This window comes from Anopheles arabiensis, chromosome 2, assembly GCF_016920715.1.
Source record: "Anopheles arabiensis isolate DONGOLA chromosome 2, AaraD3, whole genome shotgun sequence".
In the NCBI taxonomy this organism is placed as follows: Eukaryota; Metazoa; Arthropoda; class Insecta; order Diptera; family Culicidae; genus Anopheles; species Anopheles arabiensis.
Window position 1 is genome coordinate 56,921,028 of NC_053517.1, and position 288,358 is coordinate 57,209,385.

A 288,358-nucleotide genomic window follows, 5' to 3' on the forward strand; every position below is an offset into this window, starting at 1 on the left:
CATTCTTAACCTGCCGAAAATAGGTATACTGCCGAAAACTGGTACATTTACCCTTGGGTAACTGTACCAGTTTTCGGCAGTGTACCTATTTTCGGTATACTGCCGAAAACTGGTACATTTACCCTTGAGTAACTGTAACAGTTTTCGGCAGTGTACCTATTTTCGGCAGGGTAGCTAAAAACGTGAAATTCTGCACAAATGTGGTAAAAAATTTCATAAAACAATTTTGTAGTGAAAGTGTAATTATTTGATATTCACATACGAAGGCTCACACCATTTCATTACGTATTTTTCAAAATATCAAATAAATTGTGCTTTTTTCGGCAGTTTTGCTGTCAGCCAATGGTTCGGCAGGTTTTGTGATTAAGAGAATCAGAACAGTAAAACAATGAAAAAGTTATGTATATTAAAGATTTTATGCTTATTTAATTTATTCTAACTTGTTTGGAATTTTAAAATCACGATAAACAGGTTATTTTTCACTTTAAATGCTGCCGAAAATAGGTACACAGTAAATGTTCATTTTTTGAAAGCTCAATGTTGTGGGCTCCTGCCGAAACTCGGAACAATAACACACTTTGAATTTGGCTGAATATTTCTTTAACAAGTGATCAGAACACTACAATTCGTATATCGACACATAATATGACCTTTCTTGTACCAAATATCAAAAATTTTACGACAAACAATGCACTAACTTAAGAGAAAAATAAATATTTGTAAGCCAATTCGCACCGTACGCTATAACCATCAAACTGTCAATGGCTGCTCTGTTTAAACGTCGCATCAAAGTGGCTGTCAAAACGGGCCAAAATAAGCAACATAAAATTAATAATTAAAGTGCTTTTTAACACCAATCTTAGGAAAGTAAGAGTGTTAAATTGCTTTAAACATTTTTTTTTGTACATATTCACATTAATACAAACATTTTCTGACCCGTATTCGCGCTGCCGAAAATAGGAACACAGCCTGCCGAAAATAGGAACAAACTGCCGAAAATAGGAGCAAAATCAATGTTTGCATTTTCACTGATAATTATGATAAAGGGCTTTGAACCGGCAAATAAAAAATATTGTAACATACTATGATAGTTTATCAACCAGAATAACAACACTTTCAAGAAAAATAATGAAAAATATTGATGTGTGAGCAATTTTTGTGAAACTGCTGCACTAGCCTGCCGAAAACTGGTACAGTTACCCTATAAGGATTGAAAACTGGTGCAGTTTAAGGGAAGTTTAACCGTAGAGTTGGCAACCAGATTTACACACGTAAGTTGGCAACCGGCATACTCGGGTATTCCACACGTTTTGATGCAAAAAATTAACGATTTTCATAGGTAAACAATGCTTTCTATATTTTAATGCTGTAACCAAGTAATGCCGACCATATATTGTCTTCTATTTCATTTATTCATAAAGTTTTTTTCATTTTAATATAAAAATAACGGTCAAATTGAAATTTGGAATCGCTTGAATTTGACTCGAAAATAAGCACAATACGAAAAGACGAAGAAGAGAAACGTAATTCTCCATACAAAATGTATGGAATACCCGGGTATGCTGGTTGCCAAATTACGTGGTAAAGTTAAAAAAAAAAAACAAAATAAAATACTTACAAGCTGTTTAAAATTACAACTTATGCACCAAAAAATCATAAATTAAAAGTTGGGAGGCTACGGAAAATTTCAGGTAAATAAAAGCAATGAATCAAAAGTGATTTCAGTTTAAAGTTGAAAAAAACACACGGGTATCTGGTTGCCAACTTAACCGTCATGTGTACAACCGCCTACTCGGGTAAGTTTCGCATCTTTATTCCAAAATAACTTTGGATTAAAAAATAGTATCGACTTTAAATTTTAAAAATGCCTCCGAAAAGATGTTTTCTACCCATGCGCAAAAAAATAAAAAATATCAAAAATGTTTAAATGTTTTTTTTTCAATTATTTAAGTTTATAAACCCTTCACATGTACAACCGCCTACACGGGTAGGCCAAACATTTTCTATGGAAGAATAATGTTTTTCGTGGTTAAAAGCGTATATCTTTTGAATTACATGTTAGATTTGAATTAAAATTGTCTTATAGGATCACAATAATGTTTTATAACATATCGTAGTAAAGTTATAATTTAAAAAATCCTATCAATATTTTTTTTAATAAAAAATGTGTTGTAACTCCAACACCCCAACCGGCCTTGCCGCATGTTTTGCATAAGCATCCTCTTATGTCGTTTTTCTTTTCTTTCAAATGTTGTATTACAGTGTTACAATATATTTAAATTAACACGGAAATTACCTCTTACCACCATTACTGGAACCACTACAAGCAAACGAAATAGAATTGGCTGAAAGTTAACACACACATTCATGCTTTTGTCATAGTGTTACTGCCGAATAGGGATGGGTGTTTTGCCTAAAAACGAATCTATCTTCTTACGAGTGTAGCAGCTAACACCCGATGTGATTGTGTGATTGTTGAACAATTTTTTTTTATAGCTTCCTTTCAACATTATTTACTCAGCTAATTATGAATCTTCCCGATTAAAACTTTATAGATTTTTTTTGGTGCATTCTGTAAAAACCGGCTCCGGAGCCGTGAGTGCGGAGTCGTTGGTGCGGAGCCGATTTCGGAGCTGCTGGAGCGGAGTCAGCTTCGGAGCCGTGGGTGCGGAGCCGGCTCCGTTGGATTGGAGTGAAGGAGGTTCTGAAGTTGTCTGGAGCTGGTCGGAGCCGGTTTTAATAAAACATGATGAGCATATTTTATAGATCGTCAACATTTATTTTGATACAACAAGCAAAACAATTGAAAAATGTATATAAATTTTGAGATAAATGTAAGTAAAACTTAGAAAAAGACTAATCATCCACTTCAAACATGCGGCCTGGCCAGTTATGCTGGTGGAGTTAGAAAATGTTTTGATTGAAAAAAATATTGATAGGATTTGTTAAATTCTAATTTTGCTACGATATGTTATAAAACATTATTATGAACCTATAAGAAAGTTTTCATTCTAATTTAACAAGTAATTCAAAAGATATGCGCTTTTAACCACGAACAACATCATTCTTCCATACAAAATCTGTGGCCTACCCGGGTAGGCGGTTGTACGATTACATAAAATATTTGTTGCAACATCAACTGATCTTTGCCATAATCCTGATTGCCATAACAGAGCTGCCAACATCATCTGTTTGACAGATAAACAATGCGGTGTGACGCGCCTAAAGTGCGCATCATTTTTCTTCTTCCTTTTTTCTCTCACTTTGCTTTGAACTATCATCAGCGTTAAGACGTGAATAAACTCGATCCTATTATTTTGTATTGTGAACGCTCTGTAATCATTCATTTATTGTGCAAATACCTCTGCCCAACAGGTTATGGGCCCAGGGCTTTGGTGACGCAATTGTCTAGAGGTTCCTTGATAAAGAAAGGCGAGTGTCCGAGATTGCGAAATCGATTTGCCCGCGTTTGAGCGTGCTTTGGAGAAAGAAAAAGCACAATGGCGGAATCTCATGTGTCTTTGGAAAAGCTGAATGATAAGAACTACTCCATATGGAAGTTCAAAATGGAACTTCTGTTGTCACGGGAGAAAGTAAAGTCTGTGGTGACTGAAGCAAAGCCCGAAGCACCTACTGCGGCATGGCTCGCCGAAGACGAAAAAGCAAGAGCACTGATTGGCCTATCTTTGAACGATAGCCAACTCATTCATGTGATGCAGACGACTACAGCAAAAGAAATGTGGGACGCACTGAAGAGCTACCACGAGCGATCCTCCCTTTCAAGCAAGATCCATGTCATGCGCCAAATGTTTGCTACCAAGATGCCGGAAGGTGGAAACATAGATGAGCACTTGAAAGAGTTATCAACGTTGCGGCTCCGACTGATCGCATTGGGTGAGGAAATGAAGGATCCTTCATTTGTTGCTTTGATGCTATCCAGCCTGCCAAGATCGTACGACGGTTTGATCGTTGCGTTGGAGAGTAGGCCGGATGCTGACCTTACAGTGGATTTCGTAAAGGGAAAACTGCTCGACGAAGGACGACGTCGAGCGGATGGTTCGGATGAGGAGAAGGCGCTACTGTCTGGCAGTGACAGGAACAAACGTGAAAAGAACAAACGAAAGCAGTGTCACTATTGTAAAAAGGATGGACACATCCGTAAAGAATGTCGTAAATTGATGGCCGATAAAAGAAACAACACATCCACAACTAACCAAAACGCAAATTGTGCAGTCAATAGCGAAGACTTGTGTCTGTTTATCGGAAAAACACCTGATAAACGATTGTGGTGTTTTGATTCAGGAGCAACTGCCCACATGACAAGCGATGCGTCCATTCTGGTAAATATTGATGAAACGAAAAGATCAACAATTAGTTTAGCTAATGGACAGTCGATCAACTCGGCTGGTGTGGGAAACACAAAAATAGTTTCTGTAAACGGAAAAGGTACTCGTGTAAACGTGACACTGGGAAATGTGTATCATGTACCTATGCTCACTACAAATTTGCTTTCAGTAAGCAAAATAACCGACTTAGGTTTCGAAGTCGTTTTTGATAGCAAAGGCTGTCGTGTTGTGAAAGGAGAAAATGTAATGCTGGTTGGAGAACGCTCAGGTAACCTTTATAATCTAAAACATTTTTCTGAGCAAGTCCTGCTTACAGGAATAAAACACAGTGTTTCGTGTGTGCATTTATGGCACCGTCGACTTGGTCATCGGGACCTGAATGCTGTGATGAAAATCGTGAGCGACGAACTTGGCCATGGACTCAAGTTAGACCACTGTGACATGGACTCTGTGTGTGTGTCTTGCTGCCAAGGAAAAATGAGCCGGAGCTCATTTCCAAAGACGTCTACAAATCGAAGCACTGCTGTTGGGGAACTTGTTCACACCGATCTTGGCGGTCCCATGGAGGTTGCGACACCTCGTGGCAATCGTTTTTACGTCATGATGGTTGACGACTACAGCCGTTTTACGACGGTGTACCTGTTACAGCATAAGTCGGACGCAGCGGAAAAGACACGTGAATATTGTAACCTCATGAAGAATCAATTTGGATACCATCCAAAGAAGATTAGATCGGATGGCGGCGGTGAGTATTCGAATCTTTCACTGAAAAAGTTTTTTGTAGATAACGGCATCGTTCATGAGCAATCGGCCCCATACTCACCGCAACAGAATGGCGTTGCTGAACGGAGGAACCGTTATGCAGTAGAATCCGTTCGTTGCATGCTGTCGGAATCTGAAATGGAAAAGAAATACTGGGGCGAAGCGATCAGCACGGCGGTTTATCTGCAGAATCTTTTGCCTTCATCAACAGTGAACTGTACCCCTTTTGAACTATGGCATAAAAAGAAACCGTCATATGCACATCTCCGCATCTTCGGATCGACGGCATACGTTCACATTCCACAGGAGAAAAGGCGAAAACTTGACATGAAATCTGAGAAACTAATTTTTGTAGGTTACGCCGATGGACGTAAAGCTTATCGTTTTTTGAATCCTATGACAGGTCGCATCACGATAAGCAGGGATGCTAAGTTTTTGGAGTTTTGTAATTTCAAGGAAGCTGTCAAACAGGTACACACAGAATCTGGTGATAATTTTTATGTGCCGCTCGTTTTACCACCAAATACCCAAGAGAACAATGATTTGTTTTCAAGTTCACCACTGATATCAAATGAAAACTCAGAATCGGAGCCGTACGACAGTGCATCTGAAGGAGAAGATTATTCCGGTGATTCTCATGATGATGAAAATGTACGACGTTCTCAGCGCCCAACCAAAGGAATTCCTCCGGTTCGTTTGATAGAGGAAGCGAACATAATCGGAAATGCCCTTGAGGAAGAGCGTGAACCAAGGAGTTTTCACGAAGCCATTACATGCCCAAGCCGTTCGCAGTGGAAAGCTGCTATGTTAGATGAATTAAAATCTCACTCGGACAATGGAACGTGGGGTTTAGTCGAGATGCCATCAGACCGGAAGGCAGTGGGTTGCAGATGGGTATATAAAATAAAACGTGATTCGTCAGGGCAACTGTTAAAATACAAGGCGCGACTTGTTGCTCAAGGATATTCACAGAAGTATGGTCAAGATTATGACGAGGTTTTTGCACCGGTTATGAGTTATACTACACTCCGTTTGTTGCTGGCTCTGGCTTCTCGAGACAATATGAAGCTCAAACATTTCGATGTAAAAACGGCTTACCTATATGGCGATCTTGATCAAGAGTTGTTCATGAAGCAGCCTCCTGGCTACGAAGAAAAAGACAAAGAACACTACGTGTGCAGACTAAACAAGAGCATATATGGGCTAAAACAGTCAGCACGTTGCTGGAATCACAAACTGGGTGGTATTCTCCAAGAAATAGGTTTTGAGCAAAGCAGCGCTGATCTTTGCCTATATATGAAAGGCGAAAGTACTAATAAAATATACTTGCTAGTATATGTTGACGACATCGTGGTTGGCGCAAAAGATGAGAAAATCATCGATGAAGTGTACGACACACTGAAAAAGAAATTCGACATGATCAACCTGGGCGACCTAAATTATTTTTTGGGTATGGAAATCAAGTGCGAAGCAGGTAGATACAGCCTGTGTCTTAGCAGTTACATTGACCATGTGGTGGACAAGTTTGGCCTTCGTGATGCTAAAGGAGCCTATGGATAGCGGGTACATGAAAGTTCAAGACAACAACGAAGCTCTATCCGATGGATCTAAGTACAGAAGTATTGTAGGTGTACTCCTTTATATCGCTGTCTGTGCGCGCCCAGATATCGCCGTTAGTGCAGCGATATTAGGTCGGAAGGTTGAAGCTCCAACGCAAGCGGACTACGTGGCAGCTAAACGTGTCATACGATATCTAAAATCGACACGCGATTGGTGTTTGTTATATGACAAAGCTGATAGCGGTTTAACCGGCTACACGGATGCTGACTGGGCTGGCGACACTAGTACCAGAAAATCCACATCTGGATTTGTATTCCTTTATGGAGGAGGAGCAATTTCATGGGCCAGCCGAAAGCAGACATGTGTGACTTTGTCATCAATGGAGGCAGAATACGTGGCTCTAAGCGAGGCAAGCCAAGAACTTGTCTGGCTACGTGGTTTGCTAGAAGAGATGGACAATCCCCAAGATAAACCTACACGTATGTTAGAAGATAATCAGAGCTGCATAACGTTTGTAGGCTCTGAAAGATCCAGTCGTCGATCAAAACATATCGAAACAAGGGGACATTTTGTGAAGGATTTGTGTGACCGTGGAGTTTTGATACTCGAATTTTGTCCAACAGAAGACATGGTAGCTGACATCCTCACAAAGCCTTTAGGAGCTACAAAGCAACGGAAGTTTTCAGGAATGTTAGGGCTATCGGAAAAACATGGCACTATCGATTGAGGAGGAGTGTTGAAACATCAACTGATCTTTGCCATAATCCTGATTGCCATAACAGAGCTGCCAACATCATCTGTTTGACAGATAAACAATGCGGTGTGACGCGCCTAAAGTGCGCATCATTTTTCTTCTTCCTTTTTTCTCTCACTTTGCTTTGAACTATCATCAGCGTTAAGACGTGAATAAACTCGATCCTATTATTTTGTATTGTGAACGCTCTGTAATCATTCATTTATTGTGCAAATACCTCTGCCCAACAATATTTTGGTCGTACACAAGACGGTTAAAGGTTAAAATATCTTAAGATTTCGAGCAGATGATACTCGCAACCCTCCCCAAGTGACATTTGCTCGAAATTGTTTTTCCATATCTGCTCGATTAGTACTCGATACGCCTGAAATTGTGGATTTGTGTGTGATCAAGTGTGTTGAAAGCGCTAAGATTTGGTGTGTTCGTAAATTAGACTCTCTTCTATCGATGGATGATGCTGTCGAGCTCATTTTACATTCATAGCTTTGGTATTTGATGAACAACAAAAGCAATTTTTTTGTGAGGTTATTTAAAAAAAAAAAAAGATATTATTTCAGTATAAAATTGCTTCATGACCAACTATAACGATAGAAAACATCATTTCCGATCGAATCTAGAAGAAAGTAACGAAAAAACCGCATCACAGTTGATTTTACTGGACTTTTTCCAAATTCCCTTAAACTGGTGCAGTTTAAGGGAAGTTTAAGGCTCCAGTTTAAGGGAATTTGCTCGAATTCCCGATTATTCGTGCTCGAAAATGTCAGTTGGGTTGTAATGTTTAACGGGCACTTGCAACCCTCGCAATGTTTGACTGGCCACCACCAATACATTGATGGAATGGCACCCGTCAAACATTCTCGCCATGCAATTGATAGCGATTTGCGAGGGCGCGCGAGGGCTCGCACGCCATACAAGTTCACCGCCCAGAGCCCTCGCATTAAAGAGCTTGCGAGCCTTGGTAGTTTTTTCACACTTAGTTTTAGCAGTTATAATTATAGCATCTCGAGAGCAGGTATAAAAGTGCGATTTGTAGCATACTAAACACCTGAATTTTGACATTTTAGTTTTCAAAAATCCACAAAAATTTAAAAAGTGATCTTTTCGCCAAATACTACCGCACAAAAAATAATCCATACGATTTTTTAAAATATCATAAGATTTCGAGCACATGAAATCTTTCGCAACCTTCGCAATGTTTGACGGGTTGTCTTCCGGCTGATGATCCACTTCGGGTAGATGCTGGTGATCGCTGCTCCATCGGGCATGGCAAATTTTATGCTAGTTCAGCATAAAATGTGTTCTGCGATGTTTCGCTGTGCCGAACCATGGGAGGGTGCTATGATGATCTTGTGGTGTGGTTCTCGCGAGAGAAAGTAGATGTCTGCTTTGTTTCCGTTTGGCTAGAACTACACCCTATGTGTGTAACATAACTACAGTAGAACGTCGATTATCCGGAGGCGGATCAACCGGCGGGCGGTTTAACCGTGCGCATAAATGTGACAGCTGTTCAAGCGTACAGCGAACCGCGAACAGGCAAGTGGGCAACCAGTTTTTTGTACAGCTCTGTAGTGTCTAGAGGTGTTTTCGAAATTCATTTTTGTTAATGAACAGTTGTCAAACCTATAGTTATTGATTGAAATAATATTCTACTAACGATTAATCGATTGAATCAAAGTAAATTAATCATAAAACTAGTCATTTCTATAATTTTTATATGAATTTGACATTCTTTGAACCATTATCCGTGCAAATCGATTAACCGGCAACCGTCCGGTCCTGAGCTACCCGGATAATCGACGTTCTACTGTATATGGGATTTTACATGTTCGATGTCGTATTCTGTTGCTTCTAGAGCGCCGGGTTACATTATATGTCAAATTGTATATAAAATTTTATCAGCGCGTTCGACTTCATGAAGTGCAGACACGTGTAGCATATCTGCTATACAGAACATATTGCAATACACACTATCAGCCATAGACACATTGTAACACACTTTGGAAAGCCAAGCCACATCATTGTAACACATTCATTATAACACATTCAGTAAATCAGATCATACCATACTCACCCGGAAGAGCTCAGGCCACACCGTTCATATAAAAACAATTGTGACACACTTATCAGAACCAACCAAAACGTACAACATAAGCTGGAACAGTTTATGCATTTTAACCCAAAGCAGGAACAGTTTATGCATTAAACCCAAAACAGGAACTTAGTGACAAGAACCATCGTTCTTGTCAACAAAAGACAAACGTAACTAGCTGAGTGAAAACAATAACTTTCCAACATAAAACCCGGAACCAAATGTGCGAAACCCATAACTTCATTTGAGTATAAATAAAACCAATTCCAACCGTGGCAAGTCAGATTCGTTCGGACTGCCAAGATAGGACATTACGCTGCCTAAAACCTTCGCCTTCCAACTTATTTCAAGAGTTTAGTTGTGTCCCCCTTCCCAAGGTAAGGCTTTTAAACTCCAACGTTTCCAGTAAGGGAAACCCCTTTTGGGTTTCTATGATCGCCTGGACGATCAAGTGTTCAAAAGTCCGCTTCGAACAAAGTATGATTCTACATCGATACATGTCAGCGAAACACTGACCTACCGCGATGGTACTCGAGGTACAGCTATCTCCTAACGCATAACATGGCGACCGTGACTATCGTCTGAACCCATTACACACGAGCCTTAGTTGTCTTTGTTGAACTTCTGGTTCAGGTTGTTAGTGATTTCCTTATAGAGTTTAATACATTAAGTGATTTGGGAAATGGTCATATGACTTTTTGGTCAGTATTACGAAAAAATCTGAGATTTTCGGTAGGATAATTGAAAAATCGGTAATTTTAAGGGGCTCATCTGTGAGTCGGTAGCAAGGTGTTTTAAAATGACAAGGTGAAATTGTTCGGAGCAAAATGACATTTCTCGACTTGGCATAACTGTTTCGAAGGCTCCAGTATAAAAATCGGGGGGACTGGTGCGGGGTAATGAAATTTGTATGCAGAGAGTGACACACGTCTCCCACAATGTCGTCCAGCAAAAGTGATAAAATCAACTTTCTAAATACATTAGCCTTGGTCGATAGCCATATCAAAAATCGGTAGGAATACAGATAAAACGGTATTTCTGGTCACTCTGTTGGTCTGTTGAGCGCTAAATAACCCGTCAAGCAATCCGGTGGCATTTGCGAGGTTGAATGAGGGCTCGCACTTCATACAACTTCATAGTCGCAGCGACCTCGCATGGAAGAGCTTGCGAGCTTTTTTGACATTGGATTTTTGACTAGCCGCACACATGACCAAGAAAAAACATATTTTAAAATTTAAATGACCAAAAATTGATCACACATTTATTCTTGATGTGCCTTTCCCTTTTTCCCTTCTTTGGCCTTCTTTCGCACCACTTCCTTTGACTTGCGCGCTCCGTTCCGTCGCTCCTGTTTTGTACGTGGTAGGCTCTTTATTGGTGGTTGTATATATAGGCGAAAGGCCATGAGAGTGACAAAATGCTGTCAATTTTTTCAAAACGTGAGCTTTTGTCACTTGTTTTAGCTTTTGTCAAAATTTTGTAACCTGGACCAGCCAGGAAATAAAGTTGACAAAAGTTGACAAAAAGTGACAAAATTTGACGTTCGTGAAAAAGCGTAAACAAACAGCTATTTGGCGCAGTTGTGGCCCATTGCTATGATAATAATGCTAAAATGCATGATTCTAATTTATTTATGTACCTATTTCGTGCTTCTTAAACAAAATATCGATGATATTCAGATGTTGGAGCTTTTTGTCGCGCTTGTGTATGTTTTTGGTGCGGCCACGAGAAAAGCTCTTTTTTGCAGTTGACAAGCAATTTTGACAAAGTTGAAATTTTTTTCAACATGTTGTCACCTCCGTGGCCATGCGCTATATGCTCTGTGTATATTGATTTACCTGTGACCTTGCCCATGCGCGAACCGATCAATTCTGGAGTTGAAGTTATACTGGGCCATGTTCGTGCATTCCGTTGCGTGCCGTTTCTGATAAGACTATTTGATTGCCATGCCGATTAAGTGTTAAGAAGCTAATATGAAACAAGCGTAGGTGATGGTTTTATGTCGAACTCTGAAATTTATCTTTTCATTATTTATGATCCTTTGATGTTGATTTTAAATCTATGTAGGATAGTTTTAACCATGTGAGAAAATGTATCAATGAGTGAAAAAAATATCTCGATTTTGGGAAATGGACTCACAATTTAGTGGGATTTGGCAATTATAATTTATTTTGGAGATAATGTACGGATAGGGATAAAATGCATATTGATAACTTTTATCTTATGTATGCACAAAAATAAATCACAATATGGGACATAACGACACATGCTGTTGAACAACGTATTGGTTTATTCATTTAATTAAATGATTACAAATACAGACGCACCCGCATTTTGTGTATTAAGTTAAGATCCCCACTGAGGAGATCACTTGAGAAAACAAGCAGTCGAGCTGTCACATTAAGAATTAATTATCCTAAATATTGTTTTAAGAAGCGCACTTTATTGGTCTGCTGCTCACGGCGTGGCAATGGGAACTGAGGGTGACGTGTTCCTGTCTTCTTCTACCTTAAACATGTGCTTTTTGTGACAATACGTATTTGTGACATTTTGACAGTTGTGCGATGTTTTGCAGCCATAATGCTTTAATTAATGCCAATAGGTAGACAAAAATGTTTAAAACAGGTTTACACTCTCACTTTCCTAAGAATGGCGTGAAAAAGTACTTAAATTACTAATTTTATGTTGCCCATTTTGGGCATTTTGTTGGCAATTTTTACAGTCACTTTGATGTGAGTTGCAAACTAAGTAGGCGTTGACAGTCTGGCGGCTGCATAGTACGGCACCGACTGGCTCACTTATTATTATGTTTCTCTCAAGTTATTGGATAATTTATAGTGAAATTTGTGATATTTGATACAAAAATGAGGTTTTATGTGTCAACATACGCCTTACATTTTTCTGATCAAGTTTTAAATGAATATTCAACGAAATCAAAAGTGTGTTTTGGTTTCAAGTTTCGGCAGTAGCCCAAAGCATTGGTCTGTCAAAAATAAACATTTACCGTGTACCAATTTTCGGCAGCATATAAAGTGAATTATTACTTGTTTTTAGTGATTTTAAAATTCTAAGCGTGATAGTATAAATTCTGCAACTCTATGGTTCATAAAAACCATACTTTTTTTGTTTAGGTGCTCTGATTCTGTTAATAATGAAACCTGCCGAACTATTGGCTAACAGCAAATCTGCCGAAACATGTTGAACTCTGCACATTTTGCTTGATATTTTGTAAAATATGCATGGAAATGATGTGAAATTTCGTATATGAATAACAAATGAGCATATAATTAATAGTAAAAAATATGTGTTGATACAATTTTCAACGCGTTTTTGAGTAATTACACGTTTCTAGTTACCCTGCCGAAAACAGGTACCTTGCCGAATATTGGTACCTCTCCATTCTCACGATCATCTTTCTCTCACTTTTTCTCCTATTTCATGGTTCAGGTTCTTTAGCCGCCTCTACGAATACGGCCGCCTTTATCAGCTGCAATCGACGGCCTCTATCATAGCGGCGAGGGTCACTACATCTGATTCAAAGCTGATTATATCCGCTGTCGCTGCACTACTTGCCTGTTTGTTAAAGGAGCACCATTAGAAAAATGCTGTGCATGACGGACAAACTGTAAACGATAATCACATACTCGCACACATATTGCGAAACATTTAAAAAAGGAATTGCAATCTGTTCCTTAAACCGCACTTTATACATGAAACTCGTTGAAAACTTTAGGGGGCTTACGATGAGTGCTTGACACCATTCCGGGGTTCTTCAGTAACAGGCCACTGCAACCACTGCAGTACGTCGAGAAAATCGATATATCTGAGGGAATAATCAACATTTGCTATAGACACCAGGTTAAGATGTAGCGATTGTATACCGAAAAGGAACTCACTTGTATGCGTTTGCTTGTGCCATGAAAATTTAACCGGGTGCCGCATCGTGCCGGGCGGTTGAAATCCGTTTTGCCTCAGTCCGGCCAGGCCCAAGGCTGTCGCTTAATGTATTTGTTGCTTCTGCTGCCATTAGCAGTACTCTATGAATCGGGTTGGCCGGGGCCACCAAGGATTTATACGTGTTGTGCTGGTAAAGCCAATGGCCAGACTCATCGTCAAACAGCTGTCCTCATTGTGCTTCCCAATTCCGGAGGATTCAGACATCAGCGCCCTGCCTGACCCTGAGAAAAGCTGGCTGCAAAAAAGGAAAAAAAAACAACACGATTAGCACCAAAGGAACTAGCTTTACCAATCCATCTTCATCTTCTTTGGTGGTTCGCTCATAACATACCAAATGATGCACAACAATCGCACACACCTGTGGTAGGCACGTATTCATTTCATTCAGTTCCACTGGCTGTAAGTTAAAAGAGGCCAATGTTTATCAAAAGAATGCTACATGGTGGGGGCGATCCCGTGGTACAGTCGTCAACTCGAACGACTCAGAATGGACCGTCCCCCCGAAGCAAGGATTGACTATTCGGCTACTTGATAATAAATTAAGTCTCCAATGCCTGTTAGGCCGGCATGTCCGCGTAGGACGTTACGCCAAACAGTAGAAGTAGAAGCTACATGATTACGATTATTGTGCCTGATCGCCTACGAAAGTCGATAAAATTTATCCGATCGGTTAATATGCTCGAATCCACCGGTGGAATTTATTTTCCACAGGTGGAAAATTTCTCCACTGGTGGATAACTCTTTCTGATTCGAGTTGCCATTGGTTTTGCCTATCTGTCAATCACACTTTTGTTTACATTCAGAGGTGTTGTTTTGCGGAATGAATAAAATAGTAAATTTGGCTTATTTACGGACCATCTAGTGAAGAATCCACACCAGAAGTGGCCTTAGACAGTACCGACTGTAAGCCTGTTCAAACAATCTGGGTAAAGTGTAAAACGGGTTGTTGACTGAACAAGTCTAGATGAAACAAAATCGTATGAACTCGAGGACGAGGTTTGAATCCTTTCTGAACTAGCCGCCTTTGCAGACCCTTGTCCTGTGTCATGTATCATGTGCGCCCATCAACTCCAGCCACCGCGAACATTGGATCCGTTAACGTCCGTATTTTACGCTCTCGTGCAAAAATATTTTGGAACAACGCGGTATAATTATTTCGTGCAATAAGGACGTGCAGTCCATTATCATGGGCTTAATGACTGACGCCTCCAAGTCATCTGGCCACTTAAATTTAAACCTACTACGCCCTCTCCGCAATGGCGGATTTAACGGTAAGCGAACTGAGTGGCCGCGGGAGGCCCCGTGGATAATAAGTGCAGCATATATGGTGTGTACAGTAGTTTCATCGCGGGACTCCGTGAATGATAGAGGCTCCATGGACGAAGGGACTCAAAGACTAAAGGGGGGCTAAATCCCATATATGAGGGATTCCGACCAATAGCCCCCACTCCAAAAAAAAAAAAATTAAAGCCTATTTGATTCAAAGCCAAGTGACGAAGTCCACCCCCCCCACCCCACAAAACCTGGGTCGTTCGTTTCCATGCGTTTAACACGGCCTGTCCACTGAAGCCTGGCGTGCTTGATACGACAATGAGTGTGCTTCTACACATACGATGATGATTTCGCAGGAATCTTTCGCAGGACAAATTCGTTTAAATGGATGAACAAAAAAGTCATTGGGTGACGCGTTTGTCACAAGGCGTGGAACTTAGCGATGTGTGAGTCAATCCGAATATTCCCGGGCTGTATCCATCCATAAGCGATCCCCAGTTTTTGGGGATAATCCGGAAGGTACAAGTAGGCACAACAACTTCGATATGTGCAACGCAACGCAAACAATTACGACCGGAACTCGCCGCTCCAGCGGATAGGAGTTGCTTTTAATTTTTTGTACCTAGTGATCCTAATGATCTTCTCAATCTCGTTGCATTTACGTGTTGGAACTGATTCTAGCATGCTATAAGGCCATAGCATAACGTTGGATAAAAGAGAAGGATTAGCAGAAAAGGATTTCTACATGTTATAAATTTATGTGTTGATTTGATGTTGATTGTTTATAAAAAACAAGTAAATTTATATTATATAAAAAACCATATTTTAACTAAATTGAGTGATAAAACATCTCAAATAACTCAAACAGCCATAAAATATCCTTTTTGTGAACTTTTAAACATGGTTTTTAATATTATTTAGTTTTCCACTGTTATATCAACTGGGGTGGAGCAGTAGATATGGCTAACCGACTGAAATGGTTTTTTTATATGAAGTTTTCAACTGCATATCCCACTGCTCGACTTTTTAACCACGTTGCTATGGTGGCAAACACCATTCCACTCCACTGCCAAACCGATCGGTTAGCAAAGATTCTGATTGAGAAAACGCAATTGGATAATGTGGTGATTTCCGAAAATTTTTTTATTAATAACAGCTTTTTATTTCGTCCAATCGAATAGTTGCGTCCATCCTTGCTAAGATCAATCACAAGACTGACGATTTTCCTCCTCTCCTCGAAAAGCCTAATATTTTGACTCTTCCGTACGAACGGATGTATCGCCTCTCGCTATCTCACTCTCTCTGCGATTAGCCTGATATTTATTTTGAATGCGCCGATAGTTTTCGTTAATCGCTATTCTATGGTAAATATTTTCATGTTTCTACTTAATAAACTTATATTTGTATGTTCCTATCTGATTATCTGATTATCTGATCATCATTAAATGATTGTTAATTGCATAATTCGAATCTATGATGTATATTTATTTTCCTTCCTGCTCTCGATCCCTACAGATAACAATGGAATTTTGCTAATCGATCGACTAAATTATCCACTTTCATCCTTTATTTTTCACTTCACCACATTAGATTTATACCAAAAATTATTGAAAAACTTTCCACTTTATCTACAGTCAAATTTGTTTACATTTTACATAGGCAGTAAGCCAGGCAGGAGCCGACATATACAGCGTTTGAATGATTTTTATTTGTTTACTCAAAATGTTTGGATGTTTTATTAATCAATCCCACGATTTATTGAGCGAATCCCATTATTACTGGATGATTTGCATGGAATTGTCATCAATTGTAAAAAATGATTCGAAAATCTATGGATTACAGTGAATAAATCATGCGACAAAACCAAACAAATACGGAACTAACCATCAAGTTGTAGGAAAACCTGTAAAGCCAGCCTTGCGCACCAACACACTGAAAGGTATTATGCAAGAAGTCATACGAACATAGCCGAGGGTTCAGTGAAGGGAGGGTTGAAAGCTTGGCTGGCGAGTACTGTTCTATGCGGAAGCGAGACAACTAAAGAGTGAGAGACTATTAGAGCAAGAGATCCCCAAAAAACCCTCGCATTGCTTCGCGGGAAGATCCGTTTGGACCATGCCGCTCATACGTAGGACAGACTGATAGCTATGACCATTTGGGGTAAATGCAGGCCTGGGCCGCCAGCGATTGTCTTATTTGAACATTATTGATAGTCCTTCTTTTTTCAGTACATGTTTGTCCCTTTAGTTTGGAAATCTTTACAGCTTTTATTTGTGTATAGTGTTGTCATACCAATCGTGTTCGAAGTTTCCTATAACAACAGTCAAGGCTGTTTACTAAATGTTTTGTCTTTTTCTAGTTTTTATGAATTTTTTATTTACTTTCAACCTCTGTAATTTAAAAATACCTCTTAGTTGACATTCTCATCGCCTCTAAAATAAGAGAAAGAAGACTGTAGTTGAAAACGATTCAGACGTTGAGTTGACTGCGATCCATTCTCATGGATTGCGATCCATAGCAAACGGCTAAAGATTCAAGGGAAAGTGAGAACAGAATTTATACAGTACTACCCAGCCTGATAGTCAGTTCTACGGGGCGATAGTCCATTCTGGGCTTGAACCTATGACAGACATGTTGTATCGTACGAGTAGGCATCTGTACTCTTTTAGACCACAATAAAAAGGATAGAAGTTTCAGACAGGTTTTTTTGGAGCCAGATCCAACATAGGAATTAGAGATGTAAGATCAGATTCGGATTGGTTCAAATGATCCTGATCAGTAAATTGAGCGAGTGAAAAATGCATCAGTTTTTCATGGTTTCTCTGAATCATGGTTTCTATGAATGAAACAGAGGCGAATGAGCGAATGTACCAAATGAGCAAGTGAGCAGGTATCATTATCGGATCAGCATTCTTCTCTCTTCAGATAGCATAACAGACATATCTTATACGTATTATTTATACCTTTATCTTTATACCAAAATGAGAAAACATGACTGGTCACACTGCTCAGATCTGACTCACGCTTTGAATTCGATCACACAAGTATTTTAAGCAGTGTATACACGAAAAGCATATTTGTTCACAATGTATGGAAATATCTGCGTGCGAGGCGTCAATTCCATATATAACTTGACACCTGGGTTTTTTTGCGCTAATGTGGATGCAGCTTTAGCAATATGTTAGCGTATTGTCTACTCGCTAATGACGATAAAAATATAACTGGCTCTCTCATTCGTTCGCTCGTTAACACGTAATGCATGTTTTCGCCTCGTGCTTTGTTTCAGCCAGACTCAAGGACGAACAACATTGGATATAGGATTTTTACAATTTATTCCTGAAATATTTAAGTCTAAATGTTAACAAATGATCTCACGATTGATTCACCGTCTCCAATATATTTTTGTATAGTTTCCTAATAATTTTGGTACCGTCCTATTGGACATCAATACAATTCACAAAAAAAGGGCAACGCCCAATAAAAAGTGGGAACGCACCAAAAACTATGGAAAGCATAAAAAAATTGGAAACAATAAAAAAAACTTGGTAGAGGCATGTAAAAGATGTTCTCTTTCTTTTTGGCATCAACTGACAGGTTTAGCAGAGAACGAACGATTAAATGATTGGTCCGATCAGATGATCCGGATCTCCTTTATGAATAAACCGGAACTGAGCCGATCATCAAAAAGAACCGTTTTTAACAACGCTAACGTTTAACGTTCCGAATGTTGTCACGATCTGTTCCTGGATTGGTACAGGTTCGGATTCACTTACCAAACGATATGTAGACGGAAAAAATCCAGAACCATTATAGATACGGGATCTGTTCCAGGACTAGTATAAGTTCAGTTACTGGTATGGATTCCAGGATTGGTATGGGATCAGTTTCAGTATCTGTATGGTGTCAGCATCAGTTTCCATCTCGACACAGAACAAGGATTAGTTTCAGTACCGGTATGGTGTCGGGATCCGTCCCAGGGCCTGTGTCGTGTTATGTAAAAGTTCCTGGAACGACACGGATTTGAAATCAGTTCCAGGATCGTGATGGGTTCCTAGCCCTATTACAGTTTTGCCCAAGTAGTGGCTAGTTAAACAGGCCTTTACAGTTTTGCCGAGTGCTTCAGTTATTCCTAAAAGATTATTGATTTTTTTTTATTAGACTAAATTTTTCGGATTAATTGTAGTTGGGGTGCGGTCCGCTGGTATATTCGTCAACTCGTACAACTTAATGATAAGCCAGTCTTGAGTTTAAGCCTCATTTGGACTATTCGTCCGTAGCAAGAACTGACTATTCGACTGTATGTTACCTAATAGTTCTCAAAAGCCTGTGAAGATCGGCAAATAGACTGGATTAATTTCACAGGAAAACAAATATTGGTGTAATGCGTGAAAATTTAAAGGCCTTTTTTTTCAAAATTCACAAAACTGTGAAGGGTTTATCTGTTTGTCTTTATGTGTCTCTTGAATCTAAAATAATTTCTCTAAGATTTGCATTGTCTTAGAAAATAAAATCTAAGCTTGTATATGAAAGTTGTTAAATATCCCCACAATTATGTATATTGCATAACTCTATTTGATGAACTAATCAAAAATAGCCCTATTTTTTCATATTAAATAGTTACCTCATCTAAAAAAAGAGTAAAACAAGATAAAATCAGCTAGTTAACAATTAACAAAGTAAAATTAATAGATAACATAATAACTTCAATAGGCTTCATGTTTATGTGCTTTATTCTGCATTTTTGCCAGGTATTCAGTGTTTATTTATGTGTCATTCGATTATGACAATGTCTTAACATTATTTTTCCACTGATATTGCAATTGTGACATAACACGCCGTAGTTCATGTATCACGAAAAGAAGAGAATCCTTGTTATTTATACTTTCCCTGTCTTTTGCTCCTGAAACATAGCTATTGATTATTAATTGTTGTTTAATAATCGCCTGTTTTTTGAAGAGGATACTGAAGCTAGTTCAGTGGTATTTTATGTAGTTACAGCATAATTTTTACTTCTTGTGTACCTAGATGTATCAGTACACGATAATCTTTCAGTGTATTGCTGTTTTCCATGATGTGCTCGAATATATTGTTAGAAGTCTCTTCATTGAATCTATGACTTTCGCAAGACGAATCTTGCCTTAAATGTAAAGTGTACTAAAACAAAATAAATAAAATACCCTAATAAAAACATATTATTGGAATATACGAGGTATTCCAGTTAGGTTTTACATCCCGCTGACAAAGACAATGTTTTGACAATTGAATAGTGAAACAAATAGCAGACCCTAATAATATTGAAATGAATCAGCAAAGCTCATTAGAGGTACAGGCAGGTTTTACCCGACAACGGTTATTGTTCCAAAGAAAATTAAGAAAGAAGATTGTGAACATGCAGAGGTCATAATTAAATTTAAAGAACTGTATTCTAACAGTATTACTTTTTGGAATTTGTAGTCATTTCCATCATAATATCATCGTCCGTATGTCAAGCTGGTAATTGCTAAGCAGATGTTTTCAATTATTCAGAAAAAATAAAACTATATACAGTCTGTGAGAGCTAGTACATATATGAACGTAAACATAAAATGGGTATGTTTTGTATATATTATCAAAATTATCAGGCTTATCTATTCTGATCTCCGTTCGATACTAGTCGAGACAATGAACTCCAATGTAAATATATTCATTCAAACATACTCACTAAATTCTTAAACTCGAACTCGACATGACTCCACTGCCAGAATAGAATACCGCTTTGTATATTTTTTAACACCAACTATGATTCAAATTATTTGTCTCACTATTCAAATGTCAGAACAATGCTTTACAGTCTTGTAAGACGTTTTGTGTAATTTTCCCGGAATGCTGCAAAAATTGATCAATAACTTCTTGATTTTTTGTTCCCTCCATGATATAACATTTTTTGATTTACCTTATTTTAAGTGTGCATGAAGGAGGTTGTATCATTTGTTTTGTTTGGGATCAAATGTTTTAACATTATTAGATTTTTCATGACCCTTTTTTCTAAAGTCTGCAAGGTCTATAATTCTGTTGCTTGGTATAGACATTATTTTTCATATATCATTACAAATGTGTTACATTGTACCTATCTCACTTTTGTTTGATGGAGTTTCTCTTGTAATTATATTGATTGCTATTAATTTCCGCAATCTTTTAACGAGCAACAAAAAGAAAAGAACCTGCACTCTACTTCCTATAGATTCCTGCAATATGTAATTTTGTTTGAGATGCTATGTACAAAAACGAGTCATTCACTAATGTTTCGAATTTAATTTAATTGTTTTAATCCAACTTTTTCGTCTCATAGCTACGGTGTAACTTAAACAATCAAAGTAAAAATGAATGATTATAATCCACTTATGTGCAGGATATGGTTATTAGCCAAATAGGCTAATAAAATAAAACAGCCCTGTACGAGTCCGAATTTGCTGTCATTACTATACGTTTGTCAATAATGAGCATTTAATGATGTACGTTGACAATGATTAACTGGCTGCTTCCCTGCTTTGATCACAATCAAATATTAAATTTCCACAAAAGCCTCCATAGTTCTTACGTTGCAGTGTTTTATAAAATGTACATAACTTTAAATGAATTAGTTTTAACTAACGAAGTAAGAAAAGTGATTCGAATATGTTTGACGGAATTTGTAGATGTATTAAATACGATTTTTGTGATTAAATTATGTTCCATTCAACCTGTCAAATACACACAAATCATTCGTTGTAAATATTATAGTGAATTTGTTAACCGTTGTAATTTTCCGTCACTTTCAAAAAAAAAAAAAATACATTTTTCAAACATACGTGATTCTTCATATATGTGATAACATCTACCTCACGAAATCATGTTTTTGTTAGATAGAACGTAGGATATAATGAACACAAAATAAATAATAATGTTTTACTGCTCGAAGCTTATCTTTTCGTTTAAAAAATTCGATATGGTCCTAAGTGTGATCTATTCGTATTGCATTACATATTCGAGTCTTGAAATTGTACTCAAATCAGGAATATCAAACCTTAGACATGAAATTCCGACTATAGTCAAGATAGTTAAACAAAAACATAAAGAAAGTATTTAGAAAACAAAACAGAAGAGCCAGTTAGCTGCTGAAATAAATTTTCACAAGTAATTATCATTTCTTTTAACCTATATAGAAGATTGATGTTGAGCTTGGTAGGACTGGAACATGTTGAGAGTATATTTTATTCTTCTCAACTTAAGTACCCATCAGATTTGCAACACTAGCTTATTCTACATAAATGTTTCGGGAACATTTTTGAAACATTTCTTACAATCTAATATAGGGGAGCCACGTGTATTGCGAGGCTAGCTTTTCGAATACTGATTAGAGAAGAGCTTGTAATCGATAGGAGAATCCGCTATAATTCTCTTCCACTGTACGTTATGGTTGTGGGAAGGGTGGATTGTTTAGCGAAAATTATTTACATTGTATGGTAATTTAGTTACTACGATGAAAGAGCAAAGAAAGTGGTTGTATGCTGCATGTAGTACAAAGGATATGTAGGAGTTTTAAAGTACAGTGGAAGAAAATCAGTTTGCAAATCTCGTATCCATTATTGAGCGTACAATCTTGACACACTTCGATGGGTGTGCTGTATGTAGCATGCATTCTAATGAACAAAGAATGTCACATTCATGTTGTGTTAGCATCCCAACGACAGCTCACAATACAGTTACAGTTGCTATAAAGCATTCCATCAGAGATATCACGGACTTATGAACATCTTACAGGAGAAAAGATGTTCTAAACTAAAATTGGATGTCCCTTCTTGATCAGAACTAGTCACATATTGTAGACCATAGACAAATCAAAACTCCTGATTATACTTCGTAGTATCAGAAGGCGTACTGCTTCCACCACCACCACTTACACCGCCGCCTCCAAATAGTACGCTATCTTGATTGCCCTGATATCCCTGATACTGCTCCTGGTAGAGCTGGTTGAGTCTCTAACCAGTACCCGAAAAGTGCCACGCGTCCTATGCGCTCAAATGCGCAAACTGTGACGGATGAATATCAAATTGATAAGGATGACCATATGGAGACATGTGATACGGCACAATATTCATCGATGCCATCTTGTGTTCTTTTTTCCACTTCATTCGTCGATTCTGGAACCAGATTTTGATCTGTCGCTCGGTTAAACACAGTGCGTGTGCTATCTCGATCCGTCGTCTGCGAGTTAAATATCGGTTGAAGTGAAACTCTTTCTCTAGCTCGAGCGTTTGATAACGCGTGTATGAAGTGCGTTGTCGTTTCGTTTCTCCATTAGCATTCACCGTGCCTTATTATACGGTCATTGACAAGTACGTTGGTCCATTGATCAAATTGATGACCACGATGCAAAGTCCAACACATACCAGCGTTGATATGGAGACATGTAAGAAAGAGAAAAAAATAATAAAAAGAGTTAGTAAATAAACAGGATCCATTAGATATAGATTAACTGTTATAGATAGACTAATATAGATTAACTTTTTATCTACAATCAGCTAATCAGTATGAAAGTGGCTAGACTTGAGTAATTGAGATATTGAGTACAACAATTTAATGAGTGAATCACGTCCTTTTGTAACTTTTGATTTTACGGAATTAGATGAAGAACAAAACTAAGAAAAATAAATGCAAAAAGTTTATACTTTCATTCTTACAGCATTAAGGCGTTAACACAACGGACCCTATCCTCTTTTAAATGCTAGAAAACAACACCCCGCTAGAGGAATTCAAATAAATGCCAGCTTCCAGGAAAACCATAATTAATCTTCTTCATGAAATTTCCTCGAGATGTTTACTCACTGGAGCAGTGTTATGCGGTTGTCAGTAGCTCAATCGTTTCAGAATTTCAGCATACGCTGTCAACGTAGTCAAGCCTTCAATTTACAATGTAGGTTTATCAAAATGATAATGAAGACCCCTTTTCAATCGTGTTTTTATTATCCTCACAAACGTAGGCACGTAGGTTTTAGAAACGTTCAAATTTTTGCTATCGATTGCTCATTTTCATATGATACATATACATTCTAAATAATACGAAATCCCAAAAGTTCGATACATCCAACGATTCTTTATGTAGAATTGTAGGTACACACAAAGAAATGTAAGTTGAAATGGATTTGCTCCAAAAACATTAAACCAACTGTCATCTCGAATAAAGAGCTCTTTCATTTTTTTTTGTAAGTGATTTATATACTTTACTGTATAAATATAAGTTTTCATTTATTTTTTAGGCTACATGCTTGAATGCAACACTTTATATTTAACAAAACAATCCGGAGCTGCATCAAATCGTACCACTAAACAAACAACATAGAAGATAACAAACATTGGAAACCTTCAACACAAATAAGGAATGTGATGGTCTGAGAATTCCCAATTCCGATTTCCAATACAACTCCTTTTATGAGTTGTAGTGATGTCGAGGTTGTTATATTCATAGCAAATTTCGCAAATGTAATTTATCATTCTTGCTGGTCTGGTCATTTCTAAGCTGTTAAGACATTTCAAAGGGATTGATTGCTATACAGAATATACACACATTATGTGTGAGTTTTTTCTTCAATGCCGTATGGTTTATGCCATAAAACATAGATGGTTTATCAAATTGAATAAATATTATAATATAGATGAACTTCAAACTGAATTGAGCAAGATGTGATTGTCAGTTGAAGCATAGAGCATAGCCATTGAAAATCTTGGTTTACCATGTATAGAGAATTGGCAATATAACGTTCATTCATGCATAACCTGTTTCTTCTTCTTCTTCTTTGGCTCAACAACCGTTGTCGGCCAAGGCCTGCCTGTACCACTTTGTGGTTTAGCTTTCAGTGACTTATTGATTTCCCCCATAGCAGGATAGTCAGTCCAACGTATGGCGGCACGGTCCATTTGGGGCTTGAACCCATGACGTTCGTATTATTAAGTCGTACGAGTTGATGACTGTACCACGAGACCGGCCAACCTATCCCCTGTTTACAATGATTTTTTTTATCAGAGTAAATATGTAACAAGACAAGTTTAAATTTAGGTCACAATATCAATCTGAATTGGAGTCTTTGGTGAATTAATTTTGCATGATTAATTTGTTGTCCCGAATTGCTTCATTAGTAATTTGAACCAAGAACCGAGCACTAATTCCGTTATGGTACTGTAGACGGTGTAATATAATCATTTCATTTGAAGTGAATTATTTTTGGACTTAAAAAAAACATACAAGAAATCAAATTGTTCACCATTGTTGAATAATGCTAATAATGTTGTGATTTTTTATACACCTTTTTTTCCAGCATTTGCAGACAAGTCAATGCTGTAATATTTTGAAACATGTTTCTGTTTTTCAAAATCGTAAAGCTGACTATTTAGCTTTTTTAATAAAATAGCATTTAATGTTACTCTACAATAAAATTATACATTTTTATATTTAAAAAAAGATCGTTTTCACAAGCCGAATATGTAATGTGTTTTAATGCAAGTTAGCATTAATTAAACAATTCTAAAACATGCAAATCAAAGAAATAATAATATAAAGTAAAAAGTTTGTTCGTTCATTTAACGTTTTTCGTGTAAATAGATATATACTTACTAAATGCCGCGTCATTTTTAGGATATTTTTTGTATGATATTCCAAATTCTGAATTGGCTGAATACCAAAATAATTCATATTAACTCATTTCATAAACAACAAGATCAAGAAAAAAACTTAATGATACAACAAAACAAACTGTGTAACAAATTCTTTATCCAGATCTGAATGGTTTTAAGTAGGACAACATCACATTCATCATTGCTACATCACAGCATAGCGTCGTTTAAAATGAGAGCTAATCCAAGTCTTGACAATATGTAATATCTTCAGCAGTGGCCTTCGGACCGATGAGAAAGGCCAAAAGAATTCTACAGTTGATTGAAAATGTCTGCGGATCACACGTTGTAGAGCTGTCGGCTACTTTTTCCGTTGACGCATGATTTCTGGCTTTCAGTAAACTAAATTCCTTGCTTGCTGCTCAATCGCATTAAGGCCGCGTTGTACGTTAGCAAAGAAGATCATGTTTTGTGTTTAAAAGAATGTTTTCGTAACCGAATGATCACTTCAAAACGCCACGTTTTACCTTCCTCTGTGCTTCTCACTTGTTTTTGAGTCAGTTATTTCTTCTTTTTACCAATGACATGAATCGTCTAAAAGACAAGTGACAAAATGTTGACACGCAACAATCACACATGCATAAACGACAACAACTTAGGTAGACATAAATGTTCGCAATAGGGGATGCATTAAATGAGGTTAAGATTATTAAACATGTTATAGTGCTTTTCAAATGTTTTATTTTGTTCAAAATATTTCTACTTGCGATACGGAATTGTGTTATATCATGTTATTCCATATCAATATCAATTAGCACTATTAATTGCAACCTATCCAATTGATATATAATTGTATACTTTAAATCTATTTGCACTCAAGCAAAAAATAGTTCGGAAATTCAAGAAATTTCAATTTATGGATAGCATTGCAAGATACTCATATAAATCGCAGTAGAATGAGTTGTAGTATTTTGAATTGTTGATATTTATATATTTAAGCATTAAGAGTGTATTAGACAACAGAAACATTCACACTTGTAAGAAACTTCTTACGATGAATATACTTACTTACTTATACAATCCGGCTTATTGATTCTAAACTACATATTCAATTCAAGCGGATGGACGAATTCTTCAGATTCACTGTGCATGTTCGATGAGTGTGAAAAGTGTGTTGGCTTCTTGGTTAATTAGATAATTAGAGCATTGATCAAGAACTACGCCGCTCTAGCTTTAGTGTTTGATTTTTTGCTTCCACGATAGATGTCATTCTCTTATTTAAAATCTGTTTGTTGACCTCGCATTGTCAAAGGGATAAAATAAAATAACACATGACTATTTTCAAAACTTTTATTAGTTTTGCGATGTGTATACTTTAAAAAGTTTTAAATTAAAACAAGTATAACTAATCGATTTATTTAGTTAATGTAATATAATATAACAATAATAGCTTTTATATATAGCTTATATATCTATATATATATATATATATATATATATATATATATCTACAGCCGGTCTCGTAGTACAGTCGTCAACTATGTCCTGCTATGGGGGGGAATCAATTAGTCACTGAAAGCCAAGGCCACTAGTGGGTACAGACAGGCCTTGACCGACATCAGTTGTTGAGCCAAAGAAGAAGAATATATATATATATATATACATATATATATATATATATATATATATATATATATATATATATATATATATATATATATCAAGACTGCTTGCGCAACGAACGGTACACAACTTAAAATCGCGACGTTGTGAAAAAAATACTTCGTATGTGCTACCATCAAACAAGACTGCGTTAAAATATCTTCTTCGTAATTAAACTCAAACTTAAATCGACATTATATCCTAATGTACAATCAACATTAACCATTTTAATCAAAGGATCATTACAAAAAATTGATGATCTGCAGTTCGTGCTCAAAAGAGCCCCAGGTATCAAAACCCTACCAGGTGCCTGAAAGTTTACCTTGTCGAGAACTGACGGGGCGTCAATAGAACCGCAAACAAGCTTGTGAAAAATAGGCACTGTGCTGCCATTGTCCTGCATTCGAGTGGTTTAAATCTACACAAAAGACACCTAACACGGTAGGATGGACATACAAAAACACAAGACCACGGAATACGATGGAACATAAAACGAGTAACCTTATGCTGGATTGATTCAATTCTGTCAATCATGTATCGTTGAGATGGATGCCAGTTTATACAAGCAAACTCTAATATTGGTCGGAAAATTATTTGTCTTTAAAATTATTTGCAACACGTAACATAAAACCTAGCATGTGATTTGCTTTTGATATCATATGCTCAAAATGTTCCCTAAATGTAAGCTTGCAGTCAATGTAAACTCCTAAATAACAAACCACACTTGAACGAGACACAGAAGTATAATTTAATTTACAATTAAAGATGATTGGGAATCTTTTTCTAGGCAACGTGCATTACAATTACAATGCATTTCTTGGTATTCACACGCATTAGGTACTGCACACGCATAACTGCACCACGCATTGAATCTGTTCAAACAATCTTGTAGTTTTGGGCAATCGGCATAAGAAGTGACTGGCAAAAAGATCTTTAAGTCATCGGCTTATAGTAATTTGTCGCAATCAGGAAAAACGTTAACAATGTCGTTAACGAATATTGTAAAAATATGGGCCCTAAGATTGCTGCCTTGTGATACTCCAGAGCCATTCGTGAACGGTGTTGATAAGGATGATGCGATATTCACAGTGATGAGCCTGTTGCTTAAATAACTGGTTAATAATCATTGCACTAACGCACCATTTACTCCACATTTTAATAGATTTCTCGTTCTTCTTTTACTTCTTTTTGGGTCAACAACCCTTGTCGACTAATGCATGTACCACTACTTCTGGGCTTGGCTTTCAGTGACTTATTGATTTCCCCCATAACAGGATAGTCTGTCCTACGTATGGCGGCACGGTTCATTCTAGGCTTCAACCCATGACGAGCATGTTATTAAGTCGTACGAGTTGACGATTGTGCCACGAGACCGGGTTAGTTTCCACGTTAGATTACAAACGATTTACAAAATCGAAGAAGAGGAGAAATCGGTATATCACGTCAACCTGCTTTCCACTATCCAAATAATATGTTTATGTAATATGTTCCAAGTAATATGTATTTTTTACGGAAGGGCAGTGTGATCCTTCAGCGGTGCAAATAATATCACATGTAAAAAACATGAATATTAAACATTAGGATTGAAGAATATTAAACTACATAAAATGCAATCTAATTTGTGTTGAAGCAAAGGACGTAAAAAGGACGTAAGCATGTAAACGGCAACACATAACACATAGCATAACCCAAACATTCCATTTGTCTATTTCGCCACGGTCCGAATGGCTATCTTATAGAATATAAAGAAGAAAAAACATGGCTCAAATAACACTAAACCATATCAAATATTCATCAATCAAGCGAGACAATCGCTACTATGACAGCTACTTGTGAGTAGCTCGTAATCATATGTGACCACTTATGTGCTGTTCTCTTCAATATCATATTGGCTCGCAATAATGCTTAGGTATGGTTCGTCCAACTTTTGTCTAGCTCACTTACCTATAACAGATGTCGACATCTGATGTCGTTTCCCAAGTTTTAATATGGTTATTGTTATTGGATCGTTTCACAAGTCTATATATTTTTTAATTATTCTGTTTTTAATTGGAAGTCCATAAAGTAGATATATTTCCAACAATTATTCGAATTCAATTGTTTTTGTTTTACACGGCACTTTTAAACACAGGCTTGAAATGTTGAAAAAAAATTATGTCAATATTGTGTGATGTCGTACAGAAATATAACTTTCAAGCAATTGGCACGTTGAACAATACTCAGTTGATCATTAATCATGGCTTCACATTTTCGCATACCATTTTCAAAGTAAATTTCACCAATACCTCTGAAATAAACTGGAGGGGACAAATTTTCCTAAACCCCATGTTCGTTTACTGTACACTTTAATTCTTTTGAAAATCGAAGAACTCCCACTCTTTTCACAATTGACAGGAACACGATTTCTAAGGTCTTTCATAGATACTTTAAGGTACTATTGGAAGGATGTTATACGGTTAAAAGACTGAATCACATATACGAAGCAACTTGTACGAAACATAAATTAAGGAAACCATTAGAGTATACATTTTTCAAGCGTAGCAATCGAAAGAATGGAACGTGTTATTGATAAAGCGGATAGCTAATTTAAATAAAAACCTTGTACGTATAAATGGAAAAGTGATACGATACTCAAGTAAATTCATTCGATAGTGCACAAACAATATTACTATCTGGTTCCTCAACCGAGAGATCCAAGTTCAAATATTGAGAAGTACAGTTTGTTGTGGGGATATGCGAGATTTATGCGTTCCCGAGGAATCCGCGTAACTCGAATATTTGCGTTAGTAGAATTTTGCGTTTGTCGATCATAATACAATTGATTACTTGGTATTTATAATTACATTTAGAACTTTTATACACTTTATCTTTAATTTGGTATGATTCATCCAGAACAATCTAAAATTATTTGCTTTTAAGCCGTTGAAACTTACAAGAAAAAATGCAATTTATATTTTATTGGACAATTGTCGAAGCGAATTGTACTGATTTGGCATTTGTTCTGTCAAATTTAGAAAACCGCGTATCGTTAATCCGCGTAAGTCGAGAACCGCGTAACTCGGAAACAGGCTGTATATCGCATGAGTATGAATTGCATGCGACACGGTTTTGACGGTGTGATCAATAATGCATTTTTCATACCCGAATAGTCATTTTCCTTGACGATTCGCTTTTTGTTCATTAGTTATTAATGTGTTTGGTAACCAAGGTCAGGGTAGTATCCACATGAAAGTACGAACTATCGATTGCGTTTAGAGGTTACGTATTCTCTTTTGAAACAAGGTAGATAAAGGAAGTCAAGACAGGCTGTGCTGTTAAATGGATATAAAAACACTAAAATATGTTTAAATTAACGACTGATTTGGCTTGCCTAAGTATCCTTATTAAAATGGCATATTTTTAAGTGGTAAATGTTAAAGTTAAAAATTTTAATAATAATAACTATGAATTTGTCACATTTTTTCTTTTGAATCTGTTTTAAAATTTTTTAATAGTTTGTCAATTTTTACCATTTGTTATTGTAGTCTCAACACTCTTGAATCAATCAACAACAATTTATTTTACAACCATATTAATTATAATTGATATTATAACCAATAGCATGAGATTTAGTCTTACGAATGAAAATCACAGGCATAAACTTGGCAGGTATGTTGTTAAATCATGCGATTCGACGACTTTACCGTGGGACCCATTGATTCAACTATGCATAAACATCTGAATTCATGAGTTAAGTACTGTAACATACACTAAGCTATGGAGCGAAAACTTAAGAAAAAGGATAAAGTAGCCGAGCATAAGGATAAAACTAAAAAAAAAACTTTCCAAACACAACAGTAAATAGCTCATGCCAGTGCACCTTGCAGTGCAGTACGTTACATACATATAGAACATGTATATTGCGTTCGCAAACCGATTGAAATGATCGCAAAGCACGAAAGAATTACGGCAAATGAGTTATTTTCTTTCGCTGTTTTCTTTTCCTATCTTTTTTTTTAACTAACTACGTCAATTCGAGTATTGATAGCGTGTTCATTTTAAATGGCATGCGCATAGAGTCAACAAGACATTTAAAAATTTGGAAAAAATTGACCTGGCGGGCGTCAGATCAGGTTGATTGCGAGAAAGGTATAGCCATTGTTTAAAATTAATTAAAGAATGTAAAGTACAATGTTAGAAATAAACACAAATATACATAAAAAATTAGATGTAGTACCAAAATCTGCTTCTAAAAACGTTGTTCCATGATTAAAGTGAAAGTCCATCAAACAAATTATCAATAGAATCGCTTTAAACAAAATGTGCATCAGCGTTATGAAAAAAATCTATACGGGTAAAGGCATGCGATTTAAAATTGATTTAAAATTTTCCATTTTCCTTTTGACTGCAGATTCATATCTTCGTGAATTCTTAAAAGGCTGGTGTGCTTGCAAAGCTGAAACTAGCTTGTTTTTAATTTAAACCGATCCATATATGCTTGAGTTTTTTATACACAGCCAAAACAAAAAAATAAAAAAAAGGTCGTAAGACTTTGTGTTTTGTATGTATTATATGTTATTAACGTCATTAGAAACTTATAATGAATCTTCTTCTTCTTTGGCACTACAACCATTGTCGATCAATGTCGATTTAAGCCTGTAACTTAAATGAACTTGGATTTCAATGACTTATTGATTACCCATAGCAGAATAGTCTGTGAGACACGATCCACAAGGGGCTTGAACCCATGACGGTCAAATTGTTAATCGTGAAATGTCAAGATGACAAATTTTTAAGCCGTGGAGGGGTACGGTGTTAAAGTGATGTCACGAAGCTACAGTTTTATTTTTGTTTTAATGTAGAGTCTTATTCGTTTCAAGTTATAATTACATGTTTTGTTATATTAACACTAGGCCCATTGAAATGTTCGCTGCATGCATGTTTTGATAATAAAAGAAAACAATATGTTTTTACATAACATATGTATTATATACACTTACACATTTATATGAATCTATCTTTCAACTATACACATATATGAGATGTACTGGAGATGTGTCGTTATGTACCAGATACTTTATGAGAATGAGTAACTGAGTATATGTGTGTATATATATATATATATATATATATATATATATATATATATATATATATATATATATATATATATATATATATTAACATGTAACCTATATTAACATGTAACATATAATATAATTATTAACATTAACATGTAATATATATATATATATATATATATATATATATATATATATATATATATATATCCAAACCAAGCTTCGTTCGAGCTTAAAATATACAACCATTATATTACTTTCAATGCATTCTAAACATGATAAACGATTGAAGTAGAACGCTAACTATTTTAAAAAAAATATACATGTTTAATTATTAAAGGTTAAGTAATATTTACAAAAAAAGTCATTAGAAGGATACAAATAACAGCTTGGGAACGGGTTCACAAAGTGTGAAGTATTAAAATTTCGACTAATTTTACCACATAACATATGCCACATACGATTTGTTTCCATTTATACTGTTTGTGTGTAGCGCTATTTCTTTTCGATTCATTCCTTGAATGAGCAATAAATCAGCGATTGAATTATGACCTGTACCTTTTTGGCTTCCGCAAAAAATAAAAAAAAAACGTGTAGCTAACCCTCTGGATAAAAAAATGCTCATTTAACCCAAATAGAAACAACTCTTTGATGCGTACCGGGTATCTTTATACGAGGCTTTTCAGTTTTTATATCTTTACCTTTTACCACTAAAATTTTTTTTTGGTTTTGTTTAATCGCTACTAAAAGATATTTTACACGAACACATTGGATTATCACCGGTTGCTGCACGCATAAAGCTACTACAGGTACATTTGGTGTAGCGGTGTCTTTGGATTCAATGATAATAATCTTAACACCGTGGAAAATGGTATGAAAGATACTCAACGCACGGCATACTGCTGGGAGAGAAGGAATGTCAAAAAAAAGCAATAAATTTTACTTAAGTCAAAACATCGACTCAAGGGTGTTTATCAAATCTTTTGTACGACAATAAAATCCTTAACCTTGTGAGTTGTGTAGATGGGCAGTTCGTCTGGACAGGGATTAACCTTTGCACTTTATCTATTAAGTCTACAGAATCAAGTGTTAACGTCTTACTGGCGTATGGAACATTTGAAATATAGAAAAATGGTTGACCCTATTGTAGGTGAAACTATAACTTAGAAAACCGTATTATTACAGGAATGCAAGATTTTTATTCCGAATAATCGTGATGTACTCTTTTCAATACTAAATTAACAATTAGATTATTGAGAAAGCTATTGCAATTCGTCTGCACGGAAATAAAAGTACTTTTTCACCTTCATTAATATGATATTGTTCGGTCATGCAGTGGCAACTCGAAACTCACCGCACACGTCATCGAACTTGCAGAGTCCCGGATATAGAGCAACTGGCATCAGGATATTTATTATCATAAATCATTTGTCCCACGTCGTGGTGGATACTAGAATGGCTATGAGCCTTAATTCAACGAGTTTTATAATCGATGAGATTGACTGAGATCCAGATGGCACATTCCAAGCAAAAGCAACAAAAAAACTATAACATTCATTACAAATAAGCAGGCAATGAAGAATGATACACAGGCCACAAACAACGTAAGACCAAATGTTACTGAACAAAACACATTGAAATAGGCACGATAAAGATACTCGATAATTTTAAATGAATGCAAAAATGTGCGAGTCTAATTAGGAATTAATAATACACATTTTTTATAAGCCATGTCTGAGTTCTATTCGTTCGCCGTCAAAAACAATTGTTATCACTTTGCTTATTAAAGTCACCTTTAAACCTAAATAAATAAAGTATTAGATATGATTGGGCCATGTTTATATGCAATTATTTTGCTAATATACACCTGTTTTTTTTATTTCTAGCCAACAAACTAAAAATTCAGCCAGTCTTGGTAACAAAATCGATCATCCAAGTTGTATCCATTTGACAATAACTGGAACGTGGAACGTGACACGATTTCTTCATTTTTGTACAAACAAAGATACCTTTTAAAATTGTTTTTATTTTTTATGTTTAAAATGAGTTAAAGCACTTTTAATAAATTAAAATATATTGATTCAAACAATCAACTTCACCTTTCTTCTTGACACAACAGGTATGTTTCAACTAAAAACAATCCTGCTCGAGCTCGCCACGAATTTGAGTTTTTTTAGGGGAAGGTAGGTAAAGACGGACACCTTAAGGGAAATGGTAAAAATCTAGGGATATAAGTGCAACGACCATGAAAATGTGCATACATTATCTTACACTCATGTTTTATCAGAAAATGTGTTGAAACTTTTAAGTTTCTATCGATTTTTGCGTTTTTTTTTCATGAATGAAAAACATGTTTTTTTTCGTGCAGTTTTGAAATGTTCGGGTAAGACGGACACCTGATATGGGAAAGATGGACACCATGAAGGGTAAGATGAACACCTGTAGAAAAGGTTAGAAAGTGAAGAATTTTACAATATTTTAACAAATTCTATCGCTTTCCACGCCCTGGTACGTTTATAAACCAATTCTTGGTCTATTGCAACGGCGATTCATTCAGCCATGAATATAGGAATTGTAAACAGCGCTTGTAATATATCGTAGAATGCAGCATCTAAAGCATTATTGACATATCGCGCACTTACCTCTGACGTTGCTCTAGCTTAAAGAAAAACAATCTAAAACTTCCTTTTAGGAAATTACTCCGCAAAAAGTCCACGACTCCAGTATTCATGAGGGAATTGTTAACAGTTTAATCCATTTTCCACCATGTCAAAATTCAACATTTGATGTTTGTAATCCCATAGAATTTCTCATCTATTCCTGAACAATGTCGTATAAATGCCTCATCTTTTTATTGCTTAAAGTTGTCCAAGTCGTGACAAGATGTTGGATTTCGTGAAGCGCCTCATCAGCGTCGAGCGAGGAATAGCATAACGAATGGTTACTGTTTTGACCGGTGTTTCATTTCTCGATTATTTAAATACTTTCTCTAGTTACTGATTGATTTATAGCACCGGAATAGCCTTATTTAAGGTATTTGAAGAAATATATTCATCACCAATTGATATAAGAAGTAAAATAAATCAATAAATTTGGTGTCCATCTTTCCCTACAACAAGGTGTCCGTCTTTCTCGCTTTGGTGTCAGAATGTTTAAACCACCAGAAAACAATATTTTGTATTGCTTTTATCCTCGTTTTTTCGCCAGTGTTTTCATTAATGATCACGACAACCCATTCATGAAATAAAACTTCCGGAAATGTAAACAATAAAAGTTGTAGAGCTTAAGATCCGTAGTAGTCAAATTAGATCCACAAGGGTGCACATGATTGAAAATTTATTTTGTTCGTGGATTTAAACAATTTTGCATATATTATGCGAAAAATGTTCTCCATTGTGTTGTTCAACTTTAAGTTAGGATGCTGCATTGTTGATTTTTTCGAAAATTACCATTTTGATGCATTTATGAGAAGTGTCCATCTTACCCGTAGTGTCCGTCTTTACCTACCTTCCCCTACATATTTTTAAAGCTGAAACTCGGAAGCTAGTTTTGCCTGTGGTTTTGTATGGAGTTTTGATATGATTTCAGCAGCCAACTGTTAAACTCCATAAATACGAAACTGGTTAGTATCGTTAACCCCCCACTACAATGAAGCGTATTCCACATTGTGTAAAATGATTTTCATTAAAATAATTATTGTTGATAAATTATTTATTTACATTTACATTTTATAAGCATAATGGAATCCTCAGCATATTGTAGCGAATGACGAAAATCCGTTCGTCGCTCACGGACTTACGTTCCGTTACTTACAAATAATCCTATTGAATAGATTATTCTTAAAAATATTAATGCTGCTTTTTCTGACCAACAGTTTAGTTGTTCACTGTTCAAAATTCATAACATGGCTCAACTTTATAAACCGTAAGGTTTACAGGTTACTCGTTTTCACCTTAAAACTACTCCATTAGAAATCTGTAGCTCAAAACCTGGCAGATTTCCCACCATAGAAATTGGAAGGAACGTTGTCGTGTAGCATAGTTCATTTTCTCCTTCAGCTCCCTGTTATGAAAATCTTCCTAAAAATCAAGTAGTATGAATTCTCGCCTACTATGATTCCTACTATGATTTTCGTCGTTCGTTCGTTCCAAGTGAAAGACCAATATGTCTAGTCGGTTAATAATTAATTTATAACTACAGTCAGAAGTCAATAATGAACGCTTTTTAGTTGGCATGCTTTTAAGTTAAACGCTCAATAGTTGGCTGACAGTTCAATTAAAAGCATGCGTTTGTATGGAAAATCCGGTTTTTGTAAAATTCACAAAAAATCTCATGGCCGCGAAAAATTTCAGAATTTTTTTGTATGGAAAAACGGGCCAACTAAAAAGCACATATTCAAAAGTTGGCAGGGAATCGAAGTTCAACCAGTCAGTTCAGACTGTACAAAGATGTGAAATAGTATTCTGCATAACTCATACATTCACTGTTTTTACCTATCTCATGGATTTTCCCCAAATCGCGAAAAACGACTGTCCATATAATTGTGGTAGGCGCTGTATAATAATTCTCAATACGATCATTTAACAAATGACATAAACAAATTCCTAATTGTTTGCAATATTCCAAGAAAGTTTTGCGATATTCTGTTTTCTTTTTTTATGTTACTTTAGATTAATTTTTCTAAACTAATTCCATTTAATTTTTTTTCGAGCTAATAAATCTATTTTAGCACGCAAAATATTTGTAAATTTAATAATATGTATTTGTGTATGCATTTGTATCGATGACTATGATTTCATGAATGTACCGGGTTCACGACAAAGCATCGAGTTATTCAATTTTTCATTCTTTACCTAAATGTGCTTGCTGGGTCAAACTCTCGATTTAGATGAGAAAGTTAGCATGCAATATGTATGAATGTAACGAGCATATGAAAATTCATGCTTTTATCAGAAGAGCATAGCAGCACACTTTTCTGGCGAAGGCATCTGCATGCAAACGGCATAATATGCAAACAAAATGTGCATGTTCTGCTATGTATTACCAAAAATTTGATCATCCCAAAACGTACTTGCTGTAGCTTCGGTTAGTTTGATTGATTTATACATCACAATTTATGCATCCATAACCTAACATTCTTTCAAGCTAATATCGTACAGGTGCTTCAGTGAAGTGAAGAATGATCTGAATTTGCGTTAACAATGTATTCAGATTGATGCTATTTTTGTTTTCATTCTGACAGAACAGTCACATTGTAATGCAAGTACATAATAGCATTAATTTCGGAATAACAATCAGCTGAAATTCAAAGCATGGTATCAATTTGAATAAAGAAAAAAAAATAAAAAAATAGTTAATTTTTTATGTACATAGTCATGCATCGCAAAATAGTCATTCTGATAAGCGATCAGAGACTTATATCAGCGAGTTTTAAAACGTTAACAGTTTAAGCTGAAATATTTTTTTGTAAGTATCTGAAAGACTGTATCATATACATAAATAAATCAGTTACTTAACATAGTTTATTTCGTTTTTTGGTATGAAAACAAACGTCTTAACTTGAGCAGATCTTTATCGCTTTTTATCGAGTTAGCAAAACTTTTGCTAAATTTTTATTAATGATGAACAAATATAATTACAATTTATTGAACACCTATATGAATCCGTCGTAATGGAATTGTTGTAAGCAAAAGACTTTAAAAAGCGATTTATAATATTTTTAATAGTTTTATTTTAAACAGACCTCAGAAGGTCTTTGATTCGTCACTATATTTGATCAATTTAAAAACGAAAACTTTTAATGATTCTGTATATAAAAAAGCAAGATAAACAAACAAGTATGAAGAATGCTTATAACTAATTATTCACAGTAACTACTGAATACAGGAACCCTACCATTAACCATGGAGACAAGGTACTGAACATTGTGTAGGTCGTATTTAAGAAAATTGCAACATCGATGTCCCTTAAAATGCAAATTATCATGCTTACGTTAGCAGATTTTTCTGCTTAATATCAACCAACACGGTATAAGCACAGCAGAAATTTCGTACGGTAGGAACGAAAGAATATAAATAAAAAGGAACCACAGAAAACAGACAAAAAGAGCTGTAAGGCATAAACGAAACCAGTTATTGGGTGAAAATATTTTTTAATTTGATTCCCATCATGCTTTTTGTGCAATCATGTTCCACTCTGATCTAGTTTATTGTGAAATTATAAGGGCAGTGCAAAATAAAGAAAGAAAAAACTGGTAGTTAGGGTGTTGGCACAAAGATGAAAATGGTCGACCGTTCAGAAGAACATCAAATGTATCGAGTAAATTGCTATTAATGGAAAAATTACTTTCATCAGATTTTCGCATATTTTGTGTGTCAATAACACTACCTACAACGGGAAAGAAAATGTTCAGAGGTCACATAGTAAGCTGGTACTTGAGGTATAGTTCCAAGTTAAAATGTGAGTATATTGCATTTAGGTATGTGTTTCAAACAACCAGGATCCAGCAGCTGGCCCAGGAGTCTATTCGATAAACACGCCGGTTTTTATATGGCTGAGCTTCAATTCCTATGCAAACCATCCTGCGATAGGAAGAACTGACTTTTAAAATACGTGGTAGATTATAATGTGAACCAACCGAGTCGCTCGTCACTGTGAGCAAGAACGTGATTTCATTCGAAATCCAACTGTTGAAGATGCAACAAATAGACGTGGATATTTTTGTTGTAGTTACATATATACATATATAAGTACATATACAGCCTATTAACTTTGTTTCCGTGGAGCGCTTGCAACTTGAAACCCACCAAAATCAAAATCACCATTTCTCATAGCAACGAAAACCCGAACAGAGTACGGCGAATCTTTTTCGTGCAATATTTACCATCCGCTGGTGGCTGGATGGCACAAATATTTGCTTGCATTATTTATTATATTTGATATTTTACATTATAATATTTGACAGGTGTAAATAACACTGTGTTCTTGGGTATTAAAACTTAGTGTTTGGATCCCTGTGCACGATGAAACATTCTTCTTAAAGTTTCTAGTGATTTGCTTACGGTAATAACAATTAAAAATACACATTAACGTAAACGTTTATGAAATAGCCATTTTCAAATCCACAAATGAATCGTGTCATCGAAACGCATCGCCACGAATGTCAGTCAAACATTATCCGGGTTGCATCCATTTGACAGTTACGTTCCGTCACAATGGATTTCGCCATTTGTGTGCAAGCAAAGGTGCATTTTAAAATCGTGTTCTTTTCTTTTCTTCTGTTTGAAATGGGTTATAGTGCATTTATTAAATTGAAAATTAAATCGACCCAAACAATGTTTAACCTTATCTTGCGAAATATTCACGCTTCAGCAAAAAAGGCAACCCTTATGAAGTAAACTGATCGGGCCTGCCACGCATCGACGTTTGTTTACAAATTTTACAGGCTGAAAATCTGATGCTAGTTTTGCGTTAGGTTTTGTATGTAGCGTTGACATGATTTCAGCCGCCAAGTGTTGAACTCCATACAATAAATCAGGCTAGTATCGTAAAATTCACAAGTATTCGATTTAAACACCGTTTTAGACTGTATATGCAAGCTACAAGGTCATTTGTTAAGAAATGAAAAATGTTAGTAATAGTAGTAGTCTAAAGAAGTCTCATGAACTTTCCAGGGAGCCTCAAAAACCGAAACTTAGTGAAAATATTAGGTGTCTGATTTTAGAAATCCCCCACTGTAGATAGTGATGGGTGCTGCGAATCGACTAATACTAATTAGGTTAAATTTCGGAATAATAAATCACATGATCAAAACAAGCTTAAACAAAAAAATATCTGTCAACCACACTTTGCCACTGAGTTAGTGTGGAGGTACCCGTATTGCGCAAATGTTTAAGTTTTACGTTTTGTTAACATATGATCGTTTACCCCGCGTGTCAAAATAGCATATGAAACCCTAATTGTTATTTCATTTTGTTTTTCATACGTTTGCATTATTTTGAGGTTTTTGTAGTTATTTTAATTCATAGATAAATAATAATCTCAGAATATTGTGGTTCAAGTATTCAAATTCAAATAAATTTTCGTTAAACTGCTTAACTTGTCCATTTTGCCCCAGTTTTCTCTAAACATTTCAGGATCCACCGTCAACTCGACTTAACAACATGTTTGTCATAGGCACAAGCCCCGAATGGACCGTGCCTCCATAGGACTGACTATCCTGCTACGGGTAATCAGTAAGTCACTGAAAGCCAATCCCACTTGGGGGGCATAGGCAGGCTTTGACCGACCTCAAATGTTGTGCCATAGAAGAACAAGTTTATCCTTGTTGTAAAATAATGCTTGAATTAAAGGTACCCATTTTTACCGCTTTCCCGTACCGTGTGAACGCTTTCCTGTTCTGTGTGATTTTTTTAGTTGTTTACGATATTTGCGATTTTTGCCTGTTCATGTTTGTTTTGAATGCATCGTACAGTTCGGAATCATTAGACACCTTTTATCAAAATCGGCCTCAGGACTAATTTTTGATCAAAAAAAATTGACAGGCCGTCATTACACTAAGCTAATCTGACAAAATAACTATTTTTTTTTTCCTAGATCTATTAAGAAGAACAGGTCGATACAAAGCCCGTCGCTAGGTTGCCAATTTCAGCACGGTTTTGACAGTTTTGTGAAAAAGTGTTTATAAACAAACGGCTAATAGTTAACGTGGAAAAGTGGACAAATTTACTATTAGGAAAATTATATTTAATAAATTTCTTGCGGTCACCCACTTCTGAAGAATAAAAGAGAAGTAATTGCAGTTTACTCTGTATTCAGAAACACTGAAATCCTTTTTAATTGTTTGGCATTCCGTGACCACGAATCACTACCGTTTGCAACAATCCTGCTGGAAGAACGAAACGTTTAACATGCATAAAACAGAACAGTACATGTTCCAACTGGGTAAAAGAAGTCCTATTTACTTTCAATTAAACACTGAGAGTAAAATGAAACATCCAATCGGCACACACTCGTATAATATGCATACCGTCCTTTGCTTATAATCCGGGGACGATTGATAAATAAGATCTGTGGATTGTATCAGTCATGTGAAATTCTTATTAGATTCTAATTCTTGTATTATTCTGAAATGAACTGAGTGCTAAATGCTGAATAAAAGTCTCATTCACTCCATAGCAATGTCCATCGCTAAACATAAACAATGTTCACTTTAACTGTCAAAATTTTCCCATGGCTTTTTCTCAATTTATTCTAAACGCTTCAACCTGTTCTCTTTCAAAGACCTTGATTGTTTTCATACCCTCACAAAAGTCGATCAAGTTCAGTATCTAGTGTAGCCATTCTATTTTCTAAAACAATTAATAAATGATTTGTTATCTACCAAAACATTGAAAAAGAACCATATTTTTATCAAATTGCTGAAACATAACGGTGAAAAAAAACTAAAAGCATTTTTCTGATATTCGATAATTTTGCACAGCTCAATTTGTTCCCATGCAAAGCGGAACGATCAAATGTTTGTAGCATAGTACACTTTTCTCGTGAGCGTTATGGTATACCTGTTTCAAAAACAATACAAATAAGAAACGATAAAACGAACTCTTTGGCAGCCCAAATGACAGCCGGATCAAACTTTTTTATATAATAAGGTCATTACGCTAGAGAAGGATTACAATTATTTCGTGTAGTACCCATTAACTTATTTTTTAAATCAGGAGAAACCTGCAAATATGCTATTGTTTTCAAAATTATGAAAATATGAGTGTCTTAGTCCAGCAAAGGATATATACTAATTGACTAATATTAGAGCCTTTAATCTCAGCCAGTTTTATAAATAAAGTTAACCAAACGAAATCATTCCTACAACCCATAGAGAGTTATTAAAGTGTTCAGCCTGTATAAATTCAGAATGAAAAGAAGTAAACAAACAAATAATATTCCAAGAGAGGTAAAAAACACTTAAGAGTGAAACGATGTTTTAAAATGTATTAAAATGAATGATTTAGATTGTATTAAAAATAAAAAAGAAAACAAATCGATGTATTTGTATATAATAATTAAAAATATCAGTAAAGTACAATATTGAATATATGTAGTGGCTAAAGCCGTAAGAATTTGAACATAAAATAAACAATTTAAAATTAAAAAAAAATCTTTCAACATTTTGTTCATTACAACTTTCTTATTTCTACTTTACAATGGTTATGTTTAGATAAAAATAACATGCACAAAATAAAATCATTTTGTTGCCAATCGCATAGGATACGGAATCAACTAGCAAGCCGCTTTGTTGAGAGCAATGTTGGACTTTAGCTAATGGATGGAAGTTTAAATGAATACATTTCATAACTTAAGCATTCTATGATTGAAGCTCGGTTTCGTTTTAAAAAACAAATATTCCAATTTGAAAGGTAATGTTAAAAGTAATGACATTTGAACCTTTAAACCCACATTATACGTTACTTCCTACGTTATAAAGTTTATATGTCATGGGTGTCGCATTGAAAGGAATTTTTGTAATTTGTGGAAATCATAAATTATTTGCCTGTTGATAGGGGAATTTGTTACTATTTCCACTTCTCATGTTCAATTTTGTTCGTACGCCATACAACGCCATATGTTAGGAGCATCCTCCATAAAATGGCTGAAATTTTTGAAAATTGTTATATAAATATCACACTACGGCTAATTAACCAGGTCGGATGCCTTGGATCAAACAAAAACCTATGAAAAACCTTATATGAATATATCCTATCCACCTTTCGTAAGGATACTTCGTGAATCAATTTTTTTTCTGAACATACCTTCATCGTAATCACTTACGATTTTCCCTATATAGTGGAAAACGTAAAACCGATCTGTTGCGAACGCACTCAAGCATCATGCCACAGACATTGACTCACGACGGATCGAACCAATATCATGAGTTGAATTGCAAACCATGTGTTCGGTTTTAGTGGGTTTTAGTTTTCGTAATCATGAAAAGATAAAAAATAAACTTTTTCAAGTAATGTTTTTTTTTATTAAGTAGTAACGGTCCAAAAAGGACGTATTGCTTATTTCAAGTAATGTTTGACTTTTCTAAAAAAGGAAAATTTTATTTTCAGCTTAAAAGCTTTTTAATGAATCGACATTTGGTAACTTTTTAAAAGATAACATAAATGCAGAAAATCGGGAAATTAGTAATTTTTTTATTATGGTTGAATAATCTGCAGATATATTCCTAGAATCAGACAGGTTGCCATTTTGAAATTCAGTTTGAAAACTGCCGTTTATGTGTGTTTACAAGCATCTATATAATGATGATATGATAGTAGTAAAATCGTTCAATGCAATGCTTAACAACATGTTTTGGAATCAAATCTCATACATATTGGATCTTTAACGCCAGATATATGTGTGTTATTCATTGCTAATCAACAGAAAAAACAGATTCATTGATAAATTTATTTATTCTGTGATGATAAATGTGTCAAATGCAAAAAGTTATTAATGAAATGGGTACGAAAATACGCATACAATTTCAATTACATGTGTGTTTTATTTAATGGAGGTAATAAGTAATTCCGGTCTGGTGGTACAGTCGTCAACTCATACGACTTAACAACATGCCCGTCATGGGTTCAAGCCTAAAATAGACCGGGCCCCCATACGTAGGACTGACTATCCTGCTATGGTAACAATAAGCCACTGAAAGCCAAGCTCACTTCACTAGTGGGTACAGGCAGGCCTTGACCGTCAACGGTTGTTGTGCCAAAGAAGAAGAAGAATTAGTAATTAAAACTAACGCAAATAGGATAACTAAAATAACACTGCTCATGTTTGTGTGCCAGTATGACTCGAATATATCGTCAGCTCTTAAATTTCTCTATGTTTTATTTCTGATCCCATGAACATGCTTCAGTTTTCAATTGGCGTGGAAATCAACATATGACGTGCGTGATTGAAATATGCATCATAAGTGGTCGTAGCTTCTATTTTGTCATTCACACTTGTTGCGCTCATCAACGATTTTAAACCCAAGAGCCGGAAATGGCTTATAAGGCTACCTACAGTTAGCTGGGCTAACACTACTTGCATCGTATGCTCCATCCATATTAGCTTAGTAACGCCGAAGAAATAGAACGGGGTGGTTCTCTCGTTCTCTCAACGCGGCACAGTAAATATACAAACCATCCATCGTCACCATCGAAAGAGCGATCGGCGTGCGATCGATGGTTGAGTATACCAAACAAATACATCCTAATATGCGGCTACCGTACAATGTTTGCTGACAGGCGGGTGGAACACGATGAGTAAATGCAAACAATTTCCTCTTAGTAACGTCTTCCACACACGAAACACTGTTTCATTTTACATGAGTGATGAAAATGATTAGTGAGAGAACAAAAGGATTACATGCCGCGCATCGCTCTGTACATTTTGCATTTCTTTCCCCTTTCTTTGCTAGTCTCATGGTCTGACCTATGAATTAAAGGTATAATCAGCATGTTTACTTTGAGAAATATTTTTGTTTGCTTTTTCATCAATTTTCACTTGTCCGTTTTACGCATTTTTTGAAACGGCTGCGGTCTTATTAGATCGTTCATTGTCATACGTGAAGCAAAACTCATATTGTCTGTGTATATACTAACTTTTCACCGTTTATAGTTTGTATTGATGGTAGAAAGATGCTTACCATCATCAATACGGTTGTTATGGAAAAGTGTGAAGTGATTGATTGATAATTTCTATCTTTAACATGTGTGTGGAGGCTGTGTTAATGAAACATATGTAGGTCAAAGGGTTGGAAAGGTAAAAATAAATTGAACAATGTACAGTTTGATTGATTGGAAAAATAAATGACAAGGTAAAAATAATCACTAACTACACAACAAAAAAAAAAATCACTCCAAACAATCTGAACTTTGTCTAATCTCTAAAAAAACAAAACAAAATACTACTCACTTTGTCCAATATGCACTCGTTTCATCCATGGATAAATATGGGGTGGAGGTCCTCCTTTCTTACTGCTACTTCCTCCACCACCTTGAGAGCTGCCTCCTTCCGTGCCACTATCATCATCGCTGGCTTCAGACTCCTCTTCCGGACTTGCGAGTGGCAGGTTCACCTGGTTTCGATTGCTTATGTTGCTGGTGTTATTGTTCGTGCTACTAGAACTCACGGCAGTTGATGGATTACCCGATTTCAGAGATCGGCTTACACTTTCAACTACTGATCCTGGGGACAGTTTTGGCGAAATCTCAGGCCTACCACTATTTCCATCATTGGCTCCATTGCTTCCTCCACTGGCTGTACTTAAATCCTGAGGACTGGTGGTGCTATTGTTATTGTTGTTATTAATTACATTTGTACCTGTGCTAGGGCCTTCACTTGCGTATTTACAACTTTGTGAAGTAAGGGCGGATTGCGGTTGTTGTTGCTGTGAAAGTAGGAATTTTTGTGGTTGTAATTGAGTGTAATCCACCATATCGGTAGACTGATGTCCGCCACCTACAGCGCCAGTACTAGCACTGTTTACACTGGTCGCTCCAGCCCCTGCAAGCGGATTGTACGATTGAGGGCTGTAATGGGCCTGATGTGGAGTGCCGGGATAAATATTTGGAGCGTATGTCGATGGTGGGAAATAGCCATCGTTTTGGCCACCTTGACTGCCAGCCGTATTTGGTGAACTATTTGTGTTCTGTGAGTTATTCGGATAGCAGGAGGCAATCGAGTTTACGAACTGATAGGAAGACATCACAAAGTTGTTGGCATCCATGGTTGTGCAGTTACGGAGTCACTAAAACGTTTTTACAGTTGACTGAAAAGAGAAAAAAGCCTATATCATTAATTGATACTGCAAAATTTTACCTCAAAAATATGTTTTTACACTTTAAATTAATTATAATCGTCGTATTGAAAATCAAGCTTTTCATAATAAACAAGAAAAAATAATACAACACTTTTCAAACACGTCTTCACTTCATTCTCCGAGATTAGCAAGTCGAACAAAATGCTACTGAAAAACAAATCACGAACCCAACATAAATTATAAACGCAGCCGTTTGCAGGTCGTGTTACGTTTGAAACTTTTACCTTGTCTTTAATGATGGCGACAACGTTAACAGAGGTAACATGCTGCGATGAAATAAAGAAGACAACACCGCATCATAAACAAGACAAATGTAGGCTGGTAAGTGGTTGGAAACCATGAAGATAACAGAAAGCGTCAACGAGCAACATTAAGGAATAAAGAAAGGAAAATAATTTCCAATGGTACCCTGCAATTTTGAGTCAATGAACAATTTAACCCGATGGCAGTATCACCTATCGCAGGTCTCGTACAATAAGTTTGGACTGTACGCGTTCAGCCCAGCCTTTGAATTTTACCTCAATACGAAATTGGTTTTTTGTAAAGATATGCCAAAAAGCATCTGCAAAAGCCAAAATTAAAGAGAAAACCCTCTCGAGACGTGCAAAGAAAAATACTTTGATGATGAAAACGGAGATACAGAAAAGATGAAAACGAAACATCATGAGAACAAAAAATTTAGTCTACCTGAATTCAACGCACCTATCAGAAAACGGTTGAAAACTGCATGCAGAAATAAAAGAACAACACTAAAATGGCTTTAAACTTTGAAGACGGGTTTTCAGTCCCACTTTGGCTGCATTTTATCCAACAGTCTGATCTTTCGTAAACATTTGCGTATTCCTTGATTTTTGTTAATAGAATTTTAAAAGAATGAGAGAAATAATAAAGAAAAAAAGCAACATGATATTATGCACTGCTAAAGATTTAACAAAACTTTTGTCGTTCATAGCAAACCCATTTTACTTCAAAATTGTTTTGACATTGTCGAATATAAACAATCAAATTTCAGTTTTTTTTATTTAATAACATAAAATATTGATTAATCTGGTTGTGAATAAATAAACCAATCAAAAGTATATTAGTTATATTTTGACAAACATAAAGCATGACCTATTAAATATAATTCTGTTTCTGCTTGCGTTATCCATAAACATCGTTCATGTATATCTGTTATGTGATGGCCACATCCGATATATCCATCCAATACAAAACTCCTACAAAAATTTCAAACATTGGTTAGGTTTAGCTATAAATCAGCCATTTATTCGCAAGCAATGTATAAACAAAACATGAAAAGTACTTTTGCTTAAGGATGTTATAAGGATGATTCTTTAAATTACTAAAGAAGATAAACTTTTTCTCTGTGTCTTAAATGCCTAATGTTGTTCCGGGCAACAAGACAAAAAACAACCCAGTGTTGTGTTGTTTAATTTTGTTGTTTAAGTTTAATTGTGTTGTTTATTTTTCTAACCATGCTTTTAGATTAGAGTTTTAAATAAAACGCAACATTGCATATTTTGAAAATAATAACACTAATAATGCACGCACGGAAACGCTATTGAAAGTCATTGCAAGCCGCAAGCACAACTTTGTTGAAGCCTTATGGTTTGAAGTTGAACCCTGTTGGAAGCAAAATCTGTATTTTCTCAAATGTATTTTAGCGCAAAGATTAAAATGGTTTTTGATAATGAAAAACAATGACGATTCCTCTTTGGTTGGTATAGCTCCCCAAATCAACTCAGGTGATGCATTTTGATATCGTTTGACTGCTTGTATATCATGAAGTCGTTAAATGTAGGTATATCAAGACATGCTCCAAAAATACGATCATTTTGGTTGTTGAAAGCTACCACAATAGCAATAAATTTTTTTGTACAAAAAAATAATGTTAAATATAATAATAAGGATGCGCTTTAAGCAGCAACTAAGATCTGACTACCGTACTATTATTACAATTTGTTTTAATAATAGGAATTTAATAATATATAACCTTGCTTGGATGATATTTTTAAATAAAAACAACAATATCAACAATCGTATTGCTTGATATCATTATCCGACTATTTGGTTTGAAATCTTTCATAATGTAATAATTTAAGTGCTACTTGAACTGGCCTGTGGCTCTTGATCATGTACACAATTTGGCCCTTTACCTCAAAAAGTTTACTGAGCGCTGATCTCGACTTAAAATCTTATGCTAGTTTTGTGTGTGGTTTTGTATGGAGTGTTGACATGATTTGAGCCTACAACTGTCAAACTTCATATAAAAAAGCTGACTAGAATCGTGAAGGGCCCCAATATCATAATTTTCTGCTTTCTGTATTAAAGTACTAAATATAATATCGATTAATCATCTGCATTGTTGTAGCAAAAGTGAAATTCGACTTACGCAGATATTCGAGTTACGCGAATTCCTCGGGAACGCATAAACCGCGTATTTCGTGAAGAGACTATAGTTTTGTTGGCGTGTTGACATGATTTCAGCTGCCAACTATTTGGGATAAAATATAATAGGTTTAACTTTTTCTGTTTGTTAAGTCACTGCTTATCATAGTTATTTCTGCTGAATTATTACGACGTTTATTCGGTCAATCATTCTATTCCACTATCATGTTGATTTAATTGAGCAATTGATGCAACTTGCCCAACATACACTGGAGCGCCGTTTATCCGGGCTCATCGGGACTTGACCATGCCCGGATATGCGAATAACACGGATAATGAGTAAAATAATATATTTTATCACAAACTCCTGATTAGTTTTTAAAATTTTCTTTTTTTTTATAAAAATTACCCAGGTTTCATTAACATCATGTTTTTCCATTGAGAATAAAATTTGAAATTTGTCATGAATAATGTTTTTTTTTCTGACAGTGTGCACTGATAACCGTTTTTTTTTTTTATAAATATCCTCCTCATAACGCAATATCCCTTTAAATTGAACTGTCATTTTTAAACAGCACGGATAAACAGACAGCCGGATAAAAGGTACCCGGATAAACGGCGCTTCACTGTATATGTGGGTACAGTACTACCTGTCAGCTCGATGTGAGCCCGGTCGACAAGGAGTATCACTTTCTTCTAGAGAAAACCAAGGTGGATTAAAATTATTAGGTGGTGGAATCTAGGAGCATTTTGACAATTCGTCACTCGACGTAAGGTCCCCATCCCCTTTCGTTAATACATCTCTCTTTTCGATAAAATCAATAGACATACAAAAATGCACGTATTAAGAAAGAACAACACCAATTTCGTAACAACAATTTCGGAACGAAACACGCATTTTTTCGTCTACTTTCCTTCGTTTTAAATCCTAGTTGTTGACACCGTGATTGGTACGATCTTGTGTCTTATATCATACCAGCTATTCCAATGGATACTGTTTATGGTAAATTTCCTTTGTACCGTCTCAATCCTACTGTTTTATAACTCTGTTTATGGACATCAAACTACTGACGCCTATTCTAATATCGGTCTGGCTAGACCGCAGAATAAAAACTTCAAGCACATTCTTCTTCTTCTTCTTTGGCTCAAATACCGATGTCGGTCAAGGCCTGCCTGTACCCACTTGTGGGCTTGGCTTTCAGTGACTAATTGATTCCCCCCCTATAGCAGGATAGTCAGTCCTACGTATGGCGGCGCGGTCTATTTGGGTATTGAACCCATGACGGGCATGTTGTTAAGTCGTACGAGTTGACGACTGTACAACGAGACCGGCTTCAAGCACATTGGTTCGTCAAAATCCTTTGTCATTCGAGGGTTTCGAGTGCTCTTTTTGCTTGTCTAGCCAGTCTCGTGGTACAGTCGTCAACTCGTACGACTTAGGCAGCGGTCTAATCTTGTTGTGCGCAACATTGTTGCTGGCAAAATGTATGGATTTTGACAGCTAGCGCAACTTTGTTGCCGACCAAATTCAAACCAATTTGATTTTCGTCTGGCAACATTTTCTATTTACCTTGGTCATGGTAATCGGGTGTATGAAATGACACAGCAGCAGTGTGCGTTTTGTTGACATCCGTTAAATTTGGAATTGTTGCATTTATAATACATTTTTTGGTGTTTATTTTATTTTTTCAACACTTTATTCAACAAGTGAGTGATAAAAAATAAACTCTGAGCTGTTGATTGGCTAATTTTTGATGCTAAACAATGTCAAAGTGAAATGTTGCCAGCAACGATATGTTTCACCTCACCTCAGCGATATGTTTCCGAGCAACAATGTTGCGCGCAACAACATTAGACCGCTGGATGGACCGTGCCGCCATACGTTGGACTGACTATCCTGCTATGGGTACTTATCAATAAGTCACTGAAAGCCAACCCCACAAGATGTACAGGCAGGCCTTGACCGACAACGGTTGTTGAGACAAAGAATAAGAACAAGAAGATGTGCTCTGCTGAGTGGAGTCTAAAATTTAGCTCGTATTCTAAAATTACGTCAAGGTCATGTATGTAATTTTTTCTTTTGATTGATGTCTCATCGATAAAATATCGGTCTCAGCACCATTTTCGTTCGACAGTGTAACTATATCTTTCATTACCCTACATGAAGTCGATTCACATCAAATTCAGTAAGTGTAGGCAAACAATTTTTTTTAAATAAATCTAAAATGATTTTTTATCACCAAAACATTGAAAAACAGCTAAAAATAACAACAACATGACAGATCCGGCTGTGATCGAAATTTTTCGATCGAAAAATGGTATTAAGGCCGTATGGGTGTTTAATTGGCTTCGTCATCCGTGTAAATGATAACACAAAACATTCATCTATATATAGCATCAGAGAGTTTATGCCACATCATTTACCGCGTGTAACAATATTCAGGAAACGAGTAACCTATATGATCGATATATAAACGCAAACATATACTATCGCAAAGAGTAAAGGCCTGAGATCGCTGCTTTGCAAAACTTCCGAACTAATAGGAAACAGTCTCGAAGCTCCTTCCACGTGTTTAACTCATTACTGCCCGGGTTTGCAAAAACTAGATTCAAATGACATGATCATTTTTATAACACCAAGATTTATGCCAAAACGAAAAGAAACATATTTTTATGTATTTAATTCATTGAATGTTGAAATATTTGACGTATGCAATTTCATATGCTCATATCATATGATTTTTCCGTTTTTTCTAAAACAATAAATAAAAAAATTAAATGATTTTAACAAATAATTATCATAATTGTCTTCAATGATACTAAAAAAAAGCACTGAAAAGGGCGCAAAGCCATATCACCCTTCAAAAAATTACTTGCTATGCATCGGTTGCAATATGTATATGTTCGTTTGGTTTGGTTAGATTAGTATTGATAAAATGTGTTATTCTGTCAGACATATTTTTCGATGACTTTAATTTTGAAATCATTTTCGTCAAAAAAAAAAATGTAATGCTTCTATGGATTATTCGGAAACGAGTTTATATTTTAGAGTAAAGTATACCGTAGTAGGCTGGTGAATGAAATTTCATAAAGTGTTTAAACTTTATTTAGTTTTTTAAGTTTAAACTTAATTAATTCAAATTTTAAAAGGTTTAATTTTTTTATTAAGATACTGAGCTATATATCTATTTTGACACTTGTCTTCAAACGTTTTGTCACAAATTTTAGTAATACTGAATCCTTTGCAAAAGAAAAAGGGAAAACTTTGATACTTTGATACTTTTGGGGCTAAATTTATCTCGAACTTTGCGCAACATGACGAAATAAAAAGATAAATTAAAAGACACTGAAATTCAGGCGAATAATTCGAACATCAGATTTCCCTGGGCTTCTTTTGCTGGTTCCCCAAAACAGTGGTATAAAACCTAATATTATATTGGTCTGCGGATCAGCTGTAGTCGATCACGTTAACAGACGTGGTCCGCGATAGAATGTATTTTTGAAAAACAAAAGCTTATTACAAAACAAATTGTGTATTTTTTTGCACCATCAAGATTCAAATTTCAACAACCATGTCTAGAGTATGATTGAATCTTATGTTTGATCATAAAACTTTGTACTAAGTCTACATAATGAATGTCCTTAATATATATGAGAAGCGGCAAATGTTTTTTCAAAGCCAAGTGGATTTCAAAGGTTGGAGAGCACTGTAGAATTGATAACATAGCAGAATTGATCGATTTCACCATAGCATACTACTTATGATATTGTCTAGTGTTGTAAACTATAGACGTTTTTAGGCGTTCGCATAAGGCTTTTCGTCAAAATCTTTCCAATAACAAGACTGTAAAAAATCTATTTTGAATATCATTTCATATTCATCTTGTGAATCTAGAACATCCTAGTGCTTTCACCGATTGTAAGTGACTGAAACCTAAAATATTCTCACTTGAACAGTTCGAAAGTTTTCGTTCATTTGCTGGAGTACATGAATATAAGAGAAAAAGGGTTACAAAAATAATAATGAGAGTTACTTATGTAAGAAGAAGATCTAGAACACCTGAAGAAGATCAGTGACACAAATGTCATTGAATCAAACGACATTCAGCCGTACCGGCGAACTCGTTCGTTCCTGGGAACGTTCGCCGCAACGCTCATTTTCACTCATTTCATAGCCCGCTAGATAAAAATTTAGAAAACCGTATAAATTTTGTACTGGCCAACCTAGTGATACAACCCATTGTTTAACATGACTGTAGGATAAAAGAGCAAAAATTGAATGCGTAGCTTCAAATATTGTCAAAGTAGGCTATTTCGTGTAGAAGTACGTCACCGTTAACAACGCTGATTCAGACAGATTGAATGGTTAAGGTTTAAGTACAGTTTATTGTTTTTATTTTTTCGGAAATTCTCGATTGGAAATTTGGGGAACATCGGCCCGGGTAATTGGCGGTCAGCCACTCGACATCACTTAGATGGCGTCTTCTGTTGGGATTAACGATAATTGTATACCCCCCAAGAATCATCAAAAGAGCCTAAGAAGATTTAGTTCTTTGAAATGTTTTACATAAGTTCTAAAAGTTCATCCATTGCTAAAAAAAGTCTATCAAACATTCTCGAAACACAAAACAGTGGACATCCGCTGGAGTGAACTAAATACTTTCGAACCAATTAAGTCCCGCAGCTTCGAGCTAGGAGTACTTTAAAAGCAGAGCTGTAAAAGGATAACGACGTGAAAAATTTGCCGCTACTACAAAAATAAATAAGTTTAAGCTTTGTTCAATGTTTATTGCACAGGGTTAGATGTAACAACAACTGATCGGATTAAGGTCGGGCGATTAACTAATACGCAGGGTAAGAATTTATGGCAGTTAAAAACATTAATATAATAAATAGTTCACACCTTGAAAGTACTTGACAAAAAAAGAGCTCTACTAAACAAATCAGGGAAAGGCACAGCATCATTGCATACAACACGACAGGTAGATTATCGTAATATCGTCAACGGAGATCTTAACACTGATGTAAGATGAGAGGAGATATCTTCTCTCAATATAATTGATATCGCGACAGCTGTTAATTTTGCGTAGAGGAGAGGGATTAACGCGTGGAGTGTAGAACGACTAGAATCGACCTCAGCGCTAACCGATTGATTTGGCATTGAGTAGAACTAGTAAATTCTCAACAAAATAATTAACAGGGAAAAGTCTTTTATCAATCTTCTACTTATACTCATTCATATTCACAGACACAGATGAAATTTCATTCCTCGGGGACTTGGGTGTTCACTTAATAGCTCTTTTTTATAAGATTCTTTTAAAAAGTTTATTTTGATCTCACGGATTTTAGATGAGCAAGGAGAGTCAGGCTAAGGATCAGGATGACTGCCCTCTTTTATATCGTTTTGTATCAGCATAAACATCTTTTCATCACTGATTCCGTTGGAGTTAAAGAATCGTTCCAAGAGCAATAGCCCTCTACTGATTTGAAGAGAAAATTGTGTATTGATAGTTACAATCTTCCATCATGTAGTATATACGTCTGGTTTTATATTCCACAGCTAATTATATCGGAATCCAAACAAACTCATGGGCCGGTCTCGTGATATAGTTAGGGTATATGTACCAAAAATGGTGCAATTTGTAGTGGTACCGATGTGTTTTAATGGATTTAAATTGTCAGGAAGGACAATTTCTGAATATTTTAACACAAACCAATTGGAATGTGTTTTATCTACGCAATCACAACCATTTTTATCATGAAACACATCAATTTTACGAAAAAATGCATATTTTTGTGATTGCTTTGTTGTACCTATAATGGTGGTATGCTTATGTTTATGTTTATGTTTATGTTTATTTGTCTATCGATGGACAGTAATGCCCTCTCGAACCATTTTAGCAATGTTGCAATGGTTCCTATAGTCGTCGTATTGTGTTCCTATAGTGGTGGTGCATCAAAAACGGTGTATAATATTAATGAAACTTAGTTTCGAAGCTGTTTTCGTATAAATATCAACGATTACTGCCATAATGTTGGTTTCTTGCGTAATTTGATCGTAAAAAAATGTATAAATTTGGTTGATGAAACTATTGACAAAAGTACTGCATCACACCTGTCGTCAACCTACACCCGGAAGAGTGTGCTTGATTTGGAAGTCAATTTATCATTCAGCCAGATAAGCGAATTTTGGCCTGTTTTTGGTAAATTACCCACAGAAAACTTATTTCTGTTGCTTATTTTAGTGAAAACAGTACGACATGTCAAAAATATCCTCGAAAAATTCTACAACGAACTGTTTTTATTGATTTTATAACTATAACCACTATAGGAACATGCCTGTTTGGTGTACCTATAATGGCACTATGGTAAAAAAAAACACTTAAAAATGCATAAATATGATCAAAAGGCAAATAATTTTAGTAAAACAATAACATTACATAACAGTTATGTTGAAAAACTAGTAATTGCGTGGTTATGTGGTCGTTTAGAACGTTAACAGAAAAAAAGTTTCGTTACGAAATCCTAAGGATTTTGGAAAAATGTTGACACATTTCACAAAATAATGGATTTTTCGGTCACTAAGTAACGGAATGGCCCCATTGAAATTTTAAACCCTTTTTAAAAGGCAAAAGAACATTTCACACTAACGTAAATAACTTAATTACTTTTAATTTGCCGTATGAAGCGCATTTTAGAGCAATAGCACCACTATTGGTACTACCACCACTATAGGTACATATACCCTATTAACTCGTACGACTTAACAACATGCCCGTGATTAGTTCAAGTCCCGGATGGACCGTGACTCTATTTGTAGGACTGACTGTCCTGCGCTCCCTCAAAGCCAAGTCCAATAGAGTTACAGACAGGCCTTGATTGACAACGGTTATTGTGACAAAGAAGAAGAAGAAACAAGGTCATTGATTTCATAGCTTTGTTTCCATTGTTTTTAGCTCGTTTGTTTAATTTTCATTGCTGAGAGAGGTCCTGATCAACACATGATCACCTATTTTGTTATTACATCGGAAATCTGCGGATTTGTGTTTTTTAAACAGACAACTTTTTTAGCATTATCGCATCTATTCTATTTATTTACTTATTTGTTTTTCTGTGGAATTTCACTATCTGGAAAACAGTATGTTGTTTAAAATATAAAATATCATGCGGTGAAAAAAAACAATAACATAAAATAGCCAACATTGAGAAGACATAAGTGTCCAACACTTATCTGAAGACTATGTCATTCTTATCGTCCACTGGTGGTAGGGATGCTTGAGAGCCGCTGTTCAGCTGCCAATGTGGTCCTGGTAGCAGAGTTCGTCAAGATACGGACGAATTGGCTTTTTGTCGTGCTGAACCATCGTATCGAGAACATCCGCACATAAAACTAGAAGTCATTCACCCACTACATATAAATAAAACAACCAGGTTTGCTCAACCATTCATGCCACCCTGCATATTATGATAAGATTATTATCTAATATCTATTTATCTCATATCTTGTTCTACATATTTACACTCCTTTATACAAATAGTAGTGGCAGCTACCATGTTGAGTCTGCGTGATGTTAATCCACCATAAAAAAGCGTAAGATTCCAATGTACCACGAACCAATGAACAAGGTCGGGCTAATGCACAATTAACCGAAGCTTTTTTTTTCTTTTTTTTCTTTTGGCACAACAACCGTTGTCGGTCAAGGCCTGCCTGTACCCACTAGTGAAGTGAGCTTGGCTTTCAGTGACTTATTGTTACCATAGCAGGATAGTCAGACCTTCGTATGGGGGCACGGTCTATTCGGGACTTGAACCCATGACGGGCATGTTGTTACGTCGGACGAACTGACGACTGTACCACCAGACCGGCCCAACTGAAGCTAGTTATGGCATATATTGTGTAGGGAATACGTTTCATTGTGAATCAGATTAATCTGGTTTAACCATTTAAGGCTGAAAATAGATGAACTAGTATTTCGCGCCTGCGAAAATTGGTTCGTGTATTTTTGGCCCAACGGGTGCAGTATAAGGTGAGAATCGTGACATGTCATTCAACACAAAACGAAAGAAGAATGAAATGCTTTTACTAAGTGACAATAGTTCTTATCAACAAGGATGATAACATCTCTATGTAGAATCTTTGTAGGAGACAAAACGCACAGTGCCTTTTCGCCGGTGGTCTTCTCAACGGTGCCATCGCATTTGACTTTGGGATATCTACAGAGCAGTTTAAAGATAGACTCTGACTCCTTATATGGACTCTGTAATAACTATTACCATCACTATTGTAGTAATAATGTACGATAAAGAAGAGGAATATGATATAGTTAAAGGATATAATTCGAGATTAAACTCATACAAGTGTGAATAGCTGTAAGACACACTCTCAAGAAAGACACAAAGCATATCACTAGAGAGTTGCTATTAATGAGGACTAGTAATGGGCAAACGGCTCCGTAGCCGGAGCCGGCTCCGAAACAACAGCTGCGCACCCACGGCTCCGGAGCCAGCTTTTTACTGCACCATAAAAAGGCGTAATAATTACATAAACTAACAGCTCCGGAGCCGTTGGTGTGGAACCGGTTTCGGGCAAAAGTCGGAGCTGGCTCCGGAGCCGTTAGTGCGCTCCGAAACGCCCATCACTAATGTGGACGTGTAAGGACGTGTGGACGTTTCTTTTACATCATTTGTTGTTTATGAGAGCATGGGGGGTAGAGGAAAAAAATAACATCGATTTTGCTGAGCTATACTACTAAAAAGACATTTTTAAAAACTCAGCCTACGAGAGCATAGATCTTTCAGGCAATTATGTCACACTGAGAAAATGCTGGAACAGATCGTCAAACACCAGTGAGACATCGAATGCATACGTGTACATACTCTTTTGCGTATCTACACGCACCGGGAAAAATTGTACGCGATAGACCAATGTCTTCATTCATCCTAAGGTGCATTAAAGGTGCTATTTGTAAATGAACGAAAGAACCGAGATCGGGTTCACGTTCATTGTGATGATTGACTCACGTTCACTTAAAAGAACCGAAATTGCCACCTTTAATGTAGATACAATCCTAAAAAAACCGGTTCAAGTCCCTTTACTATCTTGAAAATTTTCCCATTGATTAGATCAATGCGGTTCACTTTTATAGGAATGTCACAAGACCGTACAGTTTGGTAGTTCAGTCTGGTAAATCGTAGAACACCCAATTCAAATCGTATGATTTACAAACAGTAAACACATTTAGAAGAGACAAATATTAGAGAAAGCTGCGGATACTTTTTTGATAGAGAATTTTAATTGTATTTTAAGGCAAAAAGATATAAAAACCCAAACTCAAATCTATACTCTTATATGGTGCTACAAATTTGCGAAACACAAATTGTTTGATAACAACATATAAGCAGATGGACGAAACAAGTACAGCAAGCCAAACAACCGCATCTATCCTCATAAGAATGAAATGCAGTAGAGCTAACTCCATGGACCTTGCGAACAGCGAAACTTGTAAAGAACCTCTGCTATCTCTCGATAGGTTGACATGGATCCTGGCCGACGGCGACCAGATCAACGAAAATATTCATCCAGGGACCGTACCAAAGAACAGTATAAAGTCTTAAGGCATATAAAAGGGGTCTTCAAAAATTTCAGTTCGCGAACCGCATTGTTTCGTAAATATCGTTTTGACTAGAAAATACTTAGTGAATATTTTAAAATTCTACGTTTTTCTTATTTTTAACTTGATTTTTCTTGGTCAAATGAAAAAAATAATGAAAATTGTAAAACTAACATGACATTTACTTTATCCTTCATAAAATAAACGCGGGCCGCATATAGGCTCTTGAGTGCCGCATGCGGACCACGGGCCCAAGTTTGGAGACCTCTGAAATCGGAGAAATTACATTTCAACACACCAAGCGTTTTACGGGTCTTAGTGACCAGGTAGTCAGCATGGCTGGCGTAATGTCAGACCTACATTCAGCCAAACACTTCTTTCCTTACCCAAGTGAGATTTCTTCGAAATGTTTAACCTTGATCTGCTCGAATGGTGATCGAGATACCAACCATTGTGGATTTGTGTGTGATAAACCGTGTAGAAGGCGTCGAGATTTCGGTTGTGCGTGCGAATGACCATGTTCCATTGGATGATGATGGCGTTGAATTCGTTTTAGATTCATTTGCTTTAATATATGGCGAAAAAGAAAGGTATATTTCGTAGGCATTATTTGGTGAAAATTCGGTGGTTTTTTGTATAAAATGACTAAACGACCGGTAATAAGAATTGGAAACGTTATTTCCCAAAGGTTAGAGAAGAATGCAACTAAAAAGCCACATCACAGTCGATTTTATAGGGCTTGTTCTAAAAGTCCCTTAACCTGGTTCAGTTTAAGGGAAGTTAAAAGTGCCAGTTTAATGGAGATAGGTCAAAACCGCAATTTAAGAATTCAAAAATGTTAATTGGGTAACGATACCCAATTGACATTTTCGAGCACGAATTTTAGAATTCGAGCTATTTTCCTTAATCTGGCTCCTTAAACTTCTCTTAAACAGCAACAGTTTAAGGGAATTTAGAAAAGCCTTATAAAAATCAACTGTAACTCGAATTTTTTCTCTTTCTTATAGTTTTGCCGGCAAATAACGATTCACCTAATTTTGGTGATCTAGCCATTTTATACTTAAAAACCGAATTTTCACAAAAAAACGTCCCACAAAGTATGCTTGCGTTCTTCATCGATAACCAAAGTTATGAATGTAAAATGAGCTTAACGTGTGTCGATTGAAGAAGGTCCAATTTACGATTTAACAAAAACCTGGCGCTTTCATTACAGTTGATCACACACAAATCCAGAATTTCAGGAGTATCGTGTACTAGTAGAGCAGATATGACAATACAATTTCGAACAAATGTCACTTGGGTACAGACCCGGCTAACAAAGATGGTTTACAAGAAGCATTTTATTAACTAAAAAGATTTTTACTTTTTTCTATTTTCTCTCTGTTTCCATTCTTTTAATAGATAAATCAACAGCCAACAGATTGTAGAAATACTTAAGAGAAATATTGCTAACAAATTTAACGTAAGTAATTCATATTTTGTTAAAAAGCTCTTATGTAAAAACAGTACAACTGATGGTTGCATATAGAAAATGTCGCATCATTTTCTTTTTAATATAGACGTGTTATGTTCTCCGTTTGATCCATTAACATAATTCAATGTTGTTGAATGATTAATTAACTTTCAATTAATTTCCCTTCTCTAAATAGTTAGTTAATAATAGTTAATAATAGTTAGTGTTTAATAATTTAAAATTTTCGGGAATACTTTATTAAATCTAAGAATTGTTCAAACTTCGTGTAATTTGCATCAAATGGGCTTCACAAATTTTGCAGTTCAACATTATTCTAAATGAAAACATCCTACCAGTCGAAATCATTGTTAAATATTATCATATATTCCTTATGCAATAAACATAAAAAAGACTCCAGTCTATATTGTTTCAAAGTACTAGGCAATACAATTTATGGTAAAATGGTTCTATCATACGTTTATCTTATATTTTATTACTCGACCATATTACTAGTTGGAGAGCTTGTGTTTACGAAAAATCACAGTCTCCTACGAGAATGATGGTAATCAAGGTAAGACCCGTACGGATTTAATGAGATCATAATAACTCAATCTTTCACCAGCTTACATTACAGGTTGCCTAATGTTTCTGTTTATCATCTTAAGAGAGGAGAGTGAGTACTGTCGGAATCGTTTGAAGTTTGCAAACTAGCACCAATGATTTCATTTCATTGTTTTGCCTTTTTATACGGACAATTATAACTGTTATGGGGCGAAGAGTAACAGATTTTGGTAGATGTGTATGAAAGTAAATCCATTTGGTTGCTAATCAATTGTTTTAAAATGAGAAAACTAAGCGGGTTAGTGAACATTTTACATGTTATCTTTCTTATACCATAAACTTACAATAAATAGGCAGCAATTATGCCAGTAAAATGAATAAAATAGTAAAATAGTGTTTAGAGCTACAGTATTTGTTTTCAGTTGTTGCTTTTCTTTTATCTTTTCATGTGTTAGTGTCTGACCCTTTTCAATGGTTACGCCGGTTCTGTATTGTGATAGGGGTTCATAGACATACCGCAACAATACTCACCCTCAGGTTAATGTATCAGTATGATTTAGGGTGGCTGTTTGCCGTGATAATGACGGTTTAACCACTTGTAGCTGGAGTTGAATGATTTGAATTGCCAAACGCAGTTAAAACAGGTGTTTTTAACTAAAATCACAAATTGAGAAGCATGACAGTCATTCGAACAAAGACGTTTTCCACCAAAAAGCGTATGATGATAACTATAATTACTGATTATTACACACACATACACTTGGAATACATAAACACTCATACAATGCAAATGAAATGTTATCTGCTAAGATAATGCACAGTTACAATTAAGTCTAGAAGTAATAATAACGTATGATTTTGAAAGTATGCAATTGATTTTCCGGAATATATCAGCATCTGCAACTTTTGAATTCATACACTTCGATCATTTCTATAATACACTGTTAAATGCGACATTTTAAACTTGATTATCATATCCTTTTTGCATCACTCATTATTGTTTAATTACACTTTAGAAAATTAACACTATAATTATTGTAAAAAAAGCAACAATATCATTTCTTTTACGGTTTGCGATATTTTAAGAGCGCTGCAAACCCTCTTTAGTATAACGTCGATCAGCACTAATGGTACACAATTATGTTATTTTGTTTCATTTTTATGTGTGTGCCTTACACTTATAGAAGAATCGCGTATTCATTGGAATAATGTCACCACTTTAAGCTTTGCACAGAAATATATATTGTATTGATCACCGAATAATGTTGAATACTTTTCACACGCCTTACGGCAAATGTTTGTAACTCACATACTTCGATCAACCAGGTAGCACGCTATGTTCAAACACACCCAAGAAAACAGTAAAGCACTCAAACACTGACCAAATCAAAATAATCACCACACAGCTAGATACGCGGTTGATCAATCATTGGTTTGACCCATCGTAAGCACACAATCCATGCGACGAGTCTCACATTACGACTGAAAGTGTTGGAAATCCGGAATGAAGTGAACAGTCGCTACAACACTATTCGCCCCTCGCGTATCTCCTTCGATTGCGTTCGCGTCGTACCGAAGATGCTGGTCGGTACAACCAAACAAATGTTTCAGTCTCTTACTAATATGTTTAATGTCTCTTTTACTCTCGTTTGCTGCTGGCTTTGTGCATAGCATACCAGCGAAGATGGTCCGTCGATTTCATATGTTTAACGGTCGAGCAACTTGCGTATTTCGTCGAGAAAACTGAACAAAGTGGAGTGAAAGAGATCCGAAGCCGACCGATTCAACGCGAATGTAATCGCATTACTGTTCCTGAGACACCGAACAGCTGTAAAAAGCCCACCCAGTTCCCTTGAAAAAACATACGTGTAAGAGAGACGGCGCATACACATTTGTTACCGCCCATTTTTAAGCATAGAACCAGTTCTATCTCTTCCTAACTCACGAGAATTGTTAATGCGAGACAACAAAAGCTAGCTTTATTCGGGAGCGCATGAGCAATTCATGAATCGTAAATAACCACACTATTGTGATTTGACCGAATCTAAAAAAATCGACACTAACAAGGACACAGTTATGCATGCATTGAACGAATAGAAAGAGATACATAATTCTCTCAAGGCGAATTTAATCTTCAATGGTTACCTAAACGTTTCTTTCAAATTCACTTGACGCATGGGAATGCACCTTATGATCAGCAAACGAAAGCTTTGTGGCAGTTTATACCATGAAGCATTGGATGCTGTTGAAACATAAATTATTTTTCAATACTACGGCAATACCTCGATGACATAATCGATTCAAAATGACTGTAATCTGTGGATCAAGTAAATGCGTATATCGCAATTGTCTTTAAGTATATTGGAAGCAAAATGTAGGAGCTTCTGTGAATTGAAGTTGAAAAATAAATACCGAATTGTAAATTCCGATATTTATTGTTGGCTAGATATTACCTGGATGAAAATTGCTGCTGACGTATGCCATGATTGCGATACAGTTTTACAGGATCTTGCAAGTCAAAATTTAATATCACCAAAAGAATTTCAGTACCTCAATATTCAATTTCACTGCCACGTTTTTGTTTCTTCACACTGCAGTTATTTTCAAGGGCCGAATATATTTCCAACACACTTAGCTTTTTTTAAATGAGCGAGTGCTCGTCCTTTTTTTAAACATTGATTTCAAACAAATATTCATATATTTTTTTAAATTGATTTGATTAATTTATTAATTTAAACGAGGAAATACAATTCCCTTCAGTTTCTGGAAAACAATCTTGAGCGTGTGAAAAAATATATAAACCATTCAAAAGTTTTGATTTGTACAGTGAAACAACAACGTTTTACAGCTAAAGATAATCTTTATGCACTAAAAATGATTTGTTGACATTTGAATTTGACTATTACAACCCTATATCACATGATCAATTTGTTTTCATTGGATTTTGACTATTACAACCCTGTATCACATGACAAAGAAGAAGTTAAAAAAATGCTTTCGGAGCTAATTAAATGATGATAACATGCATGCTGAATGCATTTATGATGATTTATGTAAATGTTTATATAAAATGCAGTAATAACAAAATGAAATATATATTGTTTAATACATAGTTTAGGATAGTGAAGAAACGCAAGTTCCAACTACATAAAGCAATCTACAATCATAGATTTCTCCGAGTATCTCTTCTAAAAGATTTGACCACTTACGTGCTTCTCTCGAATACGCAGGCGCCTAATTTATCATTTGTGCAGTTTAACGAAGCAGATTTACGAATTAAAGCTATGAATATGTCATTAAACAAAGCCATTTGATTCGCGTTCCGATTGCAAGTGGGCGTTGATGGATATGATATCTACCAAGTTCAATGCGATGGAAAACTATATCCCTTTTGCTTTAATTTAAGGAATGTGATCAATGAATTGGTACGAAAAGAGCTGAGTTTTGAGTGATTTGCCTGGTTGACAAGAAACTCTATCAAAAATACTTCTGTACAAGAATATTGAGGATCTATTTCGTTGCTGACCTTGAGCAAAAGGCACTACATTTAGCACTAAATAGAAACACATTCGAGCAATCGATTTGGCAAACATATGTGTAACCGAGAACGTTTATTATAACTAATATCCTGGCAGCTTTTGTATATTCTTTGTAAGGTGCCAAACTGGTGCAAATATTCTAATGTGCGATTGGGATGATTTGAGCTATAGGCTGTCTTAGCCTTTCCTCTATCAAAGGGTTTCGTTCCATGGCGCAGGTATATATGTTCAGGGCCGATGATCATGCCGTTTCATTATTGGCATTATTGGTATTCTGTTCCTAGCCATAATTAAAACTCATGGTCAACTGAAATATATAATAAATATAATAAGCAAATGCTATTTGTTGTGTTGCAAAAAAGAGCTTAAATAATGGATTGAAGAACATAAATAAGTTTAACTTTTCGAAAGGGCACAAACTGGATGCTTAGTTAGATGATTAATGATTAACGTTTAAAATGCCCAGTTTGGGCTTTTAAATAAAATTACTAATTTCATCATTTGCACTTTACTCATCTGTTTTTAAATAATTTTATTCATTAAATTAATCAAATTAATATGAATCCTTATGAATATCGTGCTGTCGTATTCCAGTAAGATTTTAACATATAAAGCATTATTTCTATTTATTAGTTAGATAAATCAACAACATTCTGAATGAAGATCGCGAACGACTGTACCACCAGACCGACTCAACGATATTACCCGTTTACAAATTCTACGATTAACAGATTCAACCCCCTTTCTTCAGAATTTGACATCTACTCAGACAGTTTTTTGATTTCAATCAAATGAAAGTTCAAATAATAGACACTTGAGCGACGACCACTTATTGAATTATCTTAAATTTAAAATTCGAACTAAGCCCTAATTCAGCGGCTCTTTTCACCGATATTGAATAGCAATAAAACGTTCGTGTTATACGTAGCAGTCGAGCGGTTAAAATCAATCAGTCGTTAAACTGCCTAACGATTAATACAATAAGATCGTTTGCTCCATATAGTGTGCGCTTTATAGCAATATGTCAAGTTTTCTTAGTAACTAAGGTGAATTCAATTCATATCAATTAAATTCTAACAAAGACACATCGCAAATTGTTGAAACATGAATTGATTGCACATTCCATTATTTAATAATTTTCAGACTAAAGCCAAATTTTAAATGCTTATTGTTATTTGCAACAATATTGCTGATGCTTTCATCTATTTCATTATTGAGATAGCTGATAATCCAATTAATTAACTATTTCACCAATAAACAATCAACATGATTCATGTTTTAAAATCTTATATGATACGAAATGCGATATTCATATCGACACAAATTTTCGTCGCCTATTTTTAATACGAATACGCGGATCGAAATACCCTAGTCAAATAGGAAGACATATTCTGTAGTGAGAAACACGCTCTAAAATATTTGCTCTAAATAAATAGCTAATTGAATTCGAGTAGTTAGTTCATACGCACTCCGATAGATGACGGTAGAATATCATTTCCCAATTTCTATTGTGAAATGATCCGTTGTATTTACCTTGCTGTATGTTGCAGAAGCTGCGTTGGTAAAATTGGCGTGTTTTCATTTGTTCTTTTATAATCTTTATTAAATCAAATGTTTTACCCATATAGTGGAAGGTCTATTCGGCAATTGTCATAATTTCTGCTGATATACTACGAACAGGTTTAATTTTTGCTGAAGCAATTTTATTGGCTTGAGAATTGTAGAATTCAGAAGGATGGCTAACATTGTTACAATCAGATGACATGTCAAATTTAATTAGATTGAAAAGGCTATAATTGTTGTTGTATGTTATGTTTCCTTCAAGAGTGATAGTTGTTCAAAATCAAATTCCAGATTGTCCAAAAAGCTTTTTAGTTTCAAGTAGGATTTCCTTCCTTTGTAATGAATCCTGATATCCACATACTTCGTGTTTGATCCTGCAATCATTTGAAATGAACAAACTTAAACAACAACCTTTCATGAACACGGGAGTGCTTCAATATCATAGATGTATGCTCTCTATAGGATGAACTCGTGCTGCTGGTTAGCCGCAAAAAACGAATGACATGTTAGCGCAAAAGAAGATGTTCTCTAGACCTGCGGCGAAAATTCATTAATCAACCTTCTACAAAAAAACACGGGCTACACCATTGGAGTTTGTTAGTACTTCTGAATATATGGTATTTGACAAGCCTCTTTGAAAACTAAATGACATTTATTTACAATATTCTGATATCCAAATGTGTGTGTGTGTGTGTGTTTTTATAAATTTACAATTGAACAATCATTTTATCAATTTCTAACAAATTATTAGAAGTGAAAGTTTAGAATAAAAAGAGTACATGTTTTATAAGTATTGTTTTAGGGTTATCAAATATATGAGCAGCACAAGTTATTCATAACTTGCCAGGACTTAAATTTTATCAAAAGTTACTAATTGTGTGAAACGATCGGAAAATAGACTGTGTTATAAATGTGTTTGAAAACAACGTATTTTCTATTTGCCATTCATTTTTTTGGAGAAAACTGAAATTGTCAACTGCTATGACAGAAATATCCAGTCAAACATTATACTTTAAATGCTCGATTGAAAGTTGTGCGAGGTATTTCGTTTTTTTGTATTGTTAATAATCGTACGTTGTATTATTTAATCGTTAATCGTACGTTAATAATGAAACAGAAATTTTAGTTTTTCTAAGTATTTAGATCAAATTTAATTGTTTTGCCAAATAAAATTATCTCAAATGGAACATTTTTGTAAGTATTGTTTTGGGAAAGAGTTTTAAGCATGAACCTCTATCTTAAGATTTTCGAGAAGATTTGACTCCGAAGAGAGTCAAAGATAACAAATTTTCAGGATAGTTGACTTGGGTTGTTGATAATTGGAAGAGTTGATAATTACATATATATATATGTTACAACATTTTATATTTTATAGATTTTATTTTATGTATATATATATATATATATATATATATATATATATATATATATATATATATATATATATATATACATACATATATATTTATGTACATATTTAAGGGGATTTTTTTTGTTGCAAGACAGATATTTAAATAAATAAATAGATTAAAAAACAACATAAACAAGAGTATTGTTGATATTAAAGGCAAAAGGTCCTCCTTTCAATTCATAAAAATCTCTACTCCGAAAGAAAAAACCAACACCAGTGGTCGGAAATGTTAATGATTTGGATTTAAAGCTAAATGCGATTGTTATCTGTTCCTTTCTGACAGAATATCAAGTTTACTTACATATACACTATGGCTCTCATTTGATCTGAAAACATCACAAAAAATCTTGGCGCATAATAACAAGGCACAGGGAAAAAAGATAAGGTGCTAATCATCGCCTTTTTAATGTACATCATAGCTTCTGAAACACAGCATACACTGAAATATTTATAATAAAGTAGCGGCGCGTAGTTCAAATAAAACATAGCACACGTTTCGCTGGCCTTAAAAATATAATTAATTTTATCCTTGCTGTCTCATTCAAATGTCTTGTGATAGTTCGGTATCCGGTTGATGCTGTTGCATGAGCATACCCCGGTCTTTGTTTCGAATTGAAGTATATTATGTTACGCTTCTGCATGGCGAACGATAACGTGCCTGTTGGGGATCAGACTTCAGTCCACTATAGTCAACAGATGATAGCTTTTTAAACATCTTCAATCTGTATATTCTGCGTTCTGCCAAGTCGTATGAATTTTTTAAGAAGCTAAAGAAAACTCATTGAGAGCATGTTTCGCATTCGGTATACGTATTAGTTTTTTATAGGTGAAGTGGAGATCGTTCGTACGAGCATTTGCTAACGAAAATGAGATCAAGTCACGGGAAGGAAACAGTAAGCAGATAAAGCTTAAGTTTTTATCATAAATAAAAAGGTGAGGTAAAATCAACCCCAAAACGTCAAAGCATAGCTTAAAAGGTCATAAATTTTCTTTCCGCTTGACACAAAATACTACCTGAGCCGACACGATCGCTTCACCGCTCTAGCTTCTATAAGCATCGTTTATCGTCTCCAACGGCTACAGTAGAGTCGACACAGAAAGTTCTCATATAAATTTGTTCGAGTTGTTACTCAGGGTGCCTGTTGTTTTTGGATCGTTTCGATGACACTGGTTTGGATCATGTGGGGGTTTGTGTTTCCGTTTCTCTCTTTGGCAAAAGTACAGGCCACAGAATATGTGTATTTCGTTCCTGCGCTGCTTGGAAAAAGGAAATGCTGAAAATGCTATAAATTAAATATTAACTAATTTTTAACCTAATAAATTATGCAGACCAAAGCATGGGGCGTAAACTGCATTTCTTTTTCTTTTAATGCCCAATAGCGTAAACGTAGCTCTATGGTAGATATTTCCTCTTGGAACGTCCTTTGGTAACCCAGTATGTACATAGTTTCAGCGAAGTTTTGTCGTGTGCAAAGCAAAATACGGACCATAGATTGTGGCTTTGGTGAAAACTTGAATTTGATTGGATTGCACATGAGTAGCTTTAATTCGTTTACTACTTGAATGGTGCTCAAAATTCAAAATTATCAACCCCTTTGGAATCATCACATACTAAATATTAGGAACCATAGTACAATCGTCCATCAGAATCAACTCGACTCGATCACGAATTGAAAATGAAGAAATAAATTATAAATTTCAACAAATTATTGTAATTTATTAACGCGCAGGTTGTCCTCACTCGGGCGATTGGAGCAGCGAGTAAAGAAAAGACGGTGCAATGGTGTGGTATGTTTCGGGTTGTTTATGGTTCAGTTATTTTCAACCGGCACACCGAAGACTGTATAGCACGGTAGTAAAACGGCGACTCACAACGTTTGAATCTGATTGGTGCTTTCTGTCCCCTTCGCCTTGGTCTATCGACTGAATGATTGTTATGTGATGGATAACAAGTAGTTTATGCGTTTGTTTTGGACTGTCTTTCAACACCATTAATTCGCCTAAACTATGGAACAAGTTGCACGCAACGCGTGTAGATTAAGTGTAATAGCTTTTGCCTTTTAATTTACTGTTTTTTTAGAAATGTAAGCATGATATTGTTTATTACAGATTTATACAAGATGTTTACCAAAATAACATATTTTTCAAAATATAATTTATTATTAAAAAACAATAGCATACAATTAGGTAATGTTTGAAAAATATTAAAATATATGTTAAAGTACTTACAACATTTATTTAATTTGTTGAACATATATATTAAACAACAAAATTATCACACGAAGCATATTTCATCAAAACAACTGAAACGATTGTGTGGTAGTTTCAATAAGCTCAACGGTTTCTTATGTACAATTTTTGCGACCTTTAGGGCTAAGAAGTGTTACACGAAAAAAAAAGAAACACTTTCATTTGCAATACAGAAATACATTTGTATGCTTCTATTTGCTTCACAACTGTAGTACGTGCACAGAAAACTTTTTTTACTGAACATCATTAAAATTTTACTGATGTTTTTGAGCTGAAGATTCAGTAATCCTTTCAGTAAAAAGAATGTTTACTGAATCGTTCAGTAATGCTCGGTGCTCACTAAAATGACAGCTCGTTAACTAAAATTACAATAAAGTTATTCTCATGTTACTGATTTTTCAGTAATTGATAGCGATTAAAAAATGACGAAATATGTCTTTAAATTGAGTACTTTATGGATGCGTAAAGATTGTCAGTCCCTCATTTCATGTTGATACATGATTTTTGTTGTTTGATACAATTTTATATTACGCTCACACACACCACGAATTTCAGTGAGCACAGTGGATTGTAGCCAAGATGCTACACAAAAACACGGCTGCCTATTGTTACATATTAATCTCGCAAGCCAAAATCTTATCTGAAATATTACCAGGGTGTCTGTAAGCGCCTACCAAACCAATTTTTGCACATCACGAGCAAGTGGGTACCGCATTGTTTTGTTTTGAAGTTCTGACTGACTGGTCAATTTGACAGAATGAATAGCTGCATGTTCAGTAATTTTTTTTACTGATATCCGGTGAAACGACTAATTTGACACTTATTTTACTAGTTTTCAGTGAAATGCGTATTACTGAAACGCATTCAGGATTTTTTCAGGATTTGTCGGAAGTCAGTAAAAACATAACATTTATGCTGAAAACCGGTAGAATGTTCTATTACTGAACTTGTTCTGTTTTTTTTTTACTGAAACTAGATGAGAAAATTTGCTGTGTACATAATTATATCCCCCGAAAGGGGTTTTTATGGTCTGGCTGTTAAAAAAAAAAAAAACAAACAAACCAACTAAACTATAGTACGAACAAGTACAGCACCTACCACAACTATATGAACGGTCGGTTTTCACGATTTTCGGAAATTCCGTAAGAGATAGACAAAAACAGTGAATGTGTGAGTTGTGCAGAATACTATTTAACTTTTTTTTAATTAAGGACATTTTTACATGAATTATGACGAAAAAACTAATTTATGGTCGTACCATAACTATAAAGAGACTTAGAAAAACAGATTTTTTGTGCTAACTTGCACATTTAAAAATATCTTCTAAGGTCTAAGAGAACATCGATGGTGATAGCAGGATAGTCAGTCCTACGTATGAGGGAACGGTCTATTCGGGGCTTGGAACCTTGGACCATGAAGGGCATGTTGCCATGTCGTACGAGTTGATGACTGTACTACCAGGCCGGCCAATATATAGTTGTACTACTACTGATCTATATATTGCCAAAGTGACTTTGTGAAGTGCCGTGCTAAAATGTAATTTCGTGTATCCTGTTTGGTCCTTTTCATTAAAGCCTTTGTAATCGAGCAAACTCAGAAACTACAATATTTTAAAAACCTGCTTGGCCAGGGTTGAAGTTAGCTTTTAAAACATAAAAAACTATTTCTAACACGTTACTACTTAACGTGAAGGAGCGATGCACGTTTTTTGGCTCCCTCGATCCCATTCTTGCTATGTGTCGCGAATTCAATGCTGTCTGTGATCGTTACGAACCTGACATGTCGCGAACTGCGTTTCTAAATTGTATTCGTTCTGTGCGTCCTTCTTCGACATGACAAGATTGTACTGATTTAAAACACTTGAAATTAAGACTGCTTCAAGGAGGCCACATATGTCTGTTGAATTTTAACAATAAATGAAATGAAATGAAAATGGCTTACAAAATTACAAAAGTAGCAGGACTACTCATAATAATTTCTGATAATCAAACACTCCACTTGAGGACACTTAAAACCTTTAAAGTAAATGGCCTGAGTAATGAAATTCATGAGCTGTGGCAAGTTTTTCGACAGAAGATGGTAACTTTCTCAATGGTTGTGACCTGTGGTGTTTTTATAAGGTAATGTAGCTTCCATCAAAACCACAAAATAGTTTCATTAGTTTGACGCAGTAGTATGAGCGGATGAATTTGTTCCGCGATTTTGTCATTGTAAAGTTTTCAGTTATTTACGCCTGTCTCACTTTCCTTTGAATCGTTATCCGGCTGATATGGATCGTAATCAACTACATCTAAATCGTTTTCAACTATGCTTGAATCGTTTTCAGCAACGCCTGGATCGTTTTCTGCTACGGGGGGCTTTCACGATTCTAGTTAGTTTTTTGTATGGAGTTTGACAGTTTGGCAGTGCAATTTTTAGTCTAGATTATTCTAGCCACAAAGCTAGAATTAGATTCGTGTACCTGCTTGAAAACACGGTGTTGTTTACATTTGCCCCAAGGTGCATTAAAGAGATCACGTGGTGGAATCTAGAATCAAAGTGTATGTAGTCCAGATGGCCTCATACCATTTTTATTATAACCCATTTTGAACATCACTTTTTGACAGAACAAGATCCAACGAGCTTTCTGGAGGCTTGACAAATACTCAAAACACTCTTAAAATCTTCATTCAGAAGCAGAAGCGATAAAAATCAGCCTTCAAAATTCATACACCTTGAGATAAGTCCACCTGTATATTATACTCACTTAGATAGCTGCTCGAAAACTGCTATACAATGCAAACAGCTGACAGGCTGAAACTTCAGCCTACGAACTTCAAACGGAAAGGGCCCCACGTTTGGATTTTGCAATAACCGCGCTAATTTCGTTGTAGCCCACCGCTTATTCAGTGACTACGGGATGCATTCACATCGCATGAAATAATCAAGTAATTAATGCATTCAATTGTAAAGTCTAATTGGCTTTTTTTTTATTTGAGGCTTACTTCAAACGTAGCTGAAAGGGATCCAAACGTAGCTGAAAACGATTCAGACGTAGTTGACTTCGATCCATTCCCATAGATTGCGATCCATAGCAACCGGATAAAAATTCAAAGGAAAGTGAGAACAGGTGTATCATAGAATAGCTAAAAGTATGCTTTTGCGTGAACACCGCCAACACATCATTGTTAACTCGGAAATTGTCAATTCAATCAGTTGTCGTAAAAAAACCATTGCTTACATTCTCAAAAGTCAATTAAAGCCTTATTGTAATATTCAAGATTTAAGTCAATTGTATGAGATTTTAAGTTTTATTATTATTTAATTCTAGGCATTCGTATTGGTTACCAAATCAACCAATACGTTATATGAATGTAGACTCAGATATGTAAAAAACCCTCAATGATGATGAAACTTGTTAGATGAATTTAGTTAAATGATGATTTTGGCCAATTGTCATTAATTATCTAAGATCTAAGATGCTGAACGGGACAGCTAAAAATGTATCCAATTAAACTAGTAGTTGCCACATTTATCAATATTGTTTAGTTCTGTCAAAACAGATAAAAAAGCTATTAATTGATAGTCAAAACATCATTATGATACTTGATCAATGAAGTCGCTGTGTTGCTTTTTTTTTTGCTTAACCGTTTCCTTTTATCTATTAGCCATTTGCGATAAATATCTGTACTTTTGAGCTTTAAAACTTATCCACTGTAATGTGCATATGCAATGAACCATTGTTGTTTATCCTCTTAGCAGCTTTTACCCCATGCAGGGGGCTTGTAGGTTTTCTCTCACAAGTTCATGAGCGGCATGAGAGCGTGGCAACCCATAGTATTTAGCGAACTTATGACCAAATATTGAAAACCGTTGCAATAAACAGTGGTATATTCAAGCGCAGTCCCGTGATACTCTCATTAACTCGCACGGCTTAACAACATGCCCGTCAAGTCTCATATGATTCGTATTTTGTTGCAAGGAAAGAATATGTGACTACGAGGTCAAATAAGTCACCTAAACTGGTGCAGGCCGGCATAGCCGTTTAGCTGATTACGCCATATAACAAAAGATTAAATTAACATTCTACTGTTTTCGGATCCCAATTTGTCTCTATAAAATAACCTCTTATACCAAACAAATTTAGATTGCTATTCGCATTCGGTCCCGAACCTTTCCGACCTCTGCTGTACTTGATAACTTATTGATAAATGCGTTTTAAGTTATTAATAGCCTTGTTTGATATGTGATTAGATCTAAACCATGTTTCTTACCACTGAGAACATAGCTATCGCTAACATGTTTTTTTACCAAACTCAATCCAGAAGGACTGTCGTTTCATACTAATATGGTAACACATTTACATCCATTACTATTTATGCTATTTATTTTATTCCTAAATTTAAAAACAAAGTTTCTCGCTCAATACCAACCATATCCATATCTCGACAAGCGTACCCAGAAAACCTGAATAATCATGCTGAGAAGGCAATGAGAAAATAAGTATAAGCTGTGTACAAAATGAAATATTTTTTTTAAGTGTTACTGCCTTTAAATACAAACCATATGTATACTTCAAATTACCTTTAAATACAAACCACATAATTTACAGTACCTTTAAATACAAACCACATATTTCACAGCTTTACCTTGTTCAAGGTAACAAAACCCATAATTTTTGTTTGAATACAGGCTTCGCTGATCACCTCAATAGCTAACAATTGCACCTGTACATGATATCACACATTCAAAGGATTATTAACAACAAAGCTGAACAAAAACATTTATACCAATAGAGTATCATTCATTCGATTTAAAAATATTTATTTATTATATGAGTTAATATATTTATATTTATTTATATATTATTGATATATTTATATAAGTTAGAGTTATATTATTATAAATTTGTTAGAAATGGAAATTTTCAATTCAACTCATATTTCTACCGCTTTTCAGACGTTGCGGTACTTTGGACAGTTCCTTCCACTTATGAGAAATCTTTTTCATGCATCAATCTTCACAACCATGCATCGATGAGGACACTTTTCAGTTATGTTTCTGACATTGCTCATAGATTCAATAACTTTAAAATTATGAATTATTCAATAAGTGTCTTGTTGTTCGCTCTCTCTCTTCGTTGATTATTTTCTGTGTCCGTTGAAGTGACGAACAACATAACACTCACTTTGAAGTTACCATGCTATTGTAACTTTTTCTGAGACCGTTGGTATAGATTATGTAACACGCGTCCCAAATAGTCCAATGATCTATAATAATTGATTCTAATATCAAATGAGTTAACAATCATATTGGCTATTTGGGCAAGCTACGTGGTTTTTTTTTTTCAAAAAAATGGAAATATCATGCGTCCAGCTTTCGGTTGCCACCACTGTATAGTCTTAAAATAAGTGACCAATCACATTTGTTAGAAAAATAGTAATGTATTAAATCGAATGAATGATACTGTATTGGAATAAAGGTTTGTGTTCAGCTTTGTTGTTAATAATCCTTTGAATGTATGATATGCAGCAAAATTCTTTTGTTTTAGCTTTTTACATTTATGCTGCATCAGGTCTCATTTATTAATAATAATTGATGAGTACCTGTCGGAGTAATCGTTTCTCTTGAATGGAAATCCATTAGAAAACATGGTAAAGCACTGGCTTGAGTTTCATGGACAAGGTTATAACATCATCACTGGTTTTAAAATACTGTAGCCTGTGAAGGGAAGAGATGCGAGCAAACAAATAGAATGCAATCTTGCGGCGCCTGTTGCTTGACAACGTACAGCTCGACATCGATGATTAATGAATTGAATATTGTTGGAGCTTAATGTAGGACACTGTAAAGCTGTAAGTAGGTTTATTGGTGACGGAAGTGTTCATGCTAAAGTAGAATATGTGTGGTCATCTAAAGCCGGTGGACTTTGATTGTGGCTTACATATGTCGCTTTCTAAAATAAAACTTTTCTATATGAGAGCAGTTTCAGGTTGAGAGATAAATGATGTGTTGCAACTGTCAATGGCGAGATTTTTATGCATTTCTCGCAAATTTTCTTCCTTTATATTATTACCCCGTGATTCAATTCGGACCAAATTGGGAACAATTGATCCAGGTCTGGTACAATATCTTAATTTACGACTTTTATTTAACACACTCCCCACATATTTTACTGAGTTTCCCCTTGTTTCCCTATTTTTCTCTCCGCAGATGGCGTAGCTTCGTATTCCAGTAGATCCATACAATCATATAATAATGGTATTAGGGTGTGTATAACAGGAAGAGATTCTAAAATCTACACAAATTTGAACATCCTTTCAACAGTGCAATCAAAATGGACGAGATTGAAACATGTCAATCTTCTTTTTAGCGGGTGGTTATGAAGGAATTGTAGAATAAAGTAAGGTCGGATCATATTTTCCCAAGCATATGTATCAATTTTACATTTTACGGTTAGTTGATAAGTTACGAATCAGTTTATGTAGTTTGGTAATCTCGAATATTTTTGTTTAAAACATTTTTATACGACCAAATAGTCACAACGTACAAATCCAATTGTGTAAAAATCTTTCATGTCAAACTTATGCTTACTATAACGATTCAATGTGCAACGTCGATAGCAGTCCAAGCGTGAAAAACGATAATTTAAAAACTCGCTGAAATATCTTGTTTAAATGAGAGTTCATGTGCACATGTTAACGTAACAGGTGTTTTTTTATGAGAAAAAATAAAAACATTAGAAACCATGGTAATGCCTCCGTCTCGTTTACATCTTTGTATTAAGATTTTATTTGTTTATTTTTTTAATTTTTAGTTATGGACCTACTTCAAGCGTAATGCATCACTCCTCTAAAAAGAAGAACATATCACAGCATCGGACGAAAGCATTTTATTGCAAGGTAACATAAAATGCTTTCACATTGAACACTATCAAAGTTTACAGGGTTTCTTCTTCTTCTTCTATTTGGCGTAACGTTACTGGTTTCAAGAATTTTAAAATTCTTTCAGAAAAATTAAAATACATAATTCGTGGGTGCAAATGGTTATGTATCTGAGCCTCAATATTATATACATTCTAGACATCCCTTATGCCGAATATTGTTATATACTATAGACTCATACATGTGCATTTATGGGTACTGCATCCGCATTAGGATTAGGGTAATCATCGGTGCTACCCAGGGCGAAGGGGAAAATATCATTCTATTCTGTGCTTGCCTACGTTTTCCTACGATTATTCTTGTTGCAGAATGTACCCTTCGGAGAGTCCAAGTGAACGTGAGAGCAAAGGATGCACACACATTTATTGTATTTATTTTCTGCCAGTCGTGTGTTGTGTTAGGTCGTGTGCCACTGGATTTTATTGCCCTAGACGCGAAAAGCTGGACAAAACGTAAAGGTAGAGAATTCGATGACAAAAATCAACTGCCACGCCGATGTAACATTCATTCGTCACTGAATATCGTATGTGATAAGACCAAATAGTTGAATCAACAGAAAAGTTTTGAAAATTCTTGTGAAAGTGAGTGAGAATATAACGTTATAATCGGAAAGCATGGCAGCAGCACATTCGGTGTACAATGAGTATCAATCCAGCTATTATAACTCGTGTTACAACTATTCTCAACGTGGGCCAGAGCAGTTTATTCCAAATTATTATCAAACAGCACTTCAATATAGTGACAGTAATATGAGTATACCACAATCGCAACTCTTGCAAAACTCACAATACGCGCAGCAGTCACAACAGGAAATTCAAAACATATCATCCATATCGTCTTCAGCTTATGGATATTCGGCTACGGCGCAATATAACCATGATGAGCAATTTAGCTCGAATTCGTTACATACTAGACATCACCAATTAGAAAATTATGGAAATCAGTTTGATAGTTATTACGGCTATCCGTATCAAACCACTGCCCATTATAGTTTGTGTGGCGCACAAGAACATCTCGAAGAATACGTTTACAAACCAACTGAAGTCGAACGCTCTAATGTGGAAAAAAAGTCTTGCGAGAAGAGTTGTGAGACCATCAAACCACCTGCCATGAAAAGAAAGATCAGTGAGAAAGAAACAAACGATAATGAAAAAGATTCTCCAGCACTAAGAGCACTGCTAACTAATCCAGCCAAAAAACTAAAGTACAACCCTCATTATGCTCATTCCATGACGAACGAATCTAGTCGTCGCATCGAAGCTACGTTCGGATATAATAATGGCTTTCTTTCGCCTGCTGCAAGTGACCGCATTGTTCCTGACATTGTACCATTATCACCCAACAAAACCGATGATAGCATTGATAGCTTGTTGGATAATTCGTCCAAGCAAGATATAGTAACGATGCAATGTGTGGACTATACGTTAAATAGTCTGCGCCAAATTACGGCCACACCAAAGTATGATGGCGTTAGCACTCCACCCCTTTCTCCAAAGAATATGGAAAGTGCAATCTCATCTCAAGGAGTAGAGAGTAATTCTTGGACCCAAAATAGCGATCATGAAGGTATGTTTAGATGAATAAAAATGATGATCTCCAACTAACTTTTCCCTTTCCTTCCACAGATCATCCTAAAGAATCATCTAAACGAACTCGACAGTCTTATTCCCGTAACCAAACGGTAGAATTGGAAAAGGAGTTCCATTTCAATCGGTATCTTAATCGGAGACGTCGTATCGAAATTGCTAGCATGTTGAAGCTCACCGAAAGGCAAATCAAGATTTGGTTCCAAAATCGCCGCATGAAGGAAAAAAAGGACAATTCAGCATCGGCCAATACACCAGATCTGACATATGAAGGTGAAATACCACAGCAATCTTTAGAATCTATCGTAGCAGTTCAGTCACAACATCATACTGCGTCTGATTCGCAACCATTGTCGATGAATACGTCGGCTAGTACTGTTACTCAACAGGTAGGCCGTCATTGTGATCAGCAAATGATGGACGGCTGGTCGTATCCTCATTCACACTACTCACATAACCAGTATTATTACATGCAAAATTATTCTAATTATCCGCAACATAATTTTCAAACTGCGGGTCCTATTTCTAGTGGCCTATACAACGGGCATCATCCACATCAAACAATTGCAACTTACATTTCATCTCCGAGTCTTACATGAGAAATCAACAAAAACCATGTAATATAATGTTGCTCAAGAAACTTATGTTGTGGCGAATTAGTTGTAGTCCTAGAGCTTAATTAAATGTGATAATAATTGTAGCACAAAATCTGTAATTATTAAATAAAAATAGGAAGAAATAATCACTCTCTTTTTTAAAAGTACGATTCTACACGCGTTGAATTTAACATGATTAGAAATCTTTGAGCAATTCACCCTAAAAGGCACACTTTCTAGCCACATTCTACTAGAAACACAGCTGTCATAGGGCGAAGTTTTTTTTTTTTTCATTTTTGGTAAAGTGTATTTTACTCATATTCACGCTTTACTCGACGCGAGTATCAATAACTGTGAGCTGCGTGGCATAGAGGAAGCTTGCAAAGTATATGTCTTTTCAAAGAACCAACGTGTGAAGCAAAATGCTCACCATATGTGTTTTTGGATATTCACCTTTGCATTGCGTCTATAGAAGGAAAAAGATAAAAGAGAATAGGAAACTATACGAGGGGACAATCATTTCCCTCAGCGGTTGTGGGATGTTATGAAGTGTATCCTATGAACGGTGTACAGAAAGAAAAGTCTCATGCAGTTTCAACGTTCGGCAGGGGTGGCGTTTGACGGAGACAGTTATGTACTGCCACAGGCGTTTGAATTGAATTAACAACAGGCGAGTAAAATATGCCACAGTGACAGCTTAGGACGCGATAATCGCCTCACAGTTAGCACAGCAAGGGCGTTTTGGAAGTTAAAACAGTGCATAAGTAGTCATGATAGGCGGACGTACGGGCTTAGAAGTTAATCCGATCGAATTACCTGTTGAATAAAATCACTTCTACGAATGGTTGCAATTTTGGCAAGTGTAATGTTCATGTAAAAATAAACAGGGCAATTGCATGAAATACAAACACGACATGTCAATTCCATATCAGGTGGATTAAATGTAAATAAGATATATAGTGTTCTTAGAATTCATTTGGTTGCTTAACTAATATTATTCTGATAATTTCGATTTTTAAGAAGACCATTATCATCATCGTTTTTCTTGGAATATGCGAACGTTAGAGTGCTAAACATAATTAAATTGTAGTTCCGCCAAAGACGAACATGTATTTGGTTCGGACCATAAAACGTTTATGTAGCGTGACAGTCGCCACATAATTTTAATCATGACATATTTTTTTATTTGCTGTGGCCCGAAATACTTTTGAATGTTTTTGTTGCGATTTTTAGCTGGTTTGACCGAAGGGAAGTCATTACAACATTGTTTTTTATTAAGATATGTTTTGCATATGTCTTTCCTGCTGCATATGTATGTGCTATGATCATTAGCTGTATTAGAGTATATGGTTGGTTTATTTTTTAGCCGGGTTGTTTTTGATCCTGTAAACTGATTAATGATTTTTTTGTGTTGCTTTGTGGCATCACATTATGAAATGGAATTTTATAACAAATAATAATAAAATACGTAGAAGGTGATAGATTATTCATAAATTGCTCAGTTAATATCAACATATTATCTAAACGTAGTGACTAAGTCAAACGCCATACGTCTTAAAAATGCGCTGATTACGATTTTTTCAGTTTTGACGCCGATCATCCAGAATGAATGAAACTGAGGGAAATGCGAAAAAGTACTGACGTAAATTAATGCTATGAATTGGAGATAGTGTATTATTGAAAGCTCCTGGCGATAATTTAACGTAGCATTGAATAGATAAAGTTTTTGTAAAATAATAATATGTTGCTTAGAGACAAAATGTTCTTTTGATGTTTGTTGTAAAAAATAGTAATAAACAAAAACTAAAATTACATACTCATATTAAAAACATAACATAAACTTTAAACAAAACATCATCATTGAAACCATTTTTGCTTTTCAAAAGATAGTTGGTTACAGTGTGGTAATCATCGTGTGTTTTTGTTTTATTTTGGAGAAAAAACAATATATACTTGGCGCATAAGCAATTCTCAAAATTTTGTTTCCTTTAAATTATAACAACTCCGATATTTTTTTAAAATATTTTAAAAATACAGAAGGCATTAACCATACATTGCTTTACCTGTTGTAAAAATAAAAATTTTCTGGTGCTTTCCGTTTATATGGGGATGGGAATAGATTGAGTATCGTTCTCACTCTGTAAAACTTTAAAATGTTGTACAGGCACACGAACGATAAAGCTCGATGGTGTTCCAGCGATAGTTTTATTAGTTTACACTCGTGATGATGCCAATAAAATCCGCTCATACCCGTTGTCTGATCCTTCGCCTTTTTCTACTTTATCAAGGGAACGATTTAGGCTTCCCTGTGGTTCGCTGAGCAAAGATTTAATACTTAAGGTACAATAGGTAGGACAAGCGCTTCTCTATTTACCGATACGTCATATTTGCTACAACGGTAAGGCATCCAGCCAGATCAGACCTATTTATAAAGGATCTAATCATAAAAATTAAAATATTTGAAAATATACACCAGTAAACAATATTTTATTTGGGACTTTTGGGCACGAGCTTTGATGGTGGCAAACATTTCCATGAGTCAAATTAACCTTAGACACTCTGAGAACCGTTTTGAAAATTTAGGAGGTTTATGATAAAATATGCCTAATAAAGTGATAAAATAATCCGTCAAGAAGACTTCTTGTTTGATTTTCTCATTCTCTTCCTTTCTAAGGGGTTTGTACAAAATAAGATGGTAGTTGATGTTAAATTTGACTGAAGATATTCTAAGAATATAGCTTTCTAAACTACAAATCAAATATAGCTTCATGATTTTGTACATACAAGGCGATACCATTCCATACCATTCGCAATAAAAAGTGCGATTTTTCTTAGCCGAACAAGATTGGAGATTTGGAGGTTTGGAGCAAGATCATTGACTCACCAGGAGTTTAAGCTCAGTAAAAATACTCTATGGATCATTGACATTTGCATCTCAAGACTTATGTTTATTCTATCGAAATTTATCATCAGCCATACTTTCTATCCATGAGTAAAATCTTACATAGATGGAAATCAATCAAAGGTAAACTATCATTTTTAAAAGGTGTATGATTTCTACCAAACATGTCGATGCTCTACGCACACGCAGTGTGTGATTCTTTATTTGTTTATTAGTTTGTTCAAAACAAATTAAAAGTTACAAAGCAAACGTTTCCAAACTGTCCTTGTTAGATCCGCCCGGACTTCCCGCTAGGTGGGATCACTATTCTAAACGTATAGGCCTGTGGGTAAAGATGCACACGACTCTATATACTCGCACATTCTATCATCGGATGGTCACACGACCGGTGGATGGTCTTGCCTGCTCTCAAAAATAATGACTGAATTTACAGTATCAGATAGAGGCCGAGCCACGAGACAAAAACAGGATCTCTCAAGGTCACTGAACTATCGACACCGTTTTCTACGCACGACGAATTTATTGCCGTGACCTTGTAGTTGTGGATATATATATACTGTATAGCAATCCGAGCACTGGAATGTAGCCGTCAAAATGGCATCAGCAGGATATTTCACCTTTTGCCTCCTTTCATCAATGTATACTTTAACAGTAGTGGGTGATGACGTACAACCGTGCCATACCCTCGGAAGGATAATAATGTTAATGATTTTTTCCTTGAGCCAAGCGTCCACAACGGAAACAAATTGCTGCCACACGAATGGCAGCATCTTCCGTAGGGCCTTGAGCTCAGTAAATATTAGTAGAAGTGTGTCTTGTTGATAGATTTTTTTTTGTATGTGTGAACCATAACATATGTTGCAAATCATTAAATGAAACAAATACGACTTTGTTGAAGCTTGAAATCGAAATAATCCTGCATTGATAAATAGAAAACTTATTTTAAAATACATTTAACAATTCGTAAAATTTCATTTTGTGAAACTATCTTTTTCATTTTTCATTTATTCAGTTTAATATACCTTATTGATCCTTTCGAATACATTTACACACTAAGTCTCAACCTAAAGACAGCGATAAAAACACACAAGAAGCTAGCATGCATGACGAAGGAGCTCAGTACGCAACAATTCTTTTTGAAATGTACGACACGCAGCAATCAATTCACGACACATTACATAAAAAGAATCGTGGTGGCCCGAACTTGACTGGCGGTCACCAATGACGATCAGATCCTGTGTTCGACGAGTTAGAGCAGTAGCGTAAAGGTAGATTCAAACGAGCAGAGTAGGGTAATCAATGCAAGAGCAGAGAAGATCCACAATGATCTTACACGTCGCATTTTAATTCACGTGGGAATAAGTGTTGTATTGAAAAGGTTAAAAATTAGCAATATGGAACGATCTCTCAACAACAAAAATAATAATTAAAATCTTCTTCTTTTTCTTCTATTTGGTATAACATCATGTCTGCGTTATCATGTCTTCCTATATAGGCTTTCGAGACTTATTTAGTATCACGCAACCAAATAGTTATTCCTTGTTACTGGAGGAATCCATATGAGGCTTGAACCCATGACAGGCATAGTATTGATTCGCATGAATTAACCACTGTACCATGACCGCCCACAAGTCTTCGTTGACTCCAAAACAGTTAAAATATTTGTACAAGTTTTTTTTTAATTTGTATGCTATTCTAACCTAACTACTTGCAAACTATACATGATCTGGAGACATGGCTTGAATATCCGACGTTGTACGAAACATAATCGTGGGGCTTATTCTATTATATTACTTTATTCGATTCGAGTCGAGATTGCTCGATTGCTATTTGAAATATGCTTTTTGTCTTAGAAGTCCGGAAGAAAATGTCAATCGAGACGAACATCGAAAATTGCAGTATGCGTCAACTCACAAAACCAATTAATAAAGTACCCCTTTTGAAGCATTTCCCGCTAGGGGTTTGATATCGAGAAGAGCTGGCTTGAATTGAAAGCCACGTGGAAGCTTTCATGGGTAAAACTCTACTACTTGACACATTTATATGGACACCTCGAAACCGCTTTTAGAAGCACGGAAGGTTAGTTATAATGTAAAACTATTTTTCCTTCGTAATATTCACCTCGACGTCGAGACATCTCGATTGCGAGAATAGAATAAGCCTGTATGTTATAAAAATAGAGCATTGGTTTACAATAAAGCTTGCATATTTTTCTTATAATGAAGGATATAAATGTGACGAAAGACACTTTTTTTCTTGAAGTCGCTTTTGTGTTCGCTGTGAAAATGTAATTCTCGGTATGTCGCAGAATTTTGTGAGCCTTATGTTTACCAGACTTTATCATATGCATTTTGCGCTCTACAATGCGCTCTCCCCTTTTTCTATTCGTTGCTATGGTGATTGTGTCTATATTTGTTCATCTTTTTCTATTGGCGTTGAATTTGGAGAAATGTATTTTTAATGGGGGTACAATATACAGGTGAGCTTAAAGTTCGTCTCGTCAAGTGATATTGATAATCAGTTTTGTCAGGTCGAGGAACGCTTTTACACTTAACAGTTTCACTAACATAACAACAAACAATCTACGAGCGGCGATTAAAATCTAGTTTTTTACATTTTTCTAACATCATAATCAGTTCAGGACAGTTCTAGAACATGACTTTCAATAGTTTAGGACGACACAATTCAATGCAATTGCACGGCGTTCAACAATATTCAACATTTCTATCGGCCTCAGCACAATTTTTCGATCGAAAAAATTCGATAGGCGCTCACGTAAAACTGACAGTATAACTATTTCTTTCATACTCCTACATGAATACGATTCCATTCGAGTTCAGTATTTAGTGTAGGCAAATCATTTTTTTATATTTTATAAATGACTTTTTTTATCACCCGTAATAATGAAAAAGAACCAACACATTTACCAACTTGCTTTTGCATAATGTTTTTCAAAAACATCAACCTTGATTAATGGCATTTTTCTGATAGTCGATAATTTGCACCGCTCAATGCATCACGGATTTTTCCCCATACAAAGCGGTAAAATGAACGATTTTTGTATGTTCGTAAGTGTCATGGTATACCAGTTTTCAAAAGACCAGTAAAATGCCCACCTTGTATACAACTCAGGGTCAAATTATATTATTATGGTCAAGTAACCATGTTTAGTAAACGTTAAATGGTGGTATGCCTCGCGATAATTGTAATAATCATACTTGAAATAATCAAAAAGGTTTATCTACGGTTAGAGAAGCGCAGACATGAAAACAGACAAGCGTGGAATAGAAAACGACGATATTGGCCATCTAAGACTAAAAAAGCAAAGAAATGTTTCAAAATCAGTAAGTAAATACTGAGTAAATAAAAAATAAAAATTGAAAGATTGAAGGAATAGGGTCACAAAGAATCCCAGATATCTCTTCCTATTAATGAAAAAAAGTTTCAAACTTTCTGATAGTCAGTAGAGTAAGTAACGACGACGGAAAAATATAAAAATGAAGTAAAAACACAAGTTTTCAATGAACCAAAAATGATACAGCAAAAATGCCTTTACATCGTAATTTGTATTTAATTGCAACTTTCCTAAAGGTTCTAAAATAGAAAAGGCCAATTATTATACAAATGACCCAAATTAATAGCAATTTAAGCATTCAAGTTGACCTTAAAATGACTTTTGATCAGCTTTGAAATTATTTAGGATATTGTTCTAGTTTGCAATTTAATTTTGTATACAGATATAGAGATGTATACGGATGTATACAGATTTTTCTATTTATTTTTTATATTTTCTATTTATTTATATATCTGCTTGTCTCTTTTACTGTTTCGATAAACCTATTTTTTTCTATTTGTTCTCCATTTGACCAGTAATTGTATGTTTTAGCAAGGAACGTTGGATTCCCTAGTTTAGAACCCTGGCAAAAGTGCCACCTTGCGGTTTAAACTAGAAGCTTGAACAGAGTTCCTTGTTTTAGACGTGTTGCGTTCCAGTGATTCGAGCAGATTTCTCACTATAGCGAGATACATATTCACATATGGACATCATGATACAGGTTCGGGTCTATGAATATGTTGCGGTAACATTTCCTCAATGGCAACACTTTCATATTATTGATTGTATGAGCTCTTATAAAAAAATACTGTGTGCATGTTTCTTTTTAAAAATGATTAAAGATAGAGACATGATAATTTTACATTTGTACAAATTTGTTTGTTTCTCTTGCAACAGGAATGTTCCCGCAACACGAATTAAACAATCCGTAGAGCTTGATTTATTTATACTTTGAACTTTCCGTGTATTGCTATTGGTGAAAGATACAATAGGATTTTTTTTATGTTAATTGGAAAATTTAGCACTGATAACCCAAGGTGTATTTATTGAGAAGGTGAAGTCTTGTCGCGTTTGCCTGATATCCATGATTGAGTATTGTTATGTTAAAATGCATAGAATTTTCCATATTCTCTCGAGCCACCATCGATTTTTATATCAGTGCCCCCATATTGTTACGTCAAGTCGTGAATTGTCAATTTGTTCTGAATGACACCTTCTATATACATACACCTTGCTTACAACCGTTAAGCCGAGTCACAGGAAGATTTATTAAAAACAATATTAAAGATAGTGTTAGATAAATAACGAATAAAAAATAGCCTGAAATTAATTGCAGGATATGAGTTGTAATGTAACGTGGCTTAAGAATTTTCGAGAATGTCAAGTGCACTGGGTGAATAAAGCAATACGGCCTAATCCATTTGCTGTGAATAACAAAAATACACATGGTATTTGGTGTGATGTAAGCAGTGCACAATCTTTATTGATATGACAGCGCTTTCATTTTCATTAAAACGTTTTCGTGATGATTGTGATATGTTTGTTGAGTTTTGAATAGGAGAGGACTGAAGAAAGTGTGTGTGACGTTGTTCTTTGGTCAAATTATGTAATTCATCCTAAAATACCGCAAAATACAACCACTACGATTGCGGCTGTCGCAAATAATTATAATAATTATTGAAATGCATTATTCCTCCGTTTCAAGAGCAACGTTTGCATGAAAACATTGTACCAAGCCCCACCCCTAAACCTCCCCCAACCCCTCTCTCCCCTCCCCCTCACCCCCACCGGGCTGATTCTAACTGATAAATGACAGCTCTACCACCTTTCACAAAATTTCATTATCAGTTGGTCCAGATTTTTAATCGCTTCAACAACAGCCCACTTTCGGAACTCTTGTAAATATGAGTCGGCGTACGTTCAACACAAAAAAACAATAACAAAATCTTACCTTTTTTGCAGTTATATCTTACTTCCATTGAAATCCATATAGGGTAATTTTCCAATTGTTGCACAATACGTATAACTTGTTGTTTTTCCAAACATTTATGAAACATTGAGCATATCTGGCGCATATTCTACACTTACAATTTTTAAAGGGCAATAAATTTTTTTATACACAAATACACGTCAGCTTTCGATCCAATCGAACTAATTTCTTAAATAATCAACTAATAATTATGCACCACAAAATAAGGCTTATTTCTCCCTGTGAAATGCTCGAACCGAATATTTTGATTGAAATCAAAGAAATATAATTAATCTTCACGATTAGGTAGCAACATTTTTGTCTTTTTATAAAGAACACTCATTTTAATCTATTGTTTAATAATTGGAAAAAATACCAGGTGCAATCGACAGTGTTTTGACAGTATTTTGTTAACCATTAACGTGCGGCAGCAGGTGCAAGTTCGCTACTGATTTTGTGGAATACCGGCTTGAACCAAGGACAAACGTGCAATATAATAGCGTTTCGTATTGTCCTAAACACTATTCGATCGAAAAAACATCCATTTCAGGGCTCTTTTTTGTCTATTTCAGTGTGTTGGAAAGTGTGCAATAATGCACACAATAATGCAGAAAGGGACTTTTGAATAGGTCAAAAAAACGGTATGCTTTGAAATTGTTTATAATTTTTCTTCCTTAAATAAAATATACATACTATTTTTTAAACAATAATCACATAAAATAGACACAAATAACAAGAAAATTGTAATATTATCCACCTCAAACATATGAAATACGATGGCTGTTCCCTTAAGTGACCAACAATTGACAAATTACCTTAATCATAGGAGTTTTAAATTTAAAATTGAATTGTTCCCAGTTTTCTATCTTTCAATAACATTAACAAACAATTCCAAATAATAAATTACACTTTTGAACAACGATACTTGTAAGAAAGTTTTAAACAATAATTGAAAAGATGTTTGAACCCTGTATCCTTTAATGACTTAAAATGAAAGAGTTGTTTGAGATGGAAATTGGATTTAATAACTGCTAAAACATTGGTCTGGAAATACGTTGACATTGAATCAATTATGATTGTTGCTGTAGCAGTAGCTATTATTTCATCAAGAAAAGGGGAGGAAACTGAAAACAGAGAGTTAACTCCATCATGCTAATTTTTGCTTCGTCGTTATCAAGATCAATCGCTCACTCTATTGAAAACAGTCTTAGCATACGCATGCGAATAACGAGGGACAACAATTGTATTGGTAACTAGCGTATTCTAGCTATTTCTTGGTTCACTCTTGCAGACAAGTAGAGAAATAGCCTAGAAAAAGGCTTTGTAGCGAGATCCATCTCACCGGGAGACAAAGCTGTCTCCAATCCCAATTCATGTGGTTTGAAATATTATTTATGAACAGTAATTAATCCGTGTCGCATACAATCACAATCCTTTAGCTTTGGCGTTAAGATTACAGGCACAAATAAGGATGCTATATTTAGGTAAGCATTTGCACGCGTCTAATGACCATCGCACCGAAGCTACTGCAATGTGAAAATGCTATTATATAATAGCCTAATGCGTGGCAGTATTTGCGAAAAGTTTCAATATGATATACAATATACATACTTTATTGATATAGAAGCGTCAACTGCATTTACAGAAAAACTGAATAGAATACAACTATATGGTGTAGTTTTGCAGCTCTTTACTGCAAATTTTAACATAAGTGATTTTTTTGTATTTTTCACCAGCGCTAGAGAGCATCATGTCCAGGATCAAGATAATTAATCGTGTAGCGATTTAAAATATGTTCAGCAAATTTGGCAGTTTGTTATTTAAACAGAGATCATATCAGTTGAATTGCAATTGCCAAGATGTCACATATTGAAAAGGATAGTAAAATTGTTTTTGATAAGAACCAAGTTGTATATGACGAATAAATAAATAAATAAATAACATAAACATTATTTTCACATCTTGACTTCCTGAAATATATTACCAGTACTTTAAAAGATTGTTTTCCAATTTTTGTAGGCGAATGTCAGCCAGAAGGTCCAAAGCCTCTGTAAAACAAATTTAAAAATAGTTTTCCAATTCGGAATGTTTTTATTCAATATCCAATAAGCATTTCAAATGTGACTAAAAATGTAGTAACAACGCTTGTATCTTACACTCTTTTGATCAGATCGTCGATCGGTTAGCAGTATTGGCCGACAATCTATGTTCATTTTTCAACTCTAAGATCGAGAGAATCCAAAAGTAAAACAAAAAAACCCTACATGAATCGTCCAAACGCGTCGTCTGCAATCAGAAACTGGGAACGTAACAATTCTGTAATTGATGATCTTAAATATAATGATAAATTTTCTTAATGATCTTTAAATTTAATAAGTTAGTTATAATGTTTTACTTCCACTCTGTCACGGCGAGACGACGCTGTAGGCGTATGTGTGTAGGGATTGGACGAATAAAAAAGATGTCTTAATTCATTACTATGCCGAGCAAACCAAGAGCTCGATCTACCAATCGCAGTGTTGGAACTTCTGGTGAAACTCGAAGAACCGTACTAAGCGACAAAAGAAAAATAACACTACAACTTACTTAATAAAGTGGACACCATAAAAAAGAATAGAAAAGAATTCTTGATCTGCGAAGATCGTTGAACCGTGACTTAAGGTAGGAAACAGAAGATACGCAGCACTCCATTAATTATGCCGAACCAACGATCGACACGCCACCAGCTGAGGACGGCGTTTTGGTTTCCAATACCGTGGTAAGGTATTTCCTTCAACAGTTTCATACCTATGTTGTCGTTGTCATAAGAAAAATGTAGCTAGTTCTCTCTCTTTCTCTCCCTCGTGTTATGTCTCTCCTGTTTGCCCTATCTTTGTGCTTCTCTCTATGGACGTTGATCGCAACAGAATACGATAATAGTCAGAGAGATTAATACTATTTAAAATCTTCGTATTCGTACACTTTCAATTTTTCTAAGCTAGCTGCGAGAGAACATAGTCGTCACATATTCCAATATACTGATCCTAGGAGAAAAGGTCGCAATGTAGATGAATAAATGTAAAGACAGAATCATTAATTACAAACGATTACCTATCAAACCTGTCGAAATTCCTTTTCCAATGTCGTTTTACAGATTTGATAGCATGCTCACTGAGTAAGTCTGTATTGTAAGACTTTTTGAAATAAGTTTCATCTGAAAGGGTTGTGATATCATCATTTGAATTTGTCATGTTTTTCATCCTTAGCTCGTAATTTTAGTATTCGTATTATTGGAATCAACATATCTCAGTGAATCATTTTTCAAACAGCAGCATCTGCATAAACTTTTTTTAAATTCAATATACTATTCATGTGACATGTTCTTCTTCTATTTGGCCTAACGACCTACGCGGACATGCCGGCCTATACAGGCTTTCGAGACTTATGAAACATATGTAGTTTATGTTAATGTGTATTATTACCAAATATTTAATTGGAAATTATATTACACTTGATCATTCAAACCAGGATGGAGCTAAGCCAGCTCTTATTTAGACTCATAAACAACCTTGCGAATACACGACCAAGTTTTACAAGCAGGCAACTACGGGCGCCTTTGAGGCGGTCCAAGAGAACAGCGTAAAAATTGGTATAGTGTAAAAAATCAGGTTATGATTACATTCTTAAAGTATGTTTAACAGCAAATATTTGGATTGCGCCAAAAATCGCTGTATTTTGTGTCACTTTTGTTTTATCGGTGGTGCGCGTCGAAGTGTTTGGCGCAAGCCGGCATGGAGCCGCCACTGGCACAGATCTTGGTGGTAGTAGCAAATATTCGATTTGAAAATCTTCTTACATACTATGGTTTGTATTTTTTTTAACAAACATTAGCTGCAAAAAATATTAACTTCATTTTAAATTGATTTCAGCCATAAAATCATTTAGAAAAAAAACAAAACCTTTTTCAAAATAATTAAAATGTATCTCTGTAATACTTTCCTAAAATATGTTATTAATGTTTTTGGAATATTTTTATATGCATTAGTTAGTAAAAAACTATTTTTGAAATTGTTTTTTAGTTATTTTAAACCACTAAATTACTTTTTATGATAATTTATACAAAAATGGTCTATAAAATTAAAAAAATATATAAACAAATATGTAAAATAGTATTTTGAACAATGTTTTTATCCAACTCTGTAAACACGCTGCATACACTAAGCAGCTAAGCAACTAAGCACTAGTAGCTAATTTGATAAGGACAGATGTAATATATGTGAAATGTTCTTAAATTCATTGAAAAATGTTTATTTAAATGCTGCATTTAAGTGCGCAAATGCGATAAAAATCCCAAAGATTTCGAAAGGTATTATAATTTTTTGAAATATTTTTCTTGTGATACTTCGTTGTATAGTGTACGAAAACATAATTAAAAAAATGTGTTATATTGTTTAAATGCATAAAAACTGATAGCGACTTTTTAGATCCCATTTCTTAGTTCGTGAATCCTCATTTGTATTGTTTATCATAATTTCTTCATTCGTGACATAAGGTCAACGAGAGCTCTGATAACCTCATCAAGCGATTGAAGTGTGAAGACTTTCGTTTAAAAGCAATAAATTATCAATGTAACCATGTCTATTGTAACGGCTAAAGTAATACCCAACCAAAGGGTGTGGTATGAAGAGCTTTTGATTGATGATATTTTAATGGTGTTGATAAAAAGAAACCCAAATTGAAAACACAGGCATAATCGACCAATGCTTGGTGATGCTATGCAGTCACACCTTCAAGTGATGTACAAAATGATTTCTGTCGAGTGTTACTCGCACGCAATCTGAAAGAGGAGTAAACATTTTCAATATTTCAGTTTATCAAATATGAATTTTATAGTGTACTCAATCTTTTTTTTATTGTTCAAAGGAAAAAAAATGAAACAAGAGAGTTTAACAAGTTGCATGGATAGACATGAATCTAATATGAGTGATTCAAAGTTTATTTAATCAATCAAACAAAGCAGCTGGAATGGATGGATGGTGTATGAATTATTAAAATAATTGTTATTAATTATTGTTTTATTGTTATTGTTGTTATCAAGCCGGTTTTATCATGTTAAGCCGGTCTCGTGGTACAGTCGTCAAGTCTTAATATTAAACATATTAACAACATGCCCGTCATAGGTTCAAGCCCCATATGGATCTTCGCCATACATACTGCTATGGGAGGTAATCCATAAGTCATTGAAAGCAAACCCCACAAGATGTACAGGCAGGCCTTGACCGACAACGGTTGTTGATTCAAAGAAGAAGAAGATTTATCAAGCTGTCGTAAACTGACAAAACATCCTAATGTTTAAACAAATAAAATAATTTGCAAAAAAGAAAACCGACGGTTAAGAAACTGTCACAATAACATCATTAACATAGTACCCAAACGTTGAATAGTAAAATAAATTATTTATTCTTAAAATCGCCAAACTAAACTGTGTAAAAATGTCCTAAAGCTACTTAAGCTAGTACTAAAATATACATTGTTTCCTCACGATTTGGAAACGTCGGCCATTTATAACAGAGGGAAACATTGGCTCTAAAATGTGTGGATTTTGACTCAATATGTAGAACTAATCAGGTTTTTAGTAATCCTGTAAGGAAGCTATAAGTTAAATTTAACAAAAATAAACGAAGAGCAAACATTTATGATAGATTATTGTATACATTGCAAGAAATGTTAAGATCTGTTTTGTTGTCAATGTCTTTTTTCTTAAGACATTTTTAAGACAAGAAAAGAAGGAATGGCGTTAGATACTATCAAATGCTACATATCAGTGTGTCAAGGGACAATACAAACATATCAACCATTTTGAGTTGATATGAACGCTGGTTCTACACAAGTCGATTGCTACAAACGTCACTGTCACGAATCGTCACAGCAGCCTTTGCGCAGAATTGAGATTCTCATAGAGGTCCCCTAAAGAACATTCATATAAAGCTTGTCTATGCGTAGTGCACCGGTGGCGTGCTGTTTGCGTTCCCTAGCAAATTAAAACGCGCTAAAACACAATGAAGATTGATAAATTGTCATTCATTCGTCAATGTCAGAATACATTAGACTGTAACTATTTTTGTTTATTCTGTTTCTGTCTCTTCTCTACCTCAAATTGTTGTCTTCTTTATGAAGTTTTTTTTCCTTGTTCAATGCATTTTGAGCCAAAATCATGTTTTGGGTATTTGTATATGTTTCTACCTCATGGGAGACAAAACTCGTCGCCAAATATTGCCAGATAAGAAAACAATTCAAAGCGAAAAAAATGTTGTTTTGAATCAAAAGAATGAAATTATTTCAGGAAAATAATTGAAAAATCTAAATAATAAAGTGTTTACACATATTATCTATCTATCTATCACATCTTAATTAGGCCATACGGCCCGTTGAAGATTAAATAAATAATAATAATAATAATAATAATTATTATTATTATTAAATTACAATTTAGCTGTTTTAGCATGATTTTATCAAGTTCAATTGAACGAATATATGTGTCTCAATAAAATAAAACAATAAATAAAACAATAAGCACCCTGCTTCAAAACTTATTTGTTGCCATTCAGTACGCAATAATGCATGTTCTAATTATAGGTAAATTAACATACCCTTTCACTTTGTAGATGAATATTTCTCCTTTCACCAGAAATAAATGTTAAAAAAGATTCGCACTCATCACGAGTCTTTGTCGGATACTTCTTAATGGCGTATCGACCTACCCCGGTCATTCTAGCCTTTACCGGCTTTCGGTACCATGCAGTTAGTCAGTTCAGTCAGCGCTTGAAGCGAGCGGACGGCCCATCAGAGACTTGAACCTACGACTGACATTTTGTTAAGTCGTGAGAATCAACGTATGTACCACGGAACCATTTGATACAAACATTGTAACTTTGTTAGATATATTGTAGCAACAATTTTATATTAACAAAATTAAAAAGCTACAAAAAAGCTATTTTAAATTTAACTAATAGATTCAGGCCATGTTTTTCGTGCTTCTAGCACATGCAAATGAAAAGCCATTAGTTTACCTTTGTATTCTTTTGTTATTTTCTGAGAAAGTTTAGTTTTGGCCTTACATTTAAGCGCTTTTCTCTTATGAATTAGTCTTTCTAATTTAATAAACCAGTGAGATCAATTGTTTTCTCAATTTTCAAACTTTTTTCTTGTTGCATTTCCTAGACAAAACTCATGGCTTTTTCCAGTATTATCTTTTTGGATATCCATGCACCTGAATATCTTTGTACTTAATCGGATGTAATGTCTCTGATGTAAACGAAAATTTTGTACCCCCTTAATCTGATTTAGTTCACTTTTGACCTAAAAGAGGGACTTAATACACACTCATTTACGGTGTATTGAAATAAAAAAAAAACACACACACACAATCATTCTCTAAATATATGGAAGTATGGGGTGTGTAAACGCCCTTAAACTGCAACCGTGTTTGCCTTTTCAACAGTAAAAGTCATATAAGCATTTAAAACGCATGCTTGCGTACTAAATGTTACATCTCTTTTTAGTTCGTATGAGCTTTTCCTTCATACTCAACTTTATTTTCGATCTTGAAATCCCCTCTAAATGCGCCCGAAAAACGATGAATTTGTTTCAGACCATGTTTGTCTTGTTTGATCAAGTTTTCCGACGGCGTGCCTCCATACAATTCGATACGTTTGTTTTGTTCAATAGTTGGTAGAGCGCCGCCTTTTTGCCCTATTTTAAGTTATTGTCGGAAAATTTCTAAGATCTCCTTATACATGTAACCAATCTTAGATAGCTCAACGTAGGATAATCGACGCATTGATTTAAAATCTATTGATTTCGACACTTGATTTGAAATAACCCGTTACTCAATAGACCCGAAGGCTCAATAAACAGTAATAGAGTCGTAAAGTTCGTTGACATATAATCAGCTGAATTTGAGTACAAGAACAAAATGGAAAAAACACAACCCAAAGACATGCGAGGGATGTCTCTACCTACGAAGATTAAGTACGATGATAATATCACAATAAATTATCTCCTCATAAAAATTAATGATGATCATTTATATTGCACAAAAAGAGAAAATAATAAAATCTTTACATTTACTCAGCACATGAGCTACACAATTATGATACGATTTACTAGTTCAATAGCTTCGAGCCAGCTACATACACATGATTTAATAGTAGTAGTAGTAGTAGTAGTAGTAGTAGTAGTAGTAGTAGTAGTAGTAGTAGTAGTAGTAGTATATAAGTATAACATAAATTGAAACATAAAAATCACAACTTGCTCTTTTCTCGATACATTTTTCGTTTTTTTGTGTATAATTGTCGAAATGCTATAAGACAAAACTCAGCTATCAAGTGGAATATGGAAAATAAAGCCCGGATTATAAATATATTTTCCCTTCCAGGAGTACTAAAAGTATGTTTAGTGATTGTGTTCATTTTAAACCTTTGTGAAAGCCTAATAAAATGCTTAGGCTTTGATAAACTTTCAAAAACGTTCAATGTTAAATTAGAAACATATAATTTGTACAAGAAAGTGTACTTCACCATTCAAGCTCCGCGATGGAATGCTGAACAACATTAAATATAAGGAAGGAAAGTCACAATGTTTCCTTCATACATAACATCGTAAGAAATTATTTTCATGACTTATCATCTCTTCATGCATCGGCGCAGTTTATGAGTTTAAGGAAAATCAGTTTTTATCACGATAAGAACCAATTAACTCAATGTAATGATGATGATGATGGTGTTGCTTAAGATGATGTGAGTGATGATAATGTTAATGATGATGACCATTAGGTGATGTAGCTCGATATAGTGATCAAACTATACAGACACACGTGAACATCAAAAAAAGGATTTTAGTAGCAAGTAAATGGAGCGAACAGAAAACTAAAACGAATCAACAAAAAAGAATAGAATTATGATGATCTCGATAATAGGATGATGTGCCAATTTTCCCTGAATTTGTTGGATGCAGAAACCTAACATTTTTATTATAGCTGTGTGAGAGTTAATGCTTAAGCATCTTTATTTTACTTCATTTCATAATCGGAAGAATAACTAAGAATGAGCGAACAATACAATATCTTAAAGAGGTGTATGTGCTGAAGTACTTTGCCAAATTCCTAACCTAATCAACAGATGTTCCTTGGATTTCATTCCATGGCAGAAATAATTGCAAGAATGTAAGTTTTGTAAGAAAAGATGTTGATTAAAAGGTATATTTTCTATTCTTGGAAATAATGAACATTCCACGGATTTTCCACAAAGCGTAGGAGAAGTCAGGGTTGGTTTGATACTATGGGTAAGATCGACAACTTGCCGTTTTAGTATTTACAGAGCTTTTTGAAGAAAACAATTAGTATACATTATTCACTTAAATTATTTCTAATATTTGAGTTCACTTCACTGATCAGAAACCATTCAATTGTCAAAAAACAACAAAATAATCACGTGATGGTTCTAAATGATAGCCGATGTAAATTTTTATTTCTGGGACTTAAGGAATTGTGGCGTTAATTCAACAAAATTACAGTTTTAGCGTTTATAGTTTTGTTTTATAAACACTATTGATTAGTACCGTATCAAAGTGCGTAGTTTTTATATTTAACTATATAGTATAAAATGTCATTAAATCTTGTGCGACCAATGTGGGTAAAATCGACACAACACTCGGTAGTAGTGTAATGCTGATTTGTAGCATGTTAACATTTTTTATATCGTAATTTGAAAGTGCTTATATTTTCTACAGATGTCTCGTAACTATGTACGCAAACGTAATGATCAAGATGAACAAACACTCAATTTAAAATACCTTGGAAGTTTTAAAACTCGCGATGTCAACAAACCAGAGAGCTTATAATTATGGAATTTAGCTATCATTCTCTCATGGAATGTTTGCCAAACTCGCACACAAAACATGTACTTAATATATGGTTTAGGCTCATTAAAATTAATATTGTTATGTCTTTGACCATATTGTAGGCTTACTTTAGGCCGGTTTAGGCTTAACTGTAGAAAAAAATAGTCGCTAGTATGGAATCACATTGACCGATGTTAGACTTTTGGCTTTCGAGTTGGCAGAGAAAAACAAAATTGAACACCCTTCGGTTTTATGAAAAAAGAAGAAGATTTTTATATTTCAAAAGAATCTTAACTATTCATTCCACAAACTAGATACTATCTCCGCAGCTTCTACTATATGGATTCTGGTCCCATGCTATTTGTAACGAAATTTTTGTTCTTGCTTGTAACTTTATTTCTTTCGCCTATATCAATTGTGTTAATTTTTCTTAAAATTGGTACGAAATATTTTGTTGAACTTAAATGAAAAACAACCGGCCATCAGAGTTAGTAATTTTAAAAGTTAAAATTAATGTGTCGTAATCACCTCACAAGGTGTCGATCTTACCCGCACTTCAGTCTTGATGCACCATGAAACACACTTTTTAATATTTATCAAACCGTTGTTTCTCGAAAGATGGTACATAATGAATCAAAAAAGATTTGTCTACGAAGGTGTCTACTAGTAAGTATACAAATCTCGATTTTGCTCTGCTATGTTTTTTTTTTGTGTACCATTATCCATTTTAATTAGGCCATAAGGCCCGTTGAAGATGAACCAAAAAACAATAATAATAATTATAATAATAATAATAATAATAATAATAATAATAAAAATAATAATAATAATAATAATAATAATAATAATAATAATAATAATAATAATAATAATAATAATAATAATAATAATAATAATAATAATAATAATAATAATAATAATAATAATAATAATAATAATAATAAAAATAATATTAATAATAATAATAATAATAATAATAATAGTAGTAGTAATCATAATAATAATAATAATAATAATAATAATAGTAATCATAATAATAGTAATCATAATAATAAAAGTAATCATAATAATAATAATAACAATAATAATAATAATAATTATAATAATAATAATAATAATAATAATAATAATAATAATAATATACTATTGATAAATATAACGAAATACAACTAAGACTAAAAGAAACCCAAAAATTAACATTAATGTGTAAATAAAATAATAATAAAAAGGATCGTCCTCTATAATCATCCCATAACGATTAAGTCCCAAATGGCATATAACAAGAAAGGAGCCAGGAAATACTGACTTAAGTTAAAATGGAAATAAGCTACCAGAACCAATGTAATGATTTTGTGAAAAAAAAACTAATTTTATGTATAAATACATACTACTACTAATCAAAGCAGACCTGTCTAACTGAAACCAGACTTTGAATCTTAAATATTAGTTAATTTTGATTGCAATAATTTGTTTTTTTTTCGTTACATCACATTTGCATTAAATCAAATTGAAAGAAAACTGGCCAAGGTCTACGCAAAATCATCGAGCTTTTTCACTCTCCTTAGCAACAATTACACCTTCCGTAACCGGAATGCATGCATTTTTTTTACCGGGAGGACGTTTCATTTACAATTCCTACGATTTGCTAAAGGCCTAGACGTCACCGATGACGAGGTATCCAATGATGTGGATGGTATAATTAGCAAATAAACGATGGACGCTCAACCATTTTTAAGTTTGCTTCAGTATTTTTGTTTAATGAAAGCTGTTCAGTAATGGAGTAAAATGTCTCGTAGGAGAATCTTCAAGGAGCTTAGCGACATATTCATGTTGAGAAAAACTAACACTGCTTCTAGACGACCAACTTTTGTACCGCGACAAATTTTCTGCGAGCTCTTTGTTCTAAAACATCTTCTAAGTTCTAAAACATCTTCTAAGAACAAAATCAGAGGCAACCGAGATTGTCGCGGGTTTGTGAAATTTTCACAGAAAGGCAATGCTCGCGTTTCGCAACATTACAATCAAAGTAAGCCATACATTCGTGCTAAAACAAGGACGGTTTAACAGATAGAAAGTGTCGCAAAAATGGTCGCGGAAGACTTTTTGGGTCGTCTAGAAGCAGTGTAATGAAAGTGTTGCTATGAAGTATCCAAGAAATCTCAGAAAAAACTGGCTTCCTTTGACAAACATTTTTTAGACTGTCGTAAAAATATTTATCTTATAGAATTTGGGCTGCCAAATCGCATATGCAGCTTATAAAATATTCACCACTACTTCTAGACGACCCAAAAAGTCTTCAGTGACAATTTTTGGCAACACTTTCTATCAGTCGGACCGTCTATATTTTAGCACAAATGTATGGCTTACTTCGACCGTAATGTTGCGAAATGCGAGCGTTGCCTTTTTGTGAAAAAAACACAAAACAACTGAGACGTGTTTTTAGAACAAGAAGCTTGCAAAAACTTTATCGCGAAACAAAAGTTGGTCGTTTATACACAGAGTGAGAGATGGAAAGTGTCGTTGTAATTGTAGAAGAACACTTTTTGGGTCCTCGAAGCAGTTTTTCTGTGAAAATTTCACTAACCCACGACAATCACGGATGCCCTTGATTTTGTTCTAAAATCGTTAAGTTTTGTTAGCACAAAGAGCTCGCAGAAAATTTATCGCGGTAAGTTGGTCGTCTAGATACAATGTGACGAATGAAAAGTGTCGTCAAAAAATGTCGCGGAAGTTTTTTTCGTTCGTCAAAAACCAGTGTTAGGGAGACACTGACAAAAGTTAAATTTTCCTATAAATAAAAAAGACAGGGCTTATACCACGAACGTACCCGAAAGGTATGCATGCTTCTAAATCAGGATCCCCATCAGGTACCCATCAGGATCTAAAAGGCAAGGACAAGGCAAAAGAGACACAGAAAAAATTCCTCACGGCTACACATGTCCTCTAGATGCGTTGTCTATGCGTCTCGCTCGGTATCACACCGGAATACGGCAAGTAAGCAGTACAAAATGCTGCTACCTGATACGCACACATATTTAACAAACACAATTATTCGTTTCGGGTCGGTAAACCTCGGATGGACGTCAGAACGCAAAGGCGCAGACTTTTTCATGATTTTGTATGACTTCGGCTGTTTTGGACCGCATGTGTGGATACCGACAGTGTTCAACTGGAACAGTTGAAATAGTTCGTACCACCTCGGCTCATGTCAGTAAAACTGACCTCCCGCAAGACGTTACTCGATGGCCGCTGTGGCCCCGTGCACAATCGATCACATTACAAAATATTTTACTAAAATCATCTAATGCAATGAACAATTTCTTCACTAAATATCAGTAAGACAAATAACTGAAAATTAAACAATTTATCTTGACAAATCAAACTGTCAGTTAGAATTTCAAAACAACGTGATGCCATTTTCTCGTGATATGCAAAAAGTATATTTAGTAGATACTTAGGGACACTCCGATACAACTTCAGGTGATAATTCGGCTTGCAGGATTAATTTGAAAGAATGGATAGTCGAGTTGGTTTTTAAAACCTTAGCTACATTTCACTGTGCTTGTGTGATGATTCTTACCGAATCATCAAACTTGTTTCGGAAAATTACAGCTTAAAAACTGTACCAAACAATATAAATTATGAATGACAATTAACGGAAAGGCTGCCTCTCTGCAAAACAAAAACACTCAATCTAAAAGATATTTTTCGTCACTTTTTAATCGCTAACAATTCCAGCAAATAAGCTGAAATTTCCATAAAAATAATCCGGTTGGTATCCATTTGACAGTTACGGTCCACCATATTGGATATCAGCTATTGTGTACAAACAAAGATGCATTTTAAAGTTTTTTTTGTTTTTGTCTGTTTGAAATGAGGTATAATACTTTTATTTAACTTTAAAAAAGTCGATCAAAAACATTTTAAACCATTATCGCTTATCACTGGTATTTTCTTTCAATTTTTCAATAATGCAGGAATCGGAATTACGCGGGCGTGATATTCCGTCTGCTGAAAATCCCATTTATGTGACAGTTCGTGTGTTCTGTTCGTGTGTTTTTGGCATTTAATATTATGGTAAAAGGAAGTAATGATCAAACCTCACGTTCGTAAGATTTGTTTTTGTTTTGTTTTAAGCAATGTTTGCATACAAAATAAAACATAGATTGTTTATATTGTTTAATATGATTTCGTTTGATATTTCTGACTAATCATAGTACACATATCACCAGACATAAGACATTTTATAACGTTACCATAACGTTACCTAACGTTACATTAAAGATTACCTTAACATGATTACTTGCATCATTTCAAAAACATTGCGTCAAATCCAAAGTGAAGAGAGAAAGAAAAATAGCAATATAGAAAGAAAACACGATTCACCCTAGCAAAGAATAGAAGCAGATGAGAACGCAATCTAGAGTGCAAGGTGTATATGAGAAAGTTGGTAAGAATAATGCTATAAAAACACAACGATGTAACGAGCATTACATTTTCATAGCAAAACAAAAGCGACTTTAATGAAAAATTGAAGTATAAAAAATCTGGACTGAGGTACAAAAATAGTGTGAACTTGATCTAAAATTTGTTACCATTTCTTCGAGGAAGCGGAGGGATCATAGCATTCAGTGGTTTTTTTGAGTTGTTTGTTTAGAGTTTAGGTTAGTTATGGTAAGTTTGGAGCTATGAATGTTAGATAATGTTATGGTTAGTTCTGAGCTATTTGGGAATATTCTACTTAAAAATTGTGATATTTCGATATTACGATTTTTTTAATCCCGCAGCTAATGACCAAATGTTCATTGTTTATAGAAATTTTTCAAATCTTAATATTAATTACTGTATCTGAAGTTCATGATTAACTTTAAATGATCTATAAGTGAGCTATTCATTTTTTTTTTGTTCATGGACTGATTCAAAAATACCAACATATAAAATGCAAAATCCACCAGCACGAATTTAGAACATGCTGTTTGAAATTGTTTCTAAAATAAAAAAAGTCAATTCAAATAGTAAATAAAAAAACACTGTCGATTAATATTGTGATAGTAATCGATACAATGATACATATTGGGATTCATTGAGGGAACCCGGTTTTCGCTACGTTTCGATATGCCTTTCGCCTTTGCATACAATTTGGGAACATTGACCCTACACAATTACATTGACAGATACAGTCATCAACTCGCACAACTTTCTAACATTCCCGTCGTTGGTTCTAGTCTCGAATGGACCCTTTTAGCAACGACTGACGATAACTATAAACAAAATGTAAAATAAAATAAAATGTAAAAATATATTTGATCACGAATTGTAGCTGTTTGTCTCAAATTACTATGGTACATCCACGATGAGTGTTCAAAGCGATTCATAGCTAGGTCTGCTTTTTTTAAATAATCATTTGAATAGTACGGTAATAGACAATAAGAAGTGAACATCAAATAATAATGACCTAATAACAAAAATACGAGAAAATCACTGTCAGCAAATGGTGATAAGAAAATGGCTCAAATCAACTGCTACTAACATGATAGGTAAAACAGGATAATTCATGCAAAAATTGATAAAACTGTCCAGTTGAAGGAATAGAGGAAAAATAAATATGTTAAAACTCTCCTATTTTCATTGCATTCGCGTTCCCGAACGTAGATCCGTGTTTGTTGTTTGATATGTCTATAGCATCACCTTCAGAAGCATCTAACACTTAAATTCAATGGAACAACATACTCTCACCATATCTTTTCCAGTAATGCTAATTTGGGTGTAAAGCATCGCACAAAATGTATCAGGACAACAGTCACAAGAACGATTTGGTACGAACATATATGGAAAGGACGACTGGTAGAGTAACAAATACAAAGAGTGAAAGGGAGAGAGAGAATGTTGAAAATTTGACAAGAGGGAGACAAAGAGGGGAGCACGTAATCGAAAGAATGCCAGAGGAAAAAAAGAGTGAAAGCATAGAACAAGACAAAGAGAGGAATATATAGAATTCTCCAGAGGACGAATAAGATTCTCTTGATATGAGTTTTCCGAAAATCGGGATGCTGAATGACGGTTGGCTGGCTGAATGACTGACAGGTCGGCTACGGCTTAGTTGTGTTTCCCTAGGAAAATCGTGCACGTCATAGATTAATGATAGCAATCCGTCAACATCAAGAGAAACTCCGCCATACCGAATCATTCAGCACCAAAGATGGGGGAATTCGGAGACGCTTTGTAATGATGACGAAGAAACACAGTTGTTTTTGAGCGGTAAGAGTAACACGTTTTGAAAACCTCTGAGGGCAGAGGAATGATAAAGATTGAATTTCAACGTATTCTTATTTCAATAGTAACAAGGGGAACTGCGTACTGGGATTCCGGGATTGTACAATTTACTTTAAGCTAGTTATTGAGCATCGCAGCTTATAATATTTATAATATTTATAATTGAATATTGTATCTATAGCTATCCAAAAAATAACGATCTACTCGGACATGCCAGGTCATGTCGAAACAAAAACTAAACTAAATGTGGACAGGTACATTGAGTAAAAAGGCTGACCTTTTCCCTAAGCTCATTCCTTGCAGGTATAAATACATTTACAGTCCAGTCAAGTGTTTTCGATGAACAAAAATATCTAACTATGCATATTTGTCTTGCAAATTTTCTCTCCTCCATGGAATAACATAACAGCTCATTAGATATTTTTCTTGTCGTGAAATGTATGTTAATTGCAATAAAGTATTTAGTTAAAGCGATTAACTTGTATGGTTTGTTCTTTCTTGATATATAAGATCATGTTTTAATTTTTATTTTAAAATTAAAAATACTAAACCGAAAAATTTTATTAAAATTTACAATTGAAGTAGTTATTTTTTTGAAAGTGTGAAAAATGTAATGGTTTTCAACGAATGATGGGCAATTCTGAGTATTGAAGGTTTCCAAAATTTAAAGCAGTTTGTGGAAAAAATAATATTGTCAAACGGAACTACGTACCAGCTGAGATACTGATCAGTTAAAATATAAAAAAAAATGTCAAAGGATGAGATGCAGACATTTACGTGCATCTTATAGGCTTTGGAGTTGCAATTTGCCAGTAGAGGCAATACATTAGTAATGAGGATGATTGTAATTATATTTAATTATTTTGAATCGTTCCAGTGCAATCCATTTCGATGAATCGATAAACCAACATTGTCGCCAGTAAAAAAAGGAAAAAATAATGTAAAAGTAATACAAGTGTAAAAACAATAATTATGTTTAATGGATGCGTTTAATATCACCAAAATATTTGACAAAGATTAAACCATTTGGAGCTGATTGTTCAGTTTGATCAGTTTGTTCAGGTTAGTTAATAACGTGAAACTAGTTTTATGTGTTGGTACTACAATCATCAATTGGTTATTGTTGGGTGAAATGCTTTCTTTAACTAAAATCTAAAATTTCTTCTATAATAATTACAACATGTGACCAGATTTGATAGTATTGCAGAAAAAAATGAATAAGATAATTTTACCAGCACACATTTTATACTATCTACTACATGAAGCCGACATAGTAGCATTGTGTACAGAAAAGATCAGGCTTGCAGGTTATGATCAAAAAACACAGTGTGCAACTTCATTTTGTAACATAATATCACTCATATCAAACAGTATTGAACGATATGTACAATTTGTTTAAATTCATGTTAGATTGATTGACTTAATAGCGATAAATAAAAGTTTATTTTATGTATACACAATAAATATTTCATATTACTTTATTATTAATGCAATAAAAACCTACTGCCCATTACTCTTGAGAAACATTCGTTATTTAAGATAAAAATGAAAAGGTTAGAAACTAGCATATATGTTACAAACAATAAAGCATCAGTTTCTACGTTAATTAGTAATGTTTCATTACCAATACAACAATGCAAAAATGTAGTCCTTCAATCGAAATATATATGATTACTGTCTATTAATTGTGCTCATTCCTATAACTAATTTTAGCCTCAAAATAAACACAAAATATCTTTTTCATGTCTTCTTATAATGACAAAGGTACAAAACACAATATGTATGTCCTAAAACTCATGCAGTCATTCATTGCAGCCTCAAGTTGAATTTACAGGCTTCCATGATGCCTTTGAGTGCCTATACCTTACTTTCATTTCCTTCCTTTGTATCAATGCCTTCCTTTCGTTCATTTGAGTTATTCAAAATTTATTTTTATATTAATACTTATTTGCAATGTCTGTACGTGCAGCAATCGTAAAAAAAGTAGAGAAAGTGTTGTCGGAATGAACGTGGCTGCTACGAATAAATTGAATCATTCCTGTCAATATGGTTTTTAAGCTTAACATATAGTCGCGTTCTGCTTATGCTTCCAATATTGTTTACGTCATAAATTTATACAGCATCAGTAGCAAGAGGGATGTACTTTTTAAATTACTACAACCTTGACACATAACTGAGAGTTGTATGTAAAACAATGATGTGGTAGACTAATGTGGTTTCGTGTTGTGTGAGCCCTCCAGGAGGGAACACATTAGATCAAGAATCGGCTAACTTGTGAAATAAAGAGCTAATTTAGCAAATGATCGAAAGTCGGAAGAAAATACAGTTTTTTTTTTAATTTTTGCGCTTAAATCATTACATTATACAATTTCAGAAACAAAACAATTGGTTGATGATGCCAATTGGTATATTTGCTGTTTTCTGTAATTATATCATCTAAGCATGGTTCAACTTATTGGCACACTAGCAGTGCAGTGCTAATACTTATTGGAAAAACTAATTGTAATGTTTAATCATTTAAGCATCGACAACAGAGGAACAAAAGTGTAATCAGTCAATCCTCTCACGCCGCCAAAAACTATTGAGGATATTATGACTATGATACAAAAGCCTTAACGGCTGATTTTATCAAGACAAACGTGCATTTAGGAACTATCAAAATGCTTCACGAACAAGTAATGTCATGTCAGACAAATTGTTAACTGATTCCTTACGAAAAAGCACTTTGAAGATCGTTATACTGGTAAATTGCAACCGTGTGGAATCGTCGCACTCGTAAAAACAACAGGGTTTTTTTTATGATTGTCTTTATCTTCAAATTAGACTGAAAATAGTCCTGAAATAGATAAAAATGAAACCAACCAACTAATAAAGCTATTACACTATATTTCTAGTTGCTAAGTTGCTAAGTCGCATTGAAAACATTAAATAAACTTACTGCAACCAGACTTTAGTATATCTTCTCTATACAACATTTCTTATGCGACTTCTATTCCAAAAGTGTTATTGTCGTGTTGTAATTTTTTTTATATAACATACGGGAATTTTATATTACATATATTGTCGGATTGAATGTTGCGGCGGGCCGGAACAGTCAATCTAAACAGTCTCATATATAACATATATATATATATATATATATATATATATATATATATATATATATATATATATATATATATATATATATATATATATATATATATATATATATATATATATATATATATATATATATATTTTTTTTTATTTTACATATATATCGTGTTTTCGTGTCTAGCGGCTTTTACCCCATGTAAAGTGCCTAGGGGTCTTAAATATCGCATGTAACAAAGCAGAGATTGAAGTTCCTATTGCAGATTTTTTTTTAATTTAACAATATTGTTAAGTCTAATATTGTTAGTCTTTTGTGTAATTTTTACATTTCAAATCGTGTTTTACTTGAAAACTTTTGTATAGATTATTATTTTGTTCTCTTAACAGACTTTGGGCATAAGACTGATAAAATGATTAAGAAACCATTCCACATTGAAAAAAATATATAGAGAAGGTCGCACTATAAGCATGCGTTTTCTTTTTTTACTTCCGGCTTTTCCAAAACATCGAAAAAACGATACATGACTAGCCAAGGAAAATAGGAAAATGAAAACGCGTGGGTGACAGATTCATCAATCACACGGCGAATGATAAATGAAGAGCTATCAAGCATTGCATACATTTTAAGTGTATCTTACGTTGCCTATGCCTTTTTCTTTTTTATGATTAGGTTGGTCATTTTAAGAGGGAGCATGGTAGAATGTATTGATTATATCCCCATTTTGTTTGCTTTGTTGGTATATAAAGCTACTAGTTTATACTATGGTAGTGATTTAGTTAGCTTCCAACCATTACAGTAGTCAACTTGATAACGCATTTTTGCGGGAAGTTACATTTAATTCTGTAGCAATATTAAATCACATGATAATACATTTGGCACATTACATAAAGACAACAAAACAAATAATGTGATACTTTCAAGCATGCAGAAGGGTGTTATGTATAGATTACGTGTTTTTTTATATGACATTTAGTAAAAATGTAAATAGAAAAGTAGTTTTAATAGTTTGATGAAGCGAACTTGTGAATATAAATTTAAGGAAGTTCCATAGTGAAGAGTTGAGGTCAAAACAGAAACAAATTACACGATAAAAAGTTTTTCATCACTTCATCAATCGTCAGTTTAATATTGTGCAAAGTTAGCATAATTTTGGCTTAAGTTAGCATGATGAAGTTACAAGATCACTTATTTTGATGAATTAAACACAACCAAAATTAAAAATTGCAATATGCAAATACTTAGTTTTCATGATCACTCTTGATGATATAAACCTCCTCTTTGGAAAATGGTGTTTTGCTTAAGCGACAGTCTGTCCCATACGGTAGTTTTAACCAAGAGAATACTGCAAAAGGTGTCAGTGGTTCGTGATGTAATATTCATTTCTTCGCTGACCAGAGAGCAAAACAAGCATAACATATAAATAAATAAATTGGCAGCACTTTAACTAAATGAGTTTCATATTAAATTTAACGATGTGGCAGTTTTTCAAAACTTGACGCAAAAAAGGCTATCGGCCAGACTTTGAGTCAATGGCGAGAAACAGCATAGCATGGTATGTAGCCTGAGGATTCAATAATAGCAGAAAATCAGATTCATCTTCTTTGCATCCATCGCAACCGTCATCTGCACAATCGCTCATGTATTGCTGCTTTTTGTCAATGAGTTAAGCACGAAAAGCGAAATTGTGGTCCACTATGTTTATACATTCTTCTATCAATTTTCATGCCGTGATAACAAAAGACTATCAAACCACTGAGGTCGTTCTGTTATACTAAATAATACTCCATTCACTTCAGGATGTTCGTAGATGATTAGAAATTCTTTAACTCTTTTAAAATCATAAGACTTCGATGTCTAAATATGTCAATACAATTATATTATGAATATAAAGTAAAAAAATATTTTGAAAAAGTTTTTTTTTATTTAGTTCAGATATAAATTTGCTATCATCGACATGTGTTTTTTGCTTTAGCATTTTATGAATACAATGAATTGAATCAATACAATGAATGAATTAATAACGAATTTTGAACGAGCGAACGAAGAATATTTCCCTTGATCGTGAAAGGATTAAAATAAGCTGACAACTTAGTTGTGATTGTCGAAATTGAAGATATAACTTGGTTCGGTAATATTTTTTTTCATTAAACCATGTAATAAAACGATGTGGAATTATTGAGATGGATTAAAACATTGATACAGTTCAGTCATTGTGTTTTAGGTACAGATATTGACAAACAAAGTCCTGGTGCAAAATTGTGTGTCCAACCTGTAAATTTGATTAAAGGCTTAACAGTGAGATTATTATGCTCCTATCTACACACAGGACAGGTATATTTCACTTGTTTCAAGGATTTTAAAATAGCCTTTACCAACCTTGACTTAAGATTTCATTATTTCTAGAGAAAATAATGGGTTCAACTACTATGGAACTCTTTGATTGAACATAAAAGACACTAGAGTGTAACAGGACAAAAATGAAACCAATAAAAGGAACCGCAAAAAGGTATAGTCCTTGCTGAATAATTTGTTGCTGGAAAAAAAGAATCATACCACATTACCAAATGTAGTACCAATAGGAAGAGCTCGAGTGAACATAGATGAAGGTCAAATCTGTGCAGTTTTAAATCAGACCATAAATTCAAACAATTTCTCAGCCTTTCCGTTACCTGTGCAATGGTGCAGTAATGATAATAGTTTTCAATGGGAATGGGTAAATGAAAGGTGCTGGAAATGGTAATGGGTAAGCGTACCAATTGTGATGATAGTAAGAATTTTGCTCATAGTGCACAGAAATAATTTCTTTACGACAAGTAAATTATCCTAGTTTTAAAATGCTTTCCTGAGTCAAACGAATTATTTCAATCTTAAATGAATCAGTTCCGTAAATTGGTTCATCAGGGTTTTTTGTACTTTCATATCATTTCATTGACGCCAGAACAGACTGCAAAGCACAAAAATAATAATTTGTCAAAAACAAAATCATTGATAAAAAATGTTATTAAAATCCAATGCGTTTTGTTGTCCGTTAACATTTGTTGTAGTTTTTAGCATAGAGCCAATAAAGGAGTAGAAAAAAACCTGTTTTCTATAGTCCTATAACCATCTTCCTTTTCTTCTTTTCTCATTTGGCGCAACAAGTTTAGTCGGTCTATGCTTCCTTAAGCTGCTTATATGATTTTCATCTGTGTATTATTGGTGACTTATAGCAGTCAGTCCAGTGCAAAGGAATTCAGTACATACGGGGTCTGAATCCATGGTGCATATGTTATTCCGTCATACTAATTGACGACTGCACCGCGGGGCCTACTATGATATAGGTATAACATGATATATAGGTATGAGATATAGGTATAAAATCAGAAACATTTAAAATTTGAGAAAATAATAGAGTTTATCAAAAATAGAATAAATTTGCTTTTATAGCAAATTGGCAACATATCACCATTTAGCGATTTCATAAATGCAAAACCATACAATACTACGTTCAATATTTGCATTATTTATAATCTACCGTTTATAAAAAAAAACTCAATAATGCAGAAGATTGTTTCTATATGAGTAATCATTGGATCATTCACACCGAACAAGCTTTTAAATAATTTGACGTTGGAAGTGTTAATAAATGATTGTTTGTTCTATTTTGACTATAAAAATCTAACATCACATCTTTTATGCTATAACAGCATTATGTATACATAAAATCTATTATAAATCTGTAAAAAAATATCTTGTTGTTCTGGAATGGTTGGAAAAGATTGTTGTTGGGAAAATAAATATCTAATATTGGTCATATGTTATTAATAAATTTTAATAGAAGCAAACTATGTCTTAAGCAATAAAAAATTGAAATCTAAAGGAAAACCTTACACCTTAGGTGTTTCTTGATTTTTTTATCGAAATTAGAAACAACATTACAAACTATGTATCAGAAATATTGAAAAGTTATGGTTCAAGTGTTTTAAGACCGATTGCATTTTCAAAATATTCAAACATGATTTTTTCTTAAGACTTTTTCATGTGTTGTACAGTATGGTACTTTAGCATTTGGTGTAGGCTTTTTTATAGTACTGTACAGTATGGTACTTTAGCATTTGGTGTAGGCTTATTTTGTGATATTCCATAGATGCTCCTTATCACATAAAAACTAGCGTGTTTTTTATAGTCGTTGATTGAGTGTTGTCGCCGAACTGTGTCGTGAACTGACAGAGTGATCAATTTTCTGTCAGAGACTCGTCACCCCGTCGTATTAGGTTATATGGATTTATGTTTCTGCTCCGTTTAAGTAGGTGCGTGTGTCCTGAACCATCAGTACTCAGCTGTCTTTTTTTTTCTTTATAGGATGAAAAACGAACGAATCGTAGAGTTGCTCAAAAGTATTTGTAAAACAAATTTTTCCCTTTGAGATTTTGTGTCAAACAGGCATTTACACATTTTGTGTTGACTCCAAACGTAATCAAAATCAGGGATATATTTTCATAAGACCAAAGGTAGCAGAACTTTCATACACATCAATTTCAGATCAGTTAGATGGACAGATAAACTTAATCTATTGCTAGAAAGTTGTTGAGAAGGATGTAGCACAAGCAAAACAGAAAATTGAATGACAATAGTAAAATTATGTTGTATTAAAGAACAAACATTGTTCGTTTTTTCTCTGTAACATTGACCAATTATACGAAAGAAAACAAAAAGACGGACAATGCCATTTGGATTAATGCTGTAGGAGCAGCAAAACATACTAGCAAAAAATATACTAATCGAGAAACTAAGCCGGTGTTGTATTATTGGTTGTATTATTTGTGCGCAAAGTTCATTTTATCATAGCTAATTTTAGAAGTAGAGTACGCATCAACGAAGAATATAAGATGAATTAGTAGATTTGGTAGATTAGTAGAACTGAGAGCCATTACATGTTTTTATCTTTCTGCTGTTATACCATGTTTGCGTTGTTGAAGTTTAAATAATATCGTACAATAGATATGACTGCAAACATTAAACGTGTACGAAAATGAATGAACAGTAATTGAGTTTTTACATACTCACAATTGTTTCACCGCTTTGAAATGGTTAGGTGATTTAGGTGATGTAAAATTATTTTTTTAGAATAAGTGTTATATTTATAGCTTGGCATGAACATGTTGCAATGAAATGGAGTAATTGTACGATTTAACAAACCAAAGATTGTATAATAAAACTTTAAATAAATAATTCATGTTCGTTGGATTCATAACATAATGATAAAAAGCAATTACATTAAAAAGTTTTTAAAGAATGTTCCAGTTTTAGAACCCTTACAAATCACTGCAATTATCAAAAAAAAATCCAGATGACAGTCTCTCAATCGTTTTTGGAGCAAACCTTTCTTCGCATGTAGCACATGTGCAAAACTGGGTATAAATACAAGAAAAATTGTTTTAATAAATGATTATTTCTGACGTTCCTAGTCAGATACTATGATTTATGAACGCCAGGCAAAATATTTAAGCTTAAGTCTTAGGTTGCCTAAATTCCCTCACAACACATGCCAATGAATAGCAGAATTTCACAATGATGATTTAATTTAAATGTTTCTAGTAGTGTTATAAGAGTTAGCTAAAACTAAAAACTTTTTAAATGTAATAAAACGGACTACATAATGACTTACCTTGAATTATTATGATTTTGAGAATAAAATCTTGTTCGAGCTCAAAATGAAATTTTCAATATAGAAATGCACTCGTTCACTTTCAACCACATTGACTCGTATAAACACAAATCGGCAGATATTTTCATAGAGCATTTATAAAAGACGCAATAAGCGACTAGAGATGAAGACGAAATGAAAAAAATCTAATATTTGTTTGTTTTGCTAGCTCTGAGTCATTCGCGAAATATTTCAACATATGAAATATTTCGTAATGGCTTCGTTATCTGAACATGATTCCGAATTTTCTTCATCTTGTTTTGTTGTAAAATAGGCGTGGTAAAGTGTGTTACACCTGCGCAGTAGGCGTGGTTCAATGATTCAACGATCTTTACGATTTCGTCGAAATGTTGCAGAATATTGTTTTCATGCTTTGAAATTTGGATTTTGTTTTTCGCATTTATTACTTTCTGGCTGCCTTCGGGACTTAGTTTTATGTACAAATTTAGTTACACATTTGTTGGTTTTTTCTTTGTTTCACTTGTTGTGCTCACGTGATAAATTTTGTGTCAATCACGGGATGGGACATGTATTTGCTGTTACTGTTTGAATTTTGTGTGTACCAGCAATAAGTAAATTACTGGACCTTCTTTGCAAGGTTGCTTTTTCTGCTCTTATGCTAAATGGTTAAATTCTGTGGACATCTAATACATCCAATTTCTTTCGGCCAACTCCTGGTAAACTGTTTCTTCCAAAATCAAGCTAAAATAATGTTGTAGATTTTGTCCCCTTTTATCATCTTGATATTTTTGCAGCAATTACATGAAGGAAAAAATGTTACGGAAACAGTTTTTACATACTTCCACTTTCATATTTCAATCAGAGATGTCACCACAATTTTCATGTCACTTGGGCGCAGCTAGTGCTACTATTTCTAAAAAAAAAAGAAACAAAACGATGGCAACAAACACTTCCTAGAGTTTGTTCCGATCATCCAAGATACATATTATCATTTCGTTTTGCTTTACAGTTACACAGTCCCTTAAAGGCTAACAGTTTTTATGTTTATTTTTGTGCTTGCTTTATTTGTTTTTGTTGCTTTTTTCAGAACGGCGATCGCAAATCAAACCACCAAATCTTGTTATATTTATAAATTACTGTTATTTTTCGGTTTGCTTTTCTACTTTCAATGTATCATTGTTTACGTATATTCGTTTTTTGGAAATTAGGCTTCTGAATGCTCCCTTATGTTTTGATTTTGATGAGTTGAACATTGTGCCAACATTAGGCAGACAAGTAGAAAAGTTTAAATTCCATAATATCACAACAAAATAAATTTACCTGCAACTTACAGATTCACACATTCATGTGAGATGATAAAAACTCTAACCCATCCAATTATGTTTCTTATTATCCTGAAAACGTAATTTAAAAAAAATGTATACAATCAGTGTCAAGTAAATTCTACTATTTAAATAGCACAGTAAATAGCGACTGTAAGATTTTTGTACAAAATCGTATACAACGTTACGGGTTCCTTTTTCATCATTTTGGTCTCAGGCGCCTAGCATGAGACGGTAAATTACCAAAATTTATTCAATGGTGCACTTATTTATAATGCACATTCATCTCGAAGGAGAATATTGACCAGATTCCATTTTCCTTAACTATTATTCCACTGGGTGTTTTATTATGTCTTTCTTAAGGAATAATTCGGATTTTTCTTGTTATTTGAGACATTTAAAATTATGTTGTCATTGTGTTTGTGTATTCACTTTAGCTTGTTACCAGTTTGTTCTACTAGTTTGTTTAATGAGCGAGTAACTAAAGCTTGTCATGATAATAAATTACGTTCATATTTCTAGATACGTCGTTCTGATACAATAACAGTAAAACATTTCATGAAGAAAAAAAACAAACAAACAATGAATTGCAGGGTATTGCAAATAGCTGAACAGAATACAAAAACTCATGAATTGCTGATGATTACTATGAAAACTATGATGCTGATAAAAGGAGCTTAAAAAACATAATTATTCTATTGACTTTGGTATGAGTTCATTTTGGGGGTTCTTGCTTTGAAATGTTGTTGTTTCTTCGTGGCTTAGAAAAACATGTAGTTCAAGAGAATTAGACAACATATTTCTAATGCTTTATGCTATGTACTCTGAGCCATTCTGCTTACAGAAATTCGAATCGTCACTGTAATAGTGAATTAAAACGATGTTTGCTTTACTCAATGTCACATTTACAATATGATCCTATTATTCCAATACACAGCAACTGGTTCGAATTTCACATGTTTGATTCATTGTTTTACGTAAGAGCATCACAGCTATTGATTTTTTTTCTTTTTTACTGTGACAATCAAAGTGAAGTTTTGAATCGAATTCATATAATTGTGATCCATGTTTTTGGTAATGCAAGTTGTTTGTTGATGTTACATGAGGACCAAGCAGACTATTTGTTTTCTCTCTTATATGTTTTCAGTTTTCGAATCAGTTTTCCAACATTATTCAGATGATGAATTTTCTGGATTCAAATTATGCGTATTTCACTTTTTTGTTCACAATATTTGTAATATAATTGTATACATTTGTCTCTTTTTGTTTAATTATAATTAGTCGCACCACAACGTTTGGATGAAAATCCATATTCCTCTAAGAGAAATGGTTGCGGTCACTGACGCAATTTTGTACATTCATATGAGTTAACCCAGTTCTTTCCTTTTTTATACTCTGATTTGACCTTTCTTTATACAATTCCATGATGATTTTTTTCTATGACCTCGTTTCGACTACACATCGTCATTGGAACTACTATGTTAGAGTAGTCCATGTTTATTAGAAATCCTTGTACACACAATTTGTTTTCTTTGATAGTGTACAACCTACTAGTAACAGTTTATGTTTAATTTCTATGTAGTAATTTAACGACCTGCTGGCCATTTTGCGTGTTTATGTATGAAAGTCAATTCTTATAATTGTTTAGTTCTGTCTTTAAAATTAAGTTTGAGGTCACATAAGTTGTTTTTATTACATCGCGCATTCCTAATATTTTTCTGCCCAAAATACATTTGATTGACCGCTACATGATCCGAATGAATTCATATTTGATGTGTTGCTTACTTTAGCTAGTACAACGAGATTATAAATGTATGTGATTAATTTCAAATACGAAACCATAACCACCATGTATGTAAATAAAATGATTGTATTGGAGCTCAAATAATTCGATAGGCAAAAGAATAGTAACACACACTTGAAACACACACCGTTTTGTATTCATGTCACTGCGAAGACTCAAATTTTTGATCCTAGATCGTTATTTTAATGATGGAGGAACTCGATTCCGATTATCTGCTAACACGCGGACGGCAGTTACTCCTATTTGTGTTTGGTGCGAGAAGTAATTTTTGTTGCTTTGAACGATTCTCGACGGTACCGTGCCGTTTTTATGCTGGAGACTGCGGTGGTGTCATGTCATTTTCATCACCCGAGCCCGGTTCACCTTTGGTTTTGTTTTCTTTTTTCCACTTCATTCGTCGATTCTGGAACCAGATTTTGATTTGGCGTTCAGTCAAGCATAGAGCATGTGCAATTTCAATTCTTCGTCGTCGTGTTAAATAGCGATTGAAGTGAAACTCTTTCTCCAGTTCCAAGGTTTGATAACGGGTGTAAGTTTGCCGCCCACGTTTTCGTTCTAGAAAAAAAATACAAAAAGATAAACAATATTAGTAAAATCTTCTTGTTTAACTATTTTTCTGTAAATCAATTGCATAATGGAAATGAATGAGATGCTTTTAGTATGGCATTATAAGGACAAACAAAGGATGTTGCACTACTTAATCTTAAAATTAAGCGATGTAATAATACAAGTAATAACAATAATAATAATAAATATAATAATAAAAAAATTATAATAAAAATTATAATTACAATAATGAAAAAATGTAATAATAATAATAATAAAGTTTTTGAGAGCATTAAACTAACTTTTTTTTTCTAACACGTAGAATTTTTACATTTATAAGGTGTTGGGAAAACATTATTTTGGTTGATACTCCAGTCTAAAATTGTACGTCTACAGTTTGCACAGTATGAGCATTATTAAAAGCATCTGAAGTATAAGAATAGTTCTTCTGCTTGTTATATTGCTGATTGCTTCTGATTGATTTACGTTCCGCAATCCCGAGTATGGTTAATGTTTTCAAGCATCGTGCCGCTGGCATATGATTGACTTACATCATATCGTAAAAGTGGCCCGCTGTCTTAGCATTAAAATACACGAACTGAAATTTCGCGTTCGCGAAATCGAAGATGAACTGCATATAAGAATTGTTGCGAAACAGCATCCGGGATTGCGGGCGCGGAAAATTAACAGTTAAAAGACTTACATTGGTTACACACCAATACCAAACCTAAGGATTTCTTCTTCTTTGATGCCACAACCCTTAACGGGTATCCAGCCTGTATCACTAATGGGCATGCTCTCAGAGACTATTGATTACTCATAACAGTATAATTAGTTCAACGTATGGACGACACGGTCAATACAGGGCTTGATACCAGCCGATGACGGTGATGTGAGTTGACGACTGTAACACTGGACCATCCCAGAAGAGAAGGTTTTTAGCCTTAATAATTTAAGCCTTCAAAGTGTAAACAAAACTTATAACATTTGTTGGATTGGTTTGATGTTCCTTCATATAAGCTGATATAAGCTGAATTTGGTTATTGAAGTACAAATATTGTCAGGAAAGATACAAAACAGTTTTAAACAATGTAATGAAATATAATGTAAGATGCATTACTCATTTTTGATTGAAACATATTTCTACTGAAACAGGTCTGAAGATTTTTAAGTTAATTCATCGAATGGGACTGGCCATTTTAAAATTTATTACACTTCTGTGAAAATGTTATTGACACATACCGTTTCAATATCTCAATCCACTGCCATAAAAAATAATTAACCAATGCCAGTTAAGCGACTCATTCAGGGCTTTTCTAAATTATGCTCAATAATGCTACTATTTTTTTTTTGTACCCAGGCAAAAAAGCAATCTTGTTTGTTGTGTATTATTATTGATTCTGTTAGTACAACAATTTCAAGTAATGCACATGAAAATTTATTAGTTACACAAAAAAACATCGATTGACAATTCAAGTTCACGCATGTATCACATGCAATTTTGTTTCATTTGCATCAGAAACATGCTTTGTTCTAAACATTCCAGAAATATTTTGACGAATAATTAAAATAGCATATAAATATCTAGAGTATGTAAAATATAAAGATTACAATTGAAATAACTTAATTTTTTCAAGGTAAAACGATGTATACGGTCTATATAGCTATTGATTTTATTTATGAACAATGACCAACATCTTTCAAACCTTAAGATGCAACATTTGCATATCTAGCGGTCTTAAGAGGAATATCACGATATATTATTTTCTGCGGATAATGTTACTTTTTTTTCAAATATGAATGATTTAGGCATGCTATAAACTTATATAAAAATATTGAGTAAAAAATATTGTTCTTTTTTATCCTAAAAATGTTTATCTTACTTTACCGTCAATCTGTGATCCTGCTTTCTTATTGTTTAATTCAAATATCTTCTCTTTTAAATTCTTGGGAATAAGAAGTAGAAGTAGAAGTATTAGAAGAAACTGATGATGCTTGATGTTCCGTTTTTTTGAGAAAAATAAAATGAAGGGAAATAAGCTCTCATTCTTCACTAAGCAAGGATAGGAGTTTCACTGGTAGCGGATGGAGAAAAGTGAAAACAATCGGTTTTTGGGCTATGGTGGTGGTCATGTTTGTACTCCAGTCGGCTGTCAAATATGTTGATATGGGTCTATCATCTAGGCTCTTTGCAAACGTTTCACCGCATCGGATCCGAGCATACACGTCCTTAGAATAACGAAAAACGATAGGGGCCATTGGAATGGGCCAAGTATTGCGCTGTTGACGATGCTTATTATTCATCTCTTGTACGCAGCTTTCTTTTCACAGGATGTGAGTAGAAGAAAAATGCAGGTTTTAAGAAACCTGAGGCATTTTTTTCGATTTCGATTCGTATGCCTTTAAACGCTCGAACCTGTCAAGCTTTGAAAAAGGAAGTGTATTCCTTCGCATTGGGAAAGTATTTTTAGACTGGTCGTGTTTAGTTACCCATCGATACTATATGCAAAATTTTGCTTCTTCAGTCCATAGGCTAAGAGCAAAAAGTCCAAATAAACCATTGTGCAGCATTCACTACACAAGCGAGCATTGATTAGGCTGAATGTTTAAATAGTATTTAAATAATAAACATATTTAAATAGTACGGAATATTGACCTGTATTTTATATATTTTGTTAACTCTTGCTATGGACAAAATTGAACTTTAGATTTGCTCTGATTTGGTCTCACATGCTTTTATTTTATTACATCTATCCATTTTATCATCTTCAAAGTATAAAAAACTAAAAATTATAATTAAATGTACATTTCGTTCATTCGTTGTGTACACAATTTTGAAAACGTCATCATCTACATGTAAAAATAATCAATCGTTTGATCCGTATTTTATTAACAATATATACAAAACCAACCAATCCAACAAACCATTCACGAAGAAATTTGGACTAGAAACTTAAACTAAAAGCCTCTAGCAATGGCTAAGAAAATTGCAACACTTTTTTAAGCAGTTAATTATTTTCTGTAAGCTTCAGGAAGTAAAAGATAACTTTTAAGTGCTACCATAGAGGAAAGGGATAATAAAGTTCACAGACCCTCAGCACACAACAAGCTCCCAGAAGCAGTCAGTACCCAGCAAGAAATGAATATTTAATAACATGATAATCGAGGACAGCGAAAGGTACCATATTATCTAGTAAGAGCATTAAATGAGTAATTTTGCTGCGTTTTGTGCTGTTACCATAAACATCTCATAGGGGTAATTAAAAGGGTATTATACACTCCGTGAATTGACGCATTCACGCATGAGGCTGAGACTGAATTCAAATGCGGAAAACACAATTTCTTGATGGTATGTTTGTTGAGAAAATACGTCATGTGTCTGAGAAAATATTTGTTTTATATACACAAACACTAAACGCTATTTAAATCCAGCTTTACAAGCCAGTTTTCATGAGTTTAATAAAGCTTAATCATGGATGAGATTCTTCTTATTTTTTGGCACAATTACCGTTGTTAGTAATTAAAAGAATGCCTGTATCACTAATGGGCTTAGCTATCGGTGAGTTATTAATTACACATAGCAGGATATTCAGTCCTACGTATGGGAGGCATGGTCCATATGTGATGTGAACCTATGATAGGCATGTTATTAAGACGTTTGAGTTTACTACTGTATTACGGGACCGACCCAAATGAATTAACTAGGACAGCGATCGGTTTGCCGATCGGTTTGCTAAGCCTTGCGAGCTGCATGCGGCTCTTTGATAGCAAGATGGCGTCTCTAAAAAATTCATATATTGCATAAAACTTTCACACATGTTCACTCTTGGTTTAACAATTTGGCCTTTCACGTGAAACTTTACGAACATTTTTGTATAATTTGGCTATTTTGGTCGCCAAGTTTGCCGGTAGCTGAACTAGGAGATTCTTCAATGCGGAGATTATTCAACTAGGAGATTCTTCAACGTTTTAATAATTCTAAAGAATAAATTGAATGTGAACCGTGAAGTATACCACTTACTGTTGTGTCATTAAAGAAATGTTGAATACTTCAGTTGAAAGTTTTCAACACATTGTACTTTTTTGTTGACAATCATGTTGATATATTAAAAAATGTATCCCTTTATTTATATTGATAGTCGATAAATCGTTTTCGGTTATAGTTTTATGTATTGCGTTAGTTCGTAAAACTCTCGTTTTACGTTTTAAGTTTTAAGTTTTTATCGACCCCCTAAAATTTCAATTGCTTATTTTCTGCAACAATAGTTCTCTATTCCAACACTAATCAGGAAAAAAGGGTGATCGTTACTTCCCACGCTTATATTACCGTCAAAACCATACCAACAGCAAAATTTATAGAGCAATCAAGTATTTATTGCATCACGAACAATACAAATTAGCTGTATCTGACGCTAATATAAACGACACCTTCTAAATAATATAAACTAATAATTTAGAGGCTAATGTAAACACCACCAGTTGCTAAACCGTAAAATGGTCAAATATATGTCTAGTTTTACTTATTTTGCACAATACTACCGTTGGATATAAATCCAATTTCACTAACAAGCACAAAAAGTTCTCTAAACAGCATTTACCAAAAATTTGGGATTTAAAAACTAAATGATCCCTAACTGAGAACAAAAACATTAAAAACACAATTTTCAAAAGATTGTCTGAAAATGATTAATCACACTGAGCAACTGAAAGAATCGATTCAAACTACACAAAATGTTAATATGAAACAAATGTTTCATTTTTTTATTCCTGAGGATAAATCATTGAGTATGACGTTATCATTACAATTTGTAGTGAATAATCACAACGTCTCGATTACGTGTAGCCGTTACGCAAATAAACTAATACATTTTAAACATAAGTTTTAATTAAATTGAGTTAAATTGCAGTTTTGATATTGCTGTCGATGCGATTGTGCAAGCTTTTGATTTTACATGATACAAATGAAAAAGAGACGTAATTTAATGTCAAAAGAGTATGCTTCATTATATTATATTATAGTATAATATATTGGGATGGTTATATGATAGTTATATGATATTATAGACTCTTGGATGCAAAGCAATGATGAGGTAAGAAGAATCTTACCTTGTACATAGTCTTGAAAATGGAACACTTTGGCATGGAATGCCGAAATGGAAGACTTTCACAGTTTCATTTTTTATTTTTTATTTTTCTTTTTACTTTCAAGGATCAAAAACGTTTTGATATATGATATTAAGTTTCTATCTTCTTTTCCGATACTTATTCTGCAGTACTCAATGTATACAGTTTGTGTCAGTGAAAATTTATTAAAAAGTGTATAAGCCTTGTTGAACAAGGCTTGTTGGATGAACAATATAATATAAACTATAACGTAAGTCAAAGGAAAGATTGGACACACTCTTTCTACCGTTTTTTTGAATGCCCGTTTTTCCGACGCATGAACGCAAACGGAAGTGATGCTTCACACACTTCAACGCATACATGTTCGCTTTCCTTGTCCATAAACGACGCCGGTGGTAGCATTTATCAACATCGGAAACACAATCAAAAGAGATTTTTCATCAAATTTCCTCCTACACATAGGAAAGAATCGGTGTCATGTGCGGATTGGGGTTGCTTATCTTTGTTGAATACTACACGCTGATGAACTAAGAAAATTCAAGACATGATTCCTAACGTCCAAATAAATTATTTGCACTTGTAAGAAAAAGGATGGTAAGCAGAATGTAGATCACATTGCAAAAGAAAATGAATTATTTTAAGGGTTCACTTTGCGGGGTTTCAGATTGTATGTGCAAGACTACAATTTCACAAGGTGCAAAAGGTTCTGGGTAATCATGATGTGCACGGATAGGAACCATCATCAGGAGTGCATCGAGTGTTACCCACCAGCTTGATTGCTTCGGTATCACCTGATGGCGTTTTAAGACTCTCGGTTTAAGATACCCTTTTTGCTTCCACAACGCATGTAGGAGTCCAACTCATTTTGAAAATGAGGATAAGTTACATTAAGATGACGTATGAAGGTGTACAAAGGTAATCTTACAATGTATGGTCGGGATTATGTCATGGTAGTCTTCGCAAAGATGACCCAAGAGGCCGCTTTTCTCAAACTCATGAAATGTTGGTATCATATTATATCAATAAATAAAACAGCATCGAATATTATAGCAAATTACCATACCGTCTTTGAAACTAGAGTCTATGGTTAACTTTACGTGTGGCTAATATCTGTTATTTTCTTTCAGCTTTACTTCTGCAATGTATGTATTATACCTGATTGAATGCAACAGTGTTTTATACGTGTAAATAGCAAGTAATTTGCGATAGCCAACTTGAAAGGCTGTAAATTACGCCATAAATTGTATTGAAAATGAGCATACAAAATTGAATGTATTCCGCATTTGAGAGCAATACCCTTGTCAACTTTGTTGGCAAGAACCAACTGAACCAAAGAAGAACCAAAATGGAACAAACAGAAACAAAAAGGGAATTATAGAAAGTCAAGCTGGTACTACGCATTTTCTTCTAGCTTAAAATGCAAAACTGGGTGAAAAATTTGCATTGATCCGGTAAAAGTAGAGCACGCATCGCATTGTCAGTCAGACGTAGGATATCGCAGCATGCAAAAAAGGTCGATGGGACATCCCACCGAGCTGGCAGTCGTAACTTGAAATAACATAACCTAAGGTCGTACATACTAGAATGACCGAACATTGTTTCAAGAAACAATTGCTCAATCATATCCTGCTGGTTTGTTGGAAAGGATTTTCCTTAACAAATTAAAAGAAAGTAACGGATCGAACATGCCACTGGTAAGCTACAATGTCGAACATGCAACAAAAAGTTTAAAATCTCCGAAGTTATACAGCAAAACATTTGAATAATGTCTTTGTAATCTTGAATTATGCTTATTGTATTTTAGCTTGACAAAATTATTATACAGTGAAATCTCTCTAAGGTGAATTTTTAAAGAACAGTCAGCTTAGAGAGATATTCATTTGAAGAAAACTATGAAGTATCGAAGAAACCGTGGGAAAAACCTGACATCCTTTGATCAATATTTTTGTGAACTGTCATGCAAAAAATCACCTTTCCAAATCGCATATGCAACTAAAATCATCTTGAATAGAATTAAAATGTATGGAATATGACGGGACCTTCAATGTTTAACTTCAATAATTCATCTTGAAGAGACTCCATCTTAGAAGGATTTCACTATATATGTTTTTGTTGTATTTTAGACAAACACTTCATGCACTGTAGAACTAAAGAAAGTTATACATGTTCTTATTTGTTTTATTGAAAATGGCGTAATTTCGATTTCGAAAGTATTTTAGCAATTGACAATGATTGCTATCATTAAAAAAATGTTTTACGTGTTGTATTGTGGTTTCTAATGACCAAAAAATCAAGACATTGTTTTAAACATTTTGGTTTAACAAAATGGCAGACCAAAGTCTTTAGAATCCTTTACATAGTTTTTCACACATTCGAATCAACTAAGTATCTTGCTTGATGATTGATGTTGAAATTATTTGTTTCATTTCAGGTGAAACGCTCCTCCTAGTGAATGCCTTGCGCCCAATAACGACTCTAGGAACGAGAATTATCATTAATGTATTTGGAGTATACCGGTACAATGAAATTAAAACCTGTCAATCAAAAACCATCAGTGCCTTCACAACAAAATACATAATAACTACTTGGTACGCAGTCACTCTACACAAGCTGCCTAATGATCATGTACATTCTTGGTAGTGGGGCAAATCGAGGCTGAAGAAGATGGACGATTGTGAAGCATAAAATTAAAAAATCATTAGGAGGCCATTTTGACACAATACATTTGACGCATACACGACATTACGTACTGGTTTAATGATTGAGCTGAAAATTGACTTCAGCTAGATAGCTCAAAATGGCTCAACCCTTGTGGAAGGATTGTAATCGAAAAATAATTCGACTGATCATGTGTTGGCGTTTACTTGTTTCCCAAAAGAATCCCCTATCTTCCAATTATGCATTTTGACGTCAGGGAAACACATACATTTCATTATAGTAAGTTTCCCTGACTAGTATTATAAAAAATCTAAAAAAAAATATAAACAGACGAGAAATTTAGCGTACATATCGTACTTCAAACATTTCATAATCGTACTTCAAACATTTAAGTATAAGAAAAGAGGGTTCACAGTGAAAAAAAATCCGATATTTCTATTACAGCCACAGATTTTCTTTTTGTTGACATAACGACCTACGCAGTCATGCCGGCCGATATCGGTTTTCGAGATTTATTTAGGTCAAACAGCCGGGTATGAGACTTGAACCCACGACGTGTATGTTGAAAATTCGTTCGAGTTGATGTACCATGGGACTGCCCCAAGAAATAGATCATGCAAACCTTTTCCCTAAACCTTATCGTTGTGGGAGCTATTTATGAGCCTTACGAGATATGCAATGTCCAGCATCAAATCGCAGAAGTACGATTCTGATTCCATATAAAAATACAGCAAATGTAGATATACATCATAATTACAGACAATGAAAAAAAATACAAAAACTATAGTACTTACATTAAAACTTTAAAAAATATCACCCATTTTGTTAGCTTACCGAACTGGCTCCTCATCCAAGGATATAAAGGCGACTGAAGACCAGAGCTAGCATTTTGGCTATTTGGCGGAGCTTGTTGTCCTTGATGGAGTGGAGGAGGTTGCTGATGCATCATATTTGGCTGCTGCTGTGTTACACCCGGTGGACCTCCGCCCGCGTTCGTATACATTGCCATGTGTTGTGGGGTTTGATGTACTTGTTCAGGATAGCATTCCTGGGAAACCAAACAACAATCATATGAAAAGTTATGCAGCAAACATAACAACTGCTCTATACAAACAATTTGCTTACTTGGTCGTACTTTGTCATTAACACATATTACAATTATAAGTGTAAACGCTTATTAAAAAATATTTGGAAGTTAAACAGTTATAAATTTATATGGTATGTAAAATATGGATGAATGGCAGATTTTGCGTTAAGTCCAGAGTGCAAAACTTCAGTAATTCGAAAAATTTCGAAATCAATGTTATCAAAAACATTAGTTTGGTTTTCCGGTTTATTTAGTTGTTTTATACTTTTGATTCAAAACTAGTATTTGATATACAAATTAGTATTGGAGTACCAGCTATTACTCAATTATTAGTTTAGGAAGATAGTACTTGATACACTGCTTTCCGGATTAGTTCCCAGTGAGAAACAGCATTATTCAACAATCGCGGGATGTTTTTAACACTCCGAATGTCACAAATAATGACAGCTGGGCAAAACATCTTGAAAGTGTTTAATAATGTTATTTCTATCGATAACATATTCGGAAAACGGTCTAAGAAGAGTGGTAGGACGAGAATAATTAGACACGATATGGCGTAAAAAATAACTAGCAAAGATGTTTCGTTAATAAATGAAAACATAACATCTTAAACAAACAAACAAGGCATTTGCAATAACAACCTGGATTACTTTTCAAAATACCGATTCATTCAATTGCCTGTTCAATTTACCTGTCCTTGCGAGTGACCCATATGGTGCTGAGGTATTGTCATTTGTGCTGTGCCCATATGATGCCCCATCTGATCCAGCGGAGGAGACCCATTCTCGGTCCCATACGTACCAAGCCCATTTGGACCGTTGCCAACGGCAGCCTGTAATTTACAGCTCGCATAAACGATAGGTTGCTGTTGCTGGGGTTGTACTTGCGTCTGCTGTAACGGATTGCCGTTGGATTGAGGAGGTATCACGCCACCCACCTGACTTGACGGACTGTCTGCCCTCGCGTATCCCGCTGGATCCATCGTTTGTTGATAGTAGCCCATTCGATCGTAGGGAGGAAACCTCGGATATGGTGGCATGTTTGCCTGGTTCGTGTGGGCTTGGTTATGATGACTGTACATCTGTTGACTCGTGTCCAGGCCGTCCACCCCCGTCCCCGGGTAGTGGCCGTGCATATCTGAGTTCATATAGGAATTTGTGAAGTATGATGTCATACTTTCACAGTTATTTGTACTCATAGTCATGGTGAATGTTTAGCTTTTGTCTTTGGATTGATCTGACTGATTGAGAAATTTGCAAGTGAATATGACAGTAACGATTATTTGACCAGACAACTTAGCTCCGTTAGCTACACCAATGTGTGTGTCGCATTGGGCAAATGAGTATCATAAATCCATGAATTTATGTGGAATTTGATGTTTAATTTCTTGCTCACAATTGGTGGCATAAAATACAAAAAGATATCACATGAAAATGCGTAGCTATACAGTCGTCGCTTTGGTTTTGGGGCCACCGAATCCTATCGAACAACACTGATACCTTCGTGAATGTTCCAAGAGAGAACTGGCTACTAATGGATTGTGTTTTCGATCACCAACTATGTCATTGAATGGTGTTTGCGATGTTCCAATCATATGATTCAAGAATCGACGCGATATCGCCAAGAGCACTTATAGATGATTTTTTATCGCTGTAGCGAAATATATCGTAACGTAAATGTATCGTAACACGTTCAAAAGGTGAGGACTTTTTCAGCTATCTTTAGCTAAACGCATATACAATGGTAATCAAAAGCAACCTGAACCTTTTGTAGCTGTACCAAAATGAATTCGTGGATACGCAAATATTAGAGTGATTATCAGAGCATAACTGGTTGTTCGTTTCGCAATTTTATGTTGTTGTAATTCGTTCGATCAGATGGATAAAGTTGTAGTCATGTTTTATTGTTGATCTGCTATGTGCTTGCCAAATGACGATGCTCTTTGGCTTTGGAGCTATGGATAGAAGGCGAGCAGCAAACAAAAATACAATCGACGAAACTTAAATTCAAGCTTCAAAGCAGTAATTTAAGTCAGGTCATCAAAACACATTTATACATAGCATACTACTATGTATAAGCTGTAGTGTGGATTATTGAGTTCTGAAAAGAAAAATAAACGGGAAAAATTAGTAAAAAATATAACACATATTTTAAAATATAAAATATTTCTTAAATAATTTGCTTATAATACCAGACATCAGCTTGGATTAGCCTTTGTAAAATTCTTTTTTTCTTTGTAGTACATTGGAAAATACGCCCGAACGTTTAATTCCGATGTGACACACTTAATTGTTTTAGATCTACTTATTATTTAAGCAAAAGTCCAACGTATTAATTAGTATAATTAAGTATTTCCCTCCACGCATTGAAGGCTCTTGAACAAGGATAGTAAAATGATGTAATGTAGAGATGACTGAACAAAGCAAAGAACATGGTTCTTCAAATAACGACTATAATAGAGAAAAACGATTGGATGTATGAATTATTGCTCTATACAAGATATATTTAATATTTTTTATGTATTCCAACTAGTTTTATATTTCATCAGAATATTCAAAGCTACATTGAACTCAACTAGGCCAACAATCCAGGGCAACTGACTGGCGGAATGTTTTGTTTTACTAAAGAGGGTATGTGGCATTTACAGCTGACTACCGTGTTTTCTGCGAAAGGAAACAGTCGAATAAGTACATATACTACGCTCATCTTTTACAACAGGTTTGTTTGATTTCTTCTCAAGTGTTACGCATGTTAAAAAACGTGACTTTGGCCAACGTAATGATTAAGAGACATGTCTACTTTAGCCCATTAACCGTGCAGTGAGCTTCTCCCTGTACTGCTAGCTCCGACCTCTACTTAAATGTACTTAAACCGTGTTGCCGATGGTTATAGTCTTAGTCATGTATGCAAGACGACTCAACGAAGTAGTTTGAGCTTCGTTGCGAGAAATTGTCTACTTTTTTCATGAATTGAAAAATGTATAAAAAAAATAAATTCTGTAAAACAAAATCATACAGGGTAATTTTTCATTTGGGGCCCTCGCCCTATTATTGCATACTGCGTATACATTGTTGTTTATCCAAATAACAATAAAACATTAATGAAAACCAGCATTTTTCGTGAAAATGAGCATTTGTGTCTACTTTTTTTTTATTAAAGAGTCCTTAAGTATTAAGTCATTTTTAGAAGTTTTTAAAATATGAAAATATGAAAATATTTCGACTCATTTCTTTCACAATGAATGGATTTGTACACTAAGAATCGTTTAATTTGGTTGAAATAGAACAAATATAGTTAATTCTCACGATTAGGTAGCAATTTTTGATTTTTTGTAGAAAAAAAAAACACTTATGCTTGCTTCGATCCTATTTATTGCACAGCCCAAAGTCTTCTGGGCCATCATACATGTTTAGCGGTATTCTGGCTTAATTCAAAGACAAACGTGTAATGTAACAGTGTTTTGTAATGTGCTAAACACTATTCGATAAGGCACGCTCAGACACGGCATATCTTTCTTCGTGAATCTTTCCCCTTCCACCAGAAACAAGTGTCAAAAAAAGATTCGTCAATATTTATGCGTTCACATGCCACGAATCTTAGCAGGATACAATTTTCGTAATTTAACAAAATAATTTGTATAACACCGGTTCTTGTATTAAGAAATTCACAATATACAACCGTTAGAACATTTATGACCAGGAAACAATCAAAAACTACTGTTTAAAGATGAAAAAACACGATGTTTCTCTCGTCCCGTCAATAGATTGCAAGCAAATATGTTTTTAATCCATCTAGCGATGGATAGCTTGAATGGCTTGAAAAAGATTTACCACAGTCTGCTTGACTCATTTGCCCCTAGCTCAGTGAAAAAGTGTGTTTGACAGATATTTTCTAGCAGAATATGCCGTGTTTGAAAAGTTTGGCGAATCATTTTCGTGAAATCCTGCTGTAGGCCGGATGGTACGAATCTTTGTTTGTTATTTTTTGATTGGTGCAAAGAAAACTGTGCATTTTGATATTTAAACTTAGTTTTGGTATTCCTGTGCATTCATTTAAAGATTTCTAGTGATTTGCATACGGTAATAATGAGTGTTAATGTGTATACGTTCACAAAATCATCATTTTCGAATCCACCGTGCCATTCGAAACGCGAAACGATAAGAATCGTGCCATGGAAACGCGAAACGGATTTCGAAAAATTCGCCATCGAACAATCGTTTCGTGCAATGTTACCTATTTACCTACTATGATATCTACTTTCTCCGATCTGAAGATTCTTGCAGTAGTCTATTACATTTAACATATTCTTACATCATACATCACATCAAACGAGATTGCATATTTCTGCTCCTTTACAAGAATATAAAATAACCTTTTACAATAAAACATCCGACATCTAAGACAAAGCACACCCGCATTTCAGAATGTATGACACACGTCATGCAGTATATCTTTACACACGTCGTTCTTGTTTTTACCTTTAAATTAAAATCTTATGGGTACGATATGGGCAGCAATTTAATAATACCAGAGCAATAATGTTCCTTGTCACATGTAATTGAATTTAATTAAATTTAAAGTAAGTGTAACTATGCTGGCCCTTATGGGTTGTAAGCATAAGTCTTATTCCAATATAAGCCAAATGAAGGTAGTTTATTAACTTGTTGTGAAGCTTCATCAAGTATAATTTTAGCCATTTATATTACAGTTTTCGAATTCACATTTGGACCAATTGAATATTGCCACTGAAATTATAAACTGTCTATATAAATACCATGTTAAAAAAAATCGCCTAATAAAATGATACAAAAAATCATACTATAAATGAATACTATCAATTACATGAAACAGTCGTCAACTCGTGTGTTCAGTCCTAGAAGAGACCGTCCCCCGGTAGCAAGGACTGTCTATTCGACGGCGTAAATGATGTACAGGTCAGCATGTCCGCGTAGGATGTTTTGCCAAATAGAAGAAGAAGAAGATATATGAAGCCCTTCAGTACAACATATCTTACAAATGAAATGCATTTTTGTTGTGAAATTTAGGACATTTTTAGAGAAATCCAAAATTTTCCTATCTTACCGTTAATATACAAATGCTTCACAATTATTAACTAATACAACACCCTTTTACCCCATGATTTGCGTAACTAACTATGTAGATAGCGCTATTGTTAAGTGTGCAGTAGTTGCTTTATCGCCTTAAGATGGCGCTGCTGTCGTATTGTGGCTTGATTAAGGTGTAAATCAAATTGCCTATATTTTGGCGCATTGCAATCCTAAACACCGACTGTGCAGTAATGTCGCCGACATTCAAGGGATAGTACCTGCTGCAAACTCAAAGTGAATATGTAAATATATGGAGAACAAAATATGTGTAGGAACGTGGTCCCGTCAAGTAGAACGATTTTACGAGATGCAAAAAGATCGTTACAGGCAGTTTGACATTTTTCGATTTAAATTTTGAATGTTGTTATCAAAGTGGGTATAGGGACTTGGTTGACTTATAACTTTGGTGGTAACGCCTTATTGAATATGCGTATGACACGAGTGTATTCGCTTGTGATACGATTTAACACACGCTACGACACTCAAATCCAAGTTGAATCCAAGGACTGTGTAGGAACGAGGTCAAATATTAGCCAAAATTAGTTTGGCCATTTTGGCTGTTATTTGATAGCAGAGAGTCATAGAAAATTCATCATACCCTCAAACATTTACTATTACTAGAGGCAAACATACTCTTCCTGTAAAATTTATGAAAGAATTAACAATTTTCTTGCAATTACCAGCGCGTGTCACTATTAAAACTAAAATTTAAAATTTGAATCGAAAAGGGCCAAAGGGATACCCCTCCTTCTGTTTGATTTCAATCTTCCCTTATCCTCTTTCCGATCCCGCCTCAGAATCCCGAGCTGCCTTAGTTTTTGTTAGGTTAGGAACAAAGGTAAAAAATATTATTTATCACGTGAACGTTCATTCGCAATACAGTCAGAATTCAATAGTTGAACGGTTTTTAGTCGGTATGATTTTTAGTTGAACGCTCAATAGTTGGCTGACAGTTAAATTAAAATAGATGCGTTTGTATAAAAAAACCTGGTTTTGGAAAAAAAATCACAAAAATATCATGACTTGTCGAGAAATTTTCAGATTTTTGTTTGTATTATAATGTGCACTGATTTTACAACAATCAACTGACAGAAGGCCGTTGTCTGTAGAACTGAAGGCGGAAGAACTGAAGACGCAAGAACTGAAGGTTGAAGACTAAAGGTGAAACGCTAAAGATGTTGCCTAAGCAACTATCCAAAGCAGAATGGTTCTTTATTGTGACACTTCATAAGATCGTTCAGTTGTCATTATTATGGTCGTAATCCGTTCATAATAATTTGATACTATGGTCATGTCAGTCACTATGGTCGGGTCAGGAATGTGTCAACTAAAAAGCACATTTTCAATAGTTGGCAGTGAATTGAATTTTAACTTGTAGAGTCTGTGAATCGTTACACAATTCTAAAATCGGTAAAACTAAAGATCGGTTGGCCTGGTTTCCTGAAAAGTAAGCATTGCGCAGATTAAAATCCAATTTTCTTGGTTTTGCACAAACAGGTATTCCTTGAAATACGCCATACTCGACAGAAGCGATTTCGTTTTACGCGATATTCTAAATTTGGCTGTTCTTTGAGCAAATTGAACTGATTTGACACATCATTTATCAACTACAATTAAATTCCATTTTATTTAGATTTATAAAACTATTTCAAAAGGTGCAACATTTTCATCTTCATTTGACATCAGATCAAATAATTAATTTAATGACTAAAACCTGCTATTTCCAGCAAAATTATTTAAAATTATCTAAAATTTGACCGAGAACCTCGAAATTTGACATACGCTAATATTCGAAATACTCCGGTCCGTATTGTCCGGTATTGTCTCCGGTCCGCATCAATACCGTAAATCGAAAAATACTTGTACTACTTGTTTTTTTCTTTTTAAAAATGATCATGAATGCATGCGCTCATTTTGTAGATTCTTATTATATTGTGATATTTCAAATGAACCATACCATTCTGTTTATGTGAACTGGTTCTTTCATTTTTTAGCGGGAACTGAATGAACCGCACGGTTCTATTTCATTTGACATACCTCTACTCGATATGTCTGGTTGTACGATTTGAAATAAATAGAAAAACTATTTTTTACATTCTAGAATAATGTAATTAGTTGACAAACAAGATGACTAACGTCTGATAAAAAGTTCATGCAAATACGATAAGCAGATAAAAAAACACTCTTTTGAATCCGCATAATTGCAATCTCCCATACAAAATATATGGTCCTACCCGAATAAACGGTCATAGAACAACGTGTATTTTTTGGTCGTAGACACTACAGTTAATGAACCATGCACGGGCCTCAGGCAAACGCGATAAGACTCCACCTAATACGTTTTGATTGTCATACAGTCAAATATTTATGCTGGTATTACTTCGAGCAACAGGTGATTTGATCTTAATTCGAAATGATAAGACTTTAGCTATCTTTTTTAAACACTTTATTCGATTGGTAAACAATATTTTCTTGTGTTTAAAAAATCGCTAGCTTTAGCCGGGTGTTTCAATGGAATGCCGGGTCAAATGCTTAACCAGCGATCAGAGAAGTGCGACTCTCGAGCCGCATGAGGCTCTTTGATTTCGAAATGATCGTTTAAATATTTCATTTACATTGCATGCAATTTTTGGTTTGGCTTATTTATTTGGCTCTTCGCATGGAACTCTACAAACATTTTGTGTAGAATTTGGCTTATTCGGCCGTCCCCTGACTTAGACGATACTGCTAAACCACTTGGACCGGATAAACGAGACAAGCGCGAGTGTAGACATTCGTCTTCCTCCGAGTAAATGAAGTATGTAAATAGGAATATCCAGAAATGTTGCCATAGAACAAATATTTCCGAAATATGTTCATAGACCCGGGCCTAACGTGGATTGCAACGGATCAGTTGAGAAATATTTTAAAAATATTTCAAATTTCCAGCAATTTTCAATTTTATAGTTAATGGTTGAAAACGACCGTTACTATGGAAATATTTCAACACTTTGCTATAAAAACTTGCAGACGTGAAATTGTGTTGTATATTATAGCAAAATACATAAATATCAAACGGGCGGTCCCATGATACAGTCTTCAATTCGATTGACTCAATTACATGCCCCGTAGAAAGGATTGAATATCTGGCTGCAGTAGTAATGAATTAAGTTTCGAAAGCTTGTATAGGTTGCCATGTTCGCGTAAGACGTTACGTCAAATAAAATAATTATAGCAAACTACATCCAGGATGAAGCGTTTTTTTAGTACGCGCAAGCGGTATAATTTGTGGAAAGTGTGGATTTATAGTAAATGTAATATGGGCCTGATCGGGAACGAAAATCGATAACGGAGTGGATAATTTAGTCGATCGGTTAGCAAATTTCCAATGTTATCCAATTGCATTTTCTCAATCATAATCTTCGCTAACCGATCGATTTGGCAGTGGAGTGGAATGGTGTTTGCCACCATAGCAACGTGGTTAAAATGTCGAGCAGTTGAAAACTTCATATAAAAACATCATTTCAGTCGGATAGCCACATCTACTCCTTTTTTACTAATCCTTCTCTGTTGCCCTGGAATGTTTGAATGGGATTATAAAATATATGTATATATATATATATATATATATATATATATATATATATATATATATATATATATATATATGTATATATATATATATATATATGTATATATATATATATATATATATATATATATATATATATATATATATATATATATATATATATATATATATATATATATATATATATATATATACATATATAGATAATAGATAATACAAGAGATTTTGACTACTCCGTACCTTTTCGAAATGAATTTCATCGACAAAGAGCGTATGCGATACCAATTGTCGACAAAATTGTTGACAGCTTTACATAGGATCTGTCTACTGGTCGAAACTGACTTTTCCATTTCGATTACGTTCGAATTAACAATCCGTATGCGATGCCAAAGTGAATTTTTTACATTCAAAATGAACTTTTGTTCATCGGATATCGATTTCGATCGCAATCGAAATGGTATGCGATAAAGGCCAATGGTCCCAGCATAAGCCCTGGTTACAGCTCCAATGCAATTGAACATGAAATCATTGATTTTTCTAAAGGCCGGGCTACATTGATCGTACTCCGTAGTGTAGTTTTGATTTACACTAGCGCATCTGGCGGCGGCTGGAGGATGCTTTTTTTGGTCATCGAGGGAATGGTTGTGCCGGATCTCAAAATTAAGTAGTTTTTTCATCGTTTTTTGATGCGAAAACGGCTGAACTGCACAATAGGTTTATCTATCAATTACAAAGCTTTTCCAGTCCAGTTAATGTAAAAAACATGGAGAAATAACTTATTTTCTGGAGCGGCTTCAAATTGTTTGGCAAAATGCTTCGGTCAGCCGCCGCCAGATGCGCTAGTGAAAATCAAAATTACGCTTGCGAGTACGACCAATGTAGCCCGGCCTTAACATTTCAATAAATATTAATAAATATTATATCGAACGTTATGCCGAGTGTGTGTGTGTGTGTGTGTGTGTGTGTGTGTGTGTGTGTGTGTGTGTGTGTGTGTGTGTGTGTGTGTGTGTGTGTGTGTGTGTGTGTGTGTGTGTGTGTGTGTGTGTGTGTGTGTGTGTGTGTGTGTGTGTGTGTGTGTGTGTGTGTGTGTGTGTGTGTGTGTGTGTGTGTGTGTGTGTGTGTGTGTGTGTGTGTGTGTGTGTGTGTGTGTGTGTGTGTGTGTGTGTGTGTGTGACTAACCAGCTTCTCCTGAATCGTTGAGGTCACACAAATAAATGAAAACACCTTCCCAGTGCACGAAAAGAATGAACATATCAGTTGTAGCTTTATGCTCATTGCTGATTGTCAATTAAAGTGCGTCGTAACATGCTGAACACGACATGCGAATAATTGAGTCCAACGCAATACTCTGACTAATAAGCTTAGCTTAATGCCGTGGCAAGCATAATCATGATTTTTTCCTGGCTGTGAATAGTGCTGCCAACTGCCACTGTTTCAATCATCAACACTCATGACTGAAACGAAGCTCAAATCAGATCACGTACACAACTGAGATGATCAGTGACTATACTGAAACAGTTGGAGAATCAATCACATGCTTGGTGACATTTAGTTTAGCACCCTACTTTTGGTCACTCACTTGGTCACGAGATTTTTGTCGGCGATAATCGCGACATTCTTGGAATATACGTGGCGCGTGAGTTCTAGCAACAAAATGAGCATGCTTTCTCCCTCTATCTGTTTTGATTATTTGTCCGGTCAAACAGAGCGAGAAAACATGCTCATTTTTTTTTCTTGGAACCACTCACACGCACCGCATATCTCCCGTGACCATCGCGATAATCACCGACTGAAAATGTCGCGACCAAGTGACTGACCAAGAGTTGGTTGCACACAATGTCACCAAGCATGTGATGGTCGCACCAACTGTTTGAGGCTCGCCTCTGATCTTTGCAGTAGAGCTCGTGACGCTGAGATGATTTTATTTCATTTGTCATGACTATGTCAGTGATATTTTGCAAAATTTGATCACAGCAAAAAAAAAAGTCGTGACATAGTGTCTGACCAAGCGATGGTCGCTAACATGTCATGAGCATGTATTAGTCACACCAATCATTCTGAGTATCACCTCTGATTATCACAATTAAGTGCATGACGCTGATATGGATTTTGTGTCAGTCAGTTTTTTTTTATGACATTGATAGCGACATTTTGCAGCACTGCACCTACCAACTAAAATACATAACCGCAATGCACAAACAGTAGAACGTCGATTATCTGGGGTCGGATTAACCGTAGGACGGCTTAACCGTGCGCATAAATGTGACAGCTGTTCAAACATACTGTGAAAATTTGCAGCGATAGTCAAGTGGGCAACCAATTTTTTGTGTAGCTCTTTAGTGTCTAGAGGTATTTTCAAAAATCATTTTTGGTCATGAACAGTTGTTAAACCTATAGTTATTGATTGAAATAATATTCTACTAACAATTAATCGATTGATTCGATTAGTTCGAGTGAATTAATTATAAAACTTGTGAATTTTATAATGTTTATATGAATTTGACATTTCTTGGACAATTATCCGCGCAAATCGAGTAACCGGCAACCGTTCGGTCCCGGATAATCGACGTACTACACTGTATATGTATCTACGCATACACCACAACACACAATCAGCCCGGTGGAAGACACGGATTGGAGTGCAAGTAAGGCACGGCATGGTGAAGGAAGGAGAGCAAGAGGAGGATGAAATGAGTGCCAATATTTTTGAACTTTTCGGCCGTTTTTTTACTTCACAGTCTAAAATAGTTCACTCATTCCTTCAACAGATGGTGCTTCCGCACCTAAAAACTGCCATAACTGCGCTGGCCAGCGCAAAAACGACGCACAAAACTAGACAAAAAACTGTTCGATTTTGCCCAGCGAGTATAGTTTTAGCAGTTATAATTATAGCACCCCCAGAGCAGGTATAACAGTGCAATTGGCAGCATACTAAACACATGAGTTTTCACATTTTATTTTGCAAACATCCACAAACATTGAAATAGTGATAATTTCAACGAATTACACCGTAAAAAAATGAATTAAACATAAAGATTATTTACAACACCATAAGACTTCGAGTAGATAGTACTATTCGCAACCCTCGCAATGTTTAACGGGCGTTTTAATTTATCCCAAGGTGTATTAAAGAGATCAGGTGGTGGAATGTAGAATCAAAGTGTATGTAGGTCAGCTGGTCTCATAGCATGTTTTTTTAAACCAAAATTGAACATCACTTATTGACAAGACGTGTGAAAACTTTTGCTCAAACAGCTGACAGGCAGAAATTTCAGACTACCAACTTAGGCCCGTGTCTGTGCTCCATCGGCTGCGATTTTATCGAAAGGCCTGTCAAAATTGTATATGAGATTTGACAGATAACGTCGGACGTGCGATTTCGTCGTACGACGGAATCAAAAAAATTTGATTTCGTCAGACACCGCATCCGATTTTATCTGTCAAACTAAATGTGTGGTGTTTTGTAGGAACAATCTCAACTTAATTTTTCATAATCGTTATATTATTAAAATCATCCAAATAATCGCAATATTATACGAAAAAGCGTTTGACAGCACGTGCGATAAAATCGCATGCGATGGAGCACAGACACGGGCCTTAAAAACAAAAAAGGCCCCTTACTGGTTATAGCCATAATTGGTGCTATAATCACAATTGGTACATTTATCCTAATATGACCGTAGTTATTTTTAACATTACTCGTTTAAACCAAACGAGTTCGATGGGTTTACTTGATCAAATAAACAAACTAGATAAATAAACGTGAACCTACGTCTAGCGAAAGGAACATTGAACACATGCTTTAAATTGCCTATTTCACGTCTTCAAGGCCTTGGTACAGCAACCATTCGGATTACTTCGAATATGCTCTAGGATGGAATAACGGTTTTACTGTACGTCAAAAAATCACTTTTATAACAAAAAGATATGTTTTACAGCGTGCTCAACTACTCGTCAAACCGTGCCATTAGTTAAATGGCTTTAAGAAATTTATATTCATTCCAAAAACAGTACACGTACAAAACTGTGCACAAAAATTATTTGAAATTAAGAAGAAGATTCATTCATCAACGTTTTGGTTTGAACATGCGTTTGAAAACGTTCTTGCAATAAGAAAATATTTCATGCTTATGCTTGCTTTTCTCGCTTCAGATTTTGGCATGTCGTCCATTAAATTTTTCAACAAATGATTTTGGAATTTGCATAGATTTGACCCTTTTTTATTGTTTTTTTTTAAATTTAATTATGCAAAATTTGATCAATTTTTTGATTATTTGGTCTAAAACTGTAAGTCATAGCTAAATAAACAAATGAGAAGTCCGCAATATAACGGAATTGAAACTAGATTACACATGCGCTTTAAAATGGAGGCTAAAGTTTTTAAAGTTTGCACTGATTATGAACTCTTAAGCACTAAACATTGTAACAGTTACACGTAAAAACTGAAGTCTGATTATTTTCCTTTCATAACGTAACATAACGTAACATAACATATTTAGGTCGAAATAAAATCAAATTGTATCAATGACTTTAACCCTTTCACAGTTTTGCTAGAACAGTGCTCGAGGTGTTCTACATTTGCGCTCGCCCTGGGGGAGCGCATTTTGGCCCCCAGGTTGTTCTTATCTCCTTTATTCTGCTACCTTCGTTTTGGACGCTATTTTGTATTTGCTTGTAATGTGTATAGTCTGTTCCCGAGCTACACGGTTCTCGATTTACGCGGATTCGGAATTACGCTGTTTTCCGAATTTGCCCGATCAAAAGTTCCACGGATTTCTTGGGAACTCATAAACCACGTAACTTGGGGACGGGCTGTATGTATGAGCAGATAACCCAGCGCATATGTGTTTCAGGTGTAACAAGTAAACAACCGTTGTTTTTAATTTTACCAAACAATGAATAAATTTAAAACCTGCAAATCAGTTGAAAACCGCTGTTAGATGTTTGTAGAAGCAGAAACATGATTTAACATAAGGTTTTCCGCATTCAAAGAACTGGTAAGAATACAATTAAAATTTTTGAATTTAACAAAATGTTCTTAGCTAATGTGTCTATTCAAAAATTATGTAGAACTTATATGAAAGAAAGAAATACTCTAGATAAAAGATAATCTTATATTGAAATCATTGATTTGTTAATTAGTCGATAAGAAAGTAATTTAGAATTCTTTGTATTGTGATAATTTTTTTTTTTTTCGAAAAACAATCAACAACTACACGCAACAGGTAATTTTACAGTTTGTATTCACTGATAAATAACGATTCAAATGATACAGCACTAATTCTTTTTCTTTTAGCTCAACAACCGTTGTCGGTCAAAACCTGCCTGTACCACTTGTGGGATTGGCTTAGATAGTCAGTCCTACGTATGGCAGCACGGTCCATTGGGGGCTTGAACCCATGACGGGCATGTTCTTAAGTCGTTCGAGTTGACGACTATACCACGAGACGGCTCAGCTACTGGAACATACAAAAAAACCTGAGAGCGATTCAAACGTAGCTGAAAACGATTCAGACGTAGTTGATTGCGATCCATTTTCATGGATTGCGATCCATAGCAACCGGATAAAGATTCACATATCACATCACATATTTCAGGACGAATAATGCAAAAACTTAACAGAAAAATAATAATTTGTGCCGTATTCCTTAGCCGTCAGACTCTTACTTTTTTCAATACCTACTTTATGTGCAACTCATATCTAAAGGACTGTAAATATTGTCAGCGAAGTGATCAAAACAACATGAAATGATTAACTAAAGTGCTTCTCAACGTCAATATCAGGAATGTGAGATTGTAAAACTATTTTAAACATTTTTCTACCTATTGATATTACTTACGTTTTCTGACCCGTATTTGCGTTGCCAAAAATAGAAGTACTAACGTAATTAAGAACAAACTTTCGAAAATAGGAACAAAAACAGTGTTTGAACTTTTACGAATATTTCCGCGATTATATCAACTGAATGTTACATTGTATAATCAAATTGACAATACAAGCTATACACGTTTCCCGTCAATACTGCGGCTATATGTCATGTTTCTACAGTGGGAATATTTCTATAGCTTCTATAGTATTTATTTAAAAAATATAGCTTTAATAAAAAAATAAATTGAATAAGAATAATAATAATATTACAGTGAACCCTCTCTTATTTGACACCTCTCCAATTTGAAAAACCTCTCTTATTTGAATTTTTTTACAGTTTTACCCTTCATTTCCAGTACATTTTTGTCCTCTAATTTAGAAAACCTCTGAAATCTGTATCCCTTTTATTTGTGCATGGTGTTGCCATGGTTATTGAATGATGTATGCTCAAATTGGCAATCGCGTTCGCAGTTTTCTATAGCAACACGTAAGGCTTCATACTCAATGTTCTGTCTCTTTCTTGTTTGTATGGACCTTTCATTCACTTTCAACCTCTGTAATTTGAAAACCCGTATTATTTGACAGTCCCATCGCCTCTCAAATTAGAGAGAGTTGTCTGGAATTATTATTATTTTAATATTATAAAAAACGCTTGTATTATGAATATTATTGATATTATTTTTCTCAGTATTTTAATAACAATTTTTATTTTTATTAAAGTTGTTATAAATATTATATTGATTATAATTATCTTTTTTTTTATTTGCATAATTATCACTACAATAACAGTGAGTTTGGAATTAATTTTGTCACTTCTATCATTATTATTATTATTGTTATTATAATTATTATTATCTTTATTATTATATTTATTATTATAATTCTTATTATTATTATTATTATTATTATTATTATTTTTAATATTATTATTATTATTATTATTATTATTATTATTATTATTATTATTATTATTATTATTTTTATTTTTATTATTATTATTATTATTATTATTATTATTATTATTATTATTATTATTATTATTATTATTATTATTATTATTATTATTATTATTATTATTATTATTATTATTATTATTATTTTTATTATTAATTATTATTATTATTATTATTGGCCGGTCTCGTAGTACACTCGTCAACTCGTACGACTTCACAACATGCCCGTCATGGGTTCAATCCCCAAATAGACCGTGCCGCCATACGTAGGACTGACTATCCTGCTATGGGGGGAATCAATTAGTCACTGAAAGCCAAGCCCACAAGTGGGTACAGGCAGGCCTTGACCGACATCGGTTGTTGAGCCAAAGAAGAATAAGAAGAAGAAGATTATTATTATTATTATTATTTTTATTATTATTATTATTATTATTATTATTATTATTATTATTATTATTATTATTATTATTATTATTATTATTATTATTATTATTATTATTATTATTATTATTATTATTATTATCATAAGTTTTATCATTATTATATTTATTTCATTGTGATTATTATTTTTGATATCATAATAATAATAATATCAATCAACAAAAAATTTTCATATAATTGATCATTTTTATTTTCATTCAATATTATTTTTACTACCCATATCCTAAGTTTGTTTGCGAACTACGTCATCCACATCATTGGAAACAATGATGCTGTGATTGACATAGAAATTCTGCGTTGTTCTTTGTAAATATTAATGTTAATTAGAACCTTAGCACGTTTTCAATAAAACATTTTATAAAAAAAACTATTACTTTAATTTTTTAACTTTTTATTATTTTGATTATAATCATTATTTTGATTTGTAATAATGTTATTATTCTTAGTTTCATTATTTTGGTCATTATTATGATAATTTTTAATCATTATTATTATTATAAAAACTATTAATATTGTTATGTTCCTTATTAAGTTTTCTATACATGAATATAAGTATATTAAATCAAGTAGACTGCATGTATGGTTTACATCCACAGTCAGTCAAGAGCAAAAAAGGAAAGGGTAAAACGTATAATTTTTTTATTCACTTTATTTAATTAGTTCGATTTCAATGCAGAATGTTTTTTGAAATTATTTGTTTAAGTTAACCTAAGAATAAAAATGATTCAATAACGTATGCATACATTTCATAGTCCATAGTGATTATTTTCGAGCAGTTTTCTGCTCGACTCGAAAAAGAATTTGATGGATGGGCGTGCCTATAAATAATAATTCAATTCTTCCATTCTGTTTTTACTGCGTCGTTTGGCCATTTCGTTTGTGGCAGTATTTGTACGTAGACGTTAGCTAATTTGATTGAAACGTCTTGCAAGGTTATAATATTTTGTAGGTTTTATCGCGTTTTGGTTTACATTATCTTCGTATTGTACTTTTAGTTGAATCCTTACAAGATAATGATATAAACGAACCAATTTATTACTACAAGTCTCGTTTTAAAATAATACATGATTAAACTTAAAAGGAGAAAAAATCCTACTAAAACCTTTCCTTTGTATACTAAATCAAAAGTAGATACAAGCCCATCTTGCAGATGTAATAAAATTTGCCGTCGGCAAAATGGCCATTCCATTCAATAAGGAAAAAATTAAAAGTAATGATGATGATGATGATTATGATGATGATGACGATGATGATAATGATTACGCAATAACACAAATTCAATATTTGATACTTCAAATTTAATGGTTCACACCATTATAATTTACATGTAAAAAAAGTAACATCAGATAAACACCTTTAGTGCGAATATCATAGATGTATTAGTGAAGAACATTCAAAATAATGTTCCATGCTTACATTTATTGCAGAAAAGATGTCCGACAACGGTACCTGCCACGTGCACAGCATACATTATACCACAAGCTATCATCGAATTCAACTGAAAACGACGAATTAAATAACGCATCGGGTGGTGTGGAGAGCGACCCGTGGAACTGAGATTGTTCAAGACAGGGTTGCTGTGAGATTTATCGCGAAAAAGCGAATAAAATGTAAATCGATGTCACTTTGACGCACGTACCAATGCGTGTCCTCTCAATGCAACGCTCACGTTGTGCTACGAGGTGTAATGCGATCGAAAGCAACAGGGTCGTTCCAAAGATAATTAAGTCATAAAAACGAATGTATTCTACCTCGGTCACAACTGCTAAATGGTTTTGATGAAAACGTAAGTTGGTTGGCTTTTTGCTATTTTGCATATTCTCTTGATGTTCTTTCTCTGAGAGTGTTTAAAAAATACCCACATTTGTTATCAATTTTAGTTCGACCATCATTGTTAATTTAGCCATTGTCGGCAACCTATCTCAATATCCTTTTATTGTTTAAGAAGCTAGTCAAAATCAGAATTTTATCTATATCTCAAAATAATTTGCAGTATTTTGTTTACCAACAAAGTACAAAAAAGCCGTATCTCTCGTTCATTACATAAAAAAAAACACATAAATAAAAGTATAGAAACAGTTTAATCAACAGAAGAATACATTCGAGTGATTATTATATTTGTTATTATGCTACAACAATGTTTTAAGATCATGTTGTGGGTATGAGGAAGAAAAAGCTAAACAACATCGCTTGTCGATCGTTCCAATGCAACGTGTGTGACGAGCTCTGGCGTTCAAAGTTTAATTCGGAGTAATTCAATTTAACGATGTGTTAATCGAGGGTAATAAATTTCAATGCGAAATTCTCATGCCATCCAGCTTCTGCGGTTCCTTTTCAAAGTGATCAGTGTTATTCCTGTTTCTCTCGTTTTATGCGCCATCATTATAATAACTACTTTATGTGTGTATTTGAAAATATTGAATAAGAAAAAGATTCGGAGCAGCCTGAATTTCTTGGGGTCTATTTATTTTTTTCCCCAGTAGGAAAATATTAATTTGGTGGAGTTAAAGACAAATAACGGACGATGATGTACAAAAACGAAGCTTTATAGTCATTATTCATATCAAACTGACCTCCAACAACATGATTGTGATGATGATGATGACCATGATTAATTATTGCCTTACTTAGGTTGTTCTTTTACGAAACATGAGGTCCCGTATACAGTCCAGTATTTACTATTCCCTAGATAGTTATTAAATAGGGTGTTTTATTTCATAAATATTGGTGTTATTACAGTAAACAATATTATTACTTTATTATTGTTATTCACTTGATTTCCCTTTGCTATTGGAATAACATGGGGGTATCTCATTTGCCGGCGGCAATGTGTCTCGTATATTAGCTATTGGTCAATTTATTTCTCACATGCGCTTCGTATCGATGACAACAGAGATTTTGTTTTCGTTACTGAGATTGTGATAGAATAAATTATACATCCCACTTGTTGCTTTAAATGACGTTATGACGTATACATAATGAGGACAGCTTAAAATTAACTGCAACATAACAAAATCAAGTGTGTTTAATTTTTAACAAACAGAAATATATGTTTCAGCATTGTTTCACTGTTTTCATAGAGCGTTCTAAGCATTCGTGTAAAGATGACAAAACAGTTGGAACTATAAATTCTTTTCTCAATGGTAATAAAAGATTAAAGGTGCGGCTTAAGTCAACTTGTAGTTGTGATTTGTATTATGGATTTGTAAATTATATTAAATTGTATTGTTGTTTTAAATTATATATAGCAAGCGGCTTCCGTGGAGACATACCGACGTGCTACCAGCTTATCATACAAGGTGTCAGTTGTTATGGCTTGAAACTTTGGAAAAGAGAAGAATGGTTGCCCAAGGAATGTTTATGTTGAAACTATTAACTGGAAGAATCGATGCACCTCTATTGCTAAGTAATGTAAATTTTTATGTCCCTACTAGACCTTTAAGAACTCGACAATTTTTAATAACTGGTTTTCGTTATCGTCTTTTCTGTGCTAGGGATCCGTTGTTATTGATGTCCAAGAATTTTAATTTATTTTCAAATTTTGTAGACCTATCCTTTAGTGTACCGAAATGTACTAGTGTCATACGAGACTGCATTACGTCTAATTTTAGGAACCCATAGTTTAAGACATTAGTTGTATTTGTGTATGTAGGCCATGGAGGCTCAATACCTGATTAATAAATAAATAAATAAAAAAAATGAGCATACAACGTTGATCAATATAATTACTATGTAAAACAATATTTTATATTCTCGAGCTTTCATACAAAGCCACAGTCTTTCGGGGATTAAAATGTTGAAATGATTTTATGATAAAGCAATTCACATCAAATACATTATCTGCAACATAGCAAGTATGTACCAAAATTGCTTTATAGTTCATTGCGTTGAGAAACCGCTTACTCCAGAATTGAATGAAGGAATGAAAGACATTTATGTTACACAAATCTAGAAAGAGTCGTTATGTCGTTATCATACCGAGTTTTGAGTATCGTTCTGTTAGTTGTTGAATTTATCTGACCATTTTTAGTTTTGTGGCACATTTACTTAGCTAAGATGTATAAGATATCTCATTAATTTTAATATAATGTAAATTTATTCACACATTTATTTACACATTATTCATTACCCATTACAATAATATCAATAAATAATAATTATATACATTTTTACCATTTCAAGCACTCAATTTTTTATCTCTTAATACTTCACAAAATAGAGTTAAATGCTGTATCTGTATTTACTTAAATCACTCAATATATTTTTTTAATAACTTTTTTTCGTAAAAATTGAGTTTTACTTGTTCAGTGTTGAGTGATTTCTTTTTTTATTGCATGTTTTTTCGCTTACTTTTGCATGAAGTCGCTTACTTTTGGCTATGAAAATGTAATGCTCGTCACATCGCCGTGTTTTGCGAGCATTATTCTCACCAACACTCTCAAATGCACCTAACACTCTATATTGCGCTCTCCTCTTTTTCTATTCGTTGCTAACGTGAACTTTGCCTTCTTTCTCTATTTCTTGGATTTGGTGCAATGTACTTGAAATGATCCTAGGAACCATGTTCAGAAAACCATAACCATCTGTTTAACGGAAATCAAACGAAGTTAGATAAGAAATACTAAAAACAAATATAATAAATACATTAAAACGCGCCTTTAATTCATCAACACCAAAATAAAATTTCGTGAACAACGTGTTTTACGTGTTTTTATTTAATTTTTTTATGTTTTCATATAGATTACAAAAACACGTATGTACGTTCCTGTGAAGATCGTTGCGTTAGGAAAACGGAGGACTTTGTCAGGTACTTAAGTCTACCCTATTGTTTTCATCAAACACTCAACTCACTTAAAACATAACCTTTACTGGAAAATGGGAAATGACTAATAGCGATTGATAAAGTAGAAATAACTTAAATTAATAGCTGTGTTCTCTATACAAACCATTTAATATCTTCATCACATAAAACCATGCGTTTTATACAATTAGCCAGTCCCTCAAACATATCTTAGAATAATTCGCCGTATTATACGCATAACTAAATAGGATGATTGTAGCTACCATTTCTCTTTGGATCAAGTTTGGCAAACTGGCTCGATAGAATCGTGAACATTCGTTTATTTACATGTATTCTCACTTTCCTTTGAAGAGTTACCCGATTGCTACGGTTCACATTCTATGAGAACGGATCGTTGACAGCAGAGTATATGTAATATAAAGGTCGAGACGAGTCGGTGAATTTGTTCACAAACCATGTGAAATATTTGACAGTTTCAACAGAAATATTTTCAAACGTTTCATCGTACCATACGTTGGTTGGTTGGTTGTGTTGCATGAAGTATTCTAATTATATGTACTAATTTTACAAGTTTGGTACATTTATTGTAAAAAAGTTAAATAATTTCAACAAAATAGATAAAAATAGTGCAATCACCGAACATAATAAAAGTATTGCCTGAAATCATGACAAAACTATGTACAGTTCAAAATGGCTAAAGCTAGAAGGCTAGTATCCTGGTTGTGGTATCCTGATGAAATTACGTTCGTAAAATCGAAATGTATATTTATACTACATTTCATACAGTAAAAGCACAATTTGCCTCAAAATATGTTTGGTTGTGTGAAAATTTTTGTATATTATCCAACTGTTAAAAACAAGTTTTGAAAATGGTGGGCCGAAATCGAGTTATGCATTAACCTCTACTCGTAAAATGAAAAAGTGATAGCTTAGTAAAACAAAATAAACTATTTTGGTGGTTGTAGCAAAATGTTGTTGTTTTTTGACACTACGACCGTTATTCGTCAAGGCCTGCCTGTACCACTAGTGGGCTTGGCTTATACTGAGATATTGATTACCATAGTGGGATAGTCAGGCCTACGTATGAAGGCACCGTCTATTTGGGGATTCAACCCATGACGGGCAGATTGTTTAGTTGTACGAGTTAACGATTGATATTCTTCTTCTTCTTCTTCTTTGGCTCAACAACCGATGTCGGTCAAGGCCTGCCTGTACCCACTTGTGGGCTTGGCTTTCAGTTACTAATTTATTCCCCCCCATAGCAGGATAGTCAGTCCTACGTATGGCGGCGCGGTCTATTTGGGGATTGAACCCATGACGGGCATATTGTTAAGTCGTACGAGTTGACGAGTGTACTACGAGACCGGAGCTGATTGATATTACGGTCTGATAAAGTTTCAAGAAAAAAGTTATTTAATTAGGTTTTTGTATTTCCGAGGATTGTAAAGGGATTATATGTCTGTGTTCTGTAAGGTTTCTGTACACTAAAATAACGACTGTTTTTGAATGTACAGCACAGAGTGTATAATTATTAATTAGCTTTGAACACGCAAATCGCTAACGCCATGGTGAGGGTATCCCGTATACATAAAATGCTTTGTCCATTATCACATGTAACAAATTATTCATTCTTCGCTTTCTAAAACATTACATGGAGCTCATTAAAATAAACAGTAGAACCCAATATTCCAATCTCACTGTATAACATATCCAGATACATACGGAGAAAGTTTCAATTATATTGCTTTCAATTGATCCTTTTACAATATCATTTGTGCTAGAGGTAAGGTGAGAATTATTCCACATGTCCCAACTTTCACTTCCTTTGTTACTGTTGAAGGTCTCATCTGGTGCCGAATCGGGGACAAATAATGTAGCTTTCTAATTTTAACCTTGAACCAACAGTAAAATAAGGCCATAGCTAGGATACGGCAAAAGTGACCTTAGATGATGCAACTGTGAAAACACGATTAAAGTCAGCTTCAACACCACATGACAGGCATCTTGCCATTCTGATGCTTTACCCATACCAGGCTGTCTCATAATATGTTTGAAACATTTTACGTGCTGCTCAAGTTGATTTTGGTTTAAATGGTTTTCCTCTTCATTGGCATTCTTGATTTTTCTGGTTTTTTTTTCACTTGGACTTTTGTTGTGTTAATACCACTTATATGTTTATAGCACTACATATAAGTACTACTAACGAATAAGCAACAACCATGTCATGAAAAACAGGTCTTTGAAGAAGCCAAACGCACAACATATTACGCACAACCTATTGCCTTGTAATGCGTAACTGTACATTGTGATCAATAGACATATTAAATTAATAAAAACGATTACATAATTCTTAAACTATATTCCAAAATGGAATAATTGTTTACTAGTTTTGTAAACAAGTTTGTTGAAAATTGATTACAAAAAAATTGTCTAAAAAAGATAGAAACAATAATAATTGAAATATAATTGAAATTTTTACTTGTTTTTGACAACATGTGCTTTGCATATAACAAGTATTAGGTAAATTTGAGAATGCAACGAATTGTATGATTATCCTTAACATTTACAATTTTCCATTTCCTTTGTGATGCAAAATATTTTTAATTAGCTAATCAACTCATTTCAAATAATATTATAAATTATTTAAAACTTAGTAGACTTAGAACCTAGAAAGGGTGGTCTCGTGGTACAGTCGTCAACTCTTAAGTTGCGACGACTTAACAACATGCTCGTTGTGAGTCTAAGCCTTAGATGGACCGTCCCTCAGTAGCAAATGCTTACTATCCGGCAAAGTGGTGATTAACAATAAGCCTCGAAAACCAAAATAAATCCCGACTCCAATACCCCTGGTGATACATAAATACCATGTATTTTTACCTTCTATACATCTTTTATTTTAAGTTTAAGTAAGTTTCTTCTTGATGATTATGATGCTGATAATCATAGGCATGATCATGCGGAACATATTATTCAACAACATCAATACTTTATTGAAATAAAATCATAGCCTGAAGCATTGCATATCTGATATTGTCTCATTTTGTTAGAAATCTAGCACTCAGAGCACATCTTGTATTTACTTAACATTTTCGTAAAGTCAATAAGTATATTTGAAAACATGGCAATCATCATTCTAATTCTTTACATTATCGAAAAGACGAATTGCGTTCTATACAAAAAAACTTGTAAATTTATTATATTTACATCTAATTTTGCTTTACATGTTATGTATGCTTTACATTGTTTTTTTCGAACGAAAACAAACGATAAAGCTGGTTACTTACTATTACTACTAAATTAAATGAGGTAGTCAATAATATTGCAAAAATGAATCAGTGGCACTATAAAACATTCAAGTCATATAGATAAACCTATTCGATGATATATTTACTTGAAAAATTCCGTGACGATAACGCAACACGATAAAGCTTAAGAATAAAATTAAGTAACAAAATTATCGATGTTGTTCATTTTGTACTTTAAATCTAAATTTTATCCTTGTTTCCTTAGAAATTTATATTTAATAACTTATTTGTATATATGTCTATGAGATCACAGAGATTATGTGCAACAGCCTGATTTTTTTTTATTCCACGATTGTCTATTATTATGTTTCAATGTGTGTCGTCCTGTCTACATCTAATATGAATGGCAAAGGATAGAATGACATGATCGTCTTGATCATGATTTCATGGTGTCACAATTCCACTCTTCAGCACAGTGACTATTTGTCACCCATCAAATGCACGAAATGTATTCCATCCTCCTGAATTATCATTCTACGACGTTGACGATCACAACACATTGCAACAACGATCAGAGTGCAATCAACTACATTAATATTAGCAAGTCGGCTGTCAAGACAAGCAGATCATAAGAGTTATATTCAGCAAGAAAAAAGTCCTACGAATTTCATCTCTACTTCAACAAACAGATCCCTTGCAATTCCACCGACTATTAATTCTACCAGCTATTAATAGCGTCAACTTGGTGAAATGTGATAATGGCTCATACTATTATATTTACTTGCAATGACTGTAAGAAAACGATGGTTTCATCCGAGTTTGGCAGTGTACGAAATGCATAATGAATGCATTTACTTACATCGAAATAACTTCATAACGGGTAATAACGGGTGGAAATATGGATCAAGAGAATATAATTGGATTATAGAAACATATATAAAGAACAATAGTGTAACACATAATTAAATGAGTTTAGAGCCTCATTTTAAACCGCGAAATTGCTATAATACTAGGGTCATGTATGATATGACATAGCACGTCGAAAGAGACCTTTTATTATTAAAAAAATATATAGGGGTTTATTGTTTGATGTTCATTTGATTTGGATCACTTGTCACCCCTCACATGTTTCAAACTTGCGTACATTTATTTTGAGGTTGTATCCGCAAACGCTTCAGTTGCATTCTCATTCATTTATTGCCGCATGTTGCGCCGTCCCCCAGAGGTGTTCCCATTTCAAAAAGTCAGATGGTTATGGTTCCGTAGCTATTATGATTTGACTGTGAGTTTTATGTGTAGTTGTATGAATTTTGCTCACTTTTTTTTCTTACAGAATTATCTTAAATTATCTTTGAATGTGTAAAAAAAATAACGAAACGAGAGGATTTAATTATCCTTTACTATTATCACTTATAAATAACAATGTTATACCGTTTCATATTCATAACTGAATGTAGTACATGACGAAAAATTACAATAGTTTTTCATAGTCTTGAATTAGATAATATTCTCTAACGTCTAAAGTCCATCATGTTTGGGCCTACTGCATGACAAGCAAGAATCACGGTTATGTCCAGAGTCTTATGACCTTTTGGAGAGTTTTATATTAAAGACGTAAAACTAAATCCCTTTGACCATACTCGTATAAAGTACATTCCATATTTATATTACTATGCTCGTTCAAACGCAATAGCAATTAAACACCTGGAAACGGCGTTGTAATTATTATAGCATGTGTTAAATCATACGCTTAAGGAATTCTTATTGTTTCACGGTGGTAGATTTGGGCTATTTTATAATTGCAATGTATGATGCAGCGCAAAACAGAAAAAGAGAAAATACTAACAAGATAAAAATAAGTAAATGAGAAATATGGTACGCTCGAAAGAAAATTCATATCAATTCTGAAATCGTTCGTTAGCGAAATACCATTCATACTGTTGCAAAAAAGCATATACAGTAAATTAAAAAGCGTAATTTTGAGTGACGAACTTATTTATTATATTAGAGATAATAGTTGAAAAAAATTGTTAAATAACATACACTAAGGTAATGAAGGTGGGCCGGTCTGGTGGTACAGTCGTCAACTTGCACGACTTAACAAATGCCCGTCATGGGTTCAAGCCCCGAATAGACCGTGCTCCCATACGTAGGACTGACTATCCTGCTATGGTAACAATAAGTCACTGACAGCCAAGCTCACTTCACTAGTGGGTACAGGCAGGCCTTGATCGACAACGGTTGTTGTGCTAATGAAGAAGAAGAAGGTAATGAAAAATAATTACCACCTTCTAATGTAATATTGTTCCTGCTGTATATATAATAAACGATTTTTTTTTCTTTCTCTTAAAAAAATATGAATTATCTAGTTTTGATCTTTTTTAGAAGTTAGCAAGCAAGTTTAGATCCCCTCTAACAAAGTCAAAATTCACCCTTGGGGAGAATTCTCCTCCGGTTTAACACCGCTGATCTAGACCGACTACGCATGTTGCGCCAAATAGTAAGGCCCTATAGTGCCAACTTTTCAGTCGAAAATTACTTTTAATATCCACAATTCTCTCACGAAATGCAGTAATTTTGCTTAATAAAGCCCACATCAGCAATGTCTATCTTGCCCTCACATGTCAAAATGCTGCATAAAATAGTTAAGTAGGCCAACGCGGGCAGTTTTACGAATTAAAAAAAAATAGCAGCTCTTTTCTTTTTTACTTTATTTCATTTAAGCTGTTTTCAAATATATTTATTATTAAATTTAAAAAATTTAAATATATATATATATATATATATATATATATATATATACAGGGAGAATTTTGACTTTGTTGGGGGGATCTTCGATAAAAATTTAACAAAATGGCGATGCGCCATAACTAGATAATTCATATTTTTTTAAAAGAAAGATAAAAAACGATTATTCATCTAATAATCAGCTAAACTTTGTAAAAGTTTGTTGCAACTATAATTGTAGGGCTAAAACTCTCTATTAAATCCAGCATAAGATTATCAAGTAGCAAAATGATTTATCTGCAAAATCAGTCTAAGCAGAGCACCAGTGCTTAAATATGCACCAATCAACGATTAAATGTAAAATCTTGAAAAACCGGTTTTTCCAACTTAATACACCAAATACTTCCAACTTAAGACAATAGATGAGCCATCCACAATGGCATATAGTGCTCAATTGAAGACTCAAATCTCTTTATTCAATTCTTGATCTTGACACATTTGATCATAATATGTATATGTAACCATTTGAGAATAATGGTACTATAGTACTACCGTCTACTTACGCGATTTAGCAATATGTCCCTCATAGGTTCAAGACCCGTAAGACGCGTAATGCACTTGGTAACACTTGGTTATGGTATGGGTACATGCATTTTCATGCGTAGCTAATGATTTTGGCTCGTTAGGAAGAAGAAAATGAGGTTTTTTAAAGAATTTGTATTTTACAGAATTCATAGTATTTTTATAAAATTTGGCTCACTAAGTCACAAAGATTGCCGACTGTTGCTCTAAACTGACTAATATTGTTGAAGCTGTAAATAAACTGATTGATAGGAATTTGCCGCGAGACCGCGAGCGGTTTCGGACTCTCCTGAGGCAGGCCAAGACCGCGAGCGGTTTCGGACACTCCTGAGGCAGGCCAAGACCGCAAAGCGGTTGTAGCGCCGGATAAGTAAGAGGCCGATAAGAAAAACAAGATAAGAGGAAAGGAAAAAAAATTGTCATGTTTCAATTTCACTACTAATAGCAACATTAGAGGCGAAAGAACTCCGCATGAGCCAAAGCCTTTCTAAACCATACTAACAACAATAGCAACGTTATTAAAATTGAGTAATTAATAACAATAAGTAAGCTGTAAAAAAATGCTTAGCTTGAAACTTTTTCTAGGTTATTTTATTGATAATGCTATTCATGTAATTGTTATTCCTCTGAATGTATGCACTTATAATGTATAACGATCCGTTATGAAATTTTAACAATCATGTTTTTTTTAATGTGATCAGATGCTTTCAATTCCCAATTAGACTGTAATGATATTAGTTAAAATTGCTGTAGTTTTTTTTGCAATGCAAGTGAATAAATATTAATGATCACGCAACGAAAGATAACATTGTGGCATCATAGTCTAGCAGAACGTGAAATAATTTTTTTTTTTTGTAATCAACATCTTTGATATCAAGATGGCGGTTTTTAACATTTCATATATTTCATAGCATTTTTACACAGTTTTGCTCTTGGTTTAACAATTTGGCTCTTCGCGTAAAACCCTACGAACATTATTGTAGAATTTGGTTCTTTCGGTCGTAAAGTTTGCGGCCCGCTAGTGTAAACCTATCATTAGTGACGCTTTGTTTGCCTTACTCAAGGTTCTTCAATTAAAATTTCAATTGAGTGTGCCACAATCTTCAGTTCAATAGCCAAATTATGGTATCGTGTAGTAACTCCGTAATATGCTATTTTGTAAATTACTTATACGTAACATTCAAGGGTTTCAATAAAATTATCTTTGAATTTATTGTCAACCTTTTCCAAGGGATGCTAATCGATGCTTCCATAATGTAATTACTTTTTTAACTATAATTTACAGTAAAGCATATGAGGTCGATTGATGTACAGTTTTTTTACAAACATGTTCACTACGCATGAAGCAAAGAAAAAAAACAAAATAAGAGCAATGTCATTGAAATTCCCAATATAATTACTTAATGTAAAACTGTATAACCTCACTGCTTGGATGTGTTTTGTTGGGTTGTTTATTAGTTGACAACTCAATACAGTATACGCTCGGTAATCCGCATTTCATTGAGTGCGGATTATCGAATGACGTTTTGACGTGTTTTCTTATTTATGTCGAGGTCCATGAGTTAATTGTTACATTACATACATTTTCATGTTGTTCAAAGAATGTTTATAATAAAAAAATGGAAAGATATTTATCTTTTTAATCATAGTTCACTACTTTTGATAGAACACTGTTAAGCTCATGAATTTGAATGTCAAAAGTGCGGATTATCGAGGTGCTGTTTATCGAGCGTGTAGATTAAAAAGGTGCGGATTATCGAGCGTATACTGTAGTTGGGTTGTCATCCAAGCTACAAATTATTGTTTACGGAAAAAAGTTTGGCAGTAACGCCGATAGTTCCGTGCAGATTTTATTCATGACATTCTCGGACATTCTCAAACAACCAAATTATCAGGCTCGAATCGACTACTTACCACGTAATCATATTCCAATCTATGAGGTTGTTCTATATTTAAATCGTGATGTCTGTACATATGCCAATCGTTTGTATCATGGGCAATGCAGATGCAACGGTTAAACACTGGTTAAAGAGATCTGGCATACCTTTATTGAATAACAGTATACATGCCGCTTTCTTTTACAAACAAATGACAATTGCATTGTATAATTGCTGATGGTTGCGTTTTGCTATGATTTCACCTGAATTGCCAAAAATATTTTCTTTTCACAGTTACATAGGTTGTTTATGCAGAAAGGATTCTAGTTTAAAAATAATCCATGCATTGCATAATGGGCTGCGATTGTTAAAAATGTGTTTTAAAGGCACTGTTTTATTTTTTTATCATGAGATGAAGAAGGTTTCAACGTGTAAATGTGAAAAAATAACTAAGCAGTGCTATCCAATTGTCAACCTAATATAAAAATAATATTCACCAGATATATTTTTTTATTACAATCATCACATACAAATACAGTTGGAATGAAAAAACCTATTTTGATTTACTGGGTGAAAGTTCGGGAAAACGCAAATCATAAAATCGGGAAGAAGATATTTTATCAAAATATTTCTAACGATAATCCAGTAAGAGGTTACGGTTCTTACTGTTCCTCTTCACCAAATTATGGTTTTTCCATGTAAGTCTTGCGAACTTCAGGAAGTAGAAAAAAAAATGCTCGTGTGAGTGTCTACTGTTGGAAATTTAATAACTAGTTATACCTTTGAAACTGATCACACCAACAATACAAAAATCAAATTATTTATGTTCTTTGTGTCCAAAAAACCGTGACCTTTTTAAATTCAAAGTTCTGTTGGATAAAAAAAATACAACTATCTCCGAAACTACAGGTTTTTACGGTTTAGTGTTCAAATGGTATTATTGCATTTCTTTTTCTTATTTTTTCACATGTATGTTTCGCATATATGTTTTTATCCTGCAATATTATAATTTAAGACGAATGTTTAGATTTGAAGCAATATTAATAAATGGCATTAAAACAGTGGTCACGGTTTGTTGTGGTGTTTTGAATTCCAGTTTTTGAGGCAGTAAAATATTTGTTTACGAAGTTTGAGGTACAGCTCTAACGGCTAACGTATGAAGCGCATAACAAAGTATGATGGAAAATTAAGAATTGTTTCTTCTGTTTGCGGATTATTTTTGTCGATAATAAGAAATAAAGAAGAACAAGAAAACGATAACGATAATAACAAGAAACGTAAACTAAAATGTTTTGTTGAAAATTTTCTAAAAACATGTCTTTGACTCGGAAGGTTTCTCATCCAGAAAGTTGTATAAATTGTCAAATGTTAATTTTTAAAGTAGGAATTAAAGACGAGGTTATACAATATATGTTGGCGACACCAACTCAGTGTAAAATTTGAATAAGACTCTTTTAATGACGCAATACGAATATTTTTTACTTCAAATCATACATACATCCTCATTTGAGTTGTAATGCAAATAAAGGCATTTGGTTTTTGCGACGAACGTGTGTACTTGTACCCCTACATGCTGAAAAAACTATTAACTAATATATCTGATCATTTTCGGTTTGAATAATTGTTTAATATACACACTAATAAGTGCAAAGTTTATATATAAAGCAAATCAAATCAACAAAGCGTCACACCTAGTTTTGAAATATGCGTATCCCTACAAAACCCCCCTTTCAGGCAGTACAGTATTTCGTTTAGCTCTTCGTTGAAGAGAGTATAGTGTGGCAGTCACCATGGATAATAATTTATTACTATGTTTATTTACTTTTAATTTGAACATCGATATGATCAGGGATAGAGATCGGTTCTCTAACGATTCCCAGTAAGAAGACACAAACACTGCAGTGTACGCAGGTTTCTATCATTACTGGGCATAGAGAATGACAAAGAAGGGATAACAAGGTCTCAATTTGTAGCCTTATGCAACAACTCAAAATGCGTGTTCTTTTTCATTCGGTGAAGTGGTTAAGAATGAACATCCAAGATATGGCAGTTTTCCTTTAATATATATTTTTGAATTCGTGTAATGTGGAGCGTAACTAAATTTTTTAAATTAATTTTTGTTTAGACATAATTTCGAAATGTTCAAGCATTTAATCATTGCATAATATAAATACCTCATATAGTCAAGCACTTTTTGCCCAAATAAAACTCAAATGTAACTGGAAATGTATTACATCCGTGATGTCGTTATATCGTAGATCCTAACGATAACGAATTCGTTTGATCGTCCATTTTTTTATGATGAGCTGCTTTGGGCTACCGACCGTGTTTTCGATTAAGAAAAAGAAGATCATTTCTTGTTTCACCAAACTGAATAACTAACAACGAACATGGAAACATCATCACACTCTCATTTTTAATATTTAAATTCGCATATGTGGCTGAATATACATGACGTTGGTGTTTGCATGATTCTATCATCAAAATACACAAAGGCACAAAGCAGAGCGTACGTTTAGAACGTACATTTAGGAATGATTTCGAATCGCTCACTTATCACTAGATCACTGATCGTACACTAGACGTATTATACCACCGTGCTATGATCTGCGCAAAAAACCTTTTTTATGAATCACTGAATTTTTAATCACAATTTGTCACGCTTTGAACTTTTGAAACCACATCAAGCGGACACTTGTTTTCATTCACATTTTCTTGTTTAATCAAACGACCAAAAATTACACTTATAAACAACGTCGGTAACTGGTTTGTCGCAGACTGCTGTGATTGGCAGCAATTCTTGGGTTTCACTATGATATGAGAAAGAACAATTGAAAACTCTATCCCGATTGGGCGGACCCAACAAACTGTTGAGTACCTCGTGATCCTATGTGATAAGCTACCGACCGATCATTATAATTTTATTACTGGGTTACACTGTTGACGCCGGCTTATTTAAAAAAACCATCTCAAGAAAATCATTTTAAGACCGATATGTTTTAAACACACCAACCGAGTTACAGAGACATTTTGTGTCGCTCTTAAAAAGAGTACAATTGATCACTAGTCGAAAAAACTCGACAATCTGTGCTCGTAAATTTCATTCACTTAAGACATTCACGGAAACTGCTCGGGGATGTGTGTATGTCTTATTTACTCGAACGGCATCCAAATACTAAACCAGCCTAAATGTAAAACTCGCGTAACACACATACTCGATACAAGCCATTTGTTGCTGATTCAACCGGCGTCGTTGCGGTATAGGGAGAACAGATATGGGAGAGTAAAAGAGTGCTTGCATTTCAACTAAGCCATCTCGGCTGGGTTCCAAATGTGCAACTGCTACCCTTACCGACGGTAGTCAATCCATCTGGCGCCCTTCCGTTGCGATCGTTCTTATTGAGACGCGTGCTTTACTCTACGCTACAACTACACTTCGTTTCACGAATCCGTTGCAGTGAGCGTTTGCGGAGAGCGTTTCAATAGACGATGAATGAAATTTTCAGTCACTTCTCACATTGTTGCAGTTTTGCAGATGTATTGAACTCTTTTTGCTCTCTGCCTCGCTCATTCTCTTTAAACACTCTTCCACCGTTTATATGCGCTGCTATATTCTCAAAAATGGTTTCTTTTTGCAAGAAGAGCGTGACGAGCAGAAATCGTACACAGATGAGCAGATGTATGATTTATAGGAGAGGAAATACGCAAGTTGAGACATGTACATCAACTGAGTGACTCGAGTGACAATCTATAGCAAGCATGCTTTTTCAAATGAAAACTTTTTACAACGCCATCACCTTTTTCAATTAGATAATAACATATTAAGGTATGTTACACGTGCTGAATTTTTGTAAACAAATCATACATTTAGTGAAATATTCAAAATTTTTGTCAACATAATACACTAAAACATATCGGTTCCATCTTTCCACATCATAATAGCACTGCTCGAAAGTTGGTGAAGCAAAAATATTCCATATTTTTACAATCCGGCGCTGGTGATATACTAAAAATTGTAAACAGGCCATATTTTATGTTCTTCCCAATTGAGAACTGTTCTCTCACCAATTTAGTTAAAATGCTCACATTTGGCAAAGCCACCGCCATTACTTTGAACATCTAGCACTCATTTATTTTTATACTCTACGTACATTCAAACAAGAACGAAAGAGGAGGACGAATAAGTCCCAGAGAATAGCGAACAAGAGAATTAAAGCTATACATAAGGATGTACTGCTAACTTTCTAAGCGGCAGAGTAAATAATCCAACGAATCCATTTGCACCAGAGAGCGTGCTGCGGTTTGACGAGAGTGAGAGAATTGCACGAGCAGAAACGCGAAATGATGAGCGCTATTGACGCGTGTGTGGAAAGATTTATGCTTTGTTTATATACAGGATCAGTGCAGCTGGCACTCTGTAGAAAAAGGGACAGCATCATAGAACAAGCAGACAGTAAAAAAGAGAGTCCTAATGAAAGTTTACTGTATGTAGAGTAGAGTACAGTAAAATCGTCTAGTAACGAAATTTAACTAGAAAAAATTCTTTTCATTGCAAAATTTATGCTGCGACTTGAGAATACATATAAATCTGCAAGGACAATACAGTTACACCAAGCTTGTGGTACATATATTACGAATTAAGAGGACATTTTCATAAATACTACAATGAAAACATACGATGTTTGATGGATAACTATCTCGAAAGGGACATCATATCTTCTATATGTGTATTCACTTCAACGGCACTCCCCCTTTATGTAGTAGGCCTTTGATGAGTTTGCTTTTTTTCAGTTACGCTGCATTGTACGATGTACATATTTGTGTGGTGCATGTTGGTTTCCAACTTTTTCACGACGAGTTTACAACCATGTTATGTGATTGTTTATCTTAGAATTATTAATAAATATTGTAATTATAGTCTAGCTCCTTACAAAATTATGAAAGTTTGAAACAACAAAAATTAAATTCATAAATTCTTATTTTGAATACATTTTATAATTCACCTGAACTTTGTATAGTACTCAAAAACTTCTTTTAGTAGCAAGGTCGAGATATTCAAATACCCCTTTCATACTAATACAAGGTACTATGATTTAAGGCTATGATCAATTTTATTACCATGAAGGTTGCCGACTTGCAAGCATCTGTAAAAACAATTTAGAACTGTTGGTAACGTTCGAGGTCGAACATATATGAATAAATGTACATAGTAACAGATAAAAGAACGAAATTAAGGAAAACTTAACCTCTACTAGTCTCAACCACTTTTTAAGTGATTAATCCCATATGGAACAAAATCAGAAACATGTTTAGAACAAGATGTTAGAAACTATCCTTATCGCGTAGGTATGGTCGAGGATACATAATAGGTTTAAATGTATAAAAGAATATATAAACAATACTTAAAAATATATATATAACTTAATTTGGATCAAACTTACAAGTGTCAATATCGGATCATTAGCAGTAAAGCATTTACAATTTACCAAAAGAGTCGTGGTTTTAATATATTTACCCCATTGATGCATAATGTCTTCATCAGCACATCATGGTTACGCGTTTCGCGTTTAACGAGGGGTATTTTTGGAAGATAGAGCAAAGTGTGAGTATACCAGGTGGCTCGTCCCATACAAATTGATAACTAATTTCAAAAACAAAAAAAAAGCTCCTCTTTCCAGAATGGGTGAAAATAATTTCCACAGCAACGGTTCGCTTTTCTTTGCAACACATACGTAGTATACACTGGTGTTCTCATCTACGGCATTATTTTGCTACAGAAATGGATTTTAATTAGTTCAGATTTTATTTAGCTTACAATTAGAAATATTCTACGTGTTTTCAAGGTATTTTATTGAAAAGAACGAAGAGTTTAAGAGTGTTTGTGTAGTCGGCAAGTCTCATATAGCATCATAGCTTGTTTGAGTAAAAGTTTTCACCCGTTATGTCAAAAAGTAAACATTCTTTCATTCCTGCATTTCTATGTCCCAACCCGTTCCTTACGCCCTCGTGCTCCTCTATTTGTTCTAAATCGACGCACATCAGTTGGTTTAAATGATCCTTTATTACGTGCTGTAAGATTGTTTAATTGCTGCGCCCATTTATTTGACCATCATCTCCCCTTACCATCCTCCGAGTGAATATTTAATAAGTTTGGTAAGTAAGTATGTTGTTAAGAATTAAATTTAGACAGCAATTATGTAGATAAATAAAAAAAATAAAAGTGATGTTCAAATTTTGTCATAAAAAACAGTCTTTGAGACCACCTGGTTTTCATACAATTTGGGATATAGTATCATACATTATGTTTTTTTCCTATAGGACTGATTCTAGTGTCCGGTGAGTTCTATTAATTCATTGAACGTCAACACTTCAAAACGCAAGAGAAAATTAAATGCGTGAAAGTGCAGGAGCAAGCTCAACGAATGCGTTTGATGTGGGCCAGTACAGTTTTTGTCGCTGAACTATACGATTCGCTGATCCAGCCAGCAATTTTTACTAACATCAGCAAATATCGTCACATGCATAAATTATTTTATTTCCTAGACCCTGTAAACCAATAACGGCATAAAAGTTGAATCGAGCTCGAGGCCATCTATGATTGGTGATATGCGAATGTTGAGTAGCGTGTGAAAAAAGGTCCAGGAATATGGCGGACATACAGACAACATACCATTTTCTGTACTCGCAGCTGAGTAGAGCGGTGAGGAGCAAAAGAGTCATCCAGTGATTTATTGCAGGGCTTTCGTCGCACGCACGTTGGGACAAAGGGCGGACATTGACTAAAAAATAATGGCGATAATTGTAACGATTGGAATGTGCAAGCGTTCTATAAAAATGAAGAACCCAATAACCAGTTCTTGCTGTGGGAGGACGATCTGGGTCTGAATTAATCCCGCTTGTGCGTGTATACAAATTTTCGTGAAAAAAAAGATATCTCCTAAAAAAATCAAGAAAATGGTTATTATGCAAATTTACCTAAAACTTTTCGCTTTGAATAGTTTATAAAAAAAGCAAAAATTTGTTTTATTACCACATTCTATAATAATATTATCATAAAACAATACAGAACATTTTTATGAATAGGAATGGTCTAATAGACAGGCCGTTCTCTTGGCTTGTAGTCTATTTTGGATGGGTACTAATGTATATTACTTTAGTTTTTACAAGATTGAGAAGAATGTTTTTCACTGAAAATGTTCAAATCACGCAAGGATAGTTAATTTTTTTAATGTTATGTGTTTGCTACCAAACCTGTTGGTTATCTACTTATTTATTAATTATTAAGTATCAAGTATGGCACATTTTATATCCAAAATACAAAAAAAAAGTACTTTTTATGTTATCCATACCATTGTACCATAATATCATGTGAGTCATATTCGTCACGGTTGGGTAACAGTGGGTGTCTTTGGTCTATATTACCCCACTGTGCAACAGTTACCCTGGAACAGTTACTTCTTCATTTTGGGAGAGCTGAGGTTAGCGGTGCAATGTTCATATTGTGAATAGAAAATAATAAAATTTGTCCTCAAACTATTTACTTCTTCCTTTAAAAATTAGAATAAAAAGATATCCCAAAAAACTCATGTATTCTCTATTAACTGTCTTGCATTTTACTACAAATGAAAATGTTATATAATGAAGCTTTATGTCTTCCATATGAATATAACGCGGGATGACTGCGTTGGTCGATTCATATGATATTACCATTATCCGATTTGATTGTGTATTGTCATATTAAAAAAAATCGTATACGATCTTGTCATATGTATGTTATGAATTTATTTTTATAAACTCTTATTACACCACTAATATAGTGTCAGATAAATGCCAAAATCGTGTTCATCACTGATTAACAATGGTTCCTCATCATCATTTCCCACAACAACCTTTAAAATCTACAGTAAAGCTATATAATTTGTAATATTTTATCCCAATTATAGGCTGCAAGAAGACGACCGAGTAGAATAACAGGCAGTTTTTCATTTGCTTTATATGCTGAGATGTTTTGCAGGTATGCTGGATGAAGGTCTTCAAAACCACTGCCATATGAATCGAGCGGTTGATCGCTGTAATCTTTCAAGACCAGGATAAAGTAAAGGTTGAAAAATATGTTACTCTTTGCTGTCAAGAATAACCAGTTCCTAGGTAAAGTGGTCAGGGCAAAATATTAGTCGCTTACTTCAAGATATCTCGTCATGGATATATTACAATCGGTCTGTAGAGATACCTTCACCACTACGTAAAGCAAGTTAAAGGCTCAAAGCTATCACTTACAACAATGTGAATACGGCTCACTCGTCTCACAAATGTCTACCATCATTAATAGCTTTGAAAAAAAAACAATAAATCAATAATGTGGAACGTTTTTATTACATTATAATTATTTGGCCGACGGCGAGACCAGTTGTTTTCTGCACTATGTACCATGTTTCCGTTCGTGTGTTGCTAGAGGCTATCGGAAATGTTGGCATCGAGGCTCATCTGTCCAAATCGGAGTAGTTCTGTTATTATTTTTCAAGGATAGTGGTTGAATAAAAATATTCGTGAGAAAGAATGGATGATTTCAGTAACATTCAAGACTTTTTATATTGATTTCAAACGTGTGAACGTTTCCTTGAACGTTATTTATATATTTGAACTGGTTTTGTAAAAAAAGATGCGAATGTAAAAAAATTTTGGATTCAAGTTTTTCTATTTGTTGTAATCCGAATGCGTTTGTGTTAATTTTGTGATCTTCAAAACAGTATGTTTTAGTAAAAAGACAGCACAAGTAGACACACTGGATAAAATAATATGTCGAACTGAACGCATCGTGATTTCACGCATTTGTCTTTGTCCCAACAGAATCGATATTCTCCCCCTGTTTTCGAAACTTATAGAACAACGATAGCCGTGATACAACCACAACAATGTGAATGGTGGATAATACCAAAGGCATGATTGAAAGACACCGAGGTTAAGTTGCAGAGCAGTCATCTGTTCACTTTCCCTCGACGTAAAAAGTATAGATTAGCCAAGTTTTTGAGATCGGGCAATGTTACAAGAAACGCACTCGCCATTGTTAGTTAGCAAGTGTGTTGCGAGTGAAAAAAGTTTTTTTCCCTCTTGTGTTGAGTTTCATTTTAGCAGAAAACCATTTCACGCTGATCTAACTCAAAAGAAAACCAATGATGTTGTGTGGAACGAACATTAGGGGTGCATCATGAAGCAATGGATGGATTCTGCAATCAGAGGCCTCTAGAATTACTCAGGAGAAAAGAACATCAATCAATCAGGAATTGACGTTTGTGTTTCCTCCTCATTTTATTTTCCCCATCATTGAAAGCGTATTACTAATATGTTTTCCATCCCAAATGCTGCCATTGTCACGGATTGGGTACAACGCCATTGCTTCATTCCGATCTTGTTATAGGATGTAACTAAATGAAACTGTGAAATTACTTAAAGCGAACTACTTTCAATAAATTCTATTCTTTACAAATATCGATTGAAAACAATCGTACATTTGTATGCAGAACAAAAAAAAATATTTTCAAATCAATGTTTTTGATTAACAAATATACATAAATCTATGTATAGCTTTTACTATTTACATATTGATTTTTTGATAGATTTTTAAAATTGATATTTGTTTCTATGCTAGTATTGATATAGACATGAAAAACGTGGAAATTGCTAAGCTTGTGTAAAATAACATGAATATAAATGTTTTTTCATAAACAATATTATATTCTGGAGATCGTCTGCTTAGTAAATAATGGAAATAAAATAAAATGAATGTTTTTATACACAAAAGAAAAGATTTTATAATTTAAAAATGCGGTATGGCCATTGTAAAGGAAAAAACAACCGTTGTAAAAAGGTATGTTTAGCATGCTGCGGAATCAGATGAACAGAAGGACCATCACTTCTGGAATAAACTTTAAAAACATTAGCCGGAAATGTTTTTGTTGTTATTTTCCATCATGATCAGTAGTTGATATGAATTGCATTTTATTGTGCATCCTCCCAATTTTCCTTAGAGTTCTTTCTAAAGCTGCTGATGTTATTGATGCAAAAACACATTTCGATACTACTTGTCTAAGGTTGGATTCTAGAGCATATGTTATTATAGCATATTTAATTATGTTACGATCTTCACGATCATGCAGTGCCTTCATATGGTTCTTATACTCATCAGCAATATGGAACAGAAAAATCTGTTCTTGATACGGAGGGACGGCCCGGATAAGATTCGAGCCTGCGTGGCCTTGCAGGTACTGTTGAGTCTATTGAATAGACCACCAGACTGTCTCATGCAAAATTTCCTAAGGCTATGAAAGATATTTATAGATTTCGCCAGGTTTCACCCTAAACACTGTATTACACAAATTGTCGCTTGTCAAGAAGCAGCAAAATTGAAAACCAAGCAGAAATTGCAGCGTAGGGTGACCTCAATTTACCTTAATTGTGCATGATGTTCGTATATCGCTATAGTCAACTTATTGTTTCATTACACCATGTGCATGGTAACGATCAGAATACACAGTCTACGTATTATTTGACGTACGCAACAAACGATGAATCTGGCATTGGCCGTGCTCTTTAGTCAATAAATGTCTTTGAGCATTGCCGAAAAACCTACGCAATGTAGGGGATATATTACAGAATGCAATGGTTGAGAGTGGCCACGCAACAGACGACGCTATGGACGAATTTATTCGATACGATGGTTTTAGATTGATCTAAACTCTCATGTATTTTACCCCACGGTGGCAAAGGCGATTTATCTATACTGTCTGCCTACGAAACGAGAATACGGACACGTTTATCTCTGGCTGTTTTTGTCTTGCGCAGGAAACTAATTCTCTCAGGTCCTGCAATGTAAAATTGAAGTGAAATAGATATAGGAGAAGCAATGCGCTGTTACGTGTGAAAATTGAATTTCTATTCAATTTCATTGATGACATCTATCCTATCTACACTTTTAGCTATTTGCCTGAATTGTTTGTTGATGACGCAAATAAATTGAATTATGGCACGAAAAGTGAGGTGGTGTCAGTAACGTAAAATACAATGAACAGGACAAAATGGCTCTGAAAAGTAGAAAAACAAACAGAAAGGTTTTTTTTACGAAGTAAGTAAGTTAGAAATTGTGAATATCTCAGCAATCAGTTTGATTGATTATAATCTTTAATATTTAGCATCGATTGAAATGAAACAATTTTAGAAATTACTTATGAAATCGTAAAATTCATGCAGCGTCCGAAAACTATATAATTAGCTTACGTTGAATATTAATCAATCCTGCATCTTTTATCAATCGCCTTGAAAAAATTTAGCGCAAGTTCACACGGTACCCGTTACAACTTCTGCCTTGGTTATACCATTACACCTTTATACCTTTATATCTTTATATCTTAGGGATAGATCTCTTTTCTATAAACAATGCCTCGTGTTTGATTTTAAATTGCTTAAATCCAGACAGCTCGAGTGAAACTGAATGTGAAATTTTGGGTTTTTCTGTTATATATGATTCAATATTAGTATCAATATGATTTATAGAAAAATATACAAAAATATAGTAAATTTAAATTAATTGGACTATAAATATGTTAAAATAATGAATTAAATGCACCTTTTTTATCCTCGTTTTGTTCACTGTAAAGAAATATGCAGGGAATCATAGGGAAATGCATTTAATGCATTATTTTAACTTGTTTTATAGTTTAAATAGGAGGTAAATGCATTTCCTTTTTTGTGTACAATAAGTCATATTCAGATTGAAATTTGATGAAAAATAAAAAAAAAAATCTATATTTAATATGACGTTCATAGTAGAGTTGTGCCTCAAGTACCAGAAATGTACGATTCATTCAATTCATCCTAAAGAACGAACGATCTACGTTCATCTAATCAACGTTCATCGATTCTTTAAAAATCATAATGCACTGAGTTGGTCACCAAAATAACGTCCTAAATACCGCCGCCAAAATAACGAACGTTATAGTACGCCAGGTCGTTCATTTTCCCCATACAAATATGAACGTGAACCGTATGACCAGGACGTTCACGAAAAGAACGACCTATCCGTCGAAATAAAGAACGTCCTAGTACGCGAGGTCGTTCATTCTCGCCATACAAATATGAATGTGAACCGTAATACCAGTACGTTCATGAAAAGAACGTCCTACCAATCGTAATAAGGATCTTCCTGGTCTGCCTAATAATTTTGAAGATGCAAAACAATTTACAATTTGCAATACAATAAAACAATTTACCATATTTTCTTCAACTGAAATGAACGAATGAATCGCGATTCACGTTCAGTTCATCTGAATGAAAGAACTAGTACGTTCACGTTCATGGAAATGAACCGAATTGCCCAAGCCTAGTTCATAGTCACTCGAGCTGTAACCCGGGCTTTAATATGAAGCAAAAAAATATACAGGAACGATTAACGGTGCGTTACTACAGGGCTTCTAGATGCGCTTGAAAAGCAACAACTGATGCAGCTTGTGCATACTATGAAACAGTAGAGCAAACCTTATTACTAGACTACTTGGATTGCGTGGTTTCGCTTGCACACTTTCTCTCTTGCTTTTCGCTCTTTTCTTTTCTGTTGCCGTCTCACTCTTTTATTTCGCAATCAAGTTGTTGCTGTTTTGTACAGGTAGTCTCCGAAATACACGGTACTTCTTATTCGAATATACGCGGTTTTCTAAATTTGACTGTTCTCTGAGCAAATTGTACTGAATTGACACATCAATTGCAAAATGCCAAATAATTTTCTTTTTGATCGATTGTTAAAAACAATTCCAAACGGTTTTAAACTGTTGAACTCAGTCAGAATCATATGAAACAATTAATAAAAAGACTAAACCCACCACCTGCTTGAAAAATTTTACGAACATTGGGGCTTTATACGATTTTAGTCACTGCAAACAGCTGGCTGAATTTTAGCCTACGAACTTAAAACAGAAAAGGCCCCATTAATGGTATTTCGACTGGAAAACACGAGATTCGACTTACACGGAAATTCGAGATACGCTCTATTTTGCGACCGTTTTTGGTCCCCATTAATCTCGGGGCATCTCGAGGACTGCCTGTTCCCTGTCCTGCCAGTCCTGTCGTCCATCTAAAATTATTTTAATTATTGAGGTTTATTTTACCTCAAATTAGCTTTATAAGAAAGCAATGTGTTTCAGAATTTAAAACGAGAGCATAAGGTAAATTAAAGAAAATGTGTCCAATAAATCCTTGCAACCTTCCATTACCAAACGTCCTGGCACAACTCTGTCATCGGGCCATATTAACAAGAATTGGGAATAAACCAAAACGTGTAACCGAAATTACAAACCAAAGAAGCGATAACTACCTGGTCAAAAAAAATGAAAACGATAAAGAAAAAACGATGAATAGAGTTTTTGATAGAATATGACTTCAGGATAACCGGTTGTCCCATGATGCGAATAAAAACTGTACGCACAATTCATACCTTCATAAATTCGATAGTGAAACCCTGTAACCGGGCTAAATAAAATAATTTATTGAAGTTTTAAGAACTTCTAGATTTATCAAACTATCGTTGTTACCAACGATATGGCATATATAGTCAACAAACAATGTTAATACAAATATCCTTTTTCGCACTAACTTCTGGTAGTTCCGGATACCGAACACGTGGTTTTACTTCTGTACCGCGCCGACGAGGACTATTAACGGACAGTGTAACCCACTGCAAACTATGCATCATGATTTAAATCTTGTGTTTGGCTTGTTCGGTCTTACTTAATGTATTTATTTAATCGTCAGGGTTTAAAGATCGTCTTTGTCGTCATCTAAGTGTTTGTTATTTTATAAGATATTTTGAAGCTATTTGGTTAGATAGCTTACAAACCTATATTCTAATAGGTTAAGCTTTGTGTTTAGATTAGTCTTCTTCTTCTTCTTTTTGGCCCAACAACCGTTGTTGGTCAAAGCCTGCCTGTATTATTTGAAGAGTTGGCTTTCAGTGGCTCTTAGATTCATAGTCAAGTGGGTAACCAATTTTTTGTGCAGCTCTTTAGTGTCTAGTGGAATTTTCGAAATTCATTTTTGTTCATAAACAGTTTTTAAACCTATAGTTATTGATTAAAATAATATTCTACTATCGATTAACCGATTGATTCAAAAAGAATTAATCATAAAACAAGTGAATTTTATAATTTTAATATGCGTTTGGTATTTCTTGGACCATTATCCGTGCAAATCGTTTAATCGGCAACCGTCCGGTCCCGAGCTGCCCAGATAATCGACGCTCTACTTTATTGAATTCCAATGTAGTGAAATGCAACTGCAAATGCGATATGGAACATAGTATAACCAGGATGACTAATATTATTGACGATTAATATTAATATACTCACAGGCTAGTGTAATCTTATTCTTTTGGCACAACAACCGCTGCCGGTCAAGGCCTGCCTGAACCCACTAGTGAAGCGGGCTTGGCTTTCAGTGACTTTTTGTTATCGAAGCAGGATAGTCAGTCCTACGTATGGGGGCACGGTATATTCGGGGCTTGAACCCATGACGGGCATGTTGTTAAGTCGTTCGAGTTGACGACTGTACCACCAGATCGGCGGCTAGTGTAATCGCATGATTAAAAAATGAAAAGAAAACTATCACTATTTAGTATATTGTATTTTTGTTTGTTTGTTTGTTTTTTTTTATTACGGCCTGGCCGTATTAACTCCTTTCGAGGAAGTGTATGTTGTTAAACTTGAAAAAAACCTGTCTATTGTAAGCTGTATTGATTGTGTAGAAGTGTGTGAAATGTAATGATCATATGGAAATATTATTATTTTGAATAAACGTGTGGATAATTTTAAGATAATCTATATCAAACATAGCTAATAGGTCTCGAACTGGGATGAGTGGTGTCTTTTTTATAGTTTTCACTGATGCAAGGAGTTGATACCTACAGCTTTCGTACGTTTGACACGACCACAGTAAGTGGTCAATGTCATGGTGTCCTATACCACACGGACACTCTTTTGTCTTTGACAAGCCTATGCGCTGGAGATTGTATTATTGTATATTGTATATTGTATTATAATAACAAACATTTTGATACCTCTAGTGAAAATAGTTCACCCTGTAAAGTTACTCCCGCATTTTCAATCAAACATTTAAATGGTATTCTGGGATCAGAAGAGTGGGAAATATTAAGTGAAAATAGCACTAAATAAACATGTTTCACAAAACATTATAGACATGACTGTTTGACTTGTCTATGAAGCTTGGGCCATAGTTTTGCCATAAACTCAAAAGATTTTTTTATAAAAATTCCAAGGGAATTTTTTAAGGTAGGAGTTCGATGATAGTCTACTCAGTTGGAAGTAACTGCCAGGAATTAAGTTACGCCACCAGAATTGTGAACCTACTGCTACACCAAATGCAGCTGACACATCGGCAAACCCGCTACCAAATATCATAGGCAGTAGTTTCTTTTATGTCAGGGAAGTACAACGAGCGTCGTGGTGTTAACAAAAACAGAACGGGTTTTTTTCCGCAAAAAATCGCTAGTCCGGTAAGGGTCCGATACCAGCGTAGCGTGTCGAGTCTTGTCCTATGTGTGTGTGTTGTTCTACAGTTGGTTTCAGCTCAAATTTTGTTTACTACGACCCTTCGTTCATTTCATCGAACATTATAAGGGGCGTACATTTCCTGGGATTGAAGAACAGTTTTTGGTCCTTTTCGTCTGCTACCATTTCTCCCACATATTCCATTCTGATATTGTGCGGAAACACGTTTGCTCAACGGGGGATTAGTTATACATCGAGTTTCCCGTCAGCTACATATTACGAATTTGGATCGATTCTTTTTCACACCATGGTCCCGTAAACCTAATCAGTAGACCATAACGGCATATCTAAACACATAAGACATATTACAAATGCACCTAAGAGCTGCAACATAATGGCAAAAAAACTAAAAGCTACTGAAACAGAATAAGCATGATAACTCAAAACGACTGTCAAAGATGAAACATCATTTGAACTGTATAAAATTCACCAAAACCCCGCAATCAGCGGGTATCGCGAGAATGTCGGCGAACAATAAAACTTTCAGCCACTTTCCTAAACTCGATCTAAGAGGAACAATAGTTGCAGTTGCCTAGAAACCATTGTATCTACCGCTTTATTTATTTCATGAGTATCCTGCTCACTTATACGTACAATATAGCAAAATGTTAAAAAAACAACCAAGGAAACCACCATTTTATGTCATTTTGAGTCAGTCGCTACCAAAGTCCATATAATACAGAGGTCGATGCATAGCTCGATTTTGGTCCACCATTTTGAAAGCTTACTTTTGACAGTTAGATGAAAAAGCGTTCACAAACTATTCCAAACAACCAAACACTTTTCAGTTCCAAACAGTGCTAATTGTTCATTTTGTGCTCAAAACTTAGTGTAACTATACATTTCTTTTTCATGAACGTGGCATGGAGTAGTTTTTTCAGTAATTCATCGCTATAGAAAGACCACAATCAGAAATCTGGCCTCATAGCATTGACCCTCTTGAGCTGCACATGATCTTGTCGTAATTTCGGGCACTGATCTTGTTGTAATTGATAATTTCACTATAATTCTATATTTTCTTGATATTCGTCAACTTTTTAAAGTACAATATTACAAACAAACGATGTAAAAATGGCCGAAAATGCTTTCAGACCACTGCATGCACAACAACTAAAACCTCAATGTATGCTACGATGAAACTATTGAAGCTTTTTCATCCAGCTGTCAAAACATTCCCACGCTTTTTGATCAAATGTTCTGGACGACTCGACCTCTGTATTATATAGACTTTGGTCGCTACGATCGTTCCCGAATTCGATCGAGTTTTGGAAAGTGGCTGTTTGCCTGGGTCGCTTTGATGTTCGACTGCTATCTTTTTCTATCACTTTTTATGACAAGTACTCTTTGAATCCAAGCGTTTTATTTTAATATTTAATAGTATACATCATCGTTTAAACAAGTAAGTAGGTAGTTCCACCAACATGTAAAAACTTTTAGTTCGGAGCCGCATTTTTGAAACCGGTTTCTGGCAAAAGCCTGAACTGGACATGAAGCCGTAGTTTGAGGCTTACATGTAATAAAACATATGCCATGTCCCAGTTTCAGTTGGATTTATTAAAGGTTCATGGAATTTTGCCGCCATTTAAGGTAAATTGATTAATTTAAAATAAAATTTGCTAGCGACTGTTGATGTTATCAATTAATTTCATTTCATTAATTAATTTTATGATTCTGTAAAGAGCAATATGCACATGTGCTGGGGTAAAATGTACCATAACAACGGGACATAACGCATGTTAATAACGCATCTTGAAAAACGCCCTAAACTCTCTTGAATAGTTTTTCTCCGAAAGAGTATGTTGCTGAGCGATACGAGCATTTACATTGTTAGCTGTTGCAAAATGGTTTAATAATGAGATACTTACTATCTCTCGATGTATCTGAAGGTCTAAAGTCATACATACTTAAAAAACGCCATAAACATCGGGGCAAAATCAAAGTCCATACATTCCTACTGGCCGATCCGTCCAGTGTAATTCGACAAATTTTCATTTGACAGCTAGGCAGTCCAAAGTTACTTAGCAATTCATAGAAAGTCCTTAACAACCCTTCCTCCTTATCTGCCAATCTCCATATAAATCTCCAAAATCAAAACCAAAATCAAAGCTAAGGACCCAACTGTAGTCTATCTAGCCAGCTTGGGCAAAACCCAACAAATTAAATGCCAACCATCAAAGAGTATGTAGACCAGGCCTTGTCCCATGTAAATTGACAACAAATTTCTGAGAAAAAAAAATATTAAAAAAATTAAAACACGTTTTTAGGCAACTTCATTTTCTGAAAGAGTATGAAAAACGTGTTTTAATTTTTGAATTATTTGTTTTAGTATTTTTATCCAACTGCGATTAATATTTTTTTATGAACGGATGGTTATGGTTTAATGAGCATGGTTACTAGAATCATTTCAAGTACATTGCACCAAATCCAAGAAACAGAGAAAGAAGGCAAAGTTCACTCTAGCAACGAATAGAAAAAGGCAGAGCGCCATCAAAATGTATGAAGACCAGGTGGTCTCAAAGACTGTTTTTTATGACACAAACACTCTTAAACTCTTTGTTCTTTTCAATAAAATACCTTGAAAACACGTAGAATATTTCTAATTGTAAGCTAAATCAAATCTGAACTAATTAAAATTCATTTCTGTAGCAAAATAATGCCGTGGATGAGGACACCAGTGTATACTACGTATGTGTTGCAAAAAAAGCGAACCGTTGCTATGGAAATTCATTTCACCCATTCTGGAACGAGGAGCTTTTTATGTTTCTGAAATTAGTTATCAATTTGTATGGGACGAGACCACCTGGAATACACACACTTTGAGCGCAATCTAGAGCGTAAGACGCGAGAGATTTTGTGAGAATGATGCACGCAAAACACGGTGATGTGACAAGCATTACATTTTCGTGGCCGAAAGTAAGCGAATTCAATAATAAAACGCATAATAATAATAAAAAGCTCCTTTTCATAGAATAGGTGAAATGAATTTCCATAGGAACGAATCGCTTTTCTTAGCACAGTGTGCACAGTGGTTTTCGAAAATAGAATAGAACCGAACCGTAGTTCAGTTATTCGTAAATATTAAAAATTTCTTTGACGTTTTTATTTTAACCAATAGTTGACTATTTAATGATTATAAAATGTAGATGTTTACTTTACTTATCTCGCTATCTCGATACGCATTAAATGTATGAATGTATGAAATACACTCTGGGAACATACGATGCAGTATTTCATTGATTTTATCCGGTTACGTCTACTGAAACTGATGATTGTGATAGAAGAATAGAATATACCATACAAATCTCTGTATCTATTTTGGTATGTAAGTGATAATGCCTATTAAATAAAATTTTGCCAATGATTCTGTTGGTAAAGGACGCATGACTTATTTGGGAGACTCTGGGATCTCTTGTTAATAGAAGCAAATGAAAGGATGACGAGAATGTAAATCCTATGCAATTGGAAAAAAAAACAACAGACAAAGCGTGGAAATGGCTTCCATTTCCGTTGAACAATAACTCATATCAGTATTGTTATGTTGTTTGAGGGTTATGGAATGCGGAAGGATTCTGATGGAACTCCAATACTCGACTATGTATGATATTCAACGGTTGGAGCAGCAAGAAAGGGGTTGTCAGGTGTGCGTCAACAAACTGTTTGTGATGGAATTGATTTATGACCCTCTCGAACCAGTTCGTAGTGATACAGACGCTCCGGAACTGAATAGTATGAAACCATGCTGCTGTTTTGAAGTTTTACGAGAATGTCTGTCATATATTTCAATAAAAAAGCTTTTATGCAATTGCAAATAATAACTAAATTGCTAAAGTAAAATAAGGTCTGCATTGAAATAGATGTGTTGGGATTTTTTGTGCCTAACTAAGCAATGTGTTACTTGTAAAAAAGATTCAAAGTTATAAACAAACAAAAATATAACCTCGTTTTCAATAAGTGATACAGTGCGAAGCAATATAGAGGAAATAATGTTCATAATGATAACGCATTCAAAGGCACTTTATATTATATTATATTATATTTTCTTATGTTATACTTTTTATTTAGGTGGATGAATATTATATTATATTATATTATGTTATAGTACAATAAGTTATATCATATTACATGATATCATTCTTTGTTTGTTCTTTTTTATTACGGCCTGGCCGTATTCACCCCTTTCGAGGAAGTGTATTTTAGATTATTTTATATTATATTACATATTACATATTACATAATATTATATTCTATAACATTATATTATATTGGGGCGGGGTACAGTCGTCAACTCGAACTACTCAATAACATGCCCGTAATGGGTTCAAGCCCAAAATGGAACGTCCCTCCGTAGCAAGGATTGAATATTCGGCTACGTGGTAATGATTTAAGTTTCGAACGCCTGTATAGGCCGGCATGTCCACGTAGGACGTTACGCCAAATAGAAGAAAATTATATTACATTATATTATATTTTATTATACTATGTTTTATTATATTGTTTAAATTTATATTATACATTTATAGAGTTTTTGGTGACTCTTCATTGACAGTTCTTTAGGTTTTATTTTATTTATCTTTCAAAAATGCATAAAGTCCAAGGTTAGACTGCAAAAGATGTAACAATCCAGGACGTGGCGAGGACCCAGAAAAAAACATACACGAAAAGCTCGAAGATGTGATGTTTCCTAAGTTTTCAGTTGTTTCTTTTATTGCATACGCTCGATAGCAGTATGGTTTGATCTGGTTCGTAGTCTCTTCTTCTTGTTATCTGCGTCTGTCTTCCTAACTAACCATTATGCCTCGCTCTTTTCCATCCACGCATACTCCTTAAAGTCTAGTAAGTGGAGAGTCATAAATTATGTTTCTGTCAAAAATTTCCTTCGGACCTTAAAAAAAGACTTCTTATTTGGCTACATTTAAACAGCGACCAGCAAGTTGAAGAAAATGATCAATAAGAATATACATGCGTGGATGAATAACAGTCGGTAGATTGTTACACAGCATAGAGAAAGGGTGAAAGATTCGTCAAGACGACAGTTACCATGAACTAAAATTTCACAATATATATATATTAATTATATTTCGATTTCCTTAAAACTAATTTACTCAAAAATGTCCATACGCGTGACATTTGTGTTACTTCGGCGACTAACTAGCTTACTATTGACTTCCAGCCTGCAATCGTACGCCATCTTACAAACATTGACAAAACACTAAGATCATGCTTAATACAAAATCGGGTTTTAATGATTGTTTTCTTTTCTAGAGTAGCTTTATCTCATATTTTCACTGCCATTTTCAATCCGTCAGTGAAACAGTATTCATCATTCAGATTGTATCCATTTGACAGTTACGGTCCACCATATTGGATTTCAGCATTTTTGAACAAATATGCATTTAAAATTGTTTGTTGTTTCAAACTGTTGGAATTGATTTATATTACTTCTAAAAATTAGAAAAAAATAAATCTAGATTTTTTACACCTTACTTATCCTTCTCAATCTTTCATGGACTCACATGATCGCATCTGCGACGAATCGGCGTTTGTTTATTGATATACATGCTAAAATAATCCAACTTTATATGTTAGAGAAAGAATAAAACTAAAATTGTTTGAGAGGCGGTCGTGTGGTTCAGTCGTCGTAAGTTCAAGTCTAGAATGCAAAGTTCCCTACGTAGCTAGTAATAGTCCTTCCGGCTGCGTGGTACCGAATAAGTCTCCAAAGTCTGTTTAGACCAACATGTCCGTGTATGATGCTACGCCAAGAAGAAGAAGCTTGAGGAGAACTAATAACTAAAATCAACAATTAGTTGTCGTTACTCGGTATATCCTCGTGAAATGTCTTCAAATTTGTTTTTTTTTTCACTGTTGTAACACCTTTTTCGTTTCTTTTACTAGTGCTTTTATATCATTGTTATTCAACATATGAAAACCAAAGCTTACATTTTGGTTTAGAAATAATTTGAATAGATTTTTTGTTGTAGATGAAGTTTTATTCAAATTAAACATGCTTTTAAAATGTATCATAAGAAACAAACTAAAAGTTTTGACTGACATGTAATAGCTGTAAGACTACTAAAAAATCAATTGCAATGAAAACAAATTATGTTTTATTGGTTGTATTTATGCCCATGATTGCCAGCCTAAGCTTGTCATAATCAATAGCTCATTGCAAAAAGTCATTGAGTTCCGGCCAATTTTCAAAACCAAATACCAAGTAGGGTAAATGTACCTATAGTGGTGGTAGTACCAATAGTGGTGGTATTGCACTAAAATGCGGCTCATACGGCAAATGACAAGTAATTACGTTATTTACGTTAGTGTAAAATGTTCTTTAGCCTTTTACAAAGGTTTTAAAAGTTAAATGGGGCCATTCCGTTATTTAGTGACCGAAAAATCCATTATTTTGTGAAATGTGTCAACATTTTTCCAAAATCCTTAGGATTTCATAACGAAACTCATTTTTCTGTTAACGTTCTAAATGACCACATAACCACGCAATTACTAGTTTTTCAACATAACTGTTATGAAATGTTATTGTTTTACTAAAATTATTTGTCTTTTGACCATATTTATGCATTTTTAAGTGTTTTTTTTACCATAGTGCCATTATAGGTACACAAAACAACCTATAGTGGTTATAGTTATAAAATCAATGAAAACAGGTCGTTTTAGATTTTTTCGAGGATATTTTTGACATGTCGTACTGTTTTCACTAAAATAAGCAACAGAAATGAGTTTTATGTAGATAATTTACCAAAAACAGGCCAAAATTTGCTTTATGGCTGAATGAAAAATTGACTTCAAATCAATCACACTGTTCCGGGTGTAGGTTGACGACAGGTGTGATGCAGTACTTTTGTCAATAGTTTCATTGATCAAATTTATACTTTTTTTACGATCAAATTACGAAAGAAACCTATATTATGGCAGTAATCCTTGCTATTCATAAGAAAACAGCTTCGAAACTAAGTTTCATTGATATTATACACCGTTTTTGATGCATCTTTGTTTACCACCACTATAGGAACACAATACGACGACTATAGGAACCATACCTCCATTATAGGTACAGCGAAGCAGTCACAAAAATATGTATTTTTTCGTAAAATTGATGTATTTTATGATAAAAATGTTTGTGATTGCGTAGATAAAACATATTCCAATTGGTTTGTGTTAAAATATTCAGAAATTGTCCTTCCTTTAAATCCATTAAAACACATCGGCACCACTACAAATTGCACCACTATTGGTACATTTACCCTATCGCCTGAATCTAAAAGTAGGAATTTGTTCATGACATAATATCAAGCATATATGAATGAAAAAAGGCTAGAAAAATCAGAATGGTTTGTTCTAAAATAGATTAACTATTTATTTTTCCATATTTGTGCCTTGTGCTGGATATCTAAAAAATTATGCTGGAAATAAAAAATTTAACGCTCGATGTCAAAAATTTACATGATTAAAGGAACGATTACACATATCAAAAGATGAAAAACACAAACATCAACAGGCTAATTTTCTATAGCATTAATAAGGTAAAAGAGCAACTATTAAACATCTTGCTTAGATGGTAATTTTCAAGACCATCGTCATAACTTACATCAGTTTTTATCTACGCAAGTCCGTTGATGAATTGTTTTCCTCGTAATAGATTAATGTATTTATGTTTATTTATTTTTAATCTATGTTGCATTTTTTTACCTATTGCACACATATTACTTATGGTGAAATATGTAAGACTTAAAATACCATTTTCATAGTTACCTTTTTTTCCTGGTGAGACAATATCAAATCAGATTTAAGATTTGATTCATTTATAGATTTAACATTAGTCATCCATGATGCTGAAAATTCCCACGGGTTCATTTTTTCATTCCAAGAAACTTGCATTTTTATTGCACAAAAGCATTGTTCACTAAACATAGTTTCTGGACACTTTATGTCTAACGGAATCATTATTGTAAATACTCTCATAGACGATGTCAAATTAGTAGCTTTATGTTTAGTTTTGGATAATTTACAATTGAATTGAAATTCACTCCCACTGAAAAAAATACATTCGTAATGAAGTTGTTTACTAAATAATAGAAAAAAGATTTAATGACACTCGAAACCAAATTTATTAGAGATCTTATTACCTAATTATGTTTTACGCATAAGTTAAGGATTCATTTTACACCTTTTCTGTTCAATCAGCAACACAATATTGAAGCAAACAAAAATCAGCTTGATTTCGGCAGCAGATGATTCCAATAAAGCATATACACTTCAAAAACATGATATTATTTCATGTGCCAATAATTATTTTCGTCACAACATTTTGCCTAATAGAACGATTTCAATCATGTCAGAATAGGTATTAACATAGTAATGTTATAAGACACAACCAAAAAAAAAACTGGCGTACACTGGTAATCCAAGGTTACCACATATCGAGACAAGCTAAAACGTACAAGGACACGAAATTATCTTTAAATTGTTTATTCAACATCCGATCACCAAGGCACGACTATGAAGAATGCTGCTGACAACTGGTCAAAAATGTAGAATATCATACTGGATCCTTTTCAGGACAGCTTTCAACCACGATTCTACGATTCTGATAATGAGAGCGAATGAATTACTCTCACGTAGATTGTGATACTCATAGTTTTTGCACACTCTCTGCACTCTCTGCATATTGCTTTGAAAAGATGCTGCATGGAGCCAGTCCGTAATACAATTCAAAAATGCCTTCTTCTATTTCAATATACATACATGCTGCTGCTTAAATGTTGCTTTGCAAGTATTTACAATCATAGGCATAAATAAGCATAATGAAATACTTGTCTTGATTTTTTATATGTATTTCTCTTTTTATCTGTCATGTAAAATAAACGAAATCGAAACTGAACATAGGTGTTTCATTTTTTTTTTTTGCTAAATTGTATTAACCAAAACATAACATTTTTTTCTATTTGACTCAATTAAATACCTGTACGAGTGCTTTTATGTATCTAAATGAGGATATGAACGGTAGTATGAAAGAGAGATCAACAATAACAAATCATAAATCGTAAGCAGTACGATTATACTCAATATTCATTATTTACTCTTGCAATTCAACAATATTCTCTGAGAAACTCAATCCATACTGAGCAATGTATTCTCTCTAATTCAAGTATAAAGCGTACTTTAAGCATAGGAGAATGAATCGAAGATGGTTCGTGTGGTGAAAGAAACTACAAACAACAGTATTACAACAACATCTGGTATCCGGTGCTGTAAAAAATCATAAAGAGCATAAAAAATAGAATATTGCAAACTTTAAACATTCTCTTATGTTTACTGAAATTGATGAAATCATTCATTAGGATCTCTGTTCTGCCTTCTCGAAATTACCAATTGTTTGGGATTGGGTATGAACTGCCTTTTGTCCGGTATGCATACAAATCTGCCATTTCACATATTATATAGACTGTAGCGTTATAATTTCCTTTAAGATTATACAATATACGATTATACGCTAATGTGTACGATTTATATGAAAAATAGCTACTGTTTGTGAGTTTGTGAGTTTAATATTTTGAGTTTAGTTCTAGTATCTTTTGTCCTCTTTCGTCAGTAGCAACTGAGGTCTTAAATGAGTTATTAACCTGGAAAATGATAGTTTGTCCTAATATTTGTAGTGTGTTCATATCTTAAACAACCACAGCGCATATGCAACAACATTCAAAGCTTTCTAGAATTTCTTGCCAATCAAACGATGAACAAGCGCTTCTTTCATCTTTCCCTGCGTTTTGTCGCTTCTGTTTTTGTTGCTTTTTATTATATTCCCTTCACCCAAACCAAAAACGCCTCTTTCAGCATTGAGAGCCATAAATCATTTCTTCAGCTTCTTTTGCTTTTAACTGTAGTGTAAGTGGTTGTAAACAGAGAAGTCTATTCAATATACGTGTATTTAAGCTTAGTATAGTTGCAAATAAGAATGTTTGAATAGAATAGTAAACGCTCATTTGCTGAGATAATTTCTAAAACAAGTAACTTAATGGTTTCCCTTACTCTCAATCATTATTTCAAATGTTGCTTTCGCTTATACCTTACTTTAAAAGTTTTAGCTTGACTGCCTAACTAATGATTGCAAACTTAACAATCTAGAAAGCTGTCCAGAAAGGTCGTATTACTGGGTCGGAAAAATTAATTACCTATCTTATTATTACGGGCGGTCCCTTGGTACAGTGGTCAACTCGAACGACTCAATAACATGCCCGTCATGAGTTCAAGCCTTGAGTGGACCATCTACCCGTAGCAAGGATTGACTATCCGGCTGTGTGGTAATGCATTAAGTCTCGAAAGCCTTATAGGCCGGCATGTTTGCGTAGGACGTTAGCCAAATAGAAGCAGAAGAAGAAGAAGAAGAAGAAGAAGAAAAATCAGAGCGATAATCAGGGCAGAGAAGATAATCCAGCCGGCAAAATTGTGAACTATAAAACGAAAAACAGATCATCATATATACAAAGCTGATGTAGACAATGTTTTATTTCTAAGTTTTTCCTCTCCTTATTCTATACCTTATCCCTATCATGTCAGGCAATTATCCAAGTTCAACGTAAAAGTGTCAAACAAACCCAATCTAAAACTCGAAAATTGAATCCATATTGGAAAATTTTGTTAACGAAATCTCTTTTTTGTTTTTTTTTTTAATATCTTTTATATCTTTTAATATCTTTTAACGACGACAATGAGCTGTATCATTAGATCTCTGAGCGTCTTACATTTTATTCATTGATGTTCACATTTCTTGTTTCTTCTTTTTGAATGTTTTGCTACTGTGCAATCACTCAGAAATACAACATTTATATCGATACCAAAATTTTATGTAGTGACTGACAATTGTAGAATTATTCAATCAATTCCACCATTGAGCGACGTTTATTGGAGCAGGCCCGCTGACACACGATCATGATCGTGACATCCCGATAAGGAACTGCAAAGAAAAAAGGCGAGTACGAACAAATCGTAAGGTACTCTTAAAGCAACTGTGTCTGCACGGGATGTCTTATGTCGTTTGAAAGAAACCTGAGTAAAAATGTTATGTCTGTATCATGGTTGTTTATGGCAATTTGGTTTTGCAATCTAGTTAAACAACTCACTTTCATGCCACAACCGTTTTATGCCAGCGTTTTTACTTATGGGGTTTTTAATATGTTTAATGCGTCTTCAGTGTGGCGATCATTTACAATAAAGATAAATGTATTGAAATAACCGTAGCTTCATATTAAAAATGAATAAGGGAGACATGTAAAACAACAATAACATGTTCACAACGCCCCATATGTGTCATCAAATGAGTATTATCACTCGTTATTTGTACATAACAATTGGTATCCGTTGCATGGACTCAACTGATTCGCTAAGTTGAGATTTCATTTGTAAACTGAGTTTTAGTTTCTTGTGCTGCACAATGCACATCTACTTTTTTTAATTAAATCTTTAGGAACATAATGAAGTTTTGCAAAACTGCACATCACGCATTATTTCCAAAATGCTTATAAGATTTATTTTTGTTTTAGTTCAAGCTTTTCTATAGAAATAGTTTAAACAAAACTACGAAAATCGAGACAATAATATATAAGAACAGCGGAACAAATAAAATTAATTCACACTACAAAGTAAACTAAAATGAATAAAAAGTAATTTAACTACCCATAAGATTTTCCTGAGCAACTGATCCCTTTTGTAATTTGCTGAACCTATTTTCAGGAAAGATAAAAAAAGTTACTTTGTTCCACGTAACAGTACAAACTTTTGAAAGAAGCTTAGCTTTGAGTTTGCCTGACAGGTTAAATAACGAAGCTCTTATTATACTCGTTAAAACTTGATTGAGCATGAAGAACAGCCATCAAAAAAGACAAATGATCATGTTGATTAATGCTTAATATATATACACATACTTGTAAACATGTTTTGTATAATACTTCTTTATCAAAACTTGATAAGACACATAAGAACCGGGTAAGGTATCATAAAAAGAAATTAAAAATAAGAAAAGACACAATTATTTCTCTCCACACTCCATAGTCACAAATATATAAATATATAAACAACCGAGGATCACTTGTAAACTTTTTGAACTAAATTATTATATATTTCGTCTTCCATTTGGAGTAACGTCCTACGTACCTACTGTATGACGGGACCGCTTTGATGATTAGACGATGTCAAATTCAAATATCTGGCAAAAGAGGCAAAAAGGCAAAGACAAATAGAGTAATAAGGTGTTTTATTTTAATTAAAAAATGTATTCTTATTCTTTTTTGTGTGATATAAAAAATACAAAACATTAACATTACATTTAATTAATCAATAACAAAATGTAATCTTATGGTTTCTCTTGCATGAAATCGCTATTGCACCTTTATAGATTCAATGCGCCAACATTTGGCTTGTCGTTACGGCTTCAACAGCAACGAATAGAAGTAGAAAATGGAACAGTTTAAAATTCCATCCAATGCTCGTAAATCACGGTTTTGACTGAACTGAATGTTGATTTTCCACTCGCAAACCAAAAGATTGTCGCACTCACAAAATTGAAGAACGTCAAGAAACTAGGGTGACAATCTCCAGAAAATCCATTGATGTTCCATTCATAAGGTAAATACGATACTAGTGTAAGTTTAAGTTTTTAAGTTTAAGTTTAGAACAATGCCTTCAGAAGGATCAAATTTCTTAAGGCATTGTTCTGAATCTAAAAAAAACAGTTTACAATGAAGCAAACAAGAATTTCTTATTATAATTTTATTTCGAAAACACGCCGATGATAAAAACAAACGGCTATGTTAATTCCTATGCGATTACATGTTGACAAATTTTGAATTCACAGACGTGTATGCCGTTTAATAAAATTAATATTGCATTTTGTTTTTAATCGTTGTAACACCTTTCTAATTATCTAGTTTTCCTTGACGAGAACAATGAATACTCAATTGTTGTGCCAAAGGTTCTTTAGGAAAAGGTAGATTTATGTTTATTTATCATGTAACTCAATGAACAATTTTATTCCCCACATTCACTTATTCATTCATCATTTTCCGTATTTTGCTACTGGTTTGCAGGAGCATTTATTTATGTTTATAGTTTTCTGTTCAATTAACGTATGCTCGAAGACATGTGCATATTTTTTTTCATACGAATTGAGTGTTACGGTCTCTTCCAGCTATTGTCTTACTCTCAAGATCTTAGGATAGGCCATCAGTGTCCAGCAGATTGTTTCTTATTCAGATTGATTGTTTTCTGGTAATTTGAGAGCAGTTACCGAATCGCACAATCTTGCTCCTCTAATTTTGCTGTTAGAATAAACATTTACTTATGATTCAATGTTGATTCCATACCTTTGTCATACATTTTTTGGTATTTTTTAAATAAGGGCATAAAGATATTTGACTGTAACAACATTGCAAAGAAAAGCAATAACTGCAAATAAAACTGTTTGCAAATGACTTATGAAGTCTTGTACGTAGGGCAAATATTTATTTGAAACAACTTAATTCATTAACAATGATATCACGGTAATTTCACAGCACTATGATCCGAAATGAACAAGCAAAGGAGAAAAGGCATTGACAAATGTATAAAAAAAATGGTAACCAAATACATTAAGAAATATATTTTTAGATCACAAATTGAAAGTATTGGTTATTCAATTTGTTATTTAATTTATTTGTATGTTTTTTTGATATTTATGTTCATTTATTTATGAAAATTTATTTCTGAGAATCCATCATACAAAAAATGATAATAAAACGCGAAACACCTATGACTTAGTGAATTATCACAATTTTGGAAAGAACCACACAATATGCGTTATTTTGTAGGACTGAAGTATTTGTTATATAGCTTTCCATTTTCATCTTTGGTATTTTCATATTTTATTTGGTCAATACAATTTGGCAACAAATGTTCCCTCATTGTTTTCAGCGCCCAATTTGTCAAAAATGTGCCTGATTTTAACAGTGGTTTGGCGGTATGTGTAAATATTATATTTTAAATATCCAATTGGGAATGTTTCATTAGTCCAGTTGTGCCTATTACCCCAGGATTCAATTATTTGAATAGAAATTAATATATTTTTCAATGGAAATTTTATTTCATCAGTAATTCATAAAGATTACACGGCATGAGGCTCTGAGTAAGTCCAACTTCAAAATGCCGTCGGGGTTCTTAAAATATTAAGTGGGATGGCCATAAATAAAAAATATCTACAAGGCGTTCAGTTTGTTTATCGTTTATTTTATCAGATGAAACTAGAAATATTATTTTTTTATTTTTCATGTTATATTTCTAGACACCATACCCAACAATTAAAAAAACTCTTTTTTCAAATATGTCTATCGAAAAGAAATACATTCGCAGGTTCAGTCGATGTATTCTTATTAGAATGAATCACTTCCATGTACATGAATCAAAACCCACGTAGTTCAATCAATGCAACTATTTTACCATGTTAAAGCATAATATTTTGGTAACATTTTTAAGAAACGCATTTTTCATTTCCTGTGTCTGTTCAACGCGACGCAACGTATCAATTTTGTGAGAATGACTCTACGAGAGAGCAAAGAGTCTCTCTCTTTGGAAAAACGGATTTTATATCAAATGAATCTTACAAAAAAGACTAGAATTGTAAAATTATACTATTTTTTAGAAATCCAACAAAAATTGCTTAGTTGAAGAAATTATTCATGAGCAAATATACCTGGTAATATAACAAAAAGCTCATCCAGTGTTAAATACACTACCTGGAAAATTGTAACACCAACACGAACTGGTGAGAGAACATGCAAGTGTGTTTGTGTGTATATTTTAAAGAGCGGCCATTATTCATTTACCAGTATATGTCAACACTACCCAGATGGATTTCAAAAGCCGTCGGTATGATAGGTTCCTTACGAAAGGTATTTGAATATAATTCATTCGTTTTTTAAAGAAAATATACCATTTCTGATTAACTATACCACATACACGTTACGGACTATTTTGTGAACAATGCGTTAATGACTGATGATTCATTAACAACATAAGCAAATTTAGTTTTATAGGTTTATCAAAAGCCAGATCGTAAAACAGTCGAAATAGGAGCTCAGTTTATTCTGAATTTGAACCTATGAAGGCATGTTGTCTGGTCGCACGATTGGACGATTATACCATGAGACAGGCTCAAGATGTTTTGTCGAGCGTATTGAAATGAAATAAATGTGCTTCTTCTTCTTCTTCTTCTTCTTCTTCTTCTTCTTTTTCTTCTTCTTCTTCTTCTTCCCTTTCTTCTTCTTCTTCTTCTTCTTCTTCTTCTTCTTCTTCTTCTTCTTCTTCTTTCTTCTTCTTCTTCCTTTTCTTTTTCTTCTTCTTCTTCTTCTTCTTCTTCTTCTTCTTCTTCTTCTTTGGCATAACAACCGGTAGTCAGTTCTACGAATGAGGACACAGTCCATTCGGGGGTTGAACCCATGACGAGCATATTTTCAAAATGATCTATTATTCGAAGTACCTATGTAACTATGATGTACTAATATGATAGATCGGTGGTTGGAAAGGGTTCCTGGTCTGAAACCAAAAAAAGATAAAAAAGATCTACATTGTTAGGTGCAAAATCTGTAAAGTTTGTTGATCGTCAAATGTTGAAAACATAAAAAAATGTTTTTTGCGTTACCATTTCTGACATTACAACCTTTTTTAAGTTTCGAAAAGTAAGAGGCCATCCATAAGCTACGTACAGCTCACAGGAAACGAGAATAACCTACCACAAACTAAAACAATGAAAACACTAGATTGATATTCAATAGATGTTTACAACTTCAGTTAAAAGACTAGACTATGTATGTATGTGAGTCTATGCGGATTATACTAGAAAAAGCGTTTAAGGTTAGCGTGCTTTAAATTTAGTTTTATTAAATTGCTATTGGAGGTCCGGTTGTCTATTTGAACTGCGTCGGCTTCAAAAAGGCCCGTAGGATTCGATTCACATCCGGGCCGTCTTAAGTAGTAAAGACTGACTATCCGGATGCGTGGTACTCATAAGTCTCGGGAGTTTGCATAGGTCGGCATGACGGTGTAGGTCATTATGCCAAAATGAAAACAAATCTGTTTTGCAGCTTTTCTCTGATTTACTAATTTGGTGCGACTAACGGATGTACGTAAATTTTATGCGAATTACGGACTTGTCTTTCAAACTTACAAAAAAAAACAAATCAGCAAACATACTAACATTGGAAGATAATCACGAAGAAAAAACATGTACAGTTCTATACAAAAATTAAGTACAGTTCTTATCAAACTGTTCTAAGAATGAAAAATAAGCCTATTGTTAATTGTTTACATCCATTCATTACAATTAAAAAACTATTTCTTTTCCATTGTTGTCAATTATCAATAAATTATTTTGACAAATAGGTAGCTCATTTCACTTATTTTTAAACTAAGTAAGAATTATACATTTCTAGGCTTTAAGCAGTGTGTAGCGACTTAAGCTCTGAAAAACTTCACACAGAGGAAATGCACCAATATTAAAACCTATTATAATGTTTATGAATCCCAGTTCTCAATCAAAATATTGTTAATGATAATCCAACGTTTGTCTGTTTTTTTTTCATTTTCCTTACGAAATAAATTCTACTGTTTGAATACGTATTATAAAGGTAAATGTTGGGCTCTTATATCTTTATATCTATCTTTGCCTAATAGCTCTTATATTTGCAATGAAAATAAAAACTCCAAAAGTAACAGTTTTCAATATTGAGTGTGGTGAGGTTTGTTTCTCTGGTTTAATATACAACTTGACGTTCCCTGAGAAATAGAGACCAACTCTTGCTCACAAGTGAATTTGCTTCTCAATCTTTCCTTGGTTTAGAATGTCTCATACAACTTCTCGTTCGACACTTTAGATAGGCATACATTCTTGTGCCCGCTTGGGGCCTCCACTCGTGTTAATGCGCTATTGCTCGAATGATGGTTATTGTTCCACTGACCGGCTGAAATTTCATCTTAATGGCTGGAAACTGTAAACGGATGATTGGTGGCTTTGTATATGTTAAACACATTTGACAATATTAAATTGCATTTTTACGGATTAGAAATGAAACTTATTGTGTTCAAATGGTTAGAGAAACCCTGTAAGCCGGGACCCATCGTGGTCGTTGAATTTTTTTTACAAGAAAATCATTTCTGGATATAAATATAATGATTGAATCGACGAGACTTTAGTCCGCTTTATCATAAATGTACCTCAATATTAGACAAATTATAGATTATAAATCATTGTTTCCCCCTTTTCAGTTAAAGTGGTATCTGATATGGTTTCCCTTTCATCAAGTATTTATGTTTTGTAATGAAAAAAAGTTGATTATTCTTAGTAAATAATTAATATATTTCTGTAATGATGTTTAAAGGTCTTTATCATTGCTATATATGCTATATCAATGATATTGGTTTTGTTAAACCTATTTTGAATATACTTATTATCGAAAAATAAATGGTACGTTGGTAATCAGAGGTGTTTAATTTCCACTCACCTTTGATAAGATAAGCTCAATGTAATCGTTTCTTTGGTTTGATAATTAGTTTTTGCTACATGGAGTGAAACAGTCTATCTGCAAAAAAAATTAAAACAAATAATTACAAAAGATTATTCATGTAGCATACAGTATGTAATATGATATATGTATGGAAAGAAATATATAAATAAAAAAAGACATAAATAAAAAAAAAAAAAATATATATATATATATATATATATATATATATATATATATATATATATATATATATATATATATATATATATATATATATATATATATATATATATATATATATATATATATATATATATATATATATATATATATATATATATAAATAAAAAATAAAAATAATTAAAATGTTCCCTGCTACAGTTTGCTATGTGGAAGCTAAATAAACAGTTGTTAAGTTCCTGAATTCATTTTTTTTATAAAGATATACAAAAATATATATATATATATATATATATATATATATATATATATATATATATATATATATATATATATATATATATATATATATATATATATATATTTACATATATCATATTACATACTGTATGCTACATGAATAATCTTTTGTAATTATTTGTTTTAATTTTTATATATATATATATATATATATATATATATATATATTTTCTATGTATTTAAAAAAAAATTCAGGGGCTTAACAATTGTTTATTTTGCTTCCACATAGCGAACTTTTGCAGGGAACATTTTAATTCTACTAATTTCTGCAACAACTTTACTATTTAGTACTATTTATTATATTTTTTTAAATTTTGTTTTATCCATGCATACACGTAAATAGTTGCAAAATAAATATTTATATCAATAGCAATTATTTATTAGCACATAACGTCCTTCCTGTTTTTGCTGTAAGAATATGACGTTACAAAATTCAAAAACGTTTATAATTTCAAATAGGTTTATGTATCAGTCATCCAGATGAAAGGTTAGCACATTGCATACAACTAGGCTGATAGTAGTGGAATAAAATCAAGACTGTTCGTAACATTGCATACATTTAAGTAAAGATTTAACACTAGGTGGCGCTGTAATATATGAAATGTGATACAGATGACACTAGCATTGAACAATTGTAAAAAATCCTTTGAATAAAATTCACGGCATTTTAAAATTTAATCCTTCGAAGAAGGTAGTACTAAAAAAAGAAGAATATTATTCCGACACACTGGAACAGTAACAATCCAATAATAAAGCATTGAGCAATCAAACATTGAGCGCAATCACAGCGCAACTGAGATTGCATTCTTGAATTTGACAACCGTTTTGATATGTGCAGTTACGCTAAATTTGTACATAACATTTTTGATAAAAAATTAAACGGTACTTAAAAAAGAAAAAAATGCAATAATTAAAAGTACTATGTAATTGTATACATGATCCAACAAGTTGTTTGTCAATTTTTTTGGGATTAAATTGTACCTTAAGGCTGCGCTTCCATTTGCCGAAAACGATTTTGACAGTTTTTAACAAAACTGGCAGCACAAACATTATTTGCATAATAATAAAAGTAATAATAATAATAATAATAATAATAATAATAATAATAATAATAATAATATTAATAATAATAATAATAATAATAATAATAATAATAATAATAATAAAAATAAAAATAAAAATAAAAAAAAATAAAAATAAAAATAATAATAATAATAATAATAATAATAATAATTATATAATAATAATAATAATATATATTATTAATTAATATTTAATAATAATATTAATAATAATAATAATAATAATAATAATAATAATAATAATAATAATAATAATAATAATAATAATAATAATAATAATAATAATAATAATAATAATAATAATAATAATAATAATAATAATAATAATAATAATAATAATAATAACAATAATAATAATAATAATAATAATAATAACAATAATAATAATAATAATAATAATAATAATAATAATAATAATAATAATAATAATAATAATAATAAAAATAATAGTAATAATAATAATAATAATAATAATAACAATAATAATAATAATAATAATAATAATTATTATTATTATTCTTAAAAATAATAATAATAATAATAATAATAATATTAAGAATACTTAAAAATAATAATAATGATGATGATAAATAATAAAAATAATAATAAACTTTTCAAACATGTATGCAACAAAATTTTAACAAGTTTTTGTTTCAGTATAGTCGAAGTAGATCTTCTATATTTATTTCAATCATTTAAATCCTGCAATTTAAAATTTTACATCATAGGGAAAATTATTTGGAGAACTTAATCAGCTATTAAATAGCAAAAAAAAAAAATAAAATAAAAATGTTGACTTGAACTTTGAACAGTTTTGAGATATGTTACTTTTACTTCGTCCATTAGTCCTTCAGTTGTTTTGCAAGCCTTCCATTGTAAATGTGAGTTGACACTGCAATACAATATTTATGCTGTGCCTGACTATTATACAATAACTTCAGTCGTAATGATAGCATCTATTGCCATTATCATTACTATTTGCAATTTGGTATCTGATGAAATGCATTGTTTTGGATAAAAAAACAGACAATTGTTCGAATACATTGAATATTGAATGCAATCTTTTGATTGTAAAGCATTTTATGCTTTTGTTAGTCGGATCAAGTCAAGCCGGATAATAATCTTATGGCCTTATTATTGGTTAGTTACTGAGCTGTAGATACTGATCTGATACTGATGGTGTGAAATTTTAAACAAGTATAAAATATTGTGTATTGCAAGCGATCTTATTGATAGACTTGATAATACGAAATGCAAATCATAACTGTTTTGAGTAACAGTCTCGGTCAACAGTTCAACAGTACAACAGTCAACTCGCACAATTTAACAACTGCCCGTCATAACCTTCCTTCGGAAAATAAATAAGTGAATGGTTGTCAAGCTTATTAATGATACATGCAGCCCTTGGCAAATCAGGGCTGTTGCAACAAATAGAAAATAGGGCGGTCTATAAGAAGAAGAGCTGTGTTTTACTGTTCGATAAAATCAATCTAATCATCTAAGTAAGAGGATGAGCATAAGAAACACTGCAGCACTGGAAAATGAGCTGTTATTGTACATTAATGATAAAAAATAATCTCAATCACATGTGATCTCGTTCTGTTAGGTTAGTCGGTGTAAGTTATTTGGTAGGAATCAATAAGCGGTATTAAGGATCTTCGAATAAGATCAGACAAGATCCCGCGGTGTATTCGTTTGAAAAATTCGATTGTTTTTCTTTTGGCGTTGCCTTACCCAAAATCGATTCTGTGGCACCTCTGCTGTGATTCAGCGATGTACCAATTCTGTGAAAACTCGCATTGCTTTTGTGTTGTCGTTTGCAACGTATACATGTGTCATTTTTTATATCATCCCTTGGCCGTTCAATCCATTTTACTTTTTCTGTGACCAACGGCTTTCGACTATTAAGGAAGTGATTTGGTTTGTTCTTTCTTTCAAAGATCAGCTATGAACATTCATAGTGCTTTATTCAAACACCTAAGTCTTTTCATTTTTTTTTAAATTTGAGCCTATATCTGAGTTTGTAAGTTTGCGATACGCATAACGTGCCTACACATTGACCTTGCACCGATTGATCAAATAGTAAACGCTATATGCTGCTTTTAGCGATCTGATGCAGGAAAAAAAACAATATTTGTACAGAATTTTACTTGTAAAAATCGCTCAATTGCATTTTTATTACTAAGAGTTATCTTGACCGTCAACCGGCAACAATAACATAATATAAAGTAACGTGATACATTTATGTCCAACATCCTCTTACTGGATCAAATTATATGACGTCACTGTATATCACGTTCTTGTTACAGATTAACGGTAAAGATCGTTACGCTTGGAATAATAAACTAAGCTATTTTTGATTTATTATTAATAATTGTGATAATAATGCTCAATTTCAAATTTTTAAATTTCTGCTGAAAATGTACATATCTATTAATTGTAATAATGAACCGAATTTGAAAATGTTTATAGTAAATATTCGTGATTTGTAATAATATTTTTGCTTCATTGAATAAAACACATTTTTATTGGTACTGATTATCACCGCCTACCTAAACTGTACGTCGTTTTTTGGGATTTGCAAAAATCCGGAAGAGATAGATAGAAACATTGAATGTATGAATTGTGCAAAATATTATTTCACATCTTTTTATGTATTTTGTTTTAAAAAGATTAAGGCATATTATTATATGACTTCATTGCCATAGTCATTAAAAATTAATTTAGGATCGAGCCAGAATTATAAAGACACTTTGAAAAAAGTGTTTTGTACTTACTAATGCATTTAAAAATCTTCCAAAAATAGAAATAACATATTATAGAAAGGTTTCACAGAAAAACATTTATGCATTTATAAAATATTTTTGTAACTTGTTTTTAAGGTTATATGAGTTTTGTTAGAATTATGTCATGTAATACAGGGGTTTCAAAGCCAGTTTTGATTGCAAACATTGTTTTTAATGCTAATCCACTCTGATATTTCATTTTTTTTAAATAATTTTTAATTTCTTCAATATGTTTTTCAACACTTCATCTGTTAACGGGTGATGAGATCTGGCTTTAAAATCCGGTGAAAAAACGATGGCAGTTTTATATTACAGGGTTTTTCTAATCACTTTCGTTGTATTATTTTTAACCCTGTGATATTTTTTTAACTCCTATAACATAATTTGCAACACTTCAACTCTTAAAGAGTAATGGGATTCGGCTTCAGAACCTCTTTAACATAGAGATAGACCCATAAGTTATTGAGAGTCATGCTGAAGAAATTAAAAATTATTATGATGAAAATGAAATATCATAGTCATATAGAATAACTTCTCGCACGCAGTGAATAACAACATTTGCATTCAAAAGTGACTTGAACCCCTGTATAGATTTTCCATAAAACTCACGACGACCTCGATAAATTTTATTATAGCAGACTAGGTATAATTCCATATTATTCTAATATGTTGAATTTGCGACTAACACGACCTAGAATAATTAAAATTCTTTATTTAAAAAATGCTAATTGTATTTATTTATTCGTTCATTTATTTATTTATTTAATTATCTATTTCCTTATGATGATTTTGCAGTGAACAACGAGATATTTGCAATTCTTAAATATAAAACCTTAGATTAGTCAGACCGACATTGATTCATAATGCCTTTATTTAATGGACAGTTAAAGACTTGACTACGCTATTTGATGTTTTTCATAAAAAGATTATAAAATATTTTCTTCTTGATGGTTGCGCTGGTTTTATTCGAATAAAATTGATTTACTACCACGTAGTCAAATATACAATTTTATAAAAACGTTTATCTGTTTATCGATACGTGAGTGTCTATTGCAATCTTTCTAAGATAATAAATACCTTCACAAAAATTATCGACAACATCGTCTCTTTAGTACCAGACCAGACCAGAATCTGAATCACTGAAATGACTTTCAATAATTCAGCTCACTTATTAAGAATCAGTAAAAACTTAATCATTTATCATTTTGGTTACGTAATAAACCATAATGCAATAAGACATAGCAAACAAACAAGCAGCTAGCTACAAGAGCTATTTTTAATGTAAAATCGTGGTGTTAATTATAATGGCCACCAAAGCCGTTCGTTCTCCATTTTGTTTCATACAACTTTTTCAAATTTAACCAACAGATTCTCGTCTGCGCTCATCTGGGTACAAATGAAATGATGAATCTGTTTCACTGTTCGACAGTATGCGTGAAATTTTCTTTTGGAATGGCGGTGGAAATGTTCAAGGAAGCCATAATGCTCATTCATTCGCCATTACTAACACCACAACATGTCTAACTATTTCTAATGAACGATAAAGGTGTGTATGTGCGTTCGGAAAGAGAAAATACATACTGTTGTACGTATAAGGATTAAATATGTAGATCATCATCGATATTTTATAGCCCGAAAGTTAGAACACTCGAAAGATACAGCTGAGCACAAAGGAATTAAAATTGAAATTTTGTTCGATATATTTTCTAAAGCTTAACGTAACATGGAATGAATTTTACCTATATTAATAATTTACTATGCCTTGATATATCTTTTGTAGTTCTTTCATTCTTTCAACTCTTTAACAAGTATGTATTGAATTTATGAAATCATTGTCCTGTTTAATTTAATTAGATGGATAGAACGTAATATATTGATATTTGACAGTTTTTCACAAAATATCTTATGTACATTCCTGGCCTTACTCTCATCTGTAGATAAAGATAAAGAAAGCGGTAAACGATCGAGCTCATCTAAATTAAATTTATTTTGAGTTGAATTTTTAATATTTAGCTGGTGGAAATCAACGTCATTGTTCATGTGCTTTTTCCTCATTGCCTATTGCTTTTTATACCCATTTTCAAACACATTACGAAAATGAGTATGCATTGCTTTAAAAGCAATTATTTGGGCTTCTTACTTTTATGATTTGATGGATCAGTGCATTGGCGAACGTCAAATCATCAAATTTGTAGTTTGTGGATTGGTCGCCAAAAACAGCAAGACACACGTTATTTACTCAATACCATTTTCTCTATTTCATGTACATATTAATACTAGTAAGCACTGTTCATCTAAGCATCTGCCTTTACCGGGAAGACATGCTTGTACATGGGGAAATATACAAACTGTGTAACTCAGTACTTTCCTGTTGGTTCAGCAACACAAATGCATCTAGTTGCCAATGATGATAAATAGAATATAAGAAGGCTTGTGCGCTAGATCGGCACATAAATAAATTTTTCTGACATCAGGTATGCATTATATGTCAGTTGATTGTGGATACATGTAATTTTATGAGATTGTAATCTTTACACACTTAAAATTTTCTTTAAAAAATCAGACAATCTATCCTCATAAAACTTAACAATGATTTCCCTTACGTTATTGTTAACAGGATAGCAATTACAAAACCTGTTCGAGTGAAAAAAAATTTATTTGTTTAATAAAAGCATACAAACACTTTGTTTTTATGTGTAAAATGATTCAATCTCCATTACAAAATTAATTAGACACTTTAACCCACATTAATGCATTTCAAGCTTTTCGAAGCGGTCTCGTAGTACAGTCGTCAACTCGTACGACTTAACAACATGCCCGTCATGGGTTCAATCCCCAAATAGACCGCGCCACCATACGTAGGACTGACTATCCTGCTATGGGGGGAATCAATTAGTCACTGAAAGCCAAGCCCACAAGTGGGTACAGGCAGGCCTTGACCGACATCGGTTGTTGAGCCAAAAGAAGAAGAAGAAGAATGCATTCTAAAAAAAATATTTTGTCAAACATTTTTATTTGATTTCGTTTTTTTAACGAACCAACAACAACAAAAAGTTTTGATTTTCGAAAGAAACTAATGCATATTGCACGCACTAAGCTAGGTGCAAAGTTATCGAACCTCAGGCAAACGTGGATGGCATTGTAAAGAAAAGCTAGCTATGGTAACATTTACTATTCTAGCTATTTTTTATGTTGGTTGAAATAAATTAAAATCATGTAACTTTATTCAAAACCACAAGTCATACTAGGTTTGACCAGGCCTCAGGATTTTAGCCTACATTTTTATTCTTCTACTTGGCGTAACGTGCTACGCGGGCATGTCGGCCTACACAGGCTTTCGGGACTTATTCAGTACCACGCAGCCGGGTAATTACTACAGGGGAACGGTTCATTCCAGACTTGTATCAATGATGGACATGTTAAAAAGTCGAGCGAGTTGATGACTGTACCACGGGACCGCTTCGAAAAGCTTGAAAAACAAATTAGATAAAATTACAAAGGCGGATTCACCACAGGCTCGATCAGAGTAACTCATGTATTTTTTAAATTTTATAGCTAAAACATGAATATATAGAATACAATAGAAAACTCACATTACTTAACAACAAAACCATTTTGAGTTCAAATCATGTATGGACTATGTACCCCAAAGCAATGAATAACTATTCTTTTGTGGGTAAATCAATAAAAAACGAATAGTCAAAGCCATTTGTGGTTTTTAAGGTTTTGACCGAAAATGATTGTTGCACCAACGATAAAAATTAATTATTTTTAGTGAAAAAAAGATTATCAAAGCTATGAGTCTGATTTTTCATGCATGAAAATTATAATTAATGAAGGAAATTTAAAAAAAATGGAAATCAAATCTATTTTTAGACACACGTTTCTTACTATCGTGATGAAATAGACGATCCAGCTAAGTGATACTCTGAGAGTCTGTATAGGCTGGTGTGATTTAGTAGGTCGTATGCCAATAAGAAAAAGAAGGCGTATGTTGGTGAAGTCAGTTACTTTGGAGAAGTAAAAAACCGGGATGTCATAAAAACCGGCATTATAAAAGTAATCACTAAATAATGCAACAATGTAGGATCCAATCCAAGATTGTAAAAATAAATTTGAAAACTTTTTTTATCATGTCTATTTGGTGAAATTAAAAATCAAAATTCATAAACCTTGTGCACGCTCTAATTTTAATACTACGGGTATTAAAACTTGCATTGTACATTGTAAAACATGCGCTTCCAGTAGTGGACAAGGATATACATAGAAATATTAGATTTAATTTGCTTCTGTTATCAATGTTTAAAGCGCAGATGTCAGCAAAGTAGATCTGTCTGTTCAATAAATAGATATAAATATAATTTACATGTACAGCTCCAATAAAAGCAATAGAAAGTCAAGATCAGCAAATCAAGTAAAAACATTTCTACTAAATCTAAATCTACTATGAACACCGGTGAACAGTAGCCATAGATTATACTGTGACTGGCACGACACGGATGTATGTATGATGTATTAATTCAACAACAAGAATAGGAAACTGATACAACACCTTTCTTACATAGTAAATTTCCGCCGCCAAGTGTTTCATCCAGGTTTTATTGGTGGCTTATTACTTTCCGCTACTGATGCTCCTGATTAACTCTCGTCCATTATGCTGTATGTTCCCTCTCATTCTCTTCGTCCACCTGATCCTCTGTCAATTGAAACACGTCATACTCTTTATACTTTCAATGAACCTCTTCTATCCTGTTTCAGGTTGTCTAACCACTTTTACTATACCTTTAATTTCCACTCCTTTCTTAATTCTTTCCGTAACCGTCTTCTTTCTTCTATTTTTCTATAATTCTTCTTCTTAGTTTTCTTTTAATTATTTTTCTTTAGGTTTTTGGTAGTCTCTTCGCTCTACCTGTGTTTTTTTCTTTTATTTTTTGCTAGGTCTGGACTAGTTTAGTTATTGTTAGTTTTTCATGAATGATTTTGTTCGTTTGCTAGTTATAAATTAGTTGTTAATCTGCGTTATTTAGCCTTGATGGCGGATATTAAATTTAATAATAGTATAGTATAGTTTATTATGGAAATAATGAAATAAAAAGAACTCAAAATTTCTGTAAAATCTGAACGATCGAAGATTAAATATTGCATTTTACACTGGTGGTTGCCAAAGACCTAGTTCAGGGGCCTCCAAACTGTTCAGCTCGCGGGCCGCATTGCTTCAAAAATAGCTATGTTAAGGGCCATTTGACACTACCTTTAACTGATGGGTGAACGTTTAAATCTCATTTTTATAACAAAAAAACTAACAATACTTGTACAGTTTGGTATTACTAAAGGTTGATTTTTGTCTAAGAAAAGTAAAAAAATACAATTTTATATGAAAAAGTCATAATCATTACGTATATTAACTCTGGCAAAGTCATCGTGGGCCGCATTATAAGCTCTTGAGGGCCGTAGTTTGGAGACCCCTGACCTAGTTCACCAAACTTTCTGGGGTCGCATACTTAAGTAATTTCCTAAAGTGAAATCTTCCATTGAACCCCTTTCTGGTTTTAGTCAACAGGCTGTATTTTCAGTCTGTCTGCTGTTTGCATTGTAAAGGAGTTTTCGAGCAGCTATAAAAGTCGGTATAATGATAATGATGACAAGTTGTATGTATTTAGAAGGCTGATTTTTATTGCTTCTGTTTCTGAATGAAGATTTTAATAATGTTTCGTGTATTCGTCAACCTACCAGAAAGCCTGTTTGAGCAAAAACTTTCACCAGTTGTGTAAAAAAATGATGTTGAAATTTGGTTATAAAACACGCTACGAGACTACCTTTGATACATACACCTTGATTTAAGATTACACCATCTGATTTCTTTAATGCGCATTGTGGTAAATAAAACTACTCAACTGACATTTGTTCTAAATGTGTAACCATAATTTGCTCAAATAGTTCTCGAAATACCAAAAAGTGTGAAATTGTTCTTAATAAATCGTAAAGAAAATGTTAAATTTTCGTTTGTGTGCGTATTACCTTCTTTTATTGAATTGAGATAACGTCCACTTCCTTTCAGATTAATTTGCTTTAATATTTGACAAAAAAGAAGGCCCACTTCGTGCGGTGTTATTTTGTGAAGCTTAGGGTTCTTTTTTTTCATATAAAACTATTATACTTCCAGTGATAAGGATTGGAAACGATATTTACTAAAGGACAGAGAAGAAAGCAAAGGAAAAGCAACATCACAGTCGATTTTAAACGACTTGTTCTAAAAATCGCTCAAACTGGTGCAGTTTAAGGGATATTTAAGGCACCAGTTCAATGAAAATAGCTCGAAAGCCCGATTTTCGATCTCACAATTGTCATTTGAGTACAACCTTATTTTTCCATTTTGTCGAGCATGTACTCGAATATAATTCTAGCTTTGAGGCTGAAATAATCTAGACTCCAAATCGCAGGCTAGTTTTGTGAGTAGATTTTTATGGAGTGTTTACAAGATTTCAGACTCCAACAGTCAAACTACATATAAAAAAGCTTAATCATGAAGGGCCCCATTGTTCTTCCGTGTAAGTTTTAGCTACCTACTCCAGAGCTTTGAATAACACCTTAGGTTTTATATTCTACAGTTAATGAAAACCAATTTCATACTCCTAAAATAATCATCAGTGCGAATTGCCGTCTTAAATGATGCGATTTTTTTATTCGTTTAATAGGAAACAAAAATTAATACATAATATAAAAATGTTTGAACATTATTGAAATTTTAACATTTTCAGTCAATGTTCATCTCAGCCTTTATGATGTACAACTATCCCATATCAAACGTCCGTCTTTCCCGAAAGTACAAATAATGCATAAAAACACTTTTTTTTGTAATTAATGGCAAACACATGAAGTTTGATAGAAACTAAAACCAAAAGTTTAGTCCATTTTCACGATCACTGTATTTATATATCTCAAGAAGTTTATTTTTATCCTTAACGTGTATGTTGCCTCCAGCAACAAAGCTCTTTCTTTTGCGTATTAAAGGTTGAATCTTCAGTTTTCTAAATCAATTTAAACTGAATTTTAAAAAAAAACTTGATCTGTTTGCTTCAAACTTTTATTATATTTCTAACATTGCATATGTATCATAATCAATAACCAGGCGCTGTGGAATTTATATCGGTGAACGTACCATATAGATTACATATATGGTCCGAGATTGATTTATTACTTGTTTTATGTAGCAGTACGATTATTCTTGATTGCTATGCAACGACGGGAAAACCTCAACAATTCTTTACACATTTTCTTCGTTCTGTTTGTTGTGCGGACGAACATTTTCGTCAACTTCTATTCCTACCAAAGTTTCAAACTGTGCTTTTATGTTTAGTGTCCTAGTCAATTTTGAAATGTATCTTTGTATCAGGTACTCAATATTCCAGTTTTAGTTTTTCAATTATCAAAGAAAATCAACTAAGCTTCGTCACGAGGAGTGAATAGTACAATTTGTCTTCTTATAAATTGTTTCGGTAGCTGTTCTATTTTTTGACAGAAGATTTTCTTTAAATGCATGCTTCTATGCTATGAAAAATAGACATGCTATTCTGGTGAATAGATATGCAATCATATTGCTATCTATTAAACAATGATTTTTAATTAACCAACGTAATTTCGTAAACTTGCATCCTATTCGAGTTCCCCTAAAGATAACGTTATGAACACATACACAATTTTTAAAGATATACTAATTTTGCATTAATATCGCATGTGAGTTGTATTGTAGGAAAATAAAAGTACACAAAAAAATCACATTATAAAAAAACTGTAGAAGAATGTAGCAACATATTTTTAAATAACATACAAAAATGATCTCAACATTCGATTCGAATTTAGAAGGGAAAAAAACAAATTAAACAAATCATAATATTATACATAACAAATCATACATATATTCATTTTCATCAGTCTTAGGCAGGGAAGGACAAGACCGAATTCAGTTGCTGATTAAATTAGTAACAACCCACAAATAACGCACCGTAGAACCTTTATATATAACAATATATAAAGTAAACTTTTGATAAACGCTGTGTACTAAAATTACTATTTAAATAAAAAATAACATTACTGCTTATTATTTTAGCAGTCATTTAACAACATGACTCTTAACAAAACGTTTGAATCCATTTTTTTGCCAAATAGGCACTCACTGAACATTTGAATTTACTAGCAAAAATTTCAATCCATCCATTCGGCAAAGATAGTGGGCAAATGCAACCATTGTGCATCACAAGTAACGTGCCGTATGCAAGAAAGAATTGAGTAGGAGACTGAAAATTTGCATTATTATTATCACAATAAATCACTTCATTGCCTCGACGTGTCTCTTTTTTCAGTTCAGTTTGCAGCGCAGTCTGGCGACACGAACACGCACATACTACACCGAACACAAACGCCTGTAGTGAAACCGGCATCCAGCTGGTCCAGAAAAAAGTCATCATGGACAATCGGCCAATAAACGAACACCAAAAGAAAATCGATATAAACATAAAAGTGCAGGACGTGAATACGTCATCCATGGGAACCGAGTTTGCAGCTCAGGGATGTTCTTAAGTACTTAAACGACAGCGGTTGCGGAATTCACCGGAGTAGGTAGGCTATTCCGCGTTACTCCAAACGCAGCCTATGAGGGAGTGGTGGTTGCAGGTGGTTCATCTCTTTTTATATCTAGATTGCTATCGATGTTCGAACGCTTGTAAAGCAGCTCATCGGCACTGACATAGCTAACGCATGCTTTGTTTGACATAATATCGCACACTTCGTGGTATGATGTTACAACTCACGAAAGGAGCTAAAAGTATGCCAAAAAAAACTTGTTCGATCCTAACTGCTTCATCACAAGCATCGACCAATCCATCCTCAACTATCGTAGTGACATATTTAGAACGGGCTTGTAATTGCTACCCTTTTAGCTCGTTTGGTTGGAGCTCGTTACACACTCGAATGACCGATAGTAATCCTTTCGATGTTTTGGATATTTCGAAAGAACGAAAACAATAGCGTGACCTTTTATCAAGAATCAAGTATGACACCTTCATAACTAATTCATGCAATTGACTTCTATAGCATAGTGATCCACCATACAGATTGATTGTGTAAATTTCAATACATTTCATGCATATCATTTGTATCTGTTTTCATGTATACACATGGGTACTGTGTTATTATTCTTAACAGAAGAAGCTTCAAAGAAGATAGTTGTTAATGCATGTTGATGGTTCATGGTATCAAAAATAATGTATATGCTAAAAAATATGTTTGATAACTTTGAAGATAACATTGCTATGAGTTATACAGGATACAATTTAATGAAATTTGTACATTGAACAGAGAGTATTGTCTTTTTTTCTGTTCTGAAAGAACGGCTTCGGCCGTATTGCTTAGTTATTGTCTTTTTTATGTAATATACAAAATTAGGTGGCAATTGAGTTCATACAAATAGCTATGATAATGTTTATTGATGATGGATTGGAGCTACTTGCTATATCGTTCTTGTTTCGTTGTACATACTTGAAATGTTGTTGTTTGCAAAAACTATAAAAACGCCAATGAAAAATCCAATGGAATATTCGTGTTACACAAAAGATAAATAACCATTTAATAACTTATTCATGATACCGACAATTCAAGTTTGCTGTGGCATTAGAAGTTATTGTAAGAGTGTCATGATTGTGATTGATAACAGTAATTCTGACGAAAAAGGTAATGATGAAAGCCATGCAAATGTTTGATTGCTACAAAATTCATTTAACGGATTTTGATTTCGACTTTATACATTCTATTAAATACAGTTTGCATTCACCGACGTCTACTACTAGTAGACGGTAGTCTACTGTCTGAATAATGAAGTATTATGTATGGTAAATTTAGTTTTGATAATGGCTAGATAAACTAAGCTTACTGTCTAAAATAACTCCTAAGTCCCGAACCTGAGAAAAACGTGGAACGCTGTCTTCATTGATTTTGTAGTTATAAATAATAGGATGGAGTTTTGATGTTGAATTGTCTTCTTTACTCTTACTTTATTTTTTCTTACTTAATAATGTACAACTTAGTACGCAGCCATTTTTTGACATAATGTGCAAAACTTTCACTAATATACAAGTTTTTACAGCTTATCAAGTACCACGCAGCCAGAGCTTGAACCCACGAAGGACATGCTGTTAAATAATACTAGTTGATGATTGTACCACGTTTCGCATTACATCTGTTTGATATATTCCGTTATCACCAGTATTAGCATTACTTGAACTTGGCTGAATGATTAGATATTAGCATCAATATTTGCGTATACACCAAATCATTACGCCGAGGTCTGAGGTATTGTGTATTATATTTGCAATTTTTAGTTTCTTTTTGGTGACATGGTTTTATGCCAAGTGATTTTTTTTTAATTCATAACATCGATTATGTTTCATTCGTGTTATACATGTTATACAATAAACGTATGACAAACTATTTGCTCTATAATCGTACATTATTAAATTAAATACCATTGTAAAATTGTTAAGATACGTATTTCACCTTTACTTTTATTTTCCCCTGTGCTTCTTTTGTATCACATTACATTGGAGCTACCCACAACTGTTTTTTGATTACGGCTTTATTTTTGTTCGTAACTATATAACTCCTTTCCAGATTTGCGAACAGAGCTCACCATTGACATGATAGGAAAAAATAATGTGAAATGCCATCACTATGCAGGAACATCTTTCGACAAGCAGAAGTCACTTTTAAGTTTCATGCGATAACACGTACCAACGTTTCAATTCAAAAATTTCCATGTTTGTCGATTTTATACAGCTTGCATGTTCTTTGTGTTGTGTTCACACGGTTAATTACCGACAGACTAAAGCCGGGTTTGTTTTGTAGCAAGAAAAAATCGATGAGTGTTTTAGCGTGTGATATATTCTAAGGAAATAAAATAGATATCTTTGAAAATCATAACGATATAGGTCTGTCAAATCAAAAACTGGTTTACATGTTTCAGCTCTATATTCTCATTCTTATTTAGCTATAACTTTTGTACTTGAAAATATAAAATCGAAGGAAAAATATAAAGTATTTTATGGTTATAAACTTTTTGATTATATTTTTGTTTTGTTAGCAAATACAGTATTATTTAATGGATTGCCTATCATTACAGACTATTTGTAATGCAAATTTGTACTGATTTTCATGAAAATCGAATGCAGGAAACAATTAAATGTATACTGAATAAGTCAAATACATTTCTAATAATTTTTGAAAAAAAGGACTCAGATATTAAAAAAAAACAAAGACAGATTAAAGAGTCATTTGTTTAAAGTAAATAATGAATTTTTTACTCATGTGTGTAAAAAAGTAATGATCTGTAATACGATATTTATTTTATACATCAACTATTTTTTATATTCCAGGAATCATTTTCAATGTACAAACAGTTTGTACATTATTAAATAAAAATTGTATGAAATAAATAATTTAAATAATTTTCAATACAGTTAAATTGCACCATCATTTAAAATATTTATATTAAATAACTATTAAATTCTACTTCGACTTGCCGTAACGTATTGCGGCCCGATACAAATGAGAAAAAACACTTTAATCTTTTAATGTGCTTTTGAAAAATCTTTTTAAATCGTAATTAAAATATTAAAAGCTTGTAATATGAGACAGAATTTTGTAAAATAATACGGCTTTTTGTAACATACATCATTTAACTATAAATTAACCTTGAAAACCTAGTATTCAAGCTAAATGCATGCTCATTTTGAATCATGCTTTTTACCGACGGGCAATAAGAGTAGAGTAAAAACATGCTTACTTACATACAGCAGCTAAACACTTTCCAATTTCCTGGGTTATTGGTCTGGAAATTTTTCTAGTACAGCTCTAATCATGAAACGTTTGTTAACATAAAATTTTGATACTTCACACTACATTGGCATCATATTTTTTTATAATTTGCGAATGAACTTAAGATCTTTACTTTAAGATCTGTAAATTGTTGTATTAGGCATGAATTTTTACTCTAGTATTCAATATTCACTTAAAAAGCACTGTTTTTGTCACATGTATTCAACTATATAGATCCACTAAGTTTTCGTTATTGCTTATTTATGTACCATACTCGTACAGTTAAAGAACATATGTGTTCATTTTTATGCACCGCACGTATAGTAAATCACGCACACAGAATAGCTTAAATGATTGCACTGTTTTAATATAACACTTAAGTCAGATATATGTAATGACTAGTCACACGTCACAGAACTACATAAGAAGAATAACATTATTTTATCTATTTTCTATGTGGCAGTTTTAGATTTCAAAACTGTTCCGTACATAAAATTACACTATATGAACCATTCAATCCATAATTAATATTTTCATCAAACCAAATATCTAAATAATAACACTTCACCGATCACTTAAAATCTTCTCAGCAGGTTTCGCTTAGGACCATCGAGGGAAATACATAGTAAGCTGTTGAACGGCCTTGACGGAGGGAAGAAGCGTAATAAAATTTTACGATTTGTTGTGACTGTTTTTGCCGCCTTAAACAGACGCTCTTTCCTTATTCTAGAGTTGACGACACACTACTACACCGTAATTGTCACAAAAGTATTCTGAATATCGGCTGTGCTTATCTCTACACCGCCATGCCATGCCATACAACTTTGTCTTGTCAGGCATTGACATGAACCATGAATAAATCCAGGATGTGAAAATCTACAGTTACCACATGCACTGCTCTAGGAACAACAGTAATGGCAAAAGGATTCTAGAACGCGACTGCAAGCGTGGTTGATATCCTTCTATTTGTCCGTATTTATGCCTTTCTAATTGATGTTTATTTCTTTACGATTTCTATCAAACTAAACCATAAAATACGATTTCTTTTCTGCTCACTCTAAACTGACCCGGCTTCGGGCATGCTGGCTGGTTGGTCGTAAGTCGTATTGCGTACGAGGGCCCCTTGTTGGCCGTGCTGTGCAAGCAATCAGAAAGGTTCGAAACAGTGTGTATGCCCCTTTACTGGCTGCCAGTGTGTGCGTGTGTCGGGACTTGAGCTCTCCGACGGTGATGGATTGTCCCATCAGTTCCGGGCAGAGCAGCTTCAATTGGCTAAAATGAGAGGCAAATAGTAGAAGCTTGGCTATGTGTTTGTGACTAGCCTTTAAACGCACTCACATGTGGCACACAATTGTACCGAGTTTGGTACACTCTCGTGGAGAATGTAGATGCCGCTTTTTCATACGATGTGTAAAACTATCCACCAGGCGACATCGAGGCTGAACGCACGCGGGTGCTTCAATATCTGCCTCGTATATTTTCGTTTCATTCCTGTTTCTTTCGCCCTTTCTGACTTGCCATCTATCCACCCTCTTTGTTGGAAACCTCTCTTCAAATGACGGTTGAAATTTGTGAGATTCTCTCACATAAACTACCTTTCGAAAGTTGTTGGATGAAATAGCTATCAAAGGGAGGATGAAGAGTGCGTGACCCACAGACGAGACAACAATAACAATCAAATTTGTGATAAAAAGAGATGAACGAACCGGCCTGGCGCACACGGTTTTGTCTCAGGTTTGCTTTATTTTCGGCGTTACGCTCGTAAACCATACGCGAGCGAGTCAAGATTTACGATGAGAACTCTGCTCTCGGGGTTCGGCAAGGGTTTCCTAGCGACGCGAAGGCAGTCGTCGGAAATTTACGATCGTTAAGCGTGTATGCGCCACGCGGTGGTGGAGCTCCCTATTCCTGCCCGACTAACCCGATTGCGGTAACAAATGTAGAGGTAACTCACGAGGCAAAAAAAAATGTAGCGTGCACAAATAACCGAGCTGAGCAATACAATAAAGCACGATTATGCTCTATCTCCTCGAATACATTCTCCTTTCGAATGGGATTGCAGAAGCACGTGCTGGCTGTGGTACGTCTGCAATAGAGACTCGAATGAAGTGCAAAAACATTAAAATCATATGCTCAATTTCCCCTCCGAGAATAGGAACAAAACAAAGATGGTGACAGCAAATAGGAGGAGCAATCGTCATAAACCATTCAGAGAAGAGATATGGCGCTTTTTCTATTCCGCCCGTGTACAAAAATGTTATTTATAGCCAACCCATATTTTTGGTGCTCACTCTCTCGTTCAATGAGTGTCTTAGTGAGTTACCAATGTGAAGAATGTGTGATCTTCCGCAAAAATTGTGACGCACTGTAGGTTTATGATGAAGATTTTTATTACTTGAGGGTGTGAACATCGAACGTGTTAGAAGGGTACCGAGTCAGCGTGATAGTAATTCATGCTAGGGAAACATAGTACGGGAAACTAACTACTAAAAATTTTATTTTACGCAAACAGGACTAAGAATGAATGTAAGAGAGAATGAATGTACAAATCGGTTTCCATAATAACAACAGCACAATTGAAACACTCAGTGGGATATGAAAACTATTGACGACGTGATTAGTAAAATTATTGACCGTTCATGTTTTAGTTGATTTCAATAACATCTGTTGAAACATGCCCATCATTTGCATCAATACTGTGAAAGTTGTAATGGTAAGGTAAAGGTCATCAGACTTTGGGTGCCGGTATAAACAGCTTCGAATTAATTTCGATGATATTTTCTAAAAAACATCTTTTAAGTTGTTTTCATATGGCATTTGATCAAACGTACCATATGCAAATTGTACATGGCATTTTTGTATTACTTTTATGTTTATAATCCTGCAAAAGCATGTTTTTTTTTTGAAGTTTTGAATTTTTAACAGTATTGTTTGAATTAATATAAATGTTTCCAACAAAATTTTACAATTTTAATCGTACAATAATTAACTGATACGATTTATTAACCTGAACGTCATGGGTTCAAGCCTCATATGGTTTCTCTGAAATGTATAGACTAATAAGTATCGAAAGTCCATTTAGGCGGCTAACATGTTCGAATAGCTCGGTGCCCGAAATGTTAGAAGATGAAACATCATTTATAATATTTTATTGTTTATGTTTATTATTTACTCTTTTATGTAGTCATAGTTGAATACTATACATTGAACTTTATTGTGAATTATCAACATTTAAACATAATCAATCTCATCGGCATGTATATGAAATATGACACTTACTGAGTCATCGGACACAAGAGTGCCATTCAAAATATTGAATGAATGAATTTATTTTATCTTTACACCTATACATACTTCGTATTGCTGTGCAAACGTCTAAATTACTATTTAAAAACATATTTTTATTTAATGACCATATTTTAGAAATATTGCACAATTTCATGAATTTTAATTTTGTTTGCTTCCACATAAAAAGCATTGATATTTAAAGCATTACGCAGCAATGCATTGTCAACTGCCCGCTTTAAACAACTCATTATTGAATTAACAAAATAGATTTTTAACATTTTAAAAATCTCTAAGCATTATCTCCTAATAGATGCATCCGCTACAAAAAGGTTAAAAGTCGTTAAAATGAGTTATAAAATAAATAATTCTATAAAGCTATGAAAAATTCGTAGACGTTAGTCCATTTCATAAAGTAAAATGAAGAAAATATGATGACATTCGGCAATGTCCTTACTTCCAGTAACGATACTTGAAGCCATCAAACAAAATGTCCATTTAAATGTCTTATCTATTTGTACTTTGAATTTTTTTACATAGTTTCTGTTTGAACAATTATTTTTTGAATATTTTTGCAAAAAAAAAATTAAATGTACAAATAAGACATGAATTAAATGCACCAATAGTATAGCACCATTTATATTATTAATATAAATATATATTTACTTCTAGAATCAAATTGATCTCCAAAATATTTTTTTTGCAGAAAACAAACATTTAATACACATTTTATCCTTTTAATAAATGTAAATATAATGTTTTCCAATATGAATGAAAACTTTCGAAGAACATGTTAAGTAGATCACAAGCGAAAAAAAAAATTGCGTATGGCCATAGGGAAAAAAGAAAATAATGCAAGAAGAATAGGTAAAGATGAAAATGGCAAAACCAGCCGGGTGAACAAAAATATTAACAACCGCATAAATCATTAAAATATATGAAGATTTTTCCTTCCCCACCGTTTACCGCCAAATGTTTTACTGCCTTTCAAAAATGCCTTAACATTGCGTACACTCCTCCAGCAATGTCTCAGCGTGACTGTAAGACAGGAGCTGCCAGTTGTGTGGAAGAGCGTGAAACCCGAAGGGTGGGCGGTTGCTATAACAAAAATTAAGACATTAGCCGTGAGAGAAATGAAAATATTGTAAAACCAACGAAAAGTAATGTTGAATTGATGGTCAACATTTGGAAGACATCACGTTGAGAAATCAGCTTCAATGAACGTTGTTGAAAAACTTGGGTATTAGTAGCTTATAAAACAACAACAAGAATAAATTGTTAATCAAAATATGAGGCAAATGAATATCCGAGAAACGTTTTGGGGGTTTGTCGACTTGAGAGAAAGAGATGATGATAACAACAATGAAAGAACATAATGGGAAGATACAGTACGGTGTTCGTAAAACTGTATTATTAAAAAAATAATGGTTTATGCATATGAAATGATATCTTTATAATTGAGCATCTGAGACACATACAAAATAAAAACAAAATTAATGAATGTATGGATGTAAGGTGTAACATTTTGTTCTACGTAACAATACATATTTGCTTCAATCAGTTAACTAAGTCCATATAATTTTTATTTCACTTAAAAAAAAACCTTTCGAAATTTGTATGTGATATAACTGAACTTACAACTTTACTTGTTGATGAACAAAATAATCTTTAGAATCCTTATTGCTTTTTAGAATCTTTAGCATTATGCACGACTTTTTCGGTTGAGTAATGCCAATATTAGAAAGAACATGTTTCTGGCAGTGGCTCGCCTTTGAACAGCCATATTCAAAGCTTTCGACTCGAAATCGACAATCTGCTTATGCCGATTATAAAAGCCTGTCAATGAAACCAGAACATGAATTTTAGAGAAATTAGCAAGAGGAACGTTCAAACGACTCACAACTAACATAAAATATTGACTTTGACAGGCTTGGATAAAACAGTGTGACTCATGATCTTTCGTTAATAACTAACATGCAAGTGTCTATTGCAGTAAAATTTAGTTATCTGGTGGAAATAATAATCGTTGGTCAACTTATGTCAGCAGGCATAGAAAACCTACAGGCATTGGATTGATGAAATTTAATGGTAAATATAGATTTTGTTTTCTTTAAACATAGATGACATCTACAGAGACGATTAAATATATTTAGCATTCGTCCAAACGATATTCATAACAAAGTGTAAATACGAATTATATGACTATTTCATTTTATAAATGAGCTAATCAAAAATATGAACAAAAACAATTTCAAATTATTTTGCTATGTGTTTAAGTACCCTTTAGTGGGTTCATCAATTCTTGGCTTAACACGCTTAAGTTAAACTAAAATACATAGAGCTACACAGTATTGTTTATGTTGTGTTGTCCCTGCAAACTGAATTGTTTTTTAATTGTTTTCTGAATTGTTTTGAATTGTTCCAGCATATACAGCACTTCTGCATTTTTCAGCTTTTGATAAGCGTTTAGAAAGTTTATTGTGCAATGTAATTGGAGACCTTTGCATTAATTTTTAGTTGATCTACTCTCCTTTTCAGAATAACGATTTTTTATTTTTATAGTGAATAAAATACAATCATTCTTTCATAAATGGTCTCCGCTGGTAACAGCATCGTTAGTTTCCATTTTCTAATATCTCCCATAAATCAAAGCAGCACTCTGAAATCCTTTGAGCGTGAAAATGATTATGCAATTATTCCAACATGGCGTTATCCTTTTTTTTCCGGATTTAGATCGAGAAAACACGCACAAATAGTGGTGAACTGTTTCATGCTATGTAGCTCCCAGTAACAGAGGGGTTTGATGATCACGCTTATGTAGGCCATTGCGTCGCTTAACGAAATGTGTTGGAAGTGCAACAAGCCACAAAGCATAATATCAGGAAATGAGCAAGAGGAAGATTGATGAAAAGAAAACTGGGTTACACAAAACAACGAAAAGAGTTTTAGGTGAGTACATCTGGAACTGGAGAAGAGCACATGAAAAGAAATATGTATATATATATATATATATATATATATATATATATATATATATATATATATATATATATATATATATATATATATATATATATATATATATATATATATATATATATATATATATATATATATATATAATTTCAAACTTCAAATGTTTCGATGGGTACCTATGCCGATTTACGCGTATTTAAATCAAAAAAATGTTTTCAACAACGAACTGGGGCATAATGCATCCAGCAGATTGGGGCAAAGCACTGGCTACTATAAGACTAGATAGGATCGAATCTCATCCGTATCAAGATACCAAACATTTCATCGATTGTTGATAACGTAGGACGAAACGCCTAATACTTTTTACATTGTAACGCCTAGACTTACTAAACCACATTTTTAATATTCCATTTTATACAACAACTTCACACATTTTTGTGCCATTGTACTTCAATTATGGCGCACTCAGAGCAATAAATTGACATTAGTCAAGAGGATGTTACATGAAACGGTGGAAAATGTGCTTCCTTGATATAATAGGGACATTTGTAGAATGGTTTTAGCAAATTTATTTTTTGACATTTGTTCTTGTTACATGCTCAGTTGTGTTGTGAGGTTTATTTTCTGCAGGACGGACTGACCCACTGAAAAGGTACAATATATCGGCGAAAAATAATTTAAGGAGAGAAAGAGCATGGAACGGTGTATTTGTGAGCCTTTCTCACCTGTTTTGTCATGTTCATTCGAAGGGTCGTTTTGATTCATTCCCAAGAAAATCATATTTCTTTATTATTTTAAATTATTTCTTCTTTTATGTCTAATTCATGTTCGCTCTCGTGTTTACGACTGCCAGTGACTAATTATCGCAGTGGATCTAATAAACATGAATTTATAATTACCTCAGAATGAAGGCGATGAAAGTGAACTCGTTTTGCATGGCGTGTGTCGGTAAGTCATGCTGTGCTCAAGGCCACTACAGCTTTCAGAACAACCACTATGTTACGAACGCACACTTATTTACCCTCTCATACACTGTCTTGCTACCTTCTTCCATGTTTAGAAAAGCATAGGACATTAAGCGGGTTGCTGTTATCGTTTTGTCGCAAGGGATGCTGGTACGAAGCATGTTGAAAAGACATGAAGAGAGAAATTAGATCAACGCCTTGCTATCGGATGATGGGCGATGGCGTGAATCATGAAATAGGACAAGAATCAGTCTCTACGGCCTTTGCGGTTCGCCAACACTTGAAGAACCTGGGATATTAAGCTAGGGAGGGAAAAGGTAAAAAACAGCTTTGCAGAAAAAATATAGAATCTATCTTTTTACTGTAAGACGCTATACATCAACTTGATTTACGGTTCTAGATACGACAGCTTAAATTGCATCTCACACCACCAAAAAATTAAATTAAACTACCTTGATTCGTGGCCAGAGTATCACCCTGGAATTGACACGCACGCAGGCTTTTTCCGGTTCTCGAACTGGCTTAGTAAAAAATATTTAGGTCTTTACACACTTTTGTACTACATTGCCCGCCTTGGTACAACTTATTGAGAAAAAAATAACACAATATCCAAGCATCTTATCGCAGTTTCCATAAGTTTTAATAAAAAGCACACTGAATAAAATGATGAAACTCCTTAATATGTACTGACCCTGTTAACATTGGACTATGTAAATATTTCATGGACAGTGATTATCGAATGCCAGTGGCATGGACAGATTATCCTCTTATGGGCACACATATTAGTCATCATAGATTTCCATTGATCAAGCCTAGATGTAGTTCAAGCAATCCTTTGAAAAAATATGGATATATTTACTGTTTTATTTAACTTGCTCATTAAACTTATTTGTGAATCTAATAAATATCTTCTTCTTCTTCTTTGGCTCAACAATCGATGTCGGTCAAGGCCTGCCTGTACCCACTTGTGAGCTTGGCTTTCAGTGACTAATTGATTCCCCCCCCCCCATAGCAGGATAGTCAGTCCTACGTATGGCGGCGCGGTCTATTTGGGGATTGAACCCATGACGGGCATGTTGTTAAGTCGTACGAGTTGACGACTGTACTACGAGACCGAGTATCTAATAAATATACAAGATAAAAAAGAGAGATTGCAACCATTCATACATATTTTAACATTATGTTTAAATGATCTTATAATTTTTATTTTAGTTATCACCAATAACGTATTGGTGTTGGTTTGCATGTTTCGAACCCTCTTTGAAAACTTATTCAAATTTCAAATTACAATAACTCTTTTTTCTGGATCAATCATAATCAAGTCTACGAAATACCATGGAATTGTATGCCTTTGGAACATACTGCTGCACTTTATACTACTTATGTTTGCTGTTAACACATTTCTAATCACTTGCTGGAGGAATATAGTGTTTAAAATCAAAGAAAAAATATCATCATTTAACTATTAACCGTTAACTGTACTACAGCAATAACGTAACATCCACTGAGTGGTTTAGCTGTAATAGAGATCCTAGCTAGAAGAAAGTGCATTTTGATAAAGAGGAAATATGTCGGTTCATCAGCTTCCGTAGTTTTCGATTTTGCTGACTATCTTATATTGACTTTTATTTTCAACAGTGGCATGGTGTAACAAATCAATGCAGGGACAATTATTTTTCATCAAAGCTTGTAATTTTACATGATTGGAAAAAAATCGTCCAGGATTCGTAATCTTATTACGAAGTACCATTGTGGCGTGTTATGTGTGTTCTTACAAAGCCGCAGGTTTGGTTCATAATGTAGGTTTGTGTTAGTGCTCATACATGATTGAATGAGTTTATATCTAATTCGTCAAACTTCTGATTGTTGTCTCGGTTCATAAGTTAATTGTTACATTACATACATGAAAATTCATGTTTTGCGGATTAAAATGGTGCAGATTACCGAGCGTATACTGTACGCTCATTTTATACCAAAAATTTCTAGCAACTTTAATTATTCAAATTCCACTTCATATTGGTCACTTTTGCGGAGATAAGATTACATTTATGCATTTTTTTGCAGATGCAGATTTTTCTCTTTTATGTATTCTACTGTGTACTATGTATTTTGCTTATTATAAATAAATCTTGGCTTTTAAATAGGACGTTTTTGTACCTGCTGCAAATAAGCATACAGGAAAAAAACTGGGCTTAATATTTCCTTGACTGAGATAGATACTCTTCAATTTGATGTAAACGTCCTACTCGAACATACCGGACTTCACAGGTTTTCCATGCTTTATTCAGTACCAAGTAACCGGATAGTAAGTCCTTGATACGGGCGGCTGATCTATTCTAGCATTGAACCCATAAAGGGCATGTTGTTAAGATGCAGGAGTTACCGCTGACTCTGTGTAGGTTTAAAACCAACTCTAAGACCTGGAATCTGAATCAGTCCCAGTACGGGTTATGTAAAATATCCTGAAATTAAACAGTGCGCGCATCCTGATAACCTCACAATTATATTGCATAACCCTGTATCAAATATTGGTTGCAAAATTGTTACAAGATGTTATAGTATGGTGTTTGAAATTTCTGGATGTGTATATTCATCATGTAATAACGCCGATAAGAAACTGGTTGTATTCTCCAAAGTGAAAAAAAAAAGAAGGAAAGCTAGAAAAAGAATGCTAGAAAACTATCAGTGCTTTAATTTTTCAACATATCAGTAAAAAAAATCTAAGTGCTCATCGCATACATTTAGTATCATGCCTTTGTTGTTACATTGGTTTTATTTAGACTAGACCCATCTAAAAACTACGCATAAAAACTACGTTTTGATTTTAGTATAATATATATTGTATAACGACTGAATGCCAATTTTCAGCAAGTTTGTTTGTTCAGTTTCTTGCAATTTTACTTTGCCATTTGTCCCGGTTACAGGATTAAGCAATATAATTTTGGGGATAACTAGTAAATTCAGAATTAAAGCACAGAATTCAGGCACAGAATAGGTTGTTTGTAAAGACAACGCAATTCCCAAGTGCCTTTTACCGTAACTGTCACTACTGAAGATTCTAATCGCTACTGAAGATTGTGATGGGTAACAGGTGGGTAAAGAGAGACTTTGGTTCCGACCGCATACATATCCTTGTGCTGTTGCCAAACCCATGTCGTTGCTGAAATTGCTTACAAATCATATGAAATATGGTGTTGAAACAAAATAATTATTGTTATTAGTACTTTTTGGTACTTCATATGTGTTTTATGTATCTTAAGTTTAGGACACCAGTTCCAAAAATGTTCTAATGGCTTTGCTAAGTGTTTTTTTATGATTTTCTAGAAGTCAACATGGTTGCATCAGCAAAGCCAAAACAAATTCTTATCAATATGCGAAGATAGTATTCCAATTCATTTTCTTCTTGAACGTCCTAAGCGGACGTGCTGGCCTATACAGATTTTCGATGCTTATTTAGTAGCATGCAACCAGATAGTTAGTCTTTGCTGTGGGGAGGACGTTCCATTCTAGGCTTATCGTGCGGGCTGCGAACGTACTACTAAAGTGGTTATCTTCTTCTTCTTCTTTGGCACAACAACCGCTGTCGGTCAAGGCCTGCCTGTACCCACTAGTGAAGTGAGCTTGGCTTTCAGTGACTTATTGTTACCATAGCAGGATAGTCAGTCCTACGTATGAGGGTACGGTCTATTCGGGGCTTGAACCCATGACGGGCATGTTGTTACGTCGTACGAGTTGACGACTGTACTACGAGACCGGCCTAACCCATGAATACACATTCATAAATATAAATACACACTATTCACACCTCAATTTAACAGGAAAACAAACTACTCTTAGCCTACTACCATTGTTAAATTGAGGATGAAACACTGCTATCGAGCAGATGTCGTCTTTTTTAACCGTCGTTAATTTGGACGACTTTCATTTGCGATGTCACCAAATGATAATAATAATATTAATTTTAATAATAATAATAAGAGCAAGATAAATTAACATGAGCAATGATTATTGTATGATTATAATTATAATGATACAAGACTTCATTTACTGGGTTTATTTTTTAAACGTCTGACTATTGCTTCTCAATAACAGATATATTCTATAAATGGGGCCCTTTCCGTTTTAAGTTCGTAGGCTGAAATTTCTGCTTGCCAGCTGTTTGCATTGTATAGCAGTTTTCGAGCAGCTATCTAATTGAGTATAATATATAGGTGAGCTTATCCCAAGGTGTATGAATTAAGAAGGCCGATTTTTATCGCTTCTGCTTCTGAATAAGAATTTAAGAGTGTTTTGAGTATTCGTCATGCCTTCAGAAAGCTTGTTTGAACAAAAGTTTTCACCCATCCTGTCAAAAAAGTGATATTCAAATTTGGTTATAAAACATGCTATGAGACCACCTGGACTACATACACTTTGATTATAGATTCCACCACCGGATCTCTTTAATGCACCTTGGGATAAATGTAAACAACACCGTGTTTTCGAACAGGTACTCGAATCTAATTATAGCTTTGAGGCTAGAATAATCTAGACTGAAAATTGCAGGCTAGTTTTTTGTGTGGTTTTGTATGAAGTGTTTACATGATTTCAGCCTCCAACTGTCAAATTCCATACAAAAAACTAACTAGAATCGTGAAGAGAAGAGCTTTCGAGAGCTCGAAATGCTGTTTATAAAGTACTAAATAGGAACATAAATCAACAAGAAACATGCTATTTAGTAAACCTTAGCAATAGATCACAACTGCGCCAGATATTCATTTGTGTATACTTCTTCGAAAACGTCTAATTTTTAAACTTTAGCCAATTTTATTTCCTAGCTGTTCCAGGTTACAAAATATTGACAAAAGCTCAAAAAAGTGACAAAAGCTCAAGTTTTGGCCAATTTGTCAGCATTTGGTCACTCCCGTAGTCTCGCAGGGAGTTTAACGATTCTAACCAGCTTTTTTTACATGGAGTTTGACAGTTGGTGGCTGAAATTATGTCAACTTTCCTTACCGCTCGTCAATCTAGCCACTGATTTTCAGTCTAGATTATTTCAGCCTGAAAAATATGTAAACAAATGCCGATTCGTCCCATGTTTAATAAGGTTAGCTCTGGTATGATATAATGTTTTTACTGAATTATGAATATTCTGTAAAGGAAGGTTAAAAACTGGTTGAATATTAGTTTAGAATTGTATTTAAAGTGTTTTACTTCATTTCATATAGAAAAAAGAAAACAAAACGTATTGGAAATACATCTTAGTTTGTATACATACAAATGCTGAAATCTAATATGGCTGAACCTACTAATCAAATGAATACAATCCGTATGATGTATATTGTTCCAATCACAGCTCTCTATACAGATGTGCGAGATGACGACTTTACTAAGAGACCGGTCTAGGGTATTCAAGTAAAAATATTATTTATCAACAGCGGTCCAGCTTGATATATGCATTATAGCGAAGTGTGAGAGTGAGATAATGGTGAGATAATGGTTCATCTCCAAGGTGCTTCGTGTGTAACGGATGAATCTGCGCAAGTTAAGTGGAATGATACCAATCGGGTTTCTACGAGGTTTTAAAGCGAGCACGAAGATTGAAATGATCTTACTCTCCCTTTGTGCCAAGAAGAAAAGAATTCACTAAAATTTGATTTACAAGAAAGTTTGAATGTTTCTGAGTTTTTGAATATTTCGAAGTTTTTCATATTTCGTTGGTCGAATAGAGCATTCAAAGTAATGCAAAATACCTGACATTGGGGTCCTTTCCGTTTTAAGTTGGTAGGCTGAAATTTCAGCCTGCCAGCAGTTACATTGTATAGCAGTTTTCGAGCAGCTATCTAAGTGGGTATAATATATAGGTGAGCTTATCCCAAGGTGTATGAATTTAGAAGGCTGATTTTATTGCTTCTGTTTCTGAATGAAGATTTTAAGAGTGTTTTATATATTTGTCAAGCCTCTAGAGAGCATAATTGAACAAAAAATTTCACCCATCAAGTCAAAAAGTGATATTCAAATTTGGTTGTAAAAAGACCACCTGGACTATATACACTTTGATTCTAGATTCCATCACCAGATCTCTTGAATGCACCTTGGGATAAACGTAAACACCATCTTATTTTACCATTTTTCGAGCAGGTACTGGAATATAATTCTAGCTTTGAGGCTAAAATAATCTAGACTGAAAATTGCAGGCTAGTTTTTTGTGTGGTTTTGTATGGAGTGTTTACATGATTTCAGCCTCCAACTGTGAAACTCCATACAAAAAACTGGCTAATATCGTGAAGGGCCCCATTATGCGAGTGTAACATATTTATTCCGAAGCTTCGCTTGTAAATTATATAAATGCGCAAGATTAGTGAAATGACAGTGTTGAGGTTTGTATGAAGGTCTACAACGAGCCCGAAAATGAAAATCAATACTTATTTTTGGAATGCGACAAGAATTGTCAAATACAGGGTTTCCTTAGCCAATTCAAAATCATAAAAGCCGTAAATACTCATTCGGGCAACGCTAACACTCAATTGGGCTCTGTCATTTATTTTCGAGCCTTGTGAAGTATGAATGACCATAGTAGACAATGAAAGCGATGTTAAAGATTTTTTGCTGGCAATATTGTTGGTCGTAAAAATCTCTTTCGCAAAATTCTTGGTAGCATAATCCTTGTTCAAAAAATTTCTTGGCCGCAAAAATATTGCTCATAAGAACGAATTATTTTTATTGTTTATTTATAAAAAAAATACCATTGAAAAAACTGTAATTTGTTTTAACACTGCAAAACACGAAAATCTATGGTAAATTTTGCTGTTTACTATGCCCGATTCATACTTAGTAAGGCTTACATAGGAATGACAGTGTCCAATTGAGGGTTAACTCCGTCCGAATGAGTATTTACGGCGACCGATAACGCTTTTACAATGCAAGATAGGCTAGGTAAACCCTGTAAATAGGAGGATTGGAGTGGTTTATAAGTAATAAGGGGAGAAGTTACTAGTTTTAGTTGTTTTCCATGCAAAAACAAGTTTTGTTGCTAAACCTACAGCTATGATTATTTTGAATGAGCCAGCTGAAAAGTTATTCCCTGTATTATGTATCAACCGCTTCAACAGCCGGATGATGCGATCCGGCGATCCTGAAAAAAAAACGATGGCAACATCCCGTTGAATTGTTGAAAATCATGCTGAATAAAATTTAAATCAAATGAATTAAATATGATTATGATGATGATGATGATGATGATGATAATGATGATGATGATGATGATAGTCCCTCCCTTTCGCCTGTCTAGTATCGAGAAGGATGATATTATCTTAATGCTAATAAAATGTTATTAAAATTTTAGAACGTATGGATGTTTGAGCAACAACGACGCACAAGGAAACAACTTGTTTGTTTTGTAATGGAAATGAAATGTCGAAGCGATGTAATTAACATTTTGGACCTTCAAAAACTACGTAACAGATTGAGCCCTCCCACCTTCCAATAGCTAATTTTATGGAACAAAAACAAATGTTTTGTAAGTTTTTCGTTTTTTTTTTTGCTATACAGGGTTATTCATGTCAGTTTCGAACGTAAACGCTGTTATTCGCCTTTGTTAACTGTTATTGTTAACTTTGTGGTAGGAAAGTGCCCAACGACCTGTCATAAACAAAAGCAATCCGAACCCGAAACGATAGGAGCCGAACTGATTGGAAAAGGCATAATAAGAGCGGTGGGGAAAGATTCGAGGCGCTTAAAATAACTAGCGGGTAAAACTGACTAATTTTTTGACGCGTTTCACGTAATAATTCCTGGCAACGAATTCCACCCGTTTTTGGTTATTTTAGTTTCTAACACCTTGGTATTAAAATTTCTGCAGATGCGCACTCTTTCCCTATGGTCTCGATCTCAGCCAGACTCGTAACCACACGAGGAAAACATTGAGAGGTTGAAAACCTCGGTGACATAAAGGTTCAAGCTTGAAGGAGATAGTAGATCTAGTATTTAATAATTGGCGTAACAACCGGTCTGAACTATCAGTGACTTACAGGATTTTCCAAGTCAGTTTCGAATGTAAACATTGTTATTCACCGCATGCAAAATGGTGTTCCACATCGATCTAACATTTCATTTCCATCATAATAATTTTTGAAATCTACAGCTTGATTTCAAACGTCTCAAGCTGAATTGAGTATGACAGTTCTTTGTTATGTGTTGAAAAACATGAGTTGAAACTGAAATTTCATTTAATTAATAAAATGAAATTTGAAATTTCATTTAAACAAATAATCCATCTGACAGCTGTTGAAAAACATTTTGGATACGATGAATAACAATGTTTACATTCAAAACTGACTTGGCAAACCCTGTATTGAATACCCATAGCAGAATAGTCTGTCGTTGAGGCACGGTCAATACGGGGCTTGAACCCATGACGAGCATATTGTTAACTCCCATGGGATGTGAAAGATTGGGTTTCAATGTGTGTTGTGAAATTTATTCAATTCATTTTTAAAATAATCATGTTGTGCATCTAAACATTGATGCACCTAAAAGGATTGATCTTATCAATCTAACTGCTCGAATAGCTTCTACGTTACCAGTTGCGATATAACCTATCAATTTTGCTAGACCTTCAATAATTTGTGAGTTAGTCTTCGTAGTAAGGATGATAACTTGAGTGATATCAAGTGATGTATAATTAAGCAACTATGTGAGAATATTTGAAAACAATACTTGAAACGCCAATATTTTTACCAATATTCAAAATCAAACGCCAATATTTTTACACAAAAACGAACAAACCGGTTACACCAACATTTCTACTCCGACCAGTCAACATGCCACATCAGTTAATTATGTTAGCAGGCCTTTAGTCATGAATAAATTTTGCACTCAATTAGAAAAAGAAGTTGCAATTGTAGTTGCACAAAAATAGGACATGGAGTTACTCGATGATAAAGCTAAGATATCGCTAAAGTAAGTGTTCAACTATTTAAGACTATTCAGAGGGCGTTTTAGGAATATATACTTCGATAACACGTACTTTACGAATAGTTCAAAAAGGGATGATTGTTGTTGTTGTTGTTAACGATTGTTTTATTTCGCATTTTTCAATTGCATTTTGTTAGTGTGTATGCGAGATACTACGTGTTAGTTTTCCAGCGCAGTGAAAAGGGATGGTAAAACAGGTTGTGGAGTATTTTTGAGTCTTAGAAATATTATGATATCAAAATGATACGTGTAGTGTAGTGCAAAAGCAGAAAGATGATGAAATTCTAGCTTGACGTCTGACATTGAGTCCGCCAGTGTTGTCTGAAAAAGGCGCATTTTTTCTGCCCATTTCACACATCCTACAGTTATTGAATGACAAATCCCGTGATACACAGTGACACATCCTATCGAATCTCGTATGCGATGGAAGACATCGTTTCTAGACAGCCAGGTCGATGCTTAGTTTTTACAAATAGTGAGACTATTACGTGCCATTACGTCTCGTCGTCTCCATCAGTTACTCGAACTACTCTCAATGAATGATAATATAGATAAAAATATGTTTGTGTTTTCTTTCTGATAGAGGCTTCAAGATGACCATTACCTAGAATCATGCTCACATCTCAATAACTGGTAACGAGCATGCTGACAGCCTGGTGAAACCAGGATCGAACTCGAATATTTCTAATATTTAGTCGTACTATATATCTGCTAGGAGTGCTAATGGTACCACGACATTTTTGTATTGACAAGTGGTAACAAAGCTGGAGTGAAGATGACGATCTTTTATCTGGGCTATGTCAAACGAGAAAAGAGAAAATATGTCAAAAATACTGATTTTCTATTACGTTACAAAAAAATAGAGAAGTTACTAAAAAGTGTGTATAATACTGATTTTGTTTCCATTAGTGTAGAGTGGTTTTGTTTGACACTTTTCCCCTTGATTCACATAATTGGCCCTTATGGCTTGAACATCCAGCGCATCGGCTTGTCAAAAAAGTGCCAGTGCGGTATAGGACACCATGGCATCGATCAATCACTGTGGTCATGTCAAACGTACGAAAACGCTAGGTATCAACTCCTTGCATCAGTGAAATATTTGAAACAGAACATTCATACCAGTTCGAGTTCTATTAGATATGTTCATCTTTACTCCTTAATGCAACCCACGTTCCCTTCTTGTTCTGTCAGAATAACTTATATGTCCCAGCACACAAGTTACATAATCGTTTGTTTCTTTCTCTCCCTCATCGTCGATCCTTTGCCTTGTACCGTTCTTTTTACTACCTCTTCTGAACAGTTAGCTTTTTCTCAGTCTATCTTTTCTTTACGCATAGCAGCAGCATTAGGTTAGCTCATGGCAGACAAATTGAATTAATAAAAATTATAGTACAATAAAAAAAACAATACAATAAACCACCTAAGCATCTTCCTTCTTATCATACAGACGGATGACATATTTGAAAGTTGCAGAACAATGTCACAAGCAGTGTTGTTAATTACCGACATTTTTATGACATTAGTAGTAAGCGGCACAAAATAATTTTTCGTTCATGATATTCGCTGTTATCCCCATCGTGCTTTATTTAGTTTGAGCGCTTTTGCGATGACATGATCGCAAAAATAGAACAAATGACGATTGGCATTTTACACGTGACGTCAGAACTGCTTAATCATGAATTTGACTATATTAAGCTATTGATATTTTCATACGGTCAATTAAAAAAATAGTGTTTACAAAATTTACAAAATTTCAGAAATGAACCCGAAAACTCATCACTGAAGATCATGTAGCGTAGTTCGACGTAAAAGTTCAACCGCTCTTTTACTTCCAACAACACGATCTTTGGGATTATGTACTCTGTGATTTCGAAGAAAACTATACCGCATGATTAAAGTGCATGAGAAGAAAAATTCAGCAAAGCCGCACGTAAAAACAAAGCTTCCTTTTGGTTTGGTTTGGTGGTTTTGGTTGAGTAAAAATGGCTAAAACTGGACTGAATATTCTCCCGATTTGAATCTCACGGTATTAAAAAAACAGGGCCGACATTGAGTGTAAAATTTTGACATTTAGAGAAATAGTGCTGCTGATGCTGTTGAAACTTAATATTTGTACTGATAGTGTATGCATATCTATCAGGTTCTATTAGGTTGATAAGAATAATTTGATGATTGATTAAAACATACACAATTTATTATCAATAGAAACATCCAACAAAACAAAACAAATATTGAAGATCAATCTATAGGAGCTTATACCTGGTCTCATTGTCTCATAATAGTTTTATATAATATATTAATATATTAGTTATATAATATATTAACATTGGGATCAATTGTGTTGTTGGATCAATTGCATAATCTTTACGATAACGAAAACGATTTAATTTTAAGCTCAAGAGCAAAACATCAAAATCAGACAAGTTTGACGTTCTAGTTGAACGAGAATTTAGATTACAATCGAGGCAGAACAGATATTGTTTTTCTACGAATTAAGCAGCTTTTTTATTTGCACTACGGTGCTTACAAATTCTCATTTTAACTTATTTTTGGTATCCCTGCGAATCGGAGAACATTTGTTAAAAGGTTTTTAGTGATTTCCAATGGCTAAAAAAAGAGTTCATGTGTATACGATCATAACAGCGCCATTTTCGAATCAACAAAATAACTGTGTCATGGAAACGCAAAAACTTTCACGATGCAAGGGGAAAGATGCGCTATTAAACAATCGTTTCGTGGAAAGATATATTTTGAGTATCAAAATACCAAAACAAAAAGTATAACAATTATATCTACCTCCGCAATGTCGTTTGAAATATCAACAGTTGTTCCATAATTAATTTTCAGCAATTATAATCGCGTTCCGACAACGTTGTATGTGTGCAGCCTTGAAAAATATCAATTGGTATCTCAACTGTCCCATCGACACTCTTCGTCTAAGTATTAGTACAGTAGTCATTAGAATCGTGTAACTGGTGGCGTATGCTTTCACTAGTGATTTATAAAGCGTAGAACTCATGGAAGTGTTGACCTTGCTTTTCTAATTGTTCTAGTCTTACCAACTGGAAATTTTCATTTCATGCATCGAAAAAGTTTGTCTTTATATAGCTAAGAATCGTATTACTAAATACATTACCATGAGCACCAACGAAACCAAAGAGAAATAATTTATCAAACGGAGAGTTGCATTTATTAATTGAATTTTTGCGCCTTTTGGCTTTATGGGTAATTAATACACACACATTTTGAGTTATTAAGCCTATTTAATGAAGAAGAGGTAAGAATTTTGGCCTATTGACATTTTATAGACCTGTCTTTTTGTCTATGCGTCTCTAACAGGAAAAAGAACATTAATGTTTTAAAATATTTGTTTTTTGCAACAACGCATAACAAAATTAAAAATTACATTTTCACAAGCCATATCTTTTTCACGAGTCTGTTCCCTTCTACGAGAAAAAAAGGAATAAAAAATCGCCAATCTTTTTGCGTTTACACACCACGAAGCTTTTCTGGATACAATTACCGTATTTTAACTATATAACGCGTAATATATAGGGTTTGTACTAAGAAATGCACAATGAATCAAAACTAGAACACTCAGGACTTGAGAACAATTGTAAACTAATGTTTAAATACGAAAAAAGCTGATATTTATCTCGTCCTGTCAAAAGATTGCAAGCAAAAATTGTTGTTACCGAACCAGCTATGGATAGCTTAGATTGCTCGAAAAAGATTCTCCGAAAGTTGCTAGACTTCCCTTACCCATGCAAAAAAGTGTGTTTGGCAGATTTCTCTAGCAGAATATGCGGTGTGAAAACATAGGTAATGTGAAATTGTTAAATATAATATAAAATTTGTTATTATCAATCAGTATAAAAAAAAGCACATTCATAATAATTATTATTGGTAATTATAATAATAATAATGTCCGCATACGTCGTATATATATCTATAAATTATAACACATGTTTCTTTTCAATGTTTTTGATGCGTGCCTTAAAATGACTAATTATTAATTAAGTGAAAACGAGCCAAATAATAGTAAAATAATTTATATAAAATGTAAATAGAAGTAAATGTTAATAAAACTTTATTATTTGACAGATATTTAAAAATGTAAAAATATATTCATGAAGGTAATATGGAATACACTACCCCCAAAGGGGTTAATACGGCCAGGCCGTAATAAAAAACAAGCAAACAAAGGTAATATGTTTGTTCGTTTTAACTATGCAAATATTGACACATATTTCCGTGTATCACTATGTACATATTTGTTTAAAGGCCCACCATGAGCGTTAATGTGATTATGTGCAAATTGTTTGACTTAAAGTGCTAAATTGGACTTGTTTGCACACTGCATACAGATTGATTGCAATTACTTCGAAACAAAACACAACGAAAAGTTAAACATTACAAAGTAGTAATCTGAAGCTTTCTACCACCCTCAAATCCAGCCCAACAACAATAAATCATTAAATTTAGCCTGTCTTCTCACGTGTGACATGCTGTTCAACATTTTGGTTAAAAAGGCCGTAAAGCATTCTAAATATGAAAATAATCACTGTGTGTCCATTTTATACACAACCTCACACTCTTGGATTGCTGGTCGATCAGCCGCCAAACGCAACATGTACTGAATCTTCGTGACTGGCGTTATAAAGGCAAAGAAAACTTCAAGCAATTTTAATTACGTATTGTTTTCTCACCTCATGGTCGAATTATCATATCTTCCAGCAACGCTATTTTCACTCTCCTGTGCCTTTCTTCCACCGTTTCCAACGTTTCCACCTCTGTACATGTTAGTAAGCATGTGATGTGCGTACAAATTGTTTTATGTAAGATTAACCACGATTACTGCTGTATCATATCATCGTCGTAGATATTTTTGTCAATCGATCAGCCACAAAGATAGCTAAACTTGATAACTTATGCAGGTGCAGTAAACACGCAAAACATGTGCAATTTTAAGCTACACTTTCCTAGCTCATGGTAAGGTTTTAGCTGAATACGGATATTTGGAGGGGGCCCCCCTCTAGCCCACTCTCGCTAACCATATCATTGCTCATTCGAGTCACGTAATTTTATAATTCAGACAGGTAATACCAACGACTACTATCAATAGCTTGAATAAATACAACATACTGTTAAAAACACAAATGACTTAATGTTTTGAATGTTGGTTGATGTTGAAGAAAGATTGATATATGGGTGATATTTTGCCTTTATTACATGAAAGAGCACACGCAAACAATATTTTTATTTAAAAAATCGTGGAAGATCATCATATATTGATTTTACAATTACATTGCTCTTCTTAAGGATGTAGAACAAGTTTTGTTTTTTCTAGCATGTATATATAGGCTGAACGCAAATTAATTAAAGTTTTCATAAATTATGTTACAATATCTGCTCGTCTTTAGACTTGAATTTGATTTGATTAGAGACTGAAAAAAAAACCTTCTATTTGTTTTAATTTATTAGATGAACTAAACGAAATCGGTGTAGGCCTGGGATGTAGTGGGCTTGAATAACGTGAATTATTGGTTAATATTGGTTTGAACTACAAGCAATTGGCTTTCTCAAAATACCGACGGGGTATTCAAGCAGGATTCACCCGACGGGCATTTAATGCCATTTGCAAGCAGGCGTTTTAGTTCTGAAATGAAATATTTGAATAGATGGAGATCTCACATGATAGTTTAAACCAATGCACAATGCATTGTAAATTGCACTTTTTTAAACGGTAGCTTCGTCGGTTTATTTCTTATCAATGTATGGAGGTTATTACGTGTACTTGCAACTGTCGTAAACATTATTTGAACGATTTGAAAATCATTTAACTGGAAATTGACATCGCCATAATTGTGTTTACTACGATTTGATTCGGAACTCAATTATCGAAGTGAAATCTCCCAGAGGGCGAATATTCGTTTGCTTTCATGGCGCTCATTTGAACGGTGTTTCCATGAAGTAAACTGAATGACGCACACTCTCTTAGTCACTCGGACACTCAGCACTCATAAATACGATACAATAAGCAATACGTTTAAATACGTCGTAAATTTTACAGCTCAGGCGCAAATAACTCACACAACCGCTGCGACGTCACCTACCGTGAGACAAAGCACGAGCAACACTCACGAAACGAGAAGTATGTGCCGCCCCCCAGCCTCCTCAATGTAGTTTGAGAGGCGGACACTTTTAGAAATTCGACATGCTGTCCTTATTCCTTCCCCACTCTGTGACTGTGTAAGTGAGCTATCTATACAGAAAAAAAGAGAAGAGCATCGATAGCTGTTAGATGTGACTCTTGGCTATAAAGCATTTTAATACGTTCTCTCACACCTTGAGGATGTAGTTCGTGCGAAGCATGAAAGTGAAATTTTCATCAACCATCGGTAAGCGAAGCTAAACGGTTTCGTGGGACAGTTGTCGAAAATGACTCTGTGGTTGCAACGCTTGTGATCCCGGAAACCAGCAATCTACGATTCTTTGCCGGATCTACTCAAGCTAGAAGCAGCACAGAGAATGACCCTTTGGATGGCATTTTAGGGAGTATGATAAATGAGTCAGAAACATTTTCCAGCGTCACGTAGACATGTACGTAGAAACTTCTTTCGTTTTTTTAACGTTACTATCACACCATTTTGTTTCAGTACGATGAGACAATAATGGTGATTTGAAGAATTGATAAGATGTATAAAATATTCGAAATGAGGCATATTGTGGTTGTGCTAGTGATTCATTAACAATTTCGACTAATTATTTCCTTAATTTGCATAATAGTATTCATTATTACTTCCACAGTTATACGAATTATGTTATACAGTGACACACTAGAGCGTATGATGCGATTGTGATTGTTGTTTGAAGAAAACTGTTATCCGTCACATACGGTCTAGTATGAAATATATTGCTGATTGCAAACGTAAAATTATCCTATGATTAATCGTAATGGAATAAAGTATGGAGTTCTATCACCTACAATCAAGTGTGTATCAAATCAACAAAACCCATCGGAAGAAGTGGGTTTCTGCTTTTGAATTGTTTTAGTTTTATTCAGAAGGAACGGTTTCGGCCGTATTGCTTTTGAATTGTTTTATTATGCGTGTGGATTTGATTTAATGACTTCATTTCGCACGATCAAAACTCATTTTTTGCCGAACAACATAAATAATGGATTGCGTGCCACCACGTGGAGTGTTTTTCCCATACTTAAGGTGGAACATAATTCTTTTTACGCTTTTGGTAACCACTATCGATCAACAAAAATGAAATTTGTACATACGTCCATCAATTAAAATTCCAAATGTATCTTACAGTTTGGCTTGTATAATTCTCGTGATATATTTATATCTATCTATACGTTTTATATACTGTATTATTAACAACGCAAGGTCCAGAAGAACAAACACGCTTACCAATCTCCAACAATTTGTGATGAAACATGATTAAATCACAGACAAGACACATGTATAAATAATGATAGGCCACATGAGCGTTTCAAAGCACCCTTAATAAAGATAAAAACCGCTACTAGTCACAATACTTAACATTTAGAGTGTATAAACCATTAATATATTTCATAAATATTTCTTAGGTACCTTTCAATCTAATATGAGTTTTCATGAGGTCGTGTATTTCTTCAGGTATTTTCATACGTTCGTATTTTTATACAAAAGTTCTTCTTCTTTTTTTTGTCAAACCATATGCCATAATCTAAACAGAAATTGGTAACGTAGTTCTCGTAAATATGGAATTCCTATAAATCCTTACATTGCTTCTTGTACGACCTCTCCAATTTACTATTTAAAAAGCTATCGCAGGGTCAATTATTTTGTTTTTTATCCAAAAGAAATTTATTATAGAATCTTCCAATCATCAACTAATATGATGATCATAACATTCAAATGATATGTCCAAAAACTATTTATTTCAAACATATCTAAAGGTTTCCAAAATTTTCGTTTAAATAGTTTGCATGAAATTCCCTTTAGCGAGTCCGCAATGAACATTACAGATGTTTTTTGGTTTATTGAAAAAACAAAAATGATTCTGTTTTACTTTTTACCTCGTTTTTAGACAAATTATTGTTCTTTGCGTCAATTTCCTAATTGACCTTATTTTTATTAGTTGCAATATTATTTAATTATCTATACATATTTTTAATTAAGAAATACATACGTTTTATCAGGATAATGATTTTTTTATTGTTATAAAAAGGTGAATGAGAGAATGTGATTTTTGAAGTAACTTAGTTAATTTTTTCATGGTTTAACAAACCAAAATTAGTTTTATGTATGATTTAATATGGTGTATAAATATATTCAAATATGTTACATACGGAACGGTTCGGTAATACAGTCGTCGTTTCAATGACTTAACTACGTGTTACCTAAAAAGTCTCGTAAGTCGGCCTACAATACCATGTCCTGTAGGACGATACGCCAAGTAGAAGGAGGATTGTTACATGAGTGTTGTTTTCCTTATTCTATTTACTATATTTGTTATATTCACTACTTTTCTATCATTCAAAACAACGCATAATTATCCTATTATGTATACCTCAATCGTTCACATATCACCAAGTTCATAAGTCGATTAGGCGAGTTTGATTGATGATAGATTACGTTTATTGTGACAACCAAACAGAAGTGTAATAAACTAAGTTGTACAAAGTACTATAGATATTTGAAACAAAATAAACAAAGAAAGTAGCTTCCCATGTTTAATAATTCAATTGGATGGTTAGTATATATATATATGAATATAGGTTGAAAATAAATTTAAAAACAAATATTTAAAAAAAAAAATAAAATTAAGGTTGAGGAATATTTGGAAAACGTAACATGAGCTGAGAAAACGTGCAAGACTCCCCGACACTGTATGCATCTTTCACTTTGTTTTCCTTTTGTTTCTTTTACTAGTCCCCCTTCGAGTCAAGTCTCGGGTGGCCTGCAGGAAAAATTTCAAATAAAAATTGCCGACACACTCTCACCATATATCTTCGGGATCCTTCATAAATCACAATGTAATCCCTCATGCTATACGGAAAATAATGTATAACAGCAAATATTGTTTCACACGCACACACTCTCTTCTCGGTTCCGATCTTCTCGGGAACTCATCCTCCTTAATTCAGAAACAACCGCATTCCCCTTGTTCATTCTCGTGCCTACTGCATCGTTGCTATACTGTTTAGCCAGAGTCTCACTCACGCCTCACCGATTCCGAACCAATCGTACTTCCGATATTTTTAGGGCAAACACCTTTCGAATCTACTCCTTACCATTCTCGACAAAATGAGCATACCCCATAAAATTCGAAACTCTTCCCCCGAAAACCCGAGCTACGCACACCAATGCAAAATACTCACACGTCATGGATAGGATGAAATGTATACAAGCTTTCATGGCTCTTCTTGGCCGATGGTTCAAACTATAACACCCTAGATGTGTAAAACCTTTCCTACTGCTCCAGATGCTGCACTCGAAAAAACGATCTTTTGCTCTTGAAATTTTGTCCATTTGTTTTACCATTCCTGCAATTTTCTTCCCCCCACCCATCTAATGTGGGGTAGACAATAAATATTGGACCACAGCTTGCTATTTATTCACGACCATTATTTCACCTGATGGTTTAGGTAAAAAAAGTCTCTTTTGGTATCAAATAACATTTTCTATAGAATCAGATTAGCAGATTAGCATGTTGATCATAAAACAATTCTATTAAATTGAAAGAATATAATAAAGTTTATTGTAATAGATAATATAAGATAAATAGATAAGAATAGAATTTAAGCATTGTACAATTTACGTCGGTTGTTTAATTTGAAGAAATCAATGAAAAAATCACTTGGCTTATAATTCTATATGTGTTACGATTATAAAAACCCTAAATTAAAAAAAAAGTACGCATTCGTTGAATGTTTTAAATAATAGTTTTTTTTTGCAGGTGACATTAAATATTACAGTATACCCCTACAGAAAATCATTACCATCGTCTTGAACAAAGCATCTTTTTATTTGGTCAAAGACCTTCGCTATACTCAAGGTTCATTTTGGGTTAGGGCAGAAAAAAAAATCACCATTACAAAGAACAAGTGTCTCAAAAGAGATGGAAACGTTATTAGGTGGCTGTTTGCAGTGTCACATTATATAATAGTTTGCAATGTTGCAAATTTAATGTTTATTGCTCAAACACGTCAAGGTTAATGATAATGGTTTGGATGTATACCTGTTTTGGGATATGTATATGTTTAACCCAGACATTACAGCATGCTGAAATCAACTTGTTCTATTAAAATACATCGTTGCGTGCTGGTTCTATCCAAGGTGTCGCTAGGCCCAAAAAAGAGAAAAAAGATAAATAATAAGTCAGAAAACAACTTTACGCCATCAGTGACGGTGACCTGTCCAATGACGAGGATACACAATAAAACATCCGCTCTGCGAAGGCCTTGTAGAGTATTCCTCCTCACCATACGTTACATTTTTTCTCTGTCATCCAACCTTGCTGCAAGATGATCAAGAAGCATTTCTTAGTGCCAGGTTGGACGCATTGACTGTGCTATGGCCGAATGTTTGGTAAAGCAGTCTGTGAAAGGTAAAAAAGAAACGAGAGAATGTTGTCGCATGAAATGATTTATGAACAAACTGTGATTTATGAACAAAATAAGCATAGAGAGCCCAAAACCTACGAGTTCCGTGAATGAAACGATTATATGACTACGCTTAGTTCCAGAGGAAAAGTAGATCTAAAACTGTATCATCCTCTTTCTGGGTTAAGTATGAAGAACGTAATCAAAGCAGTTAAAGCACCCTATCACATCACAAAACTACGACGATGATCTTGACGCCAATATGCAGCACCTGTATTACCTAACAACTGTAAAGCTAACCGTTTGAGTAATAACTTATATTTGGCATAGAAATTTTTGGGGTTCATAGTTGCCAAAAACTAGAAACTGATGAATGAAACCAAAAAAAATGTTTAGTTTTTGAATAAAATGTTATTTGTTCATTTAATCTTGTTAGGAAATGCTCTCAAGTTGTCGGAGTTTTGAACAAATAATTTTATACCCGGGCAATATAAATATTGCTGATTACATTAATTCGTAATCTACCCTGCCATATTGTTTTAGCAGCTACTAACATTTACACAACTCACTAAGTGTAAAAACTTGTTTATCTATTTGTTCATCTTATATTCAAAACATTCATTCCATTTTGAAACGCCAATGCATACGAAGCGCTAATAGTTGACACAGCAATTGTGCAGGATAGTTTTCATAAACTTAATTATATGACGTACATATCAATACACGAATAAAACTGGATTTTTTAATCATCTATAACAAGATATCTTTAATCCAAGCATGATTTATCCAAGCATAAATGTGGTATATTTTTTACCGTAATAATTGGTTTTATCCTTCACATGAACGTATTGAAAATGAAAATCTAAATTTACCAAATGTTATAAACATACACCGAGATTGATTGATTGAAATTACATCCATAACATGTTCAATTACATTATTGTCATCTTTATATCATATTTGCATGGGACTTATTCGTCCATACAAACCTGCCGCTAGTACGATGAATAATGATGATCCACAGGAAAAGACGATAAATTCTCATTAAATTTACGCGAGTTCAAGGAAAATTTAGTACACATACGTGCCCGCGCCATCGCCGTCTTTTATTGTTTCTTTTGCAACAAGCGCATGTGATTTCTATCCTTTGAAGATACAAAGAAAATTGGACGCAGAATGCTTTTGTCTTTTCCTCTATAAAAAATCTCGGAAAAGTTTTCTTCAACAAATAATAAAACTTTGCTCTATAAATTTATCTAGCATTCATTTTCTTTTCTAGCATTTGTGTTTTGAAATGAAGAAAAAATCCATGTTAATGGTTGGTTGCAGGAAAGGAGACAAACTTTGCCTTCAGTCATTACTGTGACCAATTTATTTTTCCTGATTAATCTTACCTCCCATAAATCAGCCACTGCTTTGTCCAGATCGTTGGACATGGGACGAAAGAAGTGATTTTTTATGTATCATATACGTTGCAATACAACGCTCGTACATATTTACTGGTTTTGTATAATTAAATCTACAAAAATAATCTAATAATTTTAAACATTTTAATCTAAAACTAAAACTATGAACCTATAAATTAATCCAACAGAATGTTTGGCTGGAATAGATAATATAAAATATGATATTAAAAAAATTAATTTGAATAAATTATCGAGCAAAACGAAGAAAAAAAAGCTATTAGTGAATATGTTTAGTATAAGAGAACAATTTTCATAATCCGGGATGTATCCTACAACTACGTTCCGCCATATAGGATTTCAGCATTTTAGTACAAACAAAGATGAATGTTAAAATAGTTTTGTTTTCTTTTCGAAATGCATTATAGTACTCATAATAAGTATCGATAACAAATAAATATATCTATGTTCATAAAACTTTCAGCAAAAAAAAACCACAAATCAATCTATCATAAAGTGCCTGATCAAGGTCGCCATTAATCAGCGTTTGTTTATATACATTCCTGGTTTAAAATAATCTAGGCTGAACATCTGAGGCTAATTTTGCGTGTGGTTTTGTATGGAGAGTTGACATGATATCAACAGCCAAGGGTCAAGATCGATATAAAACATCTGGCTAGTATTGTAAAACACCCCACAACCAGACAAACGCAGACTGACGTTTCAACCTGTAAGAGGAAATATATGTATCTTCCGGGTTATATTTCCCATACTTAAAAAACTACATTAACTGTAAAATTGAAAACGTCGATGCACACATTTGATTTTCTTGACAAAATATTTATGATTCATTTAAAAAAAAAATCATACGTGAGCTAACCCGATTGCGAAGGAGGTAAATCGTCGTCTATTGACATAATAATTTAGGCGCGTGCTATTGAATGGAGTGTTGATATGAACTGTCCACTATAAAATTGCATATGAAAAAAAAATCTTTTTGAAATAATGAAGGGCTCCTTCGGATGGAATAATTTAAACATTACATTAATCGTAAATCGTTTTTTGCTGTTTTATGTGTTTTGTTTTATTGACATGGTTATGTCAATAAAAAAAAATCAAGAGTAATTAGTATCACGTAACGATTGATTCATTAAGACTCCCTTTTTCATTTGAATGTCATGTTAGTCTTGAATGCATATTAGGTAATAAAACTCACTTAATACAAAAAGGGCCCATCTACACAGCTCGCGTACTAGTTAAAAGATTGCTAGATCTTAAAGGTTTGACTTGATAAGCTATCAAAATTACTGCCAATTGCTATGATTAATAATTTCCAATGATTAATAATGATTAAATAGTTTCCAAATGTTATCTTGATATCTTTCTGAAGAAATAAATTTCGAATGAACAAAAAATACTTCATAACAATTAGAAATTAAGTCTCGAAAGCCTGAATAGGCCGGCATGTCCGCATAGGACGTTACGCCAAATAGAAGAACAATTAGAAATATATCAAGAAGTTAGGAAATGTTTGCAATAGTCCGAATGATATAATTAACGCATTCACGAACTTATGCAGTAAAATCGAATATATTAAAATTTAATTTGAATAGTTTGGCTATGATGCAGGAGCTAAAGTAAATTGTAACAAAACAGTCTCAATGTATATCGGAAAATGCTCTGAATCCCCAATAATAAACTCCTTGCTAATGGTGCACTCAAAGTGGGAAGCCACCACAAAAAATGCACTAGTCCTTATGATACATAGAGATAGACACATACACTTAAATAAAAAAAAAAAAAACATTCTATGCTATACTCTCAACATTGGGCTCAATACTAACAATAAGGTATACCAATAATTTAGGCAAGATCTTGAAGCAAATAGAAAACTTAATGAGAACTACTAATCAATTTAGGATATATCTAAATCAACTTGCGTTGCCAAAAATACGAGGAAACCCCTTAATCTAATAAACCCACGTTTAAAATTGAACTGTTTTGGTATACAGAAATTACAATGAAAGAAAGTATGCCTTTTACAAATAAAACAATAGAATTTATTGCAAACCCTCCAAACATAACACGTTTATCAAGCCTTTGTCCCTGTTTAAAAACAATAGTCACCGAAATTGCATATGTCCCCTAAACATACAGGAACATCTCCCACTTCAGCCAATCATCTAAATAAACTAAATCTGCTATCATAGAAACTCTCCGCACAATGCAAAAATATCACAAATGGAAATTTAAATTGGAAGAGCATTTGGAAAAAACACTAAAAATACTAAAATGATCTCACAGGAACGAAGTTTATATTATGAACTCATAAACTACAAAATTCTTTTCAGAGAAAAAATATTTGCAAGGAAATGGTAGCTTCACCTAATTGTAAATTCTGTGGGAAAATGTAAACCGTTAAACACAAATTAGTATATTGGATTAAAATTAATATTATGTATAAAATGATACATGAATTTTAAAGGAAAGCCAACTTGATATTTACAAAATATGCGTTCGTATAGTTCTAAAAAAAAAAGAAAAAATGAAAAATAGACTATAAACATTTATTTATTATTTTACTTAACAACGATTTAATTTAGCGCTATTAAAACGCCAATTATAAGCAATAAATCCTTCATTACATTATTTCACGAAAAAAATGCATCTTTTTAGTTTCAACAGTGTTATTTTATACGCATAGATTTGTTTTAAACGCACGCAATTTGCGCCAAAGGTTATTTTAAGGTTATGCCATATTAATCATTACACGTGCGTTTTGAAAAAGAAATTGAAATTTTTCTATTTGTCATGTTAATTGTGAATTTAGTTATTAAAATATCAGCATGGCTTACACATTTTTTTCTCTCATCATAACTATTGCCGGTCAAGACCTGCCTGTATCCAGTAGTGAGAAGTGGGCTTGGCTTTCAGTGACTTACCATAGCAGGATAGTAAGTCCTACGTATGGAGCTTGGACCCATGACGGGCATGTTATGTTGTTAAGTCGCACGAGTTAACGACTGCACCACCGGACCGGCCCACATACTAGAAACACAAATAAACAATTCTTTCAATAAGATTCCATCAGCAATATCAGAAAGGCTTTCCTATACACAAGTTTTTACATCAAAGGGACGATTTGTAGTGCAATCTGTGTGGCTAAAATAATTTTAGAACAGTACACAGCTTTAGAAAGTACTTGTGCAGACTAACAACTTTTAAGATTCTTCACGTACAGCTAGTGTCCAAACACGTGAAACCTGTTACGCGGTTTTCTGAATGTGACAGTTCTTTGAAGAAATTGTATTGATTTGAAACAATAAAAATTGATAGCTCTATAATTTTTATAAAATGATCTTAAAAAAATGAAAAAAATGATTTTTTTAAGTTTCAAAACCAAAGAAAAACGAGAAATGATACGTATCACTTGAAATCATATCTAATAGGCTATGCAGTCGATTAATTCTCCTACTGCGAGCAAAACGAAAAGAAAATCAAATATTTTATGGTAGAAAACCGTGAGATACAACTTAAGCCCGGGTTACAGATCGAGTTTAATCGAACGTATTTTTTGCTATATTACAAACAATTGTAATCGGAATATGTTTTACTGAACGTCAAAAAAAGGAAATTTAATTTAACTATTTAAGCTTCATTTACGATAAAAATTGTGGGCTGCGGAGAATCCCATGGAAATTCATAATTTAAAAATGTTTCATGGTCTAATTAGTTGACGAAACGATTTTCCTTTCTTTTGCTGAAAAAAAAGCCATATTATGATCAATATGTATTAAAATGTATAAAAAACGACAACATTTCACGTTCACTCGATCTGTCCCAAGCCTTATCCAGCAATTAAAAATACTCGGTTTCTCCACGTTTCGCGTTAATAGCGTATTTCATAGATAGGCAGTATAACCTTCATCTAAGACATAACATGCGTTTAATAAAATCAGTTGATCTTGAAGCCTAGGTCTTAAATAAAAAGTTTGGAAACGTTCTTTCAAATACGTTTACAGGTTGAATAAAGCCAGCCATCAAAACTCCAATTTTGGTTTTAACAGGCAATCTAATAAGCGACATCAAAACATTTTAAAGGTTTTACCACTTTAAAGACTGTTTAGCATCTTCAAAGTACATGTTACAACTATATGGCTTAGTACGCTCCTAATAATGCATTCATTAGACATGTTTAATTGTAAAAGGCATAGGAAATGTGTCATGGACATTCCAGTCCTATGGGGGACGATCTGGTTGGGAATCAATTTTGTCTGGCTTTGTAAAAGTTGATGCAGTTTTCGAATGAATCTCCGATTAGCCCCTTGAAAACCATACTTTCTAATTTCTTAAGCATTATAGATTTTAAATATGACGAACAATATAATATTCGCAATCTTTTCACTCGTACAACCTTTCATCAGTTTACATCCATATTAAAACAATTTCTCTTGTTCGTCTTACATTTGAAAACATTTACTATCGTACTGAATTACAGGTAATTAATTTAAATTGATGAAATTGAATGCTGTTGTGTCCCTTGAAACGATTCAAGAGTGGAGGTTAATAGTCGACTTTCAAGACACTTGTGCAATGCTGTTCTATTTTGTAGCGATGCTCTTGAAAAGAATCATGTGTCATTTTAATTGGATGAAGTTGCGGAGATACTAATATAAAGTCATGTTTATGTGTTAGCGATAATAACATTTTTTGCAAGCTCTTCATGGTTCTAATTTTGTGCAGATAGCCGTGAAATGTAGGGTAGTAACATAGATTATTGAATTAAAAATGATAAACAATACAATATTTTCCCAAATAAGCAATCCTATACAATGTTTTACAGGGTTTTCCGAATCCCGTTTACCCTTTGCCTAGTAAACGTTATTTTCTACAGTTTACGATATGTTTTTCAACACATCAAAAAGAACTGTGTTTTGTTTTATTTATTCCGATTTACAATATTTTAATAGAATGTCAATCACATTTGAATTTATTTATTAATACACGCAAAGCTATGCAATACCGTAAACACTTTAAATAATTTAGATACAGTACCTGACTACGGTAGTTTTATGAAATAAATTGTTATATTTATATTATATTTATATTAAACTAAATTATTTTACATTCATATTACTTTCTAAAAACCTCATTGATAGAATCGATAAACTCGTAATATCGTTGAATGAAATATTTATACAACTAGAAACAAACCGGACACAATTGATCAAATTGATTCAATTTAGTACATAAATAAGCCAAATATAACAAAACCATATCTCACAAATAAAACATAGTGCTACCAAATAATAAATCTTATTTTCTCCTTCTCTATCTTCACAACTCATTGTTGCCAGCAAACATTGAGGAAATATCCCTGAAGCTTGTATTGATCGAAGGATGTACATTCGAATGGTCCACATCCTTTTATCCGAAGAAATACTGCCATTGCCATTACATAACCAGGCACATGAAGGAAACAATCTCAAGGATACCGAGTAGCAAACCTTGCCACCTCTTGTATTGCACCATCCTCATACCGTTTATACACTATTTTTCCCTACACAAGCAGAATGAGGGAAACCAACCAAATTCGAAACATTTGACGAAAATGGAAGCTTGGTGGCCCTGCCTACCATCTCCATGGCAATGACTCGAGGGTGTTGGAATACTGAAAAGAAAGATAAAATATGTCAGAAAAAGAAAATTGCAAAGAACAACGATAAATTTTCATGAGAAAGGAAGATCTATTGCTGATACTTCTGGTAGCAAGTAACCGACTGTCTAGAAGACCGCGTCGCCGAAGGCTGTTCCCCGAGAAAGTTATTTTGGTCAGAAATGTGGGAGAACGATGGTTCAGCGTTAGCAGTCTTAGCACTACTAGGAGCATCTTGAGAAAATGGCGAACGGACATGGTGGGAAATGACATTGCGGAATTTTCTCCCCATTGTTGGAACGAAACAAACAAAATCGCGAAACTGGGAAAACGGAAAAAAAGATCATCTTAGGAGATAAGGGAATGCCAAAAAGGAGCATGGAAATGCTATCGAAATCCTGATAAAGGAAGACACAGAAATGCGGTACTGCGTCGAAGAAGAAAAAATGTGACCAAAATGGGAAACGCACTGCAACTAATAGTACGAAAATCTTCACAATAAAAGCCATACGAAGAAAAAAATATTTGGAAAAATCAACAAATATATCACGTTTGCTTGACGTGGCGTAACAATTTTATTTCAAATTTATTCAAGATCGAGACTTATTATCATAATACTGATAAATATGGATGCCAAAGAATTTAGCGAGTAGGAAATTTAATGCAATGGATCACAAAAAAAATAAGCCATTGCGACGCCGACAAAAACAAGATGAATAAGTGCTGCAAAAAACTCTTGCGTTAAATAAACTAGAATGCTCTATTTTTCTCGAAAACAATCATTCATCAATGATTGAACACGAACAATGAAAATGTGTAATGAACAAATAAAACACGAATTAAAAGCTAGTCATGATTATCAGAACTACTTCAAAACAATAAATATATCTATAATTTAATGTTCATTCTATTTTAGTCGTTTTTCACGAGTCTTTCCATGAGATAAGCGTATAATGTGTTCCAGATATATTCGAGTCGAATATCACGTTTATAGCTCATGGTCGAATTACAGCCAAAATATGGTTGGTTAATAATTGTTTTTGAATAAATTTAATACTTTTGTGAACTTTATTACTTATTTATTACAAATCGTACATACAATTCCGTAATTTCTGTTTTTTACCGATTACCAAATTGTAACAATTTAATAACTGTTTTGTACTTGGGAATTGTTGGAGAAAATGGTACTAATTTGATATAAGCTGCAAAAAATAAAAATGAGCGTAACTCGCATACCTGTGTATGCATGTGTATGTATGCAAGCATTGTACTCAAGTCATACATGAATTGATTTTACAGATATCTTCCACATTTCAAGTAAGTCGCAAAAATGACGACCTTTATTGTTATTGCAGACGTTGTATGATTTATCATAAAATTAAAATGCAAATAATAGTGCATACTTTTTTTAGTTTTCTTCTACTCAGGAGGGAGTTGAGGGAAATTTTATTTATCATTACCTTAACATATTAAATCAAAGATTAGCAGCTTGGTTGGATGTTACAATATGAGCTAAGATTCCATTATAGTTTACTTGCTGTTTATTATTCTTATTATTATTGTACACTTTTTTACACTTTTTTATTGAAGTCGTTTACTTTTGGGTATGAAAATGTATAAAAATATTGTACGTGTTTTGAAGGTATTTTATTGAAATGAACCAAGAGTTTAAGAATGTTTGTGTACTTGGAAAGTCGCCAGAAAGCTTCTTTGAGGAAATTTTTAATCCGTTCTGTCAAATGATATGATATTCAAATTTTCTCATATGAAACAGTTTTTGAAACCACCTGGTCTTCTACTTCTTCTTCTTTGGCACAACAATCGTTGTCGGTCAAGGCCTACCTGTGTACCCACTGGAGAAGAGAGCTTGGCTTTCTTTGACTTGTTGTTACCATAGCAGGATAGTATGGTCGTATACGTATGGTCTTCATACACTTTGGTATTCAGTGGAGTGCCGTTAATTCGGGTACCTTTTATCCGGTTGTCTGTTTATCCGTGCTGTTGAAAAATGGCAGTTCAATACAAAGGTGACATTGCGGACTGAAGAGGATATTTGAAAAAAAACGGTAATAATGTATAATTAGAAAATAAAATAAATTATTATACTCAATATCCGTGTTTTTCGACTATCCGTGCGAGGTGGAGTCCCGAAGAGCCTGGATAATCGGCGCTCCACTGTATATCATGTAGGCTTATAGTGTTCTTCCTCATAATACATTGACACACAATTTGACAGCTCCATAACAAAATCTAGTATGTCTTGAGGTTGAAACGGTATCTCACAGAAATGGTACGTATGTAGTTTTACTCAGGCGTAGCACGACGAACGAAACAAAAAAACTTACAGGCATCCAGTTCTTGGATTAAAACAAAGATCTGAGGGTTTCAAGATTCCAACAAAACATTTCCTTCGAACAATCTGATAAATAGGCAAGAATTATTGAACCTGTTCAGTCAGCAAACAAAAAGCCGATGATGAACCTACCGAACCAAATGCGGTATCATACTTAAAGTGAGGAACTTATTAGAGTGACTGTGCAAATATCCATTTGTTTAATTCAACAGACCTCCGAGTGTTCTCAAATATTGTGTAACATTGTGAAAAATTGGGATAGATTTACAAAAAAGTACAAAGAAATATCATCAAATCACCCAGTTTGTAATGGATCTAACTGTCACCCCAGGTTTTCTTCCTCTTTTCGTTTTAAGACGTCAAATGGTACTAGATAAGCTCACCTGATACATCAACTCACTTTGCAAAAGTGTAAAGTTATAAACGGTTCAATGTCTGGTGATACGTGTAGGGGACGGTAGGTAAAGACGAACACGTTAATGAAAATGGTAAAAATCAAGGGATGTACAAATGCAACGACCATGAACTTGTGCATACATTATCTTACACTTATGGTTTATCAGAAAGTATGTTGAATCTTTTCAGTGCCTATTGGTTTTTGTGTTTTTTCATTAATTAAAAACATGTTTTTTTTCGTGCAGTTTTGAAATGATCGGGTATCGGGACACCTAATATGGGAAAGATTGTCATCATGAAGGGTAAGATGGACACTTGTACAAATCGTGGAAATTTAAGAGAATTATAGTATTTTAACATATCCCATTGATTTCCACGTCCTGGTACGTACATAAACTAATTCTAGGTCAATTGCAACGCCGTTTGATTCAGCCATGAATTTTGAAATTGTAAGCGGCGCTTGTAGTATATCGCAAAATGCAGCATCTAAAGCATTGATGAAATATCGAGCACTAACAGTTGACGTTGCTCCAGCTAACAGAACAACAGTCTAGAACTTCCTTTCAGGAAAATACTCCGCAAAAAGTCCACGACCACAGTATTGTTTTAGCAACTTCTTAATAGCCATTTTCCACCATGTCACAATTCAACATTTGATATTTGTAATCCCATAGCATTTCTCATCTATTCCTCAATGATTTCGTATCAATGTCTCATCTTTTTATTGTTTTAAGTTGTCCAAGTCGTGACAAGATGTTGGATTTCGTGAAGCGCATCATCAGCGTCGAGCGAGGAATAGCATAACGAATGGTTACTGTTTTGACCGGTGTTTCATTTCTCGCTTATTTCAATACTTTATCTAGTTGCTCATTGGTTTATAGCTTCGGAATACCTTTATTGCAGGTATTTGAAGGAATCTTTTTGTCACCAATTGATACAAGAAAAATAAATCAATAAATTCGAAGTCCATCTTTTTCGTGGATCATCTATTTTTCGTGGATTTAAACAATTTTGCATATATTATGCCAAAGATGTTCTCAAATGTGTTGTTTAACTCTAAGCTGGGATGCTGGATCGGTGATTTTTTTTCGAAAATTACCACTTTTATGCATTTATGAGAAGTGTTGATCTTTTCCGCAGTGTCCGTCTTTACCTACCTTCTCCTACTCATATCTACAAATACAATTAATATTTGAATCAAAGGAGCAATAAAAGTATACTCACGGTGTTTAGGATTTTTTTTTGTATTAAAAACGCTTAGAAGCTTTCAAAAGGCTTTTAAACTTGTTTATTTTTATTTTTAATATTTAAAGGTTTCTTCTCCTTTTTATTTGAAATCGTTACATTGCACATTGCTGTTACGTTGTCTCCCACGGATACATTACAGCGCTACCTTATATAATTTCATGGGTAGGAAAATTATTGTAAACCACAAAGTTGTGAGTTCAGACTCTCATTTACAAAAACCAAGAATCATGCAAAGATGCTACGCCGTTTGAAAACAGCAGAGATGTTTTGAAAAGTTTTAATTATTTAATTGACGTTTCAACGCGGGCTTTATAGCCATATGTGTTATGTTTCACAAACCAAAAAAGTTGAATAAATAGATTATTGCCTAGTCTAATTGTTTTAAAAGTTTTTATACATAGATATATACATAAATATTCAAAAATTATAGATTGCTTTTAATCTACATTTTAGAAGAATCCCGTAGCTAAATTAGTTTCTTTCGTAATAAGTCTATATCAACAATTATAAATTTTGGTAAGTAAGACAATGACAAAGATGGGAATATGGATTTCACACAACAATACATGCATTATTTTCATTGATGTTTTCTGGTACATAAGTAGGGGAAGGTAGGTAAAGACGGACACGTTAAGCGAAATGGTAAAAATCTAGGGATATATAAGTGCAACGACCATGAAAATGTGCATACATTATCTCACATTCATGTTTTATCGGAAAATGTTTTAAAACTTTTAAGTTTCTATCGATTTTTGCGTCTTTTTCATGAATGAAAAACATGTTTTTTTTCGTGCGGTTTTGAAATGTTCGGGTAAGACGGACACCTGATATGGGAAAGATGGACACCATGAAGGGTAGAATGGACACCTGTAGAAAAGGTTAGAAAGTGAAGAGTTTTATAATATTTTAACAAATTCTATCGCTTTCCACGTCCTGGTACGTTTATAAACCAAGTTTTGGCCAATTGCAACGACGATTGATTCAGCTGTGGTTTGAGAAATTGTAAGCACCGCTTCTAATATATCGTAGAATGCAGAATCTAAAGCATTATTGAAATATCGCGCACTTACAGCTGACGTTGCTCTAGCTTACAGAACAACAGTCTAGAACTTCCTTTTAGGAAATTACTCCGCAAAAAGTCCACGACCCCAGTATTGATGAGGGACTTGTTAACAGTTTAATCCATTTTCCACCATGTCAAAATTCAACATTTGATTTTGGTAATCCCATAGCATTTCTCATCTATTCCTGAACAATGTCGTATAAATGCATCTTTTTATTGCTTAAAGTTGTCCTAGTCGTGAGAAGATATTGGATTTCGTGAAGCGCCTCATCAGCGTCGAGCGAGTAATAGCATAACGAATGGCTACTATTTTGACCGGTGTTTCATTTCGCGCTTATTTAAATACTTCCTCTAGTTGCTGATTGTAGCTGATTGTGCTGATTGTTATAGCTTTGGAATACCCTTATTTAAGGTATTTGAAGAAATATATTCATCACCAATTGATATAAGAAGTAAAAAAATCAATAAATTTGGTGTCCATCTTTCCCTACAACAAGGTGTCCGTCTTTCCCGCTTTGGTGTCAGAATGTTTAAACCACCAGAAAACAATATTTTGTATTGCTTTTATCCTCGTTCTTTCGCCAGTTTTTTCATTAATGATCACGACAACCCATTCATGAAATAAAACTTCCGGAAATGTCAACAATAAAAGTTGTAGAGCTTAAGATCCGTAGTAGTCTAATTAGATCCACAAGAATGCTCATGATTGAAAGTTTATTTTGTTCGCTGATTTAACCAATTTTGCATATATATTGCCAAAAATGTTCTCAAATGTGTTGTTTAACTTTAAGTTAGGAAGCTGCATTGTTGATTTTTTCGAAAATTACCATTTTGATGCATTTATGAGAAGTGTCCATCTTACCCGCAGTGTCCGTCTTTACCTACCTTCCCCTACAAGTATACAGCTTTGAAAATGTATAAAGCATACGAATCAATTACATAATCGTTCAAGCTCATTAACATTCATCTATGGTTAATACTATTAACTTAATAGCATTTATGATTTGCATGGTTTATTTTGTGTTGAGAAACAATATTATTCTCTTCTATTACTGTTTACTTGAAATATCTATTTGGGATGCGCAAATATCTATTTGGGATGCGTCCTAGTACGCGAATACGAGTCGGTATATGTTTTAATGAATACCAATAGGTAGACAAAATTGTAAAACAAACAAGTGTACACTCACTCACTTTCCTAAGATTGGTGTTGAAAAGTGCTTAAATTAGTAAATTTATGTTGCCAATTTTGGGCATTTTGCTTGGTAGTTATACAGTCAGTTTGATGTGAGTTACAAACAAAGTAGGCATTGGAGAAATGAGACTGCCTGACGGCTATAGAGTACGGCTCCGACCGACTCACAAATTATTATTTTTCTCAAATGTTATTGGATTATTTATAGTGAAACTGGTGATATTTACTACAAGAAATGTTGTTTTATGTTTCGACCTACGCATTGCAGTGTTGTGATCAAGTTCTTCGTGAATATTTAGAAAAATCAAAGGTGTGTTACTGTTTTCAGTTGCAACAAGAGCCCACATCATTGATCTGTCAAAAATCAACATTTACCGCGTACCAATTTTCGGCAGCATTTAAAGTGAATAATTTATTGTTTTTAGTGATTTAAACATGCCAAGCGAGCTAGTATAAATTCAACAACCATAGAGTCTTTCATAAAAACACACTTTACTTGTGGTAGTGGTCTGGTTCTCTTAATAATGAAACCTGCCGAACTATTGGCTGACAGCAAATTTGCCGAAACATGTTGAACTCGGCACATTCTGTTTGATATTTTGAAAAATATGCAAGGAAATGATGTGAAACTTCGTATATTTATAACAAATGAGCATATCTTTATTTAAAAAAATATGTGTTGAGACAATTTTCAACGCATTTTTGCGTAATTACGCGTTTTTAGTTACCCTGTCGAAAACAGGTACACTGCCGAATACTTGTACAGTTACCCTAGCCTCTTGAAGATGAATTGTTTCTTTAAGATGAATATTTTGACGGACTCGTCATATTTCATATTCCAAGTCCTCTCTAAGGTGAACATTCCATAAGGTGCATAATCGATTTGGCAGCCGAAATTCTCTAAAATATTTTTTTGAACGACAGTTCATAAAAAATAATGAACGAAGGGTGCCAAGTTTTTTTGGTGATTTCTTGGAAAGTTCAAAGCAACAACTTCATAAGTTTTCCTTAACATGAATATCTCTCTAAGTTAACGGTCCTAAATATTAGTACGTTTGCGATTTATATCAAAGACACGTTAGTAAGATAACTTAAATATATATTTTTTTAAATTACAAAAACATAAAATCAAACTATATTGCATACCTATTTATTTCACTTTACTTTTGTTTCCGTGGGTTAATTCCGTAAAACTTCAAAAGGCTGTGTTCAAAATAAAAGCAATATTAACGAAATGAGCTATAGAAATAGCTTTCCATGAGTCCCGAACTACTTTCCATAAAGCTTCAAAATTTGTATGACTAGCTTAAGAAACTTTACATAAATGCTTAATAGGGTTGAGGCCTGTAGACTGCGTATTTGGCAAGTTAGCTGTTATAACCGTCTCCTAATAGCCACAGTTACTTACTTACTTATCCGGCACTACAACTGCTGTGCAGTCTTGGCCTGCCTCAGGAGTTTTCGAAACCGCTCACGTTCTCGCGTCTTCGTCTTCCAGTCCGTTATCCCGGCCTTAATGACGGACGCCTCCACGCCATCTAACCACCTCAATGTGGGCCTTCCAAGCCTCTTGTCCTTGTGGTCGGTCTAAACAGACTTTACGGACTGGGTCGTCTGTTTCTATGCGTATAACATGGTCAGCCCACCGGAGCCTGGCGAGCTTTATACGCCGCACGACAGTGAGGTCGCCGTACATCTCGTATAGCTCGTCATTATAGCGGCTCCTCCATTGTCCTTCCGCACATTCCGGGCCAAGTATCCTTCTGATCATCTTCCTCTCGAACGCGGCTAAAAGGGTTTCGTCAGATTTGGACAGTGTCCATGTCTCAGAGACGTATGTGATTACCGGTACTATATAGGTACTATATAGTCCCAGCTTCGTCCGCCACGACAGGTTATTTGAGGTGAACTGATTTTCAGGCTGTAGAATGACCGGTTGGCAGCCAGTATCCTTGCGCGCAACTCAGCTACCATGCTATTGTCGTTGCTGACCTTTGACCCAAGATAGGTGAATTTTCTCTAGCGCCAATTTAAATGGGAGACTGACAAGCCCGTCCCCCTGGCGCAGACTTTTTTTTGTTAACGAGGAGTGAGCGTATTCCATCTCCCTACCCGACTTACCCAATTCTGCCGGTGCGCTGTGGTGCGTATTGCTTCATGCGGAGTCGTGCGTGCGCTGCACTCTGGTTGAAGACGCACATCTGCTGTGGCGATCTGGTCTCATGTTGCTGCTTTTTACGCTGCTTTCCGCGGTGCGACGCGGACCCTGTGATCCTATCGCCCACATTTCGGGTGGGCAATGGGGGGTCTGCATCGTTGGTCACCACTCCAAGTACGTAAGGCAGCTCTCCTGAAACGAAATTTGATAGAAGAAAAAGATAAGAGAGCTAAAGAGAGAAAGAAATAGATAAATCCTGAAAAGAGAGGGTGAGAAGAGATAAGGAGGCTGGGAAGAAACGAAAAGAAAAGAAAGAACGGATAAGAACAGAAATATTATTATTATTATTATTATTATTTTTATTATTATTATTATTATTATTATTATTATTATTATTATTATTATTATTATTATTATTATTATTATTATTATTATTATTATTATTATTATTATTATTATTATTATTATTATTATTATTATTTTTATTTTTATTATTATTACTATCATTATTAACATTATTATTATTAATAAAATAATTTTAATTTTTTTGATTTTTATTATTATTATTATCATTATTTTTATTATTTTTATTATACTTATTATACTTTTTTTTTATTTACATATTTTAGTTTATTTTATTTTATTAGTTGCCCACGTTGGGTTGCAACAATCAATAACATGTCCAACATGGGGTCATAGGTTTAATCCCAGAATAGACCATCCCCCCGTAGCAAGGATTGACTATCCAGCTACGTGGTAATGAATTAAGTGTCTAAACCATGCATAGGCCGGCATGTCTACGTAGGACGTTACGCCAAATAGAAGAAGATATTTTTTTCATATCGTCTGACGCCTAGGGTTTCACAATAGTATATCTTACTAATATACTTACACTAATAATAATAACACTAACTAATACTAAGTAAGGAAGAAGGAAATGTTAAGGATGGGAGATTGATGATTTAGACCAGGGTCCTCCAAACTTTCCAGCTCGCTAAAAGCATTGCTTAAAAAATAACTATGTTTAGGGCCATTTGACGCTACCTTTAACTGATGAGTAAACGTGTAAATCTCGTTTTTATAACGAAGTACTAACGTTACTTGTACAGTTTCGTGTTACTAAAGCTTGATTGTTGTTTAAGAAAAGTAAAAAATACAATTTTATTTAAAAGAGTCATTATAACGTTATATTTATATTAACTCTGGCAAAGTCATCGTGGGCCGCATTATAAGCTCTTTAGGGCCACATGCAGCCCACGGGCCGTAGTTTGGAGGCCCTTGATTTAGACAAAGCCTCAGAAAGACGAGAGCGAAAACTGTACAAGGACATATCATGAGCTAGATTAATTGCGGCACTAGCTCTAAAAAATGGATCATTCTTACCAAAAACAGAACGGCGGGAGGGGATAAAAATGGAAGGTCTGTCGCGAAAACGACGGAGAGGAACGTAAAAAGGTATAGAGCTGAGGAGCGAAGGATCATCGATATTGGAGGTCAGGAAGCTGGCGATGAAGTAAGACTGCGTGTGTGAATGTTGGAATTTGATTTCCATCAAGCTCGACATACGACAGCGCAGAGAATAAGAGGGCACAGGTGCATTATATTCATGCAGAAATCTACGTATTGCGATACGAGTAAACTTTCTCAGCATTCTCTCTGGTCTCTGCATAGCGGCACCTCCAGCCGGGGTCCACACAACACTAGCGTAATCCAACATAGATCGGACCAGCAACAGTACAGTTCCTTCAGGCATAGCGAATATCTCAACTCAGAGGCATGATGAATTATGAGTCCTAGCGCTTTGTTCGCTTTAGCAACGACATAGTTGATCTGGTCATTGAATGTGACATTGAAACAGTCCTCCGCGTCGACCAGGGAAAATATTGGCTGGATACGCTGGAAATGGCTACGGATAATGCGCATTGTAGCAGGTCTGGCCCTATCTGCATAAAGTCGGATAATTGCGGCATACTCCGAAACAACGTCAACGTCTTCTGCGGCACCATTTTGCACAGGTACTGAACAATGAGTATCGGTCCTGATTTCGCCGGTAAAAGATTTCACAAAATCGGTTCACGTTTGCTTCCTACAATAAAAGAGAATTCTGGGACATTCCCTCCTACAATATAAGGGCAAATAGGTGACGCATTTCGAATGAAACTGCTTCCTATTCTTCTCCTTGTTCTTCTTCTTTGGCACAACAACCGCTGTCGGTCAAGGCCTGCCTGTACCCCCACTAGTGAAGTGAGCTTGGCTTTCAGTGACTTATTGTTACCATAGCAGGATAGTCAGTCCTACGTATGGGTACGCGGTCTATTCGGGACTTGAACCCATGACGGGCATGTTGTTACGTCATACCAGTTGACAACTGTACCACCAGACCGGCCAACTGCTTCCTATATGGTCCTACATATTTTGGTGTAGTCCTGCAGCAATCCATACATCAACAGCACACCATGCGGCCAATAACGATGTCAGTCTGGCAGCGGTTGCCCGTACCAACATACCATGTAAGCTGCTGCAATTAATTTTAAGCTTACTCGAACTTTTTTAATCTTTGAACTATTTAGATCACTTGATAAATATTATACAACATATTATTATTTGTATGTTTGTTTGAGGTAAACATGGTTGTCGTTTTCGTCCAACGCCTACATCGATGAATCGCTATGTCGGTGCAAAGTGTGCAAGAAAACCAACACGGTACAAAAATCATCCAAGCTATCCGCACCTATTGAGATTGAAAATGAGAACCTTTTTGTAAAATTTGCTATAGGACTAGTTAATTTGGCCTGGTTGCAGGATTTCGCAACAGAACCTTAGACGTGTATAATGACTGCAGGGCACATTTAAAGGTTTTCATGCACATGTAGATAAACAATTCTGTTCTCTTTTGATATATTTTTACTAATACTCTATATGACCGTGTTGCTATCTTGGTACAGGTTCCTATCCAATTGTTACTACTTTTTCATTACATAAAAAACATAAATGTTACTGTTTCCATTACATTAGTAACCATGGTCCACTTTCTTTCTCAGTATGTTTGACTATCGGCTGGACTCGTGATACAGTCGTACGACTTAACAACATGCCAATCATGGGTTCAAGTTCCAAATAGACCGTGTCCCCATACGTATGACTGACTATTATCCTGCTATGGGTTATCAAAAAGTTATTGAAAACCAAGCCCCGCTGTGGTACAGGCAGGCCTTCACCGACAACGGTTGTTGTGGCAAAGAAGAAGATGTTTGACTATTCCGCTATCATTGACCATTTTTACAACCACATACGACATACAAAAATTTAATTTCGTCGTTCTTTTTTATAGAGACCTTGATTGCCGATTGGCCACATTCCAATCTTTTAATAATTTTATCTATACCTAAAATTTAACAATCTTATACCGGCTAGTCTCAGTTTACTTAAAGCTTCTTCTTCTTCATTGGCACAACAACCGCTGTCGGTCAAGGCCTGCCTGTACCCACTAGTGAAGTGAGCTTGGCTTTCAGTGACTTATTGTTACCATAGCAGGATAGTCAGTCCTACATATGGGAGCACGGTCTATTCGGGACTTGAACCCATGACGGGCATGTTGTTAAGTCGTACGAGTTGACGACTCTACCACCAGACCGGCCCAACGTAAAGCTATCCGTTGATTTTATTGTCTGTTACAATTGTGGTTTCGGTAAGAGTTGTTTATAAAAGTTAGTAATATGAAATAATTTAAAAAGTTTACATTGGCAATTGCTGTCTGGTGAGAGAATGTTGGTGAATGCGAACCATGGCATTATGTTAAGATGTGACGGATGGTAATGTCGACACCACAGAAAATGTAGTCGTTCTGAACTTATGGAATAGCTACTATTAAGTATTACATGTTCATATGATCTATGGATCCGAGTCCCCCATCCACAGGGCTCACTGTCACGGCTTATTATTGACCCGTGCCCCACCTTCTGTAAGAGTATTTCAGCACCAAGCAACCATGTAGGTCCATGAGTGGCAAATGCTAATAAAAACAATTAAACTAACTTCATTCAACTTTGTTGCTTTATCATTTTCCCATATATAAAAGAAATCCTGACCTAGGAATGTCCTTATTCAGTATATGTTTTTGTCCCATTACTTTTCCCTATAAGAGTTGCTGTTCATTTCAGGTTTTCAGATTAGTTTAGTTGTAATGCCACTGCTGAACCATGAGATAATTTTTCCCGCAAGATATACTTTCAATGGATGAATAAACATTGAAATTCAATTATTTAGGTTTTGCTTTTTTTCAACTGTTTAACACAACTCGTACAAAGCCTTATACACGCATCTACGTATGGAGGCCCGATCCATGGGAAATATAAACCCGTTATATGCATGTTTTTAAAATTTTCATTTGGACTTAGTTTTTCAGCTCCAATGTGTTCACTATATTGCATTGTACCCGTATTTTTGGATTAATCTATAATGAAAAATTTTATTTGTTCAACGTTCATTGTTGACGATTTTGCAATCCTTTCAAGCGAGCATTTGATTTCACTTGCATGATAGTTCGAAGCAAGTACTTATTTGTATTACTTTTTGTTTACATGTTTTGTACCACACAATACTACTACGCATGATCAAATAGATGGAATGGGTTATAATCTCTAACACAGAAATATATAGAATCACTGGGAATAATTTGATGATTGTTGATACACTTACCGCAGGACTGCACACAGCATAACACGGAGCGCAACATGACAACTGACAGCTGCTAATTGCTTCACAAAACGCTTGGGAAAGGAGATAAAGCGTTTCATTAACTGTCGGTCATCGCAGTAGGTTGGTAGCATTTCAACGAGAAATGAGCGGCCTACTAAGGATATTCAAAACATGGTACCGGCAATAAAGCGTTTTCTGAAGCGTTTGGCAGCTGTCAGTTGTTATGTTGCGCTCCGTGTAATGCTGTGATGAATCCTGCGGTTACAACACGTTGGAAGAAGTAAACAATGATATCTTTCGATTTGAATACCTCAATGATTCAATCAATCTACCATTGCTTGTTGCCTCGAAGAAATGCATCGTCTTTATGAAAAAAAAAAAAATCATCCAAGCACCCATATTTGATTAGCAACACTTTTTCGTACACGAGTTTTTATAGTGAGCAAGAATCCCCTATGAGCGTAACGTGAGCGTAACTTCGTTCTGTATAGGGAGATTTTTGTAAAATTTGTTATAGGATACATTTAAAAAATATATGAAAAAATATTCTTCGTTTTTACGAAGAAATTGTCGAACTTTTCTGTTGATGCCCCATCAACCGGCGCACAGTGATTTCAGTTCTTAAATTTTTGTTTCATTATTACCCAATATCGCTCTTTTTGTCGAAACTGGTGTCATTTTGGCGGATTATTTGATATGAAATTCACCATTGTAGCACGTCCTTGCTATAATGACAGCTTGATCGTGATCTTGGCGTGATCTAGGTCAATACATGACTGGACCATCATGAGACCTAATAAATGGCAAAATCCGTTTCTTAATGCACTCTTGTTTATACGAATCCAAATCATGTTCTTATTGGTCACAAACACATTGCTTTTTTGGGCACACGAGCAGCTTACTTGCTAAAACAATTTTTTTTAGCAAATTTATCGGCGAAGATAAATTAAACCTACTGGGGATGTTGCCGCGAGCATCGGTCTAATAAAATTTTGCCCCCGGAATTTGTTTGTAATCGGCTTTCACGAAGGTTCATTCATCATCCATCAAAATGCCCATGCGGTTTGGTCAGTACTTGATCGTACAACTTCCGCGCCCGGTTCCTGGCCACTGTTTGTTGATTCATGTTTCGGTTAGGATGTTTACTGGCTCGAAAACTCTTCAAATTTTCTTGGAGTCGGATTTGCCGAACAGTAGAGCTGTCGGCTTAAAAAAATTGCCCAAATCGTAGTCCGAGATGTTTGCATTTCCATTTTTGTCCATAGGGGGCGCCACTATAATTCAATCAAAGCACCTCATTTCTAAATAAACCAAGCTTTAGTCCGTCATTGCTAGGGGACCGATTGATGCTAGGATTGAATCTCTGACGGAATTTCGGAATGATAGTGAATTGACGACAGGTGACGAAACGCGATTCGAAACAAATGGTACGAGATTCAACTGTAACGCTGGAAACAGGTGTATAATCAATCCAATTCCTTGTCTAAAACAAACTGTCCAATTTGTCTCAAACAAACTGGATATACAGTTAATACAGTTGGCTTTTTTTTCGTTACTAAGAATCGTTTGATATAAAACTGTTAAGTGGAGGAGAAGTGTTGTATAATTTTGCATAAGTTTGTAGTATATTTAAGAGTGTTTTAATTGTATTTTGAGACTCAATAAAATTTTGATTAAAATTAATAAAAAGAATAGGATAAGATTTGTTTCATCCATGGTCTACCAATTGCCAGTACAGGTAGTTCGCGAGATATGCTATTAATAGAGAGCGAGAAGAAAATGTGTATCTAGAATTTCCACGTAAGTCGAATCACGCAGTTTGCAGTCAAAATATAGCAAATTTTGTAATTTTATATTCAATGGGTAGTTTTAGCCATTAAATTAAATATTTTGTGTTAAGTCTACAATTTTGCACCTTTTGCAATGAATTTTAAAATTCGACCGAAAGAAAAAATATTTTGCAATTGACAATTTGCTTAAAGAACTGTCAACGCGTATCTCGGGCAATACCTTTATTATGATAACATTTTTCAGTTTTCGCCCGCATATATGCCCTTTGGACTAAGCTGTCGTGGAACAAATTATTGCCTTTTTATAAAAAAAAATATGGAAAAGAATCCTCGCATAACAAGTGAGTATCCAATACGCATCAAACTCAATATGCGGGGTTTCACTGTATCTATTTTTATAATTTTCACGTTTTTAGTTTTAGTTTAGTTAGCACTTTTTTCAAATCAGATGTAATATCAGTTTGCCTCAATATATTGAAGTTGAATCTTCAATCAACTTGTAGATTCAGATTATTGGTACTACCAGTCACATTGAAGGAATTACGAGCCTCGAGTGTACAACCGTAAACAAATTATCTGTAGTTTCTTTTGACTTTCATTCTTTACAGATCTACTATTTCCCGAACCAAACTTTTTTAATTATTTATTTGTAACTTGAAAAGGTAATACTGCTTATGAATACTCAATTATATCGACAAAGATAGCACATATTTGCATAGATGTATAATCAAATGTATGACTTTGTCGTAAAATGGTTTTGTAAACTTTCGTAAAAAATTAACAGCCAAGCCTTATAATATAGCCGTTTATAGCCAAATGACTGTAATAAAACTGCCAAGCCGAATTATAATTTCAAAGTTTTCTGAGGTTTTTTAATCTGGAGAACTTTCACTCATGAGACAAACAACAACAATTGAACAACACAATGAAAAAATAAAAAATAAACTAGAAAACTCGTAACTATTGAAATTTCTAATGCTCAAAATCTGAATTAATGTCTGACTGATCAGCCTGACTGAGTTTGCTGATCAGCTTTCTTCGCTTTGAATTGGTGTTATTAGTTGGAATTACCGATTTAAAGTGTATGTTTTTTCTCTTTCGCAAACAATAATCGAGATACTACAGCTAGTGATTTCAATTGCTGGACAACCATCAGCTATTTACGTTAGGAATGCACCACAACTGTAGGAATTGTACGTGGTGCTCTTTTTCCCCTACGTATTTGGAATACCAATGATTTCAAACGTCTTTGTTAGCGAGCGCATACTGTGCACATCTGGTAGTAAAATCATAACGTAGCTGCGTTGTTGTTTTGATTGTATCATCCGAGGTTTACAATAGGAATTTGTATAAAATAAAACCGATAAATGCATTCATTTTACGAAGATGAAATTTATTTATTGTTTGCTAAAAGGATTCCTACATTTTGTTATTCCTCTCTATTTTGTATCTCTGTTTCACTGTATGTATCCCCTTCACTAATTCATTCATAAACGATGAGCATGTTTCTTCCGCTTCAAGTTTCTCTCTTTTTTCCATAACTTATAATTTTCCAACAATATTCTGCCAAAACAGTATGACTATTTTTTAATGTTAAAAAAAGCAGCGTTTCGTATTTTACCATTATTTTCTCAGTAGTTTTTGTTAATATTCATCTATCCTACTGATTCTGTATTGTCATCTTTGAGTGATAGATTTGAGCATTAGATTCAATCACAGATTTGAAAAGGTGAATAAAGTCAATCGGCACCAAATCTCTATAAAAAAAATAATGAAAAAAAAATGGACATGTCTAACAACGCATTCAGAAGGTTGTATAAAAATCCAAATTAATTAAACTTATTGTCAAAATATCGTTTAAAAGTTCATAAAGTGAAATTAAACCCTTTCAAAATATTAAAAAACTATATAAAATAATAGTCAAACATGTTTTAAATGCGCTTTGACTGAAATTTGTAAATGGTATAATATAACGTAATATAAAATTTAGTGTTATTTTGTCCTAGCTACAAACATAGTCTTTATAAAAATATGTGTTCAAATGTGTTCTGCAAAAAAAGGCAAAATAATCCTTAATTTTTTTACTAACATTCTATGGATCAAATCACACTTGCATGCAAAGGCCAATTTGTCTCACGAGCGCAATAGTGTCGCGCTCGAGTATACTGCTGGTTTCCGTCCAAAGGACGGATGCATATGATGCGTATTTTCGTGCGTGCATTCACGCATGGATGTGTACATGCACGAGTGTGGTTGCAGCATGGTATAGCAAAAAATACCTTCATAACGCCCATGTGTCGTTTCGGTGGGCATATTTCATTTTTAGTTTCATTTTATTGTGCACTATTCCGTAATTTATGCATTATTTTATTTAGTGGAATGTCATATAAACAGTTATTAAATAACATTTTTAAACACGCGCTCGGTTCAGCGTGGCTATTCGGGCAGTGAGCAAAGATTCCTAGAGTCAGTTTGCTTCCGTTTGTCGTTGGGAGCGGATTTTCGTACGGCAGTGGTTTATTTGTTTTTATGCGCTCGCAATTCCGACGACACACGTTGCGAGAACGCATAGTTTGGATTCCTGCTACTAAATGCAGCCAACCGTTCAGTATAGTGATAGCTCTGCTTCATCCTGCTACAATATACACCCACTCTTCTGGTCGATGGCTTGTGATTGGATGCATAGTTTAGAAATTCGCTGAGTCGCACCAAGGCAATCCACTCGGAGGATTGCATAGTGCGAAGGGAAATGGTTTATTGAATTCTCGCGCTCGATCGCAAATGCAGGACGCCAATGGCGGTTCCGGAAAGGAAAATCCGGAAAACCTGTACTCTGACTGAGATGAAAATTTATTGGCTTACCATTCCGTAGCGAATTTACACCGCAACGGATCCCACCAGTACTTTCCTCTTCACACGCGTATATATGTGCGTAAAAAAATTATATTTCACAACCTTTCATGATCCGTTAAGTTCAACTGTAGTACGGTTGAGTCGGCTGAGTATACGACTTGATTTGCTCGCTGGCACCAAACAGATCAAGATGAATGCGTTTTGTAGAAGCTAAAGCTGAAGGACGTTGGTGCAAGTTGAAGGCTGAAAGATGCAATTCGCCTTAGTTCTCTGTCCTTCGAAAGATTTATATCTCACCATTTCCTAGTTCCATATCCCAGTTTCAAATATCCACGATTTTAACATTAGTTCAATAGAACAGTACTGTGAGCATGAATTCCATCAATAAATCCCATACTTTTTACTAAAATAATACACAAAAATCAGCATTCTGTAAAACTCATTTGCAAAAACATATATTTGTATAGAGGCGATAACACATAAGCAAAAGCATTTTTCCAATACACGCTCTATTTTTAATATATTGGTTAGTATGCACAATTTTTCTAAAATTTGTAATAGCTTTGACATTCGGCAGTCATTTGCAGGTAAATTTTATGTACAAAATAAAAATCAGCTTTACGTCTTGCAAATTCCAAATTGGAGAAATCATTTGTCTAGAGTACATTTTGTGCCACCATGGTGTTCGAAAGACGTTACGTACAAAGTTGGATGAATGATTAAATTAAAAGAACGGACATCTCAATAAGGAAGAAAAACAATCATTGGAGTATACCTAATCATACAGAAGGAGCAATAAAGTTTTATTGATTGTTCGTGTTTTGATTTCACGATTAGAATTAATTTCGTTTTTGACAAACATGTTCACAACCCCCACAACCTCAAAGCCTATCCACAAAAGGTGCTGGTGTAATATAGAGTTGTTAAATGTCACGTTCCTCCTTCATGCTTCTTCTTTATAGGTTTCTAACACCGTCCTTCAAAATGTGCAATCGATCATTCTCACATGCACCGATTTTGAAGGCAAACTCAACAGTGATATGAATTCACGTTGTTCCAGTATTTGGTCTCTTTATGTCAGCTCCACACGTGGTCTAAAGTTCTGTCACTCTTGCTACATTATTTTGCTATTTATGTATTTTGTCTCTCACCTTTGATATATTTCTCTCTTGTCATGTGTGAGATCCAAATCGTGCCAAAATTATGTTTTTCTTTTGGATAAAAATGTGATAATTTTGTTTTGTTCCATGCAATCCTAACTAAAGTTAGGGGAAGGTAGGTAAAGACGAACACGTTAAGGGAAATGGTAAAAATCTAGGGATATAAGTGCAACGATCTTGAAAATGTGCATATATTATCTTACACTCATGTTTTATCAGAAAATGTGTTGAAACTTTTAAGTTTCCATCGATTTTTGCGTATTTTTCATGAATGATTTCGTGCGGTTTTGAAATGTTCGGGTAAGACGGACACCTGATATGGGAAAGATGGACACCATGAAGGGTAAGATGAACACCTGTAGAAAACGTTGGAAAGTGAAGAGTTTTACAGTATTTTAACAAATTCTATCGCTTTCCACGTCCTGGTACGTTTATAAACCAATTTTTGGCCTATTGCAACGACGATTCATTCAGCTGTGGTTTTAGAAATTGTAAGCACCGCTTCTAATATATCGTAGAATGCAGAATCTAAAGCATTATTGAAATATCGCGCACTTACAGCTGACGTTGCTCCAGCTAACAGAACAACAGTCTAGAACTGCCTTTAAGGAAATTACTACGCGAAAAGACCACGACCCCAGTAATTTTTGAGGGACTTGTTAATAGTTTAATCCATGTTCCACCATGTCACAATTCAACATTTGATGTTTGTAATCCCATAGAATTTCTCATCTATTCATGAAAAATGTCGTATCAATGCACCATCTTTTTATTGTTTAAAGTTGTCCAAGTCGTGACAAGATATTGGATTTCGTGAAGCGCCTCATCAGCGTCGAGCGTGTAATAGCATAACGAATGGCTACTATTTTGACCGGTGTTTCATTTCTCGATTATTTAAATACTTTCTCTAGTTACTGATTGATTTATAGCACCGGAATAGCCTTATTTAAGGTATTTGAAGAAATATATTCATCACCAATTGATATAAGAAGTAAAAAAATCAATAAATTTGGTGTCCATCTTTCCCTACAACAAGGTGTCCGTCTTTCTCGCTTTGGTGTCAGAATGTTTAAACCACCAGAAAACAATATTTTGTATTGCTTTTATCCTCGTTTTTTCGCCAGTGTTTTCATTAATGATCACGACAACCCATTCATGAAATAAAACTTCCGGAAATGTCAACAATAAAAGTTGTAGAGCTTAAGATCCGTAGTAGTCAAATTAGATCCACAAGGATGCTCATGATTGAAAGTTTATTTTGTTCGCTGATTTTACCAATTTTGCATATATATTGCCAAAAATGTTCTCAAATGTGTTGTTCAACTTTAAGTTAGGATGCTGCATTGTTGATTTTTTCGAAAATTACCATTTTGATGCATTTATGAGAAGTGTCCATCTTACCCGCAGTGTCCGTCTTTACCTACCTTCCCCTACATCATATTTCAAAGCTGCAGTACTCCATTTTTAATTTGTAATATACGCACAAAGAATAGCGTCTATGCGTTAAGATTCGTTAAATAGCTTCTTCTTCTTCTTCTTCTTCTTCTTCTTCGGCACAACAACCGCTGTCGGTCAAGGTCTTCCTTGTACCCACTCTAGTGAAGTGAGCTTTGGCTATCAGTGACTTATTGTTACCATAGCAGGATAGTCAGTCCTACGTATGGGGGCACGGTCTATTCGGGGCTTGAACCCATGACGGGCATGTGATTAAGTCGTACAAGTCGACGACTGCACCACCAGACCGGCCCCGTTAAATAGTTAAATAGCTACTATCGATAATAACATAATAGTGCTCGATACAAGACAAGTGACTGTCACACACTTAGAACGCTATAAAACATGTTATGTATGGTCTTCAACCATATATGTAACGATGGAGAGATTCATCGAAAGAGGAGCAAATTGTGGCAGAAGAAAACAAACACACACTCAATGCCAATATCAGTTCGAGGCGACATACTGACGCCAAGAATAGAATATTTCTCATGCAATTGCTGAAATTTCGTTTGTCCTGGCAACGGTTCATTACACTGTCGTTTTTGTGCTGTCATCAGTAAAGCATCGTATTCAACAGAGCTATAAATAAGGAGTTTTTCCCTTATACTTGTTTTCCTTCTTTTTACGGTATTTCTTACCGCTCTGCATATATAAGGTTTAGATTCAGTGACATTATTTGAAATAAAATAATTCACACTCAAAATAAGCTCATAACTACTTGATGTTCAATTATCTGGCACTAAATCATTAGTTCATGAAATAAAACTGGTATAATCTAGAAAAAAATATAACTAATATGACAGACAAATTGAATTGCTGACGAGGAAATGATATTTAAAATAGTATATATATATGTCATTGATTATTTCCAACACAATGGTATGACTACTATTTTATTAACGCTAATAACATTGTTTTGCTAACTTTGCTAACGCTACAAGTTAAAAGTAGTGCTTACTTTAACGTGAAACGAGCTTACTACTAAATACTAAATACGAAATACTAGATGAAATAAAGATTTCATTAACATATTGCATTAGAAAGATCAAAGGTATTCCAACATATTTTGAACGTGGTGTTCCAACAGTCCAAAAATCTCCAAAAGCTAGAATGCGACGTTGAGGCCCATTTGCAAATGTATTGTGATACACATCATTGAGAAAAAACATTACCAAGTCTTAATACTGTTTATGGAGCGTACGGTGAACATAATAGTTTTTTTTTTGCTTTTACGTCTAATTTTCACAGCTTGGTATATTCTCATAGTCACAGCTTTCAAGGCGTAACATGGAAACAAAAGCTGGTGACTATCACGTGAAAGTTATGCTGTGGCTATGCAGCACCATGTCCAACATTTTTAAAATATGAATTACAAGCATCAATATATCTACAGTGGCTAATGATAGACTAGAACAGAAACATGTTCACGTACTTTTTTAAAGATCTTGTTACAAAATCATCGTTACGGAGGACTTTAGATTTTGTATCCCAAATTTTTCCATCATTCATATATCAAAACATTACATTAAAATTTACTAGTTTATAAGGTAGACTAATTATTTTCAACAAGGAAGAAAATAATATCTGAATTTATCACCAATTATCATATTTACTCTACACAATTTTAAACATTTTCTATGTTTCTACTGAAAATAGTATACCATTTTAACTTCTACAGAGGACTAACAGAATGAAGTTTTCAGTCCAAGATAAGAAGTATAAAAAGTTTGAACTAAGTTTGAACTATCTAAAGTCATACATACTGAAAAACACCCTAAACTCTCTTGAATAGCTTGAGTATGTTGCTGAGCGAGCCGAACATATGACATTTGTCAGAAAAATAATTCATATCGAATAACTTTAAATAGTATTCCAAATTCGATCAAAATTATTTTTTCTGATTTCTAAAATTTCAACTTCTTTTAAAATAGAAACATATAATTGGACTGTGCCGTAGTCTTTTTTTTTTCTTTAATGCGTAAATGACAATGGAATATTTGTAGGAAACCTTTATATTTAAATTAAATCAAAACCATGTTTTAAGAAAAACAAATAACCTAACACTGAGATGATCACTAAAATAATGTTTTCTTTACGTTCATTATTTATTCATATTCCCTTTACACTTTTTCTTTACATATGTCTCCTCGATGTCTACTTCTTTGCATCCCGCACTGTCGCTATCATTTTAAACCTGTTTTGTTTCATTGATATAAATCACTACAAATACGTTCATGACTAGCTGCGTCGTCTGTTGGCCAAACAGAATCCTAGTCGCTCAATTCAGAACTGTTCATCTGAATGCTGAATTGAAAACTCCGAAATCAACTTCATTGAATAGTGAATAGCTAGCAAATAACATGATAAGCAAAAAAACAAGTTTGCTCACATTTTCCTTATATTTATTTTTATTACCCTAAACGAGCACATTTGTCGTCAGCAGTCTGTCGGTCCTTCTTGTTGTTGAAATTTGATTGCTTGAAATTCGTCCAATTTTTTTTTGTGTACATTGAGCATAGAGTATGACTTTTCTCGATCCTCAGATTCCCAGATGAAAGAAATACGGATACAGAATATCTGTGTGAACACTTATAAAATATATTTTCCTTTTTTTGCAGCGGAAAGAGGAATGCAAAAAGTGTTTATTTTGACTAGCCTTGTCGGATTTCTTCTTGTAATTTCCTGTATACAGTGGCCGACAAGATAAAGTGTCTTCTGCTCACAATTTTATTTTTTTCCATTTTTTCGTGAAATATGAAGTTATCGTACTGCTTTATTTTTTGAAACATTGTTCGTGATGTGTGCAGTAACATACCATGACAAAAAAAAAATAGAAAATTGCTTTAATTATTTTTTTTTCAAAATCAATCAAAATTGCTGTAACAAAATAAAGTGCATACTCTGTTCATTCTGCACAAAATATTTTTCTCAAGAAATATAACACCAAACTTATAATTTATATGCATTCCTCTGGCTTTGGGATGTTTGGATCTTTGGTTTGTTTTTTTATTATTAATGTTTTATCTAGTTCTGCATCTAGTTTTTTCATTTAAATATATTTGTTTAATACATCAGTTGTATCCACCTTCGCACCTAGAATCTGCCACAAATTCGATGGTACCAAAATTTAGACTTTGTGCAGGGCATACAAGGTGCTTTATTTGAAATCGAATTTATTAATGTTTTTATTATAATTGATTGTGTGTGTATTGAAATGTTTGCCTGTAGGAAAATGTTTTTAGTTTTCGAAACCAGTTTTTTATGAAAGAGATTCTTGTATTCATTCTTCTATATAAATAGAAGTTTGCTTATTGCCATGGTATGGTACTGCAAATTATTAAGCATATCACGAACAATGTTTCATCCAATAAAGCAGTTCGCTAACTTCATTTTTCACGAAAAAAATGGAAAACATGTAAAATTGTAAGTAATGGACACTTTATTTTGTCGGCCACTGTATACACTATGAAAACGTTCACCAGAGTTCCGGTTCAGTAGCTAAATGACTGTTGCGCACGCATACCGACATTTGTTGGCGATAATTTCGAATGGAAATGTCTGAAAAAAGGAGTTAGTTCATAATATTTGATCTTCCTACAATCAGAATTAAGTCAAAATATGTTGAGACATTTTAGTTATTTATTATTAGAAGAAGCAATTGTATAACTGTATAGGTAGGACGGAGGTTGGTTGAGAAAATTTGTTATTTTTCCTTCAAAATTTTCGTTGCTTTCGTTTGACAGACATGACATAACGATATGTTTATTATTTATCTTATCACATATCTATGTAATTCAATTATAAAACTAAACGACATTTGTAAGATAGCTACTGTCTAGTAAAAGAAAGCTCAAATAACTACTTGTTGATATGTACATTAAGGTACACATAACACGTGTTCATTCACATATTCTTAGTTATTTTTAGTTAAGTGTATTGTTTTTACACGTTTTTTTATTTAAGTTGCTTACTTTTGGCTATGGAAATGTAATGGTCGTCACATCGCCGTATTTTGCGAGCATTATTCTCACCATTTCTCTCAAATGCACCTTATGCTCTAGATTGCGCTTTTTCTATTCGTTGCTAGGATTCATTTTGTCTTCTATTGGTTCTTCTTCTATTTTGGCGTAACGTCCTACGCGGACATGCCGGCCCATACAAGCTTTCGAGACTTAATTCATTACCACACAGCCGGTTAGTCAGTCCTTGCTACGGGAAGATGGTTCATTCTAAGTTTGAACCCATGATGGACATGTTATTGAGTCGTTCGAGTTGATCACTGTACCACGGGATCGTCACCGTATTGCTATCGTCGATTGCTATTTATGTTTAATTTACTTGAAATGATCCAAGTAACCATGTTCAGAAAACCATAAATGTTACGTATGGGTACAATGTCTGGTGATACAGTGTCGGCTACCTAAAGTTGGACACCTTTTATCTGACATTACGGCACCATGGACAGTTCTCTAGACCACTTATCAGAAAACTATCTTCACGCGTTTTTGAGGACAATTTTTAGCTATGTGCATGCAAAAAATCAGACCGATAACTTTTAAAATAATTATATTATTTTAAATAATTATTTATTTTAAAATATATTTTTTAATTAAACATAATATTTAAAACCTTATGCATAAATTTGAGAAAAGGTTTGAAGTGTATGCGGTCGACTGTAAGTCGGACAGTCTTCATTGCACAGCAAATGGATCACGTATGCATTATCATCAAACATTTAACAAAATAAGGCTGTCGATATCCAGAAGGGATATTCATGCTTAAGTTGAACTTGTTAAGGTATTTAAAAAGCTATGGGGATGCATGAGAGCTTATGGCACGAAGTCTTAATCATTACCTTGCTAAAGATAGATAATATTCATGTTATCAACATGTTAAATAAATAAATAAATTAAAAATGTGTTTTTAAATTGTTTCTCTTTTTATCTTAACGTTCTTCAATTGTTAAGAAACACTCAATTATTCCTCACTACCTATAAATTGCTATATTTTTTAATATACATAGAAAATATATACCATTGCTGTTCATTCAGTTATTGTATTTTATTTTTTTTCAATTTTTAAACAAACAACAAGAAAGTTAAAGACGGACACTGCGGGAAAAAAGACACTTTTCACAATTCCTTGATTAAAGTAATCGTTAAACAATTGAACAATGTAGCAGTTAATATGAAGGTTCGACAACACATTTGAGAACCATCTTTAGGATCATTATTGAAAAAATCAACTGAAAGACATCAATAAAAGTAGTACAATTATTTTTTTTGAAGGTATGCTGTTAAGCATTATGGCATCAAAGTGCTAAAAACGGACACTCTATTATGGGGAAAGATTCTTCTTCTTCTTTTGGCTCAACAACCGTTGTCGGTCAAGGCCTGCCTGTACCACTTGTGGGGTTGGCTTTCAGTGACTTTTTTGGATTATCCCCCATAGCAGGATAGTCAGTCCTACGTATGGCGGCACGGTCTATTTGGGGCATGTTGTTAAGTCCTGCGAGTTGACGACTGTACAATGAGACCGGCCAATGAGACGGGCATGGGGAAAGATGGACACCGTTTTTTTGGCTATTTTGATTCTGCTATCAAGTATTGATTAACAGGTCACAAAATTACCTTAAAAAAGACCAAAGAGAAATCGGAAAAACCGGAAACAACGGAAAACGGAACATAGGTGAAAACAGCAGCCATAAATCATGCTGTTACTCGCAGGACGCTAATGAGCCACCTCCCGAAACCCAATATCTTGTTACGTCTTGAACCACTTGCTTTTGTGTTTAGTCAATAAAAAGAAGAGGCACTAACATGACATCATTCAGAAATAGACAGAACAGATTCTGTAGGAAATAACAGAGGAATAATAGATTCTGTAAGGATTTCAAAAATAATTTTTTTTTCGATTTTTGAATAGGAGTAAAAATGACCTGAAGAAAACAATTAAGGACAAACTGGATAATTTATTAACAAGTTTACCAAACGTGCTGAGATTGCGAACGTAAGTAATTTCATTGACGGAAGTCCTAAATTATTTTCTGCAATCTGAACTCCGATTTTAATGCCCTATGTTTCTATATTGTCTTAGATTTTGCATTCTACGGTGTACAGGAAGTGGTGCTTTTAATTCCTAAATTTGCAACAGAGCGAAATGTTGTAGTAAATGACGAAGATTCTTTTAAGGAAGTACCAGGAAGGGAAAGCAATGAGTTGTGGGTAATTATTAATATTTAAATATAATAAACCACTTTACTCTCCACCGTTTGCTACACCCTTCATAGTGTCGATCTTTCCCATGTCAAGTCAGGTTTGTTCGTCAAACAAAAACAGCACATTTTTTTTTTTTTAATCATATAATATATCTTTTTTCTTCATATCGCTTTTGGAGTCCATTTGATTCTCTGCCAATAATATAATTTGAACCAGCCGTAAATTCGTAAATTTAACTAATATTCATATTATCTAGGCCAGAAGTCTCCAAACTACGGCCCTCAAGAGCATGCGGCCCACGATGACTTTGCCTTAATGACTGTTAATATATATATCACGTTATTATGACTTTTTCAAATAGAATTGTATTTTTTACTTTTCTTAGACAAAAATCAAGCTTTGGTAACTCGAAGCTGTTCAAGTAACGTTAGTATTTTGTTATCAAAACGAAATTTAAACGTTCAATCATCATTTAAAGGTAACGTCAAATGGCCCTCAACATAGTTATTTTTGAAGCAATGCGACCCGCGAGCTGAAAAGTTTGGAGGACCCTGATCTAGACGAATAATTAATTTTCCTTGTTAGTAGAGTAGTAGTCCATGGTATAATTTCTGCGAGTCGTCGAAAATTACCAGTAATTACATTCAAGTAAACATAAACTTCAACAACATGTGTGATGTAACAAAAGCTATAAGAGTCATCGTCGCCTTTCGATCTAAAATGATTCATTGCTTAAGGGCTGCTGAAAATCTCAAACAAAATATAAAACAACTGTAAGACACGATGCCTCTATTTTCATGAAGTGCAAGTGCCCAACAGGAGGCATTTCATACACACACATAACTTTTTTTTTATAATTTGTTTACAATTGCACTGACTGTAAGCTGTCGAAGGAAAAAAATGGAATACGAAGCTTCAGCTCATAAGGAAAAAAATTCACATCACTCCCGCTGACAGCTCTTGCCACTCCACCATTCATCTATATTTGTGTTTCAATTGTTACTCAAAGTATTCACTTCCTCCGTTAGGTCAGCTTGCGTGGTTTATGAGCTCTGCTGTAAATTATATCGCACACGTTTGATCACTATTCGAACAAAATAAATTGGCATATGACTTTATTTTTTTATTGTTATTTGAACAAAATTCGGGATCATTTCAAGGCCATTGAGGCAGGCAAGAACCTCTACAATATTTCTTTTTGTAACAATTCTTCCTATTTTTCTTAATCTTCTCTTCTATTCCATTATTGCCGGGAGAGCTAAGGAGTAGCTGATTGGACTAAAAAGTTGTTTACAAATAAACATTACATTTTTCATTGAATTTGTTGGAAATGTAGATTCACTGGTTTGTATTGCGGGATGTCTGCTGTTACTTGCATAACTAAACGCATACCCAAGCGATTCAAAACGCTGTGAAGTAGTGAGAAAAATAGAATGTAAAGTAACTTCTACTTCCCGTGCTACTTTGGTTGCTTAGAGTCAGAAAAATGTACACCATGTGGGTTCCAGGAAAGAACAAAAAACGAGTTTTCTAGTGTACGTACACACACGCGACGATTCACGCTTACGTTCTTCTGTTCTACGCCCCTTCCCCTGCCCCATTTTCCCACACAGATCTATTTTTATATCTCATTTCCATCGACGGCATGACGTTGTGATGATGTGTGCCGTTGCGTGTGTTGTCGGTTAGGTCATAAAAACTTTTTCTTTACATCAAATCTGTAATTTGGAGTGTCGGCGTTCCGATTGGACCATCGCGACTTTGATCAGTGCGCGCGGTTTAAACGACCTTTTGTATTGTGTTGTACGTAGCCTGCGCGCCAAAAGTGTAAGAGTGCGTGGCGAGTGTATGTGAGTGTGTGATTATGGGAGAGTGGGCTACAGAGACAAATTTCACTGCACATAAACACATACATTGTCAGTGCACGGGTTGAACTGCGAATACTCAGTTCTGACAGAATATGCTCGAACGCTCACGCATGAGTGCAAGCATTCGCGGTATAGAGGATAGAGGGAGAAGAACGATTGTTTTGCTCCAAGCTTTCTACGTTTGTCGAATTGGGTAGTGGATGGCCATTTATATGAGTACCTTTTATCAGGTTTGATTAAATATCCATGGTATTCGGAAATGGCAATTCACAACTCGATTGACATTTTTGAGTGTGAGTAATTGAGAATTCAAGTAATTTCCGTTAAACTGGAGCCTGAAACTTCCCTTAAGCTGCACCAGTTAAAGGAAATTTAGAAAAGTCCTTAAAATCAACTGTGACTTTTTCATAACTTTCTTCTGAATTCTTCGGGAAATAACGTTCGTTATCTTTAAAGTTGTTAATTAGCCATTTTAAAAAATTGCACAAAATAATAAAGCACAAAACTGGCTTACGTTCCTACGATCATCGAAAACTAAACCTTTAAATGCACAAGGAACTTCATAACTCAAACTGAAGGTGCATGACATGTTGAGTATGAAGTTTTAAAAAAAACTATGATTAGACAATAACATCCTAGCAAAAACTCTGACATTAGACACACAAAAACATTATCCATAAACAATTTTGGAATTATTCAATAATTAATACAATTTCGATACATTCCTTCGTTTATGCATTACATCCGAGTATCCAGGTGAGATCGATTAAAGATTCATAAACTATGAATAAATGGTGCCCAAGTGAACAGCATACTTCTATATTAAGTCATTTATTTATGTATTTTATTTTCTTATTTGAGAATCAATAGCTTTTATTTCAGAATATGTAATTGCTAAACATTTTTTAATCCATACAAATATGTGTATTTGCAAAAGAGATTCCTCCCCTTTCTCAGAGATAAAGTGTGTAAAGATATATTATCAAACAGAATATGCGCTGTAAAAACGCTGCTGATAAATCTAATGGAGCGAGGCCACGGGAGTGACAAAATGTTTAAACATTAGTCAACTTTGTAAAAACTGGTTGTGAACGGCAAAAAGAGCTTATCTCGTAGCCGCCTTAAAAATTTACACTTTAACAAACTTAAGTGACAAAAAGCTATACCACGTGACAGGTAGTCAAGATTCTAATTGAAAATTAATTGAAATTTGGTCTTTTTTTTTTGAGTATTAAATTATTTTTTTATTAAATAAAAAATGGTGTGTATTAAAAAGAAACTAAAATCATTCAGATACATACATTTTAGAAATATTACCTTATCAATGAACCACAATTGCGCCAGATAATTTTGTTTTGTTTTCGCCTTTTTGGAAATTTTGTATAATTTGGTAATATGCATGCGTAGCAAAATGTTTGAATAACCAGCATTATATGTTGAATAACACTTATCATTACAGTTATACTGTTAAAAATTGTTTCCGACACATCTGGAACAAACAAATAATTTTAAACCAAGAGTAAACTGAGCTAAAAAACAAGTCACATTTAAATGTTCTGCTCCCAACATGGTACAGTAAAGTGCCATGGTCGTGTTTATTAAATATACATTAATCCATTTATGCACAATAAATCATTCGTCCAGCTTGGAAACAGATCATACTATTGGTCAGTAGACCAAATTTCATGAAGAAAGTCTGAATCAGACCAGTGAACAGTCTACATGCTCGGTTTCAATGGAACAAGGGGCTGCACCCTTAGGAAAATGTCTCCTTAATCCTTTTACCATGTAGCAATGGAATGCAAAATAACGCGTTTGCTTTTGCAAATGCTCTGGATTTTGTAAATCAATGAACTTTTTAAGGATTCATCATAGACGTTTTAAATTGGTTTCAAAAGGGTAAAAAGGGTGCCTTTTTTGCTTGTATATTGTTCTTAAAATGGCAAACAAATAAACATACTGATTCGTGCACAACGAGTTTTTCATATAACGAGGTAGCCTAACGAACGGACATAACTCGTTATGAGAGGGTTGCACTGCGGTTTATTGTTTAATTGGTTGAGATTGAGTGTCTACAAGTTCTAGGATGCCAATTCTAAGTTGCCCGCAACAGCTAGAGAAAATCCTTGAACCTTTTCTTCTTCAAACGCCCACATCTGGATTGACGTGTATTGTGGTTGTCGAACGGATAGATGTGCTATCTAACTGTATGATCGAACTTTTCCGTCTACAGCAATCGCGCCATTTTCCTCTCATGGTTCTTAAGGTGGACATTAGGCTAAAAATTCTATATTTCAATATTTAAAAAGCAACTGAATTTACTGAATGTAGGATATTTACTTGATATAAATCCCGAATTTTACCTTTTTTCATCCATTAGATTTAAAAGTCTCGGATTCTCACACCACGATTTTAATCAATATCAGTGACACATTCGTTTTACACAAAAACGTCTTAAACCGTTTTGCTACGAGCTCTTTTGTATGAAATTTGTATGAAAAGTAAAATTATAAGTTCCAGGACTACAGATGTACTAGTATAAAGATCATACATGCATTTGGAAAAAAAAATTTGTTTCATTTTGTAGCAGATCCAAAAAAGCATGCAAGAATGGCCCATCAATATACCTCATAGATGTGCAACATGCAAATGAACTATATTCCTCCTCCTGGCAAAAACTTTACATTAACCAATTCTTTGTAACGAAACTCTGCCTGAGCAATAATAAAAAATAGAGGTTTTAACAATTGTCAACTTGATTTTAGATCAAAAACAAAAAAATTATCAAAATCACGAAGAATATTCCTTGTTAAGTAAGATTTTGTTTATAAACAGAGGTATTTTTAGAGCATTTAAATTAGCTAATTGCGCTGAAAACTCGTAATAAGCCAATCCAAGTGACATCTATTCTAAATGTTTAACCATCATCTGCTCGATTGGTGGTCGAAAAAACTGTGGGTTTGTGCGTGATAATCCATTTTAAAAGCGTCTAATTTTCATTTATCCGTTCGTATGACCTTCTTCTATTGGATGATGATTGTGCCAAATTCATTTTTATTTCATTTCCTTAACATTTAGCGAAAAAAGAAGGCACATTTCGTGCATCGTTATTTTGTGAAAATTCGATATTTTTTGGTATAAAATGACTAAGCGACCAGTGATAAACAATGAAAAGGTTTTTTAGGGTTTAAGACCTTGCGTGAAAGTGAACTAAATACTATGTTTTCGCTATATTTTATTGAATATTAATCGAAATATTGCTCATCGTCCACCAAAACACAGGAAATTCAATTTTCCTACTGTTGACACTATAAAACATGCTAATCTAATGCATTTCCTTATCATTCCCCGCTAACCATAATTTTTCACTGTGAACAAATCGTGTAATTCTGAGTGGAGCGAGATGCATATGTCGAATTGTTGAAGCGGTTCAAGTTGACCGTTTCGATCGGGCGAAAAATTTTAAATTTACCGTTTTACTCAAAGTGGGTTTATTATACAGGTGGGCTTATCCCGAACAAATTGACAACCGTGCTATAGAAAAATGAAAACGAAATGACAGGAGGGGATTCGATCATTTGTTGATGTATGCGTGTGAGTTCCAATGGCTGTTTTGGTTGATGTGTCGTAGTGTGGGTGAAAAACTACGTATCACAATCGAATCCACTTCTGTCATTCGTTCATTCAATATGGTCTTCCCGCCAAACCTATAAGCCCACCTAGCCCCTATACCCACTTTGGTTTTACTCTTCGAATGTTCTGTCTTTTTGGAAAAATATTTCACCGTAAAAATGTAAAAGCTAAAATGTATAGGGTTCAACGAAAGGTTTCTTAAATTATTTTAAGCAAATAATATAAACTGAATAATAATAATATTTAAATATTTGTAAAAATATGATACTATAAAATTGTATGTAGCTTTTTAACATAATATTCATTCATTTCATTATAATATAAAAAATAAATAATGTTTAACTGTGAATTTATGTGTTTTATTGTGAATAATCTAAACATTAATTAACAGGAAACGAATTAAAATGATTCTCAAGAATCATACGCCTATCATACGTGATATGGTCTAAGCAGATCTTGATTCAAGTATTGGGGCCCTCCACGATTCTATACAGTCTGTTCCCGAGTTACGCGGTTTCTGCGTTCTCGACGAATCCGCGTAAGTCAAATTTCATGTTTTTTGACTAAAATACTATTGATTACTTGGAGTTTTTGATTTAATGTAGTACTTTTATACACTTTTTCATTTATTTGTTATGATTCGTGCAGAAAATTCTAATATTTCTGGCTTTTACGCGGGTTCAATTTGTTAGCAAAAATGCAATTAATAGCGATCTTGAAGCAAATTGTACTGATTTGACATTTAATCTGTCAAAGGGGGCCTTCACAGTTGGAGGCTGAAATCATGTAAACACTCCATACAAAACCACACAAAAAACTAGCCTGCGATTTTCAGTCAAAAATTTTAGCCTAAAAGCTAGAATTAGATTCGAGTACCTGCTCGAAAACACGAGTTTGTTTACATTTATCCCAAGGTGCATTAAAGAAATCAGGTGATCGAATCTGGAATCAAAGTCTATGTAGTCCAGGTGGTCTCATAGCATTTTTTATAACCAAATTTGAATATCACTTTTTGACAGAACGAGTGAAAAATTTTGCTCCAACGAGCTTTCTGGTAGCGTGACGAAAACACAAAATGTTGTGTTCTAGCACTTGTATGTATTTAGACACTTATACAACGTACATAATAAATAAAATATAAATGAAACAATCACAATAAAACGTATACTGTACGGTGGCCGCGCACCAGCCGCACCGAGCGCCCCTGCCGAGAGCTCCTTCTCGATCGGCTCGCAAACACACTCTGCCTGTATGGCGCTCGGCACACACTAAGCCTTGCGTTGCTTAGTGTGTGCGACAATGTGCGTGTACACTGTCGTCCTCCTGGACGTTGACCGGTGGCAGCGCAACTGCCACGGCAAGTCCAGGGGTCGGCACGGCTGCCCACAACATCTCCCCCTTTTAATACCGAAGGGCTCGAACCGACGCGGGGGTATTCCACTAAGGGAATACCGGCGTGGTGATCCCTTCCGGCCGATGCTGCCAAGATGTGGGGACCCCGATGTTGTCGCGCTGAGCAGCGCTTGCTGCTGTTCTCGGGCCACAACGCGATGGCGATGACGCGGCGGTGATGCTGATGATGATGATTCTGCTGTGCCGCTCCCTGGGACGGCGGCGATGGTGTGACGGCGATGATGATGACGATGATGATAACGATGATGATGATGCCGCAATGTTAAAGATGCCACGATGATGATGATGCCGCAATGATAAAGATGCCACGATGATGATGATGATGATGCCGCGATGATGATGACGATGACGATGATGCCGCGATGATGATTACGATGATGATGATGATCCTTGCCCCAGGGCAGCAGCGATGTATTTTTTTTCGATGACGGGCGGCAGAGATGAAAATACTCGGGCGGCATGGTTCCTCGCCCTCCTATGATGCTTTGGCTGCAGCCGGGGAAAAATGTGTGTCCCGTTGCAACGGGACTGCAGTCGGGGCGCAATTGGCGACGCCCGTTCGACTACAGCCAGGTGGAAAACTTTCGCACCGATGTGGGGCTGCTGTGTTGCAGCCGATGCAACCTGTGCGTTGCTGATCCTTGTGTGCTGCCGAGGCGGAATGTTACGTCGCCGTGGTGAGAGGCAGGGCTCGAGCCGCGGCGGAATTGCTGCCTCGCCGATGATGTGCTGAGCTCGAGCCGAGGCGGTATTGCTCGTCGCCGATGGATCCTTTTTGTGCTGCCGAGGCGGAATGTTACGTCGCCGTGATGTGAGGAAGGGCTCGAGCCGCGGCGGAATTTGTGCCTCGCCGATGATGTGCTGAGCTCGAGCCGGGCGGTATTGCTCGTCGCCGATGAATCCTTGCACTGCTGCTTTTGCAGCTGGGCGGAATGCGTCCTCGCCCGATGAAGCTGGGGCTGCAGCATGGGCGAATGTGACGCCCATCTGATGTTAGAGCAGCAAGGCGGAAAGCTGCCTCGCCTGTGGTGCTGCTGGCGTTGCTGGGGCTGCAGCCCGACGACCTTCCTTGTCGCCGAGAGTGTGTGCTCAGCTGCCCATGTGGTCGCCAATGATGGGACGGCAGCCGGGGGCCTCGGTGTTGGCGGCGGTGGCGACCCAAATCGTTCGCGGTGTCCCGCAAGCACGGGGACTGGTGCCAACGCGATGGCCGCTGCGATGATGCAGCAAAAACGAGATGGGCCCGATCGCGATGGCGTTCGCGGGTTCTTGTTGGGATCCCCCTTACGCAGGAGGATCCCATCCTCGTCGCCACTGTTGTGTTTGACACTTTTGCTTTTATTAAAACACTTATAAACGAACAATAATAAATAAAAGACACAATGAACAAACAATTAACACTTTAAAACCGCAAGTGCGGTGGCCGCGCACCAGCCGCACCGAGCGCCCCTGTCGAGAGCTCCTGCTCGATTGGCTCGTAAACACACTCTGCCTGTATGGCGCTCGGCACACACTAAGCCTTGCGTTGCTTAGTGTGTGCGACAGTGTGCGTGTACACTGTCGTCCTCCTGGACGTTGACCGGTGGCAGCGCAACTGCCACGGCAAGTCCAGTGGTCGGCACGGCTGCCCACAACTCAAAACATTCTTACAATCTTCATTTAGAAGCAGAAGCGATAAAAATCAGCCTTCTAAATTCATACACCTTGGGATAAGCCCACCTGTATATTATACCCACTTAGATAGCTGCTGGAAAACTGCTATGCAATGCAAATAGCTGACAGGCAGAAATTTCAGCCTACGAGCTTCAAACGGAAAGGGCCCCAAATTTAGAAAACCGCGTATCTCCGAATCCGCGTAAGTCGAGAACCGTGTAACTCGGGAACAGACTGTATAAAAATGTGTGTGTGTGTGTGTAACAAATAAGGAAACGAGCAGTGTAGGCAACTAAATGAAATTAAGTTCAGTTTTGCTTCTGCTCACGGTGACGCTCGCAGTAAGGTTGTGGCGCTCATCGCCTGCTGTCATGCTCTCGTTGCCTGCCATGTCATTTTGACGTTTTTGGGGGGTTGCCCTCTCATCCAAGGTGTTATAAATGACTAGGTGAAGTTGTTCAGAGCAAAATGACATTTTTCGACTTGACATATCTCTTCCGGGGGCTCCGGTATAAAAATCGTGGAGGGCTGGTGCGGGATAATGAAATTTGTATGCAGAGAGTGACAGATGTCCCCCACAATGTCGCCCAGCAAAAGCGATAAAAATCAACCTTCTAAATACATTATCCTTGCTCTCATCCTACAAATATACAGTCTGAACTTACTGGTTGAACTTCGATTCCTTGCCAACTATTGAATATGTGCTTTTTAGTTGAACGTTTCTCCATACAAAAAAAAATCTGATTTTTTTCTCGGCAAGCCATACGATTTTTGGGTTGTTTAAAAAAACCGGTTTTTTCATACAAACGTATGCTTTTTAATTGAACTGCCAGTCAACTATCGAGCGATAAATTAATAAATTTTGCAAGGTAAATTGCATTCCATCTAAAAAGCGTTCAGCTAATAAATTCTGACTGTATATACATATTGTTATTGTTCATGTAGGCCCCTGCCAATTGTTCGCTCTTGGCAAGTTGTTGTAGATTTAATGCGAACAAAGTTATGGAAATCCTTCATAATGTAATAAGTTAGGCGATAGCTACGGTCGCCATGTAATGTGATGAGCGGTTCATATGGTACATACTGTACATCGAACAACGTCGCGGTAGGTCAGTTTTTACTGATATGAACCGAGGTGGAATAAAGCGGAGCGTTCGAGCGGACTTTTCGACACTTGATCGTCCAGGCGATCATAGAAACCTTTAGGAGGTTTCCCTTCCTGTAAACGTTGGAGTTTAGAGACCTTACCTTGGGTAAGGGTACATAACTTTTAGCAATAAGTTGCTATGCATTTTCGGTTCACCTAGTTTGCCTGCAGTAACTCCTGATTTGCTTATTATGCGTCTTTCGGGTGTTTTCAAGAAATGTGTCACAATTGTTTTTATATGAACGGTGGGGCCTGAATTCTTCCGGTTGCTTTGTTATGGTATGATCTGATTTGCTGAGTGTGTTATAATGAATGAGTTGCAATGGTGTGATTTGGCTTTCCGAAGTGTGTTACAATGAGTGTGGTTTATAATAAGTTCGATTTAGCAGATATGCTACAACTGGATCATAACATGCTCTCTCACGGACAAGTTGAGAGAGTCTTACACCTGAGACATAAGCTCATGATGAGTTTATACTCATTAATCTTGCGGAGATCCAAACTCTCCTTGGAAAACAAGATGTCAGTTTACTACCAAATAATTAAACCAGCGGTCCTCTACGGTTGTCCGGTATGGGGATCATGCGCTAGTGTACATCGCCGACGTGTATAGGTGAAGCTAAATAAGATTCTGAGGATGATAGCACAAGTCGACAGGTACACTAGCAATAGGACATTGAAGAAATCTTTAAATTAACATCAAACTTTCTGAACTACTTAGGTAACGAACAGAACATTTATGTATAGTTATTGTTGGACGCATTCCGAACACTTAAAAGTGAAGTCAGTTCCGTCATTCCAGGCTCATAGATATCGTCAGCTGAATTTAGTAAACGGCACATACAAAGAAGGGAGTTGCGATAGAAAAAGGTAGAGCGGAGCGGATAGTTGAAGCCGCGAAAGCCAGGCTGTTGATGAGGAAGTTGGGTCCGGTTGAGCACGATAGGTACACGTCGTTTATATTGTCCCAGAAAGCGGGAGATTTTTCATTTGCGGAAACGGTCCAGAGGTTGACCGAGTTGTTTGTCACGCGAGAGTCATTACTTAGCAAAAGGATCAAGTGCTTGCAAATTGCGAAAAATAAGAATGAAGACCATATGTCATATGCGTGTAGGTTAAACAAGGCGTGCGTCGGATTTGCAGCAAGATAGTTAACTTAAAGAAAGATAGTGTCATGATCGAGTCCCCAGTACAGGAGAATGTATTGGCTGTACAGTCGGAAGACACTTACAAGTTAAAAGATCGTAGCTAGATCAGCGTACGACGCCAAGTAAGCCCTGGTGGGCATGTGGGGATAATCACTGGCAACATGGTCAAATGAATGGTCTACCTCGCCGCTCTTCTCATGTTAGAAGGGCGCCGCGCAGGTTGCAGCTGTACCAGCTGAACTAAAAGAGAGAGAGAGAGAGATGTTGTGTATGCAGCCAGTTCAGTATAACCGCAACTCGATGCTGTCGTGCAACTGACAGCATCTGACGTCTGAATGGCCTTTAAGGGCTTCGGGATTGATCGGGCTATCGAGCGTATCAAACTTGATCATAGGCTACGACCGGACACACACAACAGTCCCGTTAGCGCATATCTTTATTATATTATAATATAAGTTGCTAAAGAGCCTCGTGTGTCCCTAATCCCTCAATTGTGCATCTTGTCCGAAACACAAAAGTTTGCATTTTCCGTCATAAAATAGATGATGAAATTGAGATGCAATTTAAAACAATACTACAGGATTTTCGAGGATTATATAGACACGTTCAGCGAGTTGTAGATTCGTTCAGCCATATACAGGGTTTTCGATGATATTATAGACATGTTCAGCGAGTTGTTGATTCGTTCGGGCATATAATTGACACTTTCAGCGAGATATTGAATTGTTCGTAAGCAGGCGTTAACAAGTTCAGCAATTCTGTAGTGTTGTCATTTGTTTTGTTTACACCCTGTGCCGCAGCGTTCAATTTTTCATTCATAAAAGCCCTAAAAGTAGCTAATAATCAATACCCAAGCTGTTTAATACATGAATTAGTCATAAATAACATTTTTTTATGAAAACCGTTTGTTTACCTTCTGATGAGAATGATCCAAGCTGCAGTCCAAGGGGTACGAAATTGACAACTCTACAGTATAACCGTACATGTCTACGCCTACTTCCGAACAATTCTATATTTCGCTGAAAGAGTCTATTACAGGGTTTTCGAGGATTATATAGACATGTTCAGCGAGTTGTAGATTCGTTGAGGCATATAATAGACTCTTTCAGCGAGATATAGAATTGTTCGGAAGTAGGCGTAGACATGTTCAGCGATTCCGTAGAGCTGTCATCCTCGAAAACCCTGTAAATTCACCTTCAAAACATCGTACACCACTTATGTAGCAGTTAATTTTTTTTATTCCGTTTATATTCAAGTGTCAATATCTACATGCATTATTCTTATTAAATCATTTATACATAATCATCTAACATAAACTAACAAAATGAAAACAAAGTTCGTTAATGATTAAAGAAATATATTGCAAATGGCATCCTCATATCATTGAGTTCGTTTGAAGAACTTATTCCAATACCTGCTAATCTAGTTCTGGGTGGTACTAAATCTGATTCGGAGCGCAAAGATCCGTTAATTGTCCCACCATTTTGTGCTTTTGCTTCTTGTGCGAAGTATAAGTCTCCCGAATGACTAGTTTGAATAAAATTGTGGAAATAATAGTAGCGAGGACTATTTCCTTTACATGTTTTAGTTCCAAAGGCATAAATTTATCTAAAACTCTAAATCGACTGTTGTGAGTGCCAAAAGTGTTTTCCACGATTGCCCTGGATCTTGAGTGGCACACATTAAAGTTTCGTTCTATTGAGCAATTAGGAGGAGTGTAACTGAAAGGTCGTAAACAGTATTTGATTAAATTAAAGCAAACTAGTTAATTTAGCCCAGTTGCGGTGTTTCGCAACAGAACCTTAGACGGGTATATTGACTGCAGGGCACATATAAAGGACTTCATGCATACATGTAGCGAAAGCGGGGCAAAATGGGCAATATTCCTTTATATGAATATTCCTTTGAATATGCCACAACACACAATTTTTCTTTCATTACTGTATGCCTCCACCCTTTATATATGGATTAAAATTGCCAAAAAAAATGAAAACAACTTAAAATCATGAAAACAGTGTAAAATAAAAGTTGATGTTTTACGAGAAGCTATTTTGACTGGTGGGGTAAAATGGGCATAGCCCTGGGGCAAAATGGACATATGTAAACAAACTGTGAAACGTCAAAACACTAGGACAAAATGGGCCACAAAAACTGCGCGTAGGTAATGGTCTTTGCTTTTGCACACGTTTCGTGAAATGTATTTTCGTTCTATCGTTTGATTTGCTGTTCAAGAAAGCCCTTAAAATTCTTCCAAAAATATGTTATTGAATTTAAAACAGTTTTTACACGTTTAAATCTACAAAATCGAATCTGTGCCTGTTATCATTATTGAGGCGACAAATACAACACCATAGCCTCACAAAGCGGCGGATGTCAAAAGCATCTGCCTATTTTGCCCCAAGCGTAACTGCCCATTTTGCCCGACGTAAAGCATTTTTTTATTTTTGTTATATTAGTAAAAATGCACATTCAATCGCCTTGCTTTCTTCAGAAAAATTGTATAGAAATATCATATCTATAAAAATATATCATGTAAAACTTCAACTCATCCCTGTGACACTGGTTTAAGCTTATTTTCGAAGTGGCAAAAATTACATCAATATGCTACTAAACCTTATTTTGCATTTTTCTTGGTTATTTGTTATGTAAGGATTATGAAACTTACATGGTGTTCAAATAACACTCTAATGAATACATTTAGAGCATTGGAAAGTATCTTTGTAGTCAAATAATGCTTAAATAGAGGGTTCCCATTTTGCCCCACATGCCCATTTTGCCCCGCTTTCCCCGAGATAAACAATCCTGTTCTCTTTTGATGTCCTTTTACAAATACTCTGTTGACCGTGTTGCTGTTTTGGTTTAGGTGTCTATTTAATTCTTATCTCAGTTCATAGTCCTACCATATTTTTGCCTTATTTACAATATGTGGTAATTTTTGACGTTTTGATTACATTAGCAATCGTGGTCTACTTTCATTCTCAATATGTTTGTATTTTTTCAATTTTAAACATAGTTGATTCAATATTTGCGTTAGCAAGTTAGAGGTTTTTCTTCACGTTTTACTGTGTTGAATGGATTCGTTTGTTACGCAGTAGTCAAGACCATTTGTGGGGAAACAGCCGACCACCGTGAAACGGGGGTTGAAGTTGTTAAAGGTAACTTCAGACCTTTCAACCATGAGAGCAGGCAGACTGCTTGATGTTTGACTATCGGCTGGACTCGTGGTACTTGTACGACTTAACAACATGCTTATCCAGGGTTCAAGTCTCAAATGGACCGTTTCCCCAAACGTATTTAATTCAATTTTTTTAATTTAGTCGTTATGAACTTATGGCATAGCTACATCCAATCTTCCGGTGTAAATGGAATATAAAAAAATATAGTGTTAAAAGTTAAATTGTAATAGAAACCATAAATATATATCTATCTATATCTATATCTATCTAATATATATATATATATATATATATATATATATATATATATATATATATATATATATATATATATATATATATATATATATATATATATATATATATATATATATGTATATATATATATATATATATATATATATATATATATATATATATATATATCATAGGCATATATATATATATATATATATATATATATATATATATATATATAAATATATATATACATATATATATATACATATATATATATATATATATATATATATATATACAAATATATACATATATATATACACTCACTCCAAACGTCACTGTGACTGGTCGAAGATTCTCTGCGCTCCGACTATTTTCTATATTATTCCGTGTAAACCTGTATCTTTGCTGAACCTGTTGCTAGTGTAGGTGACTTCATTGCCTGGTGTTGTTTAACAACTGGATTATTCACCGTCAATCACCTGGAAACGTTTTCCGGCCCACAATCATTACGTCGCTTCAACATCACAATCAATCGCTCATCCACAAAGCAATGGCTGGTATTTGTTCCGCCTGCGCTAACGACATCGTAGCTGCTGATCGCATTGTGAAATGCCAGGGTTGGTGCAACTCTGAGTTTCACTTCTCATGCAGCGGACTTTCTGCGGAACTGTCCGCTACTATAGAGTCCTGTGCACAATTTTTTTGGGCCTGTAAAGCCTGTGTAAAGTTTCACAAGGATCCGCGTACGGCCGTGTTGAGGTCATCCACCCCGTACACTCACACTTCTGTCGACCTACTGTCCAGCATAGCCGACCTCAAAGTGAGCCTGCGTAACGAGCTGTCACAACAGATCACAGATAATAAGCGCGAGCTCCTGAAAGTGCTTAAGGACGAGATCTGTTCCTGTCTGTTTTCGTCGAACATCGCCACTCAATTGCCGTCACAACAACCCATTCATCGCAAACCAGCATCATCGAATCCAGGATTGTTTACTTCAGGGGTAAACAATATTACATCGTCACAACAGTTTCCATCCTTGGCCGCTTCATTTAGTGTAAGTGCGAGCGGACCGTCGTCCAACACTACCATGCCACCACCTATTAAGCCGCTATCACCACTACTTAGAGGATCCGGATCGCCGCTTGACTCGGATTCATTGGATATCATTCCACACACTGACACGCGAATGTGGCTATTCTTTACACGCTTTGCCCCATCGGTCACCACTGAGCAAATCTCACACATGGTGCAAGTACGTCTAGCACTCGACAAGCGGGATGTGTTCGTTCACCGTCTGACGAAATTTGGCGCTGACACCAGTACACTCTCATTTGTCTCATTTAAGGTGGGCATACCAGTCACTCTACGCAGCAAGGCTCTCTCACCTGAGACATGGCCCTCCGCTCTAACGTACCGTGAGTTCCGTGACTATCGGACCAATAATTATAACACTAATACCTGTGCAACAACTGAAACAAATTCGATGCTCGATCAAAACGTTACTCTCGCTACCGACACTTATCATAATCCTCTCTCACATTCTGGAGGGAGTGCCGCGATGCCAACTACTACAACAGATACTACAACAACAACTACAACAGATACGCTCGCACAGCCCGTTACGATTTCCTCACCTGCCATGACCACTACAGACACAGCTTTGTTTACAAACGATCCACATCTTGACCTTAATGAGCGAATGCTTGTTTCCACCACACCTACCAGGTCACCTCCCGAATGCTTAGCCGCTCCTAAAAAACGACCGAAGCGAAACGCTAAACGGACTGATGAATCTGCTGACGCTGGCCCATCGGATGAATAGCAATCTTGCACTGCATCCGGCGATGCACCTCGCTCAGCTCAACCCAGTCTCTCTATATACTACCAAAATGTACGTGGTCTACGAACGAAAACTACAAAGCTTCGCCTGGCGCTATCAGAATCAGAATATGATTTTATCATTCTCACCGAGACTTGGCTTACTCAGTCCATACCTTCTTCGCTCCTCACTGACGATCACTATCATATCTACAGGTGCGATAGGAATCTTTCCAACAGTGCCCTCTCACGCGGTGGGGGTGTTTTAATTGCATGTTCCTCTTCAATACCGACATGTGAAATCGCATCGCCTAATACCATACTGGAACAACTTTGGATCAAAACATTGCTGCCAGGTGTCTCTGTTTACATCGGCGTTGTTTACATTCCGCCTAGTCATGCGAATGACCCCGCAGTGATGAACGCTTTACATGATAGTGTACGTGAAATTTCAAGCCGCATTAAAGAGAGCGATTTATTGTATGTCTTCGGAGATTTCAATAAACCTGATATCAGATGGGAGCTGACTAATACATCAGAAGCCACCGATTGCTCTCCATGTTATTCTGTCATGCATGATGCACCTTTATGCAATTCCGTGGCTAATACCGTTTCGTTGATGGGTTGCATAGTACCGGATTATTTCAGTTGAGTGGTATTGCAAATCAATCTGGGCGTCAATTGGATCTGGTCTTCGCAAACCTTGCCGCAACCAATATTTTGTGCGACTCAATCACACCTCTGCACTCTGTGAATGGTACTTCGGCTCTAGAGAACTTCCTCCCATACGTAACACACTGTAGTATTCCACTTCTCAGTGAGGACTTTCATCATCCTTCATTGGATATGATGATTTATTATCCCGTACAACTATCCCACACCACCAACAGTCACACTCGCAGTACAGTCAATAGAAATTTCTTCAAAACGAATGTGGAACGTATGAATGCCCTTATTGTGTCGTTTGACCGCAATTTTGACTGCTCCAACTTTTCCACTATCGACGAAGCCACCGATTGCTTTAGCGTTTTTATGCGCTCAGCGATTAATTCCTGCGTTTCTGTTGCTCAACGAAAGTCTGGCCCTGATTGGTCTAATGCATCTTTAAGACGGTTGAAACAAATAAAATCAAAAGCCTACGCGGATTACAGCAGAACGAGATCATCGCTGCATAGGAGAATTTTTTTCGATGCACTGAACAATTATCGTCGACATAATCGTGTGCTCTACCGCTCCTTCATTCGCCGTACTGAAAGGCAGCTGTTTTCTAAGCCGACACGGTTCTGGAGCTTCTAGAACAAACGGCGCAATATAAGAAGTATCCCTCCGTCAATGAGCTACAATGGCCAAACTAGTATCGATACATCCGATATTTGCAACACTTTCGCCAATCGTTTCGCTGATACATTCACCCTTCCTGTTCACAATCCTAACACACTAGCTGAGGCCACTTTCAATACTCCATCGGATGCTATCGATTGTATTATACCCACAATTGACGAAGCATTAATTGCGCGCACACTCAACGATATAAAACCATCTACATCATCTGGACCTGACAATATTCCCGCATACATTTTGAAGCACTGCTGTCAATCACTCGCACCCATTCTTGCCAAAATATTTAATGATTCCCTTATGCGTGGCACGTATCTTGAGTCCTGGAAACCCGCGCGAATGATTCCTATCCATAAAAAAGGCAGTCGACTTCATGCTAGTAATTATCGTGGCATTGTTTCCCTATGCGCTTGTGCAAAGGTGTTTGAGCTCATTCTATACAATCCGCTACCCACAGCAGTTCAAAACTATATGAGCCCTAGTCAGCACGGATTTCTCCCAAGGAGATCTTCCACCACAAATCTTGCTGAATTTGTTAGTTACTGCTTCGACAACATGGATCGTGGTACTCAAGTTGATGCAGTATATATCGACTTCAGGGCTGCGTTCGATAGTATCTCTCATGATATTCTACTTTCGAAGCTAAAAAAACTCGGTTTCCTCGACTGGCACATCACCTGGCTGCGTTCTTATTTAACTGGTCGTTCGTACTACATAAGCATAGGATCTCATCGTTCTCACTCCTTCACCAGCTCCTCCGGTGTGCCTCAAGGGAGTAATTTGGGACCGCTACTCTTCCTCATCTATATAAATGATCTATCTTTCGTTTTACCGCCAGGCCAACACCTAATGTACGCTGACGATGTAAAAATATTCGCTCCAGTTAGAAACGACAGTGACTGTGTACGCCTTCAAACGATCCTTGAGAATCTGGATAGCTGGTGCAGCAGAAACGCCCTCCAAGTGTGTGCTGATAAATGCCAGTGTATATCATTCAGCAGAGCCCGTCACCCCATCACGTTTACATACACTATGCTCAACACGGCTTTGGCTCGCACGACATGTATCCGTGATCTGGGGGTGCTACTCGATCAGAAGATGTCATTTCGCCCTCACATTGATAGCGTTGTTGCGAAGGGAAATCAGCTACTTGGTTTAATTACGCGGACCTGTATCGAGTTTACCGATCCCATGTGCGTCAAGTCTATCTTCTGTGCCATCGTAAGGTCGTGCCTGGAGTACTGCTGTCCGATCTGGTGCCCGCTTGGTGTTGGTGACATCAATCGCCTCGAAGCCATTCAACGGAGACTCACCAGGTACGCGGTTCGACTCCTTCCTTGGCAATCACACCACGCTCGGCCCACCTACCATCAGCGGTGTCTGCTTCTCGGACTTGAACCACTCTGCTCTCGACGTAAAAACGCCCAATGCCTTTTCATATTCCGGCTCCTTAACGGAGAGATCGATTCCCCGGCATTACTAGCCAGCATCAATTTGTTCGCTCCCTGTCGGATTCTTAGATCAAATTTCCATCTCCGTGTACCGCGTACCCGCAACAACCATAGCCAGGGACACCCCATTATACGTATGTCCCTCGAGTTCAATGAAGTGTTAGATTTGTTCGATTTTAGTATGTCTACATCTACGTTCAAGTAGAAATTGCGTCTACGTCACATTTAATGTTAGCTAGACGTCTATTTATATGTTTTAAATGATCATTGTCATATATATCTTAATTTAATTATAAGGTTGCCGATTAGACACGATGGTCCGTCGGTTGTGTATGAAAATAAATAAATAAATAAAATAAATATATATCTCTATATGTTGTCATTAAATGTACTTTTTTAAACAAATAAAACTATCATATCTTTTCTTTTCATTATATTTCAAATGGGAAGGAACAGGCCATCATCATCATCATGATCAAACCCTTTTACATCACACCATGAGACTTCAGACATAGAAATACCTATAGTTGGGGATCCATTTTCTCTAATAAACATCAAGGCTACTATTACGTCAGATAATTTAGAACAAACTGCTGAATTGGGAGTTTTACCAAATACTCCAATACAAAACACGCAACACCCAGTTATGTCGGAGTCGTCGACAAGAATATCAATCAGTAATATACTAAACCAGACGTCTCCAAACTTTTCAGTTCTCTGGCCGCATTGTTTCACAATCAACGTTGCTGAGGGTCATTTTGACGTTACCTTTAGAATGAGTGGAATTTCAAATCTCGTTTTAATAAGAAAATACTAACAAAATATCAAATTTATGCAGCATTCTTTTATTGAATCTTGATTTTCGTCTTTCAGAAGTAAAACAATAAATTTTTGATGAATTTGTTAGAAAAGAAAGCTATTTAATTTAACCTGTACCCAGTCATTGCGGGCCTCATTAAAGGCTCTTGAGGTCGGAGACACCTGTACTAAACAATCAACTATCCATACAACATTTAACGCAAGAAGCTCGGAAACAATCATCTACACCACCATCTTCGATCTCACAAACATCCCGATTGCAGCCTTCCGTATCATCTAACCGACGAAATCAACGAACTGCGCAAGTAAAAAACGGTAGAACAAAACAAATGGCAGAATTCCTTGAAAATGATGCAGAATTGCTACAATTGCTAAGGAATCTGACCAATCAAACATCGCAGAAAACAGATCCAGAAGCGGTTGAAATGTCTACTGCGTTTTTACAAATGATGAAAAGAGTTTCAGCCGAAAGAAGACAAAATACTTTTGGAAAGGTCCAGGAAGTATTTGCAAATTCATACAACCATGACGAAGACGCATTCAAGTATGGAAGGGTACTGTACAACTTGCTACAGTTGATAAACTCATCAAACAGAAAGGAAACTTACAACCAACTCCTTAGACTTATAAATGATCGTTTAGGTGAACATTGAGTTTGATGGAATCATAATTTAGAATTAAAAATGTAATATAAATATAATTGAAATTTACACTAACACTTTGTTGCTTAACACATGCTTACCTGAACAAATTCGCTATGTACCGTTAAAATGGCCTTTCCTAGTTGAGGAATACAGGGTTTTCCATTCCAATTAACAACTGTCCACAGTCTACTAGCAATCCTCGATTTGATAAACACAATTGTCTACCACTTACAAACAAGTCAAGCCGTTTTTGGTACACTGTCCATTTCAATTTCACAATTGTCGTCTTCGAAAACACACGTCAGATGTGGCACGGGTTGTTTTGGTTTTGGCTTTGGATATTAGAAAAGAGTTGCGTGAAGTGTACAATGCGTAGAAGATGTGCGCCTGTATGTGTAGACGTGCAAAGAAGTGTACAGTGCGTAGAAGATGTGCGCCTTTATGTGAAGACGTACAGAAAGTATACAGTGCGTGTAAGACGTGCGCATGTATGTGTTACAGGGTTTTCAATGATATTATTGACGTGTTCAGCGAGTTGTTGATTCGTTCGGGCATATAATTAACACTTTCAGCGAGATATTGAATTGTTCGGAAGCAGGCGTTGACAAGTTCGGCGATACTATAGAGCTGTCACTTTCGTACCCCTTGGACTGCAGCTTGGATCATTCTCATCAGAAGGTAAACAAACGGTTTTCGTAAAAATATGTTTGTTTTAACTAATTCATGAATTAAACAGCTTGGGGAATGATTATTAGCTACTTTTAGGGCTTTTATGAATGAAAAATTGAACCCTGCGGCACAGTGTGTAAACAAAACAAATGACAACACTACAGAATTGCTGAACTTGTCAACGCCTGCTTACGAACAATTCTATATCTCGCTGAAAGTGTCAATTATATGCCCGAACGAATCAACAACTCGCTGAACATGTCTATAATATCATTGAAAACCCTGTAAGCACAGTGCGTCTAAGACGTGCACATACACATACAGTTAAGATGTACAAAACATTACGCAGCCCGTGTGCAACGTGCGCTCGTGTGTATTAGAGAGGGAAAGAAGTGCAGTGCGTGTAAGGCGTGCGCCTGTGTGTGTTAAAGAGGATGAAGTTAAGTACAGTGCGTATAAGAGGTACGTTGGTACGCAAAAACGACGCGAGCTGCACAAAGGACAACAGAAGTGTGACTTGTATGTTAGTGTGACGATTAAAGACGAAAAGCATCGCGTAGTGCGTGTAAAACGTGCGTTTAGAGAATTAATAAACTAAACTAAACTAAACTTTAGAGAACGCAATCAACGAAAAAGAGTTGAGTGTGTGTGAAAGTATGCGTCACTAGTGGAAAGAGGTAGACGTATATACTGCGTGTGGGGCACGCGCTTGTGTTGGTGAAGGCGTTACGAACTGTCGATAGCTGCTGAATTCTCGTGAAATTCACATAATGGACAACGAAGCGCTGATCCTCGTGTTGCTAAACGATTTAACTCGTCCGGGTTTAGTTAGGAGGTCCGCCGCTAGAAAACTAGCTACCTCGGGTACAAAAGAAGAGTTGGCCAGGCGACTAGTAGAAGAAAGAAACGTGGAAATAATGGACGAAACCATGAATACGGACAATTTTGCAGACGCAGAAACGCGTAGCAGTACAAACGATGAAGCGGTCTTGCCAGTACACTCCGATTTGGTGCGCACGCCGTATTCGTTTCGTGATGTTGAAGACGGTTTAGAAACGCACGGGAATGATCTATTCCAAGATTTTAGTGTGTGGCTAAACGAATTTGAAGATATTTCAAGGATGTCACGTTGGACGCAAGATCAGATGCTGGTAATGATGCGCCAAAAGTTAGTTGGTGTGGCGAAACGTTTTGTGATGATCAAACGCGAAACCAATTAGTATACCGTGTTGCGTGCAGCTTTACTGGAAGAGTTCGGTACTGTAGTTCGTGCGAATGACGTACACCGTAAGCTGACAACGCGTAAGAGAGCGGGATTTGACATGACGCATGCGTTAACGACGCACGACGCAGCGTCAAAGTAGAAAAATTTCTATTTCGACGCACGTCGTGATGCGTCTGTCAAAATGATTTAACCATATCGGGTGAAAATCGATATTTTTTCATATTAAATTGTTTCGAACGCAGTTTTGCGTGTATTTGGCCTACTAAATAATTTTATAAACAAAATAAATGTACAGAAAGTAATTTCGTAATTGCTGCAAAACAGATGTGTGCGGGTCAGTAAGCAATTTCCGATATTAAAGCGTAAACATGCTTTGCACTGTTTTTAGCAGAACTGGAAATGATTTTACAGTTGTAAATTAACTTTATTATCACTTCAGAACCTATAAATAACCCATGTGCCACAAATCCACTAAAAGACCACTAAACGGCTTCTAAACGACTCAAGTTCTCTACCTAAACGGAATATAGAAAGACTTCGTTTTGCAGACGGCAAACGACTCATGCATTATAAAAATAGCAAAAAAGCTGGTGGCGCTCTCTGTTGATGGGATACCCCAACCAGTTGAGCTTCAGCGTTTGGAGGAGAGCTTTCTCATTTACTCTGTACTGTTGTATGGTTTCGCATTGAAGTTATGCATCGCTAGAGCTAGAACGGCGATACGACTGTTTAAATACTTTTGGGAAAATTAAACTCCAACAGAAACCACCAGCACTGAAGCGAGTGAGATTTGAGTAATGGTCGTTGGTGTTGATACCCGTGTATCTGACCACACCACCATTCATTATAGATTTTTGCTCAGAAATTTAGAAGGCTATATAGGTCATGATAAATTGAAACTTGTCGAAACACATTGCAAGAAAAAGATAGCAATATAATGATGAGTTGTAATACTATTGTTCAAACCAATGGAGCTGTGGAGCTTTCATTTTTTTCTATGGATATTCAATTTTCCAGTCGTTTAAGCTTAATCTGTGGCGCTTGGGAATAGGCATTATTGCTGTTTGTTGATGTTTTTCTTTGTAAAATGTGTTGACACATCCATGCAGAACGCAGCGAACAGATACCAGCGTGCGTCACGCAATGCGTTGCGATACGCTGCGTCGGAACAAGTGCCAAGCCCTAAGAAGAAGAAAGATGAATCCGTATTGGAGTTTATCTATTCAATTCAACGCATTACGCAAGGCATCGATTTAGATGAAGTTAGTTTAGTGGAATATATCGTCGATGGTGTTACAATGGACACTCGAAGTCGAGCAAGTTTATAAGAAGCTGTGACAATAAAAGATTTGAAATCGAAGCTACTGTTCTGGGAACGTGCGCAAAAGAAAGATGAGCCAACAGATAAGAAGAAAGAACAAGTGCGACGCGCGGTGGAAAAAGTAGAAGAAAACTCAAAACGACGTTGCTATAATTGTGGTGATCTTGGACATGAAACACGTACATGCGCAAGCAAACAACGTGGACCCAAGTGTTTTGTTTGCAATGAATACGGACACCGCGCGAAGGAATGTCCGAACAAAGCGCGACATTCGTCGAACATGCCAAGGCAAAACAATGGTGACACCACGAATGTTCTTACAGGGAAAACAGCGGAACAGAACGATGTGTCTGAATTAAAACGAAATGGACTGATCACAAAGCGCATCAAAGTGAACAATATGGATTTTGTGGCTTTTGTCGATCCTGGCAGTGAAGTGTCGTTATTGCGGAAAGATTTTTTCAACGAGTTGCCGTTTAGTGAAATGGTGCCAGTTAAAATCGGTTTTCGACTCCGTGGTTTCGGTGGAAATTGCAACACGCCACACGGCAAAACAAAGATAAGTACCCACCGGTCACCAGCACTCAGAGATCCGCTGAGATTGAAGCTGGCTTTGAAGCTGAGTTGGCGAAATTATTCAACCGATCCGTTGGGTCCCGAAGCCTAAGCAAACACGAAGCCGAAGCAAAACCCGAACGGGGTTCGGCACGACCCTTCGTTACAGGGTTTTCCAATTGAGTTTAGAGTAGCCACATACTTTTTTTAAATAGTCGCAATAGATTCTTGACTAGCATCCTCTATTTTTGATTACAAGCAATGGATTATTGACTAGGAGCAATTGATTTCAGCAGGTCCCTGCATGACAGCCTAAGAGCGTCGCGTTTATAGCACCCGGTGTGACATATTGGCTTGAATAATAATCTGTGGAAAAATTTAATTTCATCCGCTCATTAGTTTAAAGCGTTTGTTTTACTGCTATATATCATCCACAAAATAAAATATATTTTATCTGATAGGTTTTTGGTGTTATTGTTTTGTTTTTATGCATGCACAATACAACACAAAAGCACTTAACGGCTGAATTAAAATATGCAGTAGTGAACCCACAGGCATATCCTAACCAAAAGCTAGATTAAGCAAGTTTTTCAGAGTGACCATTTATAGTTCTATTGATTTTCGATCAAATATCGGTTTACAATTGAGCACACTAAAACTCAGTTTTTCTAACCAAAAATCAAATATTTTTCTAAGTATTGATCGTTTAACCATAAAATTGGAATTTAATAAAATTTATGAGTGAATAAAAAGTTGTTTTTACTGAAAATTACCGAATATGCTTTAGATTTCCTACCGATAACCTCTAAAAACAATCTGGTCACTCCGCGCCAGCAACCGGTCTGCTGAAATCAATTGCTCCTAGTCAATAATCCATTGCTCGTAATCAAAAATAGAGGATGCTAGTCAAGAATCTATTGCGACTATTCAAAAAAAGTATGTGGCTAGTCTAAACTCAATTGAAAAACCCTGTAAAATAGCCCCCTCCCCCTTTTTGCCAGATTTTCTTTCCAAAATGAAACAGTGTCACACACATGTAGTAGAACAATTTGATTTATTTAAGCAAATAAATCGGTTTAATGAGACGCATTAACAACTATTTCACACACGGTCAACACTTCGCAAATTACACAAATTATGGCACATTATATTAAAAACACTTTTATCAACTGTTACGTGAATAAAACGCAACATTTTCACCGTACTTTCTGCACTCCACCGCTGTTGATCATGGTTGTCATCTTTCCACTGTACCCGTCATTTGCACCAACATTTGCACCAACATTTGCACATCACAAACACAGGTTTTGTTGTCTCCGTTCGCCGTGAAACACACATGAAATGGAAGAAAAATTATATTAATTAGAAGGGGGGATGTTGGTTGATAATTTGAATCACTTTTACTTACCTTAAATTAGAATGATCTCCATTTTTACGGGGTTTATCCGCTGACCACCAAGAGCTGAAACACCACACAAGCACCAACCTCACTGGACTGAAAGTAAAGCCTACTGCGTGAATGTGTGTATGCGCTTCTGCCAAGCCAACCGCGCCGTACTGCGTGTGTAGCCAAGTGCGTGTGTGTGTGTATTTGCACCACTGGACACAGAACACAAATCTCACCGCACAGCAGAGCGTGTGTCGCCAAGTGTATGCATGTGTGTATTTGCACCACTGAATTCTGAACGTCCACCACACAGCGTGTATCGCCAAGTGCGTGGCTGTGTGTAGTATCACCGTGGACTGCAGAAAACTACCTGC

General features: G+C 34.6%; 3 protein-coding genes across 28 annotated transcripts; 1 reads left to right on the forward strand and 2 right to left on the reverse strand.

Moving 5' to 3' along the window:
• Positions 1-19,452: 19,452 nt before the first annotated feature.
• LOC120898944 (homeotic protein Sex combs reduced) lies at positions 19,453-61,492 on the reverse strand. Of its 14 annotated transcripts, XM_040305412.1 has the most exons (5): positions 61,266-61,492; positions 60,488-60,761; positions 48,336-48,437; positions 45,037-45,892; positions 19,453-23,072 (listed from the first exon to the last, which is right to left on the reverse strand). In XM_040305412.1, exons 4-5 carry the CDS (start codon positions 45,848-45,850, stop codon positions 22,768-22,770), a joined length of 1,119 nt encoding a protein of 372 aa, XP_040161346.1. In that variant the 5' UTR covers positions 45,851-45,892; positions 48,336-48,437; positions 60,488-60,761; positions 61,266-61,492; the 3' UTR covers positions 19,453-22,767. The 14 variants fall into 14 exon arrangements, with proteins under 14 accessions (XP_040161346.1, XP_040161347.1, XP_040161344.1 ...); XM_040305413.1 differs by lacking the exon at positions 48,336-48,437 and having other exon boundaries at positions 60,488-60,610; positions 61,339-61,491; XM_040305410.1 differs by lacking the exon at positions 48,336-48,437 and having other exon boundaries at positions 60,488-60,715; positions 61,339-61,491.
• A 14,764-nt stretch (positions 61,493-76,256) lies between these two features.
• LOC120908579 (segmentation protein fushi tarazu) lies at positions 76,257-77,827 on the forward strand. Its single transcript, XM_040319751.1, has 2 exons — positions 76,257-77,163; positions 77,247-77,827. Exons 1-2 carry the CDS (start codon positions 76,257-76,259, stop codon positions 77,825-77,827), a joined length of 1,488 nt encoding a protein of 495 aa, XP_040175685.1.
• A 33,522-nt stretch (positions 77,828-111,349) lies between these two features.
• Positions 111,350-203,406, reverse strand: LOC120899091 (homeotic protein antennapedia). Of its 13 annotated transcripts, XM_040305422.1 has the most exons (7): positions 203,343-203,406; positions 203,061-203,276; positions 201,977-202,421; positions 185,789-185,866; positions 124,158-125,566; positions 123,214-123,427; positions 111,350-114,606 (listed from the first exon to the last, which is right to left on the reverse strand). In XM_040305422.1, the coding sequence occupies exons 5-7, from the start codon at positions 124,668-124,670 to the stop codon at positions 114,359-114,361; spliced, it is 975 nt and encodes a 324-aa protein (XP_040161356.1). In that variant the 5' UTR covers positions 124,671-125,566; positions 185,789-185,866; positions 201,977-202,421; positions 203,061-203,276; positions 203,343-203,406; the 3' UTR covers positions 111,350-114,358. The 13 variants fall into 13 exon arrangements, with proteins under 13 accessions (XP_040161356.1, XP_040161364.1, XP_040161355.1 ...); XM_040305430.1 differs by lacking the exons at positions 203,061-203,276; positions 203,343-203,406 and having other exon boundaries at positions 124,158-124,298; positions 124,404-125,566; positions 201,977-203,033; XM_040305421.1 differs by lacking the exons at positions 203,061-203,276; positions 203,343-203,406 and adding an exon at positions 202,891-203,032.
• Positions 203,407-288,358: the final 84,952 nt, after the last annotated feature.

Coding starts and splice junctions, on each gene's coding strand:
- LOC120899091 (XM_040305422.1), bottom strand. CDS start 124,670: ATGACTATGAGTACAAATAACTGTGAAAGTATGACATCATACTTCACA. Junction 123,428..124,157: donor TGGGTCACTCGCAAGGACAG/GTAAATTGAACA, acceptor TTGGTTTCCCAG/GAATGCTATCCTGAACAAGT. Junction 114,607..123,213: donor TTGGATGAGGAGCCAGTTCG/GTAAGCTAACAA, acceptor TTTTTTTTCTAG/AACGAAAACGTGGGCGGCAA.
- LOC120898944 (XM_040305416.1), bottom strand. CDS start 45,850: ATGGATGCCAACAACTTTGTGATGTCTTCCTATCAGTTCGTAAACTCG. Junction 23,073..45,036: donor ACGAGTGCATATTGGACAAA/GTGAGTAGTATT, acceptor CCGTATAATAAG/GCACGGTGAATGCTAATGGA.
- LOC120908579 (XM_040319751.1), top strand. CDS start 76,257: ATGGCAGCAGCACATTCGGTGTACAATGAGTATCAATCCAGCTATTAT. Junction 77,164..77,246: donor GGAAAGTGCAATCTCATCTC/AAGGAGTAGAGA, acceptor ATCTCCAACTAA/CTTTTCCCTTTCCTTCCACA.